We start from the raw sequence: 288,358 nt of genomic DNA, 5'->3' as shown, positions 1-288,358 counted from the left end.
CTGCAGGGGTGGAAGATTTGGGGGAGTTCTGAGGTGCCCAGTATAGTGTTTGACCCATATGTGTGGCATCTCCATGCCTGCATCCTTTTGTAATCAGTTCCTACATTAAATTCTCCTGGTGGCAGATGACTTCAGGAGTCCTTAAGGAATGAGATCAATTGATCCACCAAAGTGCATCCAAGGTGATGGGAAATATTCTCATCTAGTAAGTTAATCAAGTATAGGTCAACAGGATCTGCACCTCACACCTGTCCCTCTTCAACTTTCTTATTTTCTAACTTAATTTCCCATTACTGTCTCCCTGGCTCACTGGCTCCAGCTACTCTGACCTCTTTGCTGTACCTTGGACATGTTAAGCATGATCCTGCCTCAGGGCCTCTGCACTTGCCATTCCATCTGCCTAGAATATTTTTTACTCATATGTCTGCTTTATTCTCTTCCTTATCTCTTTTTGGTGCTGTATTCAAAAGTCACCCATATCAGCGAGACCTTCTCTAATTATTCTATTTAAAATAACAGATGTCCTTCTCTACTCCCCTGCTTTTTCTCCATAGCTCTTATCACCTATACCAAAGGTTCTCAAACTCTAGCAGGAATCAGAATCACCTGGGGTGAGGTGAAGACACATGTTAAAATTCAGATTCCTCGCCCCACTCCCAGTGTCTGAGTCAGTAGAGCTGAGGGGGCCTGAGAACTTTCATTTTTCAGAAATTCCCAGGTGGTGACACAGATACTGATCCTAGGACCATATTTTGAGAACCATTGTCATGCAACTATCCATCTAGCTAGCTAGCTATGTACTAATATATACATTTCAAATTTGTTGGCCTTTAATAATATATTTTAATAATGTTAACAACTAGTATTTCTATAATTATATTCTCTTTTATCTCTTTAAATTATTTGCAATTCTCTCCTTCCATTTAATCAGTCATATGAGCTTTTCAGAAAACTGGCTTTCATTTTCTGTATTCATTATTCTCTCTCTCTGTCTCTCATGGTTTACAACCCTTATTGGTCTTATGTTCTTCCTTCTTGTTTCTTTATATATGCTCTATTACCCTTTACCTTCCTGAATTGAATACTTAGCTCATTTGCCATCTTTCTTGTTTTCTGTTCCATATATTTTTAAAGCTGTCACTGGCCCTCTAAACACTGCATTAGCTGCATCCCAATAATGTTAAAATGCAATGCTTTCCTTGTCATAAAGCTCTATGTTGTATACATTTTCTATCTGATTCATTCTTACATCCAAATGTCCTTTAGTAGTATCTTTTTTTCAGTTTCCAGACATAAAGAATTAAGAAAAAAACTATGATTTTATGAATTTTTAATGTTATTGCACTGGGTCAGAGAAAATAGTCTGCATGATGTTGATGCCTTTAGAATCTTTTTTTTTTTTCAGCCAAGAACATGTCCAATTTTTGTAAAGTTTCATATGAGCTTGAAAGAATATAAATTTTGTTTGTTGGGAATGAAGGTATATATGTATATATGTTAGTGCGTATATTATTGCACATAGATATAGCACTTATTCATATATATTAGCACTTCTCAATCATGTTATTAAAATTTTCAGTACATGTGCTTGTCTGTTGTCTGCTTGACCCTCTACTTCCTTCCTTCTGCTTCCTCTCATTTTTCATTCTGAGATTCCTGTTAGAGAGATATTGACACTTTCACATTTACTTTTTGTATCTCTTAACTCTTCTCTCATTTTTTTCATCTCTTCAGGCTTTCTTGATGCCTACTGGGATAAATCTGCAACCTGAACATCCAGCTTGCAAATTCAGACTTTGTATCCACTGTTTCCTGGCCCACAGCGAGGATGGGGGTAGGAATCATGCCAGGGAACATGTAGGAGAGAAGATGACATGAGTAAAGCTCTCTCCTGGAGGCTGGCTGGTGCTTCAGCTGCATCCCAGGCTCTCTGTAGCATAAGGTCATCATCATCCCACCCCCCCCCCCAACCCCTAGCCAACTGGGTCCCAATCAAGACTCTCCTTGAGGGTTTCTCATAATGTTTGTGTTATTTGGCTGAGCACACTTGAGATCCATCCACTTCCCCATCTCTTCTGTAATGTCTACAACCCTGGGATCCATATGGGAGCCCGCAGTCCATGAATAGTCATTTCATGTCCATTCTGGCTTATCTGTGAGTCTCAGTTCTCTGTTTTTATAGCCACTGCTTGTCTTAATTTTATTCTTTTCAAAATAATGCAAGAAGGAAAATACCAGGAAGTTTGGGATCATTTTATTAGCAACAAATGTCTGTCAATACTAATTTATCCCATGTGTGATATATGAGTGAGATAAGTGCCAAACTATTAAATTCAACTTAAATAACAGGAACAGTGAAGAATGAACTGAAATTCTTGGCTAATAGACTAGCCACATTTTCCAGCAGAACTGACCTGCTGAAGTTCAGAGTTCTGGAGTAAAAATCTTTAACAGAGGTTGAGACAAGTAGTGCATCTGGGAGGACAAATTTCTCAGGACGAATTCCCCAGGAGTTTAGCAGAGTGCTTTCCCCATAGGTTGCCAGATTTCTCAAATAAAAATATAGAACACCCAATTAAATTTGAAAAATAGCTTTGACTGCCAAATTTTTGTATTTATTAAAAAAAATAGCTGAATATAGGACATATAAGGAGTCCTGATGAAGTCAATATATGGCACAGGACAAAATCATTAAATACAGGTCAAATCCTGTATAAATAAGTCACCTGGCAACTCTGTTTCTCCATCCGCTGTCATTGCTAGACTTGTACAGGCCTAATGGTTGCTCATGGTCATGATGAGAAAGGCCTTCCTTCCAGAATTGTGATCCATGACCACCACAGGAAAGAATATTTGAAATCAGGACCATTGCAGGAAATTCCAGGGCAAGTATTTGCATAACAATAGGTTTTCTTTACAGCAGAGGTCCTTAACCCTGGAGGTACATTAGTATCATCAGAGACGGGGTTGCCAGATAAAACACAGGATGCCCAGTAAGATTTAAATTTCAGATAAACATGAATAATTTCTTAACACAAGTACATCCCGAATATTGTATAGGATATACTTACAGTAAAGGTATTTTATTGTTTATCCAAAGTTCAAATTTTATTTGCTAAATCTGGTAACTTTACCTGGGGTGCTATTTGAGACACACCCCTGCCTGTGCCGCACCCCAGACAAGTTAAATCAAAATGTAATGGTGGGGCCTATCTCTTGGTCTGGTTAAGAATCTCTCCAGGTGATTTTAATGTGCAACTACAGTTGACGGTCCCTCCTCTGGAGTCTAGAGCAGAGCTTCCCAAGCTTACGTTTTATGTGAATCACCTGGGAGTTTTCAAGTGCTGATTCTCCAGTCTAGGGTGGGGCTTGAAATTCTGCATTTCTAACAAGCTCCAGGTGATGAGGTCCCACAGGGCATGGAACTTCCCTGTTGAACAAATATAGAGGAGCCCCCCAGGGGTTAGATAGTGCTGGACAGAATCGGGGTAAAAGCCTAGGATAATTGAGAGAGTATCCAGCTCTCCCTCCTAGTCCATGATTGTTGATGGGAGTTTGGCTCATTTTCCAGGCCTTCTCCTCACTGGCATTGCGGTGGCACCAGGTAAAGTGAGCAGAACCTTGGTCCAACTGGTCTTAATAGCCCCTAAGGATTTCCTTGCTGAGTATAGGATGTACCTGTGTGCAAGGAGGACAACCTAGTGCACATGTGTTTTGGGGGGTGTGTATTGGGATGGGGAGGGAAGTGGCCGACGAAGTTGCTGCCCCCCATACCACAAGGAGTTACACTCTGACCCCCGCTTGACTTGGCAGGCTCTCTTGGCCCAACTGAAGCTGTAGTTTGATCCTCAGAAATAATCTGATCCAGGAAGGATTTTAGACCCCTTAGAGCAGCCACGGTAGTCATGCAGAAAATCATGGGATTTCTGCAGAGGTGCATATATGGGAAACAGATGGCCTGGGACAGATGTGGATACCAGCGTGGCAGCAGAGCCTTTTGAAATGGGTCAGATGGGGTCTATGGCACTGATGGGGGGTGAACTTCGGGCTTATCATGTTGCTGAGTGGAGTTCTGGAGGCCTTTGTTCCCATCACCCAGCTCTTACCCCTCAGCCCCGGCCGTTGTTTCATGTTCACTGTGGCCCATGCACACACACACACGTAGATACAACTTTTCTGTTTTCAACTCTTAGAGAAAGTCCAGAAGTTTAGGTTACTCTTAAGATCACCAGGAAAATGTTGGCTTGTTCCTCTGGGACTGTCTAGCCTGGGTTACAATCTTTAAAGGAATATACACAAGGAACCGATCACTAGGGAATGCTGCCAAGTGTAAAAACTTAGAAAGAATCATTCTGAAAGCTACCACATTCGCCAGAACTGCCCTCAGGATACTACAGAGAAATGGGACCAGGTGGCTCCCTGTTGCTGTCCCTCTGAGGAGGAGTGGGTAGATTAGATGGAAATGCAATGTCGCTTGGAGAATAAGATTTGACTCCCATCTCAGTTTTGCCACCTAACAGTGGCAGGACACCTCAGCAGTCTGACTCAGTTTTCTAAGCTAAAAATTGGGCTAGTAATATTATGAGGGCTGCTGGAGTGTTAATGAGAGAAGATGTGTGACATCACCTAGCATTGTGCATGGCATGAGGCACCTGCCAATCAACTTAGCCAATTCTGCCTATGGGGAGAGATTCTGTTTCCATGACAACTTCATGACCTTGGCATCTCCAGTTTTTATTCCCAGACATGTGCTCAGAGAGAAGAAGGCAGTAGAAAGCCCCCAAACCGCAGTTCAAAGAGAACTGCAAAGCTGTGTATCAGTGGCCCGGCTCATGTTTATGAAGAATGGCATTTATAGCTGAGCATTTTTCCAGGGTAGCATATTTCAATAACACAAAACAAATCACACAAAAATACCAGCACATACACACTCCTTAAAAAAGTATTTACTATTAATTTTACAAGAAGTTGACTGAACTGTTGAAAGAATGTTGAAATGAAAAGCCACTTCTGAAACATCTCTTCACGCTTAGAAACATTTTGGTGTATTATTAGTATTAGTCTTTTTAATCTGGAGGCTCTCTGCCGCCCCCGCCTGCGTGACTGAATGAGATGCTCCAGTTTGATGAACAGGAATGCTGCTGGTTATCTCCTTGGTGAACATTTGTGGATTCCAAATGAATCATCACTTGGGAATATCAAGAAATGCCATTTACCTATTAGACCCAACAGAGTTGCACTCAGTGAACTAATTATTTGACAAAATGTGCCAATTATGCAGAGAGAAAATTGTTACAGAGTCTAGGGATACTCTGATTTTCTTTTTAATTTATGACTGAAAAATGAATTTGGCTCCTCATTTTTTTTGGAGGCGAAGATTGACTCTGAGCTAACATCTGTTGCTAATCTTCTTCTTTTTGCTTGAGGAAGATTGTCGCTGAGCTAACATCTGTAGCAATCTTCCTCCATTTTGTACGTGGGATGGCACCAAGCACGGCTTGATGAGTGGTGTGTAGGTCCACGTCCGGGATCTGAACCTGTGAACCCCAGGCCGCTGAAGTGGAGAGTGCAAACTTAACCACTACACCGCTGGGCTGGTCCCTGGCTCCTCATTTTTAAACACTGCAAAGTGAGCAAATAGAGGAGGAAATTTTATTTCCAGTCTGACCAATGTGGCCAGACATAGTTTGTGCTATTTTTGTGACTAATGACCAAATTCATATAATCCAGCTTAAATGCATTTTGGTGTGTGTATGCACATATATGTTTATATGTTAGAATATAAATATAAATTATATATATACATATCTGTCAAATACACTGTGCTATATAGTATTCTCTCTCTACGTGTATATATATATATATATATATATATAAATAACTGCTGTACAAATCCTAAACATAAGTTGATTAGGGAATATCCAATGACATGGGGAGATAGCAAAATAAGGAGTTGAAAAAGGTTATAAATCAGTATTAGAGTATGATCCTAGCTTTGTAAAATTATACACACACACAGAAAACACACAGCAAAAATGAGGATATATAACAATACATGACCTGTGGTTATATCTGAGTGGTTGGATTACTGGTGATTTTGTTTTCTTTAGGCTTTTCTGTATTTTTTGCATTTTCTTCAATAAACATGATTGTTTTATGATCAGAAAAACATCCCACAGCAAACGTTATTTTTAGGAAATGAAATAGAAACCCCAGTGTTTTCGACAGCCGATGATCAGTAAGCTGCTTTACCTTCTTGGTCTTGCAACTGGGACATCCTAGTTTCTTCAACTGGCCACACAAGGGCTAAGGTGCTCTTACCTGCAGCAAGATGGCAGAGCTTGAAGAGTTACCTTGAGCAGCACTGCCTTCTCCAACCAAGAAACAGAGGCCTGGCTGCCATGAGGTTTATACCTAAAGATAAAAAGCGTAAAGTGAGCCCTGAAGCCACAGAGCCGAGCTCTGAAGGGCCCTCACTTGGCTGATGTTCTGTTGTCGCCATGTTGAAAGTCTTACCAGTTTTTGAACAGAGCCCTGCATTTTCATTTTTCACTGAGCTGTGCAAAATTATGTAGCTGCTCTTGCCTGGAACTCTGACCTCTCAAAGGCAGAGTCAAAGTTATAAAAGAAAAAGAAGAAGAGTAAAACCGCTTAGTTTTCCACCGTTTCAAATGTCTGGTCTGCATGAATGCCACCCAGGTTGAGTTTACTTGGAATGTTGTATTTCCTCCGTAGCATTTCACACCATTTCTGTTTATTGAAAACACAAAGCAAACAACTTCAACTATGTTGGAGGCTGCTGGCGGCTTTCAGCTTACGGATCAATTTTTTAACCTCCTTCAGTTGTGTCGTTCCTCTGGAATGTGGCTGTCCCCGGGGACTTTCCTGGCCAAGTGCCACCCCCACCCCGTCAATAGGGGCCGTGGTGGCACCTGTGTGCCCTTCTCTCAAAGATTTCAGAACCACCTTGTGTTATCAGACCCCTGGGAAATGTGGCCCTGCTATCTCCACTTTCAGACCCTGCACCTTTCAGATTTGTGCCCTACGATGACGCTCTTTTTAAAAAAAAGAGTGTTTTTACTCAACTCCAAAAAGTGCCTTCAATAAAATCCATCTGATTTGTTGGGTTTGTGCACTCTTTAAAAGGAAAAAAAAATGAGAAGTTTGCTTTTCATTCTGAATTACTTTTAAGGAGACTGAACATTTAGAATGGAAGAAAAACAGGCTCATGATGGACTCAAACTTTTGCAAGAAAAAGGCAGAAAACCATCACTAAAGTCACCCACGTGCCTGCTGATATTTTTCATTTGCGAAATATTTAAAACTGCATTTAAAATATTTTTGCTGAATAAAAGACAAGCCTTCCCCATATTGGGGCATGCAAGTGTGCCCTGTATTGCCCCTGTCGCCTTCTGCTGCTGGGGCGGGCTCTCTCGGAGCCTCGCAGGCTGTTGGGGTCTGCGGTCACCTCCCGCCTGGCCGCCCTGCATTCCCCGCTGAGCCCCCCGGCTGGCTTGTCATCTCCGCGTGGGTTCACCAGCTCCGGAGCGCTGGCCTCTGTCACAGCATGCCCTGATTAGTCTTGGTCTCATTCAACCCTGTCCCAGGAACGGAGCTTCTCTTATTACAAAGTATCATCCTACCTCAGCTGTTGAAACCTGGTCATTTCGCACCTGCTTCGATGAATTCTGAGTGACTTGTGTTTTTGATGAGCTGCTCACTTCATAAATTCACCCCTCTCTAGTTATCAGCACTCAGTCACCACTCAAGTGTGTCCCCACTCAGCCTTCTCGGCAGCACCAGAAGGAAGCCACTTCGGAAGCCTCTGTTAGCATTAAGATTCCCAAATAATCATTTGAGTCTGTCTGAAAACTTGAGACGGCATCATTGACAGAGCAGAGAAACTGGATCCACAGCCTGACCTGAGGGACAACGGCCTTCCTGTCCTGCGCCCAAGTGCCAGAGGGCCAGCCGGAGCAGAGAAAATGCACAATCGCGTTTTTCCTAAGAGTAGAGAGCTGGCTGGCCTTCTCACCCCGGCTTGGGGATGTGTCTGTCTGTTTTCCCTTTGTGAAACCACTGCCTGGGTTCTTCCCTTCAGGGACTTTTCAATGCCAATTGCTGGAAATCCCAAAATGTCAGGAGCTCCAGGGCACTTCTGGCATTTAGGAAATTCTTCAAGTTTGGGAAGGGGACCTGAGCGCTCGAGGTTGCCAGCTCAAAGAAGTTTGGTATCCCAGCCCTCACCAGCCTTGCTGAGGACAAAGCTGCTTTCCTCCCTTTGTCTCCTGGATGGAGAAGACTCTCCGCTCAGGGTGGATCCAGACAGGATGGGCATCGGCTCTTTTCTATTCTCTGGAGCAGCATGCGTAATCTGTGTGTTTGGTGGTGTCTGATTATGGATGTGTGTGCTTAGAGTTGGGTGAGGATGTGTGTGTGTGTGTGCGTGTGCACATAGCATAGACTGAGCACGTTTGGGAATATCCCAAGTGAAAAAGTGACCAGGTTTACACTTGTGATCCTCGTGGGAAATTTGAAAGGAGAACAGTCAGTAGCATGGGCTTCTACTGACTGACCGCCCTAGCTGTCAGTAGTTTGAGAATTCCTTTTTTGCTCCTTAGGTGTCTTTTTCCAGCTCCTTGCAGAGAGAACCAGAAAGGCTCAGCTTGCTCCTTGGGTGGAGTACGCCAGGCCCAGGAAAAACTCAGTCCCAGTGTCTCTCCTCCTGAGTCAGCCCTGACCAGGGACCAGCCCCAGGAAGTGCAGGGAGCCTCATCTCCCAGTCTGTCTGTGGTTTTCCCCGGCTCTGTGCCCTCACCAGCCAGTGGACAAAGGCACCCACATCTTGATAGGGTTCACAGCTGTCACTGGGGATCAGCTTTGTTTGTTTCAGTCCAGGCTTCACCTGCTTTCTGACTCTGTCCACTTAGGATCCCACATCAGCCCTTTGAGGACTTGACCTCCAAGCTTCATCGGAGTTCTCCTGTGGGATTTTAGCTCACATTTACCTCTCTGCCTCCTCCTGCCTTGGACCAGACGGTTAGACTCAGAACCCACCCTCAGTTGCAGCTGCTAGGATGGGATTTTAGTCAGTTGTGTAGGGTTCAGAGAAAGGAGGTGTGTTCCTTCTCCACTGTGAGCAATAGCCATTCTCTTCTTATTGCTGCTGCCACCACTGGCAGCTACAGGCTTTGGAGACCTTGTTCTCCTGGTAACAGCTGCCTAGTTGCCTTCTGCCCCTGTGCCCCACACATGGCCCTTCCCAGAGTTGACTCTACCAGGAGTAGCTACCTAATTGTCACTATGCCTGCCATCAGAGGGGAAGGATACTTTGGAGCAGTGCCCATGGCCCACTGGGTGTGACTCTTTTGGCCACTGCTGCTATTGCCACTCTTGAAATCCCCTCTCTGTTTGGGATTGGGAAAGAAATCCCTGAGAGACACTCAGACATTGTTCCTCAAGGTTCATCACACCAGAGATTGTCTGCACAGCTCTGCCTGAAGAGCCTAGTTGGCAGAACCACCCAAATAGTTCTTTCCAACCCAGCATCTCAGGTCTTCTCTTGACCTTTCCACCCAGGTCCCGGGTCTCTTATGGAAAATGTTTCATTTCGACTTACTGAGAGAGCCACAACTCAAGTCCTCTTGAAGGGGCTCAGCTCAGTGTGGTGGACACAATTGTCCCAAACCTTAAATTAGGTATGATGTGTACACCACGACCCATCTCAAATAAGTTAAGGGCTCTTCCCTCTAAGATTCTCCTTCGTAAGAGAGCTGCTGCCTACGCTCTACAGAATTACTGCTTCTTCCTTGCTAGCTAAATTTCCCATTCAGCCTCCCTACTATGCTAGCTGGGCTATATATGCAAACCTCTGGGATGTATGGCCTGAGCTCTCCCACTCTTCTCTCCAGAGGATGGCCAGGCTCAGACACATACTTCAGGCTTGATAGCAGAGACTCTCAAATGTTAGGGCACACAAGACTCACCTCTTCTCTTGTTATAAGTGCGTATTCCTTTATTCCATTTCTAGAGATTCCGATATGATAGCTTTGAAGTGGGGCAGGGCAACTGATAATTAGCAAGCTACCTCTCTTCCCAGGTGATTCTGATGCAGGTAGCTCACAGACATCATTTTGAGAAATGATACTTCACAGTCTTTGGATTACACCCTTATTTTTAAAAAGTAAATACTAGTTAGTAGTATTAAATATCAAAATAATAAGTAGTTATCGTTTTGTGAGTTTCTGAGTTAAATGCAATTTTGGAGAAGTCTGAAACACTTCTTTTGGCTGAATGGTCTGCTCTTTTTTTCTACACTTGGAACTCTGAGTCATGGGACCCTCGAAAGAAGGAGACCAAGCAGGTATTAAATGGTGAAAACCTAGCTATATCAATAAAATTAAATGTTGTTATCACATCATGCAAAAATGATAGAGAATCTTTTCTCTAGTTATGTTTGGGGTAGTCTGACTAGGGTGTACAAAATAGGCACTTTGGGAGTCCCCAAAGAGATGCCATCAAGGAGATGGACAGTCATCTTCCAGAGTCACCAAAACGACAATGAAGAGCCAACTGGGAGAGACATGCCATTTGTGTGGACAACACAGACGACGACGAGTGTTGGCAAGGATTTGGGGAAATCGGAACCCTCATACCTTGCCAGACTTAATATAAAATAGTGAAGATGCTATGAAAAACAGTTTGGCAGGTCTTCAAAATGTTAATCATAAGGTTGCCATATAATGCAGCAATTCCACTCCTAATTATCTGCCCAAGATAAATGAAAAGATAGGTTCACACAAAGCCTTGTATATGAATGGTCATAGCAGCATTACTTATAATAGCCAACAAGTGGAAACAACCCAAATGTCCATTAAGTGATGGATGGATAAACACAATGTCATACACCCATACCATGGAATATTATTCAGCAACAAAAAGGAATGAGGTAGCAATAAATGCTACAATATGGATGAACCTTAAAAACATTATGCTACTTACAAAAGTCAGTCACATGAGACCATATATTGAATAGGCAGCTCTACAGAGAGAGAGATCCGTAGGGTAGATTAGTGGTTGCTTAGGGCTTGGGTTGGAGGCGCTGGAGAATGATTGTTAATGGGTATGAGGTTTCTTTGGGGGATGATGAAAATGTTCTAACATTAGATCATGGTGATGGTTGAACAACTCTGAATGTACTAAAAATCACTGTACACTTAAAATGGGTCAATTTACGATGTGTAAATTATATCTCAGTAAAGCTATTTTTTTTTTAAAGGACACTCTGGACAGGAAAAGTAGTCATTTCAATCATAAGCCCATGATAAAAAATTATAAGGACAGACCCTCTAAATTGGAAATATTGATCGAGGTAGGGCTGTGTAGCTTGGTCCAGGGTTTTATTTAATGATAGTTAAAGATTCTGCCAGGCAATGTCAAGTTCACAGCTGGTCCAAGAGAGTAAGTTATCTGGTGCCAGGCTTCCTGAACCAAGAGGCTCAACGTCCCTGAGTGCTTGGACCCTGTACCCCGGGGCGTAAGCACCCACTGCAACTCAAGCACACACTTGAGGGTGGAATTTCAGCAGTCCCGTGCTGAGCTTAGAGTGATTTGACTCTGACCTGTTAGCTAAATCTGGTCCAGGCAACACGCCATGATCCAAAGAGGATCTTTGTGAAAACTACATTACTTGTATAAAAACCTTTCCATTTTGAAAAATTGCTCCAGGTCCACCTGCATTTGTAACTTTATTTGGGCTATTTGGCTGGAAAATGGATGGAATTTTTCAACATGACCATTTTACAGCTTGAAAGATAAACTTTTTTTGTTCTGGTTCAAATATTCCACTTGTTGCTAAGATTCTGTCAGCGCAAGTTGAGCTTCACTCTTAGAATTATTTACACTATCTTCCATAATTCATTCTGGGTATTGTCATAACCTTAGAAATGGAACCTCTAACTCAGCAATCTCAAACTCGTTGGAGTTGTAATATCCTATTTTTGTTCAATCTCATGAAATTTCCTCACTCTTCAAAGACCCTGAGTATGAGTCTGAATTCTAAGCTTCAGACCTATCACTAAACTTTGCATTCTGTTGAGAAAATACTAATTAAAATTAAATTGTGCTGGATGGGACTTTGGAGAACCCTTACTTCAACCCCTTCATTCTAAGGATCAGGGAAAAACTCCTTTGGAAAGTGGTGACCAAGTCACAAAGCTAGTTACTTCAGGTTGATGAACCATGGTTGGGTCATCCTTAAAATGGGATGGATAATATTTTCCCTTTATAGTTATTATTGCTTCATTCATAGAATTATAAGGCTAAAGTAAGATCATCTATGCAGCTATGTATTGAAAAAATTTTAGAAGAGCTAGATAAATAGTATTTTTAATAAACACTTGCAAACTCATGCTCATTTTATTCTGAGAAAGTTACTGTCTCTACTGATAAAGTCTGAGACCCTAAGTGGGGGTCAATCATTAGAATGGGCATCTATTGCTCTTGTCTGATAAACATCGTCTGATGAGAATAGAAGAGTTAAATCAATTTCTCAAGTTCAGGAGGGAAGCTGTATTTAATAAATTGTGTTTCCACACATCTTTTAAATATTCATCAGCTTTGTAATTTTTCACTGAGATTAGTTTGTAAGAATTAGAGCAATGAGGGAAAAGCTTTGACATGATTTCCTAAAAAGGAGGAAGGCAGCTTAAAGTGAAATTGCCACCATGTTGCCAGGGTAAGAGTTACCTTGAAGCAACCACAGAACAGCGTTTGAAACAAGGCAGAGTTGATTCCAGAAAATGAGGTTGGAAAATTTAAAATAGATGTAAACTGTTGATATGAATATGGGAAGATGGAACAATTTAGACTTTCTTAGTTTTAATTTGAATTGAGGGAATGTTTCTGAGATTATGCTATTAGAGCAATGACAGATTTCCAGGCCAGTGCAATCATGTAAATTGTGTCAAATGCACCCATATCTAAGTGGGATGATGTGTCTTAGGTGAGAAATCAGGCTGAAGAACTATGGAAATATACAAACTCCCAGGTAGAAAGCATGTGCAAAAAATTGAATGAAGCTAAGACCATGCAGAAATGCACATCTCTTAAAACATCCTTAAAAAGAAAAAGTCAGATGCTTCTGTCATGCTCAGTGAAGCTAGTTTACCTCAAAGGACCAAAGAAGAATGAATTGCAACTTCCCTCCAGTGAAAAGAGAGAAATACATTTGTTCGGTAGATTTTCCACAAAGCTGAATGAGGTTTAGAATTAGACTGATACCTTTGTACTAAAGCCCACAACTGAAAACATTTTCTTTTCTGTTCAAGTGAAGAAAAAATTTGGAGGTGGCTGCACAATCCATGCTCCCCATCTCTGAGAGCCCCTCCTGCCCCCATCCATTGGGACAGGCTCCTATGCATATTGTTATTGTGTAACCACTCCTTCATTGTCAAAGCTGATTGGACCAGTAGGGAGACACCCAACCCAGGTTGAACCAATCAAATATTTTTCTCCCCACAACCCAGAATTAGGATTCTAAGATGTTGGCCAGATACAGCTGAACTTTTCGAGTCAGACTATGATGCGAAGTTGGGTTTCAACAGCAACAGACAAGGCTGGTCTGCAGAAAGAAAAAAATAAATACAGATATGCAGACAAAAGCAGAAACAAGAGACCATGTGGCCCCAAAGAGATCAAGAAACTGACTATGGTTCTGACAGCTTTACTGTTTCTGGTTTAATTCCTTGTAAGGTCCAGCTACACTTCTGCCTAAAATGCGTAATATGCTTAAGCTGGTTTCAGCAGGTTTATGTCATTTTCAATTTAACAGGCCTTAACCAAAATCTCAGGGAATTTTGTAGGTGAGAAAAGATTGGATGGTTTTCTTTTATTATAAAATATCCTTCTTGATCCATAAAATACTTTTTCTTGAGGATTTTGTTTTAGAAAACAAACTACAACACATTTTTTAAATGTCATATGAATATCATTCACATTATTACTTACAAATGCCACTTCAGCCAGGGAAGGCATGATACTTAAATTCCAGCATAGTAAGGGCTTACTAAATATTGTTGAATGAATGAATCTTTCTTTGACAGATATTTACTAAACCCTATTCCAGTATTGAGCTAAGTCACGTATGAATCCTATGTTTCCAAAATTAATGATTAATGTTCTTGAGAGATTGCTCTGCCTTTCACCAAAACATAAGTGAAACAGTTTTATGGATTTGCTAGAACACATGGCCTACATATGCCATCCAGTTATATTTGCATTATTTCCATATAAGAGATTTATTGTCTCATACTAGCAATTAGGAGAGGAAAAATGGTGTTGGGCTTTTGAAGACATGGTTGTAGAAAGAACCATTGGTTCCTCACAGGAAAAATTTAGTTTAGAATTTATTCATTTCTTTTCATTACTGAGATGCTCTGTAGCTACCTAAATGTTGGTTAAACTTATTTTCTTCCATTTTAGAGTTAGACCTGGAATCAAATCCTGTTCTGTGTCTGGGGAGATGAATTTAATGGTTCTCTAATTGCATGTCATTGTTTCCAGAATTACCTTGAAATTGTTTGCAAACACATCCCAACTGCCCAGGAGGAGGAAGAAAGTTGATTTCTACTGGATGCCTTTATGTTAGTGAGTGACCCCATCTGAGGTTTATTTACAGAGGCCCTTAAGGACACAGGTGGGGTTCATTAACCTTAGCTGACCTTCAGACTGATAAAATCCAGTCATTTGGTGGGGTAAATGGTGAGCTCTGGTTATTCCCACATAAGCTACGCAGCCTTTTGGCCTAGAAACTCTCTGAAAGTTAATTTGGCAAGAGATATTTCCTGAAATATTCAACTGCAGCTGCCCATTTTGAGCCCCAAATTAACAATGAAATAATTCCTATTCTATGACTTCATAAGGATAGGTGCTATATATTTTCTAAAGCTGTAGGCCCTTTGAAGGTTTTCTTGTGCCTGGATTTATGTAAGAAACTGTTTCGTGATTTTTATTACCAATACTATTTCTGTTAAATAAAATTCAAATAATAACCAAAATCAAGAAAGAGTAATAAACTACTTTAAAGACGTAAAGGACAAAGACAGTTTATTTTGTTTTTTCTCTAACATGCAGAGTCAAATTCTCATTTGGTCCAACACGTTTCTAGGGAAATAGGTAGGTCTGTATCACTAGTCATGGCACCAAAGATATTTATGGGAAAGCATGTGCCTTCTCCCCCATAACAGTACCCCTTTCCCCACAAATAGTGGCATATAGAAATTAGGGATTTTATTTTCCTCACCTTTCTAAGAGTCCAGAGGTAAGTGGTTAACGGCATTGGCTCATTGGCTTACAGATACCAAGGCCGAGGCATCTGGGAAGATCTGGGAGGAATAGAGGTAAATAGTACAGGCCCGCTAGGTCTGTCTTCCTTTAAGCCTCACCCTCAAGACTTCTGCTCCCACCTCGTGGGCTAGAACTCTGTCTGCTAGAGGTGCTGGAAAGTGTGGCTTTTTAGCTGGGCACATTGCACCTGCTAACAAAATGAAAGTGAGGAAGAGGGCCAGCGACTAGCAGTTCTGCTCCAATATCACTTCCCAGGAAAGGTGAGGGGAGTGTCCTAAACATCCCTGGAGATTAACGCCACTCTCCAAATGTATTGTCCTGAATGTGTCTAGAACTTTCTTGAATCTATTTCTATTTTTAGTCAATCTACTTCTTGAGGGGAAAGTGAACAACGCTAGAAACAAACAAATTCAAAGGAGGTTGTTTCCAAGTTAGGCTTTTTTGGGAAGATAAGGAAGAGCCCAGTTGGAAGACAGTTAGGGAACGGCACCATTTTCGTGGATCTCATTCACTTCCCAAGAGCAACATGGGAATCACCAAGACATGGAGAGATTCCCCTCCCCTCCCTGCTCCTCACCCCTCCACTTATAGACACAGGTAAGAAGCTTTCCCACGAGGGAACTTCCATCCCTCTGCTATGTGCCAGACTCTGTCCTTGAGTCCCTTGGTGTCCCGAGTTTTGTCTCTTCTCCAAGGTTCAGGATATACAGTGATTTGTGATTGAGCTGAAGTGGGAATTTAAATCCTGCCTATGAAGGATGGGTTAGTTTTCAGTGCTTCTCAAAGTTTGGTTCAGCGACCACCTGCATCAAAGTACTTGGGGTGTTTGTTAAAAACGCAAATTGCTAGACTCCAATGACGCATTTGAAATCTGAATCTCTGAGAGAGAGCTGAGGAAACCTGGTAGGGTAATGCAAGCCCTGGGGATGCGGGTGGGGGCCGGGAGCAACAATTATCTATTTTCCCTCCACTGCCTGGCACAGCACCTGTCTTGCGGTTGGTGCTCGCAAGTGCTTGTTGGATATGAGTAAACACTTAAAATGTTTCCTATCTTTTCTAAGCACTTTTTTTTATATTAGCTCACTTAATCCATATAAAAACCCTTTGAGATCGGCACTGTTGTTATGCCCATGCAACAGATGAGGAAACTGAGGCACAGAGAGATTAAGTGACTTGCCCAAGGTCTCATAATTTGTTGGTGGGGGAGCTGGAGTTTGAACTCAAGCTGTCTGAATAAAATTAATGATTGATAGTGAACCTAAAAATATTAGGTTGGATAGTAAGAAAAAAGAAAAATTACTGGAAAACCTAGAGATTCGTGAGAGTCTCAGAACGCATCTCTCAAGATCATGGGGAGATGATTACAGTAGGCACTGGAGATACAAAGATGAATAAATTGGAGGAGACAGACGAGTTAACTGGGCACGTACAAAACCGTGAGATACGTGCCACAAGAGAAGTTGATTTCTGGAGAACTGACCTAGAATTCATTCCACATGTATTAATTAGAATTGGGTTGGGTAGTTTAAAAAAACACAAATGACAGTGGCTTAAGATATAGGTTTATTTTTCTCTTCTGTAAAAGACATAAGGAATCCGTGACCCAGGGTTATTATGGATGCCTTTAAGATCATCAGTATTCTAGGCTCCTTCTCTCTTTCTTCTTGACCATCCTTAGGGCTTGCCTTCCATCGTCAGAATCACCCCATGGTCCAAGATGGCTGCTAAAGCTCCAGCCATCATTTCTAGATTTTAGAAAGAAAGAAGGGAAAAGGGAGAAGGGAGGAAAGGACAAAAGGGTATGTACCAGCTGCCTGTCCCTCTTTTCGGGGGTTTCCCTTGAAGTCCCACCTGAAAAATGCCACTTACACCTCAGAGGTAACTCCTAACTGCAAGGGAGAGTGAGGAAGGTAGTCTTTTGGCTGGGTACATTGTTTCCTGGAATAAAGTTAGGGTTAGTTTAGTAAGAAAAAAGGGGATAGTGGGTAGCCAGTCTTGGCTACATTACTGTGCCAAAATCCTGAATTGTTTCTATAAATCAGGGCCCAAATTTTAGGTAAGGAAGGAAAGCTAAGGCCATCCTTTGAGCATTTATGAAAAGGATGAGTTCTCAGGTCACTAGCCTAAAAAAGGGACATTGACAACCCAGCAGGCAGCTATCAATCTAAAGTCACAGGAACCTTCCTAATTTGGGTGAATAGTGAGAAGAGGGCCTCAGAGATCTCTCTGGCCTTCATGCTATTGTCTGCCTGAAAATCACCAGACATACCCCAATCCCAAGTGATATTGTAAAGGGTGACAGAAGAGAGAGCAGAAGAAACAGATTAATGTTACTCCCCAAACTTCCAGGAATGACCATGAAAAGATGTATTTTTCCCCATATAGATTTGCTGAAGTTTAGCTCAGAGGAGGAATTAATTAATTAATTAATTATGAAGCAATGCAAAGGGTTGTGTTAAGTTGCAGCATAAACCATTGAATCATTTGAGCTCTCAGTCGAGTTGGTTGTGCTTTGGGGCCAGGAGATGGGTTTTTTCACATATAGCCTATGGGGCTTCAGCACAGGAAGCACCATATGAGTGGAAAGTGCTCAGTGCAAAGGATGCGCTTTCTGCCTGATGAGTAGTTCATCCGGAACATCATGACGCTGCTGCCCCACCCTGGGTGGGGCATATGATTTGTGCTGTGTCTCCGGTGCTGGTGTAGAATTTCCACTCCAATATTCCTATTCACACTGGAAAATCGACTTAGGAGCTGCTACAGCTCTGAGCATCCTGAAAACAGGTAGGCTGAACCTGGGGTAGAAACATCAGCAGGGATAGTCCTGTGCTATCTGTGGCATGTAGTGACTTTACAGAGACAGGATACACCCATTAAATCTAAATAATTGAATCGCCTACCTCCTTCCAGAAGTCTTTGGATTGTGCTTGCTCTGCGTTCTACGTCCCTCCTCTTTCTCCCTCCTTTGTCTTTTCACCTGGAGCCTTCTGTTATTCTGATCTTTGCTCCAAAATCTCCATATGGTTCACAGCACCCTAAACATACTCTAGGCCAGGCCCATGTTTCCCTTGACGTATTGTGTTCTGTGAGTTCTAAAAGATTTTTATGCTTTACCCCAAATTATGCTCAAAGTATCTATGACTGAAAGAAAAAGGTAAATCCCTGGAAAGGTAGCTGAGGTGGAGAATACTGTGACAAGGGGGCTACGGGGAAGACAAAAAACCCCATTGTGCCAGAGCCCCTCGGGCTGAAGTGGGGAGAGACGGGGGTACGGTGGGACTGAACAGGGCTGGGCATCGCTTCGGCTGGAAGTCCCACAGGGCAGGGTCTGAGGAGTGTCTTTCCTGACAGCCCCTGCATGTCAGCCATGGACCTGCATCTCAAGGACTAGAAGCTGCTAGATATGTTCCCTTCTTCAAAAAGGAAACTTCAGGCATTGACAATGCTGTTAAAGGGTTTATAATTATGTTAGGACTTGAATTTGGGGCTGAGAGTTTGGGGGTTGTCGTGGCGGAGACAATGGAGGGAATAGAATGCTATTCTACCAGTTCCCATGAAGATGGAGAACAGCACTGCGTAACAGAAACACGTGAGCCCCATATGTAATTTTAGTTTTTCTAGTAGCCACCTTAAAAAACTAAAAAGGCACAGATGAAATTAATTTTAATAATGTTTTATTTAACCCTATATATCAAAATATTATCATTTCAAAATGTAATCAATATAAAAATATTAATGAGATACTTTGCAATCTTTTTTTTCCCCCCCCAAAACTTGGCATGTATTTTGTACTTACAGCACATTGCAGTTCAGACCAGCTCCATTTCAGGTGCTCAACAGCCACACGTGCCAGGGGCTTCTGTATCAGTCAGCACAGCTCTGGGAAGATCCATTGCTTTAACATACCAAAGCAAATTTCATCTGTCTTCCCCATGCCCTTTCTCTCTCTAGTCGCTGTGAAATTTCTCCCTTCTTTCTACTTGCCCTCTTTTCCCTCAGTTCTTTTCCAATATTCTTTACTTTTTCTCTTCTAATCTCCTTTTCTTTCTTATAGCAATATCCTCTATAAGTCACTTCTGAAATCATTGTAAATGAGAAGAGAGCCAGGACCAGGAAGAAAGGGACAAAAGGAGCTTAATTTTGTGGTGTACTACAAGGGATATAGGACAAATGGTATGCAGTTCTAGCCCAAACCCTACCACACCGAGCTCCAGGAAGAAATAATATTTTTAAGTGAATTTTGTATGAAAAAGATTTTGTTAAATTAATCTCATTCATAGTGAAAGAGGAGTACTCTCCTCTATGAGTTAACTACTCCATGCCCATGTGTGTCAAATTTTCCAACAGTAACCATACTGGATTTCTTTCAGTTGCATAGAATCTACCCAATTGTTCAACCTCTATCTTTATGGATTAGCATCCAAGCTGATGCAGAGCATGCAGGAAGCCTTCTCAGATGTTGCATTCCCCTTTGCTACCTGAAGCCTCCTCACTCATATTCATGTTTCTTGAAAACAAATGAAGAAACAGTTTCTTTTTCCTCCTTTGCCTTCTTCCTCTTGGATGTTCAAGGACAGTAGAACAGAGCCTGAGGGGCATGTAATGGGGTGGTTGGCTCAAAACTGTGAGATGTGGGTTTTGCTGGGGCTGAAAGCAAAGTCTTGAATGTACAGGAAGTTCAGCTTGGACTCTGAGAGACATTAAAGTTTCCCCCAATTTCCTTGTTTCCCTCTGATCCTATAACACTCACTGCTACCTATTGTCAAGTCCATCAAAGATAATTTTTGGTTAATTCTGGGCCTCCTTCTTAATTATCCCAACTCTTCCCTCTCATTGGAATGCACTAAGGATATAAAGATCCTTCCCAAAGTTTGGATTTGGGGCCCTATTGACGTGCTGCCTCAAACTCTCAATCCATTGAGTTAAAATAAGTCGAACCATTGTTCAGCTTCTTAAATAGACATCAGTTGGTTGGTTGACTATTTTGACTGCTCATTCCTTCATTTAGATTTAATTTTGGTTATATTGACTTCTCCCATCATGTGCTAGTTCGACATTAAAACGCTGCTCTCTTTTGCTATAGTCTCACTGGCTATGCTGAGCCAAAGCTTTTGTTGTTTTCTGTCTAGCTTATCCACCACCCACTTCATTTGACCTTATAAACATGTTTAAATAGATTTCTCGGATAATGACCATTTTTGCTGGCAACTTCCCGTTTAAATATTACAGCAGGCACAGTGCAAATTAGAGGGCAGAGCAAAAAGCACTAAGAATCATGAGACCCTGGATAAATATAGTAGAACTGCTTAGCCTTGGTAGGACAAGGCTCGCTCCCAGTTTACCCACTGACTCAGTGAGTGACTCTGGGTAGGCAGAGTAAAACAATCATTGGTTTCATCCACTGATGACTCAGCCATGTTAATCTCAATAATGGGGGCCGAAAAAGGGGTTTACTGTCACAAAGACACCTCATTTCCATCCTGAGTGTTTCACTGTTCCCTGGGCTTGCCTCTGAGTTCACTCTGAGGAAAACAAAGATGCCCTTTGTACACTATAGAGGAGAGACTGGGTGATCATCGGGGTGACTGGCCTTAACAGCAATGAGAAGAATCTTTCTAAAGGTTAGCAGATGGACAAATAGGAAGAGCTGGTCAACCTAATACTAAAATGTAGCCTTTAAAAGGTTGCTTTGTTCCATTTGGTGTTACCTTGATATAATATACTTCACTGCTCTGTGATTTTGATGGTAGCCCAAGTTCACAAATGATTCAAACTTTCAGTAAGAAGCCTGATGCATTTTGCAATACTGGATGCTCAATGGATGTTGAGAGAGTGAGTGAATGGGTAAAGAGCTGAAGAATTAAGTGTGATTAAATTGTAAACGGCCTTGTTCACATTCTTTGACAGCAACTTACTGACTTGATTTTCCAAGTGTCATAATTGTCAAATCTGAACTTATTCAAGTCTTCTTGCTTTTCCTTATTTTTAGAGTAAGATTCGACTTTGAGACCATTTTCAGTTACTTATTGGCCATCTGATGGGTCTTTTACATTCAGTTATTTGCAGGAGATCATGCTTTTGTGACCTAGAAGGGAAATATTTTAGACAACCTTTCACTAGTCCTTATTAAATAAACTTAGCATTCCTCTTCCTTCCACAGAAATATATTACCATATTTTCTGAGTTGGAACAAGGGAATGAGACAGTATAATGTGCAAAACTATACAACAATTTGATGAACAACTGGATTGATTTTTTTCAAAAAAAGCAACTTGAAAACAAATTACGAAAAAGTTAACCAACTCATACTTTTTCCTTTAGAGAGAGAAGAAGGAACTTCAAGTGGATGAATGATGTTATTATTGACTAGTTAATAAACGTGTTACCTTACACTATATAGTTCTTTTATACTTTTTTACCCCAAATACCTTTACGTCCTCATAAAAATTGCCTGAGGCAAGTGGGACAAGTGTAACATGCTACTTGAGCAGAGATGGTAACTGAGCTTTGTCTTCAAGACTTTTACAGCCTATTTGGGAAATTAAGGTATATACAAAAAGGAATAACATGGGGCACAGTCTGTGTGCCCATGAGATGGTAGGAATTCAGGCAATGAAGCTACTACCTCGCAGCATCCGGGAAACCTTTCTGGAGAAGGATGTGTTTATGAATTTAAGGGATTAATGAAGCTGACGAAAGTGGAGAAAGCTGACTTTGGTGGATCAGGGATATAGAGAAAGGGGCAAAACCAAATACCAACAAGTCTAAGGGTTTTCAAGATTCCTTAAAATGTTTTGACCAGATCAGTTTCCAAGAACAGACTGTAATTTACGGTGTATGTGCTGATATATTGAGTTTGGGTCCTGGTGTGACCCTCAGAAAAGCAGGTTCTGATAAGTTCCTGAGACAGGCATTGAAAGCTGTAGAACAGCCTTTGGCTAAAGGACACAGCGTGTCTGACGAGAAGTGTAGGGTACGCCGCCCTGCTCTACTCAGATCCCCTCTGATCCATTTTACCATTTCTAGTTCACGCTTGTGACTCTCTCAGAAGACTGCCCCTTTGCCTGCAAGCTTGAAAGCTCCTGAGGGTTTATATCTCCCTGTACAGCCCTTAGCCAATGACTGACTGGCAAAGGAGGATGAAAGCTCAGATCAGTTGTCTCCATTTGGGATAAACTTGGAGGTGTAATTCACATTCCAGAGTTTCCCTGAAAGATTAGATTCAAATACCTTTTGCGAAATTTTCCCTAAAATCACATCCCTGCTTGGCTTTTCCCCCTTCCTGATCCACCATCCATCTTCCTCTACCCCCTTATAAAATAAATCTTCACTTCAGCATCTGCGCCTAGGGAAATTGCCCTAAATGAGGAAACATGCCTATCTTCCAATTTGGGTTAAAGGTCTGTAAAAGAAAGCCAAGAGGGATGGGGTGATGTTGCAGCTGAACCGGAAGTGAATCTCTTATTATTTTCCAGGTGCAGGAAGACTCCACCCTGCATCCTTTCTTCCTCCAATTCTAAAACAATAGAAGTTTGGAGATACTAAACTCTGGTAACTGGTCCCTGGACAGAAATGAAAAAGCCTTTCCCTCTATCCTCAACATCCCCAATACAATTTGTGTTCAGAATATGCAATTTAGAAATGATGATGACCAAAAGCTTAATCATAGTCATAGCCCTATATCACCGGTCTGTACCCACACATCCTCTTGCTCACCCCATTGATGTTTACCAGGAGGCAGCTTGCCAGAAAGAAAATCAGCTGTGGGGGCTGCACAATTCCAGGAGCCAGTCCATCAAGAATGCATTTGTGACTTGGTGTGGGGGTGAAGCAGAACAAAAGTAGTGTCTGTGTGCTTGCGTCACAGGAGCAGCATTGGGAGAGATGGCTACTGACCAACCAATCCAGCTGGTGGAACCCAGATTTTTAAGACCAACTAGTTGCCCATCAGGAAGTATATACAAGGGATAAACCCACCATCATGACTCTCTCTTTCCTTCTGTTTGATTTTTTCAGGAGTGCCAATCTGTGATAGGCTGCTCTCATGTGATGATTACTCTGTTGTGTAGCCTCAGACACTAATGATGTACAGACTTTCCAAAGTTCAACTGTTTTACAAAGTTCCAAAATTAATACCAACAGCATTTCTGGGAAGAAGGGAACTACTGTGACATATGGACCAAATCTGATGATTCGTCCGAAACTGATCAGCTGAATTTTTACCTCCTTTGTCCCTTCTAATCCCTTAAGAAATGAGAATCAATCAATGTCACATTGTCCAATCCTTCCACAAGGAATAATGAATAGGTCCTTACGCTTAAAGGGAGCTTTCTTTGATGACCTCAAAGTTTGTCACACACAATAGGACATTGTGAACTCACTGGAAAGTAAGCTTATATCTCATGAATTTTGACTTATTGAGAAGTACATGTTAAAAATTATTACTCTTATTAATTAATGACTGAATTCTAGAATACTTCGTGCAAAAATTATATTGAAGGAAATGTCACCTTAAAAGATGTTTACAAAATTAAGATATATCATAATTAACACTGCCTTCATCCACCATTTCAGGAGAATGTATTTTTTTTTAAAAAAAGGTTATTTTGACCCAATTTGGTCTTAGTGATTGTCTGTGATTCCTCAAGGATGGGGCTTTGTAATCACAGCTGAAGAGGGCTTATCAATTCTTAGTAAAATGAATGAATGAACAAAATATAATATCATTCATCCCTGCATTTGTTCATCATCTTATTTAGTACCTCTCTCTTTAACTATGCTTCCTAAAATGTTATTTACACTAAGAATTGGCTTTATAAGATTCTTTTAAAGCAAAGGTGAATTCAGCTTAGTCACTGTCTTATTGAAAATATCAAATTAACAAAGCCTAAATTTATGATATTTGACTATCTTATAGTAGTCAGCATCTATAGAATAGATATTCCAGACTTTTATAGGATCTATGTGACACCTATAGGATGTCTAGTAGTACAGAGGCCGCCTTTCCCATGTACCTCTTTTTATCTGTGAGGAAACCTTCTCAGAACCCCCCAAGTAGGTCCTCGTGTATCACTGGCAAGGATTGGATCCATGCTCCTTTCTAAACCAATCACTGACAAGGGAGATAAAAGTATAATCGTTAGCTAGGATTAGTCAAGATTGGCTCCCTGAGTCATGTAAAGGAAGGATGAAGACCTGAACAAAAGCAAAGGAAGGGAGAGATGGATGGTGGTCCAGAAACCAACAATATATGCTCCAACTGCCTTCTAGGAACCCAGCTTCTTCTGTCACTGCAATGGGGAGAGATGTGTTGGAGGAGTGTGAGGTGATTTTTGTCAGGGTGGCTTATAAGAGAAGAACCATTAAGGCATGATTAATGGATGAACATGAATACCTTCTCAAAATATTTCACTAATGAGTCTTCTGAAAAGTCTTACCTTGTTCCTTTGGGTTAAATTATTTTATCCAGAATGAAAGTACCTAATAAAATGCATGTATAATTTCGGATTGGTATAGCACAGTAACTAAGATATTTATTTAATGCTTATGTAGCAATTCTTCTTTTAAGCACTTAATAGCAAGGTACTATGCTAGATGCCATGGAAGATGCAAGAATGCATCACAAATAGTCCTCCATACTGATAATCTATTAGCCTGAGTGAGCTATGTGCACAAAAAGCAAGGTAGAAAGTGATGTTATAGAGATGTGGCTGGCTATTGGAGTTTAGAGGTATGAACTATAACTTCTGAATGGTGTAGAGGACGGAGGAAGAATGGTGGAGGAGGTGGTATGTGAGTGGGCCTTGAAAGACTTTAAAATGGACACAGAGGAAAGGACAGTTGAGACATAAGTGTTTCATGGAGAGAGGAGAAGCACAGTGAACATACAGGGAAAATAAAGAGATCTCCTTCCCCTGAAGGAAAGAAGTTGGCAACCCATGGTTGGCGTTTTGTGCCAGGCTAAGGAGTTTGGTATTTATGACAAATACAGCAAGGATCCATTAAAGGTATTGGAAAGAGATGACTCTTTTTTTCTTAGTAAAATTTCTTTTTTAGAGCAGTTTTAGGTTCACAGCAAAACTGAGCAGAAAGTACAGTGAGTTCCCATATACCCTTGCCACACACATGCCCAGCCTCGCCAACTATCAACCTCTCACATGAGAGTGGTACCATTTGTTACAACCTACATTGACACATCATTGTCACCCCCAACCCATAGTTTACATTAGAGTTCACTCTTTGTGTTGTACATTCTACGGGTTTTGACAAGTGTATACTGATATGTACTCACCATAATAGTATCATACAGAATAGTTTCACTGCCCTAAAAATCCTCATGCTCCACCTAGTCATCCCTCCACTCTAAGCTCTGGAAACCACTGACATTTTTTATTTTTTAAAAGTACACTTTTTGGTGAGGAAGATTGGCCCTGAGCTAACATCTGTTGCCAATCTTCCTCTTTTTTTTTCTTTCTCCCTAAAGCCCCAGTACATAGTTGTATATCCTAATTGTAGGTCATTCTAGTTCTTGTAGGATGCCGCCACAGCATGGCTTGATGAGCGGTATGTAGATCCACGTCCAGGATCCAAACCAGCGAACCCCAGGATGCCAACGTGGAGTGCCAGAACTTAACCACTGTGCCACCTGGCTGCCCCCAGCATTGATCTTTTTACTGTCTCCATAATTTTGCTTTTTCCAGAGTGTCATTCAATTGGAATCAAGCAATATGTAGCCTTTTTAGATTGACTTCTTTACTTAGTAATTATCGTCTGTTTCCTTCATGTCTTTTCAAGAAGTGCCTCTTGATCTGAGCATTTATTAGTGAAATTGTTATAGTTTTTTTTTTTTGAGGAAGATTAGCCCTGAGCTAACATCTGCCTCCAATCCTCCTCTTTTTGCTGAGGAAGACTGGCCCTGAGCTAACATCCATGCCCATCTTCCTCCACTTTATATGTAGGGTGCCTACCACAGCATGGCTGGCCAAGTGGTGCCATGTCCTCACTAGGAATCCGAACCAGAGAACCCCAGGTCGCCGAATCGGAACGTGAGCGCTTAACTGCTGCACCACCGGGCAGGCCCCTGTTATAGTTTTCATTGGTGAATAAATTGAGAGGGGGGTGGTAATAGACTGTGGCAATGGTAAAGGCAGTTATTTATCCATTACTTATTTGAAAGCACCTAGCTAATCATAAAGTATGATACATTTGATATTTGCAGTGATCCAGAAGAGAAGAGAGGAAACATTCAGGACAAGCAGCACAGTCAGAGAGGTTCAAGTTCACATGAGTGACAGCAGCAAAATGTCTTGGACATCCAGGAAGCAATATAAGGACACCAGGGCCTCCAAGGAGTTCAAAGTGCATGCAGGAGTCGGGGTGAGGCCCAACAGCAACTTTGGCCAAACTCAGCATTTGGCCCAAAGTAGAGATTTCTCCCAATCACTGATAGGTTTTCTTATCCATGAAGACTTGGTTCCCAGCTACTCTCTATGGCTCCAGGCATTCCCTGAATTGGCACCAGCCAGTGCCCCAATATCCCCTCGGCTCTTCACTTTCCAAATGACTCAGCAAATCATTATTCACGTTGTCTGAGTTGACTTATGAAACCCTAATATGACAGATGAGACCTAGTTTTCTTGGGGTTTTTATTCCTGTAGGCAGTTTTCCGTTATGGCAGCTATGATTGCACGTGCATTTCTGCCAACAATACATAGGTCTTTATTTTGTACTTCAAAGATTCTCAGTGGCAGGTCCAGAGTTCTGGAATTTACTTCCCCAGCTATTTTTGACTATGTGCGAGTAGAAGTTCTCACCAGGATTTATGAAAGGCCATGCTATGTATAATGGATTCTAATTGAGGATTGGGAAGTGGGAGGTGTTTCAAAACAGGAAAGATGAATTCCTTAGACCTTATCCGTACCCATATGTAAAAGGAGATATCTGTAATTTTCATGACATTTGCTCTCAGAGCTTACTTTCATCTGGGGTGCACTGGTGGAGTTTTTGGCCAGCATCCGTTCTGTTATGGGCAGTGGTCCTTGTTGTACTAGTTAATATATTGTTGGTCTATCACTATTGCACAAAATGCTGAGGTATAAATTTAAAGAGTAAAACAAGTAGAGAAAAGTAAGTTGCTCAGGACACTTGACACCTCTAACTTAAATACTTTTATGCTGGTACATCCTGTGTTAGATATGGCACCTAGTGGTGATTTTACATCTACAGATTATTAGGTACTAATACAAAGACAAAGAGGAAATTAATGTAGCTGTGAAAACGAAGTGGTATATTCAGAAGATCCTTTGGCTTATGAAACAGTCCTCTCAAATAGAGTTGATAGTTCAGTAAATCAGAAAAGTTTCAGGAAAAGAATTAACATCTAGATGGGTATATTAGTTTCCTATTGCTTTTGTAACAGATTACTGCAGATAATTTTATGACAGATTATTTTAGTGGCTTAAAATAACACAAATTTATTATCTTACAGCCGTGGAGATCAGAAGTCTGAAATAGGTTTCTACTGGCTTAACTGAAAATGTTGGCAAGCTGTATTCCTTTCCGGGGCTCCAGAGAAGAATCTGTTTCCTCAACTTTCCCACCTTCTAGAGGATGCCTGTATTTCTTGGCTCATGGCCTCTTCCATCTTTAAAGTCAGCAGTGATTGGTTGAGTTGCTCTCACCCTGCATCACTGTGATGTTAGCTCCTTTATCTCCCTGTTCCACATTTAAAGGACCCTTGTGATTGCATCAGACCCACCCCAGACAGTCCATGATAATCTCCCTGTCACAAGGTCCTTAACTTACATCTGCAAAGTCCCTTTTGCCATGTAAGGTAATATATTTACAGGTTCTGAGAATCAGGATGTGAACATCTTCAGTGGGGGAGAGGCATTATTCTGCCTACAGCAATGGGTTTCTAAATGCCACAGTGGTCGGACTTAGTATATGATCTTAGAGAAGCTACTCTGGCTATCATCTCAAACCTTGTATACTTCCTGAAGTTTGCAACTGAAAGATAGGATTGTTTTACCAATGGGGATGATGGTGGAGGTGAAATGGAAGATGGAAATAAATATGAAAAATAGGAAAAGTTACGTGGGCTGGAATCAAGAAATATTATCAAATACTGTGTGCCAGGCTTTATACTAAGCCCTGTGGCAACAAAAAGTAGAAGAAAACACAAGCCTTACTTTGAACCTTGGAGGCAAAGCCCATAAACAAATAACTAAAGTTTGTACATTCACCCATCAATCACTTGGAGGAAAATACTTTCTTGTACCCTCTGGATAAACTGCTTTCCTTACAGTCTAGAGCATGTCTTGGCATTCTTTCTGTGCTTTGCTCACAGTGTTCCATGAACCCACAGGGCATGTCCCAGAAACAATGAGTAAGTCAGTTTGGCTGGAGCTGAGGGAGTATATCTTCCTTAAAACAGGATGAGTAGGGAGCCCAAATGTTTTTTGTAATCAGAAACAGTTGGCAGACTAATGACCTATCCAGGGATCTTTTCTTCCTCCTGCTGTATTGTCCTCCACATGTTTGGCGAGCTGGAGTACTCAGGAGCTGGCCAGTACTAATGTTTATAGCCAAGCTTCCCTTCGACATTTCATTACTACCACTTAACAATATCCAGGTTTTGTAAGTGGTCACAAAAAATGGTATTTTTTCAGCTTGGAAGAAAACTCCATCACAAGAAGAAGCCTTTGGCACATGTGTAATTTCACTGTCAATTCCTTAGACGTAGTTCCATTTAGAAATGTTTTTGTTCCAGTCTATTTACGTTATCTCAGAGACACAGTTCCATTCTTTCGGTCTCATTGATTATGTCCTTATTCCTCTTTGATGTCAGAGCTAGGCTGGGTTATTCCAGTTTCTTTTCATCAGTGCTTCAGCAAAGGCCTTTAAGTAGGCCTTTTAGAACAAGATGTAGACAGACCTCAAAAAACCAGGGAATTGTTCTAATATGCAAATAAAATGATCCAAGACCAGCAAGACATTGGGAGAAGGTTGGAAGTTTCCTTTTCACCTATTGTCTCTCTATATTCCTAAGTACTCCTCTACCTTCTTAGTCAGAGATAAATTAAGATGAAAAAAAATTACCTTTCAGATCTCCTCATTCTAGCTTAAATTCTAACACACAACTATTTCTTGTATTTTCCTCCCAGAATTACAAAGATATAAGCTGAAATAAACAAAGGGAAAAACTAGAAAAGAGGATAAATAAATTCCCAAAGCAGTTCTTTGAAAATATTTACAAGATAGAAGAAGAAGAAGAAAAAACTACGAGACGATTCCCTGTGGCAACAAAATTGGAAACCTAAAGAAAATGTATAGACTGGTTCTGCTTACAGTGTGGACAAGGGAGTTCTTACCATGCCAATCATAAACTAAAGACTAAATAAGAACACAGCTACTTGAAGGCATTGGAAATGTATATTTTGGAGGCAGATTTTGGATTGACACTTAGAAGAAGGAAAGAGCATGGGATGAGCTCTCTCCTCTTATTTTCTGAGGGCAGGTTTCAGTCTATAAGATGCAGGGGGGCAAAAACTCTGAAAGAAACCGTCAATCTTATTGGCTTGTTGAACCAGAGGATTCAGGGCAACCACAGCCACAAGAAAGTGAAGAGATTCCTAGAGAGAGCCAGAAAGGGAGAAGCCCAAATTCTAGGTGTAAAACTGCTCAAATCTTTGGTGGAACCTCAACTATTACACAGAGCAGACTGAGAGGCCCATCTAAGGCTAAAAGAATGGAACTGATATTTGAGGTGCCACCCAAGACATAGAGTTTGCAGTTTGAATCTAACCATATTAAATTGCTGCTAAAACAAAGAAGTTAAATGCAGAATGTAAACAACTTAACACTACAATGATCAAGATACAAACAAAGTTACAAAAATGTGACCCACTTTTTGAGAGAAAGGAATTCTAAGGTAGTTCAGATGTTGGAATTAGCAGACAAACATTTAAAGCAGCTGTTATAAATATGTTCACTGATATGAAGGAAAATATGTTCAAAATTAATGAAAAGATAGGACATCTCAGAAGAGAAATAGAAGCCACAAAAAAGAATCAAAAATTTTAAAATTTGCTGAATGAGATTCAGAGCAGAATGGAGATGACAGAGGAAAACCAGTGAAGTTAAAGATAGATGGGTAGATATGATCCAATCTGAAGTTTGAAGAGAAACAATATTGAGAAGAAAATGAGCAGAGTCCCAGGAATCTATGGGACAAGAGGTTTAACATATGTGTAATTGGAGTCTTAGAAAGAGGTAGGGAGAGAATGGGGCTGAAAAAACTATTTTAAGAAACAATGACTAAAGATTTCCCAAATTTAACAAAGGTAAAAAATTTCCAAATTCAAAAAACTCAGCTAATCCCAAGTAGGATAAATACAAAGAAAACCACAACTTCTGAAAACTAAAGATAAAGAGAAAATCTTGAGAACAGCCGGAGGAAAATGACACATTACAAACAGGGGAATAATATTTCAAACGACTTCTGCCTTCATCAGAAACTATGGCACTAAGAAGACAAGAAGAGAACATCTTTAAAGTGTTGAAAGACAAAACCAAAAACCTGCCCATCCAGAAATCTATATCCAGTGAAAATATCCTTTGAGAACGTAAGGCAGAATAATGTTTTCTCAGGCCAAAGAAAACTAAGGGAATTTGTCATCAGCACATCTGCACTATAGGAATGAATGAAAGGAAGTTCATTAGACTGAAGGGAAATGATCCCAGAGGCAAATTTGGATCTCAAGAAATGAATGAGGGATATCAGAAATGATAAATGTCTGGATAATTATAAAAGACTTTTCTCCTAATTTTTTTAAAAGACATGATCATTCAGAGCAAAAGTTGTAATATTTTAACATTGTCTTGTGAGTGTATGACATGTATAAGATGAAATACAGATGACAACTATAGCGTACAGTACAGAGTGGGGGAAAATTAACCTACACAGTTGCAACATACAGTAATATTAACTCTAAGGAGACTTGGGAATATTAATAATGTGCATCTTAATCCATAGGGCAACCATTAAACAACTATAGTAATGCAAATAAGCATAGCTCAAAAGCCCATAGCTAAATTGAAATAGAATTCTAGAAAAATAAAAAAGTGTGCAAAATAACCGAAGACTAAATGAAAAACTTGCATAGGTTTACTAGGAGGATATTAGGAAAGTGATTAAAATTTTCCATTAAAATGGTTTTACAGTTGAGCCCATAAAAAAGGAGATAAGTCCAATGTTATTTACACTATTCTAGACCCGAGAAAAAGAAGGGTATATCTCCCCCATGTTTTCTAAAGTCAGCATAACTGCCACATGGTTAATTTCAGGGTTTGGCCATCAATTTTATGGGGCTGATTTTCCATGAACTTAGTCTCTCTTGTGTAGTTCTTTCCTTTTCTGCATTGTTAAGCATTCATGTCCTCACAACAGCTAGCATTCAGAAGTATAGCAATCATTAACCTGACTTCTTATTTTTGAAAAGTTGTGGACCTCTAGAGTAATGAATAACCTTGTTTGCCAAGAAGGATAGGAAAAGAGGGAGCAGAAAGGAGGGAATTAACATGCATCCATCACCTACTATGTGCCAGCAAGTTCACCTAGCATTCTTTGTCATCCCTGGGAGATCTATAATATTACTCCTGCTTTTATGGATATAGAGACTGAAGATCAGAGAGGCTTTAAAAAAAGACAGAAAAAAAACCCCACCTCTTTCTGTGGGGTCATGCAGTTAGAAAATGGGAGGTGTGATTTGAAGCCAGAGCTCTCTGATTTCAGAGCATGTGGTTTTCTATTTCTTCCAACTGCCAGGGGGAGTTTTTGAAATATTTAATTAAAAAATTTCTTTCTTTGAATTCTATTACTTCTAGAAACTTGAAGAAGGATGTCTTGTTTTTCAGTCCTAGCATAGCATCTGTCCCTCCTTCCAAGAGATTTGTCCTTTCCTGTTAGAAATATCATTAGAAGAACAAGCAGCTGAATTTTCTTAGCAGTGTGACGCGCTCTTTCTGTAATAACCTAGAGTTTCTTTCTCTTCTCTGTGCCTTGTAGCCCCTTCTTCCTCACTTTGCCTCGGGCTCTCACGAAAGTGTAATTTAGGGTCATCAACATCTTTATTTTTATTCAACAATTGCACAATGAACATGTAGTTTCACTGTTTTTGTGCCAAGCGCAGTGGTACGTCTTGGGGACACCATACTGTATTTCTTGGTCTCCTGGAGCTTACATTCTAGTGGAGTAAAATAATTTAAAACAGAGGTTCTCGACCTTGGCTACCCACCTGGCAACTTAGAAACACTTAGCAAGTATTTTTCTTTGATGCCTGGGCCCATCCCAGAGATTCTAATTTTGGAGGTCTTGGGTAGGGCCCAGGCATCAGCATTTATTAAAAGCCCCCCCCCCCCGACAATCCAATAGGCAGCTGGCATTGGTAGCCACCAATTAAATGTGTTACCCTTCAAAGGAATTCATAAAAGGTTGTTTGGGGCAGTTGCCAAAAGAATATATCCTGAACGTAGAATTTCAGACATTGTAGCTTCTGGATAAAGGAGAGTTTGGACTTTGGAGCTGAAAGTCCTTTTCCTCATCCCTCAATTCACATTGTGTAGCAACAAAAAGTTTTGTCAATGGCAAAGGTCAGCTTGGCCCCAAAGCTTTCTGATCAAAATTCCCCATACGTTCTGACTACAGGTAATGCGGTAGCATTAGTTCCCATTTAGTAAATGCTACCTGCACGTTATCTTATTGAATTCTCACAATGATCCTGTGAAGTAGGCATTACGATTTTCATCTTACAGTGAAGAAACAGAGAGGGTAAGTAGCATGCTGGAGGCCATATGGCCTGGAAGTGAGAAAGCCAGTTCCAGGGCTCTGCTCTTATCCACAATGCTACAGCCAAGAAAGTGGTGCTGAGCAGAATGGTTTGAAGAAAGGGACCAGGAGGAATAATTCCCAGACCCACTCAACTTAGCAGCTCTGCAGACACAGATCCATGCTATGGCCTAAGTAGGGTCAGCTGCTTCGGCATCTTGAATGGCACTCCCCCAAATTAAAAATAAGCCCCTCTCTCCCCTCTCAACATCGTTGCTCTTGGAACATTAGCAGCATTTCCATCCTTCACTATCTTTTCAGAAATGAGAGTTGAAGAAAGACACTGTATTTCACATCTTCCTTTCTCCCTTTCACCTGCTCTGTTAAGACGGCCAGAGATATTTAGGGCTGGGCAAAACTGGGAAGTGACTGATACGTGTCTTTGTTATCACTATCCCCTGTCTTCTGTACTCTCTTCCCCTTTGTGGAATTTAGAACCTTTAGGCTTTTTAAGCAAAGCTTTCTCTTAGGAAAGGGTCAGATCAATTCATTATACTACAATGTGAATGACTGATGGGGTCCCATGTGCCACCCTTCCCAGGGACAGTCACATTTTAACAGGGGACAAAGAGTTCAGTTTGGGAGCCCAGTACACATGGACTTGAATCTTAGGCTGCCTACTGGTTATGTAATGTTTGGCAAGTAACCTAACCTGTCTTAGTTTCAATTTCCTCATCTCTAAAAAGGGAATAATACCTCAGACGTCTGTGATGAGGATTAAAAAGATTGGAGAATGTGCCTAGCACAGTGTCTGGCACATAGTAGGTGTCTGTTAAATGTTGGTTGCCCTTTCCTTTCACCGCAGCGGCAGAATTCATGCATCCGTTAGGCAGGAGTAAAAGTTCTCTGGGACCTGTTGTTTTGGAAATCTCTCAATGGCAGCTGGCCTCCTAATTCCTCTCCGCCATAGACTGCACAAGGCCTTGTCAAGAAACACACTGAACTTTTCCCTGGTGAGTCACGTTAACACACACACACACTCCATTGCTGTGTGACATAGATGGGTCACGTAGGAAGGTTGTGACAATATTTCACATCCTTCCTTTCAACTCTGAAGCCTCCCCTCGAACCTAGGTGTGAAGGTTTGTATCTCATCTCTGATGCACTAAATGTCTGGATACATTTTGAACAAAACAGCCACCTCTTAGTCTGTCTTTCTACAGAGGTAGAAATGCAGTTCCTCTGAATGAAAAACTAGAGGCCGTACTCACAGAGAGTGTGGCTGAAATGCAAATACGTTTCAGCGTTTGAGCCTTTATTCCAGTGCATTAAAAAGCTGACTATTATTAAAGAACAATGCAAAGCTGTTAATTACCAAGCTTTCAAGGAAGCTTTGCGCATCAGCTTGACTTTCATTGTCTGTCTTTGTCATCCTTGTAAAACATCCCATTAGACTTTCTACTAAGACAGAGAAACCAGGCTGACAATGGAAAGTGAGTTGCGTAATTGCTATTACCTTTGCAAGTTTGAAGTGCATTTTTTTTCCATAATTGTTCCAGGAAAAGAAGCCTGGTTTTGAGGACTCGGTTGGGTGAGCTAAGGACTGAGATGGAGTTGGCTGCCGCATCAAAATTCTTCTGATATTGCAGGTCCTGCCCAGTTCCAGTAGGATTCTGACTTTACCTTGACTGGCTATACAGGCCCAGGCTTGAAGCCACAGTCATCTGTGTTTAAAGCCCAGCTAGGCCACTTACCGGATGGTAGACCTGGCAAGTTACGTAATCTCTCCATGTTTCAGTTGCCTCATCAGTAAAATCAGTCTAATGACGGTACCTCCAAGGGTCTTCGTGAAGGTAAACAGAATTTACGTAATGTAATATCTCATTGCCCAGAGAAGAGGCAACAAATGCTGCTGCCCTTTCTCCTTGTTATGTAACCAAATGTAGTTGGTCCAGAGTAATTACACTTGATGAAGTCAAATGAAGTGGGCATCAAGGGCAGTGTTGGAAGGAAGGAGAAGTCACAGAGGGAAAATGTCCTCAGGGGTGTGTGCGTGCGTGCATGTGCACACAGGTGCACATGTGTGTGCAAGCCCCAGTTGTTGAAACTCAAAGTATAAACTGCAAAAACTCTAATACGTTTGGATAGCTACCCTAAGGCAAAGAGTACAAGCAAGAGCCCCAACTCTGGTGCTACTAAGGGGTGTCATTTACCTGGCCTGGTGATGTTAGTCCCTTTCAAATGTCACATTCACAGCACAGGATTTGATGAGTTAATTCAAACCAAGTCAAGGCATTAAGTATCTTGCGGAAAAAATAACAATAGGTCATTCATTTCTGAGACGTGTTTTCTGGGCTTTTTTTTTAAAACCAAAATAGTCTTTCCTGGCTCCTGAACACAAGCCGTCCTCATCTATTTCCTAAGATAATCCATTATAAATTATGACAGGCTCCCAAGAGCCTGGCGGGCAGCGCGGCCCGATCTGCTGCCCAGGTCTCACTTTTCTGTCCTGGTCATCTCCGACAAGTTCCATGCGTGACCAGTCAGGAGACGGCTAATTCCAGTCCACGCATTTCTCAGATGAGCTTCATTTTATTTTTAATTTCTCCACAAACGCACGCCAGGCGCAGATTTCGTCAGTTACAGACATAGCTCTCTCATCTGTGCCGCCCTTCCGTAGCTCATACTACCAAATGAATGAAGGTCCAGTTACATATAAAAGTGATGATGATCAGCGAAATGTCTGCCCAGAGTGGCCCTCCCCAAAAAGGGCAAGGATTCAAGGCTCGATACTCCTCTTTGGCCATCTTGGGGCCACGCACTGTACAATAAAAATGACCCCATCAACAACCTTCTGGAATCTACCCTGCCTGCAGAGTTTACAGCTCAGTGGCCTCTGGCCACCATGGAACAGAGAAATTGTTTTCTTATGTTGGATGAAATTATTTGTTTTCTGTCTTCGTCCAACAAGATTTCTTTTCAGGATAACTGACCTCATCCTTTTGAAAGCTTCCTATTTCACCTCTACAGGCATCTGGCTTTCACAGAGAGGCAGGAGACTTCTTCCAGATCCTGACAGTTGAGGGGCAGGGCTCTACGTCATTTGGGGGATTCTTGATAGGTTCATACGGCAATTTCTCAGGGCAGTTCAGGGCTGTATGGACTCTCCATCTTCATCTCAAATCATCAGGGGCCAGGAGCACAAGGAATAGGCACTGCACAGAGACTGTGAAGTCAAATCAAGACCAGGGAGCACAGGAATAAAGGCCATCTCTGTCTGCTCTCAAAGAGTTTATGGTCTACTTAGGGGAGAGGAAGTATTCGCAAGGATGCATTTACCTACAGTAATTTATCATCATGGTTAGTTAACGGGTTATGTACAAGACTGAGAGAACAAGGGATAGTGTAGCAGAAAGATTATTAGGGACCAGGGGGCTGGGTTTTGCCACCGAAGAAGTATGCAATCCAGTATACCTCACTGCCTCTTTCTGGGCACTGGTCCCAGGAAATGTAAAATCTATAATATTCTGAGATTCTACGATCAGTGGTGAAAGAGTAGGCAAATCAGGAAAGCCTTCCTCATTGGAGTTTCTAGAACTGTGATCACAAACGCATAACCAGGTTGATTTGAGGCGGATGTCTCTGTAGCCTCCTGGATGTTTCCAACTTGCTGTGCAGACCCCAAAGCGGATGAGGCAAAGTTAGTTCAAGCCCTTTTATACAGTTCTGATTGGGGTGGAACAAGCCTATAAAAGGTCAACAAACTCTCCCACATCTGAACCTGGAGGAGAGCCTGAGGCATGGTGGAGGAAATGCTGCCCCCACTGACCGAAGCACGCATTACGCCTGCTCCCCTCTGCCCGCCAGGCTGGGGCCCAACTGCCCTCTGGGACAAGCCAACCTTGGTAGTCACCCAACTTGAGAATCTTTTGAGCTCTTCCTGTCGCCATGCCCCACCCCATCCCATTCCACCCTCGCCTCTTTTTTCTCCTCCCTGGCAGCCACTCTGTTTTCAGATGTTTACCGCGAGTTAGAACCTCCGTGGCCGGCATGAGGCCTGGAGGGGGAGGGCAGAGCACCCTGAAAGAAGAATTTCTCTGGGAGGTGTCTAGGGAGCATCAAATGGATGCCTACTCTTTCTCTCTGTGTCCGACAGACCGTGCGGGCGTGTGTGTGAGTGTGTGTTTTCACTGGTTGACAGTGGTCCTTCTCTCTGGCTTGCAATGACATTAATCCTAGATTGGCCCAGGTCAGATGCCTTTTTTGGGAACACTGGTGTCCTCTGTGCTCCTAATGCCTCATTTCAGTGGTCTCAATTTGATCAGGACATCCGGATTTTGTAACATCATTTTATAACTGCTCCCCCGACCCTGATTCCATCCTTCAGAGCTCTGAGGACATGTAACTGGAAGCCACTCCAGTTTCTCTCCCCCTCTGTGGTGGACCCGTGTCACCTGCCGCCCTGGCATCATCACCCAGGCATGCACTGTCACACTCCCAACCGGAATGTCAGCTTGCTGTTTGAGATTCACACCGACACTCGGTCCCCAGAGGGCTCCTCCCGGAGCCAGGGCGGCCTGCGCTTGGGAACACATGAAAGCACAGGAGTCCCCTGGCTTTTTGGCAGCACTTCAAGCACTAGCCCAATGAAGAGATCTTGACAGCATACTTGTAAACTCCACAGGCCCCAAGGGCTCAAACACCACGATATTTATGCTCACGGGTGGATAGCCAAAATAGTTGGGTTGTTATGCAGACATGGGTCTCTTAGTCGGGGCCAGCATTTCTGACACCTGTTAATTGGCATTTGCAAGAACTGACTCAAGGGGGGTGGGGGGCCTTTGGAGCCGCTGCCAACCTGTACCTGAACAGCAGGGAGTCCAGCAAGGTTTTGGCCCACCCAGCGGGTAAGAGATTCCCTGGGGGGATGAGCAAATGAATCCAAGCATTGCCAGAAAGGATAATCAGAGAAGGAAGAAAGTAGGAAGGAGGGTGATAAGAAAAGTAAGAGACCAAGAGGGAAAGAAAAAAAATAGAGAGAGAGCGGGTATTTTTAGATTTGCTAGCACAGAGCTTTGTGCTAGTGGCACCCTGGTCCCTGTTTCTGGAGCACCAGCTCTGCTGGCCCTGGGTGGAACTCATGCTCCTTGCCCCCTCTCCTCCTGAGGCTGTAGACCCACCCACTTTCAAGGTCAGCAGCAGGACCACCTCCTCCAATGAGCCTCCTCTGAAAAGCCCAGAGGCCCAGCTGCTCTTCCTCCTTGGCACTCTTCCTGTAACATACACGTCCCCATTCCCCTGTGCGTTTCTTGTGTTCCTCCCCTACAATTCCCAACCTCCCGTCGTTAATTCCTCGGGATCCTATCTGAGACTTTCTCTGACCCACAGGGCCCAGCACAGTCTTAGACTCAAAGTGGGTTCTCAGCTTCCACAGCTAATGGATTGATGTTCTCCCTCCGGAGTCTTTTTCTTTTTCCGTTGCAGACCCCAGCTTCACCTTCTGCTCAGCAGAGCCCCTGCTCTGTCCCCACATGGCTTCATGCTGACTCATGGGGCTCTGTGTGTCCTCTTTCCTGTACCTATCCCAAGGTTTGGATGGTCAACAACATGACCTGAGGCAAGACTAGATTTAAATGACTTGGTAAAAATAATTTCTGGGGGCCAGCCCGGTAGCGTCGCATAGCGGTTAGGTTCACATGCTCCGCTTTGGCGGCTGGGGGTTCACCAGTTTCAGTCCAGGGGATGGACCTATGCACCACTTGTCAAGCCATGCTGTAGCAGGCATCCCACATATAAAGTAGAGGAAGATGGGCATGGATGTTAACTAACAGCCAGTCTTCCTCAGCAAAAAAGAAGAGGAATGGCGGCAGATGTTAGCTCAGGGCTAATCTTCCTAAAAAAGAAAATAATAATCATTTCTGTATTTCATTATTAGTACACAAAAAAAATCTCCAGAAAGTCTCTATCTATGAACTGACTTATGTTCCAAAAGTCATCCTGTAATTTGGGTGTCTGAATCTGGAAGTCCATCGAAACAACATTAGAAATGAATTTGTTCGTTCATTTATTCATTCAATAAATATGTCTTGAGCACTACTACAAGGCAGGCACTATTCTAGGTGCTGGAGAACCTGCAGGGAGGAAAGTGTATAAAAACCCTTGTCGTCAAGGAGTGGATACCCTGGAGACAGAGAACCCACAAATAAACAAATGAAATATATGCTATGATGGATGATCCTAAGTACCCTAGGCAGGAATACAATAGGGAGGGAATAAGGAGTGCTGGGATTATAAATATGTGACCTGGGAAGGCCTATTGGAGAAAGACCTTAAGGAGTCAGGACACGGGGGAGGAAAGTTCCAGACTCAAGGCAGGAGTGAACTTGGTATGTTCAATGAACAACGAGAAGGCTAGAGGAGCCAAAGCAAAGTGAGCACTTGGGAGAGAAAAATACTGGTTGACTTCCTTGGCCAGCCCCCTGGAAGCGGATTTAGCCCTAACAAGTTGTCATGATGACAGAGCCTCACTCTCTCTGTCTTCCACAACAGGGAATTAAGGGAAAAGGGATCAAGAGTAGACATCTCCAATGACAACTTCACATATGGAATTTGCTGGTCAACTTCACATATGGAATTTGCTGCTAAGTTTTGTGTTGGCTGTCTAATCGGAGAAGGTGACAGGGTGAGCAGTTTCAAGGTGGCAAATAGCTCTGCTAAGAGATCCAAGTGGGAGAAGAAACAGGTTGATGAAAGAGAAAATTGCCTGACTCTGGGAGAGAGCGTGGAGTAGAATTTGAGGAAAGGTACATAATTCATTTCAAAAATGACAAGCGAGAGGACAGACCCAAACGGATCGTTACAGAGGTAAAATCACATTTCCCTTTCAACACTGCTCTTTTCTCTCCATTTCCCTATGTCCTTCAGGCCCCATTGGTCCATGCCCTGGACTGAAACTGGTGAACCCCCAGCCACCAAAGCGGAGCATGTGAACCTAGCCGCTATGCGACACTACCAGGCTGGCCCCCAGAAATTATTTTTACCAAGTCATTTAAATCTAGTCTTGCCTCAGGTCATGTTGTTGACCTTCCAAACCTTGGGATAGGTACAGGAAAGAGGACACACAGAGCCCCATGAGTCTGTTTAAGCTGCTCAAATAGCCTAGGTCCCACCACCCTGGCCTCCGCAATCCAGTTTCTCCAAGTCTGCCTACCTTCCCTCCAGTGCCCTTCAGAATGGGGGACTCCACGTAGGAAGGAAAGTTTCCAGTGACAGAGAACTCATTTCCTTATTATAAGACAGGCTATGCATTCTGGAGAGACCTTGTTAGAAAATTCTTCCTTAAAGTCACTCAAAATCTGCTTTCCTGTGATTTCTACTCCCAGGTCCTGGGTGACCCTGTGAGAGAGCCAGAGGCATTCTAACTAACTCTTCTTCCAAGACACAGCTTTTCAGATTTCTGAAGACAGGTCCCTGTCCCACTGCCCTAACCCCAACACATTCACTTTAAGCTTTTCTCCTTATCTTTGGTGTTCTTCAATTTCACCATGAAGTACCTAGTTTTGTTTTGCTTTGTTTTTTAAATGCTGCCCTGTATACAGTATGTGCTTTCAATCTGAGGATTCATGACCTTCTTCAGTTCCTAAAAACTCTTAACCACTACTTCTTCAATTACTGCTTCTCCCCCAACCACTCTTTTTCTTTTGTTGAAATGATGTTGAAACATGTTGGAAGCTCTCAATCTACCTTCCTGTCTCTCATAGCTCTTTCATATTTATCTCTTTATCCCTCTTAGCTGTGTTCTGAGTGAATTCTTCACAACTGTCTTCCAATTCACAAATTCTCTCTTTAACTATGACCAATATAGTGTTGACTCAATACTGTTTTACTTAATTTTACCTATATATTTTAATTCTCTATTATTCCACAGCAGCTGAACTCCAGTCCACCTCTTCCTGCCCCAGGACTTGGCTTCCAGCCATGGATTACTTTACTTTTGTATTAAATATCTATTGCAGAAATGTCTCTCTCAATTTAGAGTACAGCGTCTCCTTTTAATGTTCTCCTTTCACACTCTAGTTGTCATGACTATGTTTCCAGAACAATAAGGGCCTCACAATGGGAACTTAACTCTCTGTCTTGACTTTCCCTATATAGTCCTTGAATTGATCTCATATGCCTGATTTCCTGGGCTTTCATGATCAGGATCCTGTTCTCTAAACTCACTCCAGGTGCCCATAAATGAATGCAGAGTACAGAGAACACTGATAAAACAAGATTCTAACAACATACATTCTTTTACAGAAGCATCTATAAGAGGATAAAAGGAATACACCAAAGAAATCTCTTTCAGGCAGTTAATCAGTAGACCTAACCTGTGTAGGGCTTGGGATCATTCATAGGGTCTGCAGGACTATGGTAAACAATGCCTCGTGATCCAGGGAAAATCAGGCCAAATTCCAGGTAAGAAGAAACCTCAAAGGGGAAAAGAAGTCATCAAAGGCCAGTGGGAGAGAGTCTATGGAAACAGAAGGGGCATTCATGCTTTGGCTTTGGAGGTGATAATGGTTCAAAATAATCAAATGAAGCATCTGCATGTGGGCCTCAGGTGATTTTCAGCACCATATGCATTTACTTCCATCTTGTCTACTGATTGTCGCTCCATCACGGTCTCACCATGGGTGAGGTTTGCTGGAGTGCACGGGAAAGCAGAAGCAACTGCTCTACTATGGGGAATAAGCGTTCTCCCTGTTTACGCCAGAAGGATGGGCTTGGAAGCGAAAGGTGATCAAAGGTCATTATGATCGTTTTCAGTTTTTCAAAACACTCCAGGGGAAGCCATGTTGTGTAAGAATATAAAGTGCCAATAATTATTAGGCCCTTTCAAAATAGCGTGTGAAGTTGTCTGCTGAAGAGAGCATGAGTTCTTAATTCCAAGCTTTTGACATCTCAGCTTTATCACTTACTAGCTGTGTGATGTTCAAGTAGTTTCTTAACCCCTCTGAGATTCAACTTTTACTAAGTGGGATAATGATATGTACTTTTTTATAAATGAGGATTAAATGAAATAATGCATACAAAGAGCATAGAGTAAGTGTTCAGTAAATAGTTTTTGCTCCCTTTCCTTTGGTTGGGTGTCATTTGACAGAACTGGGGATGAGGGAAGAAGAAAGAAGGTGAAAAGATTGAATTCATGAATGTAGATTATAGCTAACTTGAACTCATGCATCCACATCATGCTGTCTACACTGAAGTATTTTAAGGGTATTTATAAGCACTATCAAAAGGACAGTTAGGCAGAAGACTTAAGATTTTATCAAAGTCCTTCAAGTGAAATCTACAGATAGATACGAAATTGCAAACACGTTCAGATGGGGGAACAAATAGCACTCTCCTCAGATTTCCATCTATTGGCTTATTTATTATAATCCCCTCTTTTGGCCGGAAAATGACCCAGTTCCACTCAAATTTGGTTGTTCCACCACCGTCCCACACAGTCTTCAAGAGACATTTTTGACATAGAGATTTTCATATAGACTGGAAGGTTCAGAGCTAGGATAGCAGGAATGTATGAAGACATTGAAATTATATACCTGTATCTGCATTTCTTCAAGTTCCAGTTTGTTCAGTGCACCTGGATAGCTAACGTGCCGCCTTAGGTAATAGTTTTCTCAGCCCTTAAACTCCCTCTAACTCTCCCCATTGGTTTGGCCAAAAGACCCTGGGCTTGACCTAAGGGAAGATGTTGATCAAAGAGTAGGGATGTTGGGATGCAGGAAGCCAGCACACGCTTGGCCTTTGAGCCCAGTCAAAGGTGATAGGGACACTAGTGGGGTGTACACACCACTCTCCTTTCATGGTATAGCCAAATATTCTGTATTTTATCACTTCCATTTGGCTGTTTAATGTGATGACCACAATGGGTTAGGACCCAAATGCCTGGATTCAAGCTCCAGCTCTATCATCTGCCAGCTGGGGGTGTTTGGGTAAGTCCCCTGATGCTTCTCAAGCCTAATTTCCTAATCTGTCAAATGAGGCTGGTGAGTGCACTCTGCCTCACAGAGAGATCATTCAACCACATCGCAGATTGTGCAGACTTAGCTTTGTAAATTATAGAGTGTTCTATGGGTGCAAAGAAGTATTTGCTTCAATCATGTACATACACTCGATTGTTTCTTGTGAACGTACCTTATCTTTCCAAGTAAGACTTTAGAATTCCAGAAAGGGAGGCTATGAACTATGTATCTTTGTGGTACTGAATGGAGTGCCACACACCTACCGGTGCTTAAAGAGTAAATGAAAGAATGAGATTCCAATAACAGGAGAAGAAGGCAAGGACTTGGCTTAATATCATTTAATATACCTAGGAAAAGTATTCAACATCTTTTATTCAAAAAAATTATTGAAGACCTACCATGTTCAAGGTTTTATGTAAGGCTCTGAACATAAGATGAGTACCATGTGGCCTCTGTCTTCAGGAATTATGTGGAATAAAGTCCTAAAAGGGCTACAAGGCAAGTCTGTACTGAATAGATTGGGAACACAAAGAAGGAGTTGGTCAATTCTACCCTGTGGGGTGTTGAGGGTGGAAATGAGAAGAGGAAGGAAGAGCTTCATGCAGAAGGTGCTACATGAACTGAGTCTTGAAAGATGAGTGAGCACTCAACAATGGGGGACCCAGGGGACATGGACACTGTGTTCAAGAGGAATAATGTGAGCAGAAACACAAATCGAGTGGGGACAAAGGCTTACAAGTGGTTTGTAGGGCCAGAGAGTAGGGAGCAAGGGAGGGGTGGTTAGAAAGAGGTGACACTAGGGCCAGCCCCAGTGGCCTAGAGGTTAAGTTTGGCATGCTCCACTTTGGTGGCCAGGGTTCCGTTCCCAAGTGCAGACCTACACCACTCATCTGACAGTGGCTATGCGGTGGTGGCAGCTCACATACAAAAAGAGGAAGATTAGCAGTGGCTGTTAGAGTGAGTCTTCCTCAGCAAAAAACAAAAGACAAAAACAAAAAGAGGCGGCACTAGAAAAGGAAGTCTTTTCCTAGTGTTGGTTTCTAAGAAAGGGGATTTTTCCTCCCCACACTCCTGACTTCTCTCCGCCCTCGGGGAGGTGCAGTGACTTCTCTGATTGGGAAATCAGGCAAGAAAACTTGGGCACCTTCTACTCAGCCCTGCCCTCCTTCTTCCTCTTGGGATGCAGAATATCTGTCACATGGAAATCTGCTCTCCTGGTCCCAGCCCACATACCTGGGGCTATGTGGGGGCATCTCCCTAATCAGGGGCTCAGTTGCAGGCCCCTTGACTCTCATACTAAGCTATGTTCTCCACTTTCTCAATGATAAAAGTGATATCTGGCCATGTTTGTACCCTTTGTTTTATTTTGCAATTTGTCTAGAGACCACATGGGGAAGAAGGGATGCTATGTGTTGGGTGCCCCACTAGGTAGATAAGGTCAGACCGTGGAGGGTTTGGAATGCTCTGCCTACGAGTTTGGAATCACATGGACCAAAGGATCTCTACTACAATGAGCAGGGGACAAGAGGGACTTTGGAGGGAAACAATAAATGCAGACTTTGTAGGAAGAGCACGGATCTGGGTGTCAGGAGAACTGGGAGCCAGCCCCATCTGCCACTAACCATCTGGATAACTGGGCAAGTCGCTTAAACTTTCCAGGCTTCAATTTCATCATGCGTAGATGAGTCAGTTTATAAAAATCTCTAATGGCCCTTCCAAATTAAATAAACTTAAAAAAGGGAGGATTTCCTAACGAAGGAAGTTCTGAACACCACAGTAGGTTGAACACTGTAGCAGGTTGTACAATTTCTTTCCTTGCAGATCTTGAAGAAGCAGCTGGTTTGGCACCCAATTTAGATGAGCAATTTAATTTGTATATGCCAGGTACTCTCTCACAAGCGTTATGTGAACTCTCTCATTTAATCCTCATGCCAACCTATAAAATAGAGACTATTATCATTCTTCATTTACATACAAGGAAACTGAGACTCAGAAGAGTTAAATAACTTTCCCAGGAGCCTACAAGTAGTAAGTGCCAGTGCTGGGCTTTGAACATGGGTGGTCTGGCCCACGGCCGCACTCTCCAGCACTCTCCAGCACTCCGCTGCACCACCTCCGTGCTAAGGGGCAGCTCTCAGTCCTTTCCTAAAAGCCCGTCACGATCCACGATCCACGGTGTCTCTGGAGGGACCCAGTTTGCAGCTTCTCAGACACGTGCAAAAGGCAGGTGCTTGGCTAGTGAGAGAAACCAAACTCTTTGGCTCTCTCTTAGCTCTGTGCCCTCGGTTTTGACATTCAGGGGCGAGAAGCACTTGTTTGGCAATTAATAATGCACTGCCTAGTGACATCTCTTGTTTTGATGTCTTCATTGTTGTTCAGTTTCTATGTGCATGTGATTCGTCTCCTTCCTTAATATTGACCGCATAACTACCACATGTCATCCACTGTTCTACTTGCTTTCAACGTGTTATTCATTTAACACTATGATCCTTCAAGGTGGGTACTATTATTATCCCCAATTTACAGCTGAGAAAACTGAGGCACAGAGGGAAAGGTGCTGTTATGCTACAGAAAGGACACTGACATTGACATTGACATTGACAACATATGCCAGGTCCTCAATAAATATTTGCAAATGGATTAATTAGTCAAGGTTTATTTATTCCGAAGATTCCCTTGCGCAGGTCCTTCCAGTCTTCTATTTATTCTCTGCTTAGCTCTATCTTTTCTAATAATTCTTTTATTGGCTGTGTCTAAGATGCTGATTGAAAACTGAAACAGCCACACAGGTGTGGGATATTCCTAAATACCCCTGCCAGTGGGCCCTGGGCAAGCCACAGGGGCCTCCCCACCCAGAATACATTCAACACCCTGCACTCAATAGTTACGCATTAATTGACTAACGTATTGATGGAACGTTGCTTTACTTCATGACCTGCTGGTAAACACGTTTGTTCATTCTTTTATGATTTTCAGGCCTAATCGTTAGAATTTTTCTCTTTTTTTGTTCTGCATACACCTGACTTTAGGCTTTTCTTGCTACCTAGAAGCAGAAATACGAAAAACTAAAATGAGCAGAATGAGGGCTGCATGGGGTGCTTTTCTGAATGGAAGTGTGTGTGTGTGTGTGTGTGTGTGTGTGTGTGTGTGTGTGTACATATTTTTGAAAGAGGCTGAGAGTTGAGGAAAAGAAATCTCTCTTCTATGTCTCTTAAATGTCGTTTGAACTGTCTCAATTCCAAAGCCACAGTTTCTATTTTTTACTATGGAGCCTAACAATGAGAGTTTAGTCTTCTCCAGTGCAGAGGCACCCAGTTTGGACATTCCAGTCTACACTAGCATTACACTTTGCAAACCAACCCAACCTGACTGTAGCTGGGACAACAATCTGCAGTGACAGCAGCAGCAATTCACATAAATCAGAGGCTAGTCAGATTTGCAAGCAGAGGTCGATTTATCCTATGTGTCTACCGCCTCTTGTATCCTGACTTGTTTAAACCCCCTGTGAACAAATGAGTCTTTTATAAGAAGACTTAAACAAGAATGAACATGAGAGGCTCTTTGCCTCTTCACTGCCGATGCTTCTTTGGTGAATGCTGTGCTCCAAAGTTGCAGTAAGAGAAATCTCCAGTTCAACCTTGGGCATGTTTCTCTTGGCTTCGCTTGTGACACTTCTCTAAATACATGTTAGCATTTTGCAACTTTGAAAAATACCAGGAATCCACATTTCTCCATAAAACCCAGGAAACTCTCAGTATTAGAGCGTGGAGCCATAACTCCACGACTTTTTACATGGAGAATTAGTGTGCACAGCCTCCCTCCAGTGCATGTTTAGGCCTCTCCAGATCAGGTGGTGCAGGTGGCCATCCGGATAGACTCAGCATCAGCTCAGCAACAAGTACTGTGAGGACCCCGAGTTTCAATTCTCTAACAGGAGACTCACATTCTCCACCTGCACTGGCTGGTGTGAAGAAAATATGGATCCACTGAACGCACCTAAGGAAAGGTGCTGCTCATCCACACATTCTTGTGGTACAAGTGGGAGCTATGTTATAAATTCCCCAAGAATGCAATTCACCATAGTGCAATCTGGTCATGCAATCCATGACTTTCCTAGGATAAGGAGTAAATACAGTCCATCCACATTAAAAATTAAAGGTAGGCAAAAAATATGAAGAAGCAATTCACAGGGGATGAAACAGGAATAGCTGGTAAACATACGACAAAATGAACTACCATGGTGGTTATCAGGAAAATGCAAGTGAAAATTATATCAGGTTACCATTGTATGCTCATTGGGTTGGGCATAAAATATCTGACACTACCAAGTGATGGTACAGGGGTTAAACAATGAGAAATCTTGTACCTTGCTGGTGGGAGTATACATTGGTTCAATTACTTTAGAGAAAAATTTGGCACTATTTAGTCAAAGTGAAGATGTGCATTCCCTATGCCCCAGGTAGTCCACTATTGGAGCAAGTCTCACATGAGTGCAAACGGGATACATACTTGCATATTTGGAGTAAGATTATTTGTTAAAACAAAACAATAGAAACAACCTAATGTCCACCAACAGTGTGTAATTAAACTGTGGCACCTGCATACAATCAAGTACTAGGGGTGAAAATGAACAAGGGCTACATGCACCAGCATGGATGAAGGTCACCAACAAAATGTTAAGAGGACAAAAGCCACTTGTAGACTAATAAATACAGTATGATACAACTGACATAAAGTTAAAAGCAGGCAAAAATACCATGCAATTCTCAGAGATCCATATATATATATAGAATTAAAATATAAAGAAATGCATGAGAATGAATAGCACAAAATTCAGGATGGTGGGTTCTTCTGGGATGGAGAACACACTTAGGAAAGGATACACAGAAGGTTATCTATTATGTCAATAACTTATTTCTTAAGTTGGGTGGGTATTCATTGTACTCTTCTTTAAATCATTTGTATGTCTTAAATATTTTATAATACATTTTTAAATTTTCCTTTGAGATGCTAAAGAATTTCAGAGCTGGAAAGGCCTTAGAAATCGTCTAATTCAACAATCTCCTTTTAAACATGATGACAAATATCTAAAATCAGAGATGAAAGAGGAGAAATTACAACTGATACAACAGAAATGCAGAGAATCATATGAGGCTTACTATGAACAATGAACTTACTACGAACTATGCCAACAAAGTGGATAACCTAGAAGAAAAGACACATCCCTAGAAACATACAATCTACCAAGACTGAATCATAAAGAAATAGAAAATCTGAACAGACTTATAGCTAGTAAGGAGATTGAATCAATAATCAAAAACTCTTAACAAAAAGAAGCTCAGAACCAGATGGCTTCACTGGAAAATTCCACCAAACTTTTAAAGAAGAATTAATGTTGATCCTTTTCAAACTCTTCCAAGAAATTGAAGAGGAGGGAACACTTCCAACCTCCTTTTATGAGGCCAGAATTACCCCGATACCAAAGCCAGACAAAGATATTATAAGAAAAAACAATTACAGATCAATATCCCTGATGAATATTGATGCAAAAATCTTCAACAAAGTATTAGCAAACCTAATTCAACAGCACATTTAAAGGATTATATACCATGACCAAGTGGGATTTATTCCTCAGATGTAAGGATGGTTCAACATACAAAAATCAACAAATGTAATAGACTACATTAACAGAATGAAGGACAAAAATCACAAAGTCATCTTAATTGATGCATAAAAGCATTTAATATCATTTAAAATCCTTTCATGGTAAAAACACTGAACAGATGAGGAACAGAAGGAAACTGCCTCAACATAATAAAGGTCATATATGAAAAGCCCACAGCTAGCATCATACTCAATGGTGAAAACCTGAAAGCTTTTTCTCTAAGATCAGGAACAAGATAAAGATCCTACTCTTGCCACTTCTATTCAACACAGTACTGGCAATCCTAGCCAGCGCAATTAGGCAAGAAAAAGCAATAGATGACATTCACATTGGAAAGGAAGATGGAAAACTATCTCTGTTTGCAGATGATATGATCTTATGCAGAAAACCCTAAAGATTCCACAAAAAAGAAACTATTATAACTAATAAATGAATTCAACAAAGTTGGACGATACAAAACTAGCACTCAAAATTCAATTGCATTTCTATGCACCAACAGTGAACAATTCAAAAAGGAATTTAAGAAAACAATCCCATATACAATAGTATTAAAAAGAATAAAATACTCTGGAATAAACTTACCCAAGGAGGTGAAAGGCTTATACACTGAAAACTATCAAACACTGATGAAAGACATTAAAGAAGTCACAGATAAATGGAAAAACATCCCATGTTCACAGATTGGAAGAGTTAATCTTGCTAAAATGTACATACTGTACAAAGCCATACACAGATTCAATACAATCCCCAGCAAAATCCCAGTGGGACTTTTTGCAAAAAGAGAAAAAAAACATCGTAAAATTCATATAGCATCTCAAAGACCCCAAAACAATCTTGAGAAAGAAGAACAAAGACAGAACAAACAACTAGAGGCCTCACACTTTCTGATTTCAAAACATATTACAAAGCTATAGTAACCAAAACAGTGTGGTACCAGCATAAAGACAGACATACAGACCAATGGAACTGAATAGAGAGCCAAGAAATAAATCCTCACATATATGGTCAAATGATCTTTGACAAACATACTAAGACTATACAACGGGGAAAGGACAGTCTCTTCAACAAGTGGTGCTGGGAAAACATATATCCACATGCAAAGGAAAGGAGCCTTATCTTACACCACATACAAAAATTAACTCAAAATGGATTAAAGACCTAAATGGAATACATGAAACTATAAAACTCTTAGAAGAAAACATAGGGAAAGGCTTCATGACCTTAGAATAGGCAATGATTTCTTGGATATGACACCAAAAGTATAGGCAACAAAAGGAAAAATAGACAAGTGGTACTACATCAAACTTAAAAACTTCTGCAGAGCAAAGGAAACAGAGTAAAAAGGCAGCCTATAGAACAGGAGAAAACATTCACAAACCTTATGTTGGATATAGGACTGATATCCAGAAGACATAAAGAACTCCTACAACCCAATAACAGAAAAGCAAACAACCTGATTAAAAATGGGTGAAAGATTTGAATAGATATCTCTCCAAAGAAGATATGCAAATTGAAAATAAGCATATGAAAATATACTCAATATCACTAATCATCAGGGAAATGCAAAGAAAAACCACAATGAGATATCACCTCATTCATACCTGTTAGGCTGGCCACTATCAAAACAAAACAGAAAATAGCAAGTGTTGGTAATGATGTGGAGAAAGTGGGATTTCTGCACACTCTTGGTGGGCTTATAAAATGATGCAGCCATTATGGAAAACAGTATGGGGGTTTCTCAAAAAAATTAAAAATAAAACCACCATATGATCCAGCAGCCCTACTTCTGGGTATATATATCCAAAAGAATTAAAAACAGCTCTTGAGGAGATATTTTCACATCCACATTCATTGCAACATTATTCACCATAGCTAAGATCTGGAAGCATCCTAAATGTCCACCAACAGATGAATGGATAAAGAAAATGTGATATTTACATGCAATGGAGTATTATTCAGTCTTTAAAAAGAAGGAAATCCTGGCATGTGCTACAACATGGATAAAACTTGAAGACATTATGCTAAGTCAAATAAGTCAGTCACAAAAGAAGAAATCCTGCATGGTTCCGCTTATATGAGGTATCTGAAGTAATCAAACTCATAGAAACAGAAAGTAGAAGGATGGTTGCCACGGGCTGGGGGGAGGGGTAAACAAGGAGTTGTTCAATGGTATAGAGTTTCAGTAACACAAGATGAAAAAGTTCTAGAGATCTGCTGAATAACACTGTACATAGCCTATTGTTAACAATATTCTACTGTACACTTAAAAATTGGAAAGAGGGTAAATTTATGTTGCATGTTTTTTCCACAATTAAAAAACACAACAAAATGAAACTGTGATGAAAGCAAGAGCCAAATCTTGGGAGGACTTGCTCAGGATCACGAACTTGTTAGTGCTGGGGCTAGAATTGGGGTTGGCCAAGCCTAGATCATCGACCATTTTCCTATATCTTGCCACCTCTCCTTGTCCTGATTTCTGTTTCATTTCTAACAGCATTTCAGAGATGTGAGATGGCCTTCAGTGAGGATTGCTCAAGAAAAGAATCAACCCCATGTTGAACAGTGATGCCTCTACTTTCAACGTTTCCTTATATCTTTGGAAGACTTGATCTTCCAACTTCTACAGCCTTTTACATTGAATTCTTGATTTTATCACAAGCAATCACACACTAATATTGCACTCAGCTTTTGCTGCCTTTCAAATGTGGAACTCAAGTTCCTTTAGTGGCGGTTAAGATTCATGCTTTGCTTACTGGATGAAATGACAGCTATATTATGGAGAGAAAAATGTGAGGCCTGGAAATATTGGAGAACTTACCCAACACGACATGCCGTCCTTGAGAGGAACAAGCTTTATTCTAAGTTCAAACCATTTAAAATTTCTCCACCCTCCCCTTCACTTCAGATGACAATTATCTGCCTTGTTCTCTAGCAGTGAAAAGTTATTAAAATATAGAAATGTAGATGTTTTAGTATCAGCAGGCCCATCTTTCGCCCTTGGAAATGACCTCCTCCCCTCCAGCCACTGTGATACTCCAATCTTAAGGGTTCAGTGAGAAAAGTTTAAGCTTTTCCTTGATTCTAAGGACACCTTTCTGCAGATTTTCATAACTTTGGGGTGACTGAGACTTTAAGATGAGAGGGAGTATGGGAAATGCTGCCAGAGGGGGAATGTCTGCCTGTTGAAATTAGAAGCCCCTTGAATGGAAGTTAACAGCCAAAGGCCCCTGAGTCATATTCAGTCCTTGCTGTGGCCGTCATAATTCATGATTTCCTGAACACTTCATGGGCTCCTGAGCGTAATTAGGGCTGCCTTCTCAGGGGCCCATTGCCCATTATGGGGCACAGTTGGGCAGACAGCCCCACTCTGGGGACTGGTGCGGGCACCTGGGCAGCCGACCTGACCTCCTGGTTCAGCTCAGGTTCTCGGTTTAGAAAACAGAGGCTGCCGGTTGTTTACGCTGTCCAGTCTCATGATTGGCTTCCTCTGGGCGAGCCTGCCTGAGCTGGGTTCCAGGAGAAACGCCACTCTGCAAAACACAGCGAGGCAGCGGCGACCCAGGGGCCCGAGGTTGACTGCTCCTCTGGAATCCTGCCGCGTCGCGGGGGGCGTCTGCTGGCGCCCAATCGGCAGCCCGGGGGACCCAGCGGATCCCCCTGAAGGCAAGGGATCCCCGCCTTGCATTCCTCACCCTCAGAGCCCACTGATCTTCCGGGCCTCCAGCCTGACCTCTGGGTCCTGGGTGTTGGCACAGATTTATGACCCTGAGCTGCTTTTTACCTCTTCGGGAAGTAGACGTTTTGGTTGGGAAGTTTTTCAATTTCCTCCTGGCCTGGACCAAACAGCTCGGATTTCCAAGGGCGAGATTCTCCTCTCCTCACGGGTCCTCCGTGCACTGAAGGGTAATGAGGAGCCTCACTCCCATTGCAGACGGGCCTCTGCAAATGCGCTCACGGTGGAGCAGGCTGCCTTGGGCTGACCAGACCTCCTGTTGTGGAGGAGACATGCAGCCCCCTCCTTGCAGGCCTACTCCATTTATTCTCCACCGGGAGAGACCTTGCCAAAATGTACATGAGAGGCAGGGGCATAATGACGGCCATCGATCAGCTTTCCCTAACTGTCCCCTCCACGTCAATCACAAATTCTCCTAAGCCACAATTTCCCAGGACAGGTCGGGAAACCAATGCCTTTCCTAAATTGCTCACGTCATTCTGATACACCCCCAAGTCTTAGAACCTCTGCCGTAGAAACTATACAGTAGATGGAATGGGGTAAAGCGCACCTTAGTCCTCTGGCTTTTAACCATCCTGAAACCCCAGAACATCATTTCTAAGAAAATGAACCCAGGACAGTTTAACAATGCTGTACGTTGGACTTCTCACCAAAAACATTGCTCCTCTTTTTTTGTTTTTTTTTTTTTTTGCCAAGAAGTTTTCATCCAATTACACACACATCTTTTATTTTTTTCCTCCACAGGATCCCCTCCTTTTAACTACCATACTCACCCTCCCACGCAGTTTTCCGATGTCATTTGAAAGTCAGGGAAAAGAGTAAAGTTGGGGCATCCCTTTTATACTTTTGTGAACATCCTCCGTTCGGATGGGCCCTTTTATCCTGAAATGCTTCACCCACTTTATATCCCAGGATAACTTCACCCACCACTGAAGTACCGCCAGCCGGCTCAGGAGGGTAAGTGGCAGCTGTTGCTCTGTTTAGGGCAGGAAGTGAAGAAGAACATGATATTCAATTAAAACTGCAGGGGGAATTCAGCGAGACAGCAGGGTCTAATGGAGACTGATGGCCTGGGAGCTCAGCCGGTCTGAGTTCTATTCCCATCTCTGCCACCAGCTCACGGGGGTGACCTTGGGCCTGTCACTAAAACTTTCTGGGCCTTCATTTCATCTGAAAAATGGTGATGATGATACCTGCATCCTCACAGGGATCGTTCTGAAGATTAGGGAGATTACAAAAATACACAGAGCTCTTTTGATCCCTTCAAAGTCAGCAGTGAAGGATGGATGGATGCAGAGAGCGGTCTTAGGCTGAGTGGAGTCGGCTGCCAATTACAGGATGTGATTTGAGGTGTAATGAAAAATCGGCCAGTGCTGAGATCCCTCCCCTACCAGACTGCCGAGCAGCTCTGAAATCCCACTGCTGGAACAGCACGGAGAGAGGCAAGCTAATGTCTAAATGTGACACAGGGGAGCAACAGCACACCCACAGCCTTCTCCTGAGTTAACTACACTAGTTTGCCAGTTTCCCAGGAGAAAGAAGGGCGCTGAGTGAGTGAGGTGCTAGAATAGGCCAACATTATTGGAGGAGAGTTTAGTACAAAGAATGAGAGAGCTCGGCGTCAGGATGATCACGTTAGGGACTTGGTGGGGCGGAGAATGGAATAACAGAAGCTGGTTTAAAACATACTCTAATAAATGTTAGGCTTTTGATAACAGTAAACTAGCCCTCCCAAGCGAGGTGATGCTGTCTGACGTCTGTCCTCTCTGTGAGACACCCTACGCGTCATTTCTTACCAACCTTGCTGTTCATGGAACCAGCTATGCTTTATGTTTATGTCCATGACACCAAGAAAAGAGTCGTCCTGGTGAAAGCATTATGATGATGATGATTGCGGCTGTACTGGCCAGTGTTATCACTTCCATTTACATGAATATACATTTGTTAGGTGTCAGGCATCATCCTAAGGAGCATGGTGGAATCCTGGGGCTTAAGTTGGATTCCCAGCTCTATCACTTTGCTCTGAGACCCTGAATACTTGAGCTTTCTGGGACTCAGTTTCATTATCTGGAAAATTGGGGTGATGGACCCACTTCACAGCACTTTCCAGAGGATCAAATAAAGTGGTGCATGAAAAAGGCATGTGTATACAGCAGAGGGCTATGCAAAAGGACCTGTTGTGTCAGTCAGGAAAGGCTGGGTTATGCTGCAGTAACAAGTAACAAATAAGCCCAGTATTCTATGGCTTAAGGCAACAAAGACTGATTTCTTACTCCTGCTACATGTCTACCACAGGTCAGCCTAGGGGACGTTCTGCTCATTGTGGTCACGCTGTGACACAGGCTGATGGAGCAGCCATCAACTGCCGGGTCAGAGGGAAAAAGGAACGTGGTGAAGTCTGCATGGGCTCTTAAGTCTTCTGCTTATATTTTGTTAGCCCAGCACAGTCACATGGCCATATTGATGTCAAGTGGGCAGGAAAGTACAATCTTCTCATGCGCCAGGAGGAGAGAGCCCTTTGGCAGGCACAGTCGCTGCTCCACAATGCCGGGTAAGATGTGGTCCCTGTCCTCCAGGAGTTTACCCGGAGCTTATCTCCAGATCACTCCCAAGAGGATTCTGAAACATCTCAAGAAGACTGAAGCCCTGCTTTCTTCATGGGTCCCCCACCACCTCCCGGGCGGGGCAGCTCTCCCTTCTGTCACATTCCCGCCTTTGCTCAAGGCAGCTAGAACATCTACCTGGTTCCTTGGCCTCTGCCATGCTGGTTGTAAAGTAGCCCCCGAGGCCTCTCTCTCAGAGGTGGTGTCCTCCCTTTGTCCTTTACCCAGACTGCAAGGAGAGGTGGCCCAGCGGCGGGCACCTCAGGACGGCCTCCTGGGGCTGCAGCTAATTGTACCATGCTTGAATGCGGCCGGAAGGACAGCTCTCTGCTTGCCTCAAGCCCTTCTTGTGCCAGACGCCTGCTGACCTTCCCATGGCGTGGCCTAAGCTTGGGGCTGTCCTTGTGCCTTTGAGAAAGATACAGGCAAACTTAGGCCAGGGCTTGCCCCCCCACCCTCCCTTAGAACCATTTTCCTGCTCTCCTGTAGGGCGCAGACATTTCCCACATCCCCTTCTCTGTCACCCAGAGATTCCTGGCATGGCCTGAGACTAACCAAAGCCTTCTCCCTCCTTTCTCCTGAGTCACATCCCTTCTCCTTGAACACTTCACTTGGGGCCCTGAAAGAGAAAAAAGGGTTTAATGTAATACGATGAGTAATAACCATAAATATAATGGCTTACAATGTGCAAGGAGATGTTCTGAGAGCTTGAAAAATATTAACTCATTAACTGTTCTCAATAGCCTGTGAGATATGGTTTATTAATATCCTCATTTTAGAAATGAGGAGGAAGTAGGTCCAGGAAGGTTAAGTAAGTTGTCCAAGGTCATTCAGCTAGTAAGTGGCTGAGTTAGGATTTAACCCAGGCAGTCTGACTGCCGAGCCCGTGCGCATCCTGTTCATCATGGTAATTATCTATACAGTGGTTGAGAGAGGTGGTCGAAGCAAGAGCCATTCGCTCCCAGGTACTCATTTTGTGGATGGAGGCAAGAAAGCGTTCCCCGTGTATTTTGAGGCCGTGACTGCCCTCTGGTGGTCATTGGTAAGCATTGCCACTCAGAGTGCGCTGAGCTGAACCTGCCAGCAAAGTGCTTCACAGATCATTCAGAGAGCGGGCAAATAAACCACAGCTTACAGGCAGCAATGGCATATTGACTATTTCTTTCCCTCTGGTTTGGTGTGTTTTCCATTTGTTTTTTTCCCCCTGGGAAGAAAAAAGAAGGGGAAGTAAAAACACACAGGCAGCTCTCCACTTCTGAGAACAAGCAGAGGAAAACCACAATTATGCAGCTACCAACTCACAAGGCTATGTGTTTATTGTCACAGAAATTGTTATGTAGCGTAGATGCCGTGGGATGTCATCCTAAAAAGATGCAAAAGCACATTTTCAGTCTTTTATAATTAAGTTAGGGTAAAATGCTTTCCTAAATTAATCAGGGTATTCTTCCTTTATAGAATGTTGCATGCAAAAAGATTCTTATTTTTAAAGTTCAGCCATTTTGTATTATCTATGTTCAAATAGAAATGAGGTCATTTTTTAGTTTGATGTAGAAAGACGAAGGTAGCTGTGTCTGACGCGGCTGTAATAGGGCAGCTTGGCCTGAGAAGCAGCGTGTCAGTAGTCACTACTCTTTGGGGGGCAACCTGGCTTCTTAGAAAGCCTCATAGAGAGGGAGCCCTCAGACAAGGTGATGCTGCCAGTGAGTCTTCATGGGGAGCGGGTGGGAGAGGGAAGGATGGAGAGGAGGGGAAATCCCCACCTGCCAGCACAGAAACCCAATCCTGGAGGCTGAGCCCGGGGATTGCCCAGATGAAGCCTCTAGTAACACGTAGGTGACCTGAAGAGTCATGGCTTCTGGAGGTTGGCTTTTCAGCTCCCAGGTGGAGAATTCTCAGCATCTGCCATTCTTAACTGAGTTATTTCAATTTTCTCTCCTTGAGAAGATCGAGCAAGTTGGGTGTGTACAGCACGTTAAGTAACACCAACAGCAAATCCTTCATTGATCAGAACTCCTTTATGTATTTTTCACCCCTTGTCAACACACCCCACTTACATAGATGTGGAAAATCTCAAGAAAACTGCTGATAGGAAGAGTTAGTGAGGCAGACCTGGTTTCAGGATGCTTGAGGATCTGCGCTTACTCAGGCGCACCTGCAGGTCATGCCTGGACCACGTACGTTCATGTCCTGTCCTCGGGAACTTTCATCCATGCCCATGCCTTCAAGTCATCCTCTCCATATGGGCCACTTGCAAATCCATTTCCTTACTGCTGCCTCTGTCCTGGGTCCCAACTTGCATCCACCTGCCCAATGGATAGCTCCCTCCGATTGTCCCCCAGTGCCCCACTCAGCATGCCCAAAACAGACCCAAGCTTCCTATCCTTAGAAGTGCCTCAGCTTTACTTCTCGATCTTTTTTTAATAGAGTCAGTGCTCTCCCCTGTGATTCCAGCTCAAAACCTCAAACCCCTCAATTTCCCTCCTGCTTCTGTCCCACCCACTGGACTTAGTCACTTGCCGACCTTGCTTACACCTGTGCTCTTCTTACCATCACCCACTCTTACCATCCGATGGCATGATGTCGTGAACAGGTATGAGTTTCAACCCATGGGTTCAGATCCCAGCTCTGTTGTTTACTGTGTGTATGAATGTGGACTTCTTTACTTAATTTATTCAAGACCCATCTGTAAAATGGAAACAAATAATATGTACCTCAGAAGATTGATTATAAGCTCAATGGGAGAATATAGGTGAAATGCCTGGCGCATAGTAGGTGCTCAGTATACGTGATTTATCTTTCCTTCCATTAAGGCTTGTTGTTTCTCACAAGGGCTAATGTAATAGCCTCTTGATTAGTCCTTGCTTCTCTGCTCTCAATCATAAGTATTGATTGAATACTCACTACTTGTCGGGCACTGGGCTAATCTCTAGGAAAAGAAATATTTAAAAATTCCAGAAAGCTCTGCCCCCATGAAGCTTACAGCCCAACAGAGAAAGTTAAATTCTCTCCTTCCAGTGATTTATTTTCACTCTTCTGCCTGATGAATCTTGCGCAGACACGTCACGTCATGCCCCTATTCAAGACTGTCAATGGCTCCCCATTTCCCATCTCATGACATATATTTTCCTTTGGCTGACATTCAAGCCCTCCTTAATTAATAGCTTCCCACCTCTTTTGGTAGTCTAATGCTCCCACCACACACGCACCCTCACACACACAGACACACACACAAACCCTCATACACTTACCCTCCTTTCTGTCCAAGCAGAACTACTTTGCCAATTCAACAATCTGGGAGACACTTGTCTTTTTTAAAATTACCAATCTGGGGCCAGCCCAGTGGCGGTTAAGTGTGCACGTTCGGCTTCTCGTGGCCCAGGGTTTGCCAGTTCCGATCCCTGGTGTGGACATAGCACCGCTTGGCAAAAGCCATGCTGTGGTAGGCATCCCACATATAAAGCAGAGGAAGATGGGCATGGATGTTAGCTCAGGGCCTGTCTTCCTCAGCAAGAAGAGGAGGATTGGCAGTAGTTAGCTCAGGGCTAATCTTCCTCAAAAAATAAATAAATAAATAAAAATTAAAAAATTAAAATGAAATTACTGATCATGGTAACATCTTTTCTGTTTGGGAGAAATCCCCATGACTGTGGGTCTTGGTGAAAGGCAGAACCCCCTTCATACAGAAGCGGGAGCACGCAGCCCTTCTCCCCACTTTGCAGACACTGAGACGTAGGCAAATAACCCAGGCTCAGGCAGTCAAAAACCCTCCTCAGGATTCTGAATTTTGAGGGAAGGACATGGTATCAGACGAAACACTCAAACTGTCTAACTGAAGAGATCTTAATGAGGGGACTATTTCCAGAGGTGTAGGCAGGGCTTGGGAAGTTAAGAAAATCAACAAGAGATGATGAAATCCTCCGGCCCCTGGGAATAGCAATGCCCTTGGGGTCCACTTATAAAGACAAGTCTGGATAAAAGCTTATATATCTCCCCCTCAAAAAAAAAATGTGGCTCTTTTCTAATTTTATTAGCAAAAATCTGGGGGATCACATAAGGATGGATTCTCAGCCTGCCTGAGCAAGGAGGAAAGGGCACAAGTTTAGCCTGGACCAGACTTATCACTCCAGGTGCACTTCCAGTGATTTTTAGTTCAGGCATCTGAAAGCGATCCTAGCTGTTAGCTTGGTTAATAGACTGAAGCCACTAAATGACTTCAAGATGAGATAACTTTCTTAGTATGTTGTAGAAAAAGAAGTCAAAAGTCCTGGAGAGATGGGAAAGCGGGAGTGGATTGAGCCTGTTTGATATGCCCCCATAGTCTGTATTTCTGGAGAGGGCCAATTACCCCACTCTTCACCACGGCCTTTGGAAATGACACTGGAAAGGAGCCCTGCCATCTTTGAACAGTGCTTTCGTGGCTGTTTACCGTGGGCTGGGTCTGCTAGTGGCAGGTTCTACAGTTGAAATGGGTTTCCTCATTGCAGGAGGGTTAGGACAGCCGCTTGGGGATAGTGGTGGGGGAGCAGAGGAGAGGCCCTCCCTGGACAGAGATAATGGCAGTGTGTTTACCGTAAGAGGCAGCAGAGTCAACTGGGTAACAGGAATGATCTGACTAACAAGAATCTTTGGCAGAAGTGAATTGATTCTGAAGTTCCATGTTTATATGGATAATTCGTTACAGCCCTGCTTTATTTGCATAACTAAAAATAACTTTCAGGGTGAGAGACTGTGGATTTGCCAAAATTTGGGTAGCACAAACACATGGTCATGGAAGAACCATGCTGAAACACCCACGGCCCTCTCAACCCCTGACCCCCGTGAGGACGGTGGAGGGAGAGCCCCTTTGACGCAGGCAGATAATTAGACACCAGAGAGGCATCTAAGGTACCCATGCCTGCCACCGCCTCACTTCAGCAAAGCCAAAATGTCCAAATTATTGGGAAAGAATGGCTATGATAAATGGAGAATTTGAAAAGCCCACTTTAACTGGGTCACATGGAAAATATACATTTTTTTCTTGATTTCACATTTTGGGGTCCAACAAAAACCATCAATTTAGGGACAGAATTGAGACTTTCGATTGATAAACACTGAAGTGAGAGCATGCCCTGTGGATTCACAGTTTGCCTATTTAGCATGGAGTGGTGCCCCTCACACACAAAGGAGACTTAAGCCTCTGGAGATTTCACTTCTTTCAGATTTGACTCATTAGATTTCAAAGAATTCTAGTGCTGGAGAGAACCTGGGCCACAAACTTAGAGGTCGCTTTACTACTGATGAAAAAGGAAATCCAAAGGCAGTTTGCGATGGACAACCCTCCTGTTGGCAGAGTACTGATGAGGTACTACGCCTGGTCCAAGTATTCCAGCACACTGACAACACGGGAATGTCTGTCCCGGTGGGAACCTGATGGTTAAGCAAATATCCCTGACTCAGCTAAAAATCTGATGAACTAAATTGAAAACTTCTCTCTCAGATCCTGATGCCTAATTTGAAAGTTATCAGTGAAGTTCAGCCAATATGATATTAAATAAATAACTTCCAGATCTTGTGACCTTGTGTCTGATTTGAGCTAAGCCACTATGGCAGACAGTAACGATCGATAGAGCCATACATAGGCAGCACATGAAGAAGTTGGGTACCCTTAGGAAAGACTCTGAAATACACCTCGAGGACACAATATGGCTCTTCCTCTCAGTTTTCCAAAGATGCCTGAAGTCCATTTACCAGGGTAACTGGGTACCAGGGAAGACGTTATTTTGACTTTGGACTCTAAGCTGACAAATTCTTAGAGATTGGAGAGCGGGCTTATGGAGGCCATGTGATGCAAGATGTTTTGTCCAATTTTACCTCAAATACAGCTGAGTGAGATCCCAAGCACATCCTGATTATTGAACCAGTCCTTGGACACATAGTTAATATCCATATTTTGACAATAAGAAGAATCCTTACCTTGGAGTAAGACATTTCATGGTAGGAAGGACCCAAAAGACCCTACTAGCCCTATAAAATGGAAAGACAAAGGTAATGCAACATTCCTGGGTTGGGGAGGGAGGTATTTATATAAATTAGTGCTACTTGAAAAATAGCAGTGGTGGTTATTCTTCAAAATGAGGAGAGTGGTATTATTCATCTCATAGAGATGTTGTGATGATTAATTGAGTTAATATATGTGCATGGGAAATTATAATCACTTAATAAACCTTAGCTACCATTTCCAGAGTCATTAATAATTATAAATCCTATTTAACCCTGCATGGGGGTGTGCAGAAGACATGTGATCTTGAAGAATCATTATAGGTTATTTTAAGCTTAGTCAGGTAGTGACAGTGTTATGGAAACCAAAGTGGGTTTGCCTCCTGGTGAGTTAAGTCAGACTCTCCACCAGAAGTAGTTGTCACACAAAGTAGGGTGTATTTGCAACACATGAGAGGCCCCACTGAATCATTTTTGAAGTCATGGAGTCCTAGAGCAAAGGGAAGCAGGGGCCTTTTATTTGGGACGAGGAATGTATATTCAAGAGGGAGAGGTGGGCGTTTGCTTGCACAGGCTCGGTTGGAAATCATGCTTCCGCATACACTGCAGGTTATGGTAATAAGGCCTAAGCTCCTCCCCAGAGAAGAGAAATTAGCATTCAAAATGAGGCAAAGGTTATAGGCGTAGCTCCTGTGGTGGGATTTGGTCTGGGTCAGGGTGGTTGGTGATTGCATCTCTTAAACAGTTAAATGCTTCTGAACCCACCCTTGAGTTCCTCAGGGCAATAAGTAGGTGACCATGGGATCTGGAGAGTAAAAATTAACAGGTATTCTAGAGCTTAGGTAAGAGAATACAAAATAAATCCTCCCAAATACAAGCACGTACCACCTTAAAAGTCTCTTGGGAGTTCAGTGGTCTGGGGCATATCAGGATGTCTCCTCCAAGAGGAAGACAAAGCAGTGTACCTTACACCTCCTACCAAGAGGCTCGACTGTGAGCCTGAGAGGCTGAGCCACCTGTTCTAAGTGGATGCTAAGGCTACTGGACCAAGACATCAACAGAGAAGGCTCCTGAATTTTCCTCCTCCCATAGATACACTGAATATACAGCTACACACGGAGCAATTCCCTCTAAGAGAAATCTGGAAGCCAGGTGAGTGACTCCTACACGCTGGGCACTTAGAAAATACATTGAAATGGATAGGAAAGACTGAGACACAGTCTCACCATAAACCCCGCCCCCAGCACAGCAGCACACAGTTGGGAGAGAACCTCCAACTCCCAGCTTCTCCTTGAGGAGATAATGGTTTGAACCACACATCTCATAGTGCCCCGACTTTAAGGCTGCCACCCCAGGGACAGGTCTGCAAATCACCTACCTCTGAAAGCCAAAGGGGCTTGCCTTCACAAGTTCCACAAGACTATGGAAAACAAAGAAGCAGTTGTTAACGGATGAGCACTCCCCACAGCTATCTCTCCAGGGCGCATTGCAGAGGGAGCAGGCAAAGACACCATCTCCCAGTCTTTCCCTGGATGGGATTTGATGGCACACTTTAGGAGCTGTTGCCTGAGGGTCTGGCTTCTAATCAGCACACACCTAGTGCTGGCTGCAATTCTTCTGGGATCCTGGAAGAGCCAGTGGGTACTTCCCAGCTTTCTCCCTCTGGCTCACTCCAATAATAAAACCAAGTCACCTGTATTTGTTTTTCCTGCCAGGAGACCAACAATGTTCTAGGAAGAGGCTGCTCTATCTGCCTGGGTCCTAGAGTGAAGATCCCATGAACCAGAGTTGCAACACTGTATGTAATGAATGAGAAAGGAAACTTTGTTGCTTGTCACTGCAGCGTTACTTAGCCTACACTGACTGATACTCTTCTTACCATGTGTCCCATCACTCAGAAGCAGTGTGCTCAACAGAGTGGTAAGATGGCTTAGGCAATGTTCAATTATGGTGTCAGGCTGGTGTGCTGTTCTTCAGGTAGAGAATACACTCAAAACCAATGACCAGTGAGTATATTGTGCTGTTTCTTCCATAACATAATTAGAGAACTGAGGAGTGGGTGTGAGGGCATAGAACCCAACCACAAAATTTTGCTTCTCCTCCCTGCAGCTCCAGTCTATGTTGTAGAGGTTTTTATAAGCAAGAGAAGAGTACATCCCCTAGGGAACCAACAATGACCACATTGAATTGGAAGCTGAGTATGCCCCCTGGACATTTTTGGCTCAACATCTACTGCACAAACAGGCCAAAGAGGAATTATAATTGGCTGGGATGATTGACCTGGCCACCAAGAAAAATAGGTTTGGGGATCCCATTCCTGGTTCTTCCCCTTCTAGGATTCTCCTAATCTCTGAGCTTTCTTGTTCCCCTGTCCAGAAGGAGTACAGTTTTCCCACTGATGCATGATGCTCGCCACAACACCGAGCTCTAGGCTTGAAGATGCAAATGTGGGAACTTACTTCATACAACTCTCCTTCTCCCCTTCCTAGAAGGTATTCCCCACTAGAGTTTGTTTGCTTTTACTCACTGTCCTAGTGCCTTAAGATAGCTACTTTTTTATCACTATGGACAGATTTATTAGTTGTTTTCTACGGGGAAATTATCTAACATGATCATGGAACTAAGGTGGAATTTGGACAGAACCAAACAGACTGAGTAGAAATAGGCATTACTCATGTTACTGAAACAAAGTGGGTTAGCTTCTTGGTGAGTGGAAATCGAAGCCTTCATCAGAAGTAGTTGTCATACAAAGTAAAATTTATTTGCAGCAAATAAAGGAGCCCACAGGGAATTACTTCTAAAACTGTGGCCCCCGCCCCCCCCCCCCCCCCCCCCCCCCCCCCCCGCCAAGCAAGGGAAAACAGGCACCTTTTATTTTTGGTAGGGGAAGGAATATTCAAAATGGAAGTTTTGTCATCATTTGTAGAGGTGGGTATAAGCCTGCGCAGGAACAGTTTGAAAACATGCTTTCATGTACATCACATGTTATACTAATAGCTTAAGCTCCTCCTGGAGCAGAGATCTTAACATTAACATGAAACAAAGGCAACTTTTGGATACTTCTTGGCCCATCTGCTCAGGCATCACTCTTGTGACAGGGTTTGGTTTGGAGATTGCATCTCTTAACATAACTAAAAAACAACTTTGAGATGTCGGCCCTGTGTCCTAATGGTTAAGTTTGGCAGGTTCCACTTCAGCAGCTGGGGTTCACAGGTTCAGATCCTGGGTGCAGACCTACAACACTCGTCAGTCGTGCTGTGGCAGTGATCCACATACAAAATAGAGGAAGATTGACACAGGTGTTAGCTCAGGGCTAGTCTTCCTCAAGCAAAAGAAAAGGAAGATTGGCAAAGGATGTTAGCTAAGGCAAATCTTCCTCAGCCAAAAAAAAACCACCTTGAAAAATAAAGTGCTTTCAAAACCTCCTTTGAGTTACGCAGGGCAGTTAGTTGGTGATACCCCCAGAGACCCCAGATATGGAAACAAATGTAGTGACTGACAAAACCTTTGTCTGTTTGGTGGGGGTGTTTTTATTTAACTATTTTATAGGAGAGTTGGGGGGCAAGTAGATTACCACAATAGGAGGAAGAGTGCACATTTTTGAAAGCCAAATGGGAGGACTATACTTTATACTTGTCTTTAGTTATTCTACAGAGAAAATGCCTTCTGACTTGGAAGAACTTTCCGTTGTGTATGCCGGCATACACACTGTACATGCATACTCCACTGAGGCACGCACATCTTAGTGGAGGCAGGGCTTTGAGTCCCACTACAGAAGCCAAGATGGAGGCAGACACTTCTTTCCTCTACTTCCTGGAAACTAGAGTGTACCTATCCTAGGATTAGCTTATAAAAACTTCTATCCCAGACTTCGAATATTAAACAATCTTAAATCACAGAGACCCGGGGATAGTTTGATGTTATTCTGAGCAGCAGCTGCTCAGTCTAGAATCTAGCAGGAGTGGTGGCCAGTGGCCTATCACTGAGGCACCAAGGACAGCTTAGACTCACTGCACTCTTCCCCTGGTGGACCCTGGCTATATTTTTAGCTGTTAATCTTCCCTTGATTTCTGAATATTTTCTGAGCCTGGCTTTCCAGGCTTTTCTTCAGTTCCATGAGCTACCTCATGACCTTTCCATAAATTTCTTCTTCCAAAGAGTTGATTTCTCTTGTTTGCAATTCAGAAACTGGCTGGCAAACCAAATGAGACTGCACTTTTCTGCCTCTGCATATTTGCTCACGTTCAACAGTTGCCCTGAAAAGTTCTCCCTCCTTGCTTCTCACCATCTTTCCCATGCTGGTTGCGTTAGCCTGCTTTCTTTCAGCCCCACTCCCACTCTGCTAAGTGTTGTAGGGGAGCTAAGACTCCAATCTTAGATGCCTTGGATGCCTTTGCCAGCTGTCTTCTGGTTGGTTTGCAGCAATGGGAGCACTGACTGGATATTGGCACGTGAGGAGGGGAGAGGACAAGCTTGTACTGCTTGCAGGTGCTGGAGGTATCTTCCCAGCAGATAGTAATGACAACTTTATGCTCTAGTCTCCTTTCCAGGTGCAGCATTGCAGCACAGAGGCCCTTTCCTGGTCCCAGCACCGGAGCTCAGTGCCCTCTCAATGGTCCCAACACTGGCTGCGTAGTGCCCCCTTGGCAAATGAGCACCCTCATGTGATGCTTCCCACCAGAGATGTGGCCGCCGTAGTTCCAGGACTATTCCAGGTAGCAGCCCCTCTGCAGCAATCCCGGACAGCTGGGAGGCACCCCTGGTGGTGCAGGAGAATGAGCTCCTGGCTCCGGCTAAGATCACCTCCTTTTCTTTGTTGCTGCAGCCATAGGGTTGGAAACTTTTTACTTCAGCTACAGATCTCTGGATTGCCTGGCCTTCCTGTTTTTGCTTTATTGGCCCATTCAGTGTTTTTGTAACTAATTCCCTGAATTAAATCCTCTAGTTAGAAATGTTTAGCTTGGTCTCTGCTTTCCAGATTAGACCCTGAATGATACGCTATCCATTTTTCAAAGCACATCCCTCATGCCCTCTGCTCCATGAAGTCTTATCTGATCTCCCAGCCAGAGGTAATCTATTAACTAGTTGCAATTGTTTTGAACATCTGTTGGCATTTTTAGTTTTCCATCTTGTACAAAATTTACTTATTGTATCCCATCCAATTTCCATTAGATTGTAAGCATTTTGAAAGCAGTCACTGAATTATAATCATCCTTATATTTCCTACAGCAACTAGCTCAGTGCCATGAACTTGGTTGATGTTCTGAGCAAATATTGGTTAATTTGAATGGATGTTCCAAATGGTAACCCCCACATCTTACAATATCATCAGTCATCAATGCTTCTATTGCCTTCGCTAAGCTGTAGTACTTATACTCATAGTAATGAGTAAATTTTGGATTTTTTTTAAAAAATAGCTGTGGTTAAGTTGCAAAAAAGTATTCTATCAATAATTCCCCAAACTGAAATGAAAATATTTGTACACCCCATTTCCTGCCTTATACTCTTTCATACACTTGAAACAGTGCTTTCTACACACATTATTCTCATTGAAACTTGACATAGATGATGTAAAATAGGAATTAATACCCTGGCTTCACACAGTCCTAAAAGGCAGAGTTTGGGCTCCTAACCCAGGCCTTTTAACTCAAAAGTCCAGCCACCTTCCTTGCCTTTTGTTTGAAGTTGAGTTTCTAGCAAAGCAAGAATCACGATTCTTTAAGTCTTTTCTCCCTGCTAACAAATTCCATTAGACATACAGACTTCCGTGTTTTACACAAAGGCACAAAATAACAGATTATTTGTGATTCATTTTTCATATTAAATAAAGGGGAAAATGACCATTTTATTCCTTTGGCTTAGAGAATGTGGACAATCATGTTCTCAATTTCACGGTTCATTGCACGTATATTTAATAGATTAGCACTGGTTTAGAAATGCGCTGTGGAACCTTCCAATATCTTGGCAGTCACTTTTTGATTGCTTTTCGGAATTGTGCTGCCTTGTTCTCCCCAGACTCTGACCAAGGTTTAGTGAGTTAAAACTGAAATGCTGCAGGCAGAAATTGAATCCAATCCAAGAAAGGCTCAAGTTATTACTTTTCTCCACCTGTTTATTATTTGGTTTTTCACTGGTGCCATTTCTTGTCTTAAGGCCTGATGTCATAGGAGCTGATCTCCTTTCTAGGCCAGGAGACTAAGCAACATATGTGCCCTGGTATAAGGAGAGACGCACTCCATCACTAGCCCTGTGTTGGCCCCCAGGCACCTGAAAATATAGCCCCAGTAAGCTCATCGTGTGTTTGGCTGAAAGATAATTGTTCCATGGCCAGCTATACGAGGTGTTATTTGAAGGATACTGGAAATGTCCAGGCACAAATGTCATTCTCTACACCACACCCCTTGTCTTAAATTGTAGTTGATGCCTAAATTCCACCAACAGTCATTTTTCTTTTCCATCTGGTTTTTGAATCTGTATTCCTGAGAAATTTAACACATTGATTCTGCTTTTCTGATCTTATCCAATCCCCTTATCCAATCAGACTCCAGAACCTTCACCGCTCTTAACCACCAACTTAATGTGGGCAAAGTACTTTAGAATACTTCCTGGTGTATAAGAGGGCCTTAAACATTGGTAGTTATGACTCTTAATGATGAGGAAATGGGGGCAGAGACTTAAGGCATCATTCCCAAAGTTAAAGAGCTAGAAAGTGCTGAAACCAAAATTTGACAATTGGTACCCTCAAAGTTGAGGAATTGAGGGGAGAGGGCAGTAAGAATATTCTAACAAACAAGCCACCCGCTTCTGTGAGGGCTGGGAGAGAGAGCCCACTGAAAAATATCTATGCAAATTTGTCTAGACAAAAGGAAAAATTCAGGGGCTGACCCTGTGGCCCAGTGGTTAAGTTCACAGGCTCGGCTTTGGTGGCCCAGGGTTTCACTGGTTTGGATCCTGGGCACAAACATGGCACCGCTCATCAGGCCGTGTTGAGGCGGTGTCCCACATGCCACAACTAGAAGGTCCCACAACTAAAATATGAAACTATGTTCTGGGGGAATTGGGGGAGAAAACAACAACAACAACAAAATTTTTTTTTTAAAAAAGGGAAGGGACCGACCCAGTGGTGCAGCGGTTAAGTGCGCACGTTCTGCTTCTCTGCGACCGGGGTCCGCCAGTTTGGATCCTGGGTGCGGACATGGCACTGCTTGGCACACCATGCTGTGGTAGGCGTCCCACATATAAAGTAGAGGAAGATGGGCACGGCTGTGAGCTCAGGGCCAGGCTTCCTCAGCAAAAAGAGGAGAACTGGCAGTAGTTAGCTCAGGGCTAAACTTCCTCAAAAAAACAAAGGGGGGCAAGAATTCAAAGTCTTGTGCCATTGAGGAATCATGTGGCCTCCCTTCTCCCCAAAACTTTCAGAGTGGGGACCATAACAATATCTGGAGGAGCCTGGACATAGGATGCCTTAAAGTAGAAGATGTATTAGAAGTGTGGTTCTCAACCTTTCTTTCTTCCCACCGGATTTACTTCGTTGATGACTCCCCAGGGGTATACTTAGGTTTGGGCGTAACTCTCAGCCTGATCCCTCCTTCCCTCCTCCACTCAGCAAAGCACACTGGGAATTAAGTGAAGGAAAGTGACGTTTTTGGACCAATTAACTTTGGAGAGCATTGTTCTGGTGGACCCAGTGGGCTATCTCCAAGGGGAACTTGACCTCCCCATGCTCCCTGCAGGATGTTGTGGGTGCAGTTATCCCCATGGCTCCACCTTGAGAGTTGGGAGACTTCTTGACAGAAAAACAGGAGAGAGGAAAGGATGGAGGTATGATTGGGCAAACAAAGATCTTGCAAACACAGTTCAGACATGTTTGAGAAAAGGGTGGTCATGTCACCTACCCAGTTTTCCAGCTCTGAAGACTCATGCTCAACTTGCAGACTCAGGCTGCAGAAGGGAGTCCAGTCAACCATTGGTTCTGGTTGGGGGCTCAGCCTGGGCTGACAACTAGGAGTACCAGTAACCATCTCTTTGGTGACCGCGCTGGTCCTTCTTTCTTCTCTTTTCCTCTTTCCTTATTCTCCCATCCTACTTTCCCTATTCTCATCACCTTCCATCTCAGTTGCCACTTCCCAGTATCAATAGTGTCACAGTGGGTGTCCCACACTGCCCACGTTTTAACCTGTCAAGTTCCAACATAATGTCCCAGAGCCGTGAAATTGTAACTGTCTGCAAAGTACCAGAATGTGAAATACAAAGTACATGAAATCAGCTACATAGATTGTGAAACATTGTGCAGAAATGTAGTTGTCGTGCTATATCACACATTTTGTTTGTCAAACATATATCTCTGTTAGCCTTATGTAGTGGGGAGAGGCACCTATTCCATTATTCTCCCATTCTCAATTCTCTAGATTTTCTGGTGAGAAGTCCCTGCCCCTTTCCCTTCCATCTTCACTTCCTCTCCGGTCTTCCCACAGCCCTCGCAATCCTGTCCACCTGCCTCCCTCTCTATGTCCCTTCCTCTCCTCAACACCTCCCTTTGCTGCCCCTCTTCATCTCATCTCTCTTTTTATAGCTGCTATGTGATGGCAAATGAAATTCACAAACCAAAAATCTAAGTAAAAGTGACTTCCTCCTTTCTCCAAACTTTTTTTCCAGAGAGTTAGAATATGCATATAAACATTTTTCTCTTCCCACAAGACTTGTTCATTTTTAGTTGGAAATGGTGCCATGCCATGACCAAGCTTTGATAAGCAGAAGCTGTTAACTGAGTGCCTCACTTATCTATCAGTTTTGTAGTGCCCTGTTTTTAGGAGAAAGGTAAATGACAAGAAAGCAAGCATAATGAATTTAGAAAAGATACTCCTATACAGTAACCTATTGCCACAAAAATGCTGTAGAACAAATTATACAAAGCTCAGTGGCATAAATAATCATTTGTTTTTGCTCACAGCTGCAGGTCAACTGAAGGAAGTGTGATCCAGGCTGAGCTAAGCTGGATTCTGGGCTGCACATTGGTTCCAGCGTAGTTCTGAGTCTCTTCTCATCCTTGGGTCATTGGGAGTCTTGGAGCACATTCTTCTCATAGGGAGGACAGAAGTTCAACTGGCCAGACATAATTCAAGCCTATGTTTGCATCATATCTTCTAACATCCCATTGAGCAAAGCCTGTCTCATGGCCAAGCGCAGTGTCAAGGGGTGGAGAAGTACACTTTACTTCTAGTAAGAAGAACTGCAAAGTCACATGATAAAGGGTGTGAATAAGAGGAGAGATGAAGAACTGGGGCCACTGAATTCAATCTGCCACACCCCCAACTCCTGGGGCAGGAGCTGCTGCATTTAAAGCCACGAGTAGCCAGGATTTGGATGAAATCTTCACTTTGGTAAACTCTGATGGCATAAGGGTCCCTCTTGAGACAGAGGCAGTGAGGCATAAAGGAAAACAGCCCATGGCAATGGGACACCATGTGAACACTCTTTACTTCTCACAAAGGGTCGATTTCTAGGACACTATCTGCCTCCTTTCATAACCTTCAGGCTGTCACTTGTCTACTTAGAGCCTCTATTTTTCACCTGTAGAATGGGCACAAGGAGAGAGAGGGAACACAATGAACTACATGACATCTGGGTTCCCTGCAGATTTTGAAGAGGTTTAAGTTTTTGGGAAAAAAAATATTAAAAACATCTTTAAGTCCCTTGCCACTCTCTCCCAAAGTCATATTCACCTAGCAAGACCTCAGCCCAACTTCCTGCCTGCTCTACACCTGAACCCAAACAAGCTCAGAGTTCCCAAAGTCAATCACACAGCAGGGCCGGCCAAACCCACTTCAAACTTTTGACCAATAGTTCAAGTGGGCTCTTACCATCACTGGGCAATATCTTACATTCTCCTAATAAATGCACAGTCCAACCTTATCTGTCCTCACATTTCCAATACTTCCTCCTCACCTTGTGGTCATTGGGGGACCTCACCCCAAAACTTCATAGACAATATAGAAGCAATCCAAACAAAACTAATTCATTTTCCCTTCAATTTCACCAACGGACCCACAACTCTCCTCACTTGCTCTGCCCATGGCTGACAGGAGCATCCACTGGGCAGACAACCTGTGAAGGTCATGTAACCTGAGCAGGAAATAAACCTTTATGCTATATACATCACTGAGATTTTGGAGATTTGTGCCTGCAGCATAACTAATGAAAGCTGACTAATCTATTTTTCACTTTAGTTTATCAGACTCATATACCAGTGAAAGCAGCTTCGTCACTCGAAGAGCCCTTGATCCAGAATTAAGAGACCTAGATCTGGGTCTGACATTGGATCTGTTGCCTTGGGAAAATCTCTTGTCCTCTGGACCTCATTTTCCATGTTTGTAAATTGGAAATAATAAAATTTTATGATTTTTTTCTCATTGTTGTTATTTTTCTACTATAGCCAATAATAATAATAATCACTCCCATTTTTTGCTCTCCAATTATTGAGCTCTTACCAGGCACTGGGACTAAGCACCTTCCGTGGGTTTAATCTTCACCACAGTTTCATGAAGTAGCTTTATTATCCCCATTTACAGACTTAGAACTCAAGGTCTTGCAATATTAAGTAACCTGGCCACAGTCACACAGCAAAGATTAGATGCAGGACGTTTGCTGAAGCTGAATGTGTCGAATCTAGCAAGGATTTCAACTTTACAGTTAGAAAAAGAAAGAGAAAAAAGGAATTTATAGCAAAGTCCTACACATTTTATGAACTTAATATTTTTAAGGTTCATTATTCTTAATTAGAATACCTAACACCACAGCTTTATGTATAGGTGAGAACCATACTACACTTGGTTTCCAGATTTTTTTTAAAAAGGGTTTTCTTGCGGGGCTGGCCCCGTGGCCGAGTGGTTAAGTTCGGGCGCTCCGCTGCAGGCGGCCCAGTGTTTCGTTGGTTCGAATCCTGGGCGCGGACATGGCACTGCTCATCAAACCACGCTGAGGCAGCGTCCCGCGTGCCACAACTAGAAGGACCCACAACGAAGAATATACAACTATGTACCGGGAGGCTTTGGGGAGAAAAAGGAAGAAAAATAAAATCTTAAAAAAAAAAAAAAAAGTTTTTTCTTGCTTTGGGCCACGAGATGGCGCCCAAGGCCAAAAAGCTCCAATTACCAGGCCCTGCTTGATCCTAAGTCGCTTCTCAGCACTAAAATTAGGCAGGTATTCTGGCGTTTGACCACAGCTCTCACTTCTTGCCTACACCAGAGGGCCCAAGCTGGAAGAACTGATCAGAGTCCATTTGGGTTCCAGACATCTGGACACCTCGGCCAACGCTGCCACTACATTTGGAGTGTTTTCCCATAGATTTACCAGCATTTTTCCAAACCAAGTAAATTTCCCTTGGAAACTTCTGTTTAGAAACTCCAGAGGCCCACAATCCAGAAATTACACATCTGCCCACCTCTGGCCAAAATATATTTTTACAAGTGTCACCATTTAATGCAATAAAATAGATATTTAATGTAACTTAAGTTTTTGAGTTATTGTTACATTAAAAATCCCGTTATACTACCCAGCATGGCCCACAGAGCAGCTGTGTGGACAGAACCCGGGAGCTGATTACAAATGCAGAATTTCAAGATCTGCTCCTGACCCACTGGATCAGAGTCTGTGTTTGAATAAGATTCCCCAGGTGATTCGTTGTATCACATTCGAGTTTGAGAAGCATACAAGACCCACTGGTCCATATGTGGTCTTCTTGTAAATTTTTTTAAAAAGTGTTCCCTGCAGGCAGATGCAGCCACGAATTTCTGAGCACAGCAGGATTTCAGTGGCTTCTAGCACTTTTAGCTTGGGGCTCTTGTGCTGGGTTTAATCTGCACTTTACACAGCAACTATGATTACTGATTTATTGACGGTCATATTGCGTTCTCTCTTTCTCAAGCTTCCACTCCCTTCTCTCTCTGTGGTATACGTACCCAAAGATCCCCCATCATATACATATATAATATTAGTTTAATCAGAACACAACAGCTTATCTTGCAAAGGTGTCTGTAAAAAGCACTTTTTGATTTTCAGCTGCTTGGAATACTTGTGTCACATCCATTAGCTCTGGTGAGCAAGAGATGGTAATGTTCTAAATCCTGGGATAAACATATCCCCACTCTCAAACTCACAGTGCAAAAAGGATGAAAAGAATTATTATGCATCCATCTCTTCCCTACCACATTCACATCAGCCCAATACAAGTTGCATATTCCTTTAAATGCTTTGGGATCTTGTTTTAAAAACAACAACAAAAAATTCTTGATGATCTTTGCTGTAATTCTTATCTTGTTTTCCTAAGCCCTTTCTGTCTGATGCCCAGTGTCTGAGGAATTAGGTTAAATCCTCTTGGAAAGTTGGGCCAACCTTCTCCTTTGATTATTCCCAAGAGCAGTGACCTTGGTTTCGCGTGCCACGAAACAGCTAAGCATTACCTAAAAAAGGAAAATTTACAAAAGGACAAAAAAAGGATCTAGAGGAGCACAGATAAAGAGGCATAGATAGATGGGAGAAAGGATGGGGAGGAGGAAGAGCAGAGAGAAAGGAGGTAGAAGGAAGGATGAGTGAAGAAAGAACGAGCAAAAGAAAAAGGAGTGCTAATGGTACAGGATAATAATAATACTTATAATAAATAATAATAATCATGTTCCCCATCTCATGCAGAATTACATCCAAACTCCTTACCAGGGCCCATAACTGTCCCCTTCACGTTCCCCCAGGCTCCCAATTTCATCTCCCGTCACTGTCCCTCCGCCCTCATGAATTCGCACACGCCCCCTCACCTCCGGAATCACTTCCAGCAGCCTTTGCTCCAGGGATGTTGCACTTGCTCTTACCTGTGCTAAAACACGCTTCCCGTGGGTGTCCACCGGGCTGGCTTCTCCCTCCGGCAAGTTTTCTACTCAAAATTTCTCCCCTGACCCACCCTTCACAAAACTTTACAAACGCACCTCCCCCACGCCGTCTTAATCCTGCTTTCTTTTCTCTTTCAGCTTTTATCACCTCCTGACATCTTCAATATCTGTTTGTTTCTTTGCCTCACTTCCTGGACCGGACTATTAGTTCCAGAGAGCAAGGACTTCGTTTTGTTCGCGATGGAACCTCCAGCACCGAGGACAGTGGCTGCCGCACAGCGAGGGGCGGGAAACCTCTGTGGAGGTGAACGGAGGACGTGCTGCGTGCGGAGCGCTCTTGAGTGCGCTGCGCAGATCGACATGTTTAATCTTCAATAGCCCTGTAAGGTAGGTTTTGTACTGAAGAGGAACCCGAGCCACAGAGGGGTGAGATAACCTGCTCAAGGTTTCTTTGTCTGAGTTCTTCTCGGACTTTCCACTGATGAAATCTTTCTCCAGTAAAGGATGCTCCAGAGCAGGCATCAGGAAGCTGCAATTCACTGGCGGAAGCCAGTCTGCTGTGTGTTTTTGTGAAAAAATGTAGTGGAACAGCCATACCCACTTGTTGACATAGTGTCTGACTACTTTTGTGCTACAATGGCAGAGTTGAGTGACAGAGATCATACGGCCCGCAAAGCCTAAGGTATTTACTATCTGGTCCTTTACAGAATAAGTTTGCTGACCTCTGTTCTTGAAGGTAACCTAGCATGAAAACAATGCAAAACTCATGGTCATCTGGTTGCATGTGGTGATCTACTAACCGTGTTCGATCACGTCTTTTCTAGGCATTTAGATGAGTTGAGAGAAAAGAACTCCAGTTTTGGATTCAATAAATATGTGTTCTCATCTTTGTTCTGTTTCTAACTAGCTGTGTGATCTTAGGTAATCATTTGATGTTCCTGTGTCTGTTTCCCCACGTCTAACAATAATAATAATAATGATAATAATAATAATAATAATAATAATAATAATACCTCTTGCTTAATGCCAGGCTCTGTTCTTGGCATTTTACTATAAAATGATAGTGTTTGATTTGTAAATACTCTAACTGCGCCCTTCCAAGCTCATGGAATTGTGCTTCTACACCCCCTTGGAAGTAAGTGTGATGGTGGACTTGTTTGGTGAATGAAGTGTTAGAGGAACTGATATGCATAACTTCTGACCAAACTTTAATAGCCTGTGCATACATCCTGTCATTCTCTCTCCCCATCTTTTCCTCTACCATGGCAACTAGAAATATTCCAGAAAGTGGATGTTCTGTCAGCTGGATCCCAGAGTATGGCCAATGCAGAGCAGAGCTCCCTGGTTGACCCTTATGGAGCATTAGCATTCAATATACCTTTTTTTTAAGCCACTGAGGTTTGGGGCTGTTTGTTACTGAAGCATCAGTTAGCCTCTCCTGACTAATAGGACAGCCACCAAGAGTCTCTCCAGGTCAAATTCTAGAGTTTTAAGAATATAAGGACCTCTTCCACCTCAGGGGTAGGGTTTTCATTGTTTCTGTCATGGGAAAATGTTGCCCTGTGATGTGGAGAAGTGATAGGTGACCCTGTTAGCCGTATCTAGGGTGTTTAGTTAGGGTACAGCAGAGGGGGCAGGAGAGGGACAAGGTTCTTTTTGAATGAGGATGGGAACAATCTAGTTTGCCCTGTTCTTATTTCACTTTTAATTTTAGACCATCTTATTCCCAAATAGCTACTCCTGTGGCCACTTTAAAATTCCATCACTGCTGGTTCCTTTGGGGAAGGTACTGAAGGCTCTTATTAGAATATGTGTGCATGCAAATGCGTGCAGGTGCCTGATTTTAGGAAGGGTAGGACATTAAGTTATTAGCAATCATAAGTAAAAACCAATGAATCAAGTTTTATTCCCTGGAAGGCAAATTAATGAGGCCTGGAAGGATACATTTTGAAAACCTGTAAATGGAAAGGTTCGTACATGGACATTTCCAGGAAGTGGAGAACCCGAAGCAGCCAGGGTTCAAGGTGCCTGGCTTGAGGGATGACTGAGAATGAGAATGAGGAGGGAGAAGAAACAAATGTTAATCACTTGAACATAATTTAAAATGTCATTCAGACCCTGGATTGGTATGAGTTTTAAGATTAAGAAAGCAAAAGAAAAAGGTTGGGCATTTTTGTCAATTCAATTTAAAAAATTTCAACTTGGCACAAAAAAGTGGGGGAGGGGCAACTGAAATTACTTCGATTGTAAGCATGGTGTGTAGTCACCATAAGCCATTTACTTTGCTCCCTTCCCATTTTTAGCCAGGAGACTTTCAGATTGCATGCTTCAACTCATAGTGCAGGACATCTGATGAGTGCAACAGACCTCTGGCTCAGACTGGCAAACTTTCACCGCATTTGGGCATTGGGTGGAATTACTTTACAAGTCAGAGGTTTTTTGCATTGTTCTAGAATGGGCAACTAGTGTCTGTTTTGAGATGAATCACTGGTCATTCTAAGTTGTGGGTGGGCTTTTGTGTGACCAGCAAAGCCAAAGCCAAACAGCAGCAAAATTATCATTAATAATAATAGTAATTATTAACTGAACTGAAAAGCACAGTTTTTTGTGCATGTGAGGAAGATCGTTTCTGAGCTAACATCTGTGCCAATCTTCCTCTATTTGATGTGAGACGCCACCACAGCATGGCCTGATGAGCGGTGCTGGGTCCGTGCCTGGGGTTCCCAGCCAGCAAACCCCGGGCTGCTGAATCAGAGCACGAGAACTTAACCATTATGCCACCAGGCCAGCCCCCAAAAGCACAGCCACCTTAGAGGGATGAGCCATGAGACTGTGCACTCCACTGCCTCTACCTCCAACAACAGCAGCAAACATGCCTGGAGGGCCTACTCTGTGCCAGCCCCCGATCTTCCCCTGAGCATGATGGCCACCAGGCCGCCATGTTGCACAGCTCCCGAGGAGCCATCTACTCTGTCAAGGGCTACATGGGTGCTCTTCACACAGAATGTAGCATAAGCGTGCCCTGGGGAGCTATACAAGTGGTGACCTTCTCCATCTCTAACCTCTTACGAGCATCTCACTTTCCAGGTGCCATGGAGACTAGCAAACTTGTACAAGGCATGGACCAAGTTTCCAACACTAACTCTTCTGGGGTCAATGCAGGAGGAAGTGAGGTCTCTCAAGAAGCTGAACAGGTGGGAAGAGATGGAGTGCGACCTTGAACTCATGGGGTGTGTAGAAGACAAAGGAGGCTCTAAGGCTCGAAAGGGATGAGGGGCTTTGGAAAGTGCAGTCATTCCCTCCCCTCCTGAGCAGAGCAGAGCAGAGGGGACCCTCCTGGGAAAAGTCTCAGCATCAGGATGCTATATTTCAAGTTGTCCAAATAAGTAGTACATATGGTTAACACATTTCAAGAATTGAGAGGGATAAGAAGGCTTTGTGAGCTAAATGATCTTATTTCTTCCAATGTGCTTGTGTTTTTTTTTTACTTTGAGTGTATATTGCTTTTATAATCAGAGAAGGCAATGGCTATTTCTTTTTGACAAAATTAACTCAAGTGTATTGAAAAGAGAGGTGGCAACATAAATACACACCATTAATTTGTTAGTAATTATTTACATTGGTTTACAATAATGATAATAATTATACATATATGTAGCTATACAGTAATTTATTGCTGTTGTTAGTGCAGTCAAGTGCCTTTGACTCCTAGCGACCCTGTGGACAGCAGAATGGATCTGTGCCCGGTCTCTTTTGCACCGTCCTCTTACCTTCAGGCACTATATCAGACAATGCTCTGTTGCCATTCATCGGATTTTCATGGCTAGTTTTTTCCAGAAGTGGGTGACCAGGTCCTTCCTCCTAGTCTGTCTTAGTCTAGAAGCTGCACTGAAACCTGTCCACCATGGGTGAACCTGCTATTATTTGAGCCTGGTAATAGTTATGCAGTGGTATAACTTTCAGCATCACAACAACACGAGACCACCACAATATGACAACCAACAGGCAGGTGGTGTGGTCCCCTGACCAGGAAATGAACCTGAGCCATGGTGGTGAGAGCACAGAATCTTAACCACTAGAGCACCAGGGCTGGCTATACAGTAATTATAATTTAAAATAACTAATTTACACTAATTATTGATAATGCTAAGAATGAATGAATATCAGCCATGATATAGGATGTATTCCTCTCTTTCCAGATGTACCTCTAAGGGTAGAAGATATTTCTGACATCCAGACTAACAGGACACATGAACTTCTTGTTTCCAAAAGTTTGTCATGTCACGTTAACATCTATGCTTGGTACATCCAACCCTTTAGTAATTATTAATTGAACCAAAAAGCACATTTGTGTGTTGGGGGGGGGGGTTGTGAGGAAGATTGTTGCTGAGTTAACATTTGTGCCAATCTTCCTCTGTTTTACATGGGATGCTGCCACAGCATGGCCTGATGAACAGTGCTGGGTCCGTGCCTGGGATCCAGGCCTGTGAACCGTGGGCCGCTGAAGCAGAGCACACTAACAACCACTACGCCACCAGGCTGGCCCTGAAAAGCACAGTTTTGATATCCAGTAAACCTCTGGTTTGAGGCAAGGTTTTCATTATGGAAATTCATTCCCCTGACCCACGAGCATTACTTTGATGTGCTCTGGTTTGAGGTTCAGAGACCTATGTGCTACCCAGGTTTCTAAGCTAACAATCTACAAAACATCCCATGTATCTATTTGAAAATGTGGACTTCTAAATTAATAAGATTTTGCATTAGTTGTTTGAACTCATAATATATCCAATAGCAGAGAGAAGTCCTGTGATGTCTGAAGCCCTGAGCAGTGGAGAGTTTAGCCCACATTATTCTCTAGTGGGGACGGAATTGTTTTACTTCAGTATACACAGGAAAAATATGAAAAAATCCACATTTCATGCCTTTTCTTCCTTGCGTTTTCCTCAACCACCTTTTCCCCCTGTGTCTCTAATTCCATAATTGTTTTACGGAAGCTCTGTAAAGTGCTTACAGATAAGGTTTATGCAAGAGGTGTCATACAAAATGAAGTTGCCCTCCATGCAGCCCTACTCTCTCCAAGTAAAACATTTTGAGCATGAGGAGCACGGATTTTTCAACAGCAGATGAAAATGAAATGAACAAAACATTTTTTGATTCATTCTAATAACACTGGCAAGTGATTTCCTATAGCACCCAACAGGTAGAAAAACTGTGTTTAGTTCCCTGTACCAGATGAATCAGAAATGTAAAAAGAAATCTTAGGTGTGGAATGGTAGTAACTTCTAAATTTGGAGCTAAAAGGAAACTTGAATTCATTCAATTTATTCATAGATGAGAAAGTTGATACCTAGATGAGTTAAAAGATTTGCCAAAGATTATCCAGGTAGTAGAAAAGTCAAGCTCAGAATCCTGGTCTCTTAGCTCCCAGCCAAGTATTTGTTTCAGTAGATTATATTGTTTTGCTCTATCTCCAGCAAGGGTTTGAGTTCATACAGCCTCTCCTTTCCACTAGAATGTGCTTCATTGCAGCATCAGAATTTGGGGGCCATCATGACATAAACCTTAACAGACATAGGCTTCCAGTCTGTATAAGTTGTACAAAGAGCACTGGAAAAAGAAATGCCATTCTGCTCGCTGAACCCACATGGTGGAAAAACTGAGGAAGAATCATGAAAAAATTGAAGACTTTGAATGTTAAGAATCACTAATATGAAAGCTTGAATTTACGCTCATGAGCATTTCCAAGCAAATTTTTCATTTCCCCAATTCTCCCTTTTCACAGACTGAAATGTTCACCAGTTGGACTCCACGTCAAAGTTAAAATTCCAATTTGGTGAAGTTGAGATGACGGTCTGAGTTGACTCTTGTTTTAGTGTGACCTAAGTGTTCTATCCATGCCAACTTTTTCATTTTTTCTTTTTTGTGCATTAAAGATGCCTTCTTTTCTCCTTGAAGTTTAACTCCATAGAACATTCTATTTAACTGTTCTACTTCCCACAGTCTAAACAATTCTCAAATCAAATAGTCCTGCCTAGCACAATACCTCCTCTCAGACAGCCAAAATCATAGATATGGAGCGAACAAAGTGGAACTGTGTTAAAGTCGTTTAATAGGCCGCCAATGTGCAACCCACCAATGTGGGGAGGGGGAGGAGAGGGGGTGGGGTGGAAAGAAAGGCACAGACATTCAAAGAAAGAGCAACAATTTTGCTTTCAGAAACAAAGTTAAAGAATATATTTTTAAAAAAGATACTTGGAATCAGAATGCAAAGTGAGATCTAATAATATAGGCTCCAGCATCAGCACTCCCCACGGAGAGAAAACTGTCTTATCTCGAAATGTTAAGCAGATGGATGTCTGTTGCCGTGGAAATCATTAGCTGCCTCAGGAAAAGCTCTCTAGGAGTCTCTGACATTTTGGGATGTCCATTAGTTGAGTGAGGGTGTCTTACGAGCCCAATAAGACCCAAGGAGTCAATTCCCTTGGCATGGCCAGAAAGTCTTAACATCCTTGAAACAGTTGCACATATCAGGAAGTTAATTCTTTAGTGGTCAGGAAAAAGAAAGCAATCTTGATTGGGACAGGGGAAGATGGAGCCGTCTGGTAAAAATGGCCTGAAGCTAAGGAAGAGAGTTTTTAACAATAAGCCATTGATGATGAAGAATTTCAGAGATGAGGCAGAGTAGATATTAATGGAAACCATGGATGGGTTGTGAGACAAAGTGGAATGGGATCATGTCAACTGCTCCCAGTACAAACAGTGTTCTGGCTTTTCAGCTTCAGGCTTCTATGGAAATGTATGCTTCCCTACTCTCACATGTGCAAATCAGTTGAATGTCACAGAAAGAGATGTGCTCTCTCTCCTATTGAGTCCTATGAAGCACTAGATGGAAGGATGTTTTGAAGTCAAACTGTAACCTTTCTTTTAGTAAGATTCATTTATTGATATTGACAATAGGCTGTAAAGTACTGCCAAATCATGTTTCAAGGGTAGAAATTGAAATCTTTGAGATTTAGTCACTTACTTCCTAATTATGTTCTTATTTTGAGGAAAACTTAAATCTTCATTTCTCCTTCATTGCTAGAGTATCTTTCCACTTTATTTCATGAGCCTTGTCCAGGTGACACAGATATTTGTGACCCTTTTGCTGGTTTCGTATTTCTGAGCCAGACTCAATTTTATAAACCATGGTTAGTTTCACCACCTGTCTCAGTAATTCTCAAATATTGGAGTGCATAGGTATCCACCAAAAGTCTGTTAAATTGTGGATTCTCGGGCCCCACTCCCAGAGATTCTGATTCAGAAGGTGTGGGACCCAGGAACCTGCATTGTGACCAATGTTCTAGGTGATTCAGGTTCTCATCAGTTGGTCTACCAGTGGCACTTTGAGAAACACTGCCTTGCGTCATCCCCTTCTAGTTGCTGATCCTTTTTGTCGATCCTGCACTCCTTCCATTTCCCACTGCCAGAGAGAACTCTTCAGGATCCACATCAAGGGTAGACTCAAGTGCCCCAAACTTTCTTAAAGGCCATACTATGTGTCAGCAGCACCAACTTACTTGCCTAGTCATTCCAACTCCAACTCTTCCATCTTTAGAATCAGTCTCTAATTCCACCTGCTCTAGAATGTCCTCTAGAATCAGGCAAAATGAGAAAGATAGAGATAGTAGCTTTTCTTTAGACAAATCGCAATCATCTCTTTAGTCCTTTGGTCCATCAACTACACAGTGAACCAGTTGGACACAACCAACGGTTCTCAAAGTTGTTTGGGAGGCAGAGCAACTACAAGTCTTTGTGGAATGCAGAAGAACATAGAACTACTTACTTACACCCAGGATATGAACCAGAAACAATTTTACTAAAAGAAAACTTGGCAATGCAATATAAAATTACAACCATGACTACATGAGTGGTAGATTGTTTTTCCCAAAGATGACCACACCCATCTATCTATCCCATCCCACATATTCTTCTTGAATGTGACTGACACTTCTATCACTGAGAGGTGGCTTTGTGTTCCCTCCCCTTGAATCTGGGCAGGAATTTGTGACTGTTCTGATCCACAGAGTATGGTAGAAGTGATACTTTGTGACTTCCAAAGCTAGGTCATAAAAAGAATGCACTTCTTCCTGGTCCTCTCACTTCCTAGGATGCTCACACTTGGAACCCAGCCTCCACATCGTGAGGAAGCCCAACTATAACATGAGGCAATCATTCTGCTATTAAGGAAGCTATGTCACCCAGGTGTAATGGCTGGGTCAAGGGATGGGGAATCTCTGTCAGCATTGGGAAAATCTTTTACTGTCTATACCTGTGCCACTAAGCTTAGGAGTTTTCATTTATGTCCATTTCAGGGTTTTCCATGGCATGCCTGGTTATCATATTAGGAGTTCTGATTTTATTCTAAGTGCAATGGGAAACTGTTGGAGGGTTTTAAGAAAAGAAAGGATGTGATATTATTTATATTTTAAAAAGATAATTCTGACAAGGTCATGAAGAATGGGTTGTGTAGACAAACATGGAATCTAGGAGGCCTGTAGGAATTTTAGGAAATAAAATTATGGTGGTGTAGACAAAGGTGGTTAACAGTGGAGGTAAAGATAAGTGGATGGATTTGGGATGTGCTTTGGAGGGAGAGTTAACAGGATCTCCCAGTGGATTTGTCATGGGGGTGATGAGAAAAAAAAGGATCTGTTAGCTTTTTGACTTGATTGCCTGGTTGAAAATAGAGTCATTTACTGAGATGATCAAGATAGAGAGAGTGGTGACTTTGGGCTGGGAGGACATGGAAATCAATAGTTCTCTTTTGAGATCTTATTAGTCATCCACACAGACATATCATGTCCAAAGAAGGATACAAGTGTGGAGTTGAGGAAAGAGGTCAAGGCTAGAAATGTAACTATGGGCATCATCAGCATATTGTTCCTATTTGAAGCCGTGGGATTGGGTGAGATCAGGGAGAGAAAGGTAGTTAGGAAAATGAAGTGGGGAGAGGCAAAGCCCTGGACAGTCTCTGTTTGGAGAACTGATAGAGAAGATGGAGCTGGCAAAGGAGGCTGAGAAGGAGACAGCATTGATATAGAAGAACCAGGAGAGGTCAGCATGTTTATTATATGCTAATAGGAATAAATGAATAGGGGAAAAAGAAAGGTGGAGGAGGAAAGACATGACCACAGAAGCAAAGTCGTTGAGAGGATGAGGGAGGAGAGATCCAGAGCACGAACGGAGGGCTGGACTTTCGCAGGAACAGGGCACCCTTCCTTCTGAGTGACCGGAGTGAGGACAGACCGTGCATGCACAGAGGCTGCAGGTTGGTAGATTTGATGTGGGATGATGAGATTTTGGCTTGAGTCACTTGCTCTAAACCTAGTAGTTTGTTTATTTGATAATCTTTATGGGAAACCTGTTTGTGAAAGTCAGCTGGACCTTAGGAGGACCAGAAGTTCAATTTGGCATTACTTCAAGGTGTTTGCATTGCAGAGTTAATGAACTCAGAGCTAAGGTTGGCCGTGGGCAAAAGGGAAGGTAAATAATGCCTATCTTCACCTCCTCCAGTCTTTCACCGTTTCTTCCCCCTCCTCTTCTCTTTGCTCAGTGTTCTCAAAGTACATTGGTTCTCAGGTCAAAAAAGAAAGCACCAGATAAACTTCTCTACACCAAGCTGTAAGGACTGAAGTGCCACCCTCTCCAGGACTGTTTGCCTTTTTAAAGAGAGCTCTGGGCAAAGAGAAGACAGTTCCCAATACAAATCCCCAGGGACATTCAGGCATGAGGAAGGTCTGGGGTAGTGGCTTTCCACCCTCAAACCCTAGTGGAGAAAACAATCATCAAACAATTACAGGATTGAAAACAAAACATCAACCAAACCACCGTATACAAATCTGATTACTACTCACAGATGCTTTCTGTTTTATCTTTAAAAGTATTTAACTGTGACATTGGTAAATCTTCACGGTGAACAAAGAAAAGAAGAACGAGGAGGAGGAAGGGGGAGGGAGGAGAGAGGGAGGAAAGAAAATGCATTATCTGGCATAGTTTATTGTATAGCGTATGGACTCTAGCTGGCTAGGTAATAATACCTCTCTGCTAATCTGTTTATATACTTAGTAGCAACTCTGGTTGAAGTGTCTAAACATTGTGATTATAATATATTCTAGATCAAAAGAGACCTCTTATGAAAGTTGGCTTGGTCATCACCATCAGCCACTGCACTTATCTTTAATAATAAAGTATGAAATTTTAGATAAAGCTTTTCTATGTGTTGTAGCAGAGGCAACGTAAAGAAATATAGCTTGGCTATTTCATAATAAGAAGAAAAGCAGAATCATTCTAACAACAACAATAACAACAACAACAGTAATGATAATGCCACAGTAGCAGCTATCATCTATCATATCAAGCATCTGCTGTGTGCCCAGCATTGTGTCAGGTAATTGATATTATCCCATTCAATTATTCTCATTTCATCTCTTAGATATTTTTTAAAAGCCTATGATTTTATAAAATGAGTAGCCATAAAGATTGTAAATTTTGAAAGGTCAAGAATAAGGTGGCCCTTGAAACCTGCAAAGGGACAGTGATATTTAACAGTAGGATTTTGTCAAGTCCGAAGAACATGTGTTCATCGTGCTGATTTCTGCCTCAACCATCCCTTCTGCGCTCAAGCCAAAGGAAACGACACACTTCCCTCCGCATTTGCTTTTTTGTCCAGTTCTACATCTCTGAATATTTTCTAGACTCTTCACTAATGGTGAATGCTAGGGAATGAAAATAGTTTAAGGTCAACCTACCCTTACTGCAGAAAGTTATTGCTCAACCTAAACCCATGCCTGGCCCTTCATCCTTAGGAAGCTGCCAACACTGAGGAATATGCTATTTGAGGTGGGCCGGCTCTGGCGGACAGAATCTGAAAGCATCTGAGGTACAAAACCTGCATTTGGATCTCATCTCAGCTACTTATTAGCTGTGTAGCCTTGGGCAAGTTCCTTAGCTTCTCTGATGCTCAATTTCCTCTTTAGTAAAGTAAAGGAATCCTGGGCTTCTTGTGAGGATCAAATCAGAGACTATATATGAGCTTACGTACTTTGTGAATGAAAGAGACATTGAATTTGTTGATTTTAGTGCTTCTCCATCTTAGGAGGAAGTGGGCCAGCAAAGAAAGAGAGAGAGAGAAAGAAAGAGCTTTGAAGACTGGAAATTGTTTTGCACATATGGGAAACATTTGATTACTGGCTATAATGATGAATCAATTTCAGTGAAAATAATCACAACAAATGGATAACAGTTCTCTCTCTCTTTCCTCCAACCCCAATAGTTTCCAGGGTCTGCCCCACCAAACTTTTGTAAAGAGGTAAAATCACAGATTACAACATCACCTTCTTGGGGCAATCCTAATGAGGGGAGAGAGAAAACAGTATGGAGGTTTTGGATAATTCAAAAGCTGAACAATCGGCCCCTGAATAATTGAGAGGCGGCTATTTCTGCAGCATGGCTTCATGCTAGTTAGTGAGCCGGCCGGTCCATGGAACACACGGTCAGGCATGGTGCACCCACCACCCCTGCCCAGCCCCAAACACAGATGTGGGTAATCGACCTTGATCTAAGCTCCGCCAAGTCCAGGACCATTGGATCCACATTTGGGGCAGCATTCTCTGTGTGTGCTCATTGTGTATTCTTCATACATGTTTAAAATAAAAGTCTGCCATGCTTTCTAATGACTGCAGGGGATATGAAGCTACCTGTCTGCAAACATCACTTACTCAAGACAGAATTAAGAAAATATTTCCACTAGAGTTTCTGAAAAAGCATCAGTGCAATGATTTTTAGGCTATGAGTTTAGCAGCAGACAATGGTATAATTATTAAGTGAAATCTGTAATATAGATGATAGATTTAAAAAATAAATATATAATTAAGTGAAATCTATTTAGATTTTACTGGTGTTTCTTTTGCCATCTTGAATTCCAAATAAACTGGTATCTGAACTCCCATAAGAATCAGTAAAAAAATGAAAGCCCTCTCATTCTTGTGTTATCCTGGACGCTACTGCAATGGAATAAATAATCCTATCAATCAATGCTTGTGCTATGAAGGCTATGATTTCTTTTACTCTCTGGCAGAAACCACAAGCCAGGGGGCTCATTAGTACAGGGCAGATGCCAATATCATTTCAGAAGAGTGTGGCATGGAGAATTAAATGCTTTCTGAGAATAAATGGAGTCTGCAGCCACTACATATATTTCCAATCTTTGACCTTTCCCCTTAGTCTGGGAATGGATTGAGGTGGTTTTCCCAGAGGCCACTCTGACATCCTCATCACACAGCAGGTGAGAACTTGGCGGGGGGGGGGGGGGGGGGGGGGGGGGGGGCGGGGGTGTTGATAAAGCTGGGAGCAGCCACTTGAATGGCTCCAAATATTGGTGTGAGGCTGAGGGCTGATGATTTCCAGTGAACCCAGCCCACATCCCGTGTAGGGCTCCATCACTGCGTTACTCCCTGTTAATTCTTTTCATTTATGATTTGTCAGGTTACAGGACAGGCACCCCCTTTGGAAATAGTAAAAGCAAATGTGTGGGTCAATTTGCTGAAGTCTGTCCTCTGGCAGCAGAACAGGGAGAACTGCTGGGGGCTGAGAAGGGGCAGGACACGGGGTCTGTCTATTTGAAACGGAGCAAGTGTGTTTGCTGTGGGATGGAGTCCCTGCTGTTTTGATGCTGGCTAAATGGGGACTGAAATCCTAATGCCCAGGGCGGCCGCCCATTCTTAAGGTCCTGGCCCTGCTGGATTCACAAATATTCCTGAGATCAGAATCAGGCTCTGTCCATGAATTAGCCTACAGGGAAGTACTAAGCATTCAGAAGGTCAGAGAGTCAATGGCCCAAAGCACACTTTTTCCCTCATTGTGAGAATGAAGGGAGAACTTCAGAGTGAGTCTTGAAAAAGTTCAACACTCTGGCCTACTCTGTTCTGGGACGCTCACGTGTTATTTCTTTGAAACCATCAGTTCTCGCCAAAGCGCAGGGCAGGGCGGGAGCATCAACTGGAAACCTCAGCGGAGTTGCAGGGCCAAGGACAACCTTGAATGAGTATCGAGTATCGAACGAAAGGCTGAACTTTTGTCCTAGAGCTCAGAATCTGAAAAGTGGTGTCTTGGTATCTAAATTGCTGAATTTGAGAGAAACTCTTCTTTAAAAAAAAGTTTGTTCACATAAAATCATTTCCCTTAAAATCAAAGTATCTAGAAAAGAGGCTCGTTGTTCATAGAAAAATGTTTCCTTTCTGAAGTAAACAATAAGCACCATTTCAGGACTTTCTTCTGCTCTCTTGAATCACAAAGTTTCCTGAGGCAGAAACTGATTAATCCTTCGCCAAACCACGTCCCTGTGTCTGCTGGGCACGCAGCTGGGGCGCATGTCCTAGCCTCCCATGGGGTTAGGTGCAACCATGAGACTGAGGTCAGTGGAACGTGGGCAGAAGTGGTGTTTGCTGCCACTGCCACCACCATGCCTGCCTCGTAGAACCTCCTTTGCAATCCTCCAGGCTCCTTCTTTTCCTGGTTGCCGCCTGGAAGCAGAGGAGCCAGGGGAGGAAGGGGGAGGTGGTTAACCTTGGGTCCTCAGACCCCCAAGGACCCGAGAAGCTGAATGGGGGAAGAAAATCCAACTTTATTTTCTCTAGCTAACTGAAACTTAATATTTTCTTCAATTATGAATGAAAGCAACAAACCACAGTAAAATCAACAGTGTCTGTGACTTTGTCACATATAGAAATGACGGGTAGTTTCATATCACGTTATAGTTGCTGATGAGATCACAAAACGCTGTGTGATCACAGCCACTGTGACATTGTGGTAGTTCTTATTATAACAAGTATATATACATAGCACGATTTCTTAAATATTTTGATAATTATATTTCAATATTATTGATTTTGCAATCTAAAGTAACTCATTTTATGCATTTACAAATAACATATTAAAAATATTATTCTGGGGATGATCCTTAAGCTTCACCAGATTGTCAAGTGGGTTCATAACACAAAAAAGTTTGAGTCCCTGCCTTGGGGATGCTGGGGCCCCAAGATGAAGGATCCTAGGGTCCTGAATGACTGTGTGGAGCAGACCCCTCCTCTTCCTCTCCTCCCTGGCCCACTCTCCCACCAGTTCATGTTAAGCTGTAATATGAGCGGGAAATAAACAGAGATTTGAATGGCTTATCTCTGCAGTTAGTCTATGATTGATACATTCTCAAAGCAATGTAAGTAGGGAGGAAGGTAAACTCAAGTTGATGCTAGCATTCTGTCACTGTTTGCCATATCTAACTGGCAGGCACCCGGCTGCTGGGCTTTCACCTTTGTGAGCCCCAGCGAGGGCTCCCTATGTCTCGGCAGAATGAAAACACTTCTTAGACTGAGTTCTCCTATGGCCGTGTCCAAGGTCAGCTTGGGAAGGGGCACAGTGGAGCTGGTGTGGTGGTTCATAGAACTGACATGGAGAAGCCTCTGCCTGCATACACCACAGTCATGTAAAAAGACAGCTAACCAGCTCTTTAACCAGGAGTTGGAAAGCAGTGAGCACTCAATAGCACTCTGTCAGTTTCCTTTCAAATTCATGTTTCTTTCAGTGCAGAAGCCATGACATCTAAAATATACGTATTTATTTTTTAAGTTGGTTTTAAAACAAAAAAACATTCTAATGTAGTCAAACTTGGTAAGTAAATGAGTTAGGGGATTGTCATACACATATGCTTCTTGTTATAAGTTTAGCTGGAAATGGCTTTTTCTTTCCTTTTCTTTCCCTGATTTGTTTAACAGAGTATTTTTCCATGATTCTATTTTAACGGGCTCCTAATGATGTTCTAAGTATTCGCTTGTAGATTGTTGGAAAGCAATGAGTTTATAAACCTAATGAGGTTGATGATTATAGAAATTCAAACCAAAATCACATCTGTAACACATGCAAGTCTTTTTTAACCTCGATCTCCTTGTCCATAGCTAATGCATTGATATTGTTTGACTTAGTTTTTTTGCACAGGCATATAGGCAAGAAAAAGACTGTAACTAGCATTCTAAAGTTTCCAATATTTAAATTTCAGGGAAGCATTGGACACACTTAAAAGTGGCTTTGTTCTTGAGCTGCTCAAATCCCTTATGGGCCTTTTATTTTTTAATTTTTAAAATAATTTAATTTATTGTTTGAGTAGATAATAAAATGCGTACAATATCAAAGCAACAGGAAAGATCATTTAGTGGAAAAGCAAGTCCTTCTCTCTCCCTTGCCTTCTAGAAACTCAGTTTCCTGCTCTGGAAGCTACCACTGTTGCCCATTTCTTACATATCTTTTCAAAAGTATTCTATGCATATTTAAATAAACACATATATATTCATTTTTGCACAGGAATATGATGTTATACTATAAATATATAGCATTCTTTGGAACCTTTCTTTTTTAACTTGACAATACTGTCTAGAAGATCTTTCCATATCAATACACAAAGAACTTCCTCCCTTTTCTGTATGGTATGCCATTTTCCGCATGCACCATAATCTGTTTAATCAGTCCTATTAATGGACATTGGGGTGGTTTCCAATCTTTTGCTATTACAATGTTTCAATGAGTATATTTGCCCAATAATGTCACTTTGCACATGTGAGAGTGCCTATCTGTTAACCAAATACCAAGGAGTAGAAGATACGAGCATTTTTCATCTGAGAGATACCATAAAGGACTACGATTATATAAGAATGTCTTTAAAATGACCAAGGTAGGCCTCCTGCACTAGAGAGGAATTCTCCCAAAGGATTCCCATGATGCAAAGACCAGCCGCTTGCTTCGCCTCTCTGGGCTGAGCTGAAGGGCTAAGTAGGCACAACAGCCTAGACTTAACGATGGTGAACAGAAACGAATTTGCAAGATACAGAGGTGTCTGGGGCTTGGGGTGGGGGAGGTAAGAGAAGAGCGAGAGGTGTGGACTAATGACATTTAGAATTAAGGCCAGCCTGGCTGAGATACCAGGAAATGCACAGGGCATGGATGCGCAGCTGGGGCCTGGAGTTAGAAGATGTAAGTCTGAATTCTGGCTCCACTACTTACTAGAGCTATGCGACCTTGGGCAGATTAAGACAGCAATGCTTACTTCACAAGGTTGTCATGAAGGATAAAGAGAGGACGCACATGAAAATGCTTGGTCAACAGTATGAACTTAACAACTGTTAGAGGAATCTGAATTAATTTAGGTTTCAACATGCTTGGGCATGAAGGAATACTAACTTCAGAAAGATCACCAGAACAGCAACTTCATAAGAGTGTCTGGCTTTTTCACTGCTCTGCCCTTGTGCTCAGAAATGTGGCTGACATTGAGTAGTTGCCCAATGAATATTTACTGAATGAAAGAAGTTCAGGTCATCTCTACACAACTGAGGAAGGAAATGGAAATGCAAGGAGAGAGGCTGGTTAAGGCTGGAGATAATAGTTTTGGGAGTTATACATTTATAATTATTGGTCCTAATCATTATGAGAAAAGCCTACCAATGTAGGTATTTTATGAAAATTTGTTGATTCAATAAATGAAGGAATGAATGAATGAACTTTGCAGAGTGCTTTCAGAAATTATTTCATGAAGTAGATGGGCTCCCCAACCCTAGAAGAAGAAAAGAAAGATTATTTTCATTCAAAATATTTACATTACAGTGACTTAAAGTAACTCCATATTCTATTTCTCTGTATCTTTAGCTATTTTTTGACCCATGTTTTGGTTGGAATAGATTAACACATTCTAGTCCCTGTTTCTGGCCACATAATTCTAAAGCCTAATTTAAGTATTCATTACTGTGGTTTGTGTCTCCATACGGAAATATATTGATAAGGAGGAAATTCTGCAAACTTTCTCACTGATCAGGGATCAGGTATTTGAAATTAAATAAAGAAATTGCGTGAGATAATCTTGAATGCCCCTCTCTGCCCTAAAATTGTAGAATTTTGTGAATGAAAGCACAAGGGAAAGAGCAGAAGTTAAAAAAAAAAAAAGCTCAGGATCCTGTGGGAGAGAAGCCACGTAACACTCAGGAGATGATAATAAACACCTCATATTTATAGAGTGCTTACTAAGGGCCAGGCCTTACTTACCTTATTTCACTTAATCCTTACAATCCCTATAAAAGGGTTGTTGGAAATTCAGCCTGGTGACCAGCAGCTGGAAAGGAGATCTTTCTAAGCACGTAGCACGGTTCAAAGCAGCAAAGCTGCCAACAATAACAAGCTTTGTAAAAGTAAGTGCTGCCCCAAGTCAAAGAACTGTCTTCTCCCCAGTTGAAAGAGCTTTTCACTCTGGGGGTGGTCTCTAGCCACAAACACACACAGAGATAATGTCATCTTTGACTCTAAAGGACAGGGTTCTGTGTGGTTATGACTTCGTGGAGCAGAGCTTTCTTGCTTGTTTTTTCCCTTTCTCTAGAATCAGTTCCTCTTTCCTTTTTAAAATTTTTTTAATACTTTTAGGTGAGGAAGATCAGCTCTGAGCTTACATCTATTGCCAATCTTCCTCTTTTTTTTTCCTCCCCAAAGCTCCCGTACATAGTTGTCTATCCTAGTTGTAGGTCATTCTAGTTCTTCTTTGTAGGATGCCACCACAGCATGGCTTGATGAGCGGTGTGTAGGTCCCTGTGCCCAGGATCCGATCTGGTGAACCCCAAGCTGCCAAAGCAGAGCGCGTGAACTTAACCACTCAGCCACCGGGCCAGCCCCAGTTCTTCTTTCCTTAATTGATGAGACTCTTTCTCCCTTCTGCCTATTTTCTACTTCTGTTGTGAACTGGCCTAAGCCAATTTGACAGCATAGGGTTTTCAGGTTCCTTTTAGTCATTGGGTGTATATCAGTAGTCAGAGGTGGGGGGGACTACAGATCTCCAAGTGCATCGTCACGCTACAGGTAATGAAAGAAAGACTTGGACAAAGTCTGCTCCCACACAAACATTTATGGACAAGAAGGCACAAAAGTGTGCAACTCAACGACTTCAGGTCCTTGCCCTCTTAGATGCTCCCATTACTCCCTGCTTAAAGGACACATTTGGGGCAGATGGCATAACATCCTAGAGGCAGGGTTCAGTTAACCTTGCAGTTGCTATCAGGTAGCCAGAATCCTCCAGGCCAGCAGTGAACTTAGGACGATTTTGGAACTCAACTCTGGGAACCATTTTAATGTGTGAGGAGAACTATATTCTTAAACCCTGTCCATTCAAGGACAGGCAGTCTTTCTACGCAATTCTAGCCTAGCAGCTGGCAAACTATGGTGCACAGGCTAAAGTTGTACTGGAACACAGCCTTGCCAATTCATTTACATATTGTCTGTAGTTGATTTTGTGCTACAATGACGGAGAGTTGAGTGATTGTGACAGAGATCATTTGCCTGCAAAGCCAAAAGTAACTTATCATCTGACCCTCTACAAAAAAAGTTTTCTGACCCCTGCACTCACCAATCTACATATATTAAGCTCTATTATTTTCAACAATGAAAACCCATTGCTAATATCCATTTTGCTAATTAGGAAAACCTCTGGTGTAGACTAAAGATAAAGATAGCTGACGTGCTTACAATGGCTGCCTCTGGAATGTGGCCTTCTTATTAGATACTAGATGACTCTCTTGAAATGTGCATGTCCTACTAGGGCAATAGTAGCCTCAGAGTATTTATTAAAACTAACAACATTGTCAATTTTGAAATTTTAAAAGTAAATTGCAGTCATCGCAACACTTCCTTTTATTGCTTCACAAAACCCATTTTCATTAATGATTATGATTAAACCTTCAAATACTCTTTTGTCAATAACAATATTAATCCCAGAGTTTGAAATGTATGCTATCCAACTGGATCCCAATGCAATAGCTAAGATAGAGCAAGTTTATCATTATCTCATTTTACAGAATAACAAAGCTAAGGTCTGAAAATATACCTAATTTTTTCTCAGTTGCAGAATTGGTGAATGATAGTCAGACTTGAACCCGAAGCTTTTCACTTTCTAGATCTTATAGTCTCTCCTCTACACCATGATAATCTCCAGTAACAACAGCTCATTCATCATTTTTTTGGAGCAGATTTTAACTTTAATCAATAGAAATACATTTCCTCTTCATAAAGAAAATAGCATTCTCAGAAACTTCTTGACTATTTTGCAAACTGACTTTACCTCTTTTCTTCCCATTTTTTGTTCTTGAAGTTGTAAAGCCATCAGTGAGTTGCAGGATTGGTTGCTAGGGGTGGGGAGAATTTCCCAAAGGAATCAAAGAAATAAGGTTAATGCTTGAAAAGGCATCTCTTTCATCAACTACAGAAAATGAGACCCTCCAGAGTCAAAGAGGTCTGTGAAGGCCCACCCTGACTTTAACTGTAGCACAGAGTAACAAGTCTCCAGCGCTAGTCACAGACTCACGCATGTTGGAAGAGGAAGGAGCTCATTATTTGGGCAAGGAGTTCACCCCACCTCACTCTTACAGTGCCAGGTTGTTCTCTCAGCTGTGTTTGACTGCATGGGAAGTTCATTTATTATTGATGGGCCAGGGATTATTAGAGCTGGTGGAGTGTCTCCTCAGCCCTTTCTTAGCCACTTTTCCCCATGACTCTGACCCTCAGTTTCCCATAATGTATTCTTCCCCATCCCATGACATCATCTTGGCTGGATTTAAGTCCATAATTGGTGCTGGTGCATTTTGCTTCTTCTACCTGCAGGATCTGAGTTGGAGATAGGAGAGCCCTTTCTAAAACACGGTCCCTTCACATACACAGGCTCCCTGGGCCTCTGTCATTACCATAACTTCTGGGGAAGGAAAAAAAAAGGAACAGATATTATACTCAGAAATAAAAATATTAAGATCTGAGAGCAAGAAGGAAGTTGGAAGTCATCTCTCCAGGTGCCAGAGTGATTGTCTGCCAGGCACTTGGATCACAAGTCATAACCATGGGAATTTTATAGCAAATGAGCCTCCCATTAAAGACTTTTAAAACTCTAAGCAATTCTAAAGTAACAACTCAACACTGTAAAGAGACAACTCAAAAGTGAGTTCAAATGTCAGTCCACTGGTAGATATGACAACAGCAGGAATGTTAGAAGTCCCCATGTGTATGTACTGAGAAGGCTGGAGTCTGTTAAGGATAGCTTCTCACTTCTGAACATCTGGGAATCTTTTATGTGATTCTTCTAGTTGACCTTTGACAACGCCTGGAAATAGTAGTGCCAACATTGGAAACAAGACAAGACTTTCAAAAGTTTGAGTTTGAGATTAAATATTTGTGAGCCAGACTCAATAGTAGGAAAGGGGGAAAAAACTCAATGAAATCTAGAAAACTCATTTTAGGGGAGAAGATTTATTCTTCTTTTAAAGATAATTAACTTTTCATATAACACCATCTTTAGGATTACGCAGTAATCATTCAGAAGGGCTTAGGTTATCCTGTGGTAATACATAACCTCAAAATTGCATTAGCTTAAAACAGCCAACGTCTAATTTTCATCTGTGCGACATATCCATTGTGAGCGTGGACTTCACTCTGGGATGCAGGATTACAGAATGGCCACTCTGTGGAACACGGGTGATCATTGTGACAGGGAGAGTGAGAGCTTTGGAAGGGCTTGAACCAGCAATTAAATGCTCCAGCCCAAAGTACCAGTTGCTCACAACTTATTGGCCAGCACCAGTCACGTGCCCCACTCAATCACAAGGGGCCAGGAAGCAAAGACCTATCAAGTACCTGGAAGACAGAGACCTGAAAATATTTGTAAAATAGTGTTAATGACTCCTGCATGCCATTAAGTTTGAAAGGACAAAATCTGATTTGGAGTACGTTCAAAATCGTGCATGTAAAATGCTTCTGGCAATGTTGATAAGTTGACTTTTTCAAAGTGAACACTCAGAACAGCAAGAGGTCTACCCAGTGGTTCTCTGCACTTGGAGAGTTAACATTGGGATCTCCTGAAAAGTTTAAAAAACACGGATGCCTTGGTCTCTCTCCAGAGAGTCTAATTTAATTAGTTTGAGGTGCAGCTTGGGTATCAGGATTTCTTAAAGCTCCCTGAAGCAATGCTGAGCTACACTGAGAGCAGAAAGTCACTGATCTATTCTAAGGCTCTGGGTTTTAGGGTGATTTTCAACTTTAATATTATCTATTCATCTGTGTGGTCTTAAGTCAATTAACCTCTCTGGGTGTCCATTTTATTGTCTCTGAAATTACAGATGGAATATAGTGACTTCTGCAGATTCTTCCAGACTTAAAAATCCCTCACAGACCGCTGACTTCTGTTTAGAAAGTGTTTCAAGCTCAAAGTAATGCATAAGTGCAGCCAAATTACTGCGAAAGTTAATCTGATTAAGCTCCTATATTTTCAATAATAGAATAAGGGCCATAATTAGAAGGAGTCTTTACCAGGTAAGTAGTTGTGTTTTTCTACCAAACCAAGAAGCCGGGCCAGTCTGGAGGATAAAGCTATGTTACAAAAAAGATCTAAAGTTAACTGATCTCTTGGTTGAATGTGGACTGAGGGTGAACTTCCGGATCTAAAGTGAAAAAAATTGTCTTACCTAAGGCTATTCAGATAAAATAAATTTAAAAAAGCCCCTTCCCCCGATTCTTCTTGCTTGAAATGAAAAAGTTAAAGGTTTCACAATTTCTTCACCATGTAATCTCATGTCAGTGCTGGCAGTGTCTTAATAGTGTATTGATTGGCTCACGTTCCCGCTATCTTTAAAGAAGCATTATTACTCTGTTGGGCCAAACATGAAAAACTACTTTTAAAGACCTTTTTAAGAGTTTTTTGATTTTTCAAAAGCTTCTTGGGGGCTTATTGAGCTTCTCTGGCAGCTGGAATTAACTCCACAATGCTCTTTCTCTATTTCTGACACAGTGAATTCATCTGAAGCCAGCAAGTTATCAATGACTCCCAGGAGGGAGAAGATAAGGGGGCCTGGAGATAAATTAATGTGCTAATTACCTACGTAGACACCTGTATTTTTAGGCTCTTTCTAAGTGCTGCCATTGCATTGGAAACTCATGATAATTATCAATAGCCATCTTAAATATGTGAAGTTGATCCCAGTGTTAAGGGGTAGAAAATGAGGAGATGAGAAGATGGATTGTAAAAATTAAAGTGGGTAGTGCGTAAAATAGCATTAAACTGTTTTCCAATTGTCAAAACGCCTGGCAAGCTGAAACAAGACAAAATCATCGTTTATGGCTCCACTTGATTTATTCAATGTCTATATCTTTCGTCTTCCATTATTAGAAAAAACTCTCAGAATAATTTTTATTGAAGGCTTAGAAAAGTATTTGATGATCATGCACCAAATGTTATCACTTGGGAGGATGTCGTTGTGGGTAGGTCGCTTTTCTTCCTTTGAGAATCTCTGTGTTTCACTTTTCTCCATTAAACATATACATTTTTTTCTTTTTTGGAACTGGCTTCACTCTTCACTGTGTTCTTGGGAAAATTACTTAACCATCCTGAGCCTCATTCTGCACCTCAAAATGAAGATAATAATAGTATCTACCTCAAAAGATTATGGTAAATATTAGGTTAAATCACATTAAATGGTTAACATTTGACCTATGAAAACGGCAATTTGAAACTGTTCAATATAATATTAAATATTTAGCATTGTGTCTGACATGCTAAGCATTCAGAAAATACTAGCTATGAAAGAATGTTAAGGCAATACTTACAGAGAGCACAAATTAAGAAATAGAGAAGACATAATATGCGTTTTTTAAAAGTCAGGTTTATTGAGATATAATTTCCATAGAGTATATGGTTCTAGAAAACTTGACAAACACATACAACTGGCTAACCATAGAGAAAACATAAGAGATCTAACATCTCCCCAAAATATATCGTGCGCTTTGTAGTCAGCTCTTCCCCCCACCACAGCCCTTGGCAACCGTTGATCTGTTTTCTGTCCTATAGTTTTTGCCTTTAATGTGGAATTTTCCCTTAATTTAATTACCCAGATGTGTCCATTTGCCTCCTTCCTATGTGAACAGATACCTGCCCCTTCAGAGGCAGAAGGGAAGCCCCATCCCTCTGGTCAGCCACTAACGAAGTTACTTGAGAAAAGGTCCCTTTTAATTTGCTCCGAAGGGTGAAGGCTGCTGGGGTTCTGGGGTGGAGGGAGCCAGGCACAGGCATTTGCTGAGGCTTGACTTCTCCACATCTCCGTGTGAAAAGAGGCAGGAATGTGCTTAGGCAACCCATTTTGGCTACTTTCCCTGGGATAGAGCATGATTTAGGAACTCTGATTTTTCTGTTGATTATACACCTTCTTGTCAGAGGTCTCATGACCTAAAGATCAACTTGAATTTCAGATCTCCAAGCAGAGTTTAACAAAGAGCCTTCCTTGGTCCAGCCCTCCTTTTAGAAAAAAGCCCTCCTTTCTTGGGTGCTGGGGCACTCTTAGCAGGCTCTAGTTCATGCTTCATGGTCTTTTTTTCTTGCTTTCTTAGCATCTCTTCATCATGATGTCACTTCGCATGAAGATAATTTGCCACAACATCCAATTGACTGATCTTTATAATCTTGAAATTAAAATGCCACTCTCCTGTTACGAGTCTTCAGTGCTCCCCCATTGTTCACAGGATGATATCTGGATTCCATTGTCTGGCAAATAAACCCTTCGTTATCTGACGCCATCCAGATCTGAAGAATAAAATTAATCAGTTTGGTTTATTGAGGTATATAGAACTCGCCAAATAGAGAACCCGGAACATTGCAAGTATAGGTCACTTATTAGTCATAAAACAAGTTTCAATAAATTTCACAGTGTTGGTATCATGGACAGAAGCTGTTTCACATAGTGGAAAAGTACATGGCCTTGGGAGCGTACCTGCCTTTGTTTGGATCCTGACCACTACTCTTACTAGGTCTGTGACCTTGGGCAGTTACTTAACCTCTCTGTGCCTCAGTTTCTGTGAAACTCAAAGGCTTGTGGTGAAGAAAAACACAGTTCCTCAATCATGTCACATTCCCCCAGGCTTCTCTGCTTTGCACTCGCTGTTTCTACCATGGAACATGCCTTCTGCATGCTTGACCATCCGGAAACTCCCATCGTCCTTGGAGGTTCAGAATAAAATCCTTGATGACTTCCTTGGCTAGGCTTTGGGCTCCCTCTGCCTTTTATGAACACACAGGGAATTGATTTGGCAGCTTCATTGTATGGACGTTGCTGGGATCCCAGCCTTCCCACTGATCTGTCCGCTCCCTGAGGTAGGAATAGCAACTAAAACTTAGTGAATATTGGGCCGGCCTGGTGGCGCAACAAAGTTCGCATGTTCCGCTTCTCAGCGGCCCGGGTTCGCCGGTTCGGATCCCAGGTGCGGACATGGCACCGCTTGGCACACCATGCTGTGGTAGGCGTCCCACGGATAAAGGAGAGGAAGATGGGCACGATGTTAGCTCAGGGCCAGGCTTCCTCAGCAAAAAAGAGGAGGACTGGCAGTAGTTAGCTCAGGGCTAGTCTTCCTCAAAAAAAAAAAGAACAAAAACAGTGAATATTTACGGAACACTCAGTATTTACTAAGTGCTTATTACAGGCCGGCATTGTGCTATACCTTTACATATGTTAATTCATTTCTCTCCGTAACAACTCTATGAGCTGGGGACTATGACTTTCTTCACTTTACAGATGAGGAAACTGAGGCACAAAGAGGCTACATAATTTACCTAACTTCACTCAGCTAGGGAGTGATTAAGATGGCATTCAAAAAGTCCACGTTTTCAATGATTATGCCATGTTGAGATTAGGATTGACTAAATAAATACGAGCCAAAGGCCAGTGCTTCTCAGTCCAATTGTGCACAAGAACCACCTGGACACTTTGTCAAAATGCAGATTCTGATTCAATAGGTCTAAGCACCAAGACTCTGCCTTTCTACAAGGTCCCCAGCCAACGCTGCTGGTCCACGGGCCACACTTTGAGAAGCAAGGCCCTAGATCAATGGTTCAAAGCTTTGCTTTTTTGTCTCAGGACCCTTTTATGCTCTTAAATATTATTCAGGACACCAAAGAGCTTTTCTTTACGTGGGTTCTATCTGTCAATATTTACCATAATAAAAATTAAAACTGAGAAATTTTTTAAATATTTTAAGAAATAGTTAAGTAAGCCCATTATACGTTAATATAAATGCATATTTTAATGAAAAATAACTATATTTTTCAAAATTAAACATTAGTGAGGAGGATAGCATTGTTTCACATTTCTGCAAATCTCTTTAATGTCAGGTTTAATAAAAGATAGCTGCGTTCTCACACCTGCTTCTGTATTCAATCTGTTGTGATAAGACATGACATGCAGCCTCTGGAACATTCACTGGATACTCATGAGAGATTGCAAGTCAAAAAAGCAAACGACCTCTTATTATTTTTATAAGAATAGCTTTAACCTTACAGTTACCCCCTGTAAAGGTCTCAGAGACCCACCCAAGGGTCGCAGACCACACTTTAAAAAACACTGCTTTAGACCATGCTCAAGAATCCTAAAGGACTCTGAAAGATGTTGGATTCACTGTGGAGTTAGGCTTTTGGAGTTTTGCAAAATTTCTGTCTTCCAAAATTCTGTGAGGATACTCTGTCTGAATCTAGATTTTGTTTCTTTTCTTGTTGCAATTTACATCCTCATCCTTATCCTTTGAAGGGGCATGATCATGGTCTCAGCACGGCTAAGACTCTCTTCAGAAAGCCAACAGCCTAAAAGGTGGTACATCCTCTAGAGAGAATATTTGATAAAGAAGAACACCAAAAGGAAAAACATTTTATTGAATTCCTGAAAGATTTAAAAAAAATTGTCATGGAATAGATCCTCCCAACCTAGTGTCGTGATTGACCTAAAGCTGGAATGATGTTTCTTTATGTGCATTTACTACATTCACCTTTAGTGTTTTTTTGTCCAAATATGGCTTCACAATTTTTAAAATATAAAATGTAAACTGTTTGAAATCATTTGATGTATTTAAGTATCATACATCCACTTCTTACCCCTACTTTTTTATGCCTTACTCTTATGCCTGGATTTCTAAGCTGATGCGAGGTCTACTCAGGAGAGCATTTGAGGAGGCTCCTTCACTCTCTTTGGGCTCTGAAATGTTTCCTTAGCACATCCTGGGTCTGTATCAACCCAGCTCCTCCAACTGTATGTCAAGGGAGTTACGTTTCTCAGCAAATTTGTTCACCATCATGTCAAGGCCAGGCAAATAGCACCCCGTGGGTTAAGCCTTTAGGCTCCCTCTCTGCAAAACTAGCTCCTCGAGCCATGCTGCTCTCAAGTCAGAGTATTATAGAATCTTAGGATCGGAAGGGATCTTCAGGGTCAGCTAGACCCTTGCCACTCAAATGTGGACTTTGGATCAGGCAGCATAGGCATCATCTGGGAGCTTGCTAGAAATGCAGAGTCCCAGGAGCCATTCAGACCTACAGAATCAGAATCTTCATTTTAACAAGACCTCAAGGGATGAAGATGCAAGACAAAGACTGAGAAGTGCTTCTCCAGACCAGCCCTCCCTCTGAAGGAGAAATCCTATCTGCAGCGTCTTCCTCCCAGCTACCCCCAGAGCTCGTCAGCCTTCACCTTCCAGCTTCAGGATATGGCTCTCTCACTCTAGATCAATGGTTCCCAACTTTGATTGCACGTTAAAAATCACTTGGGGGCTGGCCCCGTGGCCGAGTGGTTAAGTTCGCACGCTCTGCTGCAGGCGGCCCAGTGTTTCGTCAGTTCGAATCCTGGGCGCGGACATGGCACTGCTCATCGAGCCACACTGAGGCAGCATCCCACATGCCACAACTAGAAGGACCCACAACTAAGAATATACAACTATGTACTGGGGGGTTTTGGGGAGAAAAAGGAAAATAAAATAAAATAAAATAAAATCTTAAAAAAAAGTTTCTATGATGCAAGAAACTCTAAATGCAAGAGCCTTTCATCAAAAAAAAAAAAAAAATCACTTGAGGAGCTTTTAAAAATCCCAGCGCTGAGGCCTCACCACTGGCTAATTAAATCTGAATCCCTGGAGATGGAGCCCATGCATTGGTATTTTATGAAGTTCTCCCCCAAGATTCTAATACGCAGCCAAGTTAGGAACTACGATGGAGAGTCATCCATTTGCATCTTAGACTATTTACTTCATTCCTTGCTTTAATTTTCTGTGAAAATGCAAATATCCCCTCAGAAAGCAAAACTGTTATCTCTCATTTACACTTTGCTTGGAAATAGCATTCTTTTTTTAATCAGCATAAATAATTTATTGCAAACTCTTTAATATCATATACTAATAGACTTGACAATTCACACAGGGGTATTCTGGGATGGAGGAGCCAGGAGTTAGGGAGTGAGATGAAAGTGTAGGATGTGAAGACAGGTTGCTGCGGGGCAGACTTCACACCTGCTGGTAACCAGGTCTAGGTCAGCTAAGCTGCCTGGGGCAGGAAAGGGCTGGGCCAGGCCAGGAACTGGAAGTTCTCCTTTGGCCAGCCCACTTCAGGCTTCCAGCTCTTGCTCTGGCTTCCGCAGCATTCGTGGTCCTCTGGGGCGAGAGAGGTGTTGGGAGGCAAGTGCTCTACAGCTGCCAGGCTGCTGGGCTCCATCAGCTGAGCGTAGGGTTTCCAGCCTGGTCCTTGGCCTGATAGGTCTAAGAGAAGTTTTGCTAACATCACAATCTTGCTGGCCTCAAAAGCAGCTGATTCTTTTTCTCCACTCAATCTTCTCGAGTAATAAGTGCTTTTGTTTGTGACATTACTGTTCAACAAACTGACATCTGTGGTTTTTTTTGTGTGTGCAAGATTTAGGGGAAAATGATATTGTTGCCATTTTATTAGCTTTTAAACTATCTAGTTTTATTTAGATAGTGCTGCATTAGACTAACTGTTCTTTGGGAATATATAAATCATGATAACAGTAATTCTGAACAGACTAAATATATGATCAGCCAAAAATTGGGGGAGAAGGGAAAGAGGGTTTTATTTTAAAAGAAAAATCAAATTATGACCCATAGTCATATTAATTTACTATTAATAAAAATATAACACAAAATAAACCCTTACTAATAAATAAATTTGGAAGCACTAACATTTTAGATTCTGATGAGTATCTTTCACACAAAATAAAATTTAGAAAATATAGTTTGCAAACTCTTCTTTATACATATATATATTTTTTTTTTTTTTAAAGATTTTTTTTATTTTTTCCTTTTTCTCCCCAAAGCCCCCCGGTACATAGTTGTGTATTCTTCGTTGTGGGTTCCTCTAGTTGTGGCATGTGGGACGCTGCCTCAGCGTGGTCTGACGAGCAGTGCCATGTCCGCGCCCAGGATTCGAACCGTCGAAACACTGGGCCGCCTGCAGCGGAGCGCACGAACTTAACCACTCGGCCACGGGGCCAGCCCCTACATATATATTTTTTGCAAACTAAATAGCAGTCTAATTAGTTTGGATGTTTGAGGATAAAATACCATCATATCTTCTTCTCCCTCCATTCTCTGCTCACCCAGCCTTCAAATCTGGATAAACATATTAGAGTGTTCAATCACGAGTCTGACACATTAGATACAGTCACAGATGCTTCAGAGATTTACAAAGCTGATTCTCAATTCTTTAAACATCCCAATAGGTAATCTTAGAGATAACTTGTTATTAAAGTGTACTCTTAGACTGAGAAAGGATTGTAGGAAGAGGAGATTGTGTTTTGGGTGCCTGGAGAGGTATAGTGTTTTAGAATATTTCTGTTCTCCCTTATGGAACATGCAGCTCAGATTCCCAAGAAAATGTGAGAGAGGAAAATGGAGAACATTTTAAGAAGGATATTTTTTTCTAAGTGTAATTATTTTCTTCCATTAATACCATATCTGCATTTAAAAACTCTTCAATGAAATCTCAGTTTTGGTACATATATTCCACTTTTTGTGTGTGTGAGGAAGACTGGCCCTGAGCTAACATCTGTGCCCATCTTCCTCTATTTTATGTGGGATGCTGCCACAGCGTGGCTTGACAAGTGGTGCTAGGTCCGCACCCAGGATCTGAACCTGTGAATCTTGGGCTGCTAAAAGTGGAGCATGAGAACTTTAACCACTATACCACTGGGCCAGCCCCATATATTCCACTTTTATTTTATTTTATTTTTTGAGGAAGATTAGCCCTGAGCTAACTGCTGCCAATCCTCCTCTTTTTGCTGAGGAAGACTGGCCCTGAGCTAACATCCATGCCCATCTTCCTCTACTTTATATGTGGGACACCTACCACAGCATGGCTTGCCAAGTGGTGCCGTGTCCGCACCCGGGATCCAAACTGGTGAACCCCGGGCTGCAGAAGCGGATCATGCACACTTAACTGCTGTGCCACCGGGCAGGCCCCTATTCCACTTTTTTAACTGGCTTCCATTTTCATTTCAATAATGCTTTATCTTTGTGTTTGAATACATATAAACTGAAATTAAAGCTAACACTTTAGCTTAAGTGTCTATTCTACTCTCAATTAGAACATTTGGAAAGTTCTTGTAGTGACTACTTTCCTAAAATTGCTAAAACAAATCATGACAAAATCTTAATCATCCCCCAAATATATCTTTTACATAAATTCCAATTTCTTAAAGAAGGGCACACTTGTAAAGAGCCACCAACTTGAACTGCCAATTTTGTTTATCTTCTTGACTTGTTAAAATGATAAATAGTTAAAATTTGAAACCATGCTATTAAACTTGCGAGCTAATTCTGCGGACTTTATGGAATATGGGTGAGAATGTTCTTCCTGTTTTCTACAACTTCCACTTCTGTTCCTTTCTCTACTCCCAATTTGTTTTCTTGACTTCTGGGTTTCTTCTTTGCCCTAATTTCCTTCCATACAGTTCTCTACTGTTTGGGAAGTCGGTGCACGAGTGAGGATACATGGGGACATATATATGCAAGTATATACATACTTTCTTATGCATCCAAAATAAAGACATTATTGCTACAGTCTGCTTTTCACCCCAGTGAAAGTGGATAGTTTGAATTGTGTGTTGTTCTTTTCCAATTAAACCCACGATTATAATAGAGCTTGGGACCAAAGAGCGATTAAAGCCATCCCTCTCTGTTTGCCAACCAAATATTTTCAGGACTGCCTACTACATGCAAGTCAACATCTCCACATTCTGTGTCTGCTGCTCAGATTTTCCTGTCATCTGGACTCAGCAACCACTTTGGTCTATTCCTCAGCTCAGACACCAGAGCCATGATAGCATTTCCCAGGATAAGTCGTTGGGGTCTGGACATGATTGAGGAGGGTGTGCCTGCAGCTGCCATGCCCAAACGCAGCTGCAAGAATGTCCGAGCTGGGGAGGCCGGCCTCGTGGTGCAGTATTTAAGTTTGCACCTTCGGCTTCAGCAGCCCGGGGTTCACTGGTTTGGATCCCAGATGCGGACCTAGGCACCGCTTGTCAAGCCATGCTGTGGCAGGCATCCCACATATAAAGTAGAGGAAGATAGGCACAGATGTTAGCTCAGGGCCTGTCTTCCTCAGCAAAAAGAGGATGATTGGTGGCAGGTGTTAGCTCAGGGCTAATCTTCCTCAAAAAAATAAAAATAAAAAAAATAATGTCTGAGCTAGGAAGGATCTTGTGCTCCATCCAGTTCAGCCCAGGAAACAGATGTCAGGGAGGCAAGGTGACTCATCCAGGGACATATAAGTAATAAACAAAGAAGAAAATAAGGAACATGAAAAGGACACATACTGGATCAATTAAGAGGCACTAAAGCTGAAGGAAAATATGAATGGGCTAGATGTTCCCAGGAGCAGTGAGGACTAGCTGGCATCCTACCAGTTGTAGGTGTATCCTGTGTGTATCTTCATTTATTTTGATGGCTCAGTCATTGTTCCTTCCTGGGAAAATCCCTATCTAGTGTGTCATTATCTTTTGGGAGAGATCTTTCCTTGTCCCAAAATATAAACCTTGATTTTCCATTATTTCCAGTTCACTTTGAAAGTATCCGAATCGGAGCTTCCTCCTTGGCCACAAGTCTTCTTTGACATCCTAGCAATCATCCACTAGCGCTTCTGGAGTTTAACTCTAGAGAGGACTTTGGCTGCTTCTGTGATAAATGTGAGAGTGATGGAAGGGAATAAAGCCAACATCCAGTGATGCCAAGTGCACGGTATGCACAGTGCCCTGGGTTATCCCATCTGATAGGCACAGCCTCTCAAGTATGTGTTACATCCCATTATGCAGGGGAGGAAACCAAGCCTAATTTCTCCCTCATCCTTCACTGTTGAGCTTTCTCCATATTGCCAATTAACTTAAAAACATGAATCTAAGCCATCCCCTCCTACTTTTTGGATAAGGAATTTCCTTTGAAGCTACTCCATTCCTCCTTCCTCCCACCAGCACAACCATCCTGACACACCACATGACTTCTTCTATTGGTTAAACCTTTTCTTCTCACATCCCTCCTCCCCTGGGGCTGGGTAGAAACCAAGTGTCCCCATGACCCAGCTATTTTTCACCTCCTTGACACCTTCCACTTAGTGACACTCACCGATCAGACCGAACCTTCAAATTTTCTGGTCTCCTCCTCCTCCTTGCTTCCTCCCTTAAGAAACACACAAAGGAAAATATAATCAAACTCGGATGGGAAAATCTGGGCTTTTGCTTCTTTCCACAGGTTTTCTCTTGGCATCAGAAAATCTGCATTTACTTGCTCTGTCGGTAAATAACCCAGAAATGGAGCCAGCGTTCCTCTGCTTCCTACGCCCACCTCCCAACACTGGTCTTCCCGCCCCCCCCCCCCCCCCCCCACACACCTCCCCATTTCCTCTGTCTGGGTGGACTGGATATGGCCGGCTTGGAAACCATGAGTCTGCTTCCTACAGCCTTCTCAGAGGCAGGGGATAGCTTTTGTCCCGCCATCTGTGTGTGTGTATTAAATGTTGCATTTTATTTTGTTTCTTTTTGTTTCTTTTTTTTTTTTTTTTTGGCAAGACACTGTTTCTTTCCAACTTCAAAGTTTTTCTGAGAATAAACCTTTTACAAGACTCCTTTTTGTTTTTGAGCAGTGAAATCTGTCTGTCCTGGGAAAAGTAAAGCGGCTGTCTGTGGAAGCTGAGATGGTGAGCCGTAGACGAGCTGAGACATCATCTTATCTGACATCCGTTCTTGATAGAGGAGAAAAAGAAGGTCTAAAGAGATCGACTGAGTCACCAAAGTCCCACTGGCAATCAGTGACCGGTCTGGAGCCAGAGAGCAGGTCTCCTGACCTCTAGTCCACTGAGATTTTCTTGACATCATGGAGTTTCACAGACAAGCCCTGCATTTTGAAATTGCCCGCCAGCTCTCCAAATAGATGCCGTGTAGTAAGGTGAGGAGTGCCCGTGGGCACTGGGGGGCTCTGGCATTTTGTTGTGTTGTATGTGTGGTTCCAGGTTAGCTGGAGATTACACGACCCTGGGGATGCCCCAATGTGCTGCAGGGTCTCCCTGCATTTTCAGGAAGAAGCACATTAAATCTGGCAGCACCTGACTGAAGCACATTATCTGCGAAGTCTGCCTTGCACGCCCTGCCCCTTGGGAGTGACTCTCTTAAACTCTTCATTCTCTCCTTCTCCTAAGATGTGTGGGACCTGCGTCTCTTCTCTTGGTTTCTCATTCCCTGTCATTCCTCCTGTCACTCCCCCTAGGCTGCCCTTTATTCTTTTAAAATGCACTCTTACCTTCTTTTTCATCCAAATAGAGACATTCATGTGATTAAAAATGTTTAAACAGTGAAAAACAACACTGCTACTCTTCTTCCAATTCATCTCAGACCCGTAAACTCCCTTCCCACAGTCTGTTAGCACCTGCATTCTGTTCTGCATCTTGCTTTGTCCACATTGCTCCATTTTAGCACATGAAGCTCTAAGCCCATTATTTTTTACATGGCTGTCTAGTGCTCCACATATCCCATAATGTATTTTACCAGTTTCTGCTCTACTGATGGATATGTTTATTGCTTCCAGAGTTTTGCTATTACAAACAATCCACATCCCACATTCTGAGCCTCGCCCACCACCAGTTTCCCTTCCCAAATCACTATCATACTCAGATATTCCACCCGCTGTAGACCCTGGGGCTGATATCCTCAGTGAGAGCTAAACAAGCTACTAGGTTAGTCCTTACCTCTGTGTTAACAGGCACAGTGTTAATGAGCCCTCCCTTCCTTTTTGGGAAGAATGTGTCCATTTTAAGAGGAACCACCTGGATGAAAGTTCTTAAAACATCTCTCTTCCATCTCTCTCCAGTACTCTTTGGAATAGAATGGAAAGAAGTCATGAACGAGTTATACTTTTAAACCATGGTAGAAATTCCAAGAAAACCAGGAGATCAGTAAGAGAGACATTTTGGAGCAGATGGGCTTGATTATGCCCCAAAACACATAATGCAGGGTGGCTATCCACTTGGATATACCCAGTGAGAAGTATAGTTACAGTTTTAGCCTTGAGCCTCAGCTTGGCTGATGCTTGCAGAGAAAAAGATATACTCCAGGAGCCACATCCTGGAAGCTACACCCCTTCCCTGTAGAGATGCAGCTGCCCATATCCAAATCAGGAGGAAGCGTCCAATCAACAAGGCCGTTGGCACTACCTTCCATCATACACAAAATCTACTGCAGATCTAAATATGGAAGGTAAGCAATAATGCTTTTAGAAGAAAACATGGATTAATATCTTTGTGACCTTGAGGTAAGTAAAGATTTCTTTGTGTGTGTGGGTAAGATTAGCCCTGAGCTAACACTGCCACCAATCTTCCTCTTTTTGCTGAGGAAGATTAGCCCTGAGCTAACGTCCATGCCCATCTTCCTGTATTTTATGAGGGACACCTGCCACAGCATGGTTTGACAAGTGGTGCGTAGGTCTGCACCTGAGATCGGAACTGGTGAACCCCAGGCTGCCGGAGCAGAACATGCGAACTTAACCGCTGCACCACTGGGCTGGCCCCAGTAAAGATTTCTTAAACAGAAGACATAAGAAAATGCTAATCATTAATGAGAAAAAAATGATCCAAGCCAGCCCTGGTGGCCTAGTGGTTAAAATTCACTGTGCTCTGCTTCAGTGACCTGGGTTCGGTTCCCAGTCATGGAACCACACCACTCATCTGTCAGTAGCCATGCTGCGGTGGCCACTCACATAGAAGAACTAGAAGGACTTACAACTAGAATATACAACTACGTACTGGGGCTTTTGGGAGGGAAAAAGAAAAAAAGAGGGGAAGATTGGCAACAGATGTTAGCTCAGGGTGAATCAGAAAGAAAGGAAGAAAGGAAGGAAGGAAGGAAGAAAGGAAGAAAGAAAGGATAGAAGAAAGCAAGCAAGAAAGAAATTGATCAATAGTACTATATTAAAACTAGGGCTTTTGTTCATTGAAAGTCATCATTAAGAGAGTTAAAAGACAAAACAGAGGGGGGAAGATACTTTCAATATAAATATCCACCAAAAACAAAAATTCCTGTGACTTGTATCCAGCATATATAAAGAACTTCTGCAAATCAATAAGAAATAGATAGATAATACAATAGAAAAATGAGCAAAAGTCATGAATAAGTACCTCACAAAATAAGATCTATAATAGCCAGTAAACAAGTGAAAAGGTACTTGACTTCATTAGTTTTCAGGAAACACAAATTAAAACCTCAATGTGATATTGGTGACTGCATACTCACCAAAATGACTAAAATAAAAAAGACAAATAATGTCAAGTGTTGGTGAGATTGTGGAGTGATTGGAACTCTCATATACAGCCAGTGGGAGTGTTAATTGGTATAGCCACTTTGGGAAACTGCTTGACAAGAACTTCTAAACCTAAACATGTGCCTATCATATGACCCAGTAATTCTGCTCACAGGTATACATGACAGAAATGTATACTCATGTTTACCAAAGACACACACAGGAGTGATCACAGAAGCATTTTTGGTTGTAGCTCCAAGCTAGAAACAACCGAAATGTCCATTAGCAGTAGAATGTAAGCAAATTGTAATACATGTATATAATGGAATACTATACATCAATGAAAAGGAATAACCATGCAACTTGGATTAAAATCTCAAACATAATGTTGAATAAAAGAGGCTAAACATAAATGATTATGTTACTGGATTAAATTGCTGGATTCCGTTTATATAAAGTTCCAAACCAGGCTAAACAAATTTAGATGTTAGAAATCAGGAAAATGATTTTTCATTTGGTTGTGGGATAGGTTATGAATAGCAGGAGGAATGAAAAGGCTTTTAGGGTCTGGCATTGTTCTATTTCATGATCTGGAGGCTTATCCCATAAGTTTATTCACCTTGTGACAACCCATTGAATTATACACTTAAGATTTATGCATCTTTATACTTCATTAAAAATATTTACATTAAAATCAAAGGCTGAGGAATCATCAGGTTGCCCAACTTAACTATAATTCCCCTGGATTTTTTTGGTGAGGAAGATTGGCCCTAAGCTAACATCTGTTGCCAATCTTCCTTTTTTTTTTGCTTCAGGAAGATTGTTGTTGAGCTGGTGTCTGTGCCAGTCTTCCTCTATTTTATGTGGAACAGCGCCATGGCGTGGTTTGACGAGCCGTGCCAGGTCCAAGTCCGGGATCTGAACCTGTGAACCCCTGGCCCTGAAGAGGAGCACGTGAACTTAACCGCTACACCACTGGGCTGGCCCCCCCACCGCCCCGGGTCATTTTTAAGCGATCCTGCTAGAAATGTATGTAGAAGGAAGGACAGATTTGGGAATACCAAGTAATTTACCATGGTAACTCCAGTTCTGTCCCTGGTGAATCCTATCATGCATATAAGCGTGATTTAAACAGTTGGGTGGCTGATGGTTATATTTTATAACATATTATTACACAGGTTATCATTTGTAACACAGGGTCTTCCTCTGTTGACACACCAACGGCATGTTGCCTGTACTCCTCTACTGCTTCCTTTGTTCTGCTTTGCGGAACAGCTGGCTGTGCAACTGTCTTCTCTCCACAAAACTGTAGCCTTCTGGAGTGCCGAAGGCATTGTTGTATTTTCTTTCCCATGTCTTTGTGTTCTCAGTACAGAGCCTTACACAAAATGGGATCAACTCTCAATTAATGTTTGTTTCATATTGGGGCTGAGAGTGCTCACATTTTTTGCTGATCTATTTTTGCTTGTGTATTTTCACTAAAAGTGAATGGGAGGCTTGAACTCTCCTCTTTTTTTTTTCAAAAATATATACATCTATGGAGGGAGCATGAGGAGGGATTACTGGGCTGCTGGGCGTGTTCTAGTTCGGGATCAGGGTGCTCACGTGGCTGTAATCCATCAATCGCTACTCTTATTATTTGTGTACGTTTCTTTATATGTTGCCTGTTGATTTAAATATGTACTACGTATGTATGTAATATAGAGTGCTAGGTTGAGCAGACACTATGTTAGTGAGAGTTTGTGGGAATAGTCACCCTCATATATTTCTTGCAGGAGTGTAAACTTGTACAATCTTCTTGGAAGGAAATTTGGCTAATTTATCAAAATTGAAAAGGCATTTACCCTTTGGCTGAGAAAGGCTAGTGGAGAAATGTACCCTATAGTCTGTTATAACATGTGCAGGCTGTTATACATTCAAGGTCATCCCCTGCAGTCTTGTCTATGATAATAAAATTGGAAACAACAGAAGAAAGAATAAATAAATAGCTGTACATCATACAATAGAATATTGTTCATAAGTTAATAAGAGGAAGGCAGATCTGTATCTGCTGATTTGGAAGGATCTTCAGCTTAAAAAGCACGTACAGCATGCTCCTGTTTGTGTTAAATATATGTGTATATATTTACCCTTATGTTCATAGACTATTTCTAGAAGGATACAAAGAAACTACTAACAGTGGTTGCTTTTGAGACAGAAAGGTTGAAAGGAAACATTTTTCACTATACACAGTGTCTGATGCATATTTCGAATTTTATATGTACATATTACCTATTCAAAAAAATAAATTGATTCTTTGCTGCTGTCTTTGTCTCACTCTCATTTAGGGACTTCCTAAACATTCTATAATTGATAAATTTGCCTTCACTTTTCTTCTAACAGTCTCCAAATCCATTCCATGGAGTAAAGGTCAGGCTCTTCTTCCACGATATTGAGCAAAGCAGGCAGGTCACCCTTCTGCCAGTGACCTTATTAATTGAGTTTAGACCTCCAGTGAATGTGAACAGATTTTTTAAAATGAAACATTCAAAGCCTCTTTGCCCTCTTCAGTTTTCCTCCTCTCGGCAGGCAGGAAGAGAGTGAAAGGCAAGTGTTCATTTGTCTTTAGTCAGGTTTAAAAGTGCCTTAAACTGGTTGTCAAACTGGAGGAAGAGGGAGCCTTGGGGGATGTGATCTGACCAGCAAAGGAAGGGAATAAGTTCAGTCTAACAAGCAGATCTCAAGAAGTAAGGTCTTATCTCAATGGCCTGAGGATCCAGAGCGTGTGGAGGCACTCAAAACTAAAATATAACAATATAATCAAAGGTAATCCCCATAAGGAGGAAACAAGAAGGGCCTGGAAGAAACCAAGCCACTTCCAAATCACCAGTGGCCACCTGCAAAAGATGGAAGGGAAGCCAGCGCCTGGGAGGAGGAGGTGGAATGGGTGCATGTAGGGATATGAGAAAGAGGGCTGAAACTCAGGCTGGCAAATTTGCAAAGGACGATTTGTACAGGTCTTTTTAAAGGCACTTTCAGAGCAAACATGACTTGGATTAGATGGTGCTGTTTTATCAGATAATAAAGAGAAAGGAAACCCTGGAACTTAGTGATGATTTCATCCAGCTCCTTCTTTTTACCAACATACACTATAGGCAGAGCCTAAGATTAAATCCCCAGATCTCAAGATTCTTGGTCCACTGCTGCATCTGCTCTCCATCTGTCTCCTTAAAAGCCTGCATTCTGGAACCAGACCACTGGGATTCAACGGAAGAAGCTCTGTCTCTTGGGAGCTGCATGACTTTGGGCAAGTTACTTAACTCTTCCAGGCTTCAGTTTCCTCCTCTATCAAATGAGGGTAATACCAAAAACAATACCTACGTGGTATAGTCGTTATTGGGATGACAAAGCACTCCGAAGAGGGTCTGGTACATAGTAGGTGTTACGTAAATGCTCGCCGTAATATTAATGGATGTTATTACTTTCAATTTCTACATCAGGGAGAATCATTTTTAAGTTGGAAAGAGCAGAACTAACATGGGAGGTATCTTCCTGTTAACACTTGCTTGGTTCTAGGTGCCACCTTAGGTCTGATATGAGAAATCACTTTCTCATAAAAAGAGCTATTGTACAACTTCTGGGCTGGTGGTGAGGTAGGAGCTCTGTCAGAGGTGATGTTCAAGCCCAGGCGCATGACCTGCGAAGGAGACTGAAGGCAGATCCCTGCGTGGACTGGAGGCAGGGCCTACATAACCTTTCCCATCTCGGATAATCCTAAGGGTCTATGATTCTGCTCCCTTTGAGACTGGCAGCCCTGGGGCCGGTCGCATTACCTGGCTTCAGACTTGACTTTGTTATCAGCGTGGAAGTGAAGAGCACAGTCTGTCCGTGTTTTCGACTCCAGCTCCGTGTAAAAGCACAAGCTCTGGTGTCACAGCTAAGACTTTCAAATGCTTAAGTCAGAGGGGACTTTGAATTCATTTATGGACAGTTGCACACCTGAGAACGCCAGCCCAAAAGGCACCTATTCTCAGCTTTGCTAGCTAACAAGATCGGGCTCATTAGAAACTCTCCAGCCAGGGGATACTTCATTCCTAAAAGAGGAATGAGCTCTTTGGAGGCGGGGCAGGGGAGAGAGATCTATCAGTTAACATAGCTCCCTCCCGCTCTCCTACCCGGGTTAACAATGAAGGGCCAGGTCGCCCGCGGAGCCTCCCGTGCTGCCAGGTGGGGCGGGGTCCGCGACAAGTCCTCTTGGCCAGCGACCGCTGCCTCCCTCTGCGGGACACTTCCTAGGGCCTTTGATTTTTCCCCAGTTAGTGGCGAGGGCTGCCTTTCCCTCTAGATTTATTCCCTCTTGGTTTATTTATTGTATCTCCTTTCTCTTCTCGCGGGCTTGGAGCTCAGCACGCCAGTGTGCAACCGGACTTGAGTCCTGGGGTCTCTGCTCTCGCAGCGCCACCGGGAGACCTGGCAAAAGGCGCGTTTTACTAAGTCTTTGGGCAGCAAAGCTGGAGGAGAAGGGGCCCTTTTCGGGCCAGCGAGCCGACCCGGGAAGGCTGATCCCGGGATCAGTGGCTGGGGCCCCGCGCCGGCCACCAGCCCCAGCCTAGTCGGCGCGCGCCCCCTCCCAGCCGGGTCTTCTCCGTCCGCCAGGGGGCTCAAGCTCGCGTCCCTCTCCCCGACGCCAGGCTTAACCTGGAGTTTCATCTCCTCCCCCGGAGGGTCTCAAGTTGCCTTCATCTGCCGGGAGGGGACCTTGCTCCCCCGCGCTGGGCCCTAATCTCCACCCGGCGTTTCCAGCAGAGTGACCGGGCCTCAGCTCTCCATCTGCGCGCCTTAAATCCTATTTATCTTCTTAGCGCCCCAGACCCAGCCGGCCCCGCCCCCTCTTCCTCTTACCCTCCCCCACTGGCAAATCACAGACCCTCCCCTCCTCTCTGCACGCCACCCCCCCAGTCCCTTAAGTGCTCTGGACAGACCAGAGCAACGTTTGGAGGTGTTGGGAAAAGTCTTCGAGCTAGGGGGGAAGCGACCTAGAGGGGCGCGGCCGGAGGTGGGGACAGGCAGGGGAGGGGGAGGCGCCGCAAGATTTCAGGGTCAGGATCACGGCAGAGGGTCCCGGACTCGAAATCACCTAACTCTAGCCCTGCGTCTCTAGTGGGTGAAGTCGGCCCCTCCTAGCGCCCTAATCTAGGTCACCAGTGGGGAAGGGCTGAGCTGGGGGGTCGCTAGAGGGGGTGATGGGCGGGCTGTTTGTCCCAGAGGACGAAGAGTAAATAATCTCAGAGCCTGCCCCTCTCACTTCCATTCGATTGTAATTCCACCCCCTGGTCGGTCGAGCCTCCCTCCCTCCCTCGGCCAGCGGATCCCTCCCCGTCGGCTTCCTTTGCTGCCCCCGCCCCCTCGAAAAGCCCTGCTGCTCGCAGCCGGCTTCACTCCCGCACGCTGACCTCCCGGCTGCTGTCCTGCCTATTTGAACTCCTCCATCGTTCCCGGTCCATTCCGGCTCCCTCAGCCCCCCGCCTCCTCACTCAGGTCAGGGGATCCGTGGAGGCCGCGGCTCTCACGTCCCCCAGGAGACGCCCTTTTCCCTGTGCGCCCGGGACTTGGTGAAACTTTGCAGGCGCCCGCGGTGAAATGGATGTAATCCAAGGCGTCTTGCTCCGGCTCTTGCTCCTGGCTTCCAGTCTCAGACTCGGTTCTGTGTCGCTCGGAGCAGCTCTCCGAAAACCAGGTAATGCGCTCGCGCGCCCGGGGGCACCACGCCCGGAGCGCCCGGGTCCGGGTCCCTGGCGAGGACGCAAAGCGGGCAACGCACCGCCTCTCTCTCCCCTGACCAGCGTCAGCTGAACTGGGTTCGTTTCTGCCCAGAGCCGAGAAAAGACGCGAACCTCGCCCTCCCCCAGCCCAGGCAGTTCCAGGGATATTTGTTTCTTAAAAGCATGATCTATTTTCCAGACACAGTAGAGATGGAGGGCTGTGTCTTTGACCACAGAGAATTGAGAGTTGAGGCAGAGATCATGCTGTCTCAATTACAGAGGACTGTAACTGTGCAAGGGAAGTCAAACAGCTCCTCCTGTGTCTCTAAACATCTTATTGAATTCATATTGTCCAGAGCCCAGCCATTTCCTGTTAAGTGTCTGAAGATTTGTCTGGAGTCCCCTGCCCATCTCCAGTCGTGCCCACGCACTGTGTAGGGATGTGGCCTTTGCTGTTATGATCCTCTTCCACTCTGTGGCCGTTTTCTCAGAAAGGAGCCCCCAATGGGTTAATTTTCCCGTGTTTTGAACTCCTGTCTTTGCCCTGCGATGTAAACAAAGATGTATCGGATTGTGGGCTCTAGCAAAGAATTGGAGAGAACTGGAAACACAATAACTTACGTTTCCTCTAGGCAGGTAAAAAGTCTTCGTATATTTTTGTCTACTTTGATTTGGCCTGCGTTGTGAGATTATTCAAAGTAGAACACTCTAAACGATAAAGTTCTAAACATTGTTTCCCAAATAACGATTTTTATTCTTCTTTGCTGAGCCTATATTTAGCCTTCTGAGAAATCTGTTTTTTCTTAGTTTACTTTGTAAGCGAGATTGTCTTATGGGATTAATTATATCTTAGGAACAATGGAAAACAATATAACTTTATTTGAATGCAGTCTGAAAAACTTTGCAGAAAGCGCAGTTTAGCTTTCTATAAGAAAGAGACAAACCAGGGGAAATTTATCAGAGGGCAAAGAAAATAATCCTGCAGGTTCCCATGTGGCTGCTTAAATATTTTCACTGCTCAAAGATCTCTCCATTTGGAAATATGACTTGTTGCCTTTCAGCTCTGGGAGTCACCCTCACTCTTCCAGCCATATCTTTTATCACCTGTGCCTTGCTACCTGCCTTGGAATTTAGAGTTATTATCATAATTTGCAGCACACTTAAATTATGAGCTATTCTATTTCCACTGTTCATTTTGGAGATAATAGCAGCAGTCCAGGGTAATATATTAAATTATTTCTCTTCTTCTATGCACACATACACAGATCTTGCAGTATTTCAATGAAGGGCTTCTTTCTAACTTTGCTCCTTAAGATAACCTCATCATGATCAATTGGATTCTGCTGGTTTATTCACATAACACCATCGAGTCACCATTTTTGAACAATGCATAATTATATCTATAGTTAAACGTGAGCCGTGTATGTAATGTTCTTTTAAGGATAGATTTCAATCCATTTAAGCAGAATTTTTTTTAAAAGTATCTCACAAAGTGTGCTGTATAAAACTGCTCATATGGCTCACCATATTTCCTTTCTTATTTTTTGTAGTTCCTCTCCTAAAAATATTTTCTACCTCGTTCATCCAGGGTCTTATTCTGATATCCATGCCATGAATATGTTTTGTTGGCCTCTTTGATTTTATTTGAAGCATAGATAGGGTTTTGATAGTGGAAACTACCCTTTAAATAGTTTGCCATATTAAATACATCAAATTTGAGGTACAAGGATTATTTGGACTAGGTTCAGCCTAGAAGAGTGTTTCATTCCTTTATAATTTTATCCAGACACTGGCTTTCAGGTTAGAAAGCTGCTCAGATTAAAATGACAGCTACTTCATAAACTTCAGGGGAAAATTTCCTCCTGGGCTCATTTACATCCCTTGGAAAGACTAGTTTTTGATCCGGAAAATCGGTCCAGATTAAAAACTGAATGTGCCCCGCTTGGCTCTGATGTGAACAGCAACCAGCTAATTTATAGTCTTCCCCAGACACCAGCAAATCTTGCTAGTATCCATATGGGAGTTTCTTTGTACCTTGTTTCCTCAATAGAAATTGGTTTGTGTGCAGAACTTTGAAGGTAGCGTGGCCACCAAGTACACATACTGGAACAGTCCTGTTTTATTTGAATGACCCCATCGCTCTCCTCACACTCCTAAATCCTCTTTTGACAAGTGTAGCTTGCTTGGAGAAGTCTTCAGTCCAAAATCAACCTGAAAGTTCCTCATCCCCACCTACCTTGGGTGAGAAAAAGTCAAGTAACAGCTTCAATTATGAGTACTTTGGGTCCAGCATAGGCAACCTTTCCCCCTACCCCAAGATAGCTCCATCTTCTGTCATTGAGCATTAATAAAGAAACTTCTCTATTTCCTGAGACTCACAAGAAAGGACATTTTTCCAGTTAGGTCAAATTAAATAATAATAACTAATACTAATTAAATGCTTGCTACACTGTTCTAAGAAGTTGACGCGTACTGATTTATTTAATCAACACAACAGCTCTGTGACATGGGTACTTTATTACCCCTTTTTAATTGAAGGTGAAATTGTGGCTTACAGAGATTAAATATTTCACCCAAGGTCTCACAACTAGTATATGATAGAACAGGAATTCAGGGTCTGATATTCAGGACCAGAAACGGAGTCCTTAGCAGCCCTGTCTTGGAGGGTGTCTTTCTCCGGCCTGAACAAGGGAGCTCCCATGAGACAGAGCTAGGCAGAGGGTGTTAATGGGATGGGTGTGGGGAGCCTGTTCAGTGCTGTTAAACATTTGTACAGGGGATTATGCCCAGGCCTCCACAGATAACAGAGTGTGAATGATACTGAGATGGAGTTCTGGAAGCTATTGTCTACTGACCTCATCCACAGAATCAGGGGGTGTAACCCTCCAGGGTAATGATGAACAAGGTAATGATGAGCCACTTGGTTTCTCTTGTTGAACTCCTGGGGGCTAAGGCTTGTGAAGGCATGGGGGGAGGGGTCCACTAGTGTACCTGGAGGTAGAAAAAAGACCTTCCGAAGATCAGTAGGGCATTGGACACTGTCATTTCCCCAGGTCTTCATGGAAACACAATTTGTAGGATATCCTTCATCCCTTTTCAGATTACAAATTAGAATCATACACCTGGAAGGAAGTGAAAAGTCCTCATTTTACAACTGAGAGTGATTAAGGGAGCTGCTCAAGTTAACATCAGAAGCTGGACTGGAACTGGCACCCAGACCCTCTTGAGTGATCTCCAGCTCTCTTCCTTACCTGGAGGCTCACCAGGAAGTGCAGGAAGGACTGTTGTGCTTCTGATGTGGGACAGGAGGAAGGGAAAGGGACACCCAGACTTACCACTGGAACCGGCACGCCTCAAGCCACGCATATGTCCATAGGCAGATTGGTAACTCCTGGTGTGAGTTACCTCTCCGGCACAGAGAGGGGGGGCTGGAGGACTGCACAGGGGTCCTGCCTTCCCTCCTGCCTTTCCAGTTTGCCTGAGCTCCCAGGACAGTGGCACAAGGTCAGGTCAGGGTTCACAATCCAGGGTTTTCCCTGGAGGACCTTGGGCTCCACAGTCATCCTTAGAGAGATGCAGCTCTCTCATCTTCCCTTCCCGCTTCCTCAGCATTTCTCTACCTGTAAAATTGGACTAAAATGAAGATCCAGGGAAACTCAGAAAGGAAAAACAAAAGACTGGAGGAGCAGAGTTAGCTCCTGGGCAATGTATCTTGTTGGTTGTTGGTGGGGAATACATGCACTTCTAGAAGGTTTCTTCTGCTAGTGTGAGGCTGAATGGCTAAGGGATTAGGGGTCAGGGGTCAACCTGTTCTACTTCCTCCACAGGGGGCACCCTAAACGACCTGGTATTTCTAAGAGACTGGTTATGTCCTCACTTATAGCTCTCAACCAAGTCCCCTTGCCAAAGCATGTATTTTGGGGGAGCTCATCTCTTCTGGGTGTCCCTCCTTCTTCTTTCCCAGATGACTGTCCTCTGCCAGGAGGCTGATCCAGATTGTCTTGCTTCTTGGGGAAAACTGGAGATCACGAAGGCCACCAGGGACATACATGCGTAGTTCAGGCACTATGGCGGAAATATTTTCCTCTGATCCTTCATTCTATCAGCCCTTCTGTTTGCTTCCACATCATATCTAATCCTTATAAAGAAGCCCCTGTCTTTTTTTCTCTCTCTCTTTCCTTTGACTCTCTATGAGGTAAAGGGACAGAGAGGTCAAGGTCAGGGGTAAATGCAGTGTAACATGAGGTGGTGCTTGTTTCTCAGAATTCGTTCTCATGGAAGACTGACTTGGCCACAAAGGAATGGAGTGGTGTGTTTTGCTTTTGTTTCCTATCCTGAGCCCAGGGCTTTAATAACCTTAGAATTCTTTTGGGAGTAGTTGTCCATCTGTTCATGCGTTGTGATAGCTCAAAAGTAGTCCAGTGACCCAGAGCTAGATTTCTGGAAGACAAGGACTCAAGCATCTGAAGTGCAGTGGGACCTCAGCTTCTGCAGGGTTGTCCTGTGATATCCTGTCTTCTCCTGCCTCACCCATGTGGTGAGTAGGACTGTAGTTTGTCCCAACTGACTAAATGAATGATGTGATGTCTTAATTGCAAGAGAAAATCTTTTGAGCTGGTCATGACCCCTGCCACTTGTTTTGCTCATGGCATGTCAAGCTGCAGGTATTGGAAATGCGCCTGCTCTTTCAAGGATAGAAAAAGGGAACAAGTGAGGAGATGCTGTAGAGCCTAAAAGGCAGTTTGTAAGGAACTTCCCCCCTCCCCCCGCCCCCCCCCCCCAAAAACTCTTCTTTGATTTCACTGGTTTTGGACTCCGTTTTGGAGAAGGACCCTGGAGTGTGGCTTCAGCGTCCTGAAAGGAGCTGGAAGACCATTTGCGCCTTTAGAGAACCCGTTACCTCATGGGATCCTGGGGGAGGGGAGGGAGAGACTCAGGTGAAAGGCAAATCAAATTTCTGCCAGCGGAGGGCGCACTTTCCATCGATGGCTAAGCGCACATCTGACCCCAGCAGATCGCAGGTCTCTGACCCAGACAAGTAATTCTTGGTCTTGCATGTGGGTAAGAATTCTTGGAGTGCATCCCAGACACCCATCTTTTAAACAGGGACCTCAGGTCCCTTGATGCAGGTGGTTCACGGTCCACGCTTTGAGACCTGTGAACAAAGGAGAGTTTGGGCTCCTCCCACCGCCTCCCTTACGTTGTACCTCCGCCTCAGGTACTCTCTCCGACACCGACAGTCTCCATTTAGTTCATCCACACCGAGTGGGTTGCTGGCAACAACACGTTGCCCTGGGCATCTGTATTTTAACCAGAACAGCTCTGTGTTTAGATTCTCCGCAGGTTTTCCGAAGGTTGGGCTTAACACTTGTGGTCCTCTTAGGCGCCTGAAGTGCATCTCTTCTGAGGGGGTCCTCATCTTACTCACCCTGGCTTCCCCAGTCCGTTCACTGAGAGATGGCTGCACGAAGGAGGGAAACCCTGCAGTAGCATTAACAAAAAGCCAGGCTGAACTTTAGATAACCAGTCCCCTGGCTCGCATTTCCCCAGACCCACTCCCTCCCCAGGCAGCTCCTTCTTTCAGCCTCCAAGGCCGGTGTCTCCAGGCTGAGCAGGGAAGGCTTGGGCGAGAGCACGGAACTCTGATATTTGGCAAATTTGGGTTCAAGTTCTGACATTTTTTAAATTAGTTACTTGGTAACATAGAGCAAGTTATATTAGCTCTGTAAGCCTTGGTTTCCTCATCTGTAAAGATAGGATAAGGAAAGAACCTACCATTTAAGGTTGCTAGAAGGATTAAATGAGGTGGTTCATATACCAAGGCATTAAAAAAGATTAGAAGCCTCAAGCTTATTTGTTATTTGTTTACTCTGGGCAGGAAAAAAAAAAAAGAGAAGAATGTGTGTATTTCTAGGCATCAGAATAGTAAACACAGGCACTCACGATTCCATGTACTTTTATCCTTTTCCATACGTGTTGTGTGATTGGTAACATATGATTTAATTGGTACTGAGTTGTCAGATTTTCAGGTAAATTAACCAACAAAATCAGAAAGATTCTTTGGTCAACCACACATCTTGATTTTTGGTTTGGAAAATGTGGCTGCAAGGTTTGTGGCCTCGCCTGAATGATTTCCTATGAGAAACAGTCCCCCCAAGGGTGATGGAGGATGACTTTTGCCTGGTAATTGTCTTGGGGAAGGTTTGCAGGGTGTGGTAGTGGGGAGCATCTGTTCCTGAAGGAGGTTTATCCAGACTGATGTGTGACTGGCAGTCGGTGACAGTGAAGCTAGAGAGCTAAGAAATGGTTTGAGTTTGCTCATTCATCAGTAGATTGGAGTAATTCATGAGCCACTACCAGTGACACAGAAAGACAGAGACCAAGCTCAGTGTCTCTTCCTTTTCCTATTAGTGATTCTAGCCTTCCTCAGCTGTAAAAACTCCCTACACACCCCAGATAACCCCATCAGCTTATTTTCAGAATCAAAGGAAATAAAGCAGATTAGTGCTTTGAAAGAGCTGAAGTGCTCCGTAAAGATAGGATATTATTATCTGACAATAATCTTAGTAATTATTATTACCTTAACCAACCAAACCAACCAAGAATACACTTTCTGAAGCTTTGATCTCATTTCCAGTCTCTTGCTCCCTACTCCCCCAAAGACACTTGAAAATTCTTTCTTCATTTGATTCTGCAAATCCTCAGCAATTTAAATCTTAACACTTGTGTTTGCTGACAGGGCACCCAAAATCCCGAATCAGATTTAATGCAATGTAATGCTATTTATTTTTCTTGGTACGATATGTTTATATTAGGCAGTTAATGGTTTACATTGTGCAAAAGGAGTTGTATCAGCAGGCACTTTTCCATAACATCTGGGCAGTTGGAAACAATACTTAAATACAACCTGAGTTTAAAGCCTCCCTTGGATAGATGGCTAATTTTATTGATCTAATCCTACACTTAGGAATAGGTCCCAAGATCCTTTGCTAGTAATTCTTAGAGTGAGCAGAGAAATAAATAAAAAGAGTGATGGCTGTGAATTAGACGCCTGTTATATTGTTTGTAATTTATTTTTTAAATACTTCAGTATAGTGTGTGAATTACTGTAATCTCTACCCTAAGGATGCTTAATTAACACTTGAAATAATCCAGGATAGAAGGTACTGCTCCGACAAAAGAGTCTATTTGTATTTTAGTCTCTCAATGACTGTGCCATACCAGTGGCTTCACCTCTGTGCGAGCCAGGAATCCACACTCCAGGGCTGGTAGTTACCACTTGAGGAAGTTGACTATGAAGTCCACTCTCAAAGGTGACTTGAAAAATACTTCAAATGATGTTTATCAAAACTCCAGGCTGGAGGGTTTGTTAATTAACATAGGTTGTATTAGAAATCATGTTTTCATGGGCAAAATAAGTGGTTAGCTAGAAAGATTGTACATGTCCCTCTATTTTTGCATGGACAAAGAATGAAAATTCAGAAGCCTAGCAGTCAAACTGCTTTGGTGTTGGGCTAGTGCGCCATTCAGTCCTCTATTTCCCTCATTTAACAGTAGACTCATTTACCTGTCCCCCTAGATGGTTTGCTGACCCTGCCGTCAGAATTTTGGTGTATCAGCCTCAGCAAGGTGCTTGCTGCTGTAACAAAGAACTCCAAATCTCAGTGGCTTGACACAAAATTTAATTTCCGTTTACTCTTAAATCCAAAGTGAATGTTCGCTGTTGGCCAGCTCTCCAGGGCTGCTCTCCTCCAAATGGTGACTTGAAGACCAGAGTCGTTCTGTCTTTAATATCTCCATCTTGTAATGCCACCATGTTTAAAATGGGCCTCCAAGACGCCATGGAAGATAAAGAGAAAGAAAGCTTGTGGGAGAGATTTTTATGTGCTAGGCCAGGATATGGTCTTATTGCCCCAGCTGGACTGCGAGGAAGTTGGGAAATGTAGTTCAGCTGTGTACACAGGAAGACAATGACCAGATGTGGTGGCTTGTCTCTGATGGGCTGCTTTAAAAGGACAAACAAGGGATGTTAAAAGGGAAGGTTGTATGAGACTTCTTGCCCATGAATATTTGCATCTGTGGCAGAATTGGGCTTGGAATTTGCTTTTAATTACAAGTAGTGTACAACCTGATTGAAAAGCAGATAATTACCATCTATCTTTACTTGTTGGAAGCTACCATGATTGAACAAAAGATCCTAAAAAACTAAGCAGTCAATCTGACTTAGACAAGGTTGCAATAGGGTCCAAAGGTATGTATATGGTTAAGTGACTATATGGCATCTGTTGCTACATATTTGCTACATTTTACAAGTAGTAAAATTAATCCCTTTTAAAATGTAAAATAACTATCCATGGGTTAATTAGAGTGAATTTCTAAGGCACATCAACTAGAACTCCAGTTTATTTCCCCACAGTTTTCTGGAAGCTCCTTCTATTTGTGTCCCGTAACAAAAAGGACTATTCACAGTAGAATAATTTATTCGGTGAGAGATGCATCTTAAAATATAAAAGTCATTTTTTAGGTACCACAGCCTGCTTTGATGGGGATGAAGATGGTGTGGATTGATCCCAACAAAAATAAATTGATACATTTGGTTGAACCACTGCACTTCTGAAAGCACTATCATAGAAATGATCTCATTTAGTCTTGCAACCCTTGCTCTACTAGGAAGTCAAGAGAAGATAACTTAGCAAAGAGGAACCAGGCATAGCCAGGACGTGAACCCAGGTCATCCAACGACTAGCCCTTGTGGCTTCCCGTCAGTCCAGAGGTGTTCCTGCTGCTAATGGATAAGAGCGTGATTACTGCAGTGTGCCCAAGTCTAGCTCTGCAGCCAAGAGGGACCTTGCTGATGAGACTTGCCACCCTTTTCTTGCAGAGGCTCCATGCCTGTCATGAGACACTCTGTAGAATGAACTGGTACTGCTTTCAGTCATACTCCTGGCTGGTTGATGTGCATTTTGCAAAATGTGTGATAACTGAGGGGCTATTTGCGACGGAGAAACAGCTGTAGCAGCTGGAGGATATGGCCCCAGAATCTTCCCCCGTGTCTTCTACAGAAGACCCTTTTGGAGTCTCAGAGACCACCCGGATGACTCAGCTTGGCTTTCAAGCTTTCCATTCCTCCACTATTTAGCCATCTTCTTTAGTAACAAATGATATTTGCTAGACCTTCACTGTGGCTTATTTCAAGGTTTATCATTCAAGTCTCAAGGCTTTCTGTTAGTTTCTTAACATCTCTTTGATGTTCTAAGAGTTCCTAATTGGTGTAGTTAAACAAATAAACCATTAGGTTGAAAAAGAAGCATTCCTTTGATAGCTATTTTAAAGTAATTGATGACTTTGGCCACGACCTACGCATGTAACACACATCGCTTCAGCTTGGAGGAACTGTAACAAGAATCCAATCAAGCAGACCTGGGTTTGAATCCTAGCTTTAAAATTTATGGCTGTCTGATCCTACATAGAGTATTTATTCTCTTTTTGTCTTAGATTTCTACCTGAAATTTAAGGCTCATAGTACCCACCACAAGGGTTTTGTGTGATAAATAAATGAGATAATTTGATCACTGGGAATGCACCTAGGAAATTACTTACACATTTGGTACATAATGGGCGCTCCAAAGTTAGTCCATAGTAATCGGGTTCATTATGGTTTATACAGTGTATATAGTGGTAGAGATGGTAGTTTTTCTATGTGTAGTATAACCTCAAATATTGACAACATTTACACAAATGTATATTGAGCTTAGGCTCCCAAGAAAATGGAATTCAAAAGGATTTCCTTTCCTTAATTTTGTATTATAGATTCTTGGAATTTATATACCCAAATGATGACTTTTGGTGTCTAAATCAGTCATAAAGTTCATGTCATTGATGAAAGACCTGGAGTCAGCTTAGAGTTTAATAAAAATAGCCAACTTTTCTTTTTGGCTTTGTACAAAACCAAGAAGAAAGAGTCAAGATCATATGTGTTTATACAGCAACTGTAGTAGTAATAGATTTTCATGAATCAGTCTTATGGCTCCTTACCCAAAAAAGAGGTTATCAGCAATTAGAACATAAAAAGCTTTCCTTAGCTACCTCCTTTACTGTGATATTAAGAGAATAAATGTAAAAGATGCTATTTTTATGGTGTCTACTCTCTCCCCATTTTGATTCAACCATATACTGACTCCAGAATAATCTCGCCCAAATGCAGTTCTAATTCTGTCACTCCTGTGTTTCATATTCTTATCTGTTTTAAGTGCCCTCTAAACTCTAAAGCTCAGCATCTGAGGTCTGTCACAATATGGCTCCAACTTACTTTTCCTGTCTTCCCACTGAATACGCAACCTATATTCCTTCCAAGACGGATTACTTGCTATTCCATCAACCTCCTCTTCACTTTCCCAGGGCTGAACCTATCCACATGATCGGCCCACTTTGAATATCCTTCCTTCATCTCTATGCAAAGAAATGCAATGGTCCTTCAAAGCATGGCTCAGTTGCCCCATGTTGTGAAGTCTTTCTGTGCCCTCCCAGCCAGAAGCCATTGCTCTCTTCTCCCATTCTGCCTTGTATTATGTTATCGGGGTACCTGACTCATGCCTTCTGTTAGATTTGTAACTTTGTCAAGGAAAGCACCGTGACTTCTTCACCTCCATCACCTGGTAGAGTGTCTTGCATGCAGTCAGCCTTTTCCAGACAGCTGTGGAAAGGAAAATGATGGCCTCATTTTGGGCAAATGCGTTCGAACATTGTGTGATTAATTTAATCCTGCTCCCAGCTCCTGAACTGATTTCCTTCCTCCAGCACAATACAGAAAAGGTGTCACTTCCATGTGCCAACATTTTTGCTCAACCTGAGCAGACATTTGAAAACCCACACTGCAGTGTGATTTAGAGAAGGAAATGGCCCAGAGAGTTAGTCTGCAGCAGTATGTAATTTAAATCCTACCTCCTTGCTGCCGAAGGCTATTGGAATTGTGGGTTTTTAAGGAGCATCTGATTAGTCCTTCCTGTGAAATATGTCATTTTTGATACCTGGAGAACAGGTAGAGTTTGAAGTAACTTCAGGGCTGCCTCAGACCTGCTTTTCCTCATGTCTTGGGACGTTAAGAAGCAAAGACAATAACACCGTCTACTCACACATCAAAAGATAGTGGGGGAGGAGGAGTTAAAACGGTCCAGTGTTCAAAACCCCTCCTTCCCCCATTTGTCTTTAAAACCAAAGGAAAATGAGGCTTGTGTGGGAATGTTATTGGTGATTCTGAAAATGATTGAAAAGGTCAGGTTGCGGGAGAAGAGATAAAGCCAGTCCATCTCTCGGAATGAGATCTGACTGCGAGGTTGGGAGGAAGACAGTACCCAAGTTCTTCAACGCTCTCCTTTAGTTTTGTTGTGCTGACCCTGGCTTGCTTACAAAGATCAATTCTATAATCCCTGGAAAGTAAAGCAGCCCAAAGCTAGAGTGTTTGCAAAGGTTTTTCCAGTCTTTATTTTGTAAGGACCAACATGCCTGAAAAAATGAATGTGCCTGGGTAGCCCAATCGAAAGCAACCAATTGATCAACCTATTCACCCATTGACTTCTTGGTCTCTATATAGTTTCACTTCTTGGTATATATATTTTTTCAGCTTTACTTTATATATATATAAGCTTTATATGTATATACTTTATATATGTTATATATTATATATATTACATATTATTTATATATTATATATATAAAACTATTACTGCATTGTAATAGCAATTAAAAATAAACTAAGTAAATGATATGATGCTGAAGTATTTAAGGGGAAGTGTACTGATGTCTGAAATTTACTTTGAAAATACGTCGGGGGCTGGTGGCCGAGTGGTTAAGTTTGTGTGCTCCACTTTGGCAGCCCAGGGTTCACTGGTTTAGATCCTGGGCGCAAACCTGCACACTGTTCATCAAGCCATGCTGTGGTGGCATCCCACATGGAAGAACTAGAAGGACCTACAACTAGGATATACAACTGTGTACTGGGGCTTTGAGGAGAAAAAAAGAAAAAAGAAAAAAAAAAGAGGAAGATTGGCAACAGATGTGAGCTCAAGGCCAATCTCCTCACCAAAAAAAAAAAAAAGAAATACATCAAAAATAAGATTCGGTGATGGATGGAGAGAGGGATAGATTGCCGGACACATATGTACTAAAGCAAGTATAGTAACATATTAATGGTGGAATCCATGTGGTGAATATACACATGTTCACTTGAAAGCTCTTTCACTCTTCTGTATGTTTGGAATATTTTCATACTAAAGTGATGGGAAAGATGAACTAAATATTAAGGAAACAAATGAAATGACTACTCAGTTTTACCCATGAAGAGTGAGGTTCTAACATGTTCTGCTCTTCACCCACATACTGGTGGTTTCCTACTTTTGTCCTGCCCCTCCCTCTGCAGTTACCCTCTGCTCTTCTCTACCCTGCTCTGCGCTCCATGCTCCGTGGGAGGGGCCTTCCCGCATCTCTCAGACTGCTTTGCATTTGCCTTCTCTTCCTTTGGGTTTAGCCAATGGGAGGCTCAGAAGGAGATCAGAGGAGAGCAGGGGAGAGAATCTGGTGTATTTCTTGCCTGACTCCTCCCTGCTTTGGTACTGCCTTTCTCTAAAACCACAGCTCATGTCCCTCCATGGCTTCTGACTCTGGCTCCAGTAACAGTATTTTCTCCACTTGCGTTTTCTGCCCTGGGGGTAATGGCAGCATCTCCTTGGTGCTGGCCTCTGAGTGCATCAGTATCCCTAGTTGCTCCTTAAAACTGCTCACACCTCTGTAAGTAGTCTTTTAATTAGAATCTTTTTTAATTAAGTAAATTCTTCTTCCTGCTGAGAGCTTAATTGATACCTTTGGTACTCCTGCTTTGTAATATATGCCCTATTTCTACTATTTTCCTCCTTAGGCATAACCATAAGGTTTTGATTTGTGTTTAGCTCGCATTCAGAACTCTCTAAGGATCAGGTCTGATTTAGCTTAAAGATGCTTGCTGTAAATTCATGGAATAACTACAAGAGTAATAGAAACCTTGATCTTTTGAAGATGAGCTTGTCCTCTAGGCGTAAATGTGCTGGCCACTTGGATAAGAGCACATTAAGACTGACTTACCTGGGGCTGGCCCAGTGGCGCAGCGGTTAAGTTCGCACGTTCTGCTTCGGTGGACCGGGGTTCGCCAGTTTGGATCCCAGGTGTGGACATGGCACCGCTTGGCACGCCATGCTGTGGTAGGCGTCCCATGTATAAAGTAGAGGAAGATGAGCATGCATGTTAGCTCAGGGCCAGTCTTCCTCAGCAAAAAGAGGAGGCTTGGCAGCAGATGTTAGCTAGGGCTAATCTTCCTCAAAACGAAAACATAAACAAAAGAAAGACTGACCTACCCATTGCTCTGTGATGTTGAGAAATGATGGCAGTGATATCCAAGACTCCTAATAGAAATTCTAGGAACCCAGAGGACACATATGAGATGGAGGGAAGATAACTCTTCATCTCTGGAGAAAGTCACCATGAACCAAAACTAATAATCTCTTATAAGTCCAGTGAACTTGACTTAAAGGGAAAGACCACAGCAAGCTTGGATTTCCTCCCACTTGTGTTAGGTTTGTTGCTGGGTTTTATGCTCTTCATATTTTTTAGACTCTGTTATGATTTCTTGGCTATAAATATCTCGTACCTGATATTCTACTGATTAGTAGAGTTAAAAATGCTTACTATTCAAACTTAAAAAAATTAATTAGGTTATATCCATTGTCTTTGTTGGATTCCCCAATAAGAGACCATAAGACAAAGATCTGAATGAAAATAGTTTCCCTGAAAGGCAAAACAAAATAAAAGAGAAACAAAACACAGGAGAGTGGTGAAGGGAGACAGGGAGGCCATAGAGAAGGCATCACCGAAGGTTTTCTCATCAAGCGAGTTACACTGTAGACGATTACAGCTTAAACTCATGGGAGAAACTCTAGAAAATGGTATAGAAAACAAGCCTCCAAGTTAGCCTAGCTGAGGGGTGAGGCAGGTGGGGTATTTACATCCACTCCCTCCGTCACTGGAGGAGGGCTGCTGAAAGGGTGAGTGTTAATTCCCCCACACATCCAGCCTGCCAGGCTTGTAAGCAAGAGTTCTCAGGTTTCTGAGACAACTCTCAGGCACAAAGTTGCAGAGATTGGTAGCTGGAAGTGGTGAGGCCTGGAGGATCATGGTGGGTACTGACACTTCTGCGACACCCGTAATTGACTAATTTTATTTGGAAGCTCAAGATTGAATGTTTTTTACCATTTTGATAGACAACCCCCTTCTCCAAAGGGTTTCTGTATTTTGGGAAGAAAGCAAAAGATTCTTGGAGACTCCAAATCCTGAATCCCAGTTCTTAGTCGCAACCTGCACCAGTATTTTCAGGAGGGGAAAAAAAAAATCTGTATTACAGTACAAAATATAGGCTTTGGAGAACCGGTTCTCTAGTTGGAGGTATTGAGGAAGGGTGACTGCTGCTTGGGTTTTTGATCCAAGAACCACTACCAACGACAACCAAAAAAAAAAGCTGTATTCATTTGTGCTAATTGAGAAGGTTAGGAGGAATTACAGTCTTCGTTGCTTAAGGTTATACCCTGTTGTTTAGAATTTGCTTCTAGGCTGTTGATTATTACAATGGAGAAGACTCCACATTTACATTTAAAGACGTGCATTGTGCCTTCATAAAACAATAATGATAGCTAAGATTTATATAGTGCTAGTGATGCTCCAGGCACTGGTAGGAACCTCCTAAGGCTGGCATCATCAAAATCCTAGAATTTTAGCACTGAAAGGGATCTGAGAGGTAACTGTCTAACCCTGTATGGTCTAGTGAAGATAAGTCACTTGCCTAAGGTCATGCTCCTAGTTAGTGACAGAATCAGCCCTAGGCCTCAAGTCTTCTGACCCCTGGCCTAGAGCGCTCTCTGCTTGACCCACCCCCTATATGAGCAGGCGGGTAGGTAGAAACTCATATATGCCACTTCTATTTTCATGACTGTCTCTTCTTTCCTTTTGAATTTGGTCTTGCTTGTATGTTTAGAGGTAATGAGCCCTCAGCCAGGCTCCTAAGACAGTGCCATGCCTGGAGAAACAAATGACCCATGGAAAGGTAGCCCAGGCTACCTTCTCGGCTCCTCCTGGTTAGCTCCCAACTACAGGGTCTGTGAGAGGCATCATCTTCTAAGTCGCAGAAACCCACAGGTAGACAGACAGGAGTGTCATGGCAGAGAAAAGAATCGAAATTCCCATCTGGACTTATCTCCATAGCGTGGTCTCAAGTGAATCCTTCTAGGAGGCACCCTTGAAGGGGAAATTTATATCATAAGACGGTGTCAGTGGCTTAGTTAATCACTTGGCTTGACTCTCCTTGTTGGGGGTAACCTTGAGGAATTAATCCACTGTGGCAAAGTTCCAGGATGTTTTTTAAAAACTGTTACAGTCATACTTCGTAGAGCACTGCCTTGTGTAGAATGGACCCTTTTGAGCCACAGTCTGCAAACTTTTTCTGTAAAGAGCTAGATAGTAAATATTTTATTTTATGTTCCTTCTGTGGTCTGTTCATTCATTATTAACATCATTAACATCGTCTTTTCCTGCTGAAATTTTCATTTCCTGGCAAATAGCTTGATTCAGTTCTCAAACACCAACAAAGATGGGGTTGTTATAATGGTTGAAGAGTATGATGGATATTAGAGCAAGTCCAGGGGAGTTAGCCTCAGATGGATGTGGGGGTCTTCCTCTAACTGTAAATAATTCTAAAAAGTTAAAGTTATCACCCAATAAGCTGTCCATCTGATGCAGATAATAGGCCATAAATGACAGTCTCTAAAATACACACACATAGGAAGCCTCGTAGACCTCATCCATATCCTAGAACCCCACTTCTGCTCATATTTTAAACTAATGACAATAGTTCTGTTTTAAAGAAAAAAAATAAGACTCAGTTTTTATCCAGGGTAACTATTTTCATATAATTACGGTAGAAATTCTCCTATCCACTCCAATTTGGACTGGTCAGCTAATTGAAAGAGTCAGTTAAGGGAACAATTTCAATATAGCGTATCTTATTCTCAGTTGAAAGATAGCAATGGGAGATTCATTTGACAATGTTTGGATGTAGGGGCAAAGCTCTTTTTTTAAAAAAAAAAAACATGGGCCCACTGATTGAAGTCTTGATCTTCCTTCAAGCATAAACTCCAACCATAGGGCATTACCCGAGTGCAGAATGCTTCTAGATTTTCCCATGCTTTAGAGTTGTAACAGTTGATGTTTAGGAATCAGCTTTATTGAGTTATCATAAAGCAGTCAACCTAGTTTTTACAGAAACCACTTTTTCTTGTTGTATTTATGTTTCATCTGTTTACAAAAGGAAAGGTTATATGATTAAAAGAACAATTGGGAACAATACAACTGACTCTTGGTAGCACACCACCCAACTGTGCGGGGTGTAGATGCGCAAGGTCCTACCAGAGACTGCAAGCTCAACCCTTCCAGGGCCTTGGCGGCGGTCAGTCTCCATGTACTTTCCAGAGGGAACAGAGGCTGTTTGCTGATATAGGAAGTAACTTAGATTCTCTTTTGCTGACAGTGCTTAAAAAAGTTGCTTTGTTTTAATTTGTTAAAACAAATTCCCCTCCCTCTAGTTCACACTCATATTTTGCATGGGTAATTTCTTCACAGTAGGCTGTATACAAGCTTTTGACAAACTGTGATGAAATTGTCAACTAACTTTGCCTTGGTGGAGTTCAACTCAATGAAATTCTTTTCAGTGAGCATCTGTCCAATCGTCCATAAAACCTGCGTCTTCTGTAATGACACATGTATGTAAAAAATTTGGTGATTATCAAAGTATTTCAGAATTTTTTTAAAAACTTAAACATTCATATAGATTTACTGCATGCCAAGTATTATTTCAAGTGCTGAGAAATAATATACTTTTATTCCTCTTAACATCCTTTTGAGATAAGTCTTATTCTTATTCCATGGCATTTTGCGGATGAAGACTCTGAGGCAGAAAGAAGTTAAGTGGCAGAGCTGGGATTTGAACCAAGGCAGGCTGGGCAGAGCTTTTCTTCTTGGCCATTTTTTCTGCCTCTCCAGGGCTGAGGTTGACCTGCAGAGTGTGGGTTGGAGACTTGACCCAAAGGAGCACTCTGACGCATCTTATGGTTCACTCCAATAAGCATAAATGGTAGGTACTCAGCAAAGTGTATTATGAGGTATCAACCTGGGGGATGTAAGGCAAGCCCAGCTTCCCAAATCGTCCAGTTCCTCCAGGAAGACACACTTGGCTTGGTGGCCATGGTAGACTTCCAGCCCAGAGTGAGGTCCTGCCAGGGCATGAAAAGCCCTGAATAGGAGTTGACCACGCCTCTTTAATCCTCAGCCAAGTACCCCAAAACTCCGGCATATTTAGCTTTTATGGGTATAAAATTTCCATTGGGAAGCCATATCGCTGGACTGAATATATAAGTTGTGGGGTACTGTGCTACTAGCACCGTCTTGCTGCACTTTACACAGATTATAAAATAGTGAGCAGATATCACTCCTGAAGAGTGACTTTTCACCCATGAAATGATGACCAATGTATGAACATGCTCAGACAGTTATGTCTCATCGAAGCAGACCAAGATGAGATTGAACACAGTGGGCCTGGCCAGAGTCTACAACAGAGATCTGGCAAAGTAAGGACTCCACCAATATGTTAAGTGGTATTTGTCACCTTCAGACAAGAAATATCTATGAAGGCAATTATAGAAATATAGGAGATTGACAGATTATGATGATGATAGTTGATATGTGTATGGTGCTTCAAAGTTTGCAAAACTCTTGTCTATATCATTAGTATTGTGACTGGGAGAGATTTTGGAGTCAGATAGAGCCACTTTACAATCCTGCCTCCTAGATTTGTGACTTTGGTCATCTTCCTTAATCTTTCTGAACCTCAGTTTTTTTCATGTGTAAAATGGGGATAAATCCTTTACCTTTTGGAGTTTTATGGGTTAAGGCCTGTGATACCTATGATGTGCCTAGCACAGAGCCTAGTTGGCAGTAGGTTCCATGAAGATCTCCTTTACACACGTGAACTTAGAGTCACAGGAGTGGCAGAACCTGACCCTACATCTTCTGACTCTTAGATTAGTAGTTTTGCACTTTATCATACATTGTCTGGAGGCAGGCACATTTCTATTTAATGACCAGTAAGGCAAAGGAACCATCCAGTCCGAATGGACACTCAACCAATAAGCAGAAAATGGATCCGTGTTCTAAGTTGAGACATAGAAGTGAGCATCATTCATGGCCCTGAGTGAGGGCAATGACAAATGAATGTGCTTTTGCTAATCATTTATTTATGGTTACATATTCATTTATTCATTCAGCAATTGTTTATTTAGCAAGTACCGTATGCCAGGTATTGTGCTAACTGCTGGGAGTAAAGTGAATAAGAAATACAATAATTTCTCTAAAACTCATTAACGCTTTGCAAAATTCCAAAGATCTAATGATTCCTGTTGGAAATAGAAATTACTTAGTTTGTAATTTAACTATATTAGATTTAAATCATCTGATTACAGATTACAGAACTAATTATAAAGCTGAAAGATACATTATGAGCTGCTGCTTCAGTGTAATTTCTTATTATAGATCTTTATTAATGTATTTTTAAATAAATGAAAATTCAGTGCCCAGGTTAGATGGTCTGCAGATTTAAAAAAACTATTAAAGATAAAAGAGTTTAAATATATGGTAAGGCTCTTTTATTGCATTGCCCAATTTTCTTGACATCTTCTAGCACTTTCAATATAATTAGTAAAATAACTGTAACTTCTTGGGTTGTGAAAGCAAGATGGTCATTTTTAAAACTGGAAAATGGAAAAAAAAAACATATGACTGGGAAAGAAAGGGCCTCCACTTTGATGTTATCTATTATGCACATTATTATTCTCATCTTCTGGTCAAATAGAAAGCCCTCATTTCACAATTGTACTTTAACTAGAAAAACTAAATAATTTCATAAAATTTTGTAGTATCAAAGAGTCTGATTGCGTAGTCCAGATTTAAGGTCTGAGAGTGGGATTTTGAGTTCCTGAGACTTTGGTCCACATACAGGGCTCCTATCAATTCTTGGTAAGAAGTGGTATTTTTCAGTCACGTAGTGCACTGAAAAAAGCTTAGAGCAGCCTAAATGCTAATTTTTCTGGTGGTAAAACACTCTCAGACGATAAGAAGGAAAAGGATGACAAGTATTTGCTTTATTTTCCTTACAAGTTACATAATTCAGTTGTCTAGACAATATTAAATTAACCACATTGTTGAGCAACTCCTCGTCTGGTTGTGTAGACCAGATGTGTGTTATTTCTCCAATAGTGGGGCAATTTTGAGTGGTAGGAAGACAACTGGGTTATAAGGCAGGGCCCTGAGTGCAAGCCATCCCGCCATTATGTCCTATAATTGGGTCCATGATCACTACGCTTTGTCATGGGTGGAACGCTAGGGGCATCCTTTGCAGATCATCTCAGTATTAACCCCTAATTTCTGCCCTCTGTGAGGAGGAGGTAGGAAGGCTTTGTTTGGTGGAATGGAATAGAAACTTTTTAAACTCACATCTCATACCAAACCAGCCCCTCCGAGACCCACTTTTCTTCTAGATTGCTTTTTTCTTCTACGATATCATCTTCTTTCCAGTTTTCCAAGCTGGAATCCTTGGAGTCATCTTTAATTCCTTTTCTCTTCTCCCCTCCTTGCTGATTCTTCTTCCTTGGCAATTACTCTTTCATTTCCCTCCCTCACATACCAGTTTCTAGGTCTTATTTCAAACTCTTTTTACTTGAGGCCTGCAATAGACCCCTAACTAACCCGCCCTCAGTCTTTCTGCCTGCCTTCCCATCTCTCTTAGTCAGGGTAAGCTAGGTTATGCTGCGGTAACAATCAGAAAATCTTAGTGGCCTAAAACAAAACTTACTTGTAGTTTATATTACATGGTCATCATAGATTAGAGGAGGCCGACCTCCACAGCATCGTCACTCAGTAACCCAAGCTCTACTATTTAGAATTTCTTCAGTTCCTGATGCAGAGGCAGGGGGTACTGCAGGATCTCACACTGGCAATTAAATGCGCTGTACCAGAAAAGATGCTCTAGCTTCCATTCACAGTCATTTGCCAGAACTAGTCACATGGCTGAAATGTGTCTCTCTCATGTGCTTAGAATAAGTGGAGAAATGGGTATTGGGGAACATTAGGGTGCTTTATTACTCCGTTTTACAATGACAATCAGAATCCTACAAAGAAGGCCAGGGTTCTACCAAGAAGATCAGAATCTTACACTGAAGACCGGGGTCTTCCATAGGAGGCCACTGGTAGTCTCCACAAAGTACTCCTTCACTTAAAACCTTTCAGCAGCTCCCACTGCCTATCAGATAGTCTATTTTATAGCCAATATTTATTAAGCACTTATTATGTAGGGCACCCTGCTAGGTCCTTAACATCCATTATCTTATCTATTTCTTACAACAATTATTCAAGGTAGGCATTATCATCCCCATTTGACAGATGAAGAAACTGAGGATTAAAGAATGTCCTAGTTTGAGTTTCTCCAAAATAAGACCATGTAGCAGGGACTTGGATGCCAGGAAGCCCAGTCAGGTAGGGGGTTTGTGATAACAGCGAGAGAGGAGTGTTGATAATGCCATCATGAGCTGGTTCCCACTGTGGGCTGCTAGGGCTGTCAGTCCAGCAGATCTTCTGAGAGATTGAATAGAACAGAGCTGTACACTCCAAGGCCAAGGGACTCCAGGCCAGCTTCTATATGTCATTGGTTGAGGGTTGCTCTTGAGACGTTAACTCCCCAGTACTTTTGCCCTGTCCTGCGCACAAGCCAAGCACACACTGTCAGCCATAGTATACCCCTCAGCAGATGTGAGCAAGCTGTCCATTTTCTGGAACAGTGCTGATACCCCATAGGGATATGAGCCTTGGCAGTGTCTGCCACAGAAAGGCGAAGGTACTTGTCCAAGGAACACAGTGAATAAGATTAAAATCAAAATACTCTAGTTCCCAAACCCACCGTCTGGCCACACTGACATCTTACTACTTACTAACACTTGACATAGATCTGTGCTCCAGCCAAAATGGATCACTGACCACTCACCAAACCGTCTTTTCCTTTTTCTTCTCTGTCCCTTTGTTCATGCCATTCCTTCTACTGGGAGTTCTCTTTACTTTGTACCTCCTATTTAAATTCTATCCTTGGTCTCTGCTCAGCTCAAACATTCCCTTCTCCATGAAGCCTTCTTTGATCATCAGAAATGCTGCTTCTTGCCTATAAACCCTTTAGTAGTCAGTTATGCTCTTGTAGCACTTGCCCTGTACTGTCTGGCATGGCAGATGCAATTATAGGTTTTTCTCTGGATTAGACTATGGGCTCCTTGAGGGCATGGGCCATATTTTATTCAGTTGCTTCAAATGTTGCTGGAATAAAGCAAATTAAATATAACTATACAGATGCACACACATATCCATATGCACATTCACGTCACTTTCGGTCTGTATTAGCTGACCTTGTCAAAGGCCACACTGAAGTCTGGATTTTGGGAGGAGGTGGTTTTCTGTTTTTATACTTCCTGTACCACCAACAGCTTCTCTACTCACCCAACTTCTGGCATCTGCGTTGCCACTTGCAGTTTCCACTTTTGAGTAGAGACAGGAGAAGGAGCTGACTAATGAGGGCAGGACAGTTTCCAGCAGTTTGTGGCAGCTTCTGCTCCATGCATCTTGTCTGGGAGATGGGTGCCTGTCATTATTCCCATTAGAAATGGGAGTGGAATGAAGATGGTTTGTCTAATTCAGATGACCTGATCAGGAGAATGCAATTAACCTTAAGGTGACGCTTGAAGCCATATGCCAAGGATTGCTAGTGATGAGGAGGTGACAAAAACCGTTGGCTTTGTTTGGTTCACACCTGGGAAAAGGAAGAGACTCTTTAAGTGCTTTCACCTGATCAAGTTGCACCCTTGATAGGCTAGGAAAAGTGGTGGGGACCGAAGAAGGAAATTCCACCTGGCTCTCACTCGCTTTCACAGAGATACTCTCGTGTTACTGAAGGATGGCTTTCAGATTTCCACTGCACACCGGAGCTCCATGACAAGAAATCACAGCAGAATAGATGGCCCTAGCCTCACTCGTGGTGTCGCTTTTCTCACCCGTGAGGTTTTCTAACATGGTAACCCCACCCCTCCTTGTTCATATTGCCATTCTATTGTGAAATGCTGAGTCCAAAGAGGACTTCTGGCCACAGATGGTGACTCATTCTAAACAAGAATAGGTGACCCTTCTCATCTTTTTTCCCCCTACAAGTGCAGAAACAGATTGTGTTCTTAGTGAAACTTTTTTCAAAAAATTATGTCAAATTACTTGCCTTAACAATGTCTTGCACAGCAAATTCTTAGTTATGTAATGGACCCCAAAAAGCACACATTTTCTTTTATCTGTTTTAAATCAGTGGACTTTCAATTTCACTGTCTGCCCCTTTGTTCTTATATGGCTGAGTAAGAGTTTGTTTGAAGAATAGCTTGGTTATGTTTCATGTGTTTGTCTCCACTGCTTAAATAGAAAGCCTACAAGGAAAACATTGAAAAATCGGCTGCCCCATGTGAGTCTCGTGCAAATACAGGCAACCCAGAAGTTTGCTTTTACCTTTCAGATTCTGCAGTCCATCCCATTTGTGCATCACTCATGTACACCATTGGCTGTCCTACACTAACCAAGTACCCACAGTCAGTGAGTTAATAATTATTTCTGTATCAAAATCACATAAAGATCCCAGATATACTAAGGGGATAATACTCACGTGTACATGTATAGGCAATTTCAGTACATGTCGCAAAGGTACGTGTTGATATTTTGGGAATTTTGTATGTACATGTGTAAGCAGATTGGCCAGGGCTGGGAGGGTGGGCAGTGATTAATCAAGGAGAAGTTTCTGGAGGAGTCAAATTTTGTGCCAGTCTTAGGAGGAAAGAATATAGCACTATAGCGAGTCATATAAACATTTATTATAATTATACATGGTGAGATAATTGATATTTCTATGGAGAACCGTTAATAATTATTAAAAATAAAGCAATTCCTGCTGCCTATCTATTCCTCTCACTATGGAACAGACAACAGAGAGTTGCCCTCGTGAAAGCAGCCCCGTTGGAAAGGGCTCCCTTCCTGTTTTTTGTTTGTTTTTAGGTTGCAGCTTTTATTTCTGCCTTTGAGCCTCTGACTCCATATGTTTTTCATTTCCGCTCAGAAGAGCTTGAACTGCTGTTGACTGAGAACTTCTAGCCTAAGGCTTTTTATTTTTAACCTTTTAATTTGTCTAGTGTTTCAAACTATGCAGACCTTTTGCTTCCCAATCTGGGCTGTATTGCAGTTGTCCTCATGTGCGGGCTGGTGGGAAAAGCATGGGACTTGAAATCAGAAGACCTGGGTTTGAGTCCCAGCTCTTCACCAGTCTCAGCTGTGTGACTTTAGACAAGACCTTCAACCTCTCTGAACTTCTATTTCCTTGTTTGCAAAATAAATTAAATAGGGATAACATGTTTTTCCTTAGCAGTTGCCCTTTACTAGTCCCCTAAAGGGTCTTCACATATAGTTCCTCAAGATAGAAACAGTGGAGTTGTAGGTTTTATGGGGTTATTTCTAAGTTCAGTGAGCTATATTCAAAATTGCACAAGGAGTCAACATCATTCCTGAAAGTCTTTATTAATATTATTCATAGAGTATAGTGTATATGCTTTGATGTCTACACACGTGACTCTTGTTTAGGGAGCCATTTGTAGGAAAAGTATTTGTTTTTTTAAAGATTTTATTTTTTCCTTTTTTCTCCCCAAAGCCCCCCAGTACATAGTTGTGTATTAGTTGTGGGTCCTTCTAGTTGTAGCATGTGGGACACTGCCTCAGCATGGCCTGACAAGCGATGCCATGTCTGCGCCCAGGATCCAAACCAGCAAAATCCTGGGCCACTGCAGTGGAGCGCGTGAACTTAACCACTCAACCATGGGGCCGGCCCCGGAAAAGTATTTCTCTTTAAACATCTGTAGGGTTAACACTCATGCTGGGAGATGCATGTGGGAACTGAGACCTATTAACGAAGAGTAGACTCAAGACTCCCATCGCACGCTCACTGCAGGCGCTCACTCATTAAGCACCCTTTACATTGATGTTTCTTTCTTTATTACTCTGTCTCTCAGCTATTACTGGATAGCAAACCACTCCAAAACTGAAAGATTCATAAGAGCTATCATTTATTCTCACTCACGCCTCTGCAGGTTGGCTGGAGTCAGACTGATCTCCGCTGGACTCAGCTGGGCAGTGCTGTTTCAAGAGGCAGGTTCTGCTGGGCTTGACTCCTTGTTATGGGTTAGGCTCAGGGCTGCTCCACACATGTCTATTCTGGGACCCAGGCTGACGGGGCTGTGATGGCAATGACAGAGGCACAAGTGAACAAGAACATTTCAAGCCTCTTATTGCATTAGGTCTGTTAACATCTCATTGGTCAAAGTAAGTAATATTGCTAAGCTTAAAGACAAGGAGTGGGGAAGTATATATACACTGCTTACCATGAAGCCAAAGCACATCATATGGCCAAACCCAATGGCAAAGGGGAGGGGCATCTACTCCTTTCATGTTGGGGGGCGGGGAGGTTAAATATTTTTGGTCAATAATCTAACCTATTCCTATTGCCAAGTGTGTCAGTTGAGTTCCTATAAGTGAAATACATATGTATAAGCATAGACGGTCCAATGCCCCCTCTATGGTGGCCATCTTGAAGTAACTCATAGAGGATGATGGTCACAGAGTGATGCTCCCATGCAGAATCATTTCCACTGTTAAACAAGATAAGAAAGGCTATAGGTTTTACAGATTTGTCTTGGGTCTGGCTATAATTCTACCATTCCTCTCACTTTTAAGAAAGTAAATCTACCTTGACTTATTTTAAAAAAGCAAATCCTTCTTAAACTTTGGTACTTTGGGTATGATTAGTAATTAATTGCTGGCAATAAAGCTCACACTGATGGCAGCAGGCCATGATTAAGAACCACAGCTCGAGGCCACTAAGCACTAACCAGGGTGTCTGGATAGCTGACTACAAAAGAAACTTCATGGAACGTTGTAGTGATCTGGGCTTTTTGATTTACTTTTTATCAGTTTTGACGTGAAAAGAAAAGCATATTTGTGGTAGTAATCAAAACAGAGAGAGGCTCATGTTTGATTCCTAAATACTTGGGTGTTTGAATATAATATATTTGAAAATTTAAAAAATACGTGGCTGAATAAGGTACAGCTGGACAAACTGCCTGATGGGGGATGACCAAACAGGACATCCCTTCTCTTCTTCCAGGTGTATGTTAGAAGAGTCCCAATATTTCACCAAATGGAAAAGGGTAGAAAATAATCAATTACTAGTAGAAATTTGACTGATTTTTTAAAAATTTAAGTTGGAATTGAGAGGGAGATCCTGATTTGAACTTTTTAACTGAGGTATACTTCTTACATCCCCAAATTCACCCAAACAATAAACAAGATTATGATGATGGTCATCTGGCAACTAGTAAAAGCTACCTTCCACCTTTCTAATGGGAAAAAACACCTAAGTAAAGCAGAATGTACTCCATGGCTAAGCAAACCTCTTTTTTCCATTGATAGTGGGTTGAAAGACCATCGTTCTATATACCTACATTGTGAAGGCAGGTATCACCGTGTAGGTAGTACAAGTAACAATTCTGAAATGTAGAGGAATACTTGTTATATATGCAGGGTGAGTGCTATTTAAACTGGAAAATACAATCAGAAGCAAGCCCAAGAATAATTGTTAAGAGAATTTAACAAGTCTGCTTCTGGTTACACTCAACACTCCTGGGCATGGAATATTTTAGAAATGATGTGTGAGCAAGAAAATAGTGTCCATAGTGTCTTGATAGGGTCAGGATAAAGAAGGAAAGAAGGAAAGAAGTCCTTTTATGGGAGAAGCCCAGGCAGAAAGATAGAAAGTCTCTTGACTCTTATTGCTTTAATTATTCTAAACCAAGATAAAGAACTATTCTACAGGAGGCAAGTGCTAATTTTTGATGATGATGGTGATGATAGAATCAACTTACTGAATACCTACCCTAGTAAGCTGAGTAGTTTGGAGTCCAACCGCAGTCTGTTTAACTCTGAAGTCCATTCTCTTTCATCTAGACTCTGTGGCCTCATACTCGGTTGCCTCTTACTTAAGGAGACTGGTACCTCCTTTACAGAAGAATTCCAATTAATACATATTGAAGGAATGAGGGAAATAGAAAATCACTGTTAGTCAAATGCTGCAATAATAACAAATATTGGCAAGATCCATCAATGGATGCTGAAATTATTGGGCAAAGTTGAAGAGAAGCAAGATAACTCACAGTAACAAAGTATCTCCTCACCCAAAGATATTAATTAATTACAAAGGGAAGAATAGTAACTTTCCAGTGGAAAAAGTTGGCAGACATCACTGCATCTAAGGTTATCTGTGACCAACGTTAACATCACCAGTAATAAGACATATTGATGTTCTGCCCCCTTTGATATGATGCACTGAGAAGGTCATCACTTCTATGGTTTTCTTGCCCAAAATGTATAACCTCGATCTAATCAATAAAAAACACCACAAAGCCAAATTGAGGGATATTCTACAAAATAACTGACCAGCACTCTTCAAAAGTGTCAGAGTCATCAAAGACAAGAAAAGATTTAGGAATTGTTGCAGATTGGAGGAAATTAAGTAGACATGACAACTTAATGCAATATAGGATCCTGGATTGGATCCTAAAACAGAAAAAGGATGTTAGTGGAAAAACTGTCAAAATTTGAATAAGGACTATTGTTTAGTTAATAGTATTGAACCAACATTAATTTCCTGGATTTTATCATTGTGCTAAAGTTATGTAAGATGTTAACATTAGGGAAAGCTTGCTGAAGAGAATACAGGAACTATCTGTACTATTTTTTGCCAATTTTCTGTAAGTCTGAAATTAAATAAATAGTTTAGAAAAATAAAGACAGACAATGGTATAGGTGAAATTAGTAGAGTCTAGGGATCTTATTGTATCATTAAGGAGTCATCCTTTTACTGAATAAAGACCATTATCATCTATTGTTTACTTAGCCAGAAACAGAGAAATTCCTAGAATTTTTAAAATATCTAGGGGCCGGCCCTGTGGCCAAGTGGTTAAGTTCAATCACTCTGCTTTGGCGGCCCAGGGTTTCACTGGTTCCGGTCCTGGGTGCAGACATGGCACCGCTCATTAGGCCATGTTGAGGTGGCGTCCCACATGCCACAACTCGAAGGACCCACAACTAAAAAAAAATGTACAACTATGTACTGGGGGGATTTGGGGAGAAAAAGCAGAAAAAAAAAAGATTGGCAACAGTTGTTAGCTCAGGTGCCAATCTTAAAAAGAAAAACAAAACTAATGTCTTGGCAATGAATTTCAAATTATACAGTTTTATTTCAGCATCAACCTTCAATTGGATGTTTTATTCCTTTTGATGCTGCCCTGTGGATTTTGGACTTTTTCTAAAGAATAGGCTATATGAACAATAAATCACGTCAGAAATGGAAGGAAATCTTTTGAAAAACACTTCTGTCCTAACCCATACTTGCTTGACTCTGAGCCTGTCCTGATTCTGTAATAATTACCTGGTCTTTAAAGTCACATTTCTCAGGCCACAAGCCAGCAAGAGCCATTCATTAATAAGTATGATTAGCATCAAAGGATTGTACGTACTGTTCCTGGGCTCACTATCTAAATAGCACCAGGAGGCGTTTCAGTAACTTTTGGGCTCCGAAAACCTCCCATGAAGGATTCAGAGCTGTTTCTGGGCATCCCTGGACCCTGGGTCTCTGAGGAGAGAAACGGCCAAGGAGTAGGCAGCCTACAGCTTGGATCCACTCTCCATCAGTGTCCAAGGGCAATGTCTGTCTAGTGCATTTCAGTCAGGATCCAGTGCCACTCAGCCAAATCCAATTGTGTGTAGACAACACCACTGGAGGAGTAGCTTCTAGAAAACCAAAGTCTTCTACAAAGACTGAGAAGAAACACATCTCCAAGCTTGACAAGATAGGTGACAGAGGAGCTGTTGTCTGCCTAGAGAAGGAGGGAAATCATTTCCTAACGTGCTCTACCTAAGGCTCTTTACTGGTAGTACGTATCTCTATGATGTTTTCTTCTTTTTCTTCTGTGCAGCCGTCATCATTATTCAGAGGCTTCGGTTTCAGTTGCCTGTGGCTCCAGCCGTCTCTGAGCAATGTCTGAGTTATCTTTAGAGAGAATTTCCCAGCTATTCTCTTCCAGGGCTCTTCAATTAGGAGCGATGTAAAACATCTCAGCTCCTTGTACCTTCTCTGTTGCTCCCTAGCAGCGTGGCAACTACAAATAGCTCACTTGCTCAGTCTTAATGAGCCCACGCCTTCATAAGCCCCTGTCTCCGGACCATCTCTGGGGCTATAAATTACTCAAAGAAGCTCGTGTTGCAGTTTTCAGATGATATTAAGTACTCTACTATATATTAAGTACTCTATTATATAACTATCTGAGTGCCTATGAATATAAAAGTTAACACTTCTATTACGTTACCCAAATAAATATAAATATATTACGTTACCAAATATTAGCTAAAATTATTGAATGTTTATTATACATTAAACTTTTTTTTAAAGATTCTCTTTATTTTTCCTTCTTCTCCCCAAAGCCCCCCAGCACGTAGTTGTATACTTTTAGTTGTGGGTCCTTCTAATTGTGGCATGGGGGATGCCACCTCAGCATGGCTTGATGAGTGGTGTTAGGTCTGCGCCCAGGATTCGAACCAGTGAAACCCTGGGCCACCAAAGCAGAGCGCACAAATTTAACCACTTGGTCACGGGGTCAGCCCCAGCATTGTTTTAAATTTCTTATTTTATATTAGCAAATTTAATCCTTATACAATATCAAATATAGGTACAACTATTATCCCCATTGGATAGTTGAGAATAATGAGGCACAGAGAAGTTAAGGAAATTCCCCTTAGTGATTATAGCTAGTAAGTGGCAGAGGCAGGTTTTGAAGCCAGGCAATATGGTCCAGGAATTGTTCTCTTGGTCACCACAATGTGCTGCCCCTGGGCTGTGATTTGTATTCTATAACAGAAAAGAAAGGCCACTCGTGCAGACCAGACTAGTGCTTCCTCAGTTGCCCATTACTGTGAAAAAGATGATTCTTTTTCTGTAGTGTTCCATGCCTTTTTGTTATTCTTTACTTATAAAGCATCCATGTAGTATGTAGCTTATATAAAGAAGCTCAAGCCCAGTGAGATGGAACAGAATTCAGGACACTGTGGCAAGAGAAGTAAGTGAGGTTTGGCTATGACATGTGAATTCTGGTGGCCAATCTCCCAGCAAAGTGTTAGACAGGATTCACTTGAAATGTATTTATTGAACATCTATTGTGTGCCGGGCACTGTTTGAGGTGCATGATACGCCATAAACAAAAAATAGACACAGATCTCTGCTGTCATAGAGAAAGACAATAAACAATAACCTGAAAATAAATACATAAATGTGTATTAGTAGTGCCATAGAGAAACTAGAAATACTGCATCAGGAGGATGAGAGGTAGTAGATATGGGCTGCAGTTTTAAACAGGGTGATCAGGTTGGTCTCATTGAGAAGGTTCAAGAATTAAAGAAGGTGAGGGAGTTAGTAATATAAAGAATAGCCAGTAAAAGTGTCCTAAGGTGGGAGTGTGCCTGGCATGTCCCAGGAACGGCAACATGGCTGGTGGCAAGAGCTGAGGGGTAAGAGATGAGAGGGCAGAGCTGCAATAGGGGATCAGATGGTACGAAGGCTCGAGGGTCAGATTTATGCTGAGTAAATGAGGAGCCACTGCAGGGTTTTGAGCAGAGGAATAACTCGGTTGGACTTTCTTTTTAAAGTCACACTCTGGCTGCTGTGTTGGGGGTAGACATTAGGGGGTTAAAAATAGAAAGAGGGAATCCTGTTAGGAGGTAATTGCAGTAATCCAGGAGAGAGAGGTGATGGGGACTCAGCCCAGGGTGTGGCAGTGGAGGTGGTGAGAAGTCCTTGAGTTGGAGCTATATTTTGAAGATAAAGACAACAGGATTTCCTGATGCATTGGATGTGGGGTGTGAGCAAAAGAGGAGGCAGAATGACGCCAAGATGTTTAGCCTGAGTGACTAGAGGGAAGGACTTTATGTCAATTCAGATGAAGGAGACTATGAGTGAAGCAGGTTTGATGGTGGTTGGAAGATCAGTTCTGTTTTCCATGTGTTACATTTGAGATGCGTGTAAGCAGTTGAATATATGAGTCTGGAGTTCAGAGGAGAGATCGTGGGCAAAATGATGATATTTAAAGCCAAATGTTGATGAGACCTGGAAGAAATCAGGAGAACATGGTGTCCTGGATGCAAAGTGAAGAAAGTGTGTTAAGAGGACAAATGGGGGCCAGCCCAGTGGGGCAGTGGTTAAGTTTGCACGTTCTGCTTCAGTGACCCAGGGTTCACCGGTTCGGATCCCGGGTGTGGACCTAGGCACCACTTGTCAAGCCATGCTGTGGCAGACTTCCCACATATAAAGTAGAAGAAGATGGGCATGGATGTTAGCTCAGGGCCAGTCTTCCTCAGCAAAAAAGAGGAGGATTGGCAGCAGATGTTAGCTCAGGGCTAATCTTCTTCAAAAAAAGAGGACAAATGCTCAACTGGCAAATGCTGTTGATATGTCAAGTAAGATAGGGACAGAGACCTGGCCATTGGACTTGGCAGAGGTAGAGGACATTGGTGCCTTTGAAGAAAGATATTTCAGTGACATGGTGAGGGTAAAAACCTGACTGAAGTGGGTTTAAGGGAAAATGGGAGGAGACAGTGAATATAGACTGCCCTTTGCGGGGAGTGTTCCTGCAAAGAGGAGAAAAGAAATGGGTAAGCAGGAGCAGTCAGGAGAATTTTTTCTAAGATGGGAGAAATCACAGTAGGTTTAAATTATTTATAGCTCAGGTCCTTTAAATAGCATTATGACATCTTTCTGTGCTAGAGTTTACATACAAAATCCAATAAAACTTTACTGCTGGTGTCATGTGGAAATTGGAAGTGGGATAGGGTGGAACAGGAGAAAAATGATATGGGAAGGAAAAGAGAGAGAACTGAGGACTGACACTTGTCAAATTCTGTGAGTTTGGGGCTAACTGGTTATAGCCCCGTCTAGATCAACCCAGTGTCTTGTGCCAGGCAAGTTGTACAGTGCCTGGTATACAGTTGGTTTCAATGTCCCCCTCCCCTGCCCCAAAGGTCTAGATTAATCTTGCGATAGAAAGAAATCAGTCTCGACTAGTTGTACAGACTTCATAATACAGAAGGGAGATCTAAAGCCGGGACTCCTCTGAGATAGTAGCGAGGGACCTGGCACAGACGTGGGAGTCAGGCAAGTTGACATTCACATCTCAGCTGGGCCACTGTCCTGCTGTGTGAACTCGGGCAAGTCTCTGAGCCTCCAGGTTCTTATTTGCATTATGGGAACAATAATAATGACTACCTTATATTGTTGCTATAAGAATTCAAGGAAAGAATAAATATAAATGGAGATATTGGCACAAAAAAAGGAGTCAGCAAATTCGTTCCCTGCTCCCTTCTAAAATATAAATTAACTTATTTCTAGCCCTTAGGTTCATTTTCCCCCCAATGGTTCAGAAGCACTTGAAATTTCAGATTCTGTTTCTTTAAGAGATTTGTTTTTAAGGTATCTGAGAATCAAAAAAGAGCACCTGGAAGACAAGCCTTTTCTCCCCATTTTCAAATAACTGTAAAATGGACAAGAGAGATTCTTCTAAAGGTTCTCTCACACCTGGTAAGAGACAAAGCCTTAGTCTTTTCAGCTCCAGGGTAATTTTCTGAACAGGCTGTACATGCCTGAAGTGAGGATTTCATGAGTGATCTCCACTCTTGTGACTCCCTAGCTGTCCTCGTGTCCTAATGGCCCAGATTTAATGGTGAGCTCATTCTAGACTCTTGGAATCCCAGGGCTTGGCCCATATCATCTAACCTGGTGTGCACAGCTTCTTGTGAGGGAAGATCAGGGGAGTGTTGTCATTCCCATTTCACAGAGTAGGTAAGAAAAGCTCTTGCAAGTTGTGGAATTGCAGTAAACACCCCATTTGTGCCTGGGATTTACCTAGAATGCTTCTGAGATCTCTTTAAAGGACTTCTTAACGAGAAAAACATTGCTTTTCCCAAGTCTACTGTCGTATTCTCATTAGTTCACAATTAGTGAGAAATTAATGGAGGAGGCAGCTGAGCAGTTGCCTAAGGAGTGCTACAATATCACAAGGAAGGAAAAATGTCACTGGAAATAGAAGATGAATACAGTCGTAGTTACTAGAATGCCTCTCATAGTGAGTACTTTACGATTGGAAGATGCCTTTTGATAATAATACTTTGAGGTGGATGGGGTAAAATCCTCAAGAGAAGTTCTTCTTAGCAAAAAAGTCTCTGAAATGCCCTGTAGCAGAGATGAGTCCAGCTGTCTACAGGGCTTCAAGTTTTGCTGAGTGAGCTATGCAAGTCTGGGGCTAGAGCTGAATTGCTGGGCAAACAGCTGAAGCTGAAGCCTATGGATCATTCACCCTTCCTCACTGTCCCCCAGGCAACGTGAAAGCTGTCCTTCTAAATAAGTATGGATCATATATGTATTAATTTGAGGGGCTGACCTGGTGGTGTAGTGGTTAAGTTTGCGTGCTCTGCTTTGGTGGCCCAGGATTCACAAGTTTGGATCCTGGGCATGGATCTATGCACAGCTAATCAAGCCATGCTGTGGTGGTGTCCCACATAAAAAATGGAGGAAGATTGCCACAGGCATTAGCTCAGTGACAATCTTCCTTAAGCAACAAGAGGAAGATTGGCAACAGATGTTAGCTCAGGGCCAATCTTCCTCACACACAAAAATAATTAATTTGAGTTTCTGCTCAGATGTTTGGGGCCAAGGGTGGGGGTTAAACACACACAGCTACTTTTACGCCTACTCAAAGCCCTACTAAAATAACTGCAAAGGGATTTTTTTTTACAAAAGGATCAGCAGAATGGGAAAAGAGTCAACATCCACAAAATGTTGGAAGCTGGAAAGCAGATGAAAGAGTGATAAATGACTTAACAGACTTAAAAAGACAGAACCCTAAGCTAGCAGTAAGGAAAGCTGACAGCCTATCAAATTTACACCTTGAAATCTCCTAAATTCTCAGAGATTGGTAGCACTAGATATTTCTGGAAGTTGGAGGTAAAGGGGGAGCTAAAATCAGGAATACTAGTTGCAAGTATGGTTGAGAAGTAGTGAGAGTCTCTGATCTCTTTTTAATGTCTACATAGCTGGGCAATTCCTCCCCTTTCCCTTCTCACAAGACTGGTAATGCATAACTTCTGTGAACTGGGGGCACCCATCACAACTGAGGAGATGGGTACCATACTAAAAATACGATACTGTACACAGGAGGTTGAGACCTCCAGTCTTCTTCCTTACACAGCTCCCATGTTTTTGGCAAACAAGACTTCTCCCTTCAGGCAAGATATTGGAGGATCTCTCTCTAGGATTTTGCAAGCCTAAGAGGAAAGACTTAATGATATTTATGTTGAAAACTCTCAGTACAGCTGCAGTAAAATTCACAGTCAAGAAATCTCACTAACATACACAAAGTTTTCAATGAGATTTTTATTCCTGAACATTTAATCATGAGCAGACAATCAAGGCTTCCCAAGCATCTAAAGAATGCATCTAACGTGAAAGGTAGACACCAAAATTATAAAACAGAAACAAGCAACTTGGAAGAAATAGAGACTATGAGAAGAAAAGAAAATGTAAAAGAAACACGTCAAAAAAATTTTTCACTCAAATCCCTAGAAAGATAAGATATTGCAACCATGAAACATGAGCAGGATAGTATATAAAAAGAGATAATAACAAGAGGGCAAAAAACAGCTCTGGGATTTTGATAATATGATATCAGAAATTAAAAACTCACCATTAGGCTTAAAAAGAAAGTTGGAGAGGCTGACCCCATGGCCAAGTGGTTAAGTTCATGCACTCTGTTTCAGCAGCCCAGGGTTTCACCAGTTTGAATCCTGGGTGCAGACATGGCACCACTTGTTGGACCATGCTGAGGCAGCGTCCCACATGCCACAACTGGAAGGACCCACAACTAAAAAATACACAACTATGTACCAGAGGGCTTTGGGAGAAAAAAGGAAAAAAATAAACTCTTAAAAAAAAAAGAAAGAAACTTGGAGAACTCTTTTGGAAAGTGAAACAAAAAGATGGCAAAAAGGAAGAAAAGATAAGAAAATTAGTGCCCAGGACATCAAATATACAAATAGCAGACATTCTATAAAGGAAGAATGGGGAAAAAAACAGAGGTGATGTCACCAAAGAAGGAGTTCAGAGATATTTTCCAGGACTGAAGGATATGAATTTATAGATCAAAAAGGCCCAGACACAATGGATGAAAATAGACCCAAAGTAGGGGATGAAGAGAAAATGCTACAAAATTCCACAGAGTAAAAACAAAAACAGAAGAAGCTAAGAATCTAAATGGCTTTGAACTTCACAACAATACTGACAGCAAGAAGATTGTGAAGCAATTACTTCTGAAGGAAAATGATCTCTAACCTACATTTCCATACCCAGCCAAGCTATCAATCAAGAGTGAAGATAGAAGTCTCTTGATACATTGACCTTCCTTGTGCCTTTTCTCAGGAAGCAGCTGGAGGATGACTCCACCAAAACAAGGGAGGTACCTTAGAAAGAAGCAAGATAAAGGACACCAGATGCAGGAAACAGGAGATCCAACCCAGGAGAGAGATACTAGGAATCCCAGAATAATGGTGGAGAGGAAATGCTAGATGATAAATATTTACTAGATGGAGAGGGCAACCAATCCAAACTGGAATGGGTCAATAGGCTCTGGATGATACCTCTAAAGCAAAATAAAATTGATAAACTATCTGACGTGTCTTAATGTCTTGAGAGGAGATTTAAAAGACTGGCAAATTGTGATAAGTACACAAAATACTACTAACAGCAAAAATTGTGTATTACTCCAGGGAGTCCAGATTAGGGATATTGGAACACTAGGATGGATTTATTACATAAGACCTGCATAATCACTCTCTCACTGTGAACCCAGAAAGGCTTAGAGGACACTTCCTTCACCAAGGCAGTGAGAAAAACATTCGTTAGGTGAGCCTTGGCATCCTTGAAGAACTCTTCTGTGTTGACCAGAAATGACTGTGGGAACTGCTGCCATTAAATTGGGCTCCCTGAATACAATGAGGACGGTGGGATCTCAGGATTATAGGGGCCAAGAGGCAGCACTTAATCACCAGAGACTGGGTGGGTATGGTTATCATAATTGGCAGCAGAGCCAAGCAGTAGTCAGAATAGTCTGACTCACAGAGACCTTTGGTGTTGGCTAGCTCATCATGGTGTCACTAGAACTGAAATAGATGGGCAACCTACTAAATTATTATTTGATTTGTAAAAGGCTAGGCCTAGTGAACAGAAATTTTATTTGAATCACCACAATTTTTTATTTTTTTGAGGAAGATTAGCCCTGAGCTAACATCTGTTGCCAATCCTCTTCTTTTTGCTGAGGAAGATTGTCCCTGAGCTAACATCTGTGCCCATCTTCCTCTATTTTATATGTGGGATGCCTGCCACAGCATGGCTTGATAAGTGGTGCTAGGTCCGCACCCAGGATCTGAACTGGTGAACCCCAGGCCGCCGAAGGGGAGCACACAAACTTAACTGCTATGCCACCAAGCCGGCCCCCAGAATCACCACAATTTTTTTAAAGGTAGTATCACTTTGAAGAGGCACCAAATTATTAGTTAATCCACAAATCTAAGTTCACCATGTAGTTACTTTGTAATATCTGTTCTAAGACAGTGGACCCAGCAGAGTACACATTTGGGGCCCAGAAGCTACTTGGTTTAGGCTGAAGTCCCGGTTGCTAGTGGCCTGGCCTCTAGGCTCACAGAGAAACTATAACCCCTCCCCAATGTCAACTGTTCAAAGTTCCATATCTAACGTTCAGGGCCATTTCACTGATTTGCAGTTGCTGCTATTGTTGCTATTCTATAATTTATATTCTTTTTGCTTTCATTTAATTCTAATTTTGTTTATTCTGTTTATATATGCACTAACATTACACTGCCGAGTACGGGATATTTCTCAGACTAGTGAGAAAAATCACCTTGTGATAGTGTGTTACATTGGTGACCCCTTGTGAACCACACCTCCTTGTGGGTGTTCATGCACTTCTACAGTCCCCTCTCCCGGGATCTGGGTGAGCCCTATGGTTTGCTTAATCAGCAGAATGCTGAAGAAGTGATGCCGAGTGAATTTTCGGGCCTCAGCCTTGAGAAGTCCTGGAAGCTCCTGCTTTTTTGCACTTTGGGGAAGGCCAACTGCACATAGAAGTCTATCCGCCTTAAGGGCACCATGTTGTGGGGAAGCTCCATATAACTACCACATGAAGAGGCCACGTGTAGGAGAATCCGTAAGCCCAGCTGACAGCAAAAACTAAGAACCAAGGCCGTTGGTTGCCAGCCCCAGCTGAGCTCCCAGCCAACAGCAGCACCAACAAGCCACCATTTGAATGCGCCATCTTGGAAGTGGATCCTCCAGCCCCAGTCGGGCCAACCAACCTGACACTGTGAGGAGCAGAGACAAGCTGTTTTCACCAAGCCCAGTTCAGACTGAAGAACCATGATCAAATAAATAAGCTTATTTTAAGCCATTAACTTTTGTGGTTGTTATTCAGTAACGGAGGGCACTATTATTATTTTTGTTTCTTAGCTTATCTGATGTTCTTGGCACCCAGTATAGCCCATAGATCTGTGTTGGGCTCCATTTTCTTATGCAGCTATGAAAAAATTGCTGATTATAGTTCTTTTTGCTGCTTTTTGCATATAATTCTCTTGGCAAAAGATCTTTCTCTTTGGGTAGCTGTCCAACTAAGGAAATATTTCAAACTGCTTAGACATTCGAGGGACCATATGCCTAAGAGTCTATGACTTCACTACTCAGGTTCTCTAATATTTTTGACCACTTGAGTTACACTGCCCTCCAGCCTTGTTACCTAGTCTGGCCTGAGGGCTGGGCGTGGCCTCCCTTGACCTTTACTGCTCTCTTGACATTTCTCTCATCAGCTCTGTCTCTTGGTTCTCAGTTTTCTCTCAGCTTCTAGCGAAGGCCTAGTTATTCCATCCCCTTAGTTTTGGGTGGGAAGAATAATTTCCCAGAAAAAATGTTAGAAAGATGTCCCTTTAGAAATAAACAGACTTCTTCCTCTATGTTCCTTTCAAGCAGTCCCTTGCAAAGACTCTCCCCTCTCGCGACTACTGAATAAAAGAGAAAAGGGTCGTTTTTATCATATAAAAGTGGCACGGCCGGAAAGCTCTTGTGAACATTGGAAAACCAGCTGGCCCAACTCGTGCCCCTTTTCTGTTGTCTTCCTTGGGGATGGGAGGCTCTGCCCACCAGTGGGCCTCCTCTCAGCACCCACATGACTCTCTCTTTTCTCTTAGTAAAGCCTCGACTGGGTGTCCTCTGCTCATGAGACTGTCCACGTGCCTAGAGCTAGGTTGTACCAAGAGGAAGGAAGCTTGGTGACTTGGTGCAGTGGAAAGAGCTCCAGTTTGGGAACCAAACAGATCTGAATCAGAATCCTAGCTCTGGCATTTCTCTAGTTATGTGACCTTAAGCAAATTACTTTAACTTTCTTGAGTTTCCTCATCCAAAACTATTATATTTAATGCTTATTTCATAGGGTTCCTCCAAGGTTCAAAAGTAAATTGTATTAAGAATCCAGAATATAGGGTGGATGCTCCAAAAAAGTAGCAATAATGAAGAAGATGATGATCATTGACTATAGAGAAAGAAATGGGGATCAGAGAGTTCTTAAACACTTCTTCCTATTAGGCCTACCTTACCACAGTAGAAAGATAGACGAGGATTGGGAGAAAAGAAAGAATCTGGAATGAAGAACCAAGATATTCCCTGGTTTGCATATCACCTACAGGTTTGCTGTCCTGGGTTGAGCAGGTTGGGCACTGCATTGCCCACAACACAACAGTGTGTGGTGGCCCTGACTGCCTGGGGATCCAAATGCAGTGGTGGTAGCTGGATAACACCATTGATAACAGTGGTGTGCTGGAGCCCGCTTCTACCAGCTCATAAGAGCCAACTGTTAAATTCTCAGGCATTTGTGCGCCAGCTGTTAAACCCAGCTATTATAAAAGTTAAATAATATAAGCTAACGATCAAATACTCTAAACTCATCACTTTCTAATTATTTTACTGCCTTTTGTATTGTCTGCGTTCTTGAGATTATTTACATCCAGTATTTGTACTGTGGAAATACTGCGTAATGATGTGACGCTGCCGCATCTCTTCCCAACTTCATGTTCAATGATACTGCCTTGGTAACTTACAACTGGCCATAGTGTGAGAATCTACACAGCAGAAACTGGCAAGCACTACAAATTAGGGCATTTAAAAAATCTTTATCAGCTCTCCACTGAGTATAGACAGACTTGAGACAAACAAGTAGTAATAAAAGCATTTCATTTTTCTGCAGCCCATAACATGCTGATTATACTTAAGCCAATTGCTAACACTAGGAAAGAACAGAAATTGAGGGGTGAAAAGCAGTGAGATTTTGCTGCATCCCCAGTAGCCTGACGTGTAGATTGCTCTGCCCTCTCCCTACCTCTCTATTTATCTGAGCCCAATGTACTGACAAGCCCACAGCCACCGATGTCTATATTTACCACACTTGGGAAATGTGATCTAAAGCCTTGAGTCGAGCACACTGTGCTTGTGCCATAAAGCACAAGTGAAGGTTGCAGCTGCCCTTGCATAGCTGGTGGTCCGCAAATGCTTATCTCTCAGCCTTGCTCTGGGGTTGCACTTGCTTCATCCCTCTCACTTCTCTGATCCAACCTGAAAAGGGAATGGACAATCTACTTCAGGACGGTAAATTCAATTCTTTGGGGGCAGGTAAAGTTCACCCTGCCTATCCCTTAATAACTGATAATAACCCGGCACTGTGCAATAACACCAAATGGCACATAGGACATAATGGCAGCCTGTGGCATTGGCCATGACAGAGAGATGGCTCCAATAAGCCATAATGGGAAATTCCTAGTTGCTAATACTGTTCCGAGTCCCAAGATTTGCCAAATGCTTGAAGAATGCACAGATCATGGACACTACATGGCATTTCATCCCTAAAACAAAAGTTGACTCTTCTTTTTTAAAGGGCTGAAACAGATTCAGATGACCTTTCACATACGATTTTCTACATCTTTCTCTAAATCCCCAAATAATGTCATCTTTCCTTCTCTCCATTTGCTTAAGTCACTGTTTTGCTCTGAGATTGCTTTCTTCAAATTAACAAAGTGGTTAAGAGCTATGGGCTCCAGGATCAGACAGTAGAGTTCACATCCTGCTGTCACTAGCTGTACAACTCTGTACCGCGGTTTCCTCATCTGTGAAGTGGACATGATAATAACACCTACTGGTGGGATTACTGGGAGCATTAAATTAGTTATGCATGTTACCTTACTGAGTTAAATCACTTAGACTTTGTGTGACACATAAGGGCTCAAAAAAGTGTCTAATTTTTCTTTAATTGTTTTCACATGAAGCTATTCTAGCTCCCACCCCTTCACAATTTCAGTCTTCCTTCCTGCCTCATTTATACTTTTTCCTCCTTCTCTAGGAATCTCTTTGTTTGAATTTTATAACTTAACCCCTAAAAAGAGAAAAAATGTATGTGTTTTTTCCTAAAGCCTTAGCATAAATATTAAGACCATTATCATCTACCCTTCTGTCCTGAATTTGCACACAGTTTTCAAATATAACACAAGGTTGCAAATGTCGTGACATTGACCTTCCTTAAGATTTCAGTCTTGTAGGCATTTTATCTGACATGCCACTTTTTAAACCAATTTGGCCAAGAAACTCTTTCCTTCTCACAAAGAGCTGTTCACATGTGAGGACTACTGAAGAATGGTGGTCTCAGGGTGGCACTGTGTGCCGGAAAGACTTGTCGTGGGTGAGACTCCTTCCAGAGGTGGCCAGAGGCAGGGCTCAGCATCCCCCACTTTCTTTGTCTCTTTGCCCTCCCACCCTCGCTCTGCTTGGCCCCTGGCCTTTGTCTCTCCCAGTTGGAACCATGGGTTGGTCACTAATGACATTTTGTATGCAGAGCCATCTGTCCTTTTTTGTGTTTTTGTTTTAATGGAAGCAAGAATAGAAATAAAGACATCTGCAAAACGTTGTAATGCTCTTACACTCCCCTTCCTACCAAGAGCTTTATCAAATCATGACCTTGGAGGAAAGTTGGCAAGCCTAGAATTGCAAATGCTCAGAAAGGAATGCAAAGAAGGCAGAGAACCAGAAGTAAGGGATGGCTGCTAAAGGTGTTGGACAATTGACACAGTGAGCAACTGAGAGGCTATTTTCTTAACTGAGGAAAAGGGGACCGCCGAGGGAAAATGAGAAATATAGGAACTGTCTGTACTGGTGATTTATTGAGGCAATCTGTCCAGTGGTTAGGAATGGGGGTTGGGGAGGTTCCAGAGTTGGAGTGCCTGAGTTCACATACAAGCTCCTTTCTTGCTACTCCTGTAACCAAGTCACTTAACATTCTTAAAGCCTCAGTTTTGTCATCTATAAAATGGTACCCATACAATGTATGAAGAATCCTCATACATTGCCCAATTGCTTTCCGAAAGAGTTATGCCAAGTAAAACTCCAATCAAAATGAGTAAAAACATAAAATCCTTTGTAGAACTGGGTTTTATCATTTTTAAAAACTTGTTTCAGGGCCAGCCCTGATGGTCTAGTGGTTAAAGTTCTACACTCTCTGCTGTGGCGGCCCAGGTTCATTTCCCAGTTGCAGAGTCACACCACCATCTGTCTGTAGCCATGCTGTGGTGGTGGCTCACGTAGAAGAACTAGAAGGACTTACAACTAGGATATACAACCATGCACTGGGGCTTTGGGGAGAAGAAAAAAAAAACTTAGTTTGTAGGTAAGCAAGTGGCTCTCAGTGCGGCAGTAAGTTGTACTTCTCTAATTATTCATGTGTTTTAAATATTTTTCTGTGTGTAGTTCTTAAACTTTATCTTTTTGTGTAAGTTGTCTGTCATGCACTTCGTCCATTCTTCTCTATGAACCATAAAATTTTCTGTTATAGTTTGAATGAGTTCTTTGTATATTAAATGATATTAATCTTTTTTCTGTCTGTAAATATTTGTCCCCAGGCTGTATTTTAACTTTGGTTGTTGTTTTGACAGGAAGAAATGTTTTAAAAAAATTTGTTGTATAATCTGTTTATTTTGTGTATGATTTCTTCTAAGAGAAACTTAAAAGTAAATATGCTAGGGTGGATGGAGGTGAATGGGGAGAATCTTGTTTTTTGGCTTTACAAATGCAAATTTCTCAAATTCTTCAGTCCATCTGGAGTTAAGTTATGTTGGTGTGTAGTATGAGTTAAGGCTAGAAATTGATTTTCTCTTCTAATTTGCTAACCAACTGTCCGAATGTCATCTGTTGAATAATTCTTTCATTCCCCATTGATCCAAGATGCCTTTCTTATCATAAATTAAGTTTTTATGCATTCTAGGGCTATCTGTTCTGTTCTATTGATCTGCCTGTCTGTTTCTATGCCAATACTATAGTGTTTTAATTATAGTTGAAGGGTATTTTAAGTCCACTATTTCAAGAGTGAGCCCAGCAGAGCCAGAACAATTATGTGAATGTGAGGATATAGGCAATAGATAGTTACAGACGTCTAATAGTTTTGTTCTCCTTGCCCATCTTTGGGTCCTGAACAGGTCCACAGAGTGATTGGTGTTTGTTGAAATGAGATACTCAGGGATGTAGATGTGTCCCTAGAAGGCCTTCCAGGGATTAGCTCCCCTGGGCAGGACTAGGTAGGTACCATTGTTGTTTGCCTCTCTGACTCGTGTTTTTCCTGTGTTCCACGTGAATCCCCACTCCTTCACCAAGGGATAGCATCTTTCTTCACATCTTGGTAGAATGCTCTCGTTCATCTATAAAGGTGACCAGTTGAACTCAGCTTGAGCCATGTGACTGGCTCTGGCCAATAAAGGTGAGTGGTAGTGACATGTGTCACTGCTAGGGAGAAGCTTGAAGAGCCAGCACACAGTTCACCAGGCACCAGACAGAGCCCACTCCATTAGCCTGGGCCCCACAGTGGGAACAGCGTGGAGGACAATTGCAACAGACCCTTGGAGATTTTGTAGAATGAAGGATAAATAAATCCTTGTGGTTTAAGCCACTGTGTTTTGGGGGTCATTTATTACAGCAGCATGACCTAGCCTATCCTGACTGATTGCAGGAGTCGAAATATTTAACAGATGGTATCCAAAATGGAGGCAAGCCAGGACACTATGGGGTGCCTAGGGGATGATTGTTAGCCTTGTACTTTATTCAAGTCTTATCATCCCATCTCTTGAAGGTGACTTTGCAGATCTCAAATCTCATTTACTGGGTATTGATTTTCTAACTTAGATTTTATAGTCCTTGGTGGTTCCAGCCCCTCTTCTCTATTTCCTATGATGTGATTTGTTGTACTGGACAATAGACAACTCTTCATATTTTATTGTTTCACTTATGTTTATCTTTTCTCCTCATTGAGATCATAAGTGCTGATAGGCATGGTCAATGTTTATGCAACTTCTGTCTCTTCACAGGCTATAGCGTCATACTGGACCTTCCTTCACTCATTCCACAAATATATAGTAAGCACATTTTATGTTTCCGAAGTCTATGTGTGAGATGCTCCTATTCTACTTTCTTAATGAGTCAGAAGACCTTATTGCTCCTAATTGAACGACCTGCATAGATGATCTGGAAGCAGAGCATCAGAAAGGGAGAGGATATTGGCTTCATTCCCAACAACAGGGAGTATTGTAAAGCCCAGTGATGGAAAGGCTTGGTTTCTGGAGTCCAACCGACCTGGATTCCTAGCTGCTGCCTGTGAGGTGTGTGATTAGGGCAAGTTACTTTGTCTCTCTCAGCTTCAGTTTTCTTAGCTGTGAAATGGCAGTCTTGGTGAAGATTAGATGAGAAAATATGTATAAAGTGCTTAAGCACAGAATCTGGTCCTTAAAGCAATTGGTTTTATTTTTATTTGTTTTTATTACTAGTGTAGCCTAGATGTCTTTGGGGCCTCCCTGTTCCTCGGTTGGTTTGTTAAATTTGGCACCAAGTTCCATGTATTACTCCCCAAGGCTCCTGAATTGTCCTAGATTCATGGTTTGTCTCCATCACCTTGGAATAGCTCCTTAACCTCTCTCTTTGTCAGATTCCTCACTCCTACAATAGGACAGTAGTAGTGCCCACCTCACAGAGTGGTTGTGAACATTGAAGACTTAATATATCCAAAGCCTCCGAAAGTATACGTGACATCTAATAAGCAGTCAATAGATTTTCACTATTGTTATTCTCCCTTTCCACATTTTTGTAAGTTTGGCAATTTTTATTGAAGATTCGGCATCCCCTGCATCTTCCAGGCTCAATTCCATTGCATTCTGCTGCCTTCCAAAGCCCATGTTCTCATAACATCCCCCTAACCACCCCCTGAACCTTGAGACAGGAAGCTCAGTTCAGCTGCTCCCACTAGTTCTCTTTTGGGGGATAACCTTGCTGGGTCAGTGTGCCCCCTAACCCTGAATCTGGGGAAATACAATTTCCCCATTTTCTTATGTTACCTTTTAAGATACTACTGAGAAAGGGCAGAGGGCAAGGGCTGCTTTGGTCCAAGGGCAGAACAAGCAGAATATGCAGCTGAAAAGATTTTTGCCGGCAAGTACTGCCCTGTATAGTAAATCTCCATTTGTTCCTATCAACGTTCCAATGGTTATTCCATCACATGATCCTGGAAGTAATTGCCAACGTCTATTTTGGAGTCAAAGAAGACTACTGTTAAATGCTCACTACTCCACTTTCTATGATCTTGAACATGTCAATAATTGTCCTCAGTTTTCTCATTTGAAAAATGGGTATAATAACCCCTATCTTGCAGAGCTTTGAAAGAGTTAAAAAGAATAATATACATAATGTGGGGCCCATTGTGTGCAGCCCAAGAGTTACAGAGATCTGGAAGCCAGCTGGGGATCTGCTTGTTAATCCATGAGTGGTTGAGGATGCAGCTTCTCCAGGGGGCAGAAATTCCATCCTCTCTCCAAGCCTTGTTGTGCCTGGCCTGTGGGTCTGTGTCTGCCAGGAGGGGGGATCTTTTTCCTATTTGCCCAAATGTGCCCTTTGGGCTTGAGGGTGGAAGGGACTCTCTTTGTAAAATGCCAAAGAGTGCCAGGCTTAGAGATGGTGGTCAGTAAATTACAGCTATTATCATCCTTAGCAAATTCATATACCCAAACTATAAACCTACTGTCTTTTGGGATAAAAAGATTTTGGGAAAAGGGAGGTGGTTAGTTTCATTTCCATTTTTGAATGACTATTAATTTCTAATGCCTGAAGGACAGGAAATTTTGAGCCTTTCATGATTACATACAAGCTTATGCAGTTTATTGATCATTAAGCTTCATGTTGTGCTAACCCAGTGGCTTTACCAGGAAGCAGCCGCCAGTGAAGTTTCGGCAAAATGCTTTTGCTGCCATCTGAAAATTGCAGAAGCCAGACTCTGGCCCAGCATGAGGGAAAGGGGACAGCTGCTTCCTGAGGCAGGTGTAGCCTAGACACCCCTCACCAGATGTGCTGCCAGATGGTGCAGGGCCAGCGTTGGCAGGAGGCAACAGGAAAGAAACCTGATCCCGAGAATACAAGAAAGAGGGAAAGCCACTGTCACCAACGAGTTACTGTGGCTGCTCAGTCACTGCACGTGTGCAATGAGGGATGATGTCCGCGCTCTGTTGTTGATTTTCAGGGCTTGGGACAGTAGTACCCCAGGAGGGTGAGAGCTTTGCCTGGTGAAATGGGCCCTGTCTGAGAGAAGAGGGTCTCCTGCTGGGATTAGGATGAAAAAAGGAAGGATCCACATATTTTCTTCATTAGTTTTATTTTTGGATTAATTTTAGATTTATGGAAGAGTTGTGGCAATCGTATAGAGTTTCCATATGCCTTTCCTTCCGCTCCCCATGATGTTAACATCTTACATTGCCGTGGTACATTTATCAAAACCAAAATATTAAGATTGGTACAAAGCTATTAACTAAAGTGCAGTCTTTATTAAAATTTTATCAGTTTTTCCACTAATGTCTTTTTTCTATTCCAGCATCTGATCCAGGGTCCCGCATTGCATTTTGTTGTCATGTCTCTTTAGTCTCATTCAATCTGTGGCAGATTTGCCGTCTTTCACTGTCTTTCATGACCTTGACACTTTTGAAGAGTATCAGTCAATTATTTTGTAGAGTGTCATCCAATTTGGGTTTGTCTAATATTTTCTAGTGGTTATACTGGGGCTGTGCAATTTGGGAAGGAATACCAGAGGTGAAGTATCCTTCGCTTCCTATCAAATCAGGGACGAATACCAATGTGGCTTCTCAGTGGTGATGTTAACCTTGATCCTTTGGTTAAAGTGGTGTCTGCCAGGTTTCTCCACCAAAAAGCTACCATTTTTCCCTTTTCACACCCCATTGATTGGGAGTGAATCACTAAATCCAGCCCACACTCAAGGAGGGGGAAGTTAAGCTCCATCTCCTGGAGGAAAGACTATCAAAGAATGTGTGGACAGAAGTTAAAACCACCTTAGTAATTGGTCAATATTTTTGAGGAGATACTTTGAGGCCATGCAGATATTCTCTTTATCAAAGCTTCCCCCACTGATGCTTGCATTCCTGCATGGGTCTTGCCTGCAGCAATGATCACTGTGGTGTTCTGAAGGTGAGTCTCTCTTTCCTCATTAGAACCCTCATTGTAGTCACAATGACCCCAAAACAGTACTCATCTATCAGTGAACCAGAGGACTTAGAGAAAGGGCTGTGTTTGGTGAGGACAGGCCATTTTCCCTGAGGTCATCCAAGAGAACTTTATAGGAGGCTGATGGTAGATGTTGTAATCCCTAGCCATTACAAGGACCTCCTGCATGGTTGTGGCTTCAGGCCCGTGGGATGGGGAGAATTAATATTAAGAGAAAATGTCACCTTGGCCCTTCCCCAGTTTCCCTTCCATGCCTTCTTAGGAAAAGTGACTCTGTTTTCTGCAGCAGACCTCCAGCCCCCAGGTATCTCTGGAATGAGGCATTCTCTTTAGACCTCAGACTGGGAATGACAGGAACCTCAGCCAGGTCTCAGAAGCTCTCTGGTCTAGAGCAAATGGCCTCTTGTCCCAACCAAGACAGGGGTCTAGTAGTGGAGATGACCCACTCTTGCCCCCATGATTTCCTTTTCTAGCAGTCCTTGTGGTACCTCGGGCACCTGGGAGATCAAATTCAGGTTTGTGGCTAATTTGAGAATATTAGCACAGGTTGATAGGAGGCTGAACTAAAGTCATAGAACTACTGCTAGAAGGAAGATGGGGATTTATTCCACCAGTCATTTAGTCAGTCAGACAGCAAATATTTATGGAATGCCTAGTATGTTCCAGAGACTTGTAGGTGCCAAGGAAAATGGGTGAACACAAAATTCCCTGCCCTCATGGAACTTATAGTCTATGGGCTATTGGGGGCAGCATGGACACTTGTATCTAGAACATAAGAGAGGGAGGGGTTAAAGATGCTCCCAGATTTTGGACTATGGGGAACAGAGAGGAGGAGATTTGGAGGCTGAAGATGATGGTTTCAATCTGGAACATTTGAAGTTCTGGGTGTCTGTGAGCCATCAAGGCTGAGATACCCAGTTAGACAGTGCGAGCTTGCTTGAAAAGGTACATTTGGCAAGTGTTTGAGGATGCTGTGGGAATGGATGAGATCACCCAGAAGAATGGGACTCAAGGTGGGGCTCAGTTAGGGGCAGATTCACCTCAGAACCACCTGGGGAGCTTCTACAAACTCCATGCAAATGTCCTTGACCCAGATATTTAGAGATTTTGAAGCATCCTCCCCAGTCGAGAACCACCTCCACTGAGATGTCCTCCGAGGGGAGTGTGATATATGTTGAAGCAACGAAAAGGGTTGCGAATCTCTTGTACAGCCTGAGAAGAGGAGCAGGGTCAAGTTGAAGGCCACTACAGCTTTGTGAGATTGGGAAGTACATGCCAGATGGTAGAAAGCATCTGACTAGGGCCTCAATAAATCACCGTCTTAGTCTTGGCCCTTTACTAGCTACTGTGACCCCACACAAGACAGTGAGCTTCTCTGGGATTTAATTTCCTCATTGCTGAAACCAGAGGTTAGACCAAACCAGTGGTTCTCACGCTGTGGTTTAGGAACCAGCAGCATTAGCATTTCCTGAAAGCTTGTTAGAGATGCAAATCCTTGGGCCTCATCACTGATCTGTTGAATCAGAAACTCTCAGGGTGGGGCTGGCAATCTGTTATTACAGCCTTCCAGGTGGTTCTGATGCTCCCAAAAGTTACAGAACCACTGGATTAGATGAATTTGAAATTCTCTTCTAGTTTAAAAGCTTCTACACTGTATTCTTTTCCAGATGCTTTGGTCAAGTTTCATAGTCTATGCTTCTTTGTCCTCCCTCAATTATTAAATGATGTTAACATTTAATCATTGTTAATAATGAACCATTGTTAAGTGATTTGAGTGATTTATGCTTAGGGTGGGGAGGATGTGTATGTTGTGCGTATGCGTGTGTGTGCGCATGTGTCTGCGTGCATGTGCACATGTGTGTGGCAACAGGAGGTTGGTGAGTGGAGACTTGCAGCCTTCCTACTTGCTTTCTTGGATGATGGTGGTGAGAAATGAACTTGCCTCAGTGAAAGCAAAAGGTCACACTCGGTGAGCTCCTGTACGCAGTAGACACTCAAAGGCGCTTTTGGCCTTAACTGTCTCTAACACAACTGGAGTTAGGAGTAGATTTGGGCCTAGACATCGGTCACCTGATTGTCACTTTGGTAGGTTGCCAACTTTATGGTGCTAGCGCTCTCTCCAGAATCGCTCTCCATTTCTGGCACCTGTATTCCCTTGGGCATGCTGGCTGCTTCTTACCAGGAACCACTATTAGAGACTCTCAGCCTAGATTTCCCTCTGCTGGAATTCAACAGCTGGGCTGGAAAGAGTCCTCTGTGAGATCCACTCACAGCCCAGCTGAGCTGTTTATGAAGCAGCGTGATACTCAGAGGCAGGCCAGTCCCTAACACTGGTGCATCTAGAATAAGAGTTCAAATGGACTCCACACACCTTTGTGTTAAAAAATTTACAGTTCATTCCATAAGCTAATCAACCGTTAGATGTAATATCTTCTCTCTGTCTCCCCTGACAAATACACTTTCATAATGTCCTGGAAGACTAGATTCCAATTTAGATTTCTCAGAGTCCTTGAATTTCCACTTTGAAAAGAGGAGAGAACTGGCCCCTGAGCCCTGGTAGGGTACACCCCTCACTTTGTCCCTCACTGAAGGTGCTCCTGTGCACAAACGTGGACCCCTCAGCCCACAACCCTAGCTTTGTCAACTGCCTGTCCTGGCAAAAGGCCATCCATTGGCTGCCCCTCCCACCTGAGTGTGCATACACCAGCAGCAGGGTCCACTCTGAGAATGACAGACCCAGGGAAGAGGCTGCCAAGGAGCAGGAAACAGGCTCAGGGCTATCTGGTCAGGGAATCTGGGGTCTTGGGTACTCAGGGAGTAGTCCATAAATGGAAGGGTCTCAGGCTCTCGTAGGCATGTCCTCTTGGCCTTGGATGCCACACTCCAGCCAAGAGGCATGGTGTGGCCAGAGGGGGATCCAAACTGGGCCTTCTAAAACAGGGCCCACCTTTTTCTGGGTCTAGGGGAGTACTGTGCCAGGAGCTGCTCCCAGTGACTCTGCCCTCTCCCCTTTAGTATTCCAATGATACTCCCACATTTGGTGTTTAGGGAGAGTATCACAGAATGTCAGGGTAGGAGGGGCATTTAGAAATCATCTAATCCAGCCCATTGGTTAGCAAATGACGAAACAGAGGTGCTCTGGAATGGTGGATTACACTCGGGAATGGTGGATTGTATTCTGGAATTACACTCTGGAATAATGGATTATATTCTGGAATAACACAATGGCATGGTGAATTGGATTCCGGAATTACACTCTGGAATGGTGGCTTACATTCCGTAATTACACTCTGAAATGGGGGGTTACATTCCGGAATTACACTCTGGAATGATGGATTTCAAAAGGAAGCACAATTGTGATGTGAATAGTAACTGTCCCCGCAAAGAGAAGCCAGCAGGGCTCTGGAAAACACCTCATGCTGCTCCTCAGTGTCTGAGAACTTCTTGAATCCCCGAGTAAGTAGAATCAACATTGGTCTGTGTCTTAAACCCACACTTTTACTGCTGCCTTGAAGGCAGCACCTTAGGAGTGGCTCTAGTGGCAGACTTTGGTTACATATTCATCATGCTGCTCTAGTAATAATAGTTGGAGCGAGCTTCAAAAAGATGGAAATAGGCTTTTTTTCCTATTCAGAATTTCCTGATTATTTTTGGTTAGTCTGGGCACTTTCCACTGCATCAGTGAATGTAACTTGGTTCATTCTGTGAAAATCAAATAACTAAAAAGCTAGCAATGTATTTCTGTCACAGATGATATTTTTGTTTGCATTTTGAAGTGTTTTTATGAATTGGATTGCAAAACTAATGGAATCAGAGATGAATTTTGCTCAGGAAGTTGAAGTATTTTATGAAATAAAATTACCACAAGAAATTGACCTAATTATTCAGAAGTTTCTAATGCAAAAACTCAATACAGTTTTGAAAGTCCTCCAAGGAAGAAAGCCCAAGAATATAGGTCCCTCATGGCAAAGAAACACATCTTTTATTCATTTATCTTAAGAAGTATAGCTTTTAGCTTGTAAGAATACAGCTTCAAGATACAGTGAATAAATGTGTTACACTAGTTTTAAAGGCTACAGCTCTTCAGAACTAGTTTTCTATTGTGTAACATATTTCCCCATCATTGTAAATCCATTATGGTTAAATATGAATGTTAGTTTAGTGTTCATCTGCTTAAATCTTTAGTCCACATGTAAGTGACCTACTACTTTGATTTTTTTTTTAATACTCAAGAAGCACTAGTGTGTTTCCACCTTGTTAAATAAAATCCCGGAAGATCTCAGTGTCATAACCATTATCAAATCTTTTTTGCCTCATTAAGAGTTTTTGGACAGTGCAGCTTGGGCTTGACTTGCCCTGTCCAAAGACTGGACTTTCTCCTGATGACTCAGAGATTGTAGAGATGTGAGGAAAGTCTCCCGAGTATTAGTTTCATTCCTACCCACACTCTAGTGGCTGGAAGAGATTTAGGGAAATGCTTTCCTTGGCTCCCTCCAGTTAGGACCACACTACAGTGTAAGCTGAGACCAGGCCATGTGTCAAGACTTCCCTGCTGCTTTCTCTGGCCTTTCCTTGGACAACACCCTTCCCTGCCTGGAATCTATCTCCAGTCCAGGGATGGTGCTACTGGAGGGTTTACTCCTGCCTTTAGCCTGCCCCCCTCCATAGATACCCCTATAATCATACAATCTCTATATAAACAATGTGCTTTCTCTGCAAATACAGCTTCAGATGGCCTGGAGACCTGCCCTACCCTCAAGGACATTTTAAGCAAACACACAAGGAGAAAAATGCTGTGCTTGCAATGCAAATGTGCCTTAAGACAAGGCCTCTGGTGCTTCCTTCCAACCAGATGGCCATTCACACACCCTCCTACACTCAAGCTTTAGAGCCACCAATCCTATGGCTCCCACAACTTTTATGTTGCGTTCAACTGCTTTGCAGGAAAAAAGTTTAGTTTACTAACATACATTCTTCAGAGGAGAGTACAGGCTATGGAAGCTGTGGAAAGGAAACTGTATCCCTTAGGATCTGGAAAGGCCAGAGAAACCATTCGGGATATCTTGACAAATGGCAAGTAGTTTCCATTGCATGCACACCTCTGAACAATTGGTAGTGCTGCTCCAGGCACTGGATTGGAGGGGATTCTGAGGCCTCCATGAATAGGGGAGACTGGATACTGTGTGACCAATTTGATGCTGTGGGTGACGTCCAAGCTTCTGGAAGTCATGGTGGATGGTGATGCCATTTACCAGGACAGGGATTACTGGAGGGGCTCAGGTTAGAGAGAAAGATGATGAATTCAATTTTGACATGTTGAATTTGAGAGGCCTGCGTGACATCTGGATCCTCTTGACAGTTGGGTACACAGCCATGACCCTTTGAAAGAGAGGGCTAGGCTGGAGAAATAGATTGGGGAGCCATCAGCATATATGTGGTAGGGACTGGCAAGGATGAGAGCGCCCAGGAAGACGGTGTAATGGGAGCTGAGAAGAGAAGGTTGGGAAGAATCAACAAGAATACTAATTTTAAGGGGCGAGGAAACAAGAACATCTCTACCTGGTTACTCACTGTCTCTGCCTTTTCTGTCACATTGATAGGATCTTACATCAACAGACCCTACACTTCATTATCTTAATCTGAGAAGAATGTCTTCCTCCTCTATCCCATATTCTTATGAGGGTCAACTGACTTCTGGTGAAACATGGTAGATTGAACAGTTGTACTTACTAAGTAAGTAACTGTTACTTACTAGTAACAGTTGTACTACTAGTAAGTTGTACTTACTTACTACAGTTGTACTGTACTTGGTACCTCCAAAACCCACTAAAATGCTTGGAAATTGGGGCAAAGAGCATTAAAGAGCAGGACAAAAGGAATGGAAATAAGATGGCAGCAGTGAAATTTTGGAAACTGAAATGCACACGGCCAAGCAGCAATAGATTTAGAAATCAAAGGAAGATGATTGCCAGGCCAGCACTGAGAGGAAGATCAGAAGCTGGCTAATATTTGAGTAGTGCTTTAAAATTTGCAAAGGTTTTCTCCTGTAGCTCTCTCTCTCTTACCTCAGATAGATCTCTTTTTCTTTTTAAAGAAATAAATGTTCAAGTGGGAAAGAAACTGGCACATTGTATGGATAAACCACGGTTTATCCATTCTTTTACTGATGGACAATTAGGTTGTTCCCAGGAAAAACAACTTAAAGAAATGTGCAGATAAAATTAAAACATACAAACTTACATGGGGATGGGACACAGTAAGATCAGATGTCTGTCACCTCTGGAAGAGTGGAAGGAAGGGGAAAGGAATGGAATATGGAGTTTTAGCTGTATTTTATTTTTCCCCCTCCTCACATTTATTTACTGATTGATTGATTCATTCATTCATTCATTTACAGCTTTATTGAGATATAATTGACATAGAACATTGTGTAAATTTAAAGTGTACAACATGATGATTTGGTGGTTGTATATATTGCAAGATGATTACCACAATGTTAGTTAACACATCCATCACCTCACGAAGTTACCATTTGTATGTGTGTGTGCTGAGAACTTCTAAGATCCACTCTCTTAACTTTCAAGTATACGATACAGTACTGTCAACTATAGTCACCATGCTGTACGTTAGATCCCCAGAACTTATTTGTCTTATAACCAGAAGTTTGTACCCTGGACCACCTCCCATTCACACTCCCCCTTCTGACACCTACTCCTGGAGACCACCAATCTACTCTCTGTTTCTATGAGATTGACTTTTTTCAGATTCCACATATAAGTGAGGTAATACAGTATTTGTTTTTTTCTAACAGACTTATTTGATTTAGCCTAATGCCCTCAAGTTTCATCCATGTTATCGCAAATGGCAGAATTTCCTTCTTTTTTATGGCTGAATAATACTTGTTGTATAAACACCACATCTTCTTTATCCAGTCATCCATTGACAGACACTTAGGTTGTTTCCATCTCTCGGCTATTGTGAATAATGTTGCAATGAACATGGATAGCTCTTTGCATATAGCTCTTTGAGATCCTGTTATCATTTCCTTTCGATAGATACCGAGAAGAGGAGTTGCTGGATCATTTGGTAGTTCCATTTTTAATTTTTTGAGGAACTTTCATACTGTTTTCCATAGTGGCTGCACCAATTTAAATTCCCACCAACAGAGCATGAGAGTTCCCTTTTCTCCACATCCTTGCCAACACTTGTCATTTCTTGTCTTTTTGGTAATAGCCATTCTGGCAGGTGTGAAGTGATATTTCATTGGGGGTTTGATTTGCATTTCCCTGAGGATTAGCGATGTTGAGCACCTTTTCGTGTACCTGTTGGCCATTTGTATGTCTTCTTAGGAAAAATGTTTATTCAGATCCTTTGCCCATTTTTAAATCAGATTATTTGTTTGTTTTTTTTTTCAATTGAGTTGTATGAGTTCTTTATACATTTTGGATATTAATCCATTATCAGATAGATGGTTTGCACATATTTTCTCCTATTTTATTTCTTTTTTTTTTTCCCGAGGAAGATTAGCCCTGAGCTAACGTCTGCCAATCTTCCTCTTTTTTCTGAGGAAGACTGGCCCTGAGCTAACATCCATGCCCATCTTTCTCTACTTCATATGTGGGACGCCTACCACAGCATGGCTTGCCATGCAGTGCCATATCTGCACCCGGGATCCAAACTGGCGAACCCCGGGCCGCCGTAGCGGAACGTGTGCACTTAACTGCTGCGCCACCAGACCAGCCCCTATTTCTTTTTTTTAAATGATGTGAAAATTAAAATAACAGTAATTATTGCAGCATTATATAAATGTTAGTTATTTTGGAAAGACAGAGAAACTCTTCCGATCCATATGGGGGACACAGGAGTAAGTGTGTGTGAAGGCAGCACGCTTGGAGCACTGAGCTTCGCCACCAGCTTTAGTTGAGACTCTCCATGAAGATGTGAAGCCAGGATTCTGATCGTGAGCCCTTCTCTCCTCCCTGAGACCTTGTGAGACCTGGCCTGGACCGTCCTCTAGGTCTTCAGATCCTGTGAGGTCCCATGGTGATGCCCCTCCAGCTTCCACTGCCATAATGAGGAATCGAGGGAGACATAAGTTAGAATCAGAACTGTCTTAGAGAATCCAGGGCACAGAGAGCAAAAAGTTTTGCAAAATTCTGTTCTAGATTATAGCCAGCCAGCAAAATAGGGAGAGGAGCACAGGAGTGCCTTGTTCAGTGTCCTTTGTAGTACCAGGTCCCTCCTGATAGCGCTTCAGTCACTGTCAGTTGACTGTTCCGAGTGGCACTGTTTATGGCAGGAATGGCCTCCTCGGAGGGTGCCTTCATTTTACGGTGTTGGTGGACTTGTGATGCGGGCATATATTTTATGCAGGTATATTACCTTTGGTTGTTGAGAGCTATTAGATCTGCTTCATTAATTGCCAACTATTTTTAGCCTTACCATTAAATAGAGAGAGGTAGACCGCAAACATTAGACAAGACAGCCTGCGCTTACCTCACTGGTACAAATTTCATGAAGTGAAAATTATGAAAAACAATATACAACATTCTGTAAAGCTTACCAAGTGGAAGAAAACAGGAAAAAATCATTCCTAATCTCAGCCACCCTAATGTAAGAATTAGCCTTTTTCTCTTGCCTTCAAGTTCTTTTTCAAATGAGTATTTCATATAACTGTAATAATAGTATTGATGGCAGTTGGGTATACTTTTTATTTAACACTACATCATAATTGTTGCTACAGAGTAGTACGTCTCATTTTTTAAATAAACTTTAAATTTTGAAATGAATTTCAATTTATAGAAAGTTGCGAAGATGACAGAGAGAATTCCTGTCTGCCCTTCGCCCAGTTTTTCCTCATGTTAGAGTCTCACATAACCATGGTATATTTGTCAAATCTGAAAAATTGACTACTTGATGGTACTAACTAGTAATAGTATGATATTGTCAACTAAACTAGACTATTTGGATTTCACTGGTTTTCCAACTAATGTCCTTTTTCTGTTCCAGATTCAATCCAAGATACCACAATATCACGATGTATTAGTCAAATCTCAGTTTGACCATAGTTGACCTGATATTGCCGTGTTTCTGGATATTTAGATTATTTATGGTTTTTTGAGTGGTATTATGAGTGATCCTGTGAAGAACATCATGTGAGCAGGCTTCTCTTCTTTTAAGATTCTTTCCTCACAACGGACGGTAGTCACACTTCTGAGAGCCCAAGGAAGGGAGTGTATTTATGGCTCTGGATATAAGTGCACATTGCCAAATTGTCTTTCAAAATGCCCGTGCTCATTTATGCTGCCATAAGTAATTTTTTGAGAGTGGCATATTCGTGTACTCTTGTCAACATTAGTTACTATCACTTAAACATTTTGGCTAAGTTAATAGGTGAAAATAACATCTCAATTTTAAAAAGTTGTATTTATTTGATAACTGGAAATTTGAATATTTCGCCATGTGTGTTTACCAGCTCTGCCTCCTGTTTTGTGAGTTGTCTCTTCATATTTTATTTATTAGGATCTGAATATGTTTTTTATCCACATATATGTTTTATAATAAAGATATCCCTTGGCCTGTCATTTTGCTGTAATTATTTACCCTTTGATCTGTTGTGTTGAGTTTTTCTTGTGTAATTTTTGAAGAGCATAATGAAAGTTTTATGATGTGGAATCCATCGCTTCTCCTTTGATTGATTTATTTTTTACCTCTTTTAAGCTTAGAAAGCTCAAAAAATCTGATTTTAAAATTCTATTCTTTCCTTTAATTTGGTTTCTTGTTTTTAACCATTTGATTCATCTGGAATATTTTTGGTATTTGGCCCAGATGTCTGACCTGGTTACCTCATGCTCACCAGCTGCAGATGACAGCGCCACCTACTCATGGGCAGTAAAGGCTGTCTTTGTCTTTCCAGATGAGTGAGTGGCCCACTCCCTTCCCGGTGTTGCCCAAGGCAGAATCCTTGGAGCCATCTTGACTTCTTCTTTTCCTTCACCACCCACATCCACTCAACCGGTGCCCTCGTGGTTCTGGCATGTGGTTCTTCCTTCTTCTCTTTGGGAAGAGTGTATGCTGCTCCCTCTGCTTGGGACTCTTTTTCCCACCCCCACTTTGCCTCATTTTTACTAGTCTGTCAGGTGGAGCCAGGTATGTCCTAGCTATGTGCCGTCAAAGTGCCCCATATTCCCTTTATTCTTCTCGCACTCAATTTTAATGTCCTGCCAACTGTTTGTGGCACCCTGTATCTCTTCATCATTAATGCACCCTCACCAACTAGTTCAGTGCCTGATACATATAGGAGCTCAATATGTATTTATTAGGTGTGTGAAAGTTTGAATGAATGAATGCTAAGGCGAATAAAATAGAAGTCATACCTAACTATGTCCCAACAGAGCTCGATTTGAATACTTTCCTAGAGAATATGAAAGGAAAGGGGATAGCATATTGGAATTCATGCTTTCTATGGTACCAAGATACCATGGATACTATAGATTGGCTTACTCAACATCCATTTCACCCTCCTTCTAGGTGGCATTTCTGTAATGCAAAGACTGGAAAAATAAAAACTACACTTCCCAGACTGCCTCACAGCCAGTATTCTGGATGTAAATTAGGTCCCACCAATTAGATGCACTCTTGGGAGGTATGGAAGACGGGTGTGAGAGGGAGGCCACTTTCCTGCTGTTGTTTCTCCCACCAAACAAGGCCATCAAAATGTGAGAACGCATCATTCCAAGGTTCATCACTACCTTAGTGGGTGTCTGGAGGCAGCTATAGCAGCAGTAATGGAAGGACCAACTGTGAAGGAAGAGGCTTCCTGAGTCTGAATCACAACTATAGCTAGCTAGCTATCCACCTATCATCTCTCTCTCTCTATCATCTATGTATCTATCAATCTATTGATCTGCTTATAATCTATAAAATAGATGCCAATGGAGACTCCTGAATGCTTTTCCACTGGCCTTTCTACAGATTTTACAACCACTTTTCTGCTTAAAATACCTGGTGTTCTCTGTTTTCTGCACTGAACCATGATGGATGCACAAGGAATACAAGGACCAGTTCTCTGATTGTTGACTCAAGTAGCCTGCCTTGTTCAGTTGTAATTTTTCCCAAAGTAAAGGGAGTAAGTGCTATTCCTAGAACATACGATGAGGTTGTGCTTACTGGTTATTCTGTGGTTCTGTGAGGGTCTCATAAATCATTTCCACTATCTTTCCCCCTATTCCCTACCCTCCTGAGATTTTATCATAGACCTCTTAACTCAGCAAAAAAGCTGGCCAATAGCGGGTAATTATACAGCGGGCCCAAACTTAAAACTACATAGAGAAACTATAGGCTAATGCTTCGGATCTTTAATATATTAAGAGTTCTTTTAAATCAATGAGAAAATTAACAACCCAGTTGAAAAATGTGCAAAACACAGAGGAAGAAAAATAGCCAAGAAAGATATTAAAATACTCAATTTTTTTCTTATCAAATTAGCAAGGATTTTTAAGTAATACTCAGATCTAGTGAGGATGTGTTATTTATGCTGGGCATTCTCCATAGGCTTCTAAATTGATTAATTTTCTAGATTAAGTTTGGTTATATTTATAAACAGTCTTTAAAATATTAATTCATCAATGATTTTCAACTGGGGGCAGTTTTGTCCCTCAGGGGACATTTGGCAATGTCTGGAGATATTGTCAGTTTTCATAACTAGGTACTACTGGCGTCTGGTGGGTAGAGACCAAGGATGCTGCTCTACATCCTGGAAGGCACAGGACAGCTCCCACAAAAAGTTATCCGGCTCAAAATGTCAATAGTGTGGAGACTGAGAACCTCTGTCTTAACTATAGGAATTCTGCTTCAAGAGTTTACCCAAATGAAATAATTGAATGTACTTAAAGATTCATTCATTTAACCTTTTTTGGAGAGCAATAAATGAGTAGCTATTAAAAGTTAAAATGCATATACCTATGATTTTAAATAGATATCCATCCTATCAAAAAAGCATATACACAGATGTTCTTCTCAGCATTATTTTTATCAGTAAGATTTTGGAAACAACCTAAATGTCAGTCAATGGAGTAACGGTTAGTGTGCATGCATGCTCTGTGTAGCAGAGTATCTGGCCATCCCAGCTCCCACTGCTCTTTCCTATGGTCCTATCCTCCTTTGGGGACACTTCTGTACTGTGAATATTCTTGATAGAAGAACAATTCCCAGGACTCCCTTCATCCTGTTAGTTCCCAGTTTGGAAACTAAAAATGATTGATCTTTCCTCTTCGACCCCTTGGTTGAGCCAAGGGAGAGTGACATGACATAAGTTTTGCCAATCAGATGAGACTTGAAATCTTGGACCAAGGCAGAACCACAGAATAGTTTAGGGTCAAATCCTTGAGTGGTGACAGTGGTGGCAGTGGTAGTGTCTATGGGGCAGGTGGCAGCTGACTTCTGGCCTCACAGTTCTTGCCAAGTGACAGCACTGAGCCTCTATTACTTGGCCCAGCAGAAAGGGCGTGGGTTCTGTTGTTGAAAACACTGATGGGAGGTCCCAGCAGCAGTCCAATAAATAGACATGTTAGATCTCTGTGAATTGCAAGCAAAGCTTCCTAATAGCTATGCTGGAGAATTATACGCAGTCTTAAAAAGAAAGACCCTTAGGACATATTAGCAAGTAGAAAATCAAATTGCAGAGCATTCACTCACCTAAGGAATATTTATTGAGCATTTCCATTTACTAGGCTCTGTGCTCAGAGTAGGACACACCTAGCTCCTGCCTGCATGGAGCATTATTTAAAACAGCAAAATATTGGAAATGAATTGCGTGTCTAACAATAATAGAATGAGACATCTTTAAATGATGGCACATGCATTATATGGAAGAGCTAACAGCCATTAAAAATAATGATTTTAATCAGTAAATTTATATTATCAGTATATATATTACACATACTAATTTAAAATTATGAATTTAAAATTGGTTTAAAAATTATGAATGTATATTATACGTAATGAACACAAAAGAAAAATAAAAATTATATATGCAGTATATAATTTGCATCTTTTATGTCTTTATATTTAAAAATATATATATTTAGGAGCTGGCCCACTGGCACAGCAGTTAAGTTCACACACTCCGCTTTGGCGGCCTTGGGTTCGCTGGTTCAGATCCCAGGTGCAGACCTATGCACTGCTTATCAAGCCGTGCTGTGGCAGGCATCCCACATATAAAGTAGAGGAAGATGGGCATGGATGTTAGCTCAGGGAAATTGTCCTCAAAAAAAAAAATATATATATATATGTTTATTTATATCTTTATATATACTTATGTATCTTTAAATATATATTTTATATATATATATATAGCTTTAAAAAATTGCATTGATTAAAAGGAGCTCTACTGTACTAAAATATTGGCATGACTAATTTCCGAATGGTAGAGTTATAGTTATTATTTTTTGTATTTTCTAAATTTTGGCAATTTGCATATATTATTTTTATACACAAAACATTTGTAACCACAAAATTATTTAAGGAAGGATACAATAAAACATTTGAAATTTCCTAACCCCATTTTACAGTTAACCATATTTTTTTTTTTTTAAGATTTTATTTTTTCCTTTTTCTCCCCAAAGCCCCCCGGTACATAGTTGTATATTCTTCGTTGTGGGTCCTTCTAGTTGTGGCACGTGGGACGCCGCCTCAGCGTGGTTTGATGAGCAGTGTCATGTCCGCGCCCAGGATTCGAACCAACGAAATACTGGGCCGCCTGCAGCGGAGTGCGGGAACTTAACCACTCAGCCACGGGGCCAGCCCCCACAGTTAACCATATTTTTGAAATGTCCTTCAATAAGAATACACTAGCTATATTAACAGACATATCTATATAACATACATATAAAACACACATATGTTACTGAGTTAAAAAAAAATCCTATCATTGTGCTTCAATACATTCCGAGCTCCTAGAGTCGAGTCAGAAATGTCCGATCTATGCTCGCCTGCGTCTCCCTTTGCTGCTCCTGAGGTATGAGAAGTTACAGAAGGGACTGAGAGCAACAGCTGGGCCGATGTCCCTGCCAATGCCGGGTTGGGAGGGGATAGCAGGGTTCTGGTGAAGTCAGCTGACGCAGGTGTGGCATACCGGAGAGATGGCTGCATTCCTGGCCTGCAGAAGCATCTTTAAGTAAGCTCTCCACCCATAAGTGCACTCTTGTATATCTTGTGTGAGTATACCCAGGGTGAGATGCATGGAGCTTCTAACACAATCTCTTTTGTTTTGGCAAAAACAAAACAGGCAAGGTGGGGCCTCCTCTTGATATCGTGCTGGGCGCACTGAACTGCACAGCTTTCAGCATCCAGTGGAAGGTGCCAAGGCATCCGGGGAGCCCCATCATTGGGTATACTGTGAGTACCTGAGCACCGGGGTTTCTGTAGAGGGCGTGTTGAGGTAACTGTATGCCCTTCCCATCTGTGCTCCTCATCTATATGGCCTCCTTATCAGCCCTCCCACATTAGTGACTGCCCCGTTCTCCCCCAATGAAACCAGAAGGAATATTTCTCTTTTAAGGCCGTTGTAAGTGCCCTGAAGGTCAACTAAGATCTACTGCGTCCTTGTACTGTTCAGGGATGCGAAAACATAAACTGAGTAGGAGACGTGGTTCCTGCTATCGAATTGCTCACCGTCAAATTTGGAGACTAAAGCAGAAAAATGGGAAAGAATAGGGAGTCACCGTGGAAAGGTGCCAATAAGTACAAAATATAAAATCTGAATTAAAGTAAAGGTGTGAACAGGCAAAGTGGAGGACGGAGCTGGACTGATTTCTGTTCACAAAAATGTTTTCTTTAACAGTGTTTTTAAAAGTGTCAATTTTCAAAGTCAGGAGATTTCAGAGAAATATTTGGAGTTCTGAAACCTCTGGGAAGATCAGGAGAGCTGACCTCGCTGGGCCCACCTTCCTAAGGGGCACCAAATCTGCTGGAGCTGAGCTGCTCACTTTACATGGGACCTTAGCCCTCCCCCCGCCCACCATAACACCCCAGACCCACCAACCCCTACTGTGTCCCTTTCACCAAGGGAGAGTAGCCATTTATCATGGCCCTGGTCCTATTGTCTTCTTAAAACTGAGAAAATCTGGACTCATGTTGTATCAAAAGTGGGAAAATGAAAGATTGTCTGAGAGAGTCATGCCCCCTCCATCCCACCTCATTGATATGTGCCTTCCTCCTGCCCTCTGCAGGCTTCTGAGTTTGAGACCCCAGCTGGGTATTTCTGATGTTTGTTGCCACGGAACAAGCATGTGTGAGGTGAAGCAATGCACTTCAGAACCCACTGTGGCTGTGCGTGCCCTTAGAACCGCAGGTCCGTTGAGCTGGTAGAGAAACACTGACTCTGCCCTCACCCTGGACGTCTGCGTCTTTTGCAGGTCTTCTACTCGGAGGTTGGCATAGATAAGTCCCTGCAGGAGCGGTCGCAGAGTGTGCTGCTCAGCCAGGACACCCCGACCACTGTGAGTATCTCCACCCCTACAGCGCCCTCAAAAGCACAGGGGTGCTTGGCATTTCAGCAATATCAGAAGGATTTCTAATTTGCTGTGTGCGTGCACCACTGTATATGTAATAACTAATGTTTGTATAGTCCTCTGGGATGTATAAATGTCTTTTGTGTACGTTACCTCATCACATGCATTTGTGTCTCCTAGAATGGCAGGCGTGTGAAGAAAGCTCTTCTACCCTGGACTCAGCCCACCCCATTAATCACAGGAGAAAACAGCCACCTCACAGGGTTCCCCCTCCCTTTTTTTTTGTTGTTGTTGTAAAATTCAGTTCTGATTTTTTTGAAATCCCAGTAAAGTTTTGTAAATAAATATGACATATTGGTATCTTCCCAACTACCAGAAGACACAAGGCAGAAGAAAATGATGTAATTTGCAGTGTGTATTCAAACGGTCCAAGTTGTTTATTTTTCTTCTCAAGCTGGGCACCCTATCCTTCTACTAAGTTGTTGGCTCTTCGTCTATTTCTTTTCCGTTTCCTCTTGAGGTTTCCGGGTGAATTGTTCTGCCTTAGGCGTGTTCTGTTTTCTTTTCTTTCACTCTCCTCCTCCTTCCCCATTCTACAGCCCAGAGCCTTTTGAATTGCTCTACAAGGAGTTAACACCAGTGCCCAGAATACCGCTGTAATGGTGGTGGTGGTGGTAATGTTTCTAACTCCTGTTTAATAAGTCTCTGCTGGGTGCAGCACATAATGTGAACCTATTTGTCATCCGTGATAAGCAGCCATCACTTACTGAGTGTTACCTGCCAGGCACGCTCCCTCATGCTCTACATCTGTTTTTTCGTTTAATCTTCATAACTATCCTACAACCTCATTTTACTGACAAGGATGCTGAGGCTCAGAGAGGTGAAGCAGCTTTCACCAAATCATACATTAGCAAGTAACAGACTTGACTGTAATCCAGGGCAGACTGACTTCTGAGCTGTGCTCTGGCTAGGAAACCACTGGTTGAGGTTCTGCAGCCCCTTGACAGCACTGGAATTCTCAACAAGCCCCTGGACCCCACCAGGGGGGCCAGCATCATCCTAGCAGTGTCCCCAGCTGCCCAGCCTCTTGTCCTGCAGCGAGTGTGGCTCACCGCTCTGACTGGAGCACAGTCCGGGCAGAGGGCAAAGTGCTGGTGACAGGTATCTTGGAGTCTGGACAGTGCCTCTGAACTCAGGATCCTGCCCCGCCACGTGAACCCGGGCCAGATGCTGGTATCCTTGGGAAGACAATGGCAGTGCAGTCGTGAAGCAGAGGGTTGGGAGGGACACAGGCACCCTCGGCTTCCAGACCTCCTTGCTCCTCTTGCAGGTTGGGTAACTTTGGCCACAGTCACTTACGACTCACCTTTCTCCATGACAGGGGTATAATAATTACACTGTTGTGAATGACAAATAAAACTGTGTATGTAAAAGCCTTTGGTAAAATGTAAAGAAGCCATATAGACATTAGTTATCATTGCTGATGATCACTGACCTTATGTTAAAATACTCTCTCTGTTGATTACATCCAGGCATTAGAGTATGCTATCAAAGTGTAGCATTTGATCACCTTGCTGATTTCAACAAACTTTTACCCAGCCCAAGATATCACACAGTCACTGTTTTGGGCAGCTTTCAGTCTTATTGGGAAAACCACATTTATACTAATAAAGCAATTAGAGAGCAACATAAGACTAGATGTCATTAACATGCCACTTAATAGACAGACTGAGGTTTTGAAGAAGGAGAGATTAGTGTAGGAACAAGTGGTGAACAGGTAAAATTTGGGGCTGAGAATTGAAGTGGGAGCCGTTTCTGGAAAGACAGAGGGGAGGGAGGGGCATTCAAATGGAAAGGAATGGTTTGAACCAAGGGAATGAGCATGCATGTGTACCTGCCCGTGTGTTAAGGCTGGGGGTGGAGGGTTGGGGAGGCGCAGAATACACAGAATGGAGAGAGGAAATAACGACTAAGACATAAAGCTGTGATTCAGGAAGAGGGGAGGGAAGGGTCTGGTATAGCAGAGTGGGCTCTGGATTCAGATGACTCGCATTCAGATTCCTGTATTACAACAAACCAGCTGGGTAACCTTACTGGGTCTCAGCTCCTCCATCGACGGAACAGGGATTGGAATGGTATCTATATCCTGGGTAATATATCTGTGGTTCCCAACCTGTGTCCTAGGGTGTTCCAGGGCTCAGTAGCAAACTCACAGGGCCACTATGGAATAATTGAACTTCTCAATGGAAGCAGCAACATTGATGTGAACTGCTTCTACCGGGTCATTGGGCTGTAACTACTGAGTAAATGGAACTGTGAGGCATTTCTTTTGGATTAGAGGTGCTATAAAAATATTATGAGACACTAAATGTGCCATGAACAGAGAAAGTTTGGGTACCTCTGTGCTATATCCTGTCATCCCATAGCATGAGGCGCCTGTGAGCATTAAACGAGCTCATGCTCGTGGAGCCCTCAGCACCACGCCTGGCACAACAAGAGCTGAGTGAGTGGTCAGTAGACTTCATATCAGGAAGCTGTGTGTTTGCTGCCGTCGGCTGTACATGGCGGAAGGGCAGCTACTCTTTGGGTTCATTTTAGTCCTACAACTTCTCCTTTCTTTTTCATGCTGTTTTGTTTTTTCTCCAAGGACAATCTGATCATCACATGATTTTTCTAAGTATGCTTTAGAAAAGTTAAACCCTTGCCCTGGCCCAGGATTCAGGGGGTCTCTTTTCATCAAAATGTTGATTTTTCTGCATCTCCCTCATACTGATTAAGGCCCAATGGAGAGTGCTTAGTTAGAGTGTAAGCAGGGCCTGCAGAGCATTCCCAGTGAATTTTTAATCTTTTAGAAAGAATCTGCTTTTATTCTTGTATGCCCTGCTTCATCTCACAAGGCAGAGTAAGGTTAAGAGGAACATTTTTAAAGGTTGAAGTAATTTAAGCTCTGTTCCAAGACTAGGTGAAAAAGATGGAAAAGGAGAGAAAATATTTAAACCGGTGAGCACCACTGTGGGGGTGGTTCCCCTACCTCCTTTTTCCTTCTCCTTTCTTTCCTTCCTCTAACCATTCCAGACCTTCTCACTGAGACAGGACAGGCTCACCTAAAACTGGTTGATTGGCTTTCTGGATTGAATACCAAACAGAAGATTGGGTTGATAAACGGTTAGTCTGACTTAAATGATGAAATGACCAAAATCACCTGGCTAATTATGTGGAATTCAGATGAATTCTCTGATAATCTGCTGATATCGAGGCTTCTGATTTGGTTAGCATTTGACACTTACCTTCATTTTTTAAGATTTGTGCTGAGCTAATATCTGTTGCCACTCTTCCTCTCTCTCTCTCTCTTTTTTGGTCCCCTCCCCAAAGCCCCAGTACATAGTTGTATATTCTAGTTGTAGGTCCTTCTAGTCCTTTTATGTGAGCTGCCACCACAGCATGACAACTGACAGATAGGTGGTGTGGTTCCACGCCCAGGACTCCAACCGGGCAGCCGAAGCAGAGCACACCAAACGTTAACCACCAGGCCATCAGGGCTGCCTCAACACTTATCTTTTTCTTAGAAGAATAACCTGGAGTTTTCATCCTGGAAAAATAAATAATGAAGCAAATCAGGGCAATTTGATAATTTTTTGGAGTTAGAAATAGAAACACAGATGTTTAAACTGGTGGTCTCCACATTTTTTGATCATGCGTATTATCAGTTAAAAAATATTTGAACACGTGCCAATATATGTATATTTATGTATTTATAAATTATACATATGCTACTCTACTAATATGTGCATTATAAAATCTCACAGAATTTTAGAGAAGGAGATAAAACAGAAATAGAAAGTGATTACGTTTTCTTCGAGCATCTCAGTAGATTGTCTTGCTCACACAGGGAGATGTACCACCACTGTGCCTTGGAGTCCACTGGTCTGGTTGATCCAGAACAGTGATTCTATTTAGGTCTTATCAAAGCTTACAGAGAGAAAACTTAGCCAGGAATCACGAGACTTGCATCTAGTCCCAGCTCTGTCACCAGAGCAAGGGTGACCTTGGGCAAGGTCACCGAATCCCTCTGAATCTCTCTTTGACTATAAAATGAGGGCGTCAACTAGCAATGGTTCCCAAATAGGAGTTCCTTTGTCCCCTGTAGGGCATATGGAAGTATGTGTGGGCATCTTAGTGGACAAGCTTCAGGGATGCTGACTCTCCTGCAATACACAGGACAGACCCGTACAAGGAAGATTTGTCCAGCCCCAAAGCCAATGCTGCCCCTCCTGCAAAACCCTGGAAAATAGTCTAACATTCTGTGCCCACTCAGGCAATGGCAATCCCTCCAACTCTTCTCTCCACTCTGGCCTGCACAGCCTTCCGAGGACCACTGGGAGAAGGATGTTTGGAAGATAGCACTTTTCTATTTCTCTAGTACCTTTCATCTAATGATGCTAGATATTTCCAACTTCCCCTAAGGAAACTGAGGCCCAGCCTTTGCTTGTAGAGTCAACAGTGAAGTTGAATTCAAAATTCCTACCTACCAATGCAGGTTATTTTAGAAGAATCATAGAATTTTGGTGTTGAAACTTTGGCCCAGAAAAGTTAAGTGGCATCTCCAAGACCACACAGCTATTTGGCCCTAGAACCTGGGTCTCCTGGCTCCTAGTCTAGGGCTCTCCCACTTCATTGCCTCTTCTCAACAGTGCCCATTGGATGCCCTCACTGTGTAGTAGCTTTATGTCTGGACTAGTGAACAGGGCAACATCAGCTTCGTTTCTGGAAACAAAACAGTAGGAGAAAAGTGCAGCATAGAAGGAGTAAAGGTGAGGTCTGAAATCAGGGTCAGATATTTCAGTTCAGAACCATTCAGCATGGTTTCCTCATTGCAAAATGAACAGGTATTCTGTAAAGAATAGTCCCATCTTTTCAGGGGCTCCTCTTACATAGCTATCCAGGTTGTTTTTGTACATTGGGTCAAGAATTAATTAGAATAAAAGTCTAGTGGTCCCTAAATCCAAAATAACTGTGATTCTAACAAGATGTGCATTCATGTTTCCCTTATTTAACTTGATATTTCTAATTTAGGGCTCTTTTGGTTGCTTCCCTGTGTCAGAGACCCAGGATCCTTTCATCTCTTGCTCTTCCAACCCCTCTGGCCCTCCTCCCCAAGTCCAAAATGTCTCACACTGCCACATTCTAGCTAACAGGTGAGGAAGAGAGGAAAGGAACCACAACCTTTCCTTTTAAGGGGTAACTCAGAAAATTGCCCCAGTATTTACATTCGCATGCTGTTGAACAGAATTTAGTCACATGGCCATACTTAGATGCAAGGGAGACTGGGAAATGCAGTCTTTGAGTGGCCATGGCCCAAATGAAATATGAGGATTCTATTATAAGAAAGGAAAGAATGGATATGTGGGGACAGTGAGTCATCTCTGTCACAGACTGTGAACAGAGGAAATGGGACAGGCATATAGATGTGGAAAAGGCAGCTGGACATCTGAAAAACCAGGTGGCCTGAGAATTTGACACTATGTCTGGGAGTCGGCAATTGAAAACATATTAAGTTGTAGTGCATTTTATGAGAGAAACCAGACCCATTGTCCCCAAAGGCATTTTATAAACTCTCTAAGCCTAGTTTCATCATCTGTAAAATGGGGATGATAAGAATGACCTCTTAGGGCTGTTGTGAGGATTAAACGTAGCAATGGTGTGCAAGGATTTTAGAAATTCCAAAATGACAGATATTAAGATTATACCAACCATCAGAGGAAAGTTTGTTGTTTCTGGCGATCTGTGAAGGAGGCAGGAGTCCTAGGGAATAGCTCACTTGGTTCAAAGTTATCCAAGCTTGCTCCTTGGGCTCAGTGAACTAACTGGTCTTGATTTTTTCTTCCATGGATGTCAATTCTCTGATGGCACAACAGCCACGGGTGGTATTGAGAAGACAATGGAGACAACTTTTGGAAGGGGTTTTTGCATTTCATAAAGTGCTAGACAAACACACAGCAGGGTTATTGTGCAGCAAATCACCAGACTTTGCCAAAAAAAAAAAAAAAAACCCAAAAAGTGTGGGAGTGAGCAGGGGAGACTTCAATTAACTGCGGCCTCTACTCCAGGCAGCAATTTCTCTCTTGTTTCTCCTCATCCTGTGCAGAAATAAAGTCCAAGAGAGAGAAATATTTTGACTTGTTTTCAAATTTCCACAAGGCAACAAAACACTTTGTTCTTCTGCTTGGAGAAGAGTCTATTTAGCATCTTATCTAGTTTGACTCAAGGCTGAAGCAGTGGTTTTAAGACACTTAAGGACAGAGATACAAAGACTTGCGGAATTGTGTGGTATTCTACTTAAGAATTCAAGGGTTATCACGAGTCACAATATAGTGAAGGATTCCATTTGGAGGAGTGATGCCAGAGGAAGTGATGGTTTAGTCATTGAATCCAGCCCCTCTTTTCATGATCCCATTTACTCAGTCCCCTTGACCCTTGCTCCCTTATGCCAAGTTACCAGCCTGTCAGCACAGGAAAGACACAGGAAAAGGCTGGAAATAGTTGGCTTCTGGCAAGTTCATCTTCTCCCTCTCAGAATATTCCTGGCTTAAGGTAGTGCTATTCTTCCATATCCAATAAAGAGTTTAATTGTTTTTTAATCTTCATAAGGAACTTCTACAAGTATAGTTTCTCTTGATTTTCAGTAATAGCTTTTAAATTTCTGATACATAAACCTCCATGTTTATAGATAAAATAATCTGATCTTCAGTGTTCTATAAGTATTCTTTGATTTAAAGGTTATTTAATATTTTTTACATGTTTTATTGAATTAAACTTGGGCTTTGGAGTCAAATGAAGCAGGTTGAAACCTCCACTTTGCAACTTAATAAAAAGATGTCCTTGAGGGGCCGGCCCCGTAGCCGAGTGGTTACGTTCGCGCACTCCGCTTCGGCGGCCCAGGGTTCGGATCCTGGGCGCAGACATGGCACCACTCACTAGGTCATGTCGAGGCGGCGTCCCACATGCCACAACTAGATGGACCCACAACTAAAATATACAACTATGTACTGGGGGGATTTGGGGAGAAAAAAAGCAGGAAAAAGAAAAAAGAAAATTGGCAACAGTTGTTAGTTCAGGTGCCAATCTTTAAAAAAAGAAAAATGTCCTTGAGCAAATAATTAGCTTTTCAGGGATTCAGTTTTCTCCTCTGTAAATGAAAACAAGAGTGATACCGCCCTCATAGGACTGAAGGAAGAATTAAATCAGGTTATACGTGTTCCTGGAACAGAGAAAACACCCAGTAAATGGTAACTAATGGTAGTTGTATTTGGTGTTGGCTCATAGCTAATATCTATAATTATTTATGAAACCACATTGCTACCCCCCTACTTTATACAGCGTAATGATGTCACAGGAGAAAAAGATCCTAAAACAAAAGCCTGTGAGAGCATCAAGTTGGTTTGAAAGTGTATTTCTGCTCCCATACGGCTAGCTTGGGGTGGCAGTTGGGAGAGGAGTGAGAACAGGAGTCTTGCATCCACCTGCTACCTCCAGTCTCTTAACCACCCAACTGGACATGAATCCGGGGGACAGACGGTGGCACAGATGCAGAGAATTTGAGCAGGATGGGGCTATGAAAGCAGGTTTATATGTTCAGCAAAGACCCCTTGTGCAGCTGCATGTAGGATGGAGTAGTGGGGAGAGAGGGAGTAAAGGATTGGAGACAGACACCCTCTAGGAGCCTCTAGAAATGACCCAGGTAAGGATTCAAAGGAAATGGAAGAAGGAAGCAGGTCTGAAAGGCGTGTGGAGGTGGCTAGAGGGAGGTGGGTAAGAGGAAGTCAGTTTGTCTCCGGAGTTACTAACTCCAGGGCCAGATGCAGAGGTACTGATGCTGTTAATCAAGATGGAGGGGTCAGTAGTAGAAGCTGGTTCTTGATGAGGTCATCTGTGTATATTGGACATCTTGGTTTGATTTCTTTCAGTCTCTCACTAGTTCATTTGTTCATTCATCAAAAAGCATTGGCTGAGCATTTGCTACATGTCTGATAGTACTATGCTAAGCTTTGGGATGCCAGAGGAATAAGAACTTGCTTCCTGCCCTCAATTGGGTGGGGAGAAGGTGACAAATAAATAGACTATTACAATAGAAGGTGAGTGGTGCTAAGATTGAGGTATACCAAGGACATCAGGGAAGGATAGAGGAGGGGCGCCTAACTAGACTGGAGGCTGGGGGGTCAGAGAAATGAGGTAATGTCTCAGCTGAACTGAGTCATGAAGGATGAGCAGGGGCGAGCCAGGCAAGTGTAGGGAGAAGGGCATTTCATGTAGAAGGAGCAGCAGGTTCAAAGGCCCAGAGGCAAAGAATTGAATGGCATAAATCTGAGCCCTGCCAAGTTCTTAAGTATGACTGGAATGTAGAATGTAAGGAAGGGAAGTGGCACGAGATGATGCTGGAAGGATAAACAGGGGGACACAAATATGCTATTGTAAGGGAGTTTTAAAGTGGGAAGAGACATGATCAGATTTGGTGTTTAGGAAGATAACTCTAGCAGGGTGGAGCCTAGACTGGAGATGCAGGAAGTATTGGTGGCAGGGAGAATCAGGATCAGTCTCATAATTATGAGGACATGGACTTAAATGTCCATGCAGATGGACTGGTAAGTATATTGGTAAGTGTTTGAACGGTGATTAGGGAGGAGGGATGAACACAGAGAGGAAAGTGTCAAGAATTTCTGGTTTGAGTAATGAGAGAAAACACAAGAAAGGAAGCAATTTTTGTTTTGTTTGTGGTAGTAGGAGGAGGAACAATGACTTGAACTTTAGTTATGTTGAACTTGAATTGCTTGGTAGTTGTTGGGCAGAGATGTTCAAGAGATAGTCACAAATCCACATCTGGACATCAAGAAGCAGGTCAGAGCCGGAGATGCAGATTTGGGAGGTGTCATGTGAAGGTGGTGCTAGAAGCTAAGTGAGTAGTAGATGAACTTACCCAGGCAAGACTACAGAGTGAAAGGAGAAGATGATGACGGATGAACCCCTGGAAAGACCAACACATCAGGGGCAAGCAGAAAGTAGTGAGTGGGTAGAGGATATTGGGAAGGAGCAGTAAGAGAAGTAGAAGGAGACCAAGAAGGCGCAGAGTCATGGCTTCCAAGGGAACCAAGAAATTGAAGAAGCAAGAGTGAGCAACAGTATTGAAAGCTGCAAAAAGTCAAGTAAAGACTGAGACATTCCCTCTGGATTTACTACAAAGTTGTGATGACTCTGGTAAGAAAATCTCAATAAGTTTGTAGTGAGGAGAGGCCAGAGGGTAAGTTGAGGAGTGAATAGGAGCTGAGGAAGTGGAGACAACTTCTTTAAGAAGTTTGCCTTTGTGGAGAGGAGGTGGGGCACATGTATGATGGGGAAATTGATTGTTGTCAAGACGAGAGCAACTCAAGCACAGTAAATACAGTAAGGGAGAGAGAGGATGGAAATACAGGAGGGAGGAAAGGGGACAGGTGGAATTCAGAGCACAGGAGGTGAGCCAAGCCCTGGACCCATGGTTCATAAACCTGGCTGCCCGTTAGCCTCACCTGGAGAGCTTTCAACAAACTGACACCAGGCCCTGCCCCCCACAGGGTCTGATTTAAGCAGTCTGGAGTGGAGTTCAGGCATCAGTATGTTTTTAGATCTTCAAGTGATTCTAATGGGCATTCAGGGTTAAGAACTACTGTAGTAAGCACTCAGTAATTGTTGACTCCTTTAAGCAAGTCTTGTTAGTCAGTTGATTATTCTCCTTAGCTACAATGAATGTTTCATCATCTGCGGAACAGGTTGTGAAGAAATTCAAGACAGGATCCCTGCTCTCAAGAGGCTTACATCCCATAGGAGAAATAGTAATAATTTGTCACATATGTAAGTGTTAAATTAGTGGTACAACAGTCAGTAGGGTAAGATCAGGTCTTGTGGTCAGGTATTAAGGGGAAGATTTGGGCCTCAGAGAGGTGATGGAATCTAGGTAAGCAGAGAAGAGGAGACAGGACAATAATCATTACAACCTGCTTCTTGAGGACATCCTGGGTACCAGCTAGTTTACACACACTATCCCAAATATTATGACTATGCAAGATAGTTATATATCATCACCATTTTACAGAGGAAGAAACTGAGGCTCAGGGAGTTTAATATTAAGGCCACAGCCAGCAATAAGTGGCAGAATTAGGATTCAAGCCCAAGACTAGTTGATTCCAAAGCAAGTGTCCTTTCCCCTACAATGTGCTAGGGCCAGTGAGACCCAAGCTCCCACTTACTATTTTGTGCTGTAGCCTCAGGGACACATTGCCTTTGCCAAAGCCCAAGGTGGAGTGAATCTTCTTCAGCTGGGGCTTTCTGGGCAGGGCCATTCGTGCAAGTGAAGTTCACACACATCCATCATCAGTCCTAGTGGTTCTCACATGGGTCCCTGGACCAGCAGTAGCACCACTTGGGAACTTGTTAGAAATTCAAATTCTTGGGCCCTTCCCCAGGTTTACTGAACCAGAAGCCTTGGGGCCAGGCGCAGCAATTTGTTTTAAGAGGCCCTCCTGGTGATTCGGATGCAGGTTAAAATTTGAGAACCAAAGTTTGGGTCCCTACTTTATGGGTACAAGTCAAGACCTCAGTTTGCTGTTGTGGCAAGTTCCCGAGCATCTGTGATGTACAAATGGAAAGAAAGAACTGAGGGATTCCAACCCTGGAAAAGCTTGTTACCTCAATCCCAGCAGCCTAGTACTCTGATCAAAGAACTCAGATGTTAAGAGTGACGTCTGATAAGGTGAATGAGTCCCATTTCTAGGGCAGAGTATAGATTCCAATGAAGGGAAATTCTCTAGTCTTGGGAAATATGTCATGGTGTTTTACGCTTTGCAAATTTTAAAACTTGGCCAGTCCTAGAGAAAACAAAATAATCTCTATCCCAAGCAATTTCACAGAGACCTCACGATGCAACCCTCATGGAAATTGTCTCGTTTGCCCCAAAAGAATTTCTGATCATTGACACATTTCCTGTTTGGTCATTGACAGGAGGAAGTGATCGGAGATTTGAAACCGGGCACTGAATATCGAGTGAGCGTAGCAGCTTACAGCCAGACTGGCAAAGGGCGGCTCAGTTCTCCTCAGCATGTTACCACTTTGCCCCAAGGTAAAATGGCTTCACCTCATTCATAACAGGAAAGTGACGGGTGCTATTCATTCATTCCTTCATTTAGTATATATCAATGATGACCTACTGTGTGCCAGGCACTATGCTAGGCTCTGGGAATTCAGTGGTGAACAGAAACAGGCATAGCCCCTGCCCTCTCAGAACTTAGTGGGGTGGGTCAACACATTATCTAAGTAGTGTGCAGTCACAGATTGTGCTAAGTGCTACCTACAGTGCTGTAAGAACATACAAAGGAAGACCCTCTGTGGAGATCATGTAAGAATTCCCTGAGGAGATGACTTCCAAGTAGAGATGTGATGAGTAAGTGAGAACTAAGAAGGTGAGGAAGGGGACTGGGAGAAGAGATTTTATGGACAAAGGGAATCCAACAAAGTGTGGATTTTTTGTGGATCCGACAAAGTCCAACTGTGCTGGACAGTGGGGGACAAAGGTGGCTCGATCACATCATTGCTCACAAGGAGCTTATTGTGGAGGGAGAAGCAAATGGCAAGCAAGCAGTTCCAGTGCATCCGAGGTCTGTGCAATGGGCCCGCAGCACCCAGGGTTGTGCACTTCCTCTACCCCGAGGCTCAGGGAGGGTTTCAGAAAGAAACGTATCTTTGGTCTGAATTTTGAAAACCGCATAGGATTTCACTAGGAAGAGAAGGCAGGAAAATGTTTCTGGCAGAAGCAATAGTATAAACAGAGGCTGGGAGATGTGAAAGTCTGAATATGAAAATAGTAACAGCAGTTACCTTGGGGTGCTAGGCTCATGAGTGACTCCTACTTCTTTACACATGAGCGCATTTCCCAAATGTCCTACTATTGGCATATATTCTGAAGATCTGGGGAGAAAACACATACACAAAAGAATTGATAGTAAGTCACACTAACGCTAAGCATTTCATTTTCCTCTTGCGCAAGTATCAATTCCAACATGCAGAGATGAAAGGTTGTTAGGAGGAGGGAGTGTGATCAAAGCTTTAAAGGGTACACACCATTGTGTGTCCCAGGGTCAATGGTCTGGACATATCCCTGGATTTCCACCCAGGGATACTGGAGCAAGAAGGGAAGGCCAGCTCTCAATGACTCAAACCCTACATGGTGAATCCAGTTGTGATTTTTTGTGTGTGTTTATTTAGTTTGGGTTTTGAGGCTGTTCTGAACAAAGAAGCACATGTGTTTTTTAATATATGAAACCTCTCCAGCAGCCAAGACTACAGCCAACTCTAGTTGTTTGCTGTCCTGCCTAGATTCCTGCCTGCCTCCAACAACACCCCAGCAGCCGTACGTCACTGTGGTTTCTGATTCCGAGGTGGCCCTGTCTTGGAAACCTGGAGAGAGTGAAGGAAGCTCCCCTATTCAGTACTATTCTGTAGAATTCATCAGGTAAGTTCATATGTCACACTCAAAAGCCAAGGTATTGACCTCAGGTATCCCAAGCATGACAGAAGACTAGAGGGAGAGTTGTCTCCACTGCATGTGTATGTAAGAGAGGACAAAGGCGTGGAGGCCTATATTTATACTCTGTCCTTGGGCCAGCTCCTGTCCCCACACCTCTTCTGTGATGGGTCATCTGGTAAACCTGCCTGCACTCACCTTACCTCTTCCTCATTTCCCCTCCACAGCCAGAGAGGGTCCTAGGCTGTGAAAACCCCTGAGGCACCATTGCCAAAAAGCCTGCCTGCTTTTCAAGCTTGAAACTTGCCTCCCTGGCTTTGAAACATTATATTTGAAGTAAATATTTGATGGTGACTTTTCTCCAGGGAGGAGAAAAGAAACCCTTTAAAAACAAGTACAATTCATTGTTTTCTTCCCATCCATACTGCCCTGGGGCAAGTTTCTCAGTTTGAGTTCAGCCTTTTCTCTTGTCTACCTCTCCAGGTCTTATTATTCAGCTTATCAGAGGGTTTAAGAGTGATTAGAAGTTCTTCTAAGAGCTTACAGATGTAAAAACATGGATTCTCAATGCTGCTATGTAATTTTAAGCAAACACACACACACACACAAACCATGAGCAAAAGGAATTCCCAGTCTAAGGTCCTTCCTCTGAACTCGAGTTGCAATTGAATTTTGAACTGAAGAACCTGGCTGATGAAAACAATGTGAGGTTGGTGTTCTCTACATTAAAGGGGCTGGGATGTGTCTGAGGCCCGCTGCTTCATGGATTCACAAAGAGACTAGTTCAGCACCTCATTCCTGAGGTTCTCTGAAGCTGCAACAAAGGATTCTGCCAAGATTTGATTAGGTCTGCTTCTGTTTCTTGACTTCCTAGCCCGTTCCTTGGTAGTGGAAAACAGATACTTGTTTTTCCAGAGAAGTACTGAGTCCCTTTAATGCTTGAGTACAGAGCTCGTTTCAGGCAGGACTTGTTGAATTGCAAGTGGCAGGAGCTTGAAAGAAGATGAGGCAGTAATATATTGGCTCCTGTGACTGCAGAGTCCAGTGGCAAATCTAAATTCAGGGAAGAATAGATCTGTGTCACATCAAGAGTCTGTCTCCATCCATCTCTGTGCTATGCTTCCCTCTTTATTGGCCTCATTGACTTTTCAAGCAGGCTCTTCCTATATGGTGACAAGATGGCCACCAGGCACTGAAGACTTGCAGTCTACTAGCTTATCTCCCCCCTGGAAAAGAGTGGCTCTTTCTCGATGGACCCATTAAAATCTTGATATTCACTCTAACTGGTCTGGCTTGGATCCCTCTCCATTCTCTGAGTCAATCACGAGGGAAGAGAATACACTAATAGGTCAGACTCTTGTCATATTCTGAGCTCTGGAACTATGGACTGGTCGGTTATTCAGACCTGAAGTACATGGATTGAGATTTCAAGAGGGTTGGTTCCTCAAAGGAAAACTGTGGTGCAGTTAATAGAAAAGGGAGGAGCAGAGGCTGGAAAAATTTAAAAAAAGGATGCCCACAGCAAAGCTTCAGACCAGTGCTCTGCATTGAGGATAATCTACAATCCTGCTGTTGAACAGATTTAGTGGGCAAAACCCAGAGTGTGCCTGGAGTAGACGATTCTAATCCTTGGTTCCAAAAGTAGTTGGACATGAAACCCGGAAAGTCCTAAAACTTCAGCTCTCTCATCTGCAAAATGTGGAGTGAAAGGTAGCATTTCTAATTTACTTGTCTCACACCAGCAAAGCACAATGTAATACTTTAAAATTTTGAAAAATGCCAGGTTTTTCATGGTAGCCTAGCAGATCATCTCTGTAACCCCCAGCAAACATGATGCTTATTGTTTAGTATTAATTTTGTGCCAACACATGATTTTTTTAAACATGTTTGAAGTCCAGCGTATTGGTCAAAGGTAGAATTGCAGCCGGTGTGCTCAACTGAAAGGAGATGAAGGAGGTCATTGGATTTAGAACCAGGAGAACTGGAGGAGAGTTCTGCCCCCTGCACTTGGAGCAGGAGACCCTGTGCAAGTCACTTCCCCTCCTGAAGCCACAGTGCCTCTCCTAGTTTGGGGTCCCCAAATGAGAGCCTGATACAAGGGCTTGGGTGCAAGTAGCTTATTTTATTTGGTAGCAGGAATGAGAAAGTGGGGAGAGGGAGACAGAAAATGAGGACATAAAACTGTGTATCACTGAAGTCACTTGACAGGCCACAGGGGCTTCTGTAGGGGCTTGATTCCATGGAGATCTCTCTGAGGTGTCCAGAATTCCACTCAAATTTGCCTGTCAGAAAGACAGGAGCCATTACTCACTGGCTTCTGTCCTCCTCTGTAGAGTGAGAGTTTCCCCTAGGGGCACAATTTCCCACACTTCTAGGCTCTGCTGGTTTGTAGATTAAGGAGGCCAGTCCTGGGATAGAAGGAGGAGTAAAGAGCACAGCCTGTGCTTGAGGTGGGATGCTGGCCCCATGAGACGAGTCTGAGCTCACATGCAGCTGCTAAAATCAGAAGTGGAACAAGGGGAGGTGACCCAGGCCCCAGAGGCATGGACTCCAATGTCCTCATGGACAAACCTGGGCGATAACTCCTTTCAGCCTTATAGTGTGTGATTAGGAGGATCAAGTGAAATCACATACGAGAAAGAGCTTTGTAGACATTGAAAACCTACGCAAATGGAAGGTGTAAATGGGTGTTATGTACCTACATTTAATGATTATAATTCCTCTCTGACAAATGCATTTTAACAATCAGAACTGTCCCTAACATTTGAGGGACTCAGGCCCCAAATTCCTATGTATACGTATTTTTAAATTATGCACCATTCTAACAAATGGTTAAATTTCTTTTTTTCAATTTATTTGTCTTGACAAATATACCTTCACAGTGTCCAGGAGAGCTAGCTCAAAGTTAGAATTCTTGGACATCTTGGAGTTCCACATGGAAAGTAGTAAAATGGGGAAAGCCACTGCCTGGGTCCAGCTCCTGTACTAGGAATTCTTGCCTCCATGATCTCTTCGAGAATATGTAACTTTGGTCAAGTTATCTGATCTCAGAACCTGCATTTCCTCATCTGTAACATCAAGTTCATGGGACCGTCATTGCAGGGCTGTTGCTCAGAGTCTTCACAGAATGTTGATGCACAGTAGACATTCAATACCTGTTTCCTCTACCCCCATACCACCGTTTCCCCAACTGAGGTTCAATCGCTTAAGTTGCTTTGCAGAGGGAAAATCACTGGGTGGGGACAGAATTCAAATTGGAACTGAAGCCTCCTGACTTCCAGCTCGGTGCTCTTTTTATGAAACGCCACGTCCCCTTCACGTCTGTGATCCACCTTCAGAGGTGGAGACGTGGAGTCAGCTTCCCCGCAGATCCTTGCTGGCTGAGGAAATGGAGCCTGATCTTCGACAGCTGTTTGCTGTTGTTTGGGAAAATAAAGCTCTCACAGCTTGCTGTGGCATTTAGTGTTTGCCTGCAAAATAAATCCCCACATTCACTTGTGACTATCTCGGAGTCTATCCCATTACAGGTGAGTGCCCGAGGATATTTAGAGAGAAGCTGGCCTGGGCTCTCAATCAGAAACTGCAATTTGAGTAGAAAGACTTTGGGGGTCTTTAGTTACTCTATTTTCCCCAGCGAGCTCTGTTTAATGTTTAATATTGAATTCCTTTTGCCCCGATACCTCCTGTTACAGAAACACCTGTGACAGGTCCCTGTGTGAGCCACAAGTTTCTTGTTATATCCAAGAGGCAGGTGTTTGGCAGGCCAAGGCTAGGAAATTGTAGAAAGCTATTTATTACCAGAGGGTATCCTCAGATTTCGACGATCGTAACATAAAGTTCTTGTCTAAGTTCTGTCACTGGAAGATGAGGTTCTTATTCCTCTCTGTCTTGGTAGGCACCTGTACATCACTTACTCTTCTTAGTAAACAATGATAATGTTATCAAAGGCATTTTTAGGAAATAGTCGGAAAAAAACTTTTAAAGAAATATTTAACTGGCTAATAAAAGGTTAGCCTGAGAAATTACACTTACACCAGGGTATGGGGGTACTGACTGCATATTTGCTAGTTTGGGTGATACTTCAGGTGGACATGATATATTTGTGGTGCTCTCTTGAGCATCCTCATCCAGCTTCTACCTCCCTTGAAATGGAGGACACCCATGGGATGAGCGCCCTGAAGGGGTAGCCTCGGTAACGTGTCAGAAAGGTGGCTTGGTCCCCGGCTCAGCTAGGATGAACCTTTTAGATGGGAGTAATCTTCGTAATCTCCCCCAAAGTCAGCCTCGGGGTTCTTCGTTAGCTTCCTTGCTAACAGTGGATTTTTGGGTTTTAATCAGTGTGGAAAAGATCTGCAGAGGCAAATTCAATTAAGCTTGCATGCTGTAACATTTTGCAATGTTTTTAAAACTTTTACCTGCTTTTTTAATAGAGAAAAGCCATACATTCGAGGTGAAGAAGAATATTTCTTTTCTAAAGTGATACTGAAAATTTCTTTGTGGGCAGCAATGCTTAGTGTTTATTAAAATAATAACCAAGCATAAATATAGCTACCTATGTTTTGAAATATTTTGGCTATAAATATCTGAGAAACCTTCCTCCTTCTGCCTAAGAATTTCCCCAGGGTAAGTGCCTTTCTCACAAGCAAAAAATATATATTATGGTGGCAATGAAAAGCAAAGGCCTGGAAAAATATTCTTCAGCTCTGATGTACCAACTGGGGTGGCATGCTCCACATATGCTATGTATCAGGCGGGTTAAAGGTGAAAAATAGTTTTCATTTGACTTACTTATAGGTGTGATCTGACTGGTTAAAATTGCTTCAGAGCTTTGCATTGTCGATTGCTGGAAAGAGTAGATTAAAGCTTGTTTCAATGACTGTTTTCAATAAAAAGTCCTCCACTGGCTTATTTTGGGTGCATGTGAAAGTTCAAAATATTTCTAGGTATGCTCTAAGGTCACAGCTCAAGCAATGTTGATCTATAAATCTCCACCCAATCCAGCTATACTAATAAATGAGAAAGAACCATGCTTCCCTTCTTTTCCCTCTCACACCTTTCTGCCTAAATAATTCCCTGGTCCCTGGCAGATGCCTTCCACAATAAGACTTGTAATATTCATCTTCTCACAGGGGTGCTTCTAAGTTGATTGCTGTGCCTACATGTTGGCTTCACTTGAGAATCTCAAGGTCGTGCACACCTGGGTGGGTTTTTAAAATTATTTCACAAATTAATGTTTTTGTCAAAAGTCATCTGTCTTTCCATCCCATCATAAGCTCTTCTTTAATCTACAAGTAACAAGTGAACTTCTTAGTTTCCTCACAGGAAGTGACCCTGCAAAGGCTGTTACTGAAATGAAGATCCAGTCTGGGATTCAGAACGGAAGCTGAACGGATTATGGATTTTCCTTGAATAGTTTTAAGGGCTGATGTGATTTGACTCATGGCCAAGGTCACAGGCTCTGAAGGTTAAAGAAGTTTCTTATTCAGAATCGAGACTTACAGTCTGATTCTTCGTTTCATCTCTCGGGTTTAAGTTTGTCCAAATGTGAAATCAGAGCACCAGCTCTCCTCGGAGCTTCCTCTGATCCTGGGGACAAATTGCCTGATTCCAGTTATCGGCTCCCTTAGGTATAAAATAAGGCTAGACTGGTTGACCTCTAAAATCCAACGACTCTGATTCTCTGTTTTCATGGCAAAGGTGAGGTGGTGTAGACCGGTGGTTTAATGCATAGACTCTGAAGCTAGCTCCCTGGTCCAACTCTTGCCTCCACCACTTTTAAATCATGTCATTTTGGGTGGAGTATTTACCCTCTCTGTGCCTCAGACAGAAAAATGAGGATAACAATCGCCTTACCTCATAGAGGTTTTGTGAACTTAAATGAGTTGTGACCATGAAATGTGCAGGACAGCACCTGGCACATTCTGAGTGCTCAGTCAATGCAAGCTATTCGTATTTGGCTTTTTGATAGGTCTTTTCTGCTTTCCTATATAGCTCTGTTCTTTCCTGGCTGGAAGTTTTTAGGTTTGCTATTCTCTGCCAGGATGGTTCTTCTACCTCTTTACCTAGCTAACTCTTATTCAGCCTTCACGACCCCTGCTTAAGTACCTCTTCCTCCAGGAATCCTTCCCTGAACCGCTGCCCCCTCCCCAGACTAGCTTAGGTACCCCTGCAACGTTTACTTGCAATATTCAGCACACTTGGAGTTAATTACTTGTTCAAGGTCTGCCTTCCTCACCAGGACATAAGGACAATGTCTTGACTTCCTCCCCTCTCTGGAATACAGCATCCAGCACGGAGTAAACATACCATGTGTCAAATAGGGGCTGGTGAACATTTGGACACGCGCAGTCATAGGAGTGAATCTAGAGAATACCAACAGCTAGCTGGAACCTTGCACAAGCTCCTTGACCTCTCTGAGCCTCCTTCCCTCAGCTGTAGAGTAGGGATAAGAATAGTGGCTACCTCAGAAGGGTTGGGAAGATGAAAAGATGTCTGCACAGTACTAAAAAGAATGGCTTATGGGAGATTTTTTTTTAATGTTAGTTCTTGTCCTTACCTTGAGCCACATGGAAATGGAAATATATTGCCACACTAGCCACAGGGTTTCAGTGAATCCTTTACCACTCTTATCAGAGGCCACAACCAACGTCCTACCTTACCAACTGCAGAAATAAAAGCTGAGAAAACCTAACATGGATCCACACATGTCTCCCTCCTCCCCAATGACCCAAGGTTCTTTATTGATTTGGTTTTCTCATCACAAAAGGAGTATTGGTATATAGTAAAGCTTCAAATAATACCTAGTGTATAAGACTAACTGGAAAGTTCCCGTTGTGATTTTATTTCACATTGAATGATAACTTGTGTTTGGAAGCTCTTCGCAATATGTAAGTGAATCGCCAGCTGTTTTCATAGCATTTTACTGGAATTTATAACAATAATTGGGCAAATAGCTGCAATATTTAACAGTACATAGCCCCATGTTGGTTTTCCTGCCCCCAAATAGAGCTTAAAGTATTGAAAGAATTGTTCTTACACAATTAATTAATTTTGAGGAGAATGGGAAAAAACAAAAAATCTCCCTTCCTTTTCAAGAAAGCGTTTAGGAAGTCGCACCATTTAAATATAAGCCTTCCTTACCACTGACAGCAGAACTAAAATAAGCAAGAATGGGCATGCTTGGATGTCAGCTGAGATTTCATATTAACAAGTGAGGCTTCATGAAAAATCCTTTTTCTGACCTTTAGTATCCAAATCGAAAATCTCAGAACCACCTTCCAGACGGGTGCCTGGTCCCAGAAATTCTGGTAGCCATCAAGTTCCTCCACTTAGGCTCCAGTGGAAGGGCCATTCTGAATGTTTTTGCAGAAGTCTGACCTACAGTTCTACAAATTGATCCGTTAGAGCTTTACTCCCTCCTGCCGTGAGATCTCCTGATGTAATCCCCGCCAGATTGATGGGAGTTGACATAAATTGAATTCTTGTGTAACAGCATTGGGAGCCATTTGTAAACTGTAAATGAACATGTGCTCTCCAGTTGCCCTGCCTGGGACAAATTGCCGGCCGAGTTTATCATTACCCCCATTCTATCCATTTGTCATTTGGTTAGGTTGAACCAATTCATAAAGAAAGAAAGAAGGCTGAAATCTGAAGGTCAAATAATACATTTTTTGTTTAACTGACTACTTAGTGGTTTTGGATTTTCCTCTGCCATTCCTTTTAGTGTAGACAAATCCTGTATAAAATCAGTCTGTAAAGTTGACGGAGAATTGGAGGCTGTCCTGCGTGTGAGATTTCTCTCACCCCTGTCGTGTTCACCTGGATAATCTGTGGGATCATGTCTCTTCTCTTAGAGCAGGTGCTTAATCTGCAGCCTGTAGAAGCCTGAGGGGTTCAGGGATAGAATTCAGGGGGTCCCTGGATTTTGATTGGACAAAAATTGCATTCTTAGTTTTACCAATGGAAATTGAATGTTTTCTTCAAATATAAATGTAGTCAAGAAACCACAGTGGTAGGAGCAATTCCTGGGCCTTTGTCGCCATTAGAGTCACAGATACGTTCTTGGCCCATTAGAATTGTTGCGCATATCTCAGAATACCTGTTACACTTGTCACTACTTTGAAATTATTGTAGTTATTAAATCCATTGCTAGGTATTATCACTTAATGTGTTAAGAAGCACATATATTACTATATCATAATTTTCTATTGTTTTGATAATGGTTTTCAATATATCTGGTTTCCTTTGTGAACCTGTGTATTTTATCTTATGTGTTTAAAAATATTGTTCTGAGAAAGGATTCGTAGGCTTCCTCAGACCGTTGAAGTGGTACAAACAAGGTTACAGGATGTTGTCTTAGACCAGGGGTTGGCAGACTTTTTCTCACACGGTCAGATAGTAAACATTTTGTCCTGTGCCAGCTCTATGGTCTCTGTCTCAATGATTCGAATCTGCCATTTCAGCAGGAACGCAGCAATGAGTAAAATCTAAACAAATGGGCATGATTGTGTTCCAGTAAAGCTTTATTTATAAAAACTGGCAGCTGGCTGAAGTTTGCTCCCTCCTGATTTAGGGCATCATGTTATTCCTAACATCAAATTCTGAAGATATTTCAATTCAGCTCCACCACCCTTTATCGAATACCTACTATGAGCATACGTTCATCCAAACATGTACATGTTGAGTTTCTTCTGTGTGCAAAGCACGTGCAATAGATTGAGAGGCGCATCAACTATTGCTCAATGGATAAGGCAGATGAGCACAGTCCGGAGTGGTGAGTGTTGCAGTTGGGGGTGTGGACCTAGAGGAACACAAGCTTGACATCTGACCCAGATTTGAAGGAGTCTGAGAAGGCTTCTTACAAGAGCTGTGAACAACATATCAGCAATAACCAGGTGAAGGGGAGGGAAGACACAGAATGACAAGGCTCAGGCCAGAAGAAGCTACTTGAGCAATGACTTAGAGGCAAGAAGAAAATGTTCCTGGAATTGCTTAGAACGCCTGCAGCTCTCTGTGGCATGAGATAAGGTTGGATGGGTAAGCAGGGGTTGGAACAAGAAAGGCATTGGAACAGAGCTCATATTTGCCTTGAATGGAATAGGGAGCTCTGGAAAGTATTAAGCAGGAAAGGGACCGATAGTATTTGCATTTTTGAAGGATCATGCAGACATCCCAAGGAACACAGATGAATAAGACAATCAGCATGTTTCATGAGCTCACAGCCTAGTAGGGGAGACAGAAAAGTGAAATTACATTAGAAGGTGGTATAATCAGTGTAATAGTAGAGTCAGATTCAAGGCATGGGAGAGTCTTATTAATTCTGTTTCTGAGATGATGCTTAGAAGGAACAACATGAAGGAAAACATTTAGGAAAAGAACCTCCAAGTAACCCAAGGTCCTGCAGAAAACATTAAATTGTGGAATGACAGGTCAGATGTGGAGGGAAGGAGAACACACATATCTCTGCTTGTGCTATAATTAGGCTGTGGGTCCACTCCCTCTCAGGCCAGTAGAGTGGCCTCCACTGTCAAGGCCATTCTGAATGTTCTGCTGTATCCCCTAGAGGACTGTTTCCTGCTCCAACAAATTCCACTCTCAAAAGTACTTTCCTAGCAGGATTTAACCATTCTTAGCCCAGTTTCCTAGTTAATGTCTGTCACACGCTTGAGCTCACTCCTCACCTCAGCTCCAGCTTTTTAGAGAAGGGGTTCTCCGACTGTGGGTGGTTACTCATCAGAAGGTAGTTAAGTCAATTGAGGGGGTCCTGAACAAGTTCTTCAAAAGTGAAAAAGAATAGAATAGGAAAGAATATATCAGAGGGTATCACACACAGTAAAAGTAAGGATTATTTTGTCAAGCTTAGGTTTCAGTTGTGTGTGTGTGCATATGTGTGGTGTGGAGTGGGCCACAATGTCCCAAGTATGTCTTACTGTGGAGCATTCAAAAACATTGAAAAACAATGCTCTAGAGCATGACGTATCAACATCCTATTTGGAGTTTAACAGGCTTCATTTGCCACTCTCTGGACATTTGATTAAACTATAAGTCATAGATTACTCTCCATGGCTGACAAAATCTGCTTTCTGTGTTCTTGGAATTTTAGAGTTGAAAGCTCCATCTAAGGTATTCTAGAAGAAAACTTCTAGTCCAGTGTTTTTCAAATTATAGGTCATAACACTTCAGTGGGTGGTGACATCAATTTAGTGCGTTCCTACCAGCATTTAAAAAAAAAAAGGAAGAGGAAAAGAAAGAAAATGAAGAGAAAGAAAAGAAAATAGCAAAGTGAATAACATAGTAAGGATAAGTATTTTTTCTCCAAACTTTTCTTTCAGCTTTGTTCTCATATATAATTCGTATACATGTATACATTTGCATGTGGGCATATTGGGTTACTATGCAAAAGTGTATTTCTTCCTGTGAGTTGAGGTCAGACACATTGAACGAATTCCAACCTCCTACCATGTTCAGGAAGCAGCTCGTTACATCCTTGATTGACGGCCACCCAACCTCTGCTTCAGTACAGCGTTGGTGCAGCGCTCATCCCTTCCGAGGCAGTTGGCTTCCTTGTTGACTGTTCCTAATTGCCGTCAAAGGGTTTTCCTTAAAATGTGCTCCCATCAGCTTCTCTCTAAAGAACCATTGGGCCTCCTAGTCCAATATGGAAACCACAGAAGGTGTCTTCACCATCTTCATTTGACACACAGGCCACATCTTATCTAAAGACATTGTCCTATGTTCACTCTGTGTTCTCCATCCCAAGCCAAGAACTCCGCCTCAGGTGGAGATGGGTCTAGAGCACTTTCTGCTGGGTGATTAACCTAGAAAACCACTTCTCCCCACGATCTGGGCACTGGGCCTTGTCAACAGCAGGTGGTCCAGGGAATTCATAGGGAGTTTGTGACCAATTTTTAAAGTCCTGTTTTATGCCCCCTACCTTCCCCGTAGATTTTTGCCACAACAGGTTTTCTCTGTCTTATATCTGTGCCATTGGCTTTTTAAAAAATCTAATATAAGCTTTTGCATTTATCATTTGAGTTGGCTTTGCCCTTGTGTTTCTGTATATGGAGATCATTTTGAATTTTTTTTCTGTCATGTATCTTATCTCCTGAGACCTTTTCCCAGGCAACTATTTGCATTTTCTAAAATTCTTCTGGTTCTTTCAGATTTTTTTTTTCTTCTTTTTTTTTTTTTTTTGAGGAAGATTAGCCCTGAGCTAACATCTGCTACCAATCCTCCTCTTTTTTGCTGAGGAAGACTGGCCCTGAGCTAACAACCATGCCCATCTTCCTCTACTTTATATGTGGGACGCCTGCCACAGCACATCCGCACTTGGGATCCGAACCAGTGAACCCCGGGCTGCTGAAGTGGAATGTGCAAACTTAACCACTGTGCCACCAGGCTGGCCCCAAGATTTTTTTTCTTATATTTATTGAGGTGTGACTGACAGATAAAAATTGTGTATGTTTAGCTTGTACAACTTGATTTTTTAAAGGTGTACAATGTGATGATTTAGTATACATATATGTTGTCAAATGATTACCAGAATAAGTTAATTAACACATCCATCACTTCACATAGGTACCAGTTTGTGTGTGTGTGGGGTGAGAACACTTAAGATCTACTCTCTTAGCAAATTTCATGTATACAATACAGTATTATTAACCATAATCACCTTGTTGTCCATTAGATCCCTAGAACTTATCTATCTTGTAGCTGAAAGTTTGTGCTGTTTTACCATCTCCCCATTCCTTCCCTCCCCTCCAGCGCCTGGCAACCAACATTTGACTCTCTTGTTCTTTTGTTCAGCTTAATTAGATTTCACATGTAAAAGTGAGATCATACAGTCTTTGTCTTTCTCTACCTGCCTGATTTCATTTAGCATATTGTCCTCCAGGTTGATCTGTGCTGTTGCAAATAGCAGGATTTCCTTCTTTTTTATGGCTGAATAATATTCCATTATATGTATACATACCATATCTTCTGTATCCATTCATTGGTCAACAGATATTTAGGTTACTTCCATATCTTGGCTATTGTGACTAGTGCTGCAGTGAACATGGGGTTGCAGATATCTCTTTGAGATAGTGATTTCATTTCCTTTGGATATATACCCAGAAGTGGAATTGCTGGATCATATGTAGTTCTAGTTTTAAGTTTTGGATGAACCTCTGCATTGTTTTCCATAATGTCTGTATCAATTTACTTTCACACCAACAGTGTATAAGGGTTCTCTTTTTTCCACATCCTCACTAACACTTGTTATCTCTTATCTTTTTGGTGAAAGCCATCTTAACAGGTTTGAGGTGATACCTCATTGAGGTTTTGATTTTCATTTCCCTCATGATTAGTGATGTTGAGCACCTTTTCATGTACCTGTTGGCAATTTGTATGTCTTTGGAAAAATGTATACTTAAGTCCTTTGCCCAATTTTAAATTGGATTATTTGTTTTTTGCTATTGAATTGTATGAGTTTCTTATATATTTTGAATATTAACCTCTTATCAGATAGATGGCTTACAAATATTTTCTCCCCATCCATAAGTTGCCTTTTCATGTTGATGATGGTTTCCTTTGCTGTACAGAAGCTTTTTAGTTTGATGTAGTCCTACTTGTTTATATTTGCTTTTGTTGGCTGTGCTTTTGGTGTCAGATATGAAAAAAACCATTGCCAAGACCAATGTCAAAAAGCTTTTCCCCTATGTTTCTTCTAGAAGTTTTACCACTTCAGGTCTTACATTTAAGTCTAACCTATTTCAAATTAGTTTTTGTGAGTGGTATAAGATAGGGGTCCAGTTTTATTCTTTTGCAAATGGATATCCAGTTTTCCTAACATCATTCATTGAAGAGATTATCCTTTCCTCATTGTGTATTCTTGGCACCCTTGTCAGAGATTAGTTGACTATATATATGCATGGGTTTATTTCTGGGCTCTCTGTTCTGTTCCATTGGTCTATATGACTGTTTTAATTTTTATTTATTTATTTATCTATTTAGAGGAAGATTAGCCCTGAGCTAACTACTCTTTTTGCTGAGGAAGACTGGCCTTGACCTAACATCCATGCCCATCTTCCTCTATTTTATACGTGGGACGCCTACCACAGCATGGCTTTTTGCCAAGCCGTGCCATGTCCGCACCTGGGATCCCAACCCACGAACCCTGGGCCACCAAGAATCGGAATGTGCAAACTTAACCGCTGCACCACCAGGCCAGCCCTTATATGTCTGTTTTTAATGCCAATACCATACTTCTTTTGTTTACTATAACTTTATAATATAGCCTAAAATCAGGAAGTGTGAGAACTCCTGCTTTATTTCTTTTTCAAGATTGCTGTGGCTATTTGGGGTCTTTTGTAGTTCCATTCAAATTTTAGATTGTCTTTTCTATTTCTGTGAAAAATGTCATTGGAATTTTGATAGGGATTGCATTGAATCCATAGATTGCTTTGGGTAGTATGGACATTTTAACAATATTGATTCCTTCAATCCATGAGCACAGAATATCTTTCATTTATTTGTGTCTTCTTCTGTTTCTTTCACTGGTGTCTTATAGTTTTCAATGCATAGGTCTTTCACCTCCTTGGTTAAATTTATTCCTCAGTATTTGATTGTTTTTGATGCTATTGTAAATGGGATTACTTCCTTAATTTCCTTTTTGGATAGTTTGTCCTACATACAGAAACACAAGAGATTTTTGTACATTTTTTGTATCCTGCAACTTTACTGAATTTGTTTCTTAGTTCTAGTAGTTTTGGGTAGAATCTTTACAGTTTTCTATATAATATTACATCCTTTGCAAACAGACACTTTTTAACTTTCTCTTTTCTGATTTGGATGCCTTTTATTCCTTTTTCTTGCCTAATTGCTCTGCCCAGGATTTCTAGAACTATGTTGCATATAAGTGGTGAGAGTGGGCACCCTTGTTTACCTTTGTTTCTGACCTTAGAGGAAAAGCTTTGAGCTTTTCACCACTGGGTATGATGTTAGCTGTGGGCTTGTCATATATGGCCTTTCTTATGTTGGGGTAACTTCCTTCTTTACCTCATTTGTTGTGAGTTTGTATCACGAAAGGATGCAGAATTTTATCAAATGCTTTTTCTGCATCTATTGAGATGATCTTCTGTTTTTTATTCTTTATTCTGTTAATGTGGTGTATCATGCTTATTGATTTGTGTATGTTGAACTATCTTTGCATCCCAGGGAGAAATCCCACTTGATCCTGGTATATGATCCTTTTAATGTGCTGTTAAATTCAGTTAAGTTCTTTTTCTATTTCTGTGAAAATGTCATTGGAATTTTGATAGGGCTGGCTTTGAATATGTAGATGGCTTTGGATAGCATGGACATTTTACCCACACCTATAAGCTATCACCTACAATTTCTAGTTACAGTTTTTTCAAGTTAAAAACTGAAAGTCACTTGCAAAATATCTGACTGCAGAATCCTACTAGAGTTTTCTAATTTTCTTCTCAATCTTTTACGGTTGTCTTGTTTTCACTTAGTTCAGAGGCAATTATGTTTTAGTGGTTCAGCTTTATCAAGTCTTTCAAAACATTTAACATAGCTGTCACCTTTTTTTGCTCATGTTTTACTAGTTCATATAATATTATAGTTTATTCTATTAAATGACATAATTACAATAGCAAACAAAAAAGTCATAAGTAGGTTTGGGAATAGACACAACTGATAAGCCAGCAGCTGAATTAGTGGGAACAAATGAGGATCATTGGTTAATTTGACAAGTTGGTTAAGTAAAGGTTGGTAGGGAAAGCTTTGCTTATGTGTGATATGGCAGAGAAGGGCCATATATTCATATACCTACTTATGGCTAATGTTATACCCATCTTTTATATGGATTAATTGATCATTCATGTCAGAGACACATTATTTACTCTCTTTGGTTATCCCACACTATATTTTACATGTAGTTGGTGCTTCATATATTCAGATCATACACAGAGCTGATGTTTCTCTTGTCTCTCCTCCACTCAATGAGTCTGTGTTCCTTTTCAGTTATCGAAATCAAAATACAGTAGAAATCTAACTTAAGTTCTTCCTGGTCCTCATAGACTTTCCCCAGGATTCCAGGTCACATTGACCCATTCAAATCTAGTTCTTGAAATAGGCTATTTTGCACTGGCTTCCTCCTTATCCTTAGATCTATTATCTCTTAATTAGATTATAAACTCCCTGAGAATGAAACTATGTTTATAGTTCCTGCAGCTTCCCAGAATATCGTTTCTGTGATGGATGCCTGGTTAATAATCATTAATCACTTGCCAGTGGAGTAGCCTCAGGCAGCCACTTACTGGGTCTGATAATACCAAGAAAAATGATTGCCCACTAAGGTTGAAATTGGCAGGAGAGGAGGCGGTCAAAATGCGACAAAACACAAGAAAAATATACTCCCCAGTGTTTCTAGGACTTTAAATAAATTATTTTCCTTCAGTGTCCTCACAGGTAGAATGAGAGACTGGACTAGATCAGTGACTCAAAGGTTTTGGGATCATGATTATCTTTGAGACTCTGATAAAAAGCTAAGGACAATTTACTTAGAAAAAGAAAAGGATGTTCACACATAAAATCTTGCATGTAATATCTTAGAGCCCTCAGACATTTAGACCAAGTGATCTCTAAGATTCCTGCTCACCAGACTGGACTTTAACATTGCCAGTGATCGTGCTTCTTCCCACCAAAATGAACCAGTGAGTCTTGATTACTTGAATCAGCTAATTGGATTTCCCATAGCCACTGCTGACTGCATTGTATCTGCCCCACTGGAACTCCCTCAGCTCTCCACCTTCTAAAGGTCTTCCACTGATCTCCCGACATGCAGGATGCCCAACCCAGCCCTGTCCCACTATTTGGAAAAGGGCTTAAAGAACCTGCTGTGCTGGTGGCTGCCCATCTTTACCTGGGCTGGCAGCACATTCTTAGTTCACTCCTCCTAATGCCTTTTCATTGTTGGGGAAATTGGCAGGCTGGTGTTGCTATGGTGATTTGACTGACAACTTTGTAGTTAAGATAAAATGATTTTCTTGAGTGGAAAAAGATAAAGCTATTGTTTGAGGAGGATCTAAGACAACGCTTTTGCCTGGCTATCTCTCTCTCAACCTCACCTTTGCACCTTTGTACCTTAAGAGACTGAACAACATTTAAATGCAAAACCCATGACAAAATCAGAGGCAAAATATTAAAGGTTTTGAACTGGTTTTCAATCCGCATGAGCTTTCCCCTCTCACTCGGTACAGTGAAATTAAATGCTAATGATTTCAATCCTTGTTCACTGAAAATATAGCTTTCTTTCCTGCGTTAAATGAACAAATACAAAATAATTTCCATTTTTGTGGGGGCCGGAAAGGAGCTGTAGTTTTTACATGAAGATTGTTGCTGATATTTGCAGGTAGCCTTGGGTAAACAATGGCACGTTCCCAGAGCAGTTACCAGTCACTTCCTCTATAAATGCCGCAAGGGAAGCTTAGCAGAGGATAATAGGAGAGTTTTATCTAAAGATCACATCTTCTCTCCCTTGACTTTTAGGTGTCCCCTGTGGCTTTCCTCTGTGAAGTGATTTTGTTCTAATTTGAGTTTGTAAATGTGTTTCCTTCCACCCCGCACTGAGGTTTTCTCTTCGATGACAAAGTTAGTTTACACAAGAAGTCCATCTTTAGGGAAAGGATATCAAAAAAAGAGAAAGGAGCCCTACTTCCTCCAGCGGGCATGCCCTGTGACCTCTGCTTCTCCAAACACGTGAATTCTTATGAGCTACGCCCATGGGCCCACGGACTACTCACCGTGAGCCCGCGGAAGTGCCTTTTACTGGGCTTGAGGGCTGAAGGCCTCCATTTGACTTTCAACAATTCCTGCTAATGAAAAACTAGGTGAGCATATATTAAAGAAATCCGTGTATCATTCAGGCATCTCCTTTCAGCAGAATGAGTCTCTATTTCCTTGCCTGATAGGTTGTTCATAATGGAGAAACATCATCTTTTTTGCGTCCTGCCTTCCTCTACATATCTGTGAGCAGAAGTGTTTAACAATAGAACAACTGAGAGGTGGTGAGGAAGCAACCTAAAAGATGGAGGAGAATAGCCCTTCAATCACTATCACCTCGATTTTTCATCCACTATCAAAGATCTTCTTAATCTAACCTTAACCCATCCACCCAAGTTGGACTCACCATTTATCAGCTGTGTGACCTTGGGCAAGTTACTTACCAGTTCTGTGCCTTAGTCTCCTCTGTAAAAAAAGAGGCAAGGGGTCTTTAATATTAGTATCTACTTCATAAAGGTAGACGTGAGAAGTAAATGAGTTCAAGTATTAGAACAATACTTGGTACTTCACAAGCACTTGATACTTGGTGGCTGTTATTAGGTATTAACTCAAAACCTCCACTCCAACTAGGCCATTCACACTGTCCCCCAGCCACCCATGATAATTCCCCAATTTCACCTTTCAGTTCTTATTACCTAGAATGCTTTCCTTTCTCCCTCTAAGAAGTCTACATAGAGCGACACTGTCTGGTAGAAACACAGTGCAAGCCTATAGGAAATTTGAAGTTTTCTGATAGCGGCATTAAAAAGCTAATAAGAAGCAAGTGAAATTAATTTTAATAATATATATATATATTAACCTACTGAATCCAAAATATGGTCATTTCAACATGTAATCAATGAGGTCTTTTTACATTCTTTTTTTTTTTTCTTTAAAATCCAGTGCACTCTTTACTCTTCTGGCACATCCCAATTCAGACTAGCCACATTTCCGGTGCTGATTAGCCACAAAGGGTAGTGCTGCTGCATTGGGGCCACAGGTAGAGAGTGAGGAGGTGGCCCAGGGCCGCCTCCTGGCTCTGTGATGTGGTCAGTCCCTTAGATCCTGGCTAACCCACACCGAGTGTTTACAATATGACGCCAGGCACTATGCTGAGGATACATATCTCATTTAATCTTTATGACAGCCCTGTCAGATAGGTACTTCTATTACCCCCATTTTACAGATGAGAAAATAGAGACTTCACCAAGTTCAAGAGCAGCTGGGAAATAGTAGAGGCGGGATTTCAGCAGCTCTGTCCGACTCTAGAGCTTGTACTCAACGCTCTCTGCGTATTGCCTCCCAATATGAGCTCGAAGTGAAGGGCTGCATTCTCCACAGGGTTCTTAGAAGGACGTGTGAAAATTCAGCAAGTTGCACAATTTTGTTCAGAGTAAGAATGGCCACGGACAGAATCTTCTTGGGTTTTCCCATGGCAATTCGTGCAATTAGTCACCCTATAAAACTTATATTTGTTTATTTTGTGAACAGATTGTGAATGGATAGAATCTGTGCTCTCTTGACCTCTGAGAACGGGGACTGTCAGGGGAAGGCTTGTTTACAAAACATCTGGAAGGCAGCGTCCTTGAAAATGAACTCCTACGTGAGGATCTTTGCACCGTAGTTAAGTCCGTGCGAGGAAAAGCAGATGATCTTTAAGCAGTGCTTAAAACTGGTCCTAAAAATAATCTACTTGCTTTTATTGGCAGGGACGTAAAGATTCTGACCTACGATTTAGAATCAAGATGACTTTTATATAGGAGATGTTAACCCATTTTTATGTTCAAATGTTCCAGAGTTCAAATGTTGTTAGTTTACACAGCCAGCGAGTTTCCTTTCCCTCTGCTCTTCCTGAACTGCTGCTTCTTGTTTGGTTTTGTTTTTTAATCAATAAAGGCCAGATTTTGACAAGAGTTGGACCTTATTCCAAGAACGGATCCAGATGGACTCCATGGTCATCAAGGGCCTCGATCCAGATACCAATTACCAGTTTGCTGTGCGGGCCGTGAATCCCCATGGCCCCAGCCCCCGCAGCCGGCCCAGCGACACCGTCCGAACCTTCCGTGAGTACCGCGGCCCTCCTGAAGGGCGGGGGGGGGGGGGGGGGGGGGGGGGGGGGGGGGGGGGGGGGGGGGGGAGAGGGGGGGAGCTGCGTTGCTGGAGTTCGTGCATCAGGACCCCCTGACTGGGGTCTCAGTGCCCTGCAGAAGGACAGCCTGGAGTGGGCTCCCCTCAGCCTTTCCCCCTGCAGTTTTCCCAGCCCTGAGGAAGTTAGAAACCCTCGACAGGGCCACAGGCCATTTCTATGTCCAGGAAGTCAACAGAAGATTTATTTTTGCATCATCCTCAGGGAGTTTGAGGTCAGTTTTCTTTCACGATCACAGAACAGACCACATACCAAGATGTTGTGCAGCCTTCCCCCCTCACCCCCGCCCGCTTTTTCATCTTTGGAGAAAATGGGTTCATCTTAGAATCATAGGGGAGAAAATAAGGCTCCTGGGCTCTTTGAGGTTGGTATCTACCTGCAAATGAAGGATGCTCAGGTAAACGGTCCCTCTGATTGGCATCAGGGAGGATCAAAGAGCTCATGGGTGTGCTGATGTCTAGCTGGGGGCCTAGCTGATGGCATAAGGTCCTTTCTGTCATAGCTCCTCTCTGGGGGGCTGGGGGGAGCTTGAGCCAGCGTCTATCAAATCACCTGGGGGTTTTGTAAAAAGTCAGATTCTGATTATGATCTGGGGTTTGAGAAGCTCCCTCATGATTCAAGAACCACACTTCAATTACTTAGACTACCTTGCCAACCCCGGCTTGGAAAATCTTTGTCTTTCGGAATTGGGGGGTACCTTTACAAAAACCTAGAGCCCTGTGTAGTGGGGAGATCTCAGAACTGAAATGTTGAGGCTTCTTTGTTTGAAGACTCTGTGACCTTTTCAGTTTTGCCAATAAATTCCTCCAGATTCCTGTGCAACCCCTGGGTCCTATTTACCCAGGAAAGGAGCTTTCAGAAAAGAAGCCTACCTAACACTGTCAGTTGGTTTTCTGTAGCCCGCACAGAGCCCTATTTTTATTTCTTAGTTGATCTGAATAAACTCCTTCCCTCTCCTCACAAACCAGCCACACAGTTGACTCCCAAGGCCACGGCTGTTTCCAGGCGGGGAGACTCACCAAGTTCCCCAAGTCCTAGGAATTTGGGCTCTTCTGAAAACAACATTTACTCCAACCTTGAATGTCAGGGCTCCTTCCTTCAAATTGAATTGTTGGGGGATATGGGGTATGGTGAAGCCACACCCCACATACACATACCAACACACAAACCCTACATACACAATAACTACGATCACCCAGCAATTGCTTCACTTCTCTTCTTTAGAATTTAAAAACTGAAACTCCCCAGGCATATGGCAAAGGATGAAGCTCCTTCCTAGAAGAAATGTTGAGGATTCTAATGTATTTCAAATCAAAGGAGGGCCTCCTTCTGCTCTTGCTGGATGAGATCTATGCTATAGTCTTTAGCTAGACTTTGTGATGTATGGCCCAAAGTTGGGGTGACAGTAGCTGAGGCAGGATCTGACGGTATTTTGAAAACACTAGTTTCTTTTTTTTTTTTTTTTGAGAAAGATTAGCCCTGAGCTAACATCCGCCGCCAATCCTCCTCTTTTCTCTGAGGAAGACTGGCCCTGAGCTAACATCTGTGCCCATCTACCTCTACTTTATATATGAGACGCCTGCCACAGCATGGCTTGACAAGCGGTGTGTAGGTCTGCACCCAGGATCCAAACAGGTGAACCCCAGGCTGCCGAAGCAGAGTGTGTGAACTTGACTGTGCCACCGGGCAGGCCCTGAAACACTAGTTTCTCTTTTCATATTACAAACTGAGCAAGCCCTCTGTGTTGTGGGCCCACCCTACACTTCCCCAGCATCAACTCCTCTGCTCCCCTTTTGTGAGCAGCCCCATGCTCACCTTTGTCCTTCTATCCCTTTGTATCTCCTTCTCCACGGAGACAGGAAAGTGGAAGAAGGATGAGCTAGAACAACTCGTGCTGGCCCTGGACAGGGGTGCGGAGACTGGAGGCAGGGGAGGGGACGTGGATTGGGGCTTCTTTTGAACTTTTTCTTTTTAAACTGAACACTGGTCTGGTCTTGGAGTTTCTGATAAGTATTTCCCCATGGTCCACGTGGAGGCCAGCTTTGCGAATTAAGTGGGATGAAGCATGCAAAGGCGCTTTACAGATACGTCATGTCTCATCACAATTGATCTCCTGTGTGAAGTAAAATTTTGTCATTTCAAAGTAATTGCATGCAGGGGAGGTGGCTGATTCAGTGAAAACTCTCAATTATGAAATATTCCTAAATAAATATAATTTAACCACTTTTACGTATATATGGTTACTCAAATCAGAGTAACAGAAATAGAATTTATTAGATGGCCTGTTTCATGAATACGTAAGAATGTGCTTTAATTGGTATTTCAATTGTGGTTTTTTCTCGTGATCACTTCTAATGTTTTAGAAAACCCTATATTCTGGCACATTCACACTTCTTATTTTGCTGGGAGTTTAGACTATTAGCTCGCTTCCAAAACCCATTTTTCCATTTATAAAATTACCTAATTACAAAATAGCACTTATCTGAATTATACTAAATTCTAAATATCAGAACTACCATTGCGAAAGCTTTCATGAGCCAGGCTCCGTGCCGAGCGCTTTACTTAGGAAATCCCATATTAATCCCCACCAAACCCTGTGCTGGAGGAATAGTATCCCTTTTTATAGATTTTTTTTTTTAATTGCATCTTTGAAAGGTTATCTACTTTGCCAAGAATAATAATTGTAAAGGCAGGATTTGAACTTGGGTTTGGCTGACTGCAAAGCTACTTCCCAGAGGAAGATTCAAATTTCAACAGGTTCTTATTCACCTAAAGCAAAATAGCACGAGAACAGCAAGGTCAGCAATTCAATAAAGTACAGGGGACAGTCGATGTAGAATCTACGGACCAAAGAAGTTCTGACAGCACAAAACAAACTAGAAAGTTCCTTTCCCTTCTAAAACTTGGAAGGTATACTGTACATACAAAAATGTGAGTGAGCCATGCATGCAGGGCTGAAACTCGACCGGTAAAGCCCTGGGAACTTACAGCCGGCAGCCCTTCTGATTGGTTAGACCCAAACTGAGCCAGTTGGTAACTATTTTGAAGGCCTCCCCGAAGGAATGTGTGAGACCAGTATTTCTACAAGTTGGGCTGCCCCATTCTCATCACTCTTGCTCCTCCCACCTCAAGGTCCTTCCTACATGGGTGTTTTCTTGGTGTGATGCCCACTGTACTCCCTGAACAGCAAACTTCAGAACAGAATGTTCACGCTGACTGCTGAGGACCAGAGCGTCCCAGGGGAACTCTGAGATCCCGCCCTGGAGACCGCCCCTCACTGGGCTCCTCTGTTGCCTCTTTTAGGCTTACATCCACCTCCTTTCATAAGGAAGGCTAACACTCCAGCCCATTAATGCCAGATCCTATTAGCAGCTTAACTGCTTAATGTGGCAGTTGGTGATCCTGGCGGCTCTTAGGTCTGTAGTTGCTGAAAGCCAGGGCCCAGCGTTGCCTTAACTGCTGCTCAGCCTGAGTGAGGAGGAAGGGGGATTTTGGTGGCTTCACTGAAGTGTTGCTCAATGTCCACATCTAACCTCAGCTCCACAATGTCACAAGTAAGGTGGGGAGAAAATATTCAGATGTCTTAGTGTCCAGGTCCTCTAATGAGAAATAGAGTCATTTCAGTGACCTTGAAAAATAATGATATTATATTTACTTCCATCCCCTCACCAGAGACTCAGCACACACATCAGTGCCTCTTCTGTTCCTGAGGGAAATGCAAAGAAGACAAAGATTACAATCTCTCCCTCCTTACCCTTCCTATGTATTTTTTCCTCAAGAAAGAAATACTAACAACATTAGAATTTGCCTTATTATTCCATAGTATTATTTTGGCCCTGTGTTGGATCTTATAAGTTGGCCAATCAGAACAGGGGATTCTGTAGAGCATCACAGACATGCATACACATGTGTGTCTTCGTAGGACATGCATTGGCCCATCTGGTGGTGACCTGTTAGCTGGGATCCAAGCTTAACTTGATCAAGAAGGATGGAACAAGTAATAAAGAATATGAACTACAAATAATAGAAATGGCAGAAGTCAAAAAGTATTTTCTTTCTTTCTGCCAAAGACAAATGAAATGAAATTAAAAATGACTCCCCTGTGTGACCAACTCTAGGATTCTATAAGCTTCCCTGAGAATGCAGCTGGGTTCTAGCACCCTCAACCATTTAATTTCTTGTGTTCTATCCTCATACTCCAAGGAGAGAAAGAACCAATCAGTTCATCACTGAACTGAAATGGGTGTCCTCGGGGCAGTTCCCAACAGAATGTGTTCTTTTGTTCCTAGTAAAAGTCATTCTGCACTTTCCTGCCTCAGGGCTTTTGCACCTGCTGTTTCCTCTGCCTGGAACTCTCTCTCCTCAGATCTTGCCATAACCACTCCCCTCATAACTCAGCTGTCACTTCCTCAGACAGGCTTCGCTGAACTTCACACTCACTTAGCCCCTTCTCTGCTTTATTTTCTCCACAGCCCTTCACTGCCTGAAACTCTTTCATTATCTGTATCTCCCCTCCAGGGTTCGCTCCATCCTGGAGTTGGAATGACTCGTTCGAGGGTGCATTCCCAACATGCTGTACAAAGTAGGTGCTCAATAAAGATTTACTGAGTACGCAAATGACTGAATGCGACTTAACAAGACAAGAGCCTGTGACTACTTTTTAGGCTGGATGCCTTTCTACTGCTGCTGTCAGGGAAATTCAAAGAGAAGATGGGAAGAGAAAGTTGGTCTAGAAACCCACCAGGCCAAAAGTGGGTTTCCCCATTGGCAAGGTTCACAGGCAAAGTAGAACTCCCAGAATTGTGATGTGACACAAATAAGAAAAAAGTTGACTAAAAGAGGAAAGGAAAAAAAGAAGGAAGGGAGAAAGCAAACCCAGGGAGTGTAAGTTCAAGGCAGTAAGGATGGAAAGGAGGCCTTTGAGAGAGATTCCAGTGATCGATTTGCTGATTGAGTACAATATGCTAATAAGGGGGTGAGGAGGGAGAGACATTTTCTCTCTCTCTTTCAAACCAAGCCCTCATTTTACCCCTGTGTTCTTTCCTCATCATTAGAATAAGCTTTAACATTTCTATACTAAATTAGAGTACATATTTCCCCTGGTCCTAATAAACCTAATAATAGTCTCAGATCCTCAGAAATTGCAGAGGAAGGTGTGATAGATGTTTGGTTTTTGACATACTCTCCTCCCCACGATCCATTTTCTTCAACAATTTCAGAAACTTCTCTTCTACTGAGCAGAGACAATGCACCCTGGTGCAAATCAATCAAAATTTCTACAAAAAACCTGATTCCACGATGTTTCCTGCCCCCATCTCCCACTTTTCTTGCCCCTGCCTTCCTGCTTTCTCAGACATCGCTCTGTCTAGGGGTTGCTGGTTGTGTATCTGTTTACACCCTTGTCATGCAAACGTCCACGTGTGAATCTGGCTGTTGCTCAGTTTTGCCCTGAGACTTAGGCTCTTGTTAATTGCCTGACTGTGTCCCCAGAGACCAGCTCAGCATGCTAGGATTCCTGGGTACACGTCTTCACATCTGTAGCCACAAAAAAGACTCCCTTTATCCCCAGTCGCTAGGAAGGGCTCCTATTTGGTAGCAATGCCACAGTGAGCAGAGGGGAAGCAGGTGGGGACAGAAGGTAGTGGCATGCACTAGGGATGGTTAGGAAGCAATCAGGAAGGGGCTGGAAGCAGCTTCTTCCAAAATCCTTGGGACTTATTATCACCTTCCTTCAGCTTCCGTATAGCCTGCTACCTCTTTTGGTCAGTGCCTGTGAAAAGTCCTCATCAATCCTTGAAAGCTTCTCACTGCCTTCAAACACTGTACCTTTAAACAGAGCAGAATCTGGGAGGCATGTCCGGGTCTGAGGGCCAGGAGAACAGTTCTCTTATTACCTTGCAGTGAGACCTTCTCGGGAAAGTCACTTCACCCTTCTGGGGCTCGGTGTTCTCATCTCTAAAATGGGTACAATAATGTCTGAGGTAGGTAATATTTTTTACTTCTCAAGATTATTTTGAAGAAATGCATGTGAAACAGAGATTATGACATCTGCTCACTTTTCAAGATGAAGGAGATGTTGTTCATACGTGTGCCCTCCATGCATAATTACTGAAAGATGGTATAACTGACCCGGGTGATTACCAGCCTGTCTGTCGCTTGTTCTTTATGACTCCGCACCCTGAGCTCTTCTCTTGGGACTTGAAGACATTAGAATGTCAGAATTCAGAAACAAAGGGTCAGGAGCAGAACTTCCCTGACAGAAGTGGAACAATAGAAGAGGCCACATGAGTTAGGGCAAGTAGAATCATTAGGATGGGTCTTGGTTGATTGGTTGGTTGGTTGGCTGGTTAGTTTTGAAAGACTACAGATTTAAAAGACATCAGAGAATTAAAACTGCAAGGTCTGATGAGCTTTGCTGACAATAACAATGCCTATCTTTTACCGCTCAAGCACACCCTAGATTCAGGCAAAAAGAAAAAGAAAGGAAATCCCCCACAGAGTTACCATACTGTACCTCTAGTTTTGGTTTGTTTGTTTTTTGGGAAAGATTAGCCCCCAGCTAACTGTGGCAAATCCTCCTCTTTTTGCTGAGGAAGACTGGCCCTGTGCTAACATCCATGCCCATCTTCCTCTACTTTATATGTGGGACGCCTACCACAGCATGGCATGCCAAGTGCTGCTATGTCCATACCCGGATCTGAACTGGCGAACCCCGGGCCACTGAGAAGTGGAACGTGCACACTTAACCACTGTGCCACTGAGCCGGCCCCTGTTTGTTTGTTTTTAACGTCCCAAAAGCTAACCATTTATTTAGACAGGGGTCAGCAAATTTTTCTGTAAAGGACAAGGTAGTAAATATTTTGGGATTTTTCAAGTCACTTCTGCTATCGAAGCATGAAAACAGCCATAGACAAGAAAATATCTGTGTGACTGTGATCCAATAAAACTTTATCCATGGACACAGAAATCTGAATTTCATATAATTTTCATGTGTCACAAAAGGTTATTCTTTTTTTAACTTTTGGTCAACCATTTAAGGATATAAAAGCCATTCTTAACTCATGTACTGTTAAAAATCATTAAAGAAGACAATTTTGTTGACACAAACAGACAAGGAGAACTGCAGAATGGGGTGGGAGGTGGGAGACTTTTACGGGCTAAAGAATGAGCAACAAGGAAGAGAAAATGGAAGATGGGTATAGAAGAAGGAAATAAGTATAGTGCTCAGAGTTGTCTTGGCATTTGGGCATTGGCTGACTGGATATACTGCGTTTCTAGTCAAGCAGAGCGTTTACTGGGAGGTTGTCTTAGTTTCAGTTTGCTGATTTGACATCCCCGGCAGAAGCAGCTCCATCTTGGGCCTAGAAATTTGTTTCAACAATACGAAAACGGGTGGCAGTCCAGATTTGGCCTATGGGACGAAGTTTGCTGACCTCTGTAGTATATTGCTGGGGTTTTGTCCCCTAAATTTTGTGAGATTCTCCAGGAAATTTGGGGAAACCTCTCATGGGTAGCAATTTTGTGAAACTTGGAAGGCATCCATTAGTGCCTAGTAACAAAATTGTCCGCTTGATAGAAATCCCGGCAATTTAATTTGCACATGAATGTTCTAAAATATATAGGAGATCTGGAGAGCTTGCTTGCAACCTAACTGCCTTTGGACAGGTTTGTGCTGCTGTCAAAAGAGAAACAGAGAGAGAGGCTGCTCTGCTTGGCGTTGCTCCAGGAGCCTGGGCTAGGCCTATAAATTGGTGAACTTCGCGTATTTGTAAATCTTTAGACTGTAAGGCAAAAAAGGGAACAGGAGGAAGAGCAAATCATTTGTTTCACTCATAGCCTAGACCAATCTGCATTTTAAGTATGCGGTCTGTGCATAAACATAACTTCAAATGCGATTTTACATTCAGATGCCCTCCACCGTAATCACTCTATTGATTTGCTGATGCCTCGATGCATGTAAATCTGAGTAACACTCATTTGCGCAACTTTATTGGTTCTTAAGGGGATGATTCACTTTGCTGTGTAAATACCTGCTACCTATTAATTGCTCTTCTGAGGCCTTTGTACATCTTACATTACCGTACATTCACGTATAATCAGTACACCAATATCTTACCCCCGCTGGCTAGATACGGAAGAAAGACTAAAACAAATGATAAGAAAGTATGATTTTCAAAAAAAACGGCATGCAAGGTGCTCCAGTGTCCATCGTAGCATCTATTCAATCAGTCAGCTGGTATTTAGCAGCCACGTGGTAAGCAACCATATATTATTTATTCTACTCTGTCTCAATGGATTTTTAAACCTTAATATAGTGAAGTGAGTAATACACAAATATCCTTTACCTATTTCTCCTTTGTTATCTTCCATTTTCTTATTACTCCTTTTGTTCTCTTTCCTTTATACTCATCGTTTCATAGTTAATCTTTTTTGTTCTTTCCTTTGGAGCACTTCTTGCTTTTACACAATTTCCTTTGGGATCATTTCTTAGCGTCTGAATCCCTCAGTCTCTTATGTTCTTTGATGAGAGAGTAGGGCCACAATTGTGGGTTGGCACAGAGAGGAGGTCTATGAAACCAGCTTAACACAGTGAGAGGCTGAGTCTAATGGATCCATCTGATTATGTGACCAAGTAAGAAACAAATATGCACAAATATGTGCAAGTGAGAGGCAACCACATGAGAAAAGATGACTTTTCTAATGATTTTGATACCAAACCTCTTAATCTCAAGTTCATGTGCCTGATGCACAGGAAGCAAAACACTGAGACATCGGTGCTTGGAGATGGAGAAAGATTTATTCGAATTGGCCAAAACGAGTAGATGGGAGCCTGGGTTCTCTGAAATCCACCTGTCCAGGGACAGAAAGCAGGGGGGTTTTATGGAGCTAAGGGGCTTGGCAGGAGGAGCTTCAGGGGAACAAACTAGTCTCTCCTGATAAGCCCTTGGCAATCTGACTTCTGGGTTTCACCGGCTGCAGAGGGCCAGCCGTCAGTGATCCCGAAGGCGTTCTCTTTCTTCTGCAAAACAAGTTCACAAATCCTCTGGAAAACTAGCTCACAACTCCTCTAGACCCCTGAGTCACCCCTCAAGTTAAACAGGAAGAACAGCAAATTGGTTTAACATCTACAGTACCCCTCAGGTGCCCAGCTTCAATCTCAGGTGTCACCAGGCTCCTAGCAGGAAACAGAGGCACCTGCAACTGGGTAATTTAAAGTGAGTTTTGTAAAGGAATTGTTTGAAAGAGTTTTGGGTGGATGTAAGGAGATCAAGAGGGGTCAATTACCAGCATCTGGAGACAGACAAGGAGGGCCATCAGGCAAGCGCTGTAACCTTCAGACACGTGTCCCATGACACCCTCGTTGAGTGGAAGTTGGAGAGCAAATGCTCTGACTCCATTCCTCCCTCTGTCCCCTCTCCCGTGGTGCTTCCAGAGCTGCAGAACACGGCTGGAGGCCATACAGGGAAGCTCCCCGGGGCCCAGGGCAGAGCAGAGAAGGGTAGAGGTGGATCTTGGGGAACAGAGGGAAGGGATCCACCACAAGAAGTAATAGTATCATTTATATAATAAGAAATAGGTGCCTTTCATGTGGACTCCAAAAATATGGATTATCTTTTGGTCTTCCACTCTTACAGATTACAAGAGCACAGATCTTACCTTGTTCATCTTTGCCTACATAGCATATTGCCTTGAACGAAGGAGATAATCACGTCTCACAGCCAAATCTTTGTTGACTGAGAGCTTATAAGCTCAGAGAGCTAGAAAACACTACCTCTTCATTTTTCACAGGGGGAAACTGAGGCCCAGAATGACTCAGTAGCCCTCTCAGGGTCTCTCAGTGGCAGATCCTAGATAAGAACCCAGCCCTGTGGTTACCTTGTTTTCAACTTGATTCCTCAAGTTCATGGGATTCATTTTTTTCTAAAGAATCCATTCCCTAAGTTATTCTACAATATATCCATTTACTCTTTCATACAAATATTTAGTGCCCCCTGTGTGCCAGGCACTGTTTCAGATGCTGGGAATTCAGCAGAGAACAAAACAGACAAGAGGAATCCCTGACCTCACAGAGCTTACATTCTAGTCAGGACAGACAGACAGTGAACAGATACATTGAAAAATGTGTGGGGACAGCCCAGTGGCATAGTGGTTGGGTTCATGCACTCTGCTTAGGTAGCCCGGGGTTCACAGGTTCAGATCCTGGGCGCGGACCTAGCACTCCTCATCAAGCCATGCTGTGGCACAATCCCACATAAAATAGAAGAAGATTGGCGCTGATGTTAGTTCAACAACAATCTTCCTCAAGCAAAAAGAGGAAGATTGGCAACAGATGTTTGCTCAGGGCCAATCTTCCTCACCAAAAAAATACATATATATATAGATAACACATCAGATGATGATAAGGGCTATGGAGAAAAACAAAACAAGAAAGAGGGTGGGCAGTCAGAGGAAGCCTCCTGAGAACGTGACATTTGAGTAAGGACAGGGCAAACTTTCTGGATATAAATCGATTGCTCTATGTATGTATGTATGTATGTATCTTTCTATCTATCTATCTATCTATTTATCTATCTATCTATCTATCTATCTATCTGTCTATCTGTCTATCTATGTATCCATCCATCCATCCACGTGGGGGAAGAGCGCTCCAGGCAAATGCTGAGGCCCTGATGCAGAAGCGTCCTGAGGTGTTCAGGGAAGAGCCAGGAGGCCTGTGTGGCCGGATTAGGGTCGTCTGGGGAAGAAGCTTGCAAGGACGTGAGGTCAGAGAGAGAGGGAGGTCACACTGGAGGCTGATTACGACCTTGCAGGCCGTTGGACTTTACTTTTTCTCGGAAAGAGATGGGAAGACTGGGAGGGTTAGTTTGAGGGCTGAGTCTTGACCAGAGTTATGAAAAGACCTTATACTTAGGTTTCAACAAAAATCATTCTCATTGGTATGAGAAGGACGGTCTGTAGAGGGCCAAGGGCAGGAGGAAGGAGACCGATTAAGGAAACCATTGCAATAATCCCAAAGCAGAGCTTTTTTGTTGTCTCTAAATAGAAAAAGTAATGCATACTTATTATTAGAAAAAAAATTCCAACAACATAAAATAACGTAAAAAAATCCAAATGAAAATTGTCTCTAATCTCAGCATCCAGACATAACCACTATTAACATTTTGATGTGTAATCTTCCAGGATTTTTTTAATCCAATGATGAGATCATAGCACACATACTTTTTCTGTGTAACAAAATACTGTACACATCTTTTTATGTGAGTAAATGTAGATCTACATGATTGATTTTAATAACAACAGTGTATTCCATTGTACAGCTCCACCACAGTTACTTAACTAATTCTGTATTGATGGACATTTAGGTTGTTTCGCTGGTGTTATATACACAGCTGGGGCTCCTGATAGCGCTCTTGCTTAGCTTTTGGCTTGTCAAGTGTATGTTTCCCCTTTGATATCTCATGAAGCAGAGCGGGTCAGGGCTGTGACCTCTCCCTTATGCTTATTGATGGACGGAGTAATGTGTGCAGCCCCTGGGTAATACGGATAGCACTTGAAACCCAACTCTTTTGCCTGCTATTCTAGTGATTAGTAAATATTTTGATAGATAGTATTCATACTAAAGCAGGGTGTTGACAGACACTTTGAGACAAAAATCTTTTTGAAAGGAAAAAGGTGATCTTCTATAAGGCTGAAACTGTCTATTTTTGAAGCTCCTGGTCTCATATTGGGAGTTTTGGTTCCAGCTTCTCATTCCCACTTGTCTGGAGAGCCAGAGATCCGTCACAGAGCTTGGATTAGTGCTGCCACTTGACTTCAACCCTAGCATCTGCCATATTTAATAGTGTAAATAGGTGTCCATTCTGGCCCAGTGAAATGTTTCTCCTAGCAATAGTCTTGATCACGTGGTCATAAAGGGATTCCAGAGACCAACCGATGGTGAGGATCACAAACTTTAGGGAACCACCACCAACGCTCACTCCTCGGGAGGAAGTACGAAGTCTCGGTCATCCAGCAGGTGGCGGCAGCTCCCAAGTCATCCAGCAGATGGCGGTAGCTCCCAAGTCATCCAGCAGGTGGCGGCAGCTCACAGACTTTCAGAGCCCTCATGGCCCTTGAGCATCAGGTTGGAGTCACTTGAAGTGGTTGAGATGAGGGCACAAGAGAGAAGCTCCAGCACGTTACCTCAGATGATTGCCGCCTTCTGTGATTAACTATTCCCAACCAAAACGGGAGAGGGCCACTACGTTTAGATTTTAGTTTTTGCAATGGAAAGAAAAGTTCACAAGCGGAAACTGAAATCTCTTCCATGATCTGAGGCCTTTGTAATATCTTACTTACATTCAGCGCTGAGCCCTAATGGGGCAAAGAACTGATGCAGTAAATTTCTTTCTAAAATAAAATGAAATAAAGGACTGTCAAATTCAGAAAGAATTAGAACAATGAAAATTAAAAGAGTGAACGATAAGAAAGCTATAAACAACTTGAAGTTGAACCAGGCCTTTTTGTTTTCGTTCTGTTTTTGCTTTGCACATCACCACTGGTAATTATTTACACTAATCTGGAAAAATGTCTTGGTGATGCTCAACCAAGTAAAGAATTTGGTTTCTGAGTCCACAGTGATTATTTCACTTGTTTAAGTATATGTTTATCAGTTCATTTTAAAAATGTGCATTCAGGGGCTGGCCCTGTGGCCGAGTGGTTAAGTTTGCGCTTTCTGCTTCCTTGGCTCAGGGTTTCGCTGGTTGGAATCCTGGGCACGGACGTGCCACCGCTCATCAAGCCATGCTGAGGCGGTGTCCCACATGCCAGAACTAGAAGGACCCACAACTGAAAATACACAACTATGTACTAGGGGGCTTTGGGGAGAAAAAGGAAAAATAAAATCTTAAGGAAAAAAATAAATAAAAATGTGCATTCAATGCCTATAATGTGCCAGGCAATTTCTGGGTGCTGGGGTCCTAGCAGTAAACAAATAGACAAGTCCTGCCCTCATGGAGCTTATACATGGGAGAATCAGTCTCAGTACGTAAACAGATGATGAAATAAGTATATATTACCTTACATAAATAATATGTCCTTAATGATAAGTGTTAAGAGGAAAAGAGGAGGTGTGAGAGGGCATAGAGGATGGCGAGAGCTGCTGTTTTCAATAGGCTATCAAGGAAGGCTTCTCTTCAAAAGGGAGATTTGAGCAGAGTCTCTCCATGTGCTGGGAGCAGCAAGTGCAAAGGTCCTGGGGTGAGAGCAGGCTTAGGATATTCTAGGAACCGTAAGGAGGTTCATGTGACAGAAACATGGTAAGTGAGGAGGAGAATGATAAGAAATGAGGTCAGAAAGGTAGCCAGAAGCCAGCGGGCAGACCACGTCCAAACTGTAGGTCCTAGTGAGGAAAAGAAAAAGTAGAGAGCCAAACCAAAATCATGGAATTTTGGAACTGGTTTAAGGACCTAGTGAAACTTCCACAATTTTCTGATAAGAAATTGAAACATCCCAGATTATGTGACTCATTCTGGGTCACAGTTAGCTGCCTCGAGCGCTAGATTCTTGGGACTGTCTGGCCAGTGCTCCTTGCATTTCCTGCGCTCCTCTCTGGTGCACAGACCCCATGGCATGCACGGCTGGGCCCTTCCACGTCAGAGCAGCATCACTTCTTGCCCCCCGATGTTTAGTTTCCCGCTCATCCCCCATGTGCTTGTAGTTCCTCTGCAGAGCTGAGGGACTGTTGCTTCCATGGTCCCAAGTGGCGACCTTCCACGTGAGTTTCCTGAGACACTGCTTCCACGGCAAGGCTCTACTTCTGTCGTCCAGAAGTGCTGGGATTCCTCCTCCTTTCTCCAAGAGCACCTCTGGACCCTGAGCACTTTCTGTGCCCTGTGCACACCCTCTAGCCACATGAGTGAGAGTCCTGTGGTTAGACTGAAGACGTTCTGTGCAGTCCGAGCGGCCCCTAGGGACCTGGTTGTACGCCTGATGGGGTTAAGAAGATCTTCCGATGCAGTAGGCTCCTGCAGGATCTTTGCTTCAGATCTGCTGTATCCATTTCTTAAAGGTTGCCTCAATGCTCACCATTATTGGGGGCACCATAGGGTAGACGTTCTCACCTGGGGGTGATTTTTGCCCTCTGGGGGGGACTTGGAAATGTCTGGAGACATTTTTGGTTGTCACAACTGGAGGGAAGGTGCCACTGGCATCTAGTGGGTAGAGGCCAGGGATGCTGCTGAACATCCTGAAATGCACAGGAGAGCCCACAACAAACGGTGATTCACCCCAAAATGTCAATAGTGCCGAGGTTGAGAAACCCTACAATGGGACAAAAATAGGATGAGAAAATCCAACCCTTGCTCAAAATAAAATGGCAATCAGGCTGGAAAATTAACCCTCATTCAACAAAACAACTAGTGTGAAGTGTTTCTCAAACTTTTTTAGACTGCAACCCACAGTCAGAGTATACAATTTGCACTGCACTCAGTACACACAAACATGTCTAGAATCCGTGTGTGTCTGTGTGTGCGTGCAAATATCTTACCCACCTCTGCTAAATGCTAAACTTTTATAATTTTATACCATTTGGTTCCATTTAAAAAAATATGGTCAGGCCCCACTGAATTATTTTTACTATCCACTAATGGGTTTGAAATCTGCAGTGTGAATAATACTGGATCAAATATATATGGAAATTGAATTCAGTTTCATATAAACTATATATTAGCAGTGAAAAGCATAAAGAGAGGGTGTATTTCGTATAGAAGTCACCAAAAAGATCAGCCATTAGTGTCACAAATATTTGCTTTTTCCAAACCCTTTTCAAGGAGGATTGAGCCAGTCCCTTCCTTCCAGGGGTTCATGATCCAGTCCAGTGAACGGTCACGTGCACAACGACCTGTCTAGTGAGGGGAAGAATACAGAATGTGCTTTGCAGCCTGGGGTGGCAGGTGGAGGAGTGGTTGACTTTTGGCTCAGGGAGCTGGGAGATAGGTTGGCAAAGGTTTCACAGTGAGGTGACATTGGGGGTGGCTGGTAGAAGTTGAGTGGGATTTCTCCAAGGGGCTAGGGGATGAGGACAGGAGAATCTAGGCAGAAGGTTTCCTGAGCTGAGTGTTGAGGGAGATCTTTGAGGATGTGCATGAGGCGGAAAGATGCAGAGGCACAGAGGCGGAAAGTAGAGACCCACCCTGCACCCTGCCATAGGCTGATGTAAAACCATCTCCATTAGCACGTTACTCTCCTGCACCTGCTTGTTCACAGGATGAAGGCCACACTCCTTAGCCCAACATTCAAAATCTTCCACAGTCTAGCCCAGCCAAGCTCTCTCGCCTTATTGCTCCTGGCTTCATAGCATGAGCCCTCCACACCAGCAATGGCATTCCCCTTGTACCCACTGGCTCTAGAAGTCTGTATGCTTTTCCCTCCTCATCTTTCCTGGCTCAACCAATTCCAGCTAGATGGTATTTTCTCAAGGTGTAGGTTTCAAACCACTGCAGAAATTCTTCCTTTAGAAAGCAACCCATGGTAAGCCCAGCTAATACTTCCATTTGTTATACAGACAGTGAGTTCTTAACGTTAGCATTTCCTGATTTTCTCTCTGATGGAGAGTGGTTTGTGATGCTTCAATGCTTGGGAATCCTCAGCTGCATCCCTGGATCCTTCTCTCTCTCTGTGTCTTGGCTTAATGAATACGCCAATACCTTTTTGAAAATGAGAACAGATTACTCTTGTTCCCATTTATTGTGAAAAGGTTTCTTGGGCACAACTTAAGCTCATGACCCAGAGAGAGTCTGGCTTGCTCCTGTCCTGGATTCTCTCTGAGGTTCTGAGTTAACCATTGGGCAGGATTGTGGGTCAAGTGAGGACTTCAGTCAGACTCCTCCCCTGATTTAAGACTGGCTCTAATCCTGTGACGATATATGCAAAGTAGGAGTTGTTTTCATCACTGTGAGACACTGAGGGGACCCTCCCTGGCTTAGTTATCACGAATCTTCTCTTCCACAATGTGGCTACTGTCTGCTAGGGCCATGCAGGCTTTTGAAATGTCAGTTCACTCAAAACATTTTAATGTATTTTTAAGTGATTTATATTTAACCCGTGTGCAGAAGTGATTTGAAGAAGTTTATATATATACACACAGACTCACACACCTTAATGAAAAAGAAATATGATAAGATAATCAGGAACCAAATAGAGGCAGGAGACAATTGTATGAGATGAGACAGTCACTGAAGTCCTGGGTGTCACTAAACTCTGAGCTTCCTGTTAACAAAGACAAGAAAGAAATCAAGGTCTTCTAGAACTTCCAGTGACCAAAGGATGCAAACTAGTGTTTCAGTGAAAACATTTTTTTCTGGAAACAGTTGTAGGAAGAAATTGCCAAAGGAATCATTCTATAAAGAGTATTGCGCATTACAAAGAGTGTTGACTTTAATAGCGGTTTTAGCAGTGGTTTAATGGATGATGAAATACTTTTCACATGGCTAACATTTTACTAATCCTCATTAAAAATTGGATTGGAGTTGAGTAGTGGCGTTTCTATGGGGATGATAGAACTTGAGAGAAGGAAAACCCTTAGAAAATTAGAAGCATTGATGATTAATCTATCCTTTAGAATTATCCAGCAAATTCCTGCGTATATTTTAGAGATCAAAACCTAATATACATTCTGCTATTGAATACCAAGGTTTTGCTTTTAAACTGCAGTTCAAAGTATATTTCAAAAGTATCTTAATTCTTTCTAGTTCAGACGCTCTCTCGAGATAGTAGGACTTCCTTTGCCTTCCTAATTCGTCTCTACTAAGCGAGGTACAATCTGGATAAAGCACCTCCTGGATCGTGTATTTCAACATCAAGTATTTCTTTACCTGCCAACTTCTTGTCTACGCAGAAAGCACCAACTTAATTCCTAAAGATTTTCTGTACACTGTAGAAATTTTGTCAGTTTATATCTGGATGTGGGCCATTTAATTTTAGCGGGAACATTTGCCCTTTCAGACTTCTCAGATTATTCTCCAGCTCAGACAAGTTTTACTTTTGTTTTTGATGTGTAGTATTTCTGCTTCTCTTATTCTGGTAAATACCAAAGAAATACCCATAATTCCATAGTTTGGATCTTGTCCTCTCTATCCACATCTCTGTCTATTATTTTCTCTCCTATTTTTTCATCTCTTTTGACGTTTTCTCAGCACTCTGGGAGCATTTCTCAAGCTCATCCCCACGTCACTGATTCAAGTTTCTACAGTATCAATTTTGTTCCTTATTATCGTAGGGTGCATTTTCATTCTCTTAATAAAATTCAGGCTTTGTGACGTTGCTTTCTTTTTATTATGAACAATTTCAAGCACAGTGAAAAATATCAGGAATACCTGTGTATCTATGACCCAACTTTGGCAAATCTTAACAGTTGCCATATTTCCTTCAGTGTTATGAAAATAAAACGTTACAGATCCAGGGGCAGCCCCTGCGCCCCCTCCCCATACATTCTTCCTCCTTCTTCCTGAGAGCTGTTTGCATTTAGTGTTTGTGATTTCCCTACACATTTTAATTGTTATACTAACAAGTATATATAGTATTGTTTTGATTGTTTTTACATTTGTTGTAAATACAATGACTTGGGAAGTATCCTTTTGTGACTAATTTTTCTCCACAACATTATGTTTTTGATTTTTGTGCAAGTTGAATTATAAAGTTCTACTTCATGCAGTTTCACTACTGTCTAGTGTTCCACCGTATGAATACACCATAGTTTATCCATCAGTTATTTTGTTGCTGGACACTTAAATTCTTCCAACTTTTTGCTGTTACAAGCAATGTTGCAGTGAACAATCTCATCTATGTTTCCTTGACTCTGTGTACACAGCCTCCTTGAGAACCTGCTTACAAAGGTAACACCAGGTTGTTGTACATGCATGTCTTCAGCTCTATCACCTAGTAAAAAATTGTTCCTCAAAGTGTTTTTAGCTATCTCCACTTCCCACTGGCAGTGTGTTCAAAACCCTTGTTCCTCTATGTCCTTGCCAATACTTTGTGTTATTAGACTTTTAAATACAATCAATCTGATGGATGTAGAGTGATATATCATTGCAGTTTTGATTTGCATTTCCCCATTTCTAGTGAGGTTGAACATAATTTTATAACTTTACTTATTTATTTATTTTTTTGAGGAAGATTAGCCCTGAGCTAACATCTGCTGCCAATCCTCCCCTTTTTGCTGAGGAAGACGGGCCCTGAGCTAACATCCATGCCCATCTTCCTCTACCTTATATGTGGGACGCCTACCACAGCATGGCTTGCCAAGTGGTGCCATGTCTGTACCCAGGATCCGAACCGGAAAATCCCAGGCCGCCGAAGCGGAAGGTGTGAACTTAACTGCTGCGCCACTGGGCCAGCCCCTATAACTTTGTTAATCATCCCATGAATTGACTATATATATGCTTTGCCTATTTTATTAGTATATATTCCTATTTATATAAAATATCTGTATAAAATACATATATTAAGCATTAATATTATTATATAACATTATATTATGTAGTATTCTATAATTATTGTATATAATATTATAAACATTAATGATATTGAGCATAATAAGCATTAATATATACATTCACATACTAATTCTTAGTCAATAATATGCATTACAAATTTCTTCTGCTACTCTGTGACTTATTTTTCCCTTCACTTATCATATCAATTGTTGAATAGAAATATTTTATTCAATGCAGTTAAATATCTCAGTGTTTTCCTTTATGATTTATGCTTCCTGTATTTTCTTAATGACTTTCTTTTTTCCAAGGTCATTAAGAAAAATCCTATGTTTTATTTTAAAAGTTTGAACATTTTTCTTTTCATATTTAGGGTCTCAATTTATCTGGGATTTGCTTTTAGGTGTGGAGAAGTAGAAACCTAATTTAGCATTTTTTTCCATATAGATAACCTGTTGCCCCCGCACCAGTTACGCAGTCCTTCGTTCTTTCTCCTATTGGTTTGTACCGGCATCTTTCTGATGCCTCACATCTCCATACATTTGTGGATCTGTTTCTGAGTTCTGTAGTCTATTTCTTTATCCCTACATCAATAGCACACTGTCTCAACTTCTATAGTTTTATAAAGTCGTTATATCTGGTGGGTAATTCCACTCCACTCGTTCTTCTTCAAAATGCCCTGTCTTTTTCTTGACACTTTGCTCTTCAATGCAAATTTTAAAATCAGTTTTTCAACTCCATGAAACCCTGTTGGGATTTTAAAAATAAGAATTATGTAGAATTTTTAAAATTAGAATTCCATTGAATTTATAAATTAATTTTGGAGGAGTTGGCATCTCTGTGACAGAATCATCCAATCCATGGCCATGTTATATCTTATCCGTTTGTTTGGATCTTTTTCAAAGTCTTTTAGTGAACTTTAAAAATTTTCTCCATGCACTTTTCCCATGTTTTTTTGAAAAGAATGTGCGTCCTTTTATTTTGGTGTCTAGGGTTCTATACCTGTCCGTTTGATCAAACTTTTTTTCTTTTAGGATTTTATTTTTTCCTTTTTCTCCCCAAACCCCCCCGCTACATAGTTGTATGTTCTTCGTTGTGGGCCCTTCTAGTTGTGGTATGTGGGACGCTGCCTCAGCGTGGTTTGATGAGCGGTGCCATGTCCACGCCCAGGATTCGAACCAACGAAGCACTGGGCCGCCTGCAGCGGAGTGCGCGAACTTAACCACTCAGCCACAGGGCCAGCCCCGGGTCAAACATTTTAATATCATTGTTCAAATCTGCTGTATTGCCAGCTTGATCTATCGATTACTGAGAGAGATACATTAAAATGTCCTATCTCCCTGCACTTCTCTCAGTTTTTTTCTTGCTATATGTGTGAGATAATAATATTCAATACACATAAGTTTAGAATCATTTTATATTCCAAGTGGTTCCTTTAATCCTTATTTAGTAACCATTTTTATCATTAACGATGCTTTTTTCCCTTAATGTTTACGTTGTCCACTAATGTTATAGAAACACAAGCTTTCTTTTAGCTGTTGCTTGAAACATCCATTACATTTTTTACTTTGATCTGTCTGTGTCTGATGTTTTGGGTACGTTCTGAAAACAGCATTTAGCTTAACTTTTAAAAATTTAATCTGACAAGCACTGTCTTTTAAATGGAAAGTTTATTGCATTTATGGTTATTATAATTGTTGGCATGTTTTATTTATTTCTATCATCTTATTTTCTGCTGTTTACTCTGGAGTGGGTTTTTTTTTTTTTCCATTTTGGGGAGGAGGGGATCTTTGTCTTTGCTCCTTTCCTATTTTCTATAGGATCGACTATATTTTCTTAGTCCCTCTTTCCCCTTTATTGGGATGAATTATACATTCTTTTATTACTGTCCAGAAATTGTTAACTTTCAAACTTTTACAGTCTAAAGTTGATCAACATCTAATACCCCCTTTACAAAAAATAAAAGGACCTCAGCAGCGTCTATCTAAAACAATTCCTTCCTATCTTACATGTTACTTTTCAGCGTTTTTGTTCCACTAAGTTAATGAGTCACAAGTTTAGGCACTTTTCCTTTTACAGTAATGCTTGTTTAGATTTATCCACACATTTACCGATTTTCTGCCTACTACTCTTTGCATCTTACTCTTCCTTTTTCTTCCTGAAGTATACTTTTTGGTAAGTCCTTGAAGTCTGTTAGTGATAAACTCTCAGGCTTTGTGAGCATGTCTTTCTTTCACTCTCACTGTCCAACAAGCATTTAATCAAATATAGAATTTTGTGCTGGTGATTATTTTCTCCTAGCACCTCATCTCAAAAGAGAGAAGAAGGATGTGAGGGTATAACTGTCTCTGGTTTAAACTATTTGCCCATCAGAATACCTGAGAGAACTTAACCACAGTTGATGCCCAAATGTGAAGCCACTATAAGGACCCTAGAAAATCCAGAGAGACACTGGTGCTCACTCTCATCCTAGCATCTGTCATCCGGTCGTGTAGTTGTAGGGGTGTGTGTCCCTCCCCACAGATGGCGAGCCACTGGCAAGCTGCATCTCCTCTCTCTCTGAGCTCAGTCTCTGTATTGTCCCTTCTGGTTCCCAGGTGCAAGATATGAACTGAGCCCTGTCTTGTACTGGGCCAACTGGAGATGGCACTATATATGTCAATTTTCTGTTTGTTACCCCCAATCTCTCTTACATGATCCATCTTTCACTTTCTGCTTTTCTAGATCATTCTCATCAGCATACAGACATGTATTCCATACTCACAAAAAAGACTCACTTGACCCCACAATCATTCCACCTACCATCTCATTCTCTGCTTTCCTTCAGGCTAGAGTTGTTGTGCTGTCTACATTCTCTGTTACCACTTTTTTTTTAACCTTCTATTCACTCTTCAACCCACTCCAATCTGCTTCCACCTCCACTACTCATGGGAAGAGCACCAGTGACCTCCATTTTTCCAAACATAAAGTCATCCCAAGAACATATCGCATGCCATTCAATTTCTTAAAACAATGTTTAAATGATAATGGACATTTTTAATACATCTGACTATTAGGCTAAATTTCTAATAGTAGAAAATCAAAGAACTCAAACATTTGATATATACTGCCAAAGTATCCCACAGAAGAAGAGAGAGGGAGAGAGGGAGGGAGAGAGAGAGAGAGTGAGCACTCTTATTTTTTAAGCCATGTCTTCCAGATACTATGGACAATAGTTTTCTGCTATTAATAGTTAGTTGACACTTGCTGCTAAACTCCCAGTGAAAATGACTAGCCACTTAGAGCATTGGTGTTAACCAGATTAAAACTGACGTCTTTCAACAAACATTTATTTTGCATTTACCTTGTGCAGAGCACCCTTTAAGATTTGGCTCTTAAAGAGAATATTCAGTCATTCACTCACTCTCTTATCAACAAATGCGTATTGAGTGTCTGCTACATACATAACACTGAATTCTTAATGCCAGCCACCATTTCAACTGTTTAGGAATGTTTTAATTGCCTATCCAAATTGTACGCTGCCCACCCCACCTTGAGTCCTGAGGTGTCACCACAGAATGTTGTCAGTAAATTTTTATTCCTTATTCTCTGAAGTTACAAAGACTCCAAGCCTGAAATTTCCAGCACACCATGATGAAAATATGGCCTTAGGTTTTCCTGCTGTGTTCACAGCCGCCTCTTGCATTATGCTCTGCTTATGTATCTCCTCCATCAGCAGGTAGCAGAGAAGCCGGTACCCAACACCTTGGTTTCTGGCCGTGTGCTTAACTTTCCACAGCCCCATTATCTTTAGAAAGGGAGTCTCTGAGGGAGAAAGATGCAGTGGCTTGGGTTTGGTTGACTGGTTTATGTTCTTCAAAAGGCAGTACTCCACAGGGGTTATGCACAGCTGGTGCTTCCTCTGTGTATGTGCCTAAAGATAAGGGAGGCAGAGAAGCTTTGAGGTGAGAGCCCTAGAAGTCACTTGGTGCCTAGGGTGCCATTCTTGGGCTCTGGTCAAGTAAGAGTGTCATGAAGCATGATGAGTAGAAAAGAACAAACATATCTGTGCATGGCTGGTCCTCACAGCCCCTCTCTCCCAACAATCCCACCGCTACCACCATAGAAACATACCCCTGGATTAGTTAGGTTCATTCAGGCTGGAGGAAGAGATTCAGGCAGATTGTTTAGGGGAAAAGGAGGAGCAAGGGAAACCATTCAGTATCCTTGTGTACCCTCTGAGTCCCTGTGCTGCCAAGGCTAATGTTAGGGGGGCTTCCCTCATGCAGAACTGCAAGTCTTGTCCGGTGGTCTTCAGCATCCAGCTGAGCTTTTGTGCCCCACCCCCTCAGCATGCACACAGCTGGCACACTTCCCCAGAGAGAGGTTCTAATTGAGTTGTTCAATCCCCATCAGTTTCCGTTAGGAAGGCACCAGCTCCTGCAGCTCCAGCCATCACAACCACCTTCATTGCCAAAGACAACATAGTAGAAAGGGAAGTCCCAAGAGACTTCCACTCGCATCTTACCCAAACTCTCACATGGCCACCCCTAGATGCAATGGAGGCTCAGAAATCCAGTATTTAGCTCCTATAGAATCTCCAGCGCAAGCAAGTAAGGGAAGAGGGGCCAGTGCTGGAATATTTGCCTTGACCTCCAACATGAAGCCCCGCTGTGGGTAGATTTTCACCCTGAGGCCCCTCAGAGGTAGTTGGTCTGGATGTGGTTGTCTTAGGCTCGGGCACAGATCCTGGTTCAGTCACTTTTGGCCAGGGCGGCAGGACTGACTTTACTTAAAACATAAGCCCAAGCCAAAGCAGCTCAACGCAGATGAGCCACCTGGGAAGACCAACCCCAGAAGGGGCTCTGAGTATGAATTATTTTCCAGGAAAACTGTGAAATGATTTCTTTAAGATTCTGGAAAGAAGTGTTAACAGCTTCCAAGCTCTTTGTGTGGGTTCTCTTGTGCTTGGACTTTTGCTGTTAGAATCCAAACAAATGCTGCTGTTATATATTTTTATTATGCCTAGATTATTCTGAAAGTTGACTCTTTATTTCCCATACGTTTTTTAAGTTCCTACAATGTGCCAGGCAGTGAGTGACGTTTTGGTGGTATAGTGGAAACCAAAATAGACATATTGCTTTCTTCAAGGAGTTTACAATCTAGTGGGAGAGTCACACTTGTAAAATCATCCCGCAAATAAATATGTAATTACAAGCTAATAATGCTATAAAAGAGAGCTATGAAAATATTCAAGAAGGGAACCTGATCTTATCTGCGGTACAGAGAAGACATTCCTAAGAAAGTGATTTTGAGTGGAGGTCTAAAAGAATCAAAAAGACAAAGGATAGACAGTGAGGGATAAGATTTCTGAGCATAGGGAACAGCATGTGCAAAGACCCTGAGGCAGAAGAAAGCATGGTGTGTTCCCCCAACTGAAAGAAGAACCAATGTGGCTGCAGCAGGATGAGAAGGAATAAACTGATAGGAGATGAGGCTCAAACTGGCAGGGCCAAGTAACACAGGGTCTTAGGGAGACCTTAAAGAGACAAAGGCCACAAGTCTGACCTGTCATTATTCCATCCACACAACCGAGTCTTGAATATTTGCATGAAGGAGATGACCCAGTCTGTCCTGCCACATTGCCTCGTGGGGAACCCTTGCTCTCCAACCATTCTTATTCTGGTGAATGTTGGGGTTTTGAGGATGCCCGATTAGCAACTTTTCCTCTTTGTCCATTTTCTGAACCAATTTAGAAATAAAACAACACAGTCAGCAGATAAAGAATCAAATACCATCCTTATTTCTGATAAAGGTTGGGTCAGACAACACAGCCTACTCTAAGGTACAGACTGGGCTTGCAAAGTCCATTCCACCCAATCCAGACTATGGCACAGCCCATTTGAGGGAGCGTTTGGGTTTGCAGAAAGGTCACAGCTGCCCAGGTCACTGCTTTCCACTTGTCTAGGTGGAGCGGGAAGGTGGGAGGGACCAAATTTGCCCCAAATTCTTCCTCCCTCCCTGAGGTCCTTTCATAGATTAACTTCTGCTCAGTTCAGAAATATAGACCAAATGCTTCCACTCAGCATCTAAGTTTATGTCTCTGCGTCTGTAGGGAGAAGAGGTTGGACAAGAATCCAACAGAATTTTGGGAAACTCTGCTCACAATCGCAACTTCTGCAGTGGGGAATAAGTGTTCCTCTCTCATTGTCGCCAAGAACCGTTAAGAGAAGGGACTCAAATACAAACCGGTCTTTATGAATGAAGATGGATTCTGATAAATGATAGATCATATCTTCTAGGAGGTTAGAATATTGAACACAAAGCCACAATCCCCAAGGCCTGTAACTTCATGCTGAATTAACTCCTTTTCTCTTTTTCATCCATGTAAGTAAACTTCCCTGGTTGTTTCTTTTTCAAACTTTGCTTGGAGTAACAGATGCCTGCAATGTGTCTAAATCAAAAGTGTCAACTTTAGGGTCACAGAAATGTCAGTGCTGGAAAGGATCTCGCAGGTCATCAAATCTGATGTCATTCCTTATTTTATCAGAAAACATGAGATCCAGAGAGATTAAGTGACTTGTCCAAGGGCACACACTCATTTGTGTTCTTCTCCCAATTATTTGGATTCTATAACCAGGCATATTTCCAGCTACATCATGTTGATACATCAGAGAAACTGACTATTTATAGAAAACTTGTGATGCCTTTATAAAAGCAAACATACACGTTTTTATAAAATAAAAGTCATCCCTTAATTTATTCATAGCAATTTATATTTTGTGTATTAGTTTTTCTTATAGTGGAACAACCCTTGAACTTGTTTTATGTTTTGTCAGTGGTTTGACTATTCTGGTCCTAAATAAATGCCTCCTTTTTAATGTTCTCTTTCCCTAATTAACAAAGTGCCAAGTAGAAAGACATAAGTTATGCACTTTAATTACAATAACCCCAGGCTACAGGGAGAATTCTTATTACTGGCTTAGACTGCACATTCTGTGCTCACTTAGAAACGGCACTGGTAAAAACTTGATGTGAGCCTTGGATTTGAGATCTCAGGTGGTGTGGCTGTCAGGAAGCGAAAGCAGTGAGCTATATTCCAGGTTTATTCGAGTTATGCTGCATCTGGTCCTCTCTGTGCTCATTTCCTTCCTGTTAAAAATGAGAAATGACTATTAGCCTGGGTTATTGAGAGACAGAGAGATGCTGCAAAGAGTGCTGGAGTACAGCCCTGGGAGTCCAGAATTCTGGATCAGCTCTGCCCCTAGTGAGCTGTCTCTCTAGGCGAGTCCCATGGACTCTCTGAGCCTCGGTGTACTCCTCTGTAAAATGGACTTGTTGTGCTAGCTGATCTCCAAGGTCCTTCTGCAAAAGTCAAAATGTCTTTAAGTCTTTGTAATTTCATATTCCTTTCCCCATCCTTATCCCACACCCTTCATTTCCCCAAACAAAGAAGTAACCTCTGGCTTCAAGGAGATATATTATATACAGTGTCAAAACGCAAGCAATTATTGTAAAAACCAAAGAATTCTATCCATTCAATAACATATGCCTTATTTTACTTGTCAAAATGAGCAGAGAATCTGGAATCATTTCCGTTCTCATCACAGGGCCATTTCTTAGCAGCAACAATGCATCTACGGTCCTTTCTTCTAAGGAGTTTCCTTCAAGAGCGACTTCCTAGGGTAGGTTGAGAGGCAGGAAGAGACCTCAGCTACCCATCCCCCAACCCCTGGCTTCTCTGTGTTCAGCTGAAGTATCTTAGATACTTGGTGCCAAAACATCTGTATGATAGAGTGTTATGGGCATTGAACTAGGGGTCATATGATCTGGTTCTGGTTCTGGTTCTGGGTCTTCTACTAATGAGATGCATGACCTTGGTTTTAAGTCTCTTCTCTTCCATGACTTAAAACCTGGTTTCAGTTTCCACATTGATGAAATAAGGAGGTTGGACTGGATGGCGTCCAAGGTCTCTTTCAACTGTAAACTTCTGGTTGTGAGTTGGGGAAAAAGACAAGAATGGTGGCAGTTTGGGGGGAAGGTCTTTGGATTTGGGGCCAAGTCTCACCATGTAAGGATTCCTCTCCAGATATTCCACTGCTTAAACACGGATGGCCAGGTGGGCCAGGACAGGACAGAGACAACAGTCCACGATAGTGCAGCATTGTAGGAGTATCTCTTATGCCTGCTGGTGGTCTTGGCCTTTGATGAGTATGTGAAGTGTCAGTTAAATGGAGGATGGGAAGGGATATCAAGAGTCTAGGGACTAGCCCTGTGGCCAAGTGGTTGGGTTCATGTGCTCTGCTTTGGTGGCCCGGGGTTCACCCGTTCAGATCCTAGGTGCAGACCTACACACCCTCATCAAGCCGTGCTGTGGTGGCATCCCACATAGAAGAACTGGAATGACTTACAACTAGGATATACAACTATGTACTAGGACTTTGGGGAGAAAAAAAAAAAAGAGGAAGATTGGCAACAGATGTTAGCTCAGGGCCAATCTTCCTTGCCAAAAAACAAACCAAAAGAATGCCTTTAAAAAAATAAGTCTAAAATATGTTTCCTGCCCTCAGGGGGTTCACAGTTGAGTTGGGAAACACAAGAGCAGCATCCTCAGATCAGGACTCTAGAAGGTGTAAATACCATCTTGAACATCTGTTGATTTCATCAAGCTATGGATGCTTATTCTGAGCTCATGATTAGGGGCATATATCCATGGGTGGTTAGCCCCATCCAGAAGGAGATGGAGGAATGTCCTACAGATCTTGGCAGCTTCATCTTTTCTGGAGTTGTCATTTTTTCTCCAGAAGGGTCTGATGGTCTCTTTTTAAAATATCTCTTGATTTTAGACTTTAGTCATTCAGCTCTGTCTCAAACAGAATGCAGAGAGGGCGGAGGAGGGCCACATGGGGAAGAGTGTTAACCAAAGTCTTGGGATAAGAAAACACAAGATGTATTCAGGAGACAACTGGTAGACCAGTTCGGCTACTATGGCTTTTGAAAAGGGAAAAAAGATGCTGAAAACACAATTTGGAGTCAGATTACATGTGACTTGATATAGTCAAAAGAGAGACCAAGGATAAATCTAGCTCTGCTGTTTACTATCTGCATGCCTTTGAGCAAGTTATTGAATCCTTCTGAGTTTATATCTCCACATGGTAAAATGGGAGTGATAATACCAATTTCACAGGATTTTGTGAGGATTAGTAGAAACAACGTATGAAAATCTCCTAGTGCGGTAAATATGCTCAATGAAAAGGTTAATTTTCTAAATCCCATGCTCTTTTTCCCTCCATGGTGGCTTCTTCTCTTGCAGGCAACTGAGAGAACAGCTTGGAGTTAGTCTTGATCAATTACAACGTCTTTGATCTTAGTCAAATCATTTCACCTCCCTGAGCTTCAGTTTACTTATCTACAACATGAAATGAGCCACATTTACCTTGCAGGATTATTGTGAAGTTTAGAAATGTATCACATGAAGCATCCAATGATAACTAAGTCGGAGAGAGGCAGTAGGTTTCAATAAATCATGGTGATGGGGGAAAGAAGGAAGAAAAAGAGGAGTTGTTATTATTGAGAACCTTGAGTTCTTGACCAAGGAGTATAGGATTTATCTGGTAGGCAGTGGGGGAACTTCGGAAGTGTTTTTCAGATAGGATATCATAAGATGAAACAGAGAGAATCTTGACATTGATGAGAATAATACAAGAGCAGCAAGAATATGCAGAGGGCAAGGGAGAACACCCTGGAGAGAGAGAGACCAACCTACTGAAGATAGAACCCATCTCTCTTCAGGTATGTGATATGTAATCCTTTTATTACCAAATGGATTCTTTCTTCTGAAGTTCAACAATTCTGAATATCTGAGAGAGACGGAGATAGAAAAGGAGAGTGAGAAAGGGACAGAGAGAAAAAAGAGACCCAGAGAAAGAGAGAGAGGCAAGGAGAGAGGCAGAAAGATACAGACATATAGAGAGGCGAGAGGGGGAAGCTGTCTTCGAGGGCTTCCTGGCTTTTTGTGTGGAGACATCTGGCACACAGCTGTGCTGGCTGGATGCAGGTGGCTTAAGAGAACTTGCTTCCAGGTATAAATCTGGCATTGACAGGCTCGAATTTTCAGCTGACATGTGGGCTATTTTAGATAAACCTGTGGGGAATTGGTGTGGAGGTGGTGAGAATACCACCTCTCCATCTTATCCCACCTCCACCAACATGTGCGTGAACACCTGAGAACACCTCCTTCTCTGTCTGCCCATCACCTGCTCCACATTTCTCTCTTCCTGGTCCAGCGGGAGGTTCCCAGTCAGCAGCGTGCCAGCTGAGAAGGCTTCCCACACTCCCTGCATGTCATTTCCTTCAGCGCCGTTTTCAGCCTGCAGGCTATTTTGCTTAGAGGAGGGTGAGTGTGCTTTTGTGAGAAAGGTGTTTGGCTTAGTTTGTTCTGAATGTTTTTAGTGTCCTTTTTCTTTCTTTCTTTTTTAACTAGTCATCCAGACACTGGATGTCTAATAACTAATGGGCATGAGCAACCTACAAAAGCCAGTTTCTCTTGCCAGAGTTATTCCTGTCCTAAAGGCTGGTGCCTGGTGTGCCTCATTTAGAGAGGCAGCTGCTACATGTGCCACCCAAGGGGGCGCTATGGAGCAGCACTTTAAAAGACTCCCACATCCTGGAGCAGTGCTTCCTGTGTGGAGCCGAAGTCACATGGTTGAGGATCAGTAGATTTTGTGAATGACAACTGAATAAGAATGCTAATCTGACCATCCGTCAAAGGACTGTGCCCTGTGTTGTCCCCTATAAGTTTTTCTCAGCCAACCTGCCAGTTCTGAAAGATCCCATTGTCCTGCTAAGATGGATGGAAATGGTTGGCCCCCATGATACCACATAGGGCCCCTTTTTTCTGGGTGTGGCTGTGTTTCCTCTATTATGTTTCTTTTTTGTTTTCAAGAACTTTTAATGAAATATTTCATACATTGAAAGTATATAGATAGCATATAAAATATGAACACTCACATATACCCAGCAGCTATCTCAAGAAATAGAATATTATAGAGGGATCTCGAAGGCCCTGTGTGTTACACCTCATTCACATCTCTCTTCTAACCTCCCCAGGTATTTTTGTCATTGTCTTACTTTTCTTAAGAGTTTAAACTGCATATGTATGGATCCCTAAATAATAACTCTTTGCTTGCTGTTGACTTTTATATAAATGGCATTAAACTGGTTGTGTTCCTTTGCAAGTTGCATTTGTTGCATGAAATCCTGTGAGATTAAACCATACTGATGCAGTAAATGCTCATTCATTCATTTTCCCACTATATAGTACTCCATTCCATGGATATGCTATCATTGACTTATCCATTTTCTGTTGATAGATATTTGGAGTTTTACTTTCTATTACAAATAGCTAATTTGGGGTGTTTTTTACTCTTACAAATTCTGATGCTATGACTGTATTTTGAACATATCTCCTGGGACACATGTGGGAGAGTTTCTCCAGATTTTGTAAGTTAGGGTGAGACTGTTGGGTCAAAAGGTATGAACATTTTCTACTTTATTAAATACTTCCAAGTGTTCTGCAAAGTGGTTGTACACATCTAACCATCAGTATATAAGAGTCTCCGTGGATTCCATCCTTGGCAATATTTTTTATTGCCCGACTTTTGTATTTTTGCCAGTCTTGTCAATATAAACTGGCAGCTCTTTCTGATTTTAATTGGCCTTTCTTTGATTACTTATGAGATGAAGCATTTTTCATATTTTTGGTCATTAATGCTTCCTCTTCAGTGTTGAATTCCTTGTGCGTTTCCAATACATCCCGATCCATTTGGCAGAGCTCTGTATGTGGCTGGATTAGGACAGAAAAGGGAGTGAAGGCATTTGTTGACAGCAGTGTGCTGCTTTTCTCTGTGAAGGCCCCGAGGAAGCAGGAAGTGGCCGCTACGGACCCCATTATATAACCGACACGGGAGCTGGTGAGGATGACGACGGATTTGAAGACGACATAGATTTGGATATTTCCTTTGAGGAGGTAACAAAAATCTTTTCTCTTAAAACCCAAGTGTTTTTGTTTTCTTGCTGAACAAGGCAATTTAACCAATGGACCATGAACATTTTACTTAAAACTTACTTAAATTGGCCCATTTGCTTTTAACACTTATTTCCTCCGACTATTAGCCTCCAGGTGATCATAAATTAGTAGCAACTAAGTACCAGTCGTGCTGATGTTCTATAGTCAGCCCTGCCTGCTGACTTCACAAACTGGCAAAAACATATATTTCCCAACAAGTGAAATTTTACAAAGTCAGAAATTATAAGGAAATGAGCAATTCCTTGACAAGGTAATGCATCTTTGTGATATTGTAATAATAAATCATGTAACATCAGCCTTCCCACTGATTTTTTGAGTAATACAGGGCAAGGTACTTAAAATCCTGGGCCTCAAGTTCATTATCCATAAACTAGGATCAGTACTCTCTCCCCCATCTACATCCCAGGGTTTGGGGAAGTATCAAAAGTGACTGTATTTTCAAGTATTAGGCATCAACCATGAATAAGGCAGTCTAATTGCTGTGCTCTGTGTTAATCCTGAACCCTTTCCCTTCTCTCACTTTAGGTTAAACCACTTCCTGCTATCAAAGGAAAGAATAAGAAATTTTTGGCGGAATCCAAGACGGCGCCTAGATCCAACCCAAAAACCGTTTCTAGGCTTGTTCCCCCTACCCCAGCCTCTCTCCCTCCAACTACGGTGGCTCCCCAGCCCACTCCAGTGCAGAGGAAGGGGAAGAATGATGTGGTTATGATGCCGAGGCTTTTTGACATGTCTTGTGATGAAACTCTCTGCTCTGCTGACAGCTTTTGCATCAATGACTACACCTGGGGGGGCTCGCGATGCCACTGCAACCTGGGCAAAGGTGGTGAGAGCTGCTCAGAAGGTAGGTCCTTGGTAGGGGGAGAACATGGTAGTGGGTTGGCTGTACTGGGAACCAGAGGGAAGTTTTGGGGTCCACACGTGTTTCCTTTTAGCTCTTTTTCTAAGCCCCTTCTTCTACGTATTAGTCATTAAATTCACTATACAAGGCAGACGTGAGGCAACTTCCATTGCTTCTAGTTAGATAGCAGCCCTATTTCTATGTGGGCTGAACGTGTAGTACTTTGGGAGCAATTAATAAATCATCCTGATGGCACCTTGTGGAGGTGGGCTTTACTTTGACCACATCTCTACTGAAAAATGCAAGCAAACGTGCATGAATATTAAAAAGGATAATAATGGAGCCAACTTATATGACACAAATGTGCAGTGGTCTTAAAATCATTAGTTTTTTTATGGTAGCAAGTACAATCTCCAAAGGTCCAGGTTCTCCCTAAGAATTTCAGAAGCTTGAGGTCCCCAAGAATGAGAATTGTAGGTGTGAAAAGTAGAGAGAAGAAGATAGTAAGCTAGGGTTAACAACTTCTCAAATGTTTTCACTTAATGACGTCCAGGCAAAGGTATATACTGATTTTTGCATTTGAGGAAGTGAGAAAAAGCCTTCTTTTGTGTTATCTTTTTCTCTTTTCAGATATTGTTATACAGTATCCTCAGTTCTTTGGCCACTCCTATGTAACCTTTGAACCTCTGAAGAACTCCTATCAGGCATTTCAAATTACTCTGGAATTTAGGGTAAGAAGGATTACTTGTTTGATGAGTGCCTATTGGATCTCTTAACGCAGCAACTCGCTAGGTCAAAAGGGAGGAGGAGAAGGGGAGGGGAAGCAGGGAAGTAGATATCAAGGGTAAATATGACACAGAGCCTGTCATCAAACCCGTGCCCAGGGCAGCAACAATGATGGACACATTTCACACAGTCACAAGCAGCAGTGAGGCGAGGGTGGGTTCTGTATGTTGCTGTGTTATGGAAGTGGCTGGCCTGAAGGTTCCCAGTGGGAATGTTTGGGTCCCACTTATGTTGCTCATAATCATGACTCTTCCCGGGCCAGGACTTCAGAAGGCATAAAGCATTCTCCAATCACAATCCCTTTTAAAGGCAACCCAAGTGTCTGCCTTCATTGCTGTGGCTGTGCTTGAACAAAGAGAAACCCTGGTATACACAGCCCTGGCATATAGTGAGAGCCCAGGAGATGCTCTCTCATCTCAATCAACTGCAGATCAGAATCCCATCAGTGACTTCAGCTTAAAGTGATTCTTTTGGATATCTCAGATGACATGAAAAGGCTTGGCGATCTGGAAACAAGTCCCCTTTGAGGTCAGGGTCACAGTTTTGAGTGTCCCAAAGATGAGTGGTCCCAGTCTAGGTCAGCCAACGTGGGTGAAAACCAAACTAGTCTATCAGCTGGGCTGTTTTTACTATCCTGTTCTCCTGATAGAAGGAAAGAAGCAAATTTGCATGCTTCCCCAGAGGGAGGGAAATAAAAAAAATAAAGGGAAAAAATGGAATGCCCTTTGGTGAGAACAGAATTTGATGAACACGAGAACAGCCCCTCTGTGACCACAGTCTTCTTGCACGTGGTTTTCCCAAGGCTCTGCTGGGGATCCACAAAGCCAAGCAAAGAGCAGGTCAACTACGGGGCCGCCTTCCTCCTACGTCACTGCCGTTCCTCACACGCACTGTTTATATGGCTGCCATTTGTTTATTGGAAATGAACTGGGACTAGGTCCCTGGGAGTTAATCAGAGTCCATGTGCTTGTCCCTTTGTAAATAAGACCACAGAGGAGAATGCTCACATTTCATATTCATGGGCATTTCCAGGTGGCGCTTTGTGGAAGAGGAGCTGCTCATTGTTCACGTGGCTTTTGTTTGTATACTAACAGGCAGAGGCGGAGGATGGCTTACTGCTCTACTGTGGGGAGAATGAACACGGGAGGGGCGACTTCATGTCCCTGGCCATCATCCGCCGCTCACTCCAATTCAGGTAACTCCCACCAAAAGGCCACGGAGTTTTTAATGGTGTCCTACATTATATTTACATTTTTATAATCTGAATGAAATACATACAGGATGGATTCCTGTAGATAAAGGAACAGTGTGTAGTATCAGGTGAGCATGGACCACTTTACTATGTACCCGAGTATCAGGATTGCAGGGTAACCATTGAAACTTGAGTTTGGGAACCTTGTAACTGTTCATTCTTTCAATAGCAAATGCTTCTTGAGCACCCACAGTGTACTGGGCACTGCTGTAGATCCCAGGAAGGCAGCAGCGAGCCAAAGCCGTAGAGTTCCCTCTCTCCTGGAGCTCTTGTGGATGAGATGGGAAAAAGGCTGGGATCTTCCCCCTGCCCCCTGTGGTAAAGACAGCTTACAGCCATGGGAGCAGAGAGAAGTGTGCAACCTCCTATGGGTTCCTAGACACTCAGACCCCATCCTCGTCTTCCCTGAGGGCTGTGGTGACCAGTTTGGCTTACCTCCTCTTCCATGGTCATTTCTCTCCCAACACACGTTGGAAGCCACCTTTAGTTTATGCTTGGTTTTCTGGGAGGCAGAGTTGTGTGGAGGTGTGAGTGTTTTAATTACCCTCATGGAGGTGTAAACGGCACCTGTTTGAGAATAAGCAGTGGAGATCAGACTTGTCCTTCTCCAGGTGTACTGGTTAAGATCCTGGTGGCACCGTTCCCCTTGCCTGACCTTCAACAAATGGCTTAATCTCTCCAAGCCTGCGTTTCCTCCCAGGGCTATCATGAGGATGAAATGACTTAATACACAAAAGTGCTTAGAGCAGGCCTGACCCATAGCAAGCATGCTATAGGTGTCAACCATTACGTCTTTTAATTATTTCAGCCCCAAAATTACTTTTGGTTCAGTTGGAGAAGACTGTTGAGCGTCCCACTTGGAGTAAAATGGGCCCCCATCCTTTGCTACATGCTTTGGTTCATGGAGGTTTGAGCTTAGCCACCAGGATCTGGGGCTGTGGTCTAACCTCTTGGGGATCTGATAGACACCCAGGCGCACTGGCGGTTATTGGCTGGTGGCAGTTCTCTAACTCTGCAACTCCTCTTGAGTGACTCTGATATCCCCCTCTGGCTGAACCTGGCCTGCAATGCCTCTTGACCCCACTCCACTTCACTGGGGTCAGGAGACAAAGGGAGGCCATGAGAGATGGGCTGCAATCAGTGCAGGTCCCGATAAAGACAATGGCGGCCTTCTGCATGGGCAGTCTCAGGACCCATGGGGAAGTGGCATGGTGGCTGTTTGGAATTTGACTGGAAAGGGTCAAAAGTCTAGATGCCAGGCATAGTGACGGTGAGGCACCCTGGGCCATAGGGAGGTTGGGAAAACAAACAAACAAACAAGAATAATGCAACCATCTGAGAATGCTCCCCCCACCCACACCTCACTCCTGCACCGGAGCCTCCTCTGGAAACTGCACCTGCATTTGGGCACAGCTGAGCACAGGTGGCAGTGCTGGCCAGCTTGCCAAAAGGAGTGTGAAGACTGGGGAATTTTTGCATTTTATTAATATTGCTGAGCCTGTTTGGGAGTTGGAGGAAGTCCCCAGAGAAATCCCTGGAAACAGAAAGACTCAAGTTCTAATTCACTGCACCTCGAATCCACTTTAAGCATCTGGTAATCTCTGAAAAGGAGAAGGAGAATCTTAGTTGCCCATTATTTTGTAAGCTGCTGAGAAAGTCAGGTTAAAGAAGGCCCCACATTTAAAGGTTCCATGGGCAGATTAAGAACCACTAGACTGAGATCGTCCCGGGGGGAGGCATCTGGTTTTTCCATTTATAGATTCAGACAGCTCTTGACATTCGTAAACATAACTCTGAGCAGACTGACTCTCAAAGACGCTGTCACGCTGGAAGTGATGTCCAGGGAGTCTGAAAACATAATGAACTGGTTGATCAAAGAATCTTCTTTTCCTTTTCCTCCTCTGCAGGTTTAATTGTGGAACTGGGGTTGCCGTCATCATAAGTGAGACCAAAATCAAGCTAGGGGGTTGGCACACGGTTACACTCTACAGAGATGGGTTGAACGGGCTGCTGCAGCTGAACAATGGCACCCCGGTGACAGGCCAGTCGCAGGTGAGCGCGAGCCTCTCTCTCTGCCCACCCACCTAGCACCCACCCTAAGCATCCTGAGAGGGTCCCACTGCAGACAGCTGAGGCAGACTTGGCAGGATCCAGGCTCCAGATGGGCCATTTCTCATGGTGAACCGGTGCTGCTGAGCTCTGGGGTACTCCTGCTGGTGCCTTCCCCTCTAGGTGGGCTGTCAGGGCACATGTCCGTCCCGTATCTGCCGAGGAAAAGAATTGAATTGGCAAGTGTCATCGCTGTGGGTGCAGTGCACAGGGACATCCATTAGGCCTTGTGCCCAGGGACATGTTGTCTTTCCACAAGGACATCAAAGCTAGGGGTAGAGGAAGGCCCATATTGGAAGACTAGAAGCCCTTATTAGTGCCAGACACAAAGCTTGCTTTTAAGGCAGGGGTGTTGCAATCCTGTGGCTTTAGAAAATTGTCCCAAAAGATTCCCTTGGTTCAGTATGCAGGAATCATCCATCCATCGACCTTTTTTGGGGGCCATGATTATAGGAAGTGGTAAAATAATGTAGCCGTTGGGCTACTCAGCAAATCACCTAAGTATTCACATCTTTGTCATGCTCTGGGCAATTTTAGGATTGTGTTTGGAATAAATAGTTTGGATTAGCAAGCTGCCAAGGAGCCAAGCCTGTAATTATGAATAGGCAGGTGTCTGTAGTCTCTGAGGAAAAATGCCGCAAGAAAGCCTTTTGTATACGTGGATAGATTTCTCTCTGCCTGGCTCTTCACTATTCTTTGCTGGCAAGACATATTGTATAAAAGGTCATGCCTCGCTGATCCCCATTAATCTGGACCCCAGTGGTTCCAAATGAGCAAAGATTTGAATGTAGTGCATGTGAATCCAGGGATGTCACTTATGCCTATATTTCTAAGAAAGGAAAAGATGGGATGAATGAGCTACAGAGTCACACAAATGCCAGGGCAGTAGGCCAATATGATTAAAATTAAGTATGATAAGAATAAAGAAGCTTTGAACTTGGATCCAAAATAATAACATGAAGAAAGGATGGAAAAGCTATAATAGAAGCAACACATGAAAATGTGTTATGATTTAAAGCAAGGAAGTTCAATAAAAGTTAATAAACAGGGCTGTGCGGTAACAGCAAGCTAGAGAAATTATAGGTTGCATTAATAGAGGCATAGCATCTAGAAAAAGGGAGATGACGACCCTATTCTATTCTGGTGACTATGTGTATAGCTTCCAGTGCTCTAATGGTGACTCTAATCTTCTAAAAAGATTGCATTCATATCCGTGATCACACTCCGAGGGCCACAAAAAAAACTAGAGCATGTTCAAATTATAGTCACTGGGACAGGAAGATGACTTGAAATCCCAGGAATGATTGATTGAATGGGCATTCTTGAGTTTGCAGAAAAGAAGATGAAGGTGTGGATGTGGCTTGTCGTCATAGAGTCAAAAGGAGAGTCTTGAGGAAGAAGGACTTACTCTGTGGACCCCTAAGGCTGAAGCCCAATGGGGAGAGCCTCAAGGAGCCAATGTTAGCCCCACCTAACCATATGAAGTTGTGTGGAGGGGCAACAGACTAGCTCAGGAGCCGATGCCCTGTCCTTGGGAAGGTGTTTAACATGGGACTTACCAAGACATTTTGGTAGGGATGTACAAGGAATCCAGCTGTCAATGGGAGCTTGGATTATATGAGTTTTCATATTTTTTTCCAATCCTAAGAGCCTATGATTTTATGAATATAAGAATTCATTGCAAGAAGCAATATAATTTTACAGATACTCAGGGCAACATTTGCCTCCCTACCCCCAGGACTTGCTAAGCAAGTTGTATAGGCAGGACTGCAGATGTGGAATGTTTAATAAACCCTCTTGGGAGAGAGCGACTCTGTCTTAAGTTGGGGTTCTTGAGAAACAGATCTGAGATGAGGAGTCCTGTGCCTGTGATGGATTAAGAAAGTGCTCCCAAAGGAAATGTGTCAAGGAGAGGAGAAGATGGACAGGGGAGGAACGGAAATCAGCGAGAGAGAGATTCCAGGCACAGTTCTCCAGGGTCCGGCTTCAGCCTGATCCCAGTGGGGCGGTCTGGAGGAGAAGTTATCCCTCAGAGTGATCCCAGCCCAAAGCAAGGGCCTTGGACTTTCACGCTTCCACACCCACCAAAAACTGTTAAGGCCTGCGCCGGAGGAATGCAAACTACCAGATCTCAGGGTAAGCAGGCAAAGCAGGGTCCAAGATCCTAAAGGCAATCCTAATTAGAGGAAGGTAAAGGGTGGGCTTGAAGACTATTGCCTGGGATGCTGTGAAGGGAGCCTAAAAGGAACCACCCACCCCTACCATGCACTGAATGAGCCAGAAAAGGAGAAAAGAACTAGCTGTCAGAGCCCTGCCCTGATCCTGGATCAAGGAACAGGGTCAGAGGGAGAAGATGGGATCCAGAAAGGTTGAACTCTGAGGATCATTGAGTGCCACAGGGCACTCAGTTCATCAAATGAAGGCAGTATGCCCAGTGGCTGGCAAACAATTTAATCCTTAAAATCCACTGTAAGTACTTTAAAGCTGCCTAGCTCATATGCAATATACTATTTACAAACCATTCATATCTATTTATTAGGAAAGACAAAGCAATGATCAGATGTTCTACTTGTTAGTAACGAAGGTGTAAAGGATAAAGATTACATTTCAGTGGCTCACATTCCGGACATTTTATAAGTTCTAGCAGATGCCTTTCCCAGCCCCCTTCTGTACCTTTTAATTCAAATGAATGAGATATTTCTGTAATAAAAAATAGAATGACTAAGGGTGCCTTAATTTTGTCCCACCTAATGTTCAGCTCTGCATTTTGAAACCTCAAAACCTACAATCCAGATTGTGGTTTGGTCTAAGATTGGAAACGTCCCTACCTAACTGTAGTAACACTTAAAAAAAAAAAGTTGGATGCATGAGCAAATTTCAAAATATTTTTCAACACAATCTATTTTGCAATTTCCCCCCAACAATGTTTCTTGCAGGATATAGTCTAAAGGTGACTAGGATAGTGAAAGGGTCAATGTTAGCCCACGTGTACACAAAATTAGTAGTATTACCTTTTGAGACACAGAATAGCCCTGTGACCCATCCAAGGTACACAACAAATTGGTGTCCGGACTGGAAAGAGAAAGTTGTTTTTGGATGCCCAGCATGGTACACTGCCTGTTGGGTTGCTCTTGGCTCTGACCTACCTTTCCTTCCCTTCTAGGCATTACAAAATCATCGCTTCTCGAAACACAGCCTTCTGAGAAGCTCACTACGTTTCCTGCGGTAACCGTGGGTTTGATTTTCCAGTAGGTCTTAAATACAGATGGAAGAAACCTCAGGGGCTGTAATACACCTTAACCATTCCCTCCTTAAAATCTGATGTATTTTGGCTTTTGATTTTGTTTAGTGAGTAATGTTTTCACTTTTCTCAAAGGGCCAATACAGTAAAATTACCTTCCGGACGCCTCTTTATCTTGGTGGAGCTCCCAGTGCTTACTGGTTGGTCAGAGCAACAGGAACAAACCGAGGCTTTCAAGGTTGTGTGCAGTCACTCACTGTTAATGGGAAGAGAATCGACATGAGGCCCTGGCCACTGGGGAAGGCACTCAGCGGGGCCGATGTGGGTAAGTGGTTCCCCAGGGGCTTAGGGTGCTCTTGTAGGATTGCCTTTCTGGTGTGAGCCAGGGAAGTGAGCAGCTTCATGGATTGCAACCCTAGGCAGCTGGTTAATGCAGAACTTGAGGAGAGAGGTGGGCCCAAGGGGTGAGGTGAGTGTTCTGCAGACATGATGACCCTGAATCTGAATACCAAGATGTGGTAAACAATATGGCGCACCAAACCCTTGGTTGTGTCCTGCTGCCATCTTGGCTCTCTTCATGAAACGTGGCATGGTCTCCTTGGACAAAGCAATAAGCACTTCAGCCCTTTTACCATTCATCACTCAGTCCAGTGGAAAAGCCAACAAAATAACGTAAGAAGACATTTCATGTGCTCTCTGCTTCTAAGGGAAATGGTGAAGTTCTAATGCTTTTTGTTGTTGTTGTTGTTGTTGTTGAGAAACATTCACCCTAAGCTGACGCTCGTGCCAATCTTCCTCTATTTTTTAGTATGTGGGCCACCAGCAAAGCGTGGCTGCTAACAGAGAGGTATAGGCCCACACCTGGGAACCAAACCCAGGCCACCAAAGCAGAGCGTGCTGAAGTTAACCACTAGGCCACTGGGGCTGGTCCTCTAATTCTTGACCACTGTGCCCAGCACTTTCTCATATGCTCTCTTATTTACTCCTCACACTGACTGTGGGAAGTAGAAATTATCATCATACCTATTCTATGCATAAAGAAAGTGGGGCTTATAAAAGTCAAATGACTTATCCAAAATAGCAGGCAGAGCTAGGATTGTTTTATTTTTTCTATTTTCTTTTCTTTATTATTATTAAGATTTTATTTTTTGAGCAGTTTAAGGTTCACAACCAAATTGAGGAGAAGGTGCATAGATTTCCCGTATGTCCCCTGCCCCCACACATGCATAGCCTCCCCCATTATCAGCATCCCCCACCAGAGCAGTACATTTGTTACACTTGAGGAACCTACATTGACACATCATAATCACCCAAAGTACACAGTTTGTATTATGGTTCACTCATGGTGTTGTACATTCTATTGGTTTGGACAAAAGATAGTAACATATACCCATCATTATGGTATCATACAGTGTACTTTCACTGCCCTAAAAGCCCTGTGTGCTCAGCCTATTCATGCCTCTCCCTCCCCCTCCCACCCCCAACCCCTGACAACCACTGATCTTTTCATATTCTCTATAGTTTTGCCTTTTCCAGAATGTCGTGTAGTTGGAATCAAACAGTGTGTAGCCATCTCAGATTGGCTTCTTTCAGTTGGTAATATGCATCTAAGCTTCCTCCATGTTTTTCATGGCTTGATGGCTCATTTCTTGTTAGCACTGAGTAATATTCCATTGTCTGGATGGACTGCAGTTTATCTATCCATTCACCTACTGAAGGACATCTTGGTTGTGTCTAAGTTTTAGCAATTATGAATAAAGATGCTTTAAACAGCCCTGTGTGGGTTTTCTGGGTGGACATAAGTTTTTAACTCCTTTGGGTAAATACCAAGGAGTGTGATTGCTGGATCATATGGTAAGAGTATGTGTTTAGTTTTGTAAGAAACTGTCACAGTGTCTTCCAGAGTGGCTGTACTGTTTTGTATTCCCATCAGGAATGTATGAGAGTTCCTGCTTCTCCACATTCTTGCTTGCATTTGGCACTGGCACAATTCTGGATTTTGGCCATTCTAGTGGATGTGTAGAGGTATCTTGTTGTAATTTGCCTTTCCCTGATGATATCTCACGTGGAGCATCTTTTCATAAGCTTAATTGACATCTGTATGTTATCTTCTTTGGTGAGGTGTCTGGTAAGGTATTTAGACCATTTTTTGTTTGTTTTCTGCTGAGTTTTAAGAGTTCTTTGTATATTTTGGATAACAGTCTTTTATCAGATCGTTTGCAAATATTCTCTCCCAGTCTGTGGCTTGTCTTCTCATGCTCTTGATGTTGTCTTTCATGGATTAGAAATGTTTAATTTTAATGAAGGTCGGCTTATCCATTATTTCTTTCATGGATCGTGCCTTTGGTGTTGTATCTAAAAAATCACTGCCTTACCCAAGATAATCTAGGTTTTCTCCTATGTTATCTTCTAGGAGTTTTATAGCTTTACATATTACATTTAGGTCTGTTCCATTCGATTTAATTTTTGTGAAGGATGTAAAGTCTGTGTCTAGACTCGTTTTTTGCATGTAGATTTCCAGTTGTTCCAGCACCATTTGTTGAAAAGACTAGGATTGTTTTTAAAGCAATAAGGGCATTTATTCCATCACTGAAGGCAACAGATAGATAATTCTAAGGTTGGTTAATTCCATGACTGTTTTAGCCTACTAGGGCTGCCGTAACAAAATACCACAGACTGGGTGCTTTCAATAACAGAAATTTATTTTCTCACAGTTCTGGAAGCTTGAGACACAAGATCAAGGTGTCAGCAGGTCTGGTTTCTCCTGAGGCCTCTCTCCTTAGCTTGCAGACGGTCACCTTCTCACTGTGTCCTCACATGGCCTTTTGTCTGTGCTCCTGGTGTCTCTCCCTCTTCTTAGAAGGACGTGGGTTAGATTGGGTGAGGGCCAGCCTTAGGAGTTTACTTATCCTTAATTGCCTCCTCAAAGACCCTATCTCTCAAGTACAGTCATATTGGGAGTTAGAGCTTTAACCTACAAATTTTGAGGGGACACAATTCAGTCCCTAACAGCGACTCAAGGATATCAGAACACTGGGTTGGTGTCTCTGTGATTCTCTTGCTTTTCACTCATAATCTCAAGATGGTGCCAGAATTCTAAGCATCACATCCTCACATGGCGTTGTCCTTGGCAAGAATGGGCAAGTCCCATTCTCAGGTCTCTTTTCCCTCCGTCTCCAAGATGATATTTTAAAAGAATGCACAGGGAATACCACGTGCCTACTACCTAGATTCTGCCATCCATTTTGCCACATTTGCTTTACCACGTATTTCTCCATCCTTCTCTCCATTCCTGGGTCAGAGCTAGGATTTGATGCTCATGTCTCCAGGTGCAGCTTGTCTGTTCTGTTGCTGAAATTAGTTGAGCACGTACTATATGTAGCCACCATTCTAAACTGCTTTAACCTTCCCAAGATTCCTACGAAGTCAGAATTGGGATGAGCCTTGGTGTTTACAGATGAGAACTGGTCACATAGAAGAGTTCAGTAACTTGCCCAAGGTCACAACAGCTAGCAAGTTGCAGAGCCTAACTGTGACTTCAGCCATTCTGGCCTCAGTGCCTGCCCTCTTAACCACATCTGCCACATCAAGGCTCCCAAACTGGCTTCAAATTGCTTCCCTCCATCTTGCTCACTCCTAAAGGTGATACCATGGTTAAAACTACAAAAGAGGCAGTTTACTTAAAAGGAAAAGATTACTACCCATATGTTACTCCCTGTGTTATTCCCCCCCAATTGATCACTTAGTCAAAGCAAACAGTAAACAGCAACAACTAAAACAATTATAAAAGTATCCACTGTGGTAGGACCATGTCTCCAAAATCCCTCTTCCTGGGTGTCTGTGATGATACAGAAGGTGAGCCCCAGCAGGTCTGTCGAAGTCTGCTGTGGTGTTTAAGAACCTGGACTCTGAGGGCAGACTGCCTGGATTTGGCAAATCAATTAACCTTTTTGGGATTCAGTTTCCCCATCTGTAAATAGTACCTACCTCCTAAGATTATTTTGTCCGGATGAGTTGCGGTGCATATAAAGTACTTAGAATAATGCCTTGCACATAGCGAACATGGTAAATATTTCCTGCTATTAATATTGTTATTAGTATTCTGACACCATTTATCAAGCAGGGTATAAGTTGTTTCTTCTCTCTTCCTTGACCTACAGGGAAGCTGCCCCAAAGGACAGCTCTGGCAGTCCCAAGGCTGCGTGTTAATCTCTGACAGGTAGTTAAGAAGTTGCAAAGTTGAGCAAGGGCTGATTTCTGACAGTGTTTTAAATTCTCACACAGTGCGATGCCAACCTCTCCATTGAGCAGGTGGCACCAGGAGAGCCCACCTTTCTGGCTCTGTGCTCCCTGGAGGAAGCTATTGGATTGTTCAGTTTCTCTCTATGAACCTGAATGGCAGGCATCGGTCACATTGCCTTTTTTCATTTCTTCTCATTTTTTTCCCGTGGGCTACAAGAGTGGGCCTGGTTATCCTTCCTTGACCTCCATATTTGCTGTCCTTCGAGTTGTCCTCCTAAAGTTCAAGTTCTTGTAAGTTAAATGCAGTCTCATGATGGGGAAGACTTGGCTTATGCAAACAGCAGCAAATTTCTGGTGGAGTTACAGGCTGCCAGAGGAGGTGATGACAGTTGCAGAGTCACAGTTCCTCCATCTGATACTGCTAACGTGGCATTGCCATCTTCAACTACAACTTTTTCTCTGCTCCCCCCTCCATCCTCACCAAACCTGTTTCCACTCCTCAAAGGGGCCTTTCATTGCTCAACCCCTCCCACTTCATCTCCTTCATTAGACTATTCCCAGCTGTTGGACTCTCTGCAACTCACTTTCTAGAATAGTCAGAAGTCTCAGCAAAATTTTGCATTCTCTGGCCCAGCCTCGTCTTTTCTTATTTCCACCCAAATTCTCAAACCTAAACCACCACCACTCAGTTTTTCCAATCCCATCTTGGATCTCCACACCCTGCTGGAGCAAAGTCACAGAGCCAACTCCCCAGGTTATTCCGGACTCAAGAGGTCTTCCCTCCTGCCCCTTACTTTGTTATCTTACATTAACCTACACAACAGCTGGCATACAGTAGGCGTCAGTGTCGACAAAAGTTGTTTTATATATTGATGATGAAGTCCTGCCAGCTCTCTCTACACGTGACTTTGTGACCTCCTTCCTCCCACTCTCAGAGTTGAAGGTTTTCCTTGTCTCTAAAACTATCCTGTTCATCTACACTCTGCACCCATCTTTCCCTACATCCCTGGAACCCTGCTGTCAGGTCTACACTTGAAAACGACAAAGTATACCTTGGATGGGCCTCTGTAATATGTTTAGTGAAGAGAACAAACCCATCTGATGTTGAACCTCTCAACACTTTTTACTCCAGGCCACCGTCCTGTCCCTCATAAGATTGTCACTTTGGATTGGGGATTCTGGAATACACACGCTGAGCTATCATGGAGCCCTGCCTCCCCACTCCCTGTCCCAGACAGAGGAATGGACAGTTCAGCCCAGCTAATAAACTTAGACAGCTTAACTCCTTCGATGCTTATCTTGCTTGCCTCAGCTTTCCACCAACAACGCAGCAGCACTTACAGTGATTGGGGCCATGCAAATTAGAACACTTTTAACATAAACACCGTGTTGACATTGGAGGGGTTGAAACACACTCTTGTGGGGACAAAAGAGAGATGAATTAAAGCAGAGACAACTGAGTCATCCCCGTCAGTGGTCATAAAATTGCCCAACAATTTATTATTTGATTGATTGTGTCCACCATGTTTTAAAGAGTCTCTGTGGCTCTTTATAAAGAACAAGCCAAAATCAAATTAAAATGGAGGGAAGATGCCACTTATCCTGGAAGCTGGTTTGCAGTTGTGCAGAAGTGCAAATCAACAGGAGTGAGGACTGAACTGTATGTATTCAGAACCATGAGCTGTCGGGGTGGTGAGCCCCGGCGTCTTAGACTGGCTCACGTGGTGAATCGGCTTTGTAACTCCCGTTCTGTATTTAGGGGAGTGCAGCAGTGGGATCTGTGATGAAGCCTCGTGCATCAATGGCGGCACCTGCACAGCGATCAAAGCCGATTCCTACATTTGCCTCTGTCCCCTTGGATTTAAAGGTCGACACTGTGAAGATGGTGAGAAAGAAGCAAGTTGATGGCGATTTCTGCCTGCATTGTTAATTCATGTTGATGTAATTTGTCATCAATGTACTTTTAGCAAAGCTCCATATTTTTTTATGGGGTTAATGTTGTTTAGTTGGGAGGGATGGGAGAATCTTTTCCTTTCTTTTTTTTACCAGGTTAGAGTGTCTTCGAGTGTCAAAGTGTCAAACCAATCAAAGATATGTTCATTTTAAGGTGCTTCTGGGCAAGGTGGGCTCCTCTTGGCCTTCAAATAACTTTGAAAAGCCCATATTTGTGTGGTCTATATCAGACTGAATTTGAAGCATTTACAATTCAAGCTCCTTAGAATATCTGACAGTTTCAGGGAAAACGTTGGGAAGATAATACACAGAAACATTAACAATGTGATGGGACAAAAGTGATCTTGTTTCTTTTTCTTTGTACCCTTATGCTGAATTATTCTACTTCTCAATACTGTATATGTTGATTATATAAAATATATAGATACATGTATATATACCTGTAAACACACATGTACACACAAATGCACACATATAATAATGGAAAATTTTAAAAATTTGAAAGATTTTGGAAAACCGTGCAGGGTTGAATGTGTTTTAACTTTTCCACTAGTGATTCAGATTTGGGCCTAAGACACCATCCTGGGGAAAATTTTGTTTAACACTATATAATCTCAAATCTCATGTCCCCTAGAACAAGGCGTATGAGTCAGGGTAAGCCAAAACTATTACATACCATCTCATATTTCTGTAGCCCAACATAATGAAGGTTGATCCTTGCTCACACCACATCACTGCAGGTGGTGTTGGCAATGGGGTGGCCTCTGCTCCACACAGTCATTCAGGGATGCAGGCTCTTGGCTTCTAGTGTCTCTGCTAGGGCGTTAGAATTCTCCACTGATTCCTGCATCCAGCCGGTAGGTGAGAGAAGAGAGAGTGCATGATGCATGGAGGGCAGTTTTAGGGGCCAAACCTGGGGTGCTATATAATACTCCTACCCACATTGCACTGGCCAGAATTCAGTTGCACCATCCATCTAACTTCATGGCAGCTGGGAAATGTAGTTTAGCTCTGTACCCAGGAGGAAAAGAGCATGGCTGGTTGTGTCACGGAGGGATTTCTAACAACATGCTTCTTTCTTCAGCCTTCACCTTGACAATTCCTCAATTCAGAGAGTCCCTCAGATCCTATGCTGCAACACCCTGGCCACTGGAGCCCCAGCATTATCTTTCCTTCATGGAGTTTGAGATTACATTTCGGCCTGACTCAGGTGACGGCGTCCTCCTGTACAGCTATGACACGGGCAGCAAAGACTTCCTGTCCATCAACATGGCAGAGGGTCACGTGGAGTTCCGCTTTGACTGTGGCTCTGGGACTGGTGTTCTCAGGTAAGGGCTGAGACCTTTGGGGCCCTCTTTCCCCCAAAAGCCAAATAGTAGCTGCTTTGGAAAAAGACGAATTTGTCATCTAACAGTTTGCACTCTTCCTGTCTTCCCTACACAGTTATCTTTTCTGAAACCTGTACTGATTCACACAGATGCCATGCTTCCCATTGGTCATGCTCTCCTGGTGGCACAGTTTCCTTTTCTCAAATAACTACCCAGCAGGTAGCAATTCTCTGCTTCAAACCATAGACAATGGGCTTGCTTCAGATGGGGCTAAATTGCTTTCATTTCCACCTCCAGTCAAACAATGCCATCAGCAGAAACTTGATGAATTGTAATTAATCAGCACCTTGCCTGGAGCATCATTTGGTGGGTGCTCAGCAAATATATGATGACTAGTAAAAAAGTATTAACAGAGATTTAATGAAGAGAAATGTCCTTGGTAACCTCACTTGAAATGTTTACTTTCCTCTTGCTCTGTTTCTTTGATGGTAACTGGTTATTTAGCAAGTCTCTTACCCTTCTCCATGTGAAGAATCTGACGATGAATCATTAGCAGTTGTATGACCCATTCCTGACAAATATGCTCAAGAAGCCTGGGTGATGAGTGGTTTCAATAGCATGGCAGTAAAATAGGTGCTTCTAAAGTACCTGCTGGTATCTGCAGAATTGGTTCTGAGTCATCAAAACGTTCCTCCTGTTATCTAGTTTGTACTATTAATTTACCTAGCAGATCGATTGTTCCTGTACAGTGTGTCAGTATCTTTGTGAATCCCTCGGGGCCTGTGGCTGGTAAACCAGATGTTTTTCTTATTTGTTTATGTCTCTGTTTTCTTACTGAGTTCCTCCCATGGTAGTTTTTATCTTCAAGCCAGAGCCCTGCTAACCTACTGCAGACGTGCTTCTTGTTCCTACGCTTGGTGGAACGCGGCAGAGTCTTCTCTTTTGAAACTCACTATGATGTTTTGTTCGTTGGTGCCCTACAGCAGGAAATCAGCTAGTCTGTTGTTGTCGCCTTAAAAGAAATTGCGGGCTGTATTCAATCACCATTCATATTGCTGGACTGTCATTTTTAGGAAGAGTATGCGGGTGAGATGTTACAATCTTGCATTGCCCTAAACTGCTGATCATTTTTCATGGCTGATGGGAAATGCTTACTGTGTTGGGTTTCAACAATTTTTAGAAAGGGCAGTTCATTTTTGTCCTTATGGCTGAATTCCTACTCATCAGTGACACTTCCCACCTTGGGGAATGGACAAACATTTTTTGTACCTCTGGTTATGGGAAAACATCTGATGTCTCAAGACTACTTTGGTGGGTATTTAATTGATTCAATTTACATATGATTATGCAAAACAGTCCAAGCAATTTACTTAGAACTATTTGTCAAGCTGAGAAAGGGAGACACCTTGAATATCACCTCGTACTTTCCAGTGGCTTCCTCCAGGAAAAGAATGACCAGAAAGAGCCAAGGAAGGGTCGGGGCTCATCAACCCTCCTCCTGGACAGATTGCACCCCACACCCTCCACTTCTGCAGTGGCAGCTCCAGCTGTGGGGTCACAGACACATGGGACCCCAGAAATCCAGCATTTCTCTTTTTCATGAATTTGTGCCTATTTTTGACAAGAGATGTTTTTAATTTTTTTTTAATGTAAGTTATTCTTTCCCTGCCTGCCAGGAAAGGCACCTGGAAAAAGAATTTTTGAGTATTAGATATGATGAAAAGGAGTCAAAGTCTCAGAATTTCCACCCGCTCCTTTGTCCCATCCCCTCTCCAGTTAATCAGACAAATGTCACCACTCTTGGTGTTTCAGGTGCCCCTCTGGAAGATGTGTATTTTGAAAACCATTTCAAAGACTTCCTGTTTAATTAAGAAAATTCAGTGAAAGCCTGAACTTTCAGAGGAAGCCATGGAATTGGCCAAATCATTTTAATGTTAGGAGAAGGATAAGGTGGTCAAATTCATTATGAACTTGATTCAGAAATCGAGACAATTGAAACGAGCTCATGATGGCCATGATCAATATAAGTGTGCTGAGCAAGGCAGCATACTGACAGGGAGTGACCTCTGCAGGACAGGAGCTCGACTAAGGCGCTGTTAGTTATTATGGAGACGGGCCGCTTAAAAAGTGCCGCTGGTTTCTTTATTGCATATTGATTTAGTCAAGGTGATTAAATTCTAATAGCTAAGGACAAATCAGAAAAGCGTTTGCCAGAGCAAAAAATCGAGTGAGGAGGTGGAAACCTTTTAATAATTGTGCCCATTGGTATTCCTGATGGTTTTCTAAAGATGATCCAGGACCAAAAAAATAATTGGGAGGTTCAGTGAAGGCCAGGAACTAGACGTCATTAAAAATACAAATGCAATGATTGTACTCTTTTTGTACACCTCACTATAAAAAGTAGTGTGTAAAACTCCTATCAGTATCATTTAAACTTCAAGTCCTCCCACCTTGAATTAATAATTGAATTTTTAAAGTAATTTTAATCCTTTTCACAGTATCAGACAACATGGAATTTACCCCGCCCCCAACATTTTATTATGAAAAAATTTCAAACATACAGAAGAGTAGAAAGAACTGTACAGTAAACATCTTTATACTCACCATCTGTAGTCTACAATTAACGTTTTGCTGTAATTGCTTTATCCCTGTCTAGCCAAGCTTATATCTCTCCATCCATTCATCTTATTTTTTTTATTCATTTCAAAGGATGCTGCAGACATGAATAGACCCAGGAATCTGTGTTTTACACCCAAGCCCATATAATTTTCTCTTCTTCAAAGCTTGTGTGTAACTATAATCACATTTACCTTCCTATCACCCCTCATCTAGAAAACCGGACTCATGCTACCCACATTTCAGACTTGTTATAAAGAATAAATGAAATAGTAAATGCAATGCTCCTGCCAGGAAGGGGTCCAATAACTAGAGCTAGCATTTCTGTGTTTACTAAGAAGGAATGATTCTTTTCCTTTTGCCAAACAGAGTGAGGTGCCTAAGGTTGGTATGAGTTTCATCAGAGCTGGATTGATAAATACTGTCCATCACACCAGTGATGCTAACCCACGCTCAGTCTCCTTCCTTCAACAGGAGTGAAGACCCCCTCACCCTGGGCCACTGGCATGAGCTGCATGTATCTCGCACAGCGAAGAATGGTATCTTACAGGTGGATAAGCAGAAGGTAGTGGAGCGAATGGCGGAGGTAAGAAGGACACACCTTTGTTCCTGATGGTTAATGTGAGCTGGGTTACTGGTTTTTCCCTGTCCTGGAGAGAAAAGCAGCAGTGTAATGGTTAAACATATGGACTGTAGTGCCAGTCTGCCTGGGCTAATACCCCGGCTCCCCACTGGGCAAGTCACTTAACTTTTCTGTTCCTCAGTGTGAAGGGGGATGATAATAGTAGCAGCCTGATAGGGTGCTTGTAGGGATTAAGTGAGCCAATATGAGTACAGCACTTAAAAAAAATTGCCCGCCACCTCCACTCTTCACTGCCCACCCCCGCCTTTGTTTATGTGGGTGGATAATGTAGACGGTCAGAACACAGACTCCGAGGTAGGGCCAGTGGTGTGGGGGTGGCACATCTGCCAAAAACACAGGCTCTGAAACCAGACTCCCGGGGTTCAACATCTAGCTCCAGTGTTGTGAACTCAGACCCCAAGTTAGTGTTTTCTCATCTATAAAATGGGGAGAATGGCGATAATAATAGTGTTTGCTTCATGGAGTTGTGAGAATGAGAATAACTATATTTGTAAAACACAACAGAGCCCGGCATACGGTCAGCTCTATGTAGCTGTACTTATCGTTCTTAGTTCATATGTAGCGTACCATCATGACTTCAAGAGCTCAGGACTTCTGCTCAAGTTTATAACTTTCTTCCACGATTTTATTTCCAAAGTCACATCCAAAGGACAATGACATTTTTAAGAAGAGATAAGAGAGATCTGCTTTAAACTATAACCAACTAGGATTCTGCACACGCACACAGATTTACAGACCCCTAGACACAGGGCATTTTCTATGTGCCAGTATTTTCATCCCCAACAATCTTCATTTTGTGCATCGCAAGATTTAAAGAGGGTGTTGATGAGTGTGACTATTCTGAAAAGCAAATGGATTGGTTATAAAAAAAGACTTTGGGTGGGAAAGAGGTATTTGGCTGAGGAAGAGAGAAGAAAGAAGGACTCACATGTCCAAAGGCCAGCCTCAGGGACGGCAGTGGTGGGAGGTCCTGTCAGAACCAAAGGCTTCCTTAGGATTACAAGAATGCCAACCTGGGTTCTGCTTCAAGAGGCGAGCACCCTTCAGACCTAGAAAATGTTCTAAATGTATTCGTGGAAAGAAGAAAGGAGGGAGGGAGGGAAAGAAGGAAAGGAGGAAGTTGGATAAGGAGAAATGGATTTTAAAGGGAAAACAGGAGTCACTTCTGGCACAATCAGGAAAATTCTAATAGCTGACCTTAGTCCAAGACAGAATTAGCAGTTCACAAGTATTGACTTGACTGTATGTTGACTTAAGAATATAAATTCAAAAAAAATTGTATCTCTCTAGGCCTTAGTTACAAACAGCTGTAAAACAAAAACAGAAGTTTAGGATGGAGTGTTTATAAATAGTAGGGTTAAGGCCTTTGATTATAAATAAGGAACTTTTCAAGACACAGTGTTTACCATTGGGATCCTACAGTGAAGAGATGACACAGAGGTAAAAACCGCACCTCAGAGTTTCTACTACCACATCAGGGAATGAGAATTAACCCAGTATGGCATAACCAGTGCCCTCCCTATTGGCTTTTTGAATGGCTGGAGCTGACTGGAGTGCTGCCCACTTGAAAAGCAAGGTAAACATGTGGGAGGGAAGGTGTGGCTATTCTGTGTGCATTTGAGGGTGGTTCTTTTGAGGCTGCTCAGAATCAGGAGTGGGAAAGCCCCATGCTTGAACTCTGGGGTTGAGCCTTAATCAGATCTCCCTCCAGAAGATTCTGCTCCCAGCTGTCCGTACCTTGCTCAAGGGGTAGTGTTCTTAGAGCTTAGACCCGGGGAAGGGGTGAGGATTAGAGAACACTTCCCGGGGATGACCCAGGACCTTGGCCCCTAAGTGTCCAGACTAAAAGGGATTGCTCAGCCGACTGCACTGAGAAATACCAACAGCCCAGAACTATGAGTCAAGCAATGGCAGGACTCAAAGAGAGGGCAGTGCTGCCAAGGGCTTCAGAAAACCCCAACCAGGGGGTTTGCTCAGGTTTTCCGACCACTTCCAGCTAAACAGGAGTGGCAGATCCAGACACGGAGCGCTTCACTTCAGAAGGCCCCACTTTGGTGGGGTCTGTTTGCTTCTCTCCTGCGGTCCTACGTGGGTGTGGCAGCTGCAGCCCTGCCTCTTGTCAACAGGAGGGTGGTGGGGGAGGATTCTGATGAGCGGCCAAAAGAAAAGGCCCTCACCCCACGAGGCCCCACCCCATTCACTGGATGGGAGTGTAACTCAAAGATTTTCCAAACAGCCTGCTTCTCTGAAACCCCTTTGACCCTGTAACCTTCCTCCTTTTCCTTTTATTATCTTATATTAACTTTCTGATAAGAGCAAAGACAAAAGAAATGGGAGCCTGTGGGTGTGTGGTGACTGTGCCTGCCTGGTTCTTATTCCATCTGCCACAAGAATTCCTGAAAGCCCTTCTGCTTCTTTGATGACCACCCCACCCCCCACCCCAGCCTGCAATTAAGTAAGAACCCTCGAAGCTGCCCAAAGATTATCAAGGGAAGGCAATCCAGTCTGTAATCTAATCAAGACCCTGCTGCAGCTACCTGGCTGGACTCCGTCTCTGTGAGCGCTCCCCTTTCTGCGCTGCCTGTCTCTTCTTCTCCATCCCAACCCAGCCCAACCCCACATCCATTCTCCTCCTTCTGGCCAGTGATCTTCCCAAAACACAGATCTGACTATTCTCTCTCCTGCTTAAAACTCGTTGCTTTTTGGGTAGAGAACAAATTCCTATGCATGCACGATCTGGTCCCTCCTTGCCTCTGCCCTGTACCCACATTCCCTCCAAGCCCTGGCTTTGTCCAGTTTCTACAATTCTAACTCTTCCTTGATGACCTCCTAACTCTCTATGTCTGGGGTAGGGTATGAGACACCCCACTCCACCACCACCAGGTGCACCCATAGCCACCTGGACGGTCCTCACAACGCCACTGCCACCTGCCCACTTATTTGCCTGTGTCTCCCCGACTGTAAGCCTCTGGAGGGCAGGGACAGGTGTGTCTTTATTGTTGTTTGTCCAACAGTTAGTGCCTGGACATAGTAGGTGCCCAATAATATTTGTTAGATTAATGACTGAATGCTGCTACCAGTGGTATTTCTTTTGCCATAAGTCAAAAGAAGCAATAACTTATGTTACCCAAAGTGTGTGCATCCCCAGAGATCTCAAATTTTAGCTTATCTCTGTATGTTATCTTAGGACATTTTAACATCTCATTTAAGGCTCGTGTTGGAAGGAATTTAGACATCAAATATTACAACAGCTTGTTATCTAGCCCAGCTGTTGGAGTTTAGGCTGTCAAAATGACCAGAAGCAGAGGATGTCTTTGGGGATTGACAATGGGGTGTTCTCTGGGAATATGGAAAGATTTTCTCTGCCTTTTGTATTTGATAGCAAGGAATGCCTCCCACCCGCCATGCCTTCCTTTCCTCTTGGCCTCAAAGTCTATCCTTACCAGTAGCAAATATGACAATAGCTGGCCATACTGGAATGTGGATGATGCATCCCACTCTGGGCAAAGTGGTAAATTAGTGGGATCAGAGCTGCCAGGACAGGCTAGACTGTGCTACACTCAGTCACAATCAACCCCAAAAGATCAGCAGCTTATAATAAGGGTTTATTTCTCACTCACACTACATATCCATCAATGGTTGGCTGCAGCTTTAATCTGAGACCTAGGCTGAAGGAACAGACGATGGGGGAGGAGGACACAGTGAATCACTCTCTGGCTCTGAAGCCTTCAGCCCAGAAGTGATTCATTTCTCTTCTGCTTGTGTTTTATTAACTAAAGCAAGTTACCTGGGCCCACTTGAGAGGGACAGGTTGGGGGTAATCCTCCTGCAGAGACTGGGATACAGCCAAAGAATGCTGAATACCTGTGGTAGGTAACGCAGTCTACCACGTTCCTCCTGACACATCGAGGAGGCAGCCATTATGATTCCCATTTAATGGATGATGAAACAGAATCTCAGAGAGCTTAATAAATTTACAAACATTCAAACGGGTAAATAGCAATGCAAAACAATGTGAAAGTTAAGCCAACGTGTAGACACGTTGTCATGATGAGTCTTCAGGCTGTCTCTACCGTTTGGTTCCCTAACCGGGAGCCAAAGACACATTTAGTAGTCTTCACTATCTTTCTTGAAGTTATACCATGTTTTGTTTTTAATTTGTTGGCAGGGAGGCTTCACACAAATTAAGTGCAACACGGACATTTTTATTGGTGGAGTCCCCAATTACGACGAGGTGAAGAAGAACTCTGGCATCCTCAGGCCATTTACTGGCAGCATCCAGAAGGTACACTCTTCACTTGCTCATGTTTATTGTGTGACCTTGACTGCAGACAATGAAATTGAGAACTGTGGTCAGTGAAACCTGCTACATCCCCCAAAAAAGCTTTGAGAAAGTTTTAACACTTTTTCTTTTTTTGAGGAAGATTAGCCCTGAGCTAACTGCTGCCAATCCTCCTCTCTTTGCTGAGGAAGACTGGCCCTGAGCTAACATCCATGCCCATCTTCCTCTACTTTATATGTGGGAAGCCAGCCACAACATGGCTTGCCAAGCGGTGCCATGTTCACAGCCGGGATCCGAACCAGCGAGCCCCGGGCAGCCAAAGCGGAACATGTGCACTTAACCGCTGTGCCACCCGGCCGGCCCCAGTTTTAGCACTTTTAAGATTGTATTATTTAATGCTCATAGTGTAGCCTTCCAACCCTACTTTCTAATAACATCTTATTCTGGGTCTATGCCCAGCAGACATTCCATGAATGCAACTCAATGAAGGTAAATCTTTACAGCAAATCCACCAAAATATCCTGGGACTGCTGAAGGAGGCAACTGGCATCAGTTCACTGCAGATACTTCTAGAAAAGGGAAGGAGGTGAATGGAGTCTCATAACTCTTGGCTCTATGCTTCTCTGTGAGGTTCCTTTCACTTTGCTCAAGGCAAGACCCAGCTCTCATTCCCACCTCCATCATCATCCCCACTCCCACAGTTTAGCAGTTGCTGTCCATCCATCATGTAACCAAGCTCTTAAGAGCATAAAGAGTCCTTCCGTAGAAGGTTCAGAAAAAAACCACTCAGCTAGTAAAAGATAAAGGGTGCTGATCCCAATCATATTTGTCTCTTATTCCTTCTCTTGGGGCTGCCCATGATTTCTCCAGTTATGAGAGTATGGTCTGTCTGCAGCAGATGTGCAAGTTGACATACCAGATTTCTGGGACCACCAAACACTGGGAGAAAAAGGATTTGAAGGAAAGCATATTTGGTTCCCGGATGATAGCGTCATCCTGATTTCCTCTAGCACTAAGGGCGGAATGTGGGCCATTGATCCTTTTCAGACCTGAGGCAAAGAAGGAGGGAAGCTAAGATGAAGGAGGGACAGTGAAAGAAGATCCTATCATGATTTGCACATCCGGGTACTGGGAAGGACCCCTGGGCCTGTGTCCTTCTCCTCTTGTATCCCAGCGTTGGGCCCAGAAAAGGGACCCAGTCAATATTTGCTGACTCTGATATGTTTCCCTTTGTTGCTGAACTGTGATGTCAGTGACACCTCAGTTCAGACCATGGTCCCCCCCATGAGTGAGACTGGCCGTGTTTAATCATGTGTTTGAAACTCTCACTTAGGAAGCCTGCTGAGATGCTAAGAGTCTTCATCCCCCTCCCCACGCCTGCCAGCCTTTGACCGCCCCTTCACACGGCACACACAAGCCTTTCCTCCTCACTTCCTGGAAAGGCCACCCTCCTCTCCCAGTGACCGAGTCATCGACTGGGCCATATCCTGCAGTGACCAGTGCCGTTCTGGGCTTGTCTCAAGTACATATGACTCAGCTTCACAGTCCTTCATTGCAGCATGAAAAGGGGGGGATTGTAGAAGGATACTGGCTCCTCTCTAGCAGCTTCTGAGGTTCAGGACTAGGGAAAACTGTACTCCCAGCTCTCCCGATACTCTCCAAGGACTAGGCAAGCCTGTGGAAACAGGAATTAGTGGCAGGAAGGGCCATTTCTAACCTCTAAGGACCCCCTGCACAGTGCATGCTCCCCTAGGAGCTGTTCTCAGCGTCTCCGAGCTCTGCAAAGTCTGTATGACATGGAAACACCAGCAGCTCAAAGTAAATATACTCTCCAAGTCAAGGGCTAAAAACATTGGGTCTGTTTATTTGGGGCTGAGGAGACTAGTAACCTCTCCCTATAATTCACCATTTTCACTGGAGCCCCTTTGCAGGGAAAGGAGAGTGAGGGCCAAGGAGCTCTCTTGTCCTGGTGAATGTGCACAGCAGTGCTAAGAATGTGACCTGAGTCACATTCTTTTTTCTAGTGGTGGGGAAGGGGATGTGGATGAAAAGAATCCGAGAGTTTCAGGGAAGGAGGACAGCAGGAGCAAGTGGGACAATCGGGGAGGCCCCATTGATGGAGTTTGTGGAGACTGCATGAGAACATTAGCCAGGAGGATATAGCAGTTCAGCCAGAAGCTTCTGCCGATTCCGTGCCACCAGTGCCCTCACTCCTCCTTTGCTTCCTACCTGCAGAACACTTTATGTATTCTTCCCTGCTGTGCTTTATAGCAGCATCTCTCAACCTTGGCTGCATCTTAGAATCACCTGGGAAGACTTTAAAAGTTACTGCTGACTGGATCTCACCCTCAGAGATTCTGCTTCAATTGATCTGGGTAGGGCTGGGGTGTTAGTATATTTCCTAAAATTCCCCAGGCGATTCTAATAGGCAGCCAGGTTGAGAACCCTAATTTTGAAGTTACTGGAACTTCTTTAGGACCAACCTCCCTGAGTTCCCTACTCTTCCAGAGGATGCTTTACTCTCAGTAGATTCTCCCGAGGGCCAAACATAATCACTTCATTTCCTGCATCACTTACAAGACTATAAAAGCAGCAAATGGACTTTTGTTTTCCAGGGAAAGATTCATCCTGAGCTAACATCTGTTGCCAATCTTCCTTTTTTGTTTCCCTCTCTAAAGCCCTGGTGCATGGTTGTATATCCTAGCTGTAAGTCATTCTAGTTCTTCTATGTGAGCCACCACCACAGCATGGCAACTGACAGATGAGTGGTGTGGTTCCACGACCAGGAGGTGAACCCGGGCTGCCCAAGCAGTGAGAGCACCAAACTTTAACCACCAGACCATCAGGCTGGCTCACTACTGAACTTTTTCTTTTATTTTTAAAGCTTTACATGTAGCTCAGGTTAGTGTGCTGAGAAGAGCTTTAGAAGATTGCAAGGATGCTTTCTGAACTTCTGAATTTCTTTACATTTTCTCTCCCCAAGATCATCTTGAATGACCGAACCATCCACGTGAAGCACGACTTTACCTGGGGCGTGAATGTGGAGAATGCAGCCCACCCTTGCGTGGGGGCCCCTTGTGCCCATGGGGGCAGCTGCCGGCCCAGGAAGGAGGGCTATGAGTGTGACTGCCCCTTGGGCTTTGAGGGGCTGCACTGCCAGAAAGGTATACGCGGGGGTCTCAGGCACTGCTTCCGGGAGCAGAGGGAACGGACAGGCCATTTGGGGGACTACCACTCTTAAAGGAAGAGTTGGTAACTCCGGGACAGCCATACCAGTTCTTTTTATCAACAATTTCAATAATATATTAGGCGGCTAATTATATATAAACTACTGTAATTATTTAATAATTAAAATGCTGAAATACTTCTGTAATGGCAGGAAAATAGCATCCCCACTTCCCTGCCCCCGGTTCCTTCCCTGAGAATCCAGGGAACCAACAGGTTAACCCATAATATAGGGGAGTTTCCAGGGCCACTCCCAGAGCCTATGGTTGATGTCTGTGCTTTATAGGCTGATAAATATTTTGTCACCTGCCTGTGAATGCTATAGAAATCTGAGAAATCTTGCCAAATACAGAAAAAGATGAATCGTATGTTATTTCCTCCAAACTAAAGTATGAATAACCTTCTATAGAATGCTATTTTCCGTGCTACCTAAGTTTTCTCTGTGCCTCAGTTTCCTCATCTGTAAAATGGGAATAACAGTAGCATTAGTATCTAACACAGAGGGTTGTGCTATAGATTCAATGAAGCAATGCACATAAAGCATTTAGAAGCATGCCTGATAAGTACTCAGTCAACACTAGCCATTACTATTATTGGTGAGAAAAATGAAGTCCATTAGTAGGTACTGTGAACTCCATAGCTTCCAACCTGCCCTTGTCTGAAAGCAGAGCGGCTCACAGACCACAAGCACCTGCTGGACTGAGCTTTCCACACCTGTCCCAGGGAGGCGGAGGCCATGGGTCTGGGGTCTAGAAGAGCCCTGCACCACGCAGCTGCATCATGTGGGCCATAGGACCACCTTCTTGTGTAGAACATCAGTGGGGCCTCCTCTGTCCTGGAACTAATAAAAAAAAAGCAGACAGGCCTGCAGGAAATAAGGCAGCGAGCCGAAGTGAAGGAATGTGCTCGCTCTCCTTCCTGTTTGTTTCCAGGTTTCTGATTTTCATCAGAAGTATGGCTTAGAGGAAAACTGTAAATTACAGGTAGATATGTTGGTATATGAAATGGCAGGAGAAGTTTTGCAGCAGCCTTGGAAAATATGAAACATGTAAGTGGCCAATTACAAGACTATGTAGTACTATATTTAAAAGAATTTTGAAACCTGGATGGCAAATCATATGAAATATATTTATTAATATAGCTCACCCTGGTGATGAATCCCCAAAAAGGAGTAAGTGATCCATTCGTTAGTGAATGATCCTGTGTAATTCTAATGAGCAGATCACCGCAAGGTCATTCGCAGCCTCCTATACTGAAAGGTTTGTTTTTTCCCCTCCCTGATAACCAGATCTTGCTTCAGAAACAAGAACCTATTGCTAGCATCCCTCACAGAAGTTGAAATAGTCCTTCTACACTGAGCAACCTGTCATAGAAATCACCAGTGCCAGGTCTCATTCAGTCCATCTATCTCAAAGAGCACTTTTTTCCATCATGAGTTTAGTTTTGAAGATCCTCAGTGAGTCTGGTTTTCTCTAACCTCATCAGAGAATTTATGGCAAATCCCACTATGGCCCTAGTTGAGAGATGGGGCACTTGTTCTGACCTCTTGGTGGCGCAGGAGGGCTGGGGCCAGAAACTCAGACAAATCCTGGAGCAGTTCTGGGTGCTCAGACCATCGCGGTGGTTTGGGGACGTCCCTTGGTCCCTGCAAGATCAGAGCATGAGCAGGAGGGTCTGAGCCCAGACAGGGGGGGCATCCAGCTCCCACCGAGCTCCTTGCTGCTCTCAGGGCACAGCAGGCTCCCTGCGGCGGCGGCAGCTGCAGACAGTTGAGGCTCTCTGTCCCAACCTGGGGAGCCCACGAGGACAGGAGGGGACAGAGGTTCCTCTAACTCCCAGGCACGACATCAGGTGCCGACAACAATCATGAGGCTTGACTTTGGGGTCCCCTCACCTTCCATTTAGGGGCTCTCACTCTTAGGTGCCTTCTTCCACTTCAAACCTCAGCACCCCATGTGGCACCCCAGTAGCAAGGCCCCCTTCTCATCTCACCAGAGGACTGTCAACAAGGTCTCACTTCTCTAAAAGATACTCCCCATCCTTAGAGATTTCTTTCCTCTTTCTTTCTACTTTCATTCAGATTTATCCATCTTGTGTCCCAGTCCCTCAGAACTTTTGTATCTAAATAAGTTACTGAGAAGTTAAAGCAGAGTTTAACAAGAGCATGTAAAAAGTGAAATTCTAAGGAATGTTATTGGCTGTTTTGCACACACATATAGAGACAGACACAGAGACATTCACATACACGAAGAGTGAGGAGGTTCTGTGGTCAGATAAGTTTGGAGGAGGCTGGGTAAGCACATTGAAACAGCTCTCTCTTCTGCGAGACTTCTCAGAGCCTTTGCTAGGCTCTGAGTGTCCAAGGCAAGGGTCCAGAATACACATGCTTTCTCCTGGGGTTCTCCCAGCCAATAGCAGACAGGCCACTATTCAGGGAAGAACTCAGCCCTGGTCCTCCCTTCCCTCCCTTGCGTTTCTAACAGTGTGGACTCACACCGTGCAGGACCCTGAAGGCCGCTAGGTGGGGCTGTTTCTCTGTAGCAGGTGCGCTGCTCCTCAGGCACTCACTGTGACAGAGCTACTGAGGCAAGGCCTGGGCTTCGGTCACACGTTCATCAGCAATGCAGTCTCAAAAGGTGGAATCTTGCCTGATTGACTCTGATCTACCACATACACAACAGTTAGGACATTTTACTTTGTATTTAGTAGATTCACGTCATATCGCTGGGTCTGATTGGGGTGAATTTTTTTGGTTCCAGTGTATTAAAAAAGAACTTACGTGAATACAAGCCATACTTTAAGAAAACTCAGTATATAAAAACACAAATTAATAAAATGTATAAGCTATGCTTACCACAGGGAATTTCTTTTCTTAGGATAGTGTATCATTAAACAATAGAAAATTGGGGGAGGGGCGTTCAGCCTAGATGTGGGTCTTTAGATAGTTGAAGCCGAGTAGTGTAGAAAAAGATGCTTCGTTTGTTTGTTTACTCTATGGTTGGAGTCAGCTTCACGTAACCAAGAATTCTGTACCAAGTGGAGCTGTCCAACCAGGGAGGGGGCTGCCCTGTGAGTGAGTGACCTGCCCTTCCTGCGAAGTGTTTCCTGGGGCTTTATGGGCTCGCATCAGCGTGTGGTTGAGAGGAGCCCCGGCTGTTGGGAAGGCTAGGTTACAACACCCCCAGGTCCTTCCTCCACTAATGTCCTGTGACTGAATGAAAAAGCCTTACTTTCTTCGACTCTTTATAGTCTATTGGGAATTTTGAGTCCCTCAAGTGGAAAATTTGCTTTGCCTGGGCTGCTGGGCTGCTGGCTTACAGGCTGCTATTCATTCGGGGTGTTTTTTGTGTCACCAGATGGCACAACCTTTTAGGTATAAATGCGAGAGAATGACAAAACCACGTTTTAACTAATGCATCAGTAAAGCCTTCATCATAGAGAAAAGACAATGCAGAAAAAATTAGGTATGAAGTGTTAGGTTAAAATATAATCATGTTCATATTTAAACAAACCCGAAAGGGCTAGATTGTCACTTCCAGCTCTGATGTTTTAGGATGGAATTAATGTTTATCCACGTATATTGACTACAGTGAGTATAGTTTTACCATTTTTGTATTCAATGGTGCCGTTGCTGGAGGGTTCCCCTGCCCTTTGTTAGTCACAAAATAACCAGGGCTCTGGAGTCTTGCAAAGAGGGGAGGGGTGGGAATTCGGGTGATATTTTCCACTAGAGAGAGAAAAGAGGCAGCTGGCTGGCTTATCATTCCCTTTTCGCAGGCAGCCTAGAGCCAAGAAAAATAATAATCATTGACAAGGTAAGTGACTGTTTAGCAAGGAACTATTTCTCCAGGTTTAAAATAAATGATGGTTGTCAGTTCAAGGTCACAGGAGCCTCAGAAGTGTCAGACAACTTACTATACACATCTTCTTGGTCCACCACCACCCCCAGCCCCACCATTAAGCCAAGTCTGGGGAGGCGAGTTGGGTGGCTTGGTGCTAATCTTGCTGAGAAAAGATTTCCAGTGGCTTCTGTTGGGATTCATGTTCATCTTCCCTAAGAAGACGTGCTGGGCCCTCTCCAGGGCTTTATGAGGGAACCAAGGCTGGTTTCCACTGATCTGCAACCAAAGTCATTGGGATTTTATAGTGACTATCAAATTCTGACTTTCCCTTTTCTGTTTCATGCTGTCACCTGGCAGAGTGTGGGAACTACTGCCTCAATAGTAAGTACTATGAGTCCTAGGAGACTGTGAAATTGCTCTGGGCTTGTGCCATGGCAGGCTCTGGTCAGGTGGGCCAACCATATGTAGAGGGTAACCCGGGGCAAGTGATGTGGGACTCGCACATACCTACCAGGGTGGTGGGAATCCTTCCTCCAAAAGTGCCAGCCCTGAGAACACACCTGTCTCCCAGCTTGACCTCGGGAAGCACCTGAGCTCCTGGGCTTAGCAGGCAGCTGGACGGGGCTCACACAGACCCCTTTGAGGCTCCATGTGCAGAGCTGACGTGTGACAAGCACCTTCTGACTGTTTCAAGGAGTCCAGGGGAACCACGGCTATTGGCCTCAGGCCCATGTCCATGGCCAATAACAGCAGCAAAGGGCCCTGCCCTCTCTCCCTGGGCATGAGCCAAACCCAGCAGGGGCGCCTTGGTTATGTTTAGCTCCGGGAAGAACTCCTCCTTCTGGTGGGATATTTCCTCCTTCTCCCTTCTCAGCACTAGTACCCTGAAATTTGGGGCCTGCCATCCCAGCTGAGAGCTCCCTTTTACCTCCTGCATTTTGCACTCTTCTTTCTCTTCTCGTCCTCCATTCTCACCCTCTTGTTTCTATTTCTAGTCCCCTGGGTCCATTCTCTCCCTGCCTTGCCTCTTCCTTCCCCCTCTCCTTTCCCTGCTCAGCGCTGCCTGTCCACCTGGCTCTCCTTTCCGTTCATGCCTTCTCTTCCTTCTCTTCCGTAGTGTTTCTTTTCCTCTCTTCCCACTTGTCTTTCTACTCAGCTCTTGCCCTTTCGCATCCTACTCGTTTCTTCTCTTGACTTTCCCTCCTCTTCATCCCCTCTTCTTCCCACCCACTTTAATGATCTTTTAAAATTTTCTTTTTCTTCCTTTGCTTTTCTTGTTTTCTTCTTTCCTTTCATTTTTCTTTTTCTTTTTTATGAGAAGATTTTAGGAACATGCCGTGGGTGACCTGACAACATAGGAACTTATACTTGGGAGCCCAGTGTCTTTTGGTTTTTGGGGTTTGCTGTTATCTTTCTCTTTCTCTCTTTCTCTCTTTTTTTAATGTTTAGAAGTTCAGTTTAAACTCTCCTGTTGTTCATAGGGTCCAATAATTACACATTTTCTCTCCTGGGTGTAGAGTCCTTAGTTCACTGTCTTTGCAGCAACCACATGTTTTTGTGAAACTAGAACTCATTTTATAAGCTGGCTTATTTACTCTCATTTTGCACATTTCTTTTACAATGAAATTCAGTCTACCTTAATTTCTTTAAACTGCCATTTCTGTGTCTTTCTAGGAGGAGAGAGAGATTGCTGTTATCTGTTTAGTAGAAATTCCCTAAATTATCCCTAATTTGTGATGCCAAACGCAGCTACTTAACCTAGTCTTTTGCTAATTGTGTGAAAAAGGGTGATTCCACAGGAAAAAAAATGATGAGAAATTGGGAAGGAGAAGACACCTTTCTAAAATATTGGAAAGTAAAAAGTGGGCTGAGGGCCAGAATTAAGGAGAATCAATCTGGTTCATGGTCTGTTGCTGTCTTAGCTATATGATCTTGGGCAAGTCCTTGAAGATTTCTGTGCATTTTCCTCTTCCGTAAAATGGGAGTAACCAACCCTTCCCTTCCCTATACTTCCTGCTGTTTCATGAGGTTGTGGTGGAGATTTTGTGAAGTATAACACTGAAAGGTGATTTGTAAAAAACAAAAGTCAAAGCTTCGTCTCCTACTTCCCCAGTCTCTTGAGGTCACGGTTGGCGGGGGGGTCCTGGGGAAGATTGGCTTTGAATAAAGAAATCCCGGTGGGCTTTGTTGGGGATTGTTTTCTCTGCCTCCCTTGGAGAGCATCTGGGGTTATCCCCAGCTGCTCCCCAGATGGGCCAAGACCTGCTCTTTGGCTTCCAAGAATAATTGGGCACAGTTCATGTTTCCGCATATTGCAAGGCCTTCTCAGTGGTGCTGAGGCCAATAACAGTGATGGCTATTCCTCAGGGAGGGGACACCAGGGAGATGCCAACTTCAGGCCATCAGGCCAGGCAGCTCTGAACCTGGACGAGTGCGTGTGCAGCCAAGAGGAAGGGGCTGACAAGTTGTTAAATGTCCTGTCTCCAGGAGCTGGCTTTCTTTGTATTTTCCTGCCATGTGGTTGAGTGCAAGGGTCAAGAGACTCACATATCACTTAACTTCCATTTTCTGTTCTGTCTCAGCCATCACAGAAGCCATCGAGATTCCACAGTTTATCGGCCGCAGTTACCTGATATATGACAATCCAGATATCCTCAAGAGGTAATAAATTTCAACAGGCACCTTCCTTAGATCTATGGGAGTAGAGTTCTCAATATCTTTCCTGGGGCTTTTCCTTATCTTACAAGCCAGAAGATAATTCTCAAAGAAGACAGTTTAGCTATGGCCTCAGGGGGAAAAAAACCACACAAAATAAACATAGAAACTAGAACAAAACAAAAAACAAACAAAACTTGAAAAATGCAGGCCTTCAAATAACTCTATTACAAACAACCCAAGCCCTTCTGGTCAAAGGGCCTGGAGAGAGGAGCGTGCCCAGCCCCAGGGTTTCCAATATTCAGGCCTTGAGAAGCAGCGAGAGCTTGATGCTTCCAAAGCCAGGGTTATGAGTGTGAGTCCCAGGCAGGGCTGTTAGCTTCACGCTGTTCTGTGGTCAGAGTCTGCAGCTCTGCCCGGAGCCAGCAGCAGAAGGGTTCTGGTGTTCCAGACAAACAGCTCCAGGTCCATGTCCTACTTTGCATCTTCATCAACAAAGGTCCACTATCTTCTTCAGGCTCTGACCAGTTCACTGAGGGGCTCCATAGCAAGAGCATGGCACAAGGAGATTCCCAAGTCACAGCCATGGCTTTTAATCCCTGGTGGCAGAAGCTCCAGCCCTGCGTTGGAGTCCAAGCTCCCGGTTTACATGACAAGGGAAAGGCTGGCCTTAGCCAAAATCATCAACCCTGGTGAAGCTCACCTTTGGCACTTTCAATATGCCCCTTCTCTCTTTATTCTCCCTTCCCTAGTTCTTTGTAGTTTGTAATGTGCAATCCCCACCCCACAGCCAGCATAGTCATTCTAGAATTTTCCTTCCTCTTCAGATTGACGGTATCTTAACAGATTAGCTAAAGGCTCTCAGTTCTTAGGGTGGATTTGGGTGGCTTTTCAAAGAACAGAAGTGGGTGAGAGACGTTTTCTTGGAGCATTGGATGTTCCTGGTAACTCTGAATGCACCCCAGACAGACCTTGCTCCATTTCTCTAATCCCATGTTGTATTTATCTAGGTTGTCTTGGCTTGGGACCTTAGGCAAAAGAGATTCCCAGCCAAGAGAGTCTTCTCCTTCTTCAGCCCTTTGTCCCCAAAGATAGAACGTTTTTCAGTCCCTAGAAAGCAGGGACAGTGTCAGAGGCCCAAGTCTTCAGTCCCCTGGTGCTTAGTGAGAGGCACTGGCTGGTTTAGGGGAACAGAGGAGTTTGGTGAGAGTAGGAGGTGTGGGGCCCCAAACTAGAGCAACTTGGATGGCACTCGTGTGCATGTGTGTACGTGCGTGTACATATGCGTATGTGTGAAGCTGCAAGTGAGAGTCAAGTTCAGGGTCTGTTTCAGTTAGATACCTTTGGCTGCAAGTAACAGCAAACTCAGCTCAGAATGGCTTAAACATGAAGGGTATTTGTTATTTCATATAATAAGCAGTCCAGACTAAGACTGGCTCCTGGGTCGATTCATTCAGAGAATCAGCTGTGTTGTCAAAGACCCAAGTCTCTTCCATCTTTCCGCCTTGTTATCCTCAGCATATTCTCCAGAGGCCACTCCCTTCATGGTTATAAGACAGCTGCCCATAAGACCCTCATAAAATGGCTATAAATCAGGGCAGTCAATAAGCCAGTGGAAGTGAAAAAACTTTCTTTTCCTCATGTGACTCTTTTAAAAGGAAAGGATTCTTTCTTAGAATCCTCCTGATGGATTTCCTCTATCTGATTGGACAATAGTGGATCACATGCCCACCCCTAAACCAGTCCCTGCAAGAGAAATGAAACCGTCAAGTTTGGCTTATACCAATCAATGTATCCAAGGCACGTGGTAGAAGGAAGGAACCTGGAACAAAAGAGTGGGGAAAACAGGTCTCTAGGGAATGGGCCACGGCCGGACTGATCTATACCTGGCCTGGTGGAGAGGTCACCATCATGGACTCTGCTCCTCCCTCGCCACTCTGAGCCCTGCGTAAGGAAGGCAACTTTGGTCTTTTCCTGTCCAGACCAGGCTCTGAGAAGCCGGGAAGAAAGTCCCCCTCTCCTGAATGCACTCTACAAGAATGGAAAGAGACTTTTCCAGTAGTGCCATATTAGTAGCAGTATTAAATTATGTTTACTCTATTCTCACCTTTTATCTAAGAACCTCATGCTTGCTGTTCCGTCTACGTCAGATCAGATGAAACACTGGTCACTTTCATGAGACTGGATTTCTGAATTAGCCTATTCTCAAGAATTGATAAGAACACATACGTATGTGGTCCTATTCCCAGCCATGGCTGTAGGGCTGGGACCTGACCTGTGTGAGCACCCCTCCTTTCCTCTCAGCTTCCTGTTCCTCTCCACCCTGCCTCTGTCCCAACACCTCTCAAGACCGTTATCCCATCAAGCCACCTTCCTTGGCTGACACTCTGCCCACTGTCCAGTCACTCCTCCTTTCCCCTCAAGGATGGTCACTGCTAGAGCTGGCCAACCGCAACCATGATCATAGCCCACAGCAGCTGCCAACTCGAACTTCTTGGCAGTTAAGAAACTTACTTTCTCTGGGGGAGTGAGGAATACTTTCTCCAGGACCCTGGAGTGGTAGGACAGGAAAGAGGGGAAACTGAGGTGTGCACTGGGGGTACAGCCTGGAACCATGGCATTAGCCAGAGTCTGGCTAATCTGCCTCAGCAAGTGCTCTCTTGTGGGGTGTCACCACACTTGAGGGCTGCTGCAGAATGAATAGTCCAAACTTTTAGACATGTGGTGGTGATGGCATTTCTAATCTGGTAATAAGTGTCAGAAATGCCAGATTATCCTTAGACCTGGCTTCTCAGGGCTGGCAGACAAAACTGAGATTACTCAGAAATGGATGTTTGTGGAGACTGGTTGATTTGGTGCAATTGTTTGTGTATTTCTCCAGGGTGTCAGGATCAAGATCAAATGCATTCATGAGGTTTAAGACAACTGCTAAAGACGGCCTGTTGATGTGGAGGGGAGACAGCCCCATGAGACCCAACAGTGACTTCATTTCCTTGGGCCTTCGGGATGGAGCCCTGGTGTTCAGGTAACCCCGTTGCCAGCTGCCTTCAGCATGACCTTGTGATTTTTCTCAGACAGTGCAGATCATGCCAAATGAGAGTGATGCAAAAGAAGTGAGCCAGGACACAGTCTACTGGAACTGACTGTTGCCTGATGCTCCAGATTTATTTGGGCCTCCTTGTCTTTCCAACATCCATCTTCTAGAGCAGCAATCAGCAGACTACAGCCTGAGGGCCAAATCTGGCCCACCACCCATTTTTGTAGGTGAAGTTTCATTGGAATACTGCCATCCTCATTCATTGATGTGTTGTCCATGTCTGCTTTCATGCTGCCGTGGCACACTTGAGTAGATTCAACAGGGGCTGTATGGCCAAGCCTAAAATATTTATTATCTGGCCCTTTATAGAACAGTTTTGTGACCTATGTTGTAGGGTTTTACTGTCATGTACTCCCCACTTGCAAATTAGGAAGTAGTAGAAAGAGGACTTGGATGCTGCCAAGCACGGACGTGAGTACTCAGCTCAGTGCTCACCAGCTCAGGCAGATCTAAAGATCTAATCTCCTGGCTTTGACTTCTGACTCTGCTGCCTGTTAGCTGTGCAGCCTTGGGAAGGTGAATGCCTGCTTTCCAATCTCCCACTGCAAAGAAGAACAAAAGAAGATTCATGTCTCAGTTGATCAGCATGACATTTGGATTTTTGTAAATGCTTCTTGGGTGATACTGATAAGGCAGTCCTGGAAGTTCTTACCTCTTTTACGTGAATTTAGACTGTTCTCAGATTTGTCCCGTGAGTTGCTATGAAGTAACTAAAGGATTACCTGGACAACTTCTCCGCACCAGAATGGATGGGAGGGAGGTTCCCACAGGACAGGGACTGGCTTGTGTAATATGAAAAAGCTCCTCTAGAGATTGTGATGACACATCCTCAACGAGGTTAGAAATAGCTCATCTAGATCGGTGGTTCTCAAAGTGTGGTCCCTGGACCAGCAGCATCAGCGTACCTGGGAACTTGTTAGAAATGCAAATTCTCAGGCCCCATCCCTGACCTACTGAGCCAGAGGAATGAGGGGTGGGCCCAGACATCTTGTTTTAACCGTTTCTCCAGGTGATTCTGATGCTGAGGTTTGAAAACCTTACTCGGTCTCTAGACCATCTGCCCTGTGGGGGCAGGAATTTCTCTGGCTTTTCCTTCTTCAGTCCCTCCTCTGGTGACTAGCAAAAGTGTTCACTCAATGATGTGGGATTAATGGAAAGTGGAGTAGACATGGGCGAGATCACTGAACTATGCAGGAGATAAAGACTTAATTCTGGGGCTTCCGTGGGTCATGCACCGGGATTACTGACAGCCAGAGCAGGGTAATGTAAGTCTATTCACTTTGAATAAAAGGCATTTTGAGAGGAAACGTCACTTATCCAACATCACACTTGCCCCTGAATAGCAGAGCATGTTGAGGGATGCGGTCCTCTCGTTGCTGGGGGATTTTTGAGAGACCTATGTGGTTGAAAGCTGGATGCTGGCCCTGAGAGCAGCTCTCATCCTCTCCACCCCTTTCCCCCCCGGCCCCGAGGTCAAACGCAGAGCTCTTCACACCCCAGTTTCAAGCTGGCTGCCGCAAAGCCATTTTCTTGTGGTTTTCCTGTGGTTAACCTCGCCAAGGCCTCAAGTACTTGATTGTGCCCAGAAAAGGGAACTGAAACAGTAGCTCAGCCGTGGGTGGAAGACCCAACTTCCCCCCTAAACAGCCAGCTAAAATCTATTCACCACCAGCCCCTGCCGGACAGGGAAACTCGATCTGCTCAGGGCCGCCCTTCTGCTCCCACCGGCTCCCACGCCTGGCCTGGCCAGCCCCCCCAAACACTCCCCATCCTCCCACACCCTCTGGATGCCCTTCTAACAACTCCACTCCATCCTGGACATATTTCTTATGTTACCGTTTCTTTCTCAGGTTTCTGAAAATTGGCCCCAGGTTTTTCTTTTTAGCCTGGAGTTCTGTTTGTGTTCTGTGTAAAGGATACACTGTGTAGCCCTCACCAGGCAGACATCTGTGCCCGTCCCAGGCCTGGAGCTGCAGTGTTGCCGCTCCTCTGTGCTTCCTTCCTCTGGGCAGTTGCCCCACATCCATTCACCCAACACAGATATATGGAAGCGCTGCAGGAGGCTGGGCATAGAGAGAAATTGGAGCGTAGGCCAGTGGTTTGAAAATGTCAGCCTACAGAGTCAGCGGGGAAGCTTGCTTCAGAGGTAAATTGCTGGGCCACCCCCAGAGATGCTGATGGAGAAGGTCTGATAGGGTGCCAGAATGGGAGTGAAAACAATCAGGAACCACGCACTGGGAAACAGGGCCGGAAGTGGTCAAAAGCATGGGCTTCCGGGTCAGACATGTGAATTCCCATGGCCGTGTGATCTCCTACAAGTCACCCGACCTCTCCACAAAAGGAAAGGACTAGTTTTGAGGATTGTATGAGTTAATTCACATAAAGTGCTTAATGCAAGGCCTGGCGTATCTAGTTATCAGTGATGATGATTATGAAAATTATTATCCTTGTTCAAGTGTTTTCTATGTTCTAAAGCCCCCTGCCTTACATCGATAACATATGTAAGGATGTTAGCACAATACTGCATCATAAAATTTAACTAAGTTATTATTTTTAATAAGACATAGGCCCTGCCCTCAGGCAGCTTACATCAGTGGAACCTAGAGAGTGGGCTGGTCTGTTGGGTGGCTGAACCATTTTTGAAGTTTCGGTGTTTGAACCAGGTCCAAAACAAATAATAGGAAACTGAAGATAATAAAATACTTTCTCAACTTTCTTGACTTTCTTCCTTCACCTAAATGCTGGTCGTTTTGCTAATGAAGTGCTCAAAGCCCTTCTGCCAGAGAATAGGGAAGAGCAATGGAACTCGAACTAAAAATTGTTTATGGTTTTGGTGCAAGATTGAGTAGAAGAAAGGGAATCAAAGTGCTCAGCCAAGAGTATGGTCTTTTGTTTTGTCTCATTTTGTTTTATGATTATATGTGGGGCATAAAACCCAGTGAGCAGGTTTGTAAAAATCATTCAACTGATGATCTTACCCACTAATTTTCCATGTGACCTGGATAACATTTTCACGCAACAGAGAAGGGAGAGATCTGACATTAGCACAGTTCCCTGTGCTACAGTTTACAGAAGGCTTGATGAAGTGGTGTCACCACTGGAGGCAGCCTAGTGGCTTCCAAAAGGCCTCTCCTGATGGCATTTCCTGGTGGCCCACCTTGGTGCTCAGCCTTGTAGCCTTTTGTGCACGCTAAGATGAGTAGGTGAACTTGGATTGGGTACCCAATTCATGCTGACCAGATTCACAAGACATTGAGAGAGAAACCAGACATGCATTCATTTGGTCATTCACTCATTCATTCATTCCTATGTTTTTGTTTATTTTTTTAATTGGGGCATAATTTACATAAAGTGCACAAATCTTAGGTGTAGAGCTTGAGAGATGTTTAAACGTGTAAATACCTGTGTAATAAGCACCCAGAACAAGACATAGAACATTTCCCACACCCTAAAAGGCTCCCTCATGCCCTCTCGCAATGAAGGTAACCAGTATTCTTGGTCATGTATTATTATATAAAAGAAAAAGATACTCCAGGATGAAGTATCAGGGTGTCAGGGGAAACAGGAAGTTATTTGGAAGGTCTGAAATCAGAGAGAGTTGGGTGGGAGTTGGAAAGTGAGGTTATGGAGATGCGAACAGAGTTGCTCCCCACACCAGCAGTGATGGCTGGATTCCTGTCTGCTAGATCCACTGTTGACTCCCTTGAACACATTTGGACTCTTTGCATGGACAGAAGTGTTATTAGGCTGGAGAAGAGAAGAGGAAAGCCCTTCATTTGTCCAAACACAACTTAAAAGGTTTCCATTCACTGGATCGCAATCATGTTCCAGTCTGGCGTCCCTGTGATTACACCCAGGTCACCTTGATTCTGAGATCTGGGTGTTCCTGACCTTTTTGGTTACATATTTACAGCCTGTTGGTTTTCTCTCACACATGACTACTCTTCCTGGAGTGGGTTGACAAATTTAACTCTTGGTGGCAACTTTCTCCTTACTACTGGTTCCTCAGGATATATTGTCAACCCTGTATCTGAACTGCGTGAAGTACTGCACATATTTAAGATGGTGGGATTATTTGTTTGATTCCTACTATGTACTGTGCTCTTTACATATGTTATCCTACTTAATATTCCCTATGATCCTTTAGGAAAGGTATTATTACCCCCGTTTCACAGATGAGGAAACTTAGGTTCAGAGAGATGAAGCAAATTGTCCAAGCTAGTAATTGGCAAGACTGGAAATCAAGGCAGGTTAGTCTAATCCAAGTGTCCATGCTCTTTCTGTCACCCCGTGCTGCCTCTCACAAAAGCCACACATAGTAATTCAGCTAACTTTCTGCCAACCCGCTCGCAGCCCTGCTTCAGATTCATTCATTTCTTCCACAAGCATTTGGCCACTAAATAATGAAATCTGAAAATTCCACCTCCAGGCTGCTTCATACAAGGAGACACTTGATGGGGGAAAATTCATTAGGAAACAGTGGATTTTTGAGGGTCAGAGTGACAGCTTTGTTTCATGGCTTGTCGAGTCACCCAAGTTCTATTTTTGGTTAAATGTCGATGGGCTGTGTGACTTCTTTGAGCCTCCATTATTAAAGAAAGGACCCATAGTGCTTTCCCTGGGGAAAGCCAAGCGCTTTCTCCTCTTGCTGTTTTCTCAAACTGAACGCATGCAGGAGCTAGCTAATCCAGGTTTCCCCTCGATATTCCTGTTTCTTGGCCAACGAGGTAAAGGAGAGACATGTCCTCTCACAAGACAAGGAGTGAGTTGTCCTGGGTGGAGCACTTTTTCCTTCAAAAGCAGGATTACATCGGCTTTATTACATTATGAAGGGGAGGTCTAGGCTGTTGGCCCAGTGCCTGACCTAGAGTAGTCACTCACTAAATATTTGTTGAATTCAATTAAATTAGAATAATTGAATGAAGACTGGACCAAGAGGGATATTTCTCTCTGGTAAACACATGTGCATGTCTTCTGATACCCTTAGGGTATCAGGCTATTTGGAAACTGAAATAGAAAATAGAAAGCTACTGAGTGGACCTGGTATCAGAGTAAAATGGCGGCAGGCAGGGGGTTGGTGGGAGCGATAAGATGCCAAGCTCAGGTTCTGTACATTAGCTTTGGGATTTTAGGCAAATTCCTCTAATCTCTTTGGAGCTCAGCCTACTCTGCAGTGTTCTGTTTTGTTTTGTCTTTTAAGAAATGAAAACACATGTATTAAATTTCCAGGGGCTGCCATAACAAAATAACACAAATTGGGTGGCCTAAAACAATAGAAATTTAGTCTCTCACAGTTCTGGAGGCTGGGAGTCCAACATCCTGCAGATGTTGGCAGGATGGGTTCCTTCTGGGGCCTCTGGGGGAGAATCTCTTCTACGCCTCCCTCCTAGGTTCTGGCGGTCACTGGCAATCCTTGGTGTTCCTTGGCTCGTGGAGGCATCCCTCCGATCTCTGCCTCCATCGTCATGTGGCATTCTTCCCTGCGTGGCTCTGTGTCTGTGTCCACACTTCCTCTTTTTGTAAGGACACCAGTCATACTGGATTTAGGGCTGCCTTGATCCAGTATGACTTCATCTTAACTAATTACATCTGCAAAGACTCTATTTCCAAATAAAGCCACATTCTGGGGTTCTGGGTGGACATGAATTTTGGGGGGACACTATTCAACCTAGTACAACACATTACACGTGATAAAGCCCTTCTTCCTGATGCCATAGTACTGATGCTTCTGAACATGGTGCCTGAAGATAGTCATCCTTGAGGCCACTAGGCTAACTGAAATAAGCCAGTCACAAAGAGACACACACTGTGTGATACTACTTATCTGAGGTAACTAGAAAGTACTCACATTCACAGAGACAGAAAGTAGAACGGTGGTCGCCAGGGCTGGGGGTGGGGGGAATGGAGAGTTGTTTAAGGGGTACGGAGTTTCATTTTTGCCAGATAAAAAGAGCTCTGGAGATTGTTTGCACACAGTATGAATGCACTTAATACTACTGAACTGTATGCTTAAAGGTAATTAAGATAGTAAATTTTATGTTACGTATATTTTACCACAAGTGAAAAAAAAAATCTTTCACAGCCTGGCCTGGAAAACTAATGTTTTATAACATTGTTTTGTTTTGAGTTAAGGAATCTATATTTTGAGTTTCCAAGAACTTTTGCAATGAGCAGCATTTGTGAATGACTGTCTCCCTGTGCTTCAGTGCTTTACTCTGTTCTCTGCCTTGTCCTTCTCCGACACCTTTAGCTATAACCTGGGCAGTGGCATGGCATCCATCATGGTGAATGGCTCCTTCAACGATGGTCGGTGGCACCGAGTCAAGGCTGTTAGGTGAGTACCTGCCACACAGTGTGAGACAGCCAGAGCTCAGAAGAGGTGGGACATGCTCTTCAATTCCCTTTAGTCCCACTGTCCTGTTTCCCAGCCTTGCCTGGCTCCCAGTACTCCTGATCCGGGTCATCCAGGGCATTTTGCTACCAACTCCCACCTGTGCCCTTCACTAACACTGACACGCCAGAGAGGCTGAACTCCCAAATCTTCATTCAACAATGACCTTCTGGAGAAAGAACTTTTTGATGGCTAAGCTAGAAGAGGGCTTCGCTTTCTAGTGAGATCTAGATCTCTCTAGTGAGATATGATTTCGGGGTGCATGGACTTTGAGGAGTGCTTCAAATCTCTTTATATAGGCAACTGCCCACCTTTTTTTTATTTTAACATTACATTACCTGAACCTTAGAAGCTGTGTGTACCCTGCCCCAATTACATATCTCCCCTCTCACAGAAGTCACTACCTTCACTTCGAATTAACTTTGGGTGAATCATTTCCTTAAAATTACAGGTTTACCACCTATGTCCATATTTCTAGCAATATATTTTGAGAAACCAAATAGCAGGGTCAAACTTAGTTATATAAAGAAATGTCAATCCTGCCATGTTAGATGAAGGTGCCAGGAGATGAGCTGAACAGAATCTTTGGTTCAGATTCCCTGTGAATTTACCATAGCCCTTTCTCAGGAAGTCAGTGGGTGAGGACATGAGTGAGGCTTGGGGCTACCATGGTCAGCTTCCTACTCAGCTCATATATAGGCTGTGGTAGGAGTAGCTTTTCTGGACCCCTCCTTCCTGTCCACTGTGTCTGCCTTTGATAACCAAAAGGATGTGTGAGGATACGGAGGCAGATCTCTGCCCATCAGCTGCCCAAGTGGCCCAGAAAGCTCTTGAGGCAGACATTGATTTTGATGAAGCCTCAACTCTGATTTGTTGAAAAAAGAAAGGTCTTCCCATAGTGAATATTTATAGGCTTGATCTCAAATATAATCTAGAATATAAGTTAAACTGTTCATAGTTCAACCCAACTCCAAGATACCCCAGGCTATGTGGCTTCTAAGTTCTTCATTTCTCTGTCTTACTCATCTATAAAGGGCTCTCTCTGAAAGATCCAAAGGAATATGAAATGCTTGACCACACTTGATCCTTATAACTCCCATCTGCGAACATCAGAGAACACCTGTTCTCAATTTTCTTGAATAGAGAAGCTTGCTAGAACACTCAGACATTGTGGAATGATTTTTAAACCCTCAAAATTGCTGTGGTTTGATTATGTGCATGAGATACACATTGGTGGGGATTCTAAGCACTTCCTAGACATCTAAGGAAACAGATGTTAAGTGACTTTCTCAAGAGTATACAACAGTTTGTGGGCAAAGCCAAGATTAGACTTCTAGATCAAAGCTCTTTCCCACCCCTTGGGAAATTACCTAGCAGCCCACCCCAGCTAGGATTTCAGATGTTTTGGAGGGAAAAGACAGGGAATGTTCCAGCTGAAGAACTTCAGATGTCAGATCATCAAGGTTGGCACCATAAAAATGGTTTAGCAGACTTGGCTCTTACTGTTGTCGTCACTGATATCTCTCCTAGTGGTTCTAGGTTGCGGTGGGGGCTGAACAGAAGGAACTGAAACCAGGAACTGGATAGTCGGGAGGATTCAAGCAGATATTGTGAATTGTGTTTCAGAGAAGCAGATAGGCCTAAAAGGGATGGTTCATCAGATCTATGCAGGAACTGAGTCAAGGCCATGGATATCAACTACAGCAAGAAGGGTTCGATGGATACCTTAATTCTCTCCAGCAGGCTCCAAGGTCAGAGATAGGGGAATCAATGAAGCAGGAAATCTCCAAGGGGAGCCCTACTTTGTATACTGCCTTGCTGTGAGTAATCATGGTCTTGCAGGCATTAATCCTAGCAGAAAAGAGAAAGCAAATCCTCATCTATTAAGCCTCTTAAGGATGCCAGGAACTTCACATACTTTATCTCGGTTAATATGCACAGCAACTTAAGTTCTATAATCTTCATTTTGCGGATGAGAATGATGATGACATTGATAACAATAATAACACACTCCTCTACCACTCTTTATAGAGCAGGTATGTGTCAGGTACCGTGATCTGAGCTTTGCATGCATGGTCTCTGATCTCCACAATAGCCTTGGAAAATGGACATAGTTTATTCCCATTTCAGATGAGGATGTTGAAGGTCCACAAATTTTCTTGTTCATTCATCTGCTACTATGAGCTATATACTATTCCAGACACATGAGATACATCATTGAATAACACCAACATCCTTGACTTGATGGTCTTGTATTCTAATGGGAGGCCATAGACAATAAGTAAAGAACAATGAAGAAGCACACTACTTACTACGTTAGAAAGTGATATCACGTTCTTTTCACATCTCAGATGCCATTGATTATAAGTTATATCCTCATTTCAGAGATATAAAAAATGGAAAATTCTTAGAATTGAAGAAATAAAAGTGGTGAAAAATGGAATCTTTTAGAGTAATGGGGAAAAAAGCAGGGCAGACAAGGCAAGCTATTGGGGGCATTGGCCATCACAGCATTCAGGTGTGAGATTCTAAAAAAAGCTCATCCAAAATTGGGAGGCAGTGTGTGCTCTTGAGGGTGAGGACAGAACAGGAGAAATACTTCCAAAGCGAGTTTCTAGAAGAGTTGCTATCAAGAAGTTAGGCCTGGGCAACCAGATTTATATCATTGTACCCCCCACCCCCAAAAGAGGTAGAGCCAGAAACCTCTGGAAGGTGAACAAGGGCCTAAAAGCAGGAAAATTAGTTTAAAAAATTTACTTGAGGAATTAGAACCCAAGCTCCTTCTCTACTTCATACAGCTGGCACACTGCCTTCTCCCTACCCACGGAAAGTCAATTATCTGGAGTATGTAAAATAAGGATTTCTGGACTAGGAGACACTAAGTATATCTAAATACTGGACTATTGTATAAATACTGTATAAGTTAAGGCTGGGGACTATGTGAAAGTTCATATGTTGACTATTAAACCCCATAGTTCTTCCTCCATTGAGATTCCGGACTCATGGCAGCCATGCCTATACCCCACAGTAAGGAGAGCAGAAAATTCAGGTGTCCCCAAGGAAGTGATTGAGCCAGATCATGGCACTGTGAAGCCACAGTCAACAAAACCTCTCCTGACACAGAGCTTCCAGTCTGCTTTTTAGTGCTCAGCACTTAACTATGAAGTGGCCTTCAGGGATCACTAGACATTTGAAAAAAGTCTTCAACATAAAAGATGGGTATCAGAACAAACAGACACAACAGAGGAACTTGGAGGAAACAGAAACTATGAATGAAAAAATGATTTAAAAAACACTAATATCGTCAGAGAGATAAGAGAGGTTATTAACCCAAGAAACAAGAACTGTTTGCTATAAAAAAGGAACATTAAAAGACCAATAAAAAACTCAAAAAGAAGTATGGTGTGGGTTGGAATACACCCCGTAGCTATAGAAGCAAATGTGCTTTTCTGAAGAGGGTTCATGGGCTGGATAGTTCTGGAAATCATCTTAGAAAATTGCAAAGCCCTTGCCACAGATGAAGACCTCCACTCCACTGCTCTCTGAGTGGGTCCTTTAGAAACTTCTAAGCCATTCTTTGTTCTCCCCTAGAGTAGCCCTCTACCTACAAAAACTGCTTCATTGGCTTCCCGTTGTGCCTGGAATAACATCCAAATTCACCCTGTGTCCATGTCACCACCACTCCTCCCCTTAAAGTTCTTCTCTGGTTTCCTCTCAGCTGCAGGATAAATTCTATCTAAGCTCCTTATGCCCTTCACCATCTGCTTCTGGCTTCATCTTTCATCACCCTACTGCCACCTCCAGAATTCTCTATACTCAGTCTGTACCAACCCTCTTGTCGTTTCTCTCTTTGCCATTGCCACTTCCTGTTTGCATTGGCCTTCTTCACTTGACCTACTCAGCGTTCAAAACACATCTCAGACAGAATCTCCTCTGAGAAGCTTTCCCTGACCCTCTCCCCTCCTCCTGTGTAATTCCACAGCACTCTGGCCTTCTCCTACCATAGCATGGTGACACGGTGTTGTCATTTGCAGTTTGGTTGTCTGCCTCAGTAGACCATAAGCTCCTGAGGGCCAGGCATTTGCTTTTCTGTGTTTTTTTTTTTTTTTCATTTTTGCAGCTCCATCATTTAGCATAGTACCTGGTGCATAGTAGATATTTAATACGGTTTTATTGAAATGAGTGAACAATCGAATGAAGCTTAAAATGGTGGTGGGTTTTTACAGGGATGGCCAATCAGGAAAGATAACTGTGGATGACTATGGGGCCAGAACAGGCAGATCACCTGGCATGATGAGGCAGCTCAACATCAATGGAGCCCTGTACGTGGGTAAGCGACCTTTGACCAGATCTAAGTTCTGCAGTGCTTTTTCTTGTTAGTCCTCCATTTGTCACTCTGGGGCTCCCCAAAACTGTGCACTTCACTGGAGCAGTCAAATACTTGGAAATCAGGAAGCTCTCCAGATACTCCATTCTTTCATCTGCTGAACTTCTGACTCATGGTTGAGGGGGCAGGAAGCACTTAGATGCTTTTGTGCTTTGGACTGATCCACCAGGAAAACCATGCTTTTCTTGTTTATAGAACAGGAACTTGCTAAATATAGCTCCATGAATTCTCTCTGAGGAAGGAGGATCCGTCTTTCTGGCCCCCCTCAGAATTAGAATGAGTGCTATTTCTGGAAATAGCTTAGAACCTGCTAGTGCAGACACATAAACATAGAAAGATATCTCTATCCATATGTTATCATCTAAAAGTTAACTTAATTGAAAGCATTCCACATCAGTGTATTCCTTTTGGTTTAAGATAGCATTGCCTCTAACAACATATACATTTTGTTGACATTATACAACATTTCAAAATTTACCAGATACTATGTGGTTTGAAGTGGTCGATTGGGTCAGAAATCACATACATGAGGTGAGGATTTATAGCCTCTGGTTGTGTATCAAATCGATCCAAGTCAACCTCTTCCTTCAGGGATAATTATAGTTTAGGCAAATGCGATGTGCTGAGCAGTTTGGGGGACACACAGCCCTCACTTATCCTGTCAGCCAAGGGACACCTTGGTCAGTAGACATCCAAGAGTCCTAAAGAGACATTTTCCCTTTGGCTCACCGCATCTCCCTCTTGCTTCCCCGCAGGTGGAATGAAGGAAATTGCTCTGCACACTAACAGGCAGTACATGCGAGGCCTCGTGGGCTGCATCTCTCATTTCACCCTGTCCACCGATTACCACATTGCCCTCGTGGAAGACGCCGTGGATGGGAAAAACATCAACACTTGTGGAGCCAAGTAACACCAGCTGGCCTTGCCCAAGGGACAGAGCCTTCTATACTGAGAATCCCAGGGGCCCCAAGACCCTGCCTGATGCCATACACAGAGGCACAGGGACCAGGTGTGTTTCCTCTCATCAAGGAGAAAGTACACCCTGATGAGAAACTAGAACCAAGATAGGAGTCCCGTGTGGCCTTTCCTGCTGACACTCTGTGGGCCAAACCCAACGGAATACTCTGTGTAGCAAGCATCGGACTTTGACCATTGAATGTGTAGTGGCTGCCAGAGATCACACATCAATGCAAATTCCAGAGCCTGTCTGCTGCAGCTCAATGACTATGTTGTGATTCATAGTGCATAAAAAAAGAAAGAAAAAAAGAGAGACACAAAGGGCAGCATTAAAATATTTCTCTCCTTCCCTGACTCATGACACGCTTACTGACAGCGGAATGACTGTGTGACCTCGAACCTTGGATTTCCCACCTTGGCCCAGGAATTATTAGGATTAACCCCTTCCACTCCTCACTGGCTGGTTCAATGTGCTCTGACAATTTCATGAAAATAAGGATGAGGGGAGACTAGACGTAGAAATCGTAATCATAATCCTGCCCCCCTAAAGCTGACCTTTAATGAGAAGTCCCTACTTTTTATAATGCAAATCTAAGAAAATGGGCCCCCTGATTTTGTAGCTGTCCTTTTGTATGTGTATCTTTTTATAGCTGCAGGTTGTCTACGCAGTGTACTTTTGCAAGTTTGTGTGGACAACCCTGAATTCTTTGCACACTTCCTAAAAATTTTCTCCCGAAGGAGATTTGTTGGGGCCCTCTGTGGCATCAGTGGAATGGGGTAGGTAATTTGGGGTGAGCACCTTGGAGAGCTGACCATTCTTTTTCGGTAAATGTTGATGGCTCTAGGAGATGAATATGAAGCTTCCAAAATAAGCAGATTAAAAGGCACATGTGTTACTGGGGTGGTTCACTGTCATTTTTATTTTAAGAGAGGGGAATGTCTGTAGTAAACTTGAATAAAGGAGATGAAGAAGTTAGAACTCATTCATTTAGTCATTCATTCATTTGTGGAGGTGTTAGTGATCTTTGCAGAGGCCATGTCCAGAAAAACACACTAATGCAATTAGTGTTTCTAAAGCTATGCTAGGGGGTGCCCTCTGCATGCTCTGAGCAGCTGGGCAGCAACCAGAGAAAGGAGGCTGCTTTCTTCTGACCCATCAGCTGTGCCCCTTTGCTGTTCACGTGTGTGACCCTGGAGACAGCTGGCTCACTGGCAGAGCTCCATGACAGGGCTTGCTAGGGGAAGGATGCAATGAACGCTGCCCTCAAAGAGCAGGGAAATATGATCCGACTCAAGCAAAAGCCTATAAATAGTCCCACGCATGACTCTACTCTTGTTTGTGTAGCATTCATTCAGCGAAGACTTTGAGCTTTGTGCAAAGCACAGTTTTAGGCACATTAAGAATTCTAAAAAATGAATAAATAAACTAGAGATGTTTACCTTGTGCTTCACCCTTCTGCTTCCTGACTTTGGGACCCTTTGACGACCAGGATCTTTCCTATTAGGGGAATAATGGCAATAAAGACAACAACAATAATAATAATTCATCCTTCTCTACGTATGTCACCTTGTGAGTGCATATTAGAGGAAGCCACGTGATAGAAAGTGGGTTTTACCCCTTCCCAGCCACGCTTACCTCAACATCTCTTCCTTGGAGACTGCTAGGGCCAGTGCTTCTAAGATACAATGGAGTTGCTTTCACAGTGCATTTTGAATCAATTGCCTCCAGCCAAAAAAAAGTTATTGTGATTTTAGCAAAATATCCAGCTGAGCTGAAGCCAGAAGAGTTGTGTTGTAGATGAACTATTGTTCCATGTAAGTGTTTTCCAGAGAAAAAGGCAATGACCCAGGGATGGGGGCCTGGGAGTGGGTGTTGAAGCTGATGAGGATTCTGAACCACTTTCCTCTAGGTGGGATGCAGAAGGGGCTAAAAGGGGAGGGGTGACACTGTGATGGATTCAGGGCAGCAGAGTAGGGGAACCCGAGAGGAGCTGATCACAGGGGAGGCTCAGGGTAGGACAACAGGTAAGAGGAAGTATATTCCAAGCTTCGAGCAAGGCTCTTTCACCCTCTCCATGGACAAAAATCAGGAGATGTGGGATGAGTTCATAGCAGAGGTGGATATGAGGATAAAAACTTTGCCCTGAAGCTGAGAGATTAATGGGTCACATGGGCAGGAGAGCTAAGAGAGCTCAGCCTGGGGTTGTGGGTCCCCCAGTTTTCTCTCTAAGTGTATCTGCTATCTATTGCCATAATAATGCTGCATGACAAACAACCACAAAACCTCAGTGGCATACGGCAATAAGTAGTTATTGCCTCCACGCCTCAAGTGGTCAGCTTGGCAGTGCTGCCGATCTTGGCTGGGCTTGATGAGGCAATTCTTCTGGTCTCAGCTGGATTTGTTCACATGTAGAGGGGTTGGCTAATTTAGGATGGCCTTGGCTTGGATGGTGAGGTGACTGG

At 42.8% G+C, this 288,358-nt stretch overlaps 1 protein-coding gene and 1 long non-coding RNA gene across 4 annotated transcripts; one reads left to right on the top strand and one right to left on the bottom strand.

The window, feature by feature from the left end:
- Nucleotides 1-97,575: 97,575 nt before the first annotated feature.
- LOC139046431 (uncharacterized) lies at nucleotides 97,576-112,675 on the bottom strand. Its single transcript, XR_011506506.1, has 3 exons — nucleotides 112,539-112,675; nucleotides 105,565-105,618; nucleotides 97,576-97,711 (listed from the first exon to the last, which is right to left on the bottom strand). It is a non-coding gene; the product is annotated as an uncharacterized lncRNA (long non-coding RNA).
- Nucleotides 112,676-114,113: 1,438 nt separating this feature from the next.
- EGFLAM (EGF like, fibronectin type III and laminin G domains) lies at nucleotides 114,114-286,878 on the top strand. Of its 3 annotated transcripts, XM_014831261.3 has the most exons (22): nucleotides 114,114-114,442; nucleotides 174,785-174,894; nucleotides 175,914-175,997; nucleotides 187,035-187,152; nucleotides 188,406-188,541; nucleotides 207,259-207,425; nucleotides 237,873-237,988; nucleotides 238,574-238,892; nucleotides 239,520-239,620; nucleotides 240,770-240,870; nucleotides 242,835-242,979; nucleotides 246,413-246,602; nucleotides 252,279-252,404; nucleotides 253,557-253,800; nucleotides 256,891-257,002; nucleotides 261,228-261,344; nucleotides 264,325-264,505; nucleotides 270,991-271,069; nucleotides 273,945-274,088; nucleotides 280,411-280,494; nucleotides 284,778-284,881; nucleotides 285,694-286,878. In XM_014831261.3, the coding sequence occupies exons 1-22, from the start codon at nucleotides 114,346-114,348 to the stop codon at nucleotides 285,846-285,848; spliced, it is 3,030 nt and encodes a 1,009-aa protein (XP_014686747.2). In that variant the 5' UTR covers nucleotides 114,114-114,345; the 3' UTR covers nucleotides 285,849-286,878. The 3 variants fall into 3 exon arrangements, with proteins under 3 accessions (XP_014686747.2, XP_070375847.1, XP_044635341.1); XM_070519746.1 differs by lacking the exons at nucleotides 270,991-271,069; nucleotides 273,945-274,088; nucleotides 280,411-280,494; nucleotides 284,778-284,881; nucleotides 285,694-286,878 and adding an exon at nucleotides 268,766-268,931 and having other exon boundaries at nucleotides 114,214-114,442; XM_044779406.2 differs by lacking the exons at nucleotides 114,114-114,442; nucleotides 174,785-174,894; nucleotides 175,914-175,997; nucleotides 187,035-187,152; nucleotides 188,406-188,541 and adding an exon at nucleotides 205,294-205,430.
- Nucleotides 286,879-288,358: the final 1,480 nt, after the last annotated feature.

This window comes from Equus asinus, chromosome 10 (assembly GCF_041296235.1).
Source record: "Equus asinus isolate D_3611 breed Donkey chromosome 10, EquAss-T2T_v2, whole genome shotgun sequence".
Lineage (NCBI taxonomy): Eukaryota > Metazoa > Chordata > Mammalia > Perissodactyla > Equidae > Equus > Equus asinus.
The sequence above is the reverse complement of the archived record's forward strand: the minus strand, read 5'-3'. Positions and strand labels throughout refer to the sequence as shown.

Coding starts and splice junctions, on each gene's coding strand:
- EGFLAM (XM_014831261.3), top strand. CDS start 114,346: ATGGATGTAATCCAAGGCGTCTTGCTCCGGCTCTTGCTCCTGGCTTCC. Junction 242,980..246,412: donor CGGTGACAGGCCAGTCGCAG/GTGAGCGCGAGC, acceptor CTTTTCTCAAAG/GGCCAATACAGTAAAATTAC. Junction 264,506..270,990: donor GGGGCTGCACTGCCAGAAAG/GTATACGCGGGG, acceptor GTTCTGTCTCAG/CCATCACAGAAGCCATCGAG.